This window comes from Clarias gariepinus, chromosome 1 (assembly GCF_024256425.1).
Source record: "Clarias gariepinus isolate MV-2021 ecotype Netherlands chromosome 1, CGAR_prim_01v2, whole genome shotgun sequence".
NCBI classification, from domain to species: domain Eukaryota; kingdom Metazoa; phylum Chordata; class Actinopteri; order Siluriformes; family Clariidae; genus Clarias; species Clarias gariepinus.
In genome coordinates this window covers 24,086,722-24,327,467 of record NC_071100.1, presented here as the reverse complement: position 1 = coordinate 24,327,467, position 240,746 = coordinate 24,086,722, and the positions used below count along the sequence as shown (strand labels likewise).

At 39.5% G+C, this 240,746-nt stretch overlaps 2 protein-coding genes across 9 annotated transcripts; both read left to right on the top strand.

Moving 5' to 3' along the window:
• Nucleotides 1-72,896: 72,896 nt before the first annotated feature.
• Nucleotides 72,897-203,631, top strand: htr2cl1 (5-hydroxytryptamine (serotonin) receptor 2C, G protein-coupled-like 1). 7 transcript variants are annotated; one of them, XM_053496525.1, is made up of 6 exons: nucleotides 72,897-73,077; nucleotides 108,132-108,299; nucleotides 111,029-111,139; nucleotides 179,541-180,153; nucleotides 193,556-193,756; nucleotides 201,330-203,631. In XM_053496525.1, exons 4-6 carry the CDS (start codon nucleotides 179,775-179,777, stop codon nucleotides 202,259-202,261), a joined length of 1,512 nt encoding a protein of 503 aa, XP_053352500.1. In that variant the 5' UTR covers nucleotides 72,897-73,077; nucleotides 108,132-108,299; nucleotides 111,029-111,139; nucleotides 179,541-179,774; the 3' UTR covers nucleotides 202,262-203,631. The 7 variants fall into 7 exon arrangements, with proteins under 7 accessions (XP_053352500.1, XP_053352491.1, XP_053352483.1 ...); XM_053496516.1 differs by lacking the exon at nucleotides 111,029-111,139 and adding an exon at nucleotides 97,690-97,744; XM_053496535.1 differs by lacking the exons at nucleotides 72,897-73,077; nucleotides 111,029-111,139 and adding exons at nucleotides 103,708-103,780; nucleotides 103,923-104,021.
• A 4,250-nt stretch (nucleotides 203,632-207,881) lies between these two features.
• Nucleotides 207,882-238,826, top strand: zgc:109889 (uncharacterized protein LOC553542 homolog). Of its 2 annotated transcripts, XM_053496487.1 has the most exons (10): nucleotides 207,882-208,077; nucleotides 223,073-223,217; nucleotides 225,662-225,796; nucleotides 228,878-229,031; nucleotides 233,128-233,245; nucleotides 234,584-234,670; nucleotides 234,889-235,067; nucleotides 235,422-235,700; nucleotides 235,814-236,160; nucleotides 236,344-238,826. In XM_053496487.1, exons 2-10 carry the CDS (start codon nucleotides 223,085-223,087, stop codon nucleotides 236,499-236,501), a joined length of 1,590 nt encoding a protein of 529 aa, XP_053352462.1. In that variant the 5' UTR covers nucleotides 207,882-208,077; nucleotides 223,073-223,084; the 3' UTR covers nucleotides 236,502-238,826. The 2 variants fall into 2 exon arrangements, with proteins under 2 accessions (XP_053352462.1, XP_053352471.1); XM_053496496.1 differs by lacking the exon at nucleotides 234,584-234,670.
• The last annotated feature ends 1,920 nt before the right edge of the window (nucleotides 238,827-240,746 follow it).

The window sequence follows — 240,746 nt, the reverse complement described above, 5'->3', positions numbered from 1 at the left end:
TATTGAATAAAAAAAGAAAGTTTAAATAAACAAATGGTTCCATCGCATCAATGGGCTGTTAAATGTGTATTGAGATTTAAGTTCCTCAAAATTCACATCTCTGAGGACCTCACTTGATCCTCCTTTCTGGTTAAGAAGGCACAACAACATCTCTGTTTCCTAAAGAGACTAAAAAAGGCCCACATGTGCTCCAGGATATTTGTGAACTTTAATGTCTGTTTCAAAAAATATCTTTTGCAACTCCTTCTCAGTGTGGTATTGCAACTGCACCGCAAAGCCTTACAGCAGATGGTGAAAACTGCCCAAAGAAGTAATTCTCAAAGATGTCTCTCACCCTAATCATGAACTATTTACCCCCCTCTCATAAGACAGGTGCTACAGATGCATCAGGACTCCTAAGAAAAGATAAAAAACTAACTTATTCCCTGTGGCTATTTCCATACTTTCCATACATACCAGCGTCTAATCATGGTTCAATAACTGCACTGCTCTTTATCTATTATGCATCTTTGCATTGCTCATGTGCATTTATACAGGTATATACTACACTTGTTTCCCAATTTGAAAAGTTTCCCTCAAATATTTAGTTTGACCACCTTAAGCTTGAATTATGACACACTATGTGGTGTCCAATTCCTATGTAAAAATTATTCCTAGTGCTCACAGAACCACTGTCTCACTGTTTTCCCTGTGCCATCAGGGAAAAACTCCCTAACCCTAACCCTGATTTTCTCAGAACAGAAGAAAGCAAACTTATCGCATTTGCTGTCGGAGAGCATTTCAATGGGAATCTGACTTGGTGGGTTTGTCAGTCTCTCAACAGTAGCAAAAAGAGTGCGTGAGTTGTTTAAGTTACAGTTTATAATGTTTGAGAAGAAGGTCTGTCTAGATGTGGCTAGTTCCAAAAGCACAAAGGCTGTCTTTATAGATGCTATAGTGAAATTCAAGTTTCGTCTTCTGCCACATCTGCTCAGCGTTTTGGCATTGTCTTTTCATACTCTGAACTGCTGGTGGTTTTCTTCATGGTGATTTCTGTCTGCTCGTCTTTCGGACCTTTTCTAAAGAAATATCATCAATAACATTCTTAACTTTCGAGTTAAAGGAATCAAGAAGAAGATCAACCGAGTCTGCAGAAATGCTTGGTGTTAAAGATATAGCCTTCATAAATAGTGCACTTGTATCCTCATTAATGCATCTCTTTCTGGTAGAGACAGATCTAGATTCAGTGGTAACAGAGTAACAGGTAACATCACAGACAAACCTTTCAGCACTTGTGCTTAGCAAGTGTAATACATATGGAGTACAGTTTATCTTCCTACTGCCACGTCTATCAACTGGTTATGACTAGGGAGCAAATAATATACAGTGGGGCAAAAAAGTATTTAGTCAGCCACCGATTGTGCAAGTTCTCCCACTAAAAAAGATGAAAGAGGCCTGTAATTTTCATCATAGGTATACCTCAACTATGAGAGACAAAATAAGAAAAATCCGGAAAACAACATTGTAGGATTTTTAAAGAATTTATTTGCAAATTATAATTAAAAAATAAATATTTGGTCAATAGCAAAATTTCATATCTATACTTTGTTATATACCTTTTGTTGGCCATGACAGAGGTCAAATGTTTTCTGTAAGTCTTTTCTGGTATTTTAGCCCATTCCTCCATGCAGATCTCCTCTAGAGCAGTGATGTTTTAGGGTCGTCGCTGGGCAGCACATACTTTCTCCCTCCAAAGATTTTATATGGGGTTGAGATCTGGAGACTGGCTAAGCCACTCCAGGACCTTAAAATGCTTCTTACGAAGCCACTCCTTCGTTGTCCGGGCAGTGTGTTTGGGATCATTGGGATGAATGTGTTTGGGAAAGACCCAGCCATGTTTTATTTTTAAAGCCCTTGCTGATGGAAGGAGGCCTTGCCACAAAGCATGATGTTTCCACCTCCATGCTTCACAGTAGTTATAGTGTTTTTTGGATGCAACTCAGCATTCTTTCTCCTCCAAACACAAAGTTCTATTTTTGTTTCATCTGACCATATGACACTCTCCCAATCCTTCTCTGGATCATCCAAATACTCTCTAGCAAACTTCAGACCGGCCTGGACATGTACTGACTTATGCAGGAAGACATGTCTGGCACTGCAGGATGTGTTACTGATGGTAGCCTTTGTTACTTTGGTCCCAGCTCTCTGCAGGTCTTTTACTAGGTCCCCTCGTGTGGTTATGGGATTTTTGCTCACAGTTCTTGTGATCATTTTGACCCCACGGGGTGAGATCTTGGATTTGTATGTCTTCCATTTTCTAATAATTGCTCCCACAGTTAATTTCTTCACACCAAGCTGCTTACCCATTGCAGATTCAGTCTTCCCAGCCTGGTGCAGATCTACAATTTTGTTTCTGGTGTCCCTTGACAGCTCTTTGGTCTTGGCCATAGTGGAGTTTGGAGTGTGACTGTTTGGGGTTATGGACAGGTGTCAATTATCACAGGTGAACAAATGCCATTAATACAGGTAATGAGTGGAGGACAGAGGAGCCTCTTAAAGAAGTAGTTACAGGTCTGTGAGAGCCAAAAGTCTTGCTTGTTTGTAGGTGACCAAATACTTACATAGTTGTATTTATCACCATAATTTGCAAATAAATTCTTTAAAAATCCTACAATGTGATTTTCTGGATTTTTATTTCTTATTTTGTCTCTTATAGTTGAGGTATACCTATTGTAGCGTTTTTCACCGCCACGAAGGGATTAGGAGAGACGAGTGAGCTTCCTTGCTGCCCAATGCAAATGGCTGGGAGTATTTTATTCAGCATAGCACATAAACGGCACATTCACAAGTCACACAATCACAAGACACACTTCTAACTCACACACACACACCCTGGCCGAAGCCACTAATCCAACCACCTTTCCTCGACAGGGTGAACACCTAACAACCCTTCCCGCAAAGCATGATGGTTACTAGTCCCAAAACCCCGCCCACGCCACACTGCCCCCACCCAAGCTGTGACCGTCCCCGGTCACGATGGCGAACTCAGTCCTGGAAGCGTGACGGTGGTCGGCGCTGGCGTTGTGAACGCCGGGGTCTTTTTGCAGGGGAAGGAGGGCCGCTACCCTCTCCCTGAGGCGGACCGGCCTCTACAGAGTTCGAGGTCCCGCTGGCGTTGGGCTGGTAGGGCGCGAGGCGATCCCGGTGGAGCACAACCACTCGCGACCGCCCCGTCAACCTCACCCGGTAGACTACCTCAGAGAGCTGGGCGATTACCGTACAGGGGCCCACCCAGTGAGACATGAGCTTAGGCGAGAGCCCCCTTTTCCTTCCGGGGGAATACACCCAAACCTGCTCCCCAGTGGCAAAGTCTCGCCCTCGACTGTGCGTGTCATACACAAGATCCACAGGCGTGCGCAACTCGCGCCCGAACATTAGCGCAGCTGGTGTCAGCTGAGAGGACTCCTGCACTGCTGTGCGATATGCCCACAGCACGAGAGGCAAATGTTCGTCCCAATCCTTCTGCCGGTCGCTGGTTAGCATGGCGAGTTGGGTGGTGAGCGTCCGATTGAATCGCTCCACGAGGCCGTCACTTTGTGGATGAAGAGGCGTGGTGCGGGTCTTTTTCACCCCGAGGCGCTCACACACCGCCACAAAGACCTCCGCCTCGAAGTTACGTCCCTGATCGCTGTGTAACTGCTCCGGGGCACCAAATCGGCTAAACACCTCATCCACCAGCACTCGGGCGGTGGTGGAAGCGCTCTGGTCCGGCACAGCAAATGCCTCCGGCCACTTGGTGAAGTAGTCCATGGCCACTAGCACATACCGGTTCCCGCGATCGGAAATGGGAAACGGCCCAAGAATGTCCACGCCCATACGCTCCATAGGTGCCCCCACCCGAAAGTCTTGCAGGGGTGCTCGCGAGCGCTGGGTAGGGCCCTTCTTTGCCGTGCAGACGTCGCATCTGTGAACAAAGAGTTCACTATCCGTGTGGCAGCCTGGCCAGTAGAAACGAGCGCGCAACCGCCGCAGCGTTTTAGTGACTCCAAAATGTCCCGCGCCCGCGTGCCCATGGACCATCCCTAACACCCGTGCCCGCAGAGTCCGCGGCACCAGCAGCTGAAAAGATTCGCCAGCGCCGCACGGCCGTTCCCAGTGGCGGTAGAGTAAGCCCCCCCGCAACGCGAGTCGATTAAACTGCGAATGGAGGGCTTTTTCCTCTTGTCCCAGGTGAGCAACCGCGGCATAATCCGGTCTCTGGCCCGCGTTAACCCAACCTAGTACCTGCTGCAGCGCCGGGTCCTTCTCCTGCTCGGCAATGAGCTGGTCACAGTCCATCTGCGGCACAGGCGGAACGACTACAGGCGATGATTTAGGCGACGCAGTCACTCGGCTGCACGCCGGCTCGGTCGGCTGATTACCGACGGGGGCTCCGGAGGACTGCGCAGGGAGGATGTTCTCATTCACGGGGGTCGGAGAGTGTACGATGTCGCGACCACCCACGCGCTCTTCAACCCGCTCGCAGTGCCGACAACGCTCTTTGCTACACGGCCGGCGGGATAAAGCATCGGCGTTAGCATGCAGTTTTCCCGCTCGGTGCTAAATGGTAAAATTATAATCCTGCAACCGCTCTAACCAGCGCGCTAACTGCTCCTCGGGCTCTTTAAAGCTAAGCAGCCACACCAACGAAGCGTGATCGGTCCGCAGCGAGAAGGATTGCCCATATAAATACGGCCTAAAATGTTTAAGGGCCGCGACGACCGCTAACAGCTCGCGCCGCGTGACACAGTAATTTTTCTCCGGTCCAGACAACGCGCGGCTGAAGTAGGCGATAACACGCTCTTTACCCTCGGAAACCTGAGACAGTACAGCCCCTAGCCCTACATCGCTTGCGTCTGTGTCGAGGATAAACGTTCGAGACGCGTCAGGATATCCGAGAATGGGCGACGTGACCAGAGCTTCCCGTAACCGAGTGAAAGCGCGCGCGTGCACCCCGTCCCAGCGAAACGGCTGATTCTTCGTCGTGAGCCCGTGCAGCGGACTAGCGATCGTGGCAAAATCCTTCACGAAGCGACGATAGTACGAGGCTAACCCGAGGAAGGTGCGTAGCTGCGACACGTTTAACGGTTCAGGCCAATTCTGTACCGCAGCAATTTTGGCTGGATCGGTGGCAATCCCTTGAGCGCTAATCACGTGTCCCAGAAACACGGTCTCTTGCCGCAACAGCTGACACTTTTTCGGGTTGAGCCGCAAATTCGCCCGCCGTATAGCCAAAAATACCTCCCGTAGGTTAGCTAGCGCGACCTCAAATTCCTTGCCGTGCACCAGTAAATCGTCTAAGTAAACGACGCACCGGTTACGAGGAATCTCGGCCAACACTTTCTCCATCAACCGTTCGAAGGTAGCTGGAGCATTACACAGGCCGAACGGCATGCGCCGGAATTGCCATAGCCCTTGCCCGATCGAGAACGCGGTTTTAGGTCGCGCTTCCGGGGCGAGCTCTACTTGCCAGTACCCGCTACGCAGATCTAACGAGCTAAACCACGCCGAGCCCGCAACGTGTTCCAGCGCATCATCTATTCGCGGCAACGGATAAGAATCTTTGCGCGTTACCTCGTTCAACCGCCGGTAATCGACACAAAACCGCCACGATTCGTCCTTTTTACGCACCGACACAACCGGTGAAGACCACGGTCCGGACGCTGGCTCTATGACGCCCGAGTCGGCCATCTCACGCAGCTTCTGCTCGGCGATAGCTCGTTTAGCTAAGGGAAGGCGTCTCGGATGTAACCGAACAGGAGCTGCGTTACCCGTATCAATCGTGTGCTGCACCAAATTAGTATGTGTGCACTCGCGCTCATCTACCGCGAAAATGTCCGCGAATTCATGTAAAAGGGACTTCACTGTGTCGGTCTGTGTCGGACTCAGCCCCATGCTGCTACGCTGCATAAGCTCGGCCATTATTCTCGCTCGGTCTGCTACCGGATGTTTACATGGCGCGTCCACCGGAAGTTCCGCCCCCCTGGTGCGCTCTACTAACACGTCCGGCTGCGCTTTGGGAACTAGCAACCTGGCTAACCCGAAGCTACCACGCAACGTTCCGTCAGCGAGATTCAGTACCGCACCCCACCTTTCTAAAATGTCCAACCCCAAGATACAATCATCCTCAATGTCTGCCACAAAGAATGGATGAGAAAGACTGATTGCACCTACTTGTATTCGCACAGTGCGACAGGCCCGTATCTCCAAATAGCTCCCCGACACAGTGCGAATAGTCAAGGCTGGGGCCGGCAGCATACAACCGTGCTCGCCCTGTTTTAATACTCCACAGCGCAGCAGCGAAACTGTAGAGCCGGTGTCCACGAGTGCCCGTAGCGAAACGTTGTCCATGCCACAGTTCACGTAGACGCCCGCGCGATTTCCTACACGTCCTGACCGGAAGTTGGGCCCGGCAGTTGGGGAAACAGAGACGGCTGTGGGAGGCGGCTTCACCGCAGCTAGTTGTAGCGGCTGCTGGGGTACGCTGTCCTCAGGCCGGAGAGCGTTGCAGCGGTGGTCCGGCGGTCCTTGCCGTCCCGGAAGCTCGGATGCTGAGTTGAGGCCTAGGCGCGACCGGAAGCCCTTGCCCCGGCTAGGTTCGCCTACCGAGCGGCCCCGAGCCACGGGAAAACGCTCGGCTCTTTCGCCGCGGTGTTCTGCCAGGATGGGCTCGGCACGCTCGGCCTCGCGTAGCGCCTTAGACAGAGATGACGGTGCCGCTAACCGGATGTGCTCGCGCAGCCTCGACGGCCGAATTCCCCGCAAGAACGCACGGCGAGCTAGCTCTTCCTGCTGGACGGGCCCGAATTCCGGGTAGCCCCGGCGTGCGAGAGATCTTAAGTCCATGGCGAACGCCCCCAGTGGCTCGGAGGCGCTCCGCTCGCGGGTCGCTAGCTCTTCGCACGCGGCCTCCTGACGGTCACCCGCGCCGAACCGGAAGTGGAGCGACTCCCGCAGCTTCGCCCAGTCCTTCCTCTCATCCGCCCGGAGGTCTTCCAACGACCGGAGCGCCTCGCCCTCCAGCGAGAGGGCCACCCGGACGGCTGTTTCCGCCAGGGACCAGCCCGCAAAGTCGGCGGCTAGCTCCACCTGAGCGATGAACGCGTGGGGCTTGACAGCGCCATTGTAGGACGGCAGGTGCAGCTGCAGATCGCCTCGCCGGCTGACGGCGCACGGAGCTGTAGCTTGCTCCGGGGTGCACTCTAACCCGTTACTCTCCATCCTACTTCTGACACCACTTGTAGCGTTTTTCACCGCCACGAAGGGATTAGGAGAGACGAGTGAGCTTCCTTGCTGCCCAATGCAAATGGCTGGGAGTATTTTATTCAGCATAGCACATAAACGGCACATTCACAAGTCACACAATCACAAGACACACTTCTAACTCACACACACACACCCTGGCCGAAGCCACTAATCCAACCACCTTTCCTCGACAGGGTGAACACCTAACAACCCTTCCCGCAAAGCATGATGGTTACTAGTCCCAAAACCCCGCCCACGCCACACTATGATGAAAATGACAGGCATCTCTAATCTTTTTAAGTGGGAGAACTTGCACAATTGGTGTCTGACTAAATACTTTTTTGCCCCACTGTATTTTTTTATTCTCGGAAAGTCAAATAGCATTGTATTTTTTTTTTCTCGCCTTCATTTTTATTGCTCACTTCTTATATACATGTTTTATTATGGGTTCTGCTCACACATCTGTTAACAGGCAGTGGGTTTTGTTACCTTTTATGCTGCTGGCATCCATGTAGGCTGCTATTTTTATGTTGAAGAGAATAGACATTCTAGTCTAGGAAAAGGTCAAAACCACAAAGCGTTTCCGAAATATTCCAACCTTGGTATGCAGACCAAGACAAAGCATTTATATTATACAATCTAACTGTTAAAGCTATAAAAGATGAAAAATTTATTGAAATAACATTTGTTCCATAAAAAATGAACATTTGTAATCATTTTGTTATATATATATTTTTATTATTATTGGGCAGTGATGGCTTAGGTAATTGAGGCTCTGAGTTGCTGTTCAGAAGGTTGTGAATTTAAGTCTGACAGGTAGCTACTATTGGGCCTTGAAGACCTTTAACCCTACACCCTATATAACCCAGTCCCAAGCCCAGTTAGAAAATTAGAGTTTTGTGACAGGCAGGGCATCCTGCATTAAACCTGAGCCAGACTCAAATGAGCCAATGTGGCGACCCCTAGTATAAAGGGGAATAATAATAATAATAATAATAATAATAATAATAATAATAATTATTATTATTATTATTATTATTATTGGAACAGGGATGTATTTTTTAATATAATATTATATTTTTTTCTTGAAACGTTTGGACAATAGTCAGTATATTCAATGGCAATATTTTGTGTTTTCCATGATTATACATTTCTGTAAAGGGTCTGAGAAACAAGTAAAACATTGGCCTTTGTAACTGTGGCCTTTGAAAATATATCACAAACATTTTCTTATTTCTGTTTGGCAGACAGACTCATTCAACAGTTTCCAAGATTTTGTAACAGGAAAGCACTTGCCAAATGTAACTATGTCAGCCCAGTGTACAAATCCAGACAAACTGTGGTATAAACATGTTCTATTTATGAAAAACATGGCCAGTTGGCTTCAGGAGGTACTTTTTTCCCAAATGTTTAAATCCACACTAAATTGTCCATAAATCAAGATGGTTTTTGTGCAACCACCAAATTTCTTTTATACTTTACTTTTTGGTCCATTTCTTTGAAGAAAAAAAAATCATTCAGTACATCTAGTACTTCTCATTCATGGCCTAAGGAGAGAGCTCAATATCTTGACCCTTGAAATGAAAGATTTGTTCCTTGAAGATATTTAAAGTTTGTAGATGTGGAAGATTATTGCTGATATGACGCAAGCAGGGTGAGACTGAAGTATTGTCTTTTATAGAGTGAGTTATTATAGAGAGATTGATTTGGAAAAAAGGAAGAGTGCAAGGATAAGTGGTACATTATGCCTATCCCAATCTTCATGTAAGCAGATAGACTAAACACAAGGAAGAGAATTTATTAAATTGCTTTCTAATCCTGTCTCTTATTCTGTGATTCCTATGAGCCATATGAAACTATGAATCATTCAAAAAGGAATTGTGTGTGTGGGGGGTGGGATTGAAACCTAAAATAGCTTTCTCAGACCTCAGTAAAGATGAGCTTTTAAAATAATCACTGAAAGTCAAACACAGCTGTAAAAGAACAATGTTTTTTTTTTATTAAAGCAAAGACCGCAGTACTAATGATAGTAATTCAGTTAATATAAGTATGACAAATTTGATCTCACTTGTTAGAATAATCCAATTAATAACACAAATAAATATGCATAAACATATTAACATTGATTAGAATGAAACCCTGTTCAATCCTTTCATTCATTCATTCATTTATTTATTACGAGCTGAGATAGCATTTCCATTTGAAACATTTCAAGCAGGAAGAAGGAATAAACTTCCTTCCAAGTGCACACTAATTTAGGCACCAAATTATTTTCATCTTTAATGTTCCATGATTCTAAAGGCAAAATTTGTTTTAAAATACTTAATTTAAGTAACATATTTATAAGATATTCACAAGTATTAAATAAATATTTTACACTGCTGGGGAATTTATCAAAGGCACTAAAGTGGAAAAAGTTATGAAGCACCAGGTAGTTCATTTGATCATAACTTTGTCATGACTTTGGTGTTAGTAAAAAAATGTATCTGTCTGTTTATAGTGATAATTAAGCTTGTTCTATTTTTTTTTTTAATTCATGTATACAAAAATGTCACATACAGGTTTTGTGACATCTATTGTTTCTCCAGCATTGCTTTATAAAATATTTGCTGAGTACTATTTGGGTAGAAAAGCAGTGTACTCTATATGATCAAGCGTTTTTGGACATCTCACCCTCATTCTGTTTAGAATTTTTCACCCCCTTTGCTTTTAAAATAACCTCCACTTTTCTGGGAAGGATTTCCCCTAGTTTTTGTAAGGTTTTTGTAGGCATTTGTGGTCATTCAGCCACAGGAGCATTAGTGAAATCAAGCATTCACGTGTGGTGGGAAGGTCTGTGGTCCAGATCAGCCCTAAAGTGTTTTCTAGGATTGAGATGAAGGCTCTGTGCATATCAATAGAGTTCCTTTACACAGTCTCTTCATGGAGGGCATTGAATTGTAATGCTGGAGCAAGAATAAGCCTTTTAGTTCCAGTGAATAGAAATTACAACATACACAGATGTTTTGCGAATGAATTATATTCTAAGAACTGATGACTCAAAGTCTTTGGTTCAAGAATGTGTTTCAGTAACAAAATTACATTTGTCATATTTTTGCTCCAGTGTTATGAAGCTAATTGTGTTACTGGAGTGTTGGATAGTTTGTCTTGTCTGTAGCTAATTTCCCAACTTCCTGTCTTGACTGCTCAGTTGAATGCATTTTTTGAAGCTTGTCAGCAGATGCTAGAGAGTTTAGGTAAAAAAACTAACAAAAAAAAAAACATACAATTAACTCATACACCTGGTGTAAATAGGAAATGTTCTTCACTTTATCAGTAGTCACCCACATCCGACATGTCCACCTCCACAACGAACGGTTGGTTGGCATCTGGGTGAAGCAGAATGGGGCGGTGGTGAAACGGTGGCAAAGTTCTTGAAATGCAGAAATGGCAGTGGGAGTGAGTTGGAAGGGATGGGGTGAGGGCCTGGTCAGACTGGTCAGTGGTGCTGCAACTGTACTGTAGCCCCGGATAAAGCAGTAGAAGTTCGTAAACTCGAGGAACCGTTTGAGAGTCTTGGGTAGCGGCCAATGATGAACAGCTTCCAGTTTCTGTGGGTTCATGGCCACACCCTGGGGTGAGATAACAAAACACAGGAACGTGGTGGAGTGCTTGTGAAAAGCACATTTTTCCAACTTGCAGTACAGTTAGTTACAGTACCCTTTCTTTTTCACGAAGAAGAACCCCTTGGTTGCCGGCGACAAGGCGGCCCGGATGGTTCCATGGCGAAGGGCGCTGGCAACATACTCCTCCATCGCCTGCATCTCAGTGGCTGACACTCGCACTCACCGGGGCTGCGCGTTTCCCGGGCGAATTGGGCAGATCGCCCGGTGGTGAGCCGCCGACCCATAATAGGCGAGCTGGATCAGTCCCTCCAGTGTAGCGGCAAGCTCTCGCCCGACGAGCTTGTCTTTTATTCGCGAAGCCAGTCCCTCGTAGAAGGATGTCAAAAGTGAGTTTGAGTTGGGGGTGAATTCATTGTAAGAGTGGGCGGTGTCTGTATCTGCTCGTAGAACTGCCATGGCCCACTCAGCTGCCTGCCCCGATAGCAACAAAACCAGGAGAGTGATGCGTAGCCGATCGGTGGAGTCCCTGGTGGCGTTTAACTCGAACACCAGATCAAGCGCTGTCAAAAACACACTGCACTTCCCGTCCGGTAAGCTTGTTGATCAGCTCGGCTTGCCGATCTACCACGTCGCAGAGGTGCGCATGATCCACTGGGTTTACCACGGAAGGCTCAGTCATTCTGTCAAGAACTAACCTTAGGTGACCAGAAGAAGAAGCTTTAGCAGTTAGCCCTTTGTTGCGTGAATGGTAAACCCAAACGCGGAAGAACACGAGCAGGCAGAATAATCACGCTATTTAATCTAAGGACTCTTACAAATGGAGAGCAAGGGAAAGACACAATCTAACCTGCGTCTTATAAATGCACACTCAATCAGAAAGCAAAGCCAAGAAAGTGAGTACTCACGACTCGACGAACGATTCCGACTTGGCATGGGCAAAACTCAATGACTGAGCGATGGGCTGTGGTTTGTTTACTCCTTTTATGCTTACTGGTTCGCGACCGCATTACTTCCGGGTCCTAGTGCCGGTCGCAGACCGAGTGTGCATGACAATGTCTCATTCTGTCACCTGTACAGCCCTGACCCTGTGAAGCATGACTCCACAAGACCTCTGGGGGTGTGTTCTGGTTTCTGGCACCAGAAAATTATCAGTGGATCCTTTGGGTTCGGGGGTTGTGGTGAGGTGTTTTAGTAAATTGGACTTGTTTGTCTGGCGATCCCAAGGGTGTTTAATCAGATTGGAATCTGCATTTTATATATATACATTTATATATATATATAAAATCTCAGACCTACAGTATGTAGTCTGTAAGAAACCAGTGGCAGCAGGTGGAAAGAATCAGATTTCTGATCTGCCCTGACACTCTCGTTTAGTCTCTCTAGATGTGGCCTTTGGTGCAAAAAATAGAATTATGGGTGAAAAATATACTGTGACACCGACTCATTTGACTGTGTAAAGAAGCTCAGCTGTGTGTGTGTGTGTGTGTGTGTGTGTGTGTGTGTGTGTGTGTGTTCTGTAATGGTCTGAGTCCACCATACATTCTCCAAGGGGTTTTGGTAGCAGACATGTCTTTCTCTCTTTCTTTTATCTCTTTGTGTACACACACACCAACACACACACACACACACACACACACACACAAACACACAGCGTTTACACCAGCTGTCCTCCCAAACACAGGTACTAAAGGCATAAAAAATAGCATAAGAGCTGGAAATACTGACCCTCATCTCATTTGGTTTTTAGAGGATCGAGCATGCAGGTCACGCACTATGGGACTCTTATGTTGCCCTATAGGGATGGCTTTAACCACAACAACCTCCAGCAAACCTTCAGTTAGTCACCTAGCCTATAACATGTGCTCAGGTTTATACTTTTGCCTTGCACAGAGTCTGGACTATATATAGACATTATATACTGTAAAACTTGTCTGGTATTTTGAGTTGGTCTGTGACTCATACCTGGAAGAAATGTGACATGGAACATTAGGTACTTATAATCTCCTTGACTCACTGTTCTACAGTAAGTCAGGAAGCTTTGGGAAAAGTGGGAAGGGGGTGACTTTAATGGAGATGAACACTGATTTAAAAAAAAAAAAATTACATTTGATTTGTTTTTTAGTTTAAAAAGCTAAAACTGTCATAATGCAATTTTTTTTTATTAGAAAGTCATAGGTGAAGAGAATAAACCTTTTCGTCCCTTTGAAAATAAACTTCTTAAAATGGCACAAATTCATGTGATTACTGAACCTACCTATTTCATCATCCCTCTGATATTAATTGTTTTTATCACGGACTGAAAAAATGTTAGCCCACTCTTCACTCATCATCTATACCACTTTACCCTGTATTCAGGGTCGCGGGGGGCCTGGAGCCTATCCCAGGAGATTTAGGGCACAAGGCGGGATATACCCTGGAAAGGGTGCAAATCCATCACAGAAAGAATGTTCAGTACATTAAGTTGCCCTGAAATTAAAACTTGATAGTCTTGAGATTACAGCAGCAGTTTATAAGTGCAAATCTGTACTACACAGGTATTTCAGATTCTTCTGAAGTAAGGCGTGAGACTGCTTTTGGGAAGTGCAAATGCAAGTAGCAGATGATGAGAAAAAGCTTTTTGTTGGATTGAATTTGAAATAATTTGCTTAAGAAATAAGGAAAATGACCTTTGACATAATTATGACATGAATTATATAATATTGTTTCTGGATGGGCCATTGTTGTGCTCTTGGAGTAATTTTGGTATTCAGGCCACTCCTTTTTTTCCATTTGTGGATAATGGCTCTCATCTTATTTACAAATAATTTTTATTATCCACCGTGAGAGCCATTTGCTGGAGTCTCAAAGCCTTAGAAATGGCTCGCTAACCCTTTCCACACTGTAAAGTCAATTACTTTGCTTTATAATCTGTTCTTGATTTTCTTTAGATCTTGCTGTATTTAAAAACATTTTTTTTAGGTCTTTTAGTTTGCTAGGATTTAATTAAGTGATTTCTTGATTAAATCAGGTCCGGCAGTAATTAGGCCTGGGTGTGGCAAGGGAAATTTAACTTAAACCAAAAACCACAGTTTATTCATGATTTAACATTACTAAATCAATAAGTAATAGCAATTCTATGGGGGGGCAATTACTTTTTTCATGTTTGGACAACTTTTTCCCTAAATAAATAAAATAATCATTTAAAAACAGCATTTTGTATTTACATGGGTTATCTTTTTGTAATATTTAAATTTATTTGATGATCTCATGTGTGACAGATATGCAAATAAATAAATAAATCAGGAAGGGGCAAATACTTTTTTTGTATGTATATGTTGCTTTCTAAAAATGCTCTTCCTTCTTTCCTACATCCTGCTTTTATCAGTCTGCCCTTGAGCTGCTGTGATTCCAGAGAGATTCCTTTTATTTTTCTAATAAAGAGTGCTCATCAGAAAGCACAGCATTCTCCATTCCGGCTCTAAAGTCTCTAATATGAAAGGATCTGTAATGCAGGAAGAAATGGTGGATGCAAGAGAACAAACATGTTCCAAACAACTGATGAATAGAAGGACAATGCAGGTCATGTACCAGAGTCCACAGTGGAAACAAGAAACCAAAACACAAACACAGTCCAGAAAGAGTAAACCAGACACCAGATTGCAAACAAAATGAAGACAAATTACCCAGAACTGCACTAAAGTAAATAGCAAGACTTTGCACATTCACAGCAAAAGTCACAGCATAAAGTTCTTCCACAGTTTTTAAAGAGCAGAAACGGAGGCGTGCATCTGTGTGAGTAGGATTGCTGATCAATATGCTGAAGAAGTAAATGCTGGAGGTGTTTCCAAATAAAGGTGATAAAAAAATGAAATATTTTACTGTACATTTCTCCATGGTACACCCAACAAAACTACATTTGCAAGTACTTTAATTTGAGAATTTAATGAGAACCAGTAACCAAACTCATTGCACTAACCTCAACCATCCATATATGTTTCAGAATGTTTGCCTAATGAGCTTCCAATGATTTGTTCAGCTTAACTTATTTCATTGTTTAGTCTGTTAGGATCTAGAGCTTTAATGCCACTGCCTTAACGTATTGTTGAATCAAAGGTGACTCTGATAACATGATAACTGGAACATCCTGGGGAATGAACTAAAGGACTTGTCCTTTCTCAAAAAGTAGTCTGCTCTATCCTTTCTTGTAAACATGTAGAAACTTCTATTTATACTTTCTGGATTTTTTTTTTTTTGTATTCATGTTGTCACAGCCAGGGTAGCAACACATCAGATAGTTTGTGAAAAGGTAAAAAAGAAAAGACGTGTGTGCAAGTGGGATGTCGAATGCTGATCCCAGGTGCAAGGGGCTGATCCCAGGTGCAAGGGGCTGTAAAAATAGGGTCAGGCTGACCAGAACTGGAAATTGCTGTGGGCCTAACAACGTGGCATGGAATGACAGCTACTGTAGATGCTGGCAATGGGATTCTTTCGTAAAAGGGATCACAGTTGAAGCCTGCAGCCAAGGAATAGTGTCATGGTCACTGTTGTCTGTGGGATAATAAACAGAAATGATCTGTGTTAACAAAAAGAAAAAAAATTCTATTTTTCTGGCTGTGGTTGTGGCCCTCCCCTTATGCGACCTTATACTCTGTCGTCTTTTACTTGTAAGTGAGGAGACGCATGTGATCATCTTTAGAGGTGGGTAGTAACGACTTAAAAAAATCGGACATAACGATTGAAACGGTTACTAAGTACTTGTGTAGTCTTTTTACTCTTACTTACATAATAATATTATGTTGAAGTACAGCTACTCTTACTTGAGTACATTTAGGCTACTCTACCCACCTCTGATCATCTTTCAGCAGCTGTACTGTTACCTCGCCCTATGACCATAAGTTTACAGTGGTCCACAGCAAAAGTGCTGAACTGGCGCTGTCTGTTTATTACCACTCACCACTTTATCACAGTGGGGTGAGATGAGACTTGTGTGCCCAGGATGGAGGCCTGCTGCTATACAGTAAGCCTACTGCTGGTGATGTTTGGACCCACAAAAAAGATAAACACAGTACATGAAATTCTACATAGATAAGTAACTAAAGCTCACAAGTGAACCTGGGTTCTGGAGACCAAGTCATTCATTCATTCATTCATTCATTCATTCAATCATTCATTCATCCATTTATACATTCCCAGATTTTCCGATGCTGCCAAACCAGCTGTGGAATATTATATCATATAAAAAGTCTTGGGCCTGCCTTGGGTTTTTAAATCAGTGGGAAGTGTAGGATTCAGTTTTAGTTAAAACTGATTAGGGGGACTTCTTTGTAGATGGCCCCTACCACTGTAACTGGCTCTTCTTTTTAATATTTAAATTGGGCTAACTCCATTGTTCTTCATAAATTAACAACCTTATTAAGTTGTTTCTTCATCTTTGATATTGCATATATTATAACCAGCTCTTAAAAGTTAGAAGCACAAACTCTATAAGAAAGTGTTTTTACATACATTTGTAGATTAAATAAATATAAAGTTGTAGAAACCTTGCTGGATTTCATTTCTTTAATACATTTGTAGTTCCGACGCCTTGTCCCGTGAGATAAAAGAGTGGCTTAAATAGGCCAGATGTTACCCTTTTTTTTCTCCTTTGAATTTCCATATTTTTATGCATTGTTTCTGTTTTTTTGGCTGATACATCCGTTCGTGCTCATGCATTGTAAACGCTTGCATACTGCCAAGATGAGAGAAAAGCCAAAAGGTTTTTGAATCAGCCTTTCTTTCCTATTGTATTTATATTACAATTTGTGTGTACAGGCTAAGAGATAAGGCAATCAAGCAGTCAGCTATATATAGAAACGATAACGGCTCTCCTTTACAAGCCTAGTTTGAAAGATAACCATTTAGGTTTTTAGGAATTCAAGCAGAAACCTGTCTGGAAAGCTTGATATTGTGCCAGTATAAGACTAATAAAGTACACCTTGCCTCTACACTGGTATCTAGTTCATTCAAATAAGCTGCAATAAAACTGGGCCTGTATTGTTTACCCTAGATTTTTGATGAAATGTATTAGGTAGATGGAATACGTACTGTATATGCGGAACTCTAAGTTAATTAACATTCGGACCTGAGCTCCTAACGCCTTCAACTTTAGTAATGCGTTATCCTGGTCAGGTTTGCAGGAGATCCAGAAGCTATCCTGGGAATGCTGGGCAGATGGCAGGGACACATTGTGGTTAAAGTAAATTAGAAAAACGTAGACATGGAAAGGAGATGCAGAAGGATTGTGAAGCCGGCACAGAATTAAATCGAATTTTCAAGGATCTAGGATGTGTGAGGACACTGATTGTGTCACTATATAGTTGCCACTAAACCCATTAAAAAAATCTACAACATTATTTCCATGTTTTTTCTGTCAGCAATTTTGTAAGTACGTACGAAATGGATTCCCACATTGTGTCATGTTTTCCTGTTTTTTGCTCTAAATTTATTCCAACCCTGACACAGATAAAGCAGTTACAGTACTAATGTTGCATGTATGAATAATTGATTTATTGGATGAATGCTGTTGCCTTGAATTCCATATTATGTATTTAAAAAATAATTGCACATATGACCGACTTACACCTGGCATTTGTGCTTGGATAGAGTTTGATGTTATGGGATAAAGAGTACACGTTACATAAGGAAGACAGTGTTGCTGTGTGTTTTCCCCAGCAGCTCAATTCACTCTTCAATACCACCAAACATGTCATGAATTTAAATAGCAAATGCTTGACTTGTTTTTTTATTATTTAATTCATTTAAATCAATGATTTCAAAGCACATTTCATTGAACATTAATAATAAAAATACATTTTTCTTACATGTTCACTCTCTGCTGAGAGAGTTTTTTTTTTGTTTTTTTTTACTGTGTAAGTAAAACTCTTTAAGTTGACAGCAAAGACTGATGACCTCTACTTCGTCACTATTATAGCATAGGCCCTCTTGCCATTTCTCTTTCAGCCTCTTGGAATTGATTTCAGCCCCAAACCTCACTGTGTTATGGAATCGATGGCTGTGCGAGGAAAATGTTTTTACTCCCAAACCTTGGCCAAGTTATTGTACAGATTTTAGATGTAAGTGAACTGTTTTAAGTTCATTTCAGCTTCATCATTAGATCAATTGAATGCTTACTTAACAGTCATATTGTTAGTTGTGTGCAAGATATACTTCGATCAGCCATAACAGTAACACCCCATGACACTGACACATTAATATTGATTATCATTAATATACCATACCACCCAAGGCTCACCCATGCTAACAGAGTGCTTAGACAAAATCTGAGTTATGGAAGCCCCACCGTGCAACTCACAGCACCCATAGGATCTACTGCCAACACCCTGATGCCAGACAACCACAACACACCCATGTGTGGTCATGCCCTGAGAGCCCAGAGCTGCCGCGTTGATACAAGGGGAACCCATACAATACTGGGCTTAATGTTTTTTTCACTGTAATGTTATGGGTGATCGTTGTGCATTTTGGGCAATGAGCCTTAAAATGGAGATCGAAAAGCTGAAGTATTATAGTGCCGGTGAAATATTCTTCTGTTTATCCTGGTTTCCTTCAGAGAAATTGGATCGTTTTCCCTCATTGGGATTTGAACTGCAAAAAGGCCAAGTTTGAAAGGGTCGATAAGCGAGATTGAATATCATAAATTGTTTTTAAAAAAAAAACAGATAAGATATATATATATATAAATCTATTTCACAGTGTAGGAAAAGGAAAGTTAGGCTAAAAAGACCTAGTGGCTGTCATCTCAATTGTAAACTATGATATCAATAACAGTATGCCTATTCATGCATGACCGCCTATATTACAGACTTAGTCTTTTATATTGACAAAGAAGCTAAAGATGAAGGTTATTCATGATCTTGAAAAGCGCTGCGCCCTCTTCATTACCAAACACATTTGGAGGACACAGAATAACACCAATGAGAATCTAATCAGCAAACTCTGGACATTTGGCAGAGCGAACCCATGATGGCAATGACCTCAAAAATCCTTACAGATAAATCAAGAGTACTGCTCCTCGATGAAGGAAAGGTGTTTGTGAGGTAGACGATATGCTGTGCGTGTGGCATACTAATAAGTGTTTTGCACTCTGATATAATCAACTCTCTTTCTCAGAATGAAAAAAAAAAAAAATGCATGAAAGCTCATGAAACAAGGTTAAAATGCGCTTAAATGCTTTATAGTGATAGTAAAGTCATAACTATTATCTATTGGAACCATACAATAGTAAGGGTTAAGATTTTATTCCTCAAAATATATTACAAGAATGAAAGAATGAGTTCTACATCCAAGGGCAATGGTTAGTGATTCCTAGAATGCTGATTAAGCCTCACCATGAAAATCCTTTAATAATAGCTCTCCTGATTATTACTATGATTTCAAAAGTCATTTCATTTATTAGCACCCACATGGGCTGAGAAATGCTGCCACTGCTGTTTTTAATTAGCTTAGTTAAATTATGATCATTTAGATCATTAAGGGATTGTGATTATGTACACAAAAGCAACAACAGCAGTATTTTAGGAAAGAATGTGCACTAATAAATTAAGGTTTAAAGAGCACACTTTGGGGTGAGAAGCCGTAATCGAAGATTTCACCTTGAACAGCGTCTTTATATATGGAAAACACTTAAGGGCTGTTCACACCGTCATGTAGCATCATGTCATTCATCGCATCAAAATCTCATTCAGTTTTATTTTTAAAAGTATTTCAATCTACACCAGCTGAGTCACAGGCACATTATTAAAGTATATGCAGATGCACCATTTTTTACTGTCTCCCTGTCTCATGTCACATTTTTCAGTGAACAATTTTGTAATTATAGCTGAGACAATGCCATAGATTAAATAGTTGTACAAGAGAAAAAATACTTTTTAAAATCCTTAAAATAAAATTCCCGCAGTAAGAAATGGTGTATTAAGCAAAGTTTCTCACGTTCTTCCTAAATTTTAATATATAATTGTACAAGTTAATTGTATAATTAAAGTTAGTTGTACAAGTCAAACTGGGACTGTTGATAAAATTTCTCATGAAGAAAACCGAGTGAGATTTACAGAAGGCTTCAAGTACAGTATGCTGAGATAAGTGCATTAGTGTACCAGGGGTTTTATATAGAAAAATAAAAAACATTTTACTCTCATAATTGTGTTCTGCTCAATTCAAATGCACATCCCTTGTATATAGCAGTAAGAGTTAAAAATAAAGTGTAAGAAATAAATCAATATATATCGATCGATAATATGAGTAACATGATTGGCTTGGTTAAAAAAAGGGTGTGGTTGTATCTGGAGGATTATAGTAGCCTAACTCTCAAACTAGGTGTATTTCATGAATTATTAAACATTATGCAGTTCAAATCTCTCAAAATTAACAACGAATGCCAGACCTATTCCTAATTAATAATTGAATGTTTTTTTTTTTTTTTTTAAACAGAATCAAAAGTTATTCTACCAGTAGCTGGGTATTGCAAGACTTTAAAGACTTCAGGGTGAGACATGCATACTGAATAAATCACCTTGTGGGCAAATGTCTGTATAAGTAGCTCTGGTAGTTTTCTAACATATGCATTTACATATAATCAGTTGTCAGAGACTCGTACTAAAAGGGACTTATGAAACGTACAAACAGCTTAAAAGCAATGATAAAAATGCTTGGAAAACCTAAAAGACTATAGACTAAAGCTGATTAGCATAAGTGCCAAAGTGCTCTATTCAGTAAAATAAGAGGACAAGTCTAAGTAGGGATCTAATAAGTGCACAAACAATTCTCTGCAAACCAAGAAGTAATACAAAGAACAATCAACACAAAAGAAGGAAGAGAAAAACAACAAAGTGCTATCCTAGTTATCATCTGAATAGGTATGTCTTCATACCATTGTGAAATGAATAACAGCTTCTCACTAGAGGGGAAACTGAAATGCTTGTGCTGCATTTGAGTTGAAGTTATTACATCAACTACAACTATTAAAAAGCACAAAAGATGCCCCTCAAATGTTTACATCCACAGTAGCAGGGTACCAATAGCCAATCAGGCCTTTGATTTTATAAGTTCTGTTTTATTAGTTTGTATGAAATTTATGTGCCCAAGCAATAACACTTTTTCTCTACACAGAATGTTGATGGTGGAAAAAAGTATGATTACAACCTTCAAATTATGAATTACATAAGGCATCATGAACTACAACTAAAGGACATGCTGAGCCCAGGAAGGGGCTGTGATGACAGGACAGTAGTTTTGAATTTGACAACACAAGGCAAGATAGATAAAAATCAAGAAGAGATATGATAACAAATGATAAACAGGAAAACACAGTGAAAGAGAAGGACATACCCCATTGGCCACTGGCAGAAACATTCCCATGGTTAGTTGACTAGGTTCGGTCGTGACCACTTGTGCCGGAAACCTCAGAACAAACATTGGTAAAACACACTGGGGATATAGACTGTGACTAGACATGAGTGGAGACAAGACATGAATCAAAAGAGTCACAATATGCAGCGCTTAGCTGCACAAGGGGGGAAACCACAACAAGATATCTATTATACTTTTTCCTTTCTTTTTTTTGTTTGATATGTGAAGCAAATAAAACACAACCCCTACTTAATCATTACAGATGTAAAACTGAAATGCTGAATGCAACTGCATGTCTGACTTCTTACCTATCTTTTCTATTATAATATCAATGAGATCTTTTGATATAATGCATTATTTAACAATAATAGTTTTGTTGTTGACCTACTGACAGATAGATGTAGCCTTTCATCTAATATTACCATTTATCAGCTGTCCTTTGTTGATATTACATGTCAGGTGATGGGAAAAGCCAGATTATCTGGACATAAGTGGGGCCCTAGATCTGACCCCTGTGGAACTCCTGTGGTCAGACTGTGAGGTAAAGAAGTTGAATCTCTGAATCAGGCTATTGCATAGAATTCATCCTTGATATGAAGTAACCCACGTTAAAGTGTACACTGGGGCAGTGGTGTGTCAAATGGTTAAGGCTCTCAGCCCTAGCACTGTTGAGTTGCCTCTGCTGAACCCTCTGCTGAAAATTCTCTGTGCGGTAATATATATATATATATATATATATATATATATATATATATATATATATATATATATATGTGACAAATACTTAAATCTCAATTTTCCAGTACCTAATTCAGCAAGTAAAAAGATACGTCCCTGATAATTCATAGTTCTTTTTTTTACAGTATCTAGCCAAAGATGCAGTGGCCCTGTACTTGCATAAGCTTGGTAGCGTTTGTTAAGTTAGAAAATAAAAATGCATCTGGCCAGAGCTTCAGGTTTTGACTGTCCCTTTCCTGATTCGTTTGAAGCTTTTATTTGTCTCCTCATGTTGATTCTTTGCTTTTGGAAAGCCAGCTTGAGAACCTGCAGCAAATATTTTACCAATTTTACTCTCATCTATTATGTCTCTATTTTCCATTGCTTGTGTCCAGTTTGTCTTGCTTTTTTTCTCTCACTTTCATTTTCAAGAATGGCCTAAGACTATCTGCTTTGTTCTCCAAAACATTGCATAAATAATAATGTTTGAAGAAGACATGCCTTTAATATATTTTGGAGGCAAGAATATAGCTCGGTTTGATTAGTAGAATCTTCCCTGAGAAGCAGTAGTCAGAAAATGAGTGCTGAGCTAGAACCGGATTTTTGCCTCGTATATTCCAGTGGGTGATCAAATAGAAAGCCCAACTCATGAAGAGAAAGAAAGAGAGAGAGAGAGAGAGAGAGAGAGAGAGAGCGAGAGAGAGACACTCACACAGAATGTTTTGCATTATGTATAACTTGCTTCACTCCATTGTGTAAATGTCTCCTTCATCCAGCTGTAAAGAAAGAAAGTGAATACATAAAAAAGTAGAGTAAAAAGAAGACTTACTGCATTACATTGTGGCCATGTATTGTTAAAAACGTTAAAGGACACATTAATTGGGATACAATCAGTATCTTTAAGAGGGATAAATATTAATTAATTAAAGCAATGCAGATGTGTGAATGTTAAAGTGATTGTACAATTAAGTAAAGTTTGTCATGGCTTTGTTTACCATGTGCTTCTACCAAAACATCCTAAATTAATTGCATGTGAATTTTTAGTTTTTTTCTGAGACTAGATTGCATATAGGCAAAAAAAAAAAATAATAAAATAAATAAATATACCTTCCAAAAGATTTTAATCCATTTTCTGTGTTTTGAAGTATGTGTAAAGATACCCATGCTTCTTGGTGCACTCTCTCACTCACTATTCTGCAGGAATCTTCTAGCCATTTGTCTTTGCAGTATGCTTGCTTTACTTTCTCTCATTCTCGATCTCTCATTTTGATTTCTTTTTCACTGAGAGGTTTATCAGGCTTGTTCTAAACTAATTCCCCCCCCCCCCATTCCCCAATCACACCTCAAGGCTTAATATTTTGCCTTTGTATTGATAATTTCTGACTCACAAAGTCAGAATTGAGCCTTTGGCCAACGTGGAACAGAAACACATCTAGTGTGTTTTAATCTTAGGTTGTTAGTCTTCTCAGACACATGAAGGTCTTATTCTATGTCAGGGCATGGCCTTTGCCCCATTTCTAATACATGAGTGTTCTAGGGCTTGAGGCCATATCGAATGTGCGCTGTCCTCTAGTGCTCATATCTTGTTTCTTGAATTCACTGTTGGATTTAAAGAGGGCTGTGACCTCCTGCTGGGTATTGATATTCTGCGTCTGTCTCAGAGATACAACCGGGTCAATGCTTCTTAACCTTACGATGAGAAGGTGAAGTGAATAACATTGATTATCTTGTTACAATGGCACCTGTCAAAGGAGTGGAATGGGCAGTGGTGGCTCAACAGGTAACCCCCTATTTACACTGAGAGCGGAAGCAGTGCATTCCAGCTGCGATGTGGTTGCAGGAGTTGATTACTCCCATTCCAGTCCATGGCTGTGATTTCAGCGGGTGTGCCACAGCACGTTTTCGAAGCGCACTGACAGCAGCTCTCCATGCCGATTTGCTAAGGTCACGCTCATAGTCAACCAGAAGCCAGGTGCATTTAGATTTTTTTTTTTTTACATTTTTCAGTTTATTTCACACAATCATACAAACAAGAGTACATACTACAAATCAACACAAAGTAATTAAGTAATGAATCAATTAATATAAAAGTGAAAGTAATGTAATAAAAAAAGAAAAAATTAAATGAACTATGAGAGTAATGAATCAAATAAATAAATCTAATAAAGAAATAAATAAAATCATTTGCAGTACAATATTAATTTGGATGAACTCTTTGATTTAGTTAAAATATTCTATTTTAAGAATAAATAATTAACTATTTAGCTTAGATGCAAAAATAATGCATTATTTAAAAAAATAACTAGCTACCTCATGCACTCAAACTGCCACTTGAACACAGACCTTAACTCTATCTGCTCCAGGGGTGCTGTCTCATGGCTGGCACTGTGCTCTGATCCCAGCTTCTTAACAAGATGGAATGTGCTCTGATTCACACTGATTTTAAATCTATACTGATTTTTTGATGTATAGTTCACTGTGTGTTTTTTTTTTTTTTTGCACCACTCAGGAGCTGAGAAACACTTAAATAGGAAGTGAAATCGCATACCGGTTCTGGTCAATAATCAGGGGAGCTGAGCGATAGGAGGATTTAGTCTCCATGTGTTTATGCTGTTCCGTTGTGTTCTATCAATAAACCTCTGGAATATGGAGTTTAACACTGATTTCACTGCAGATCGGAGATCACCCCAAAAAAAAGTTTGCATCTAAGCTAAATAATATACTGTATGTATAAATACACACACACACACACACACACACACACACACATATATATATATATATATATATATATATATGCTGTTCACACCGCTGACTCACGACTGTGTAGCAACACACAGTTCGAATCACATCATCAAGTTCGCTGGTGACACAACTGTGGTGGGTCTCATTAGCAAGAACGATAAGTCAGCATACAGAGAGGAAGTGCAGGGCTAACAGACTGGTGTAAAGAAAACAACCTGTCTCTGAATGTTGACAAGACAAAGGAGATGGTTGTTGACTTTGGGAGGAAACGAGGCGACCATTATCTGCTGAGCATCAACGGCTCCTCTGTGGAGATTGTTGAAAGTACCAAATTCCTGGGTGTTCACCTGAAGACGGACCTCACCTGGTCCCTCAACACCAGCTCCCTACACAAGAAAGCCCAACAGCGTCTCTTCTTTCTGAGAAGACTAAAGAAGGCCCAGCTTCCATCACCGATCCTGACCGCCTTCTATAGAGGAACCATGGAGAGCATCCTGAGTGGCTGCATCACTGTCTGGTTTGGGAATTGTGCCATCATGTTGCTCTTGTTTGCACATTTGCACGTTCGCTTTATGATGTCTGTAAAAAAAAAAAAAAAAAAAAAGTTTTTGTTAATTTATGTTGTCGGGTCAACTTGTCTTGTCTCCGCTAGCCAGCAACTAGGCTTCTTAGTTAGCCAGTTTAGTTTTTCTGTTAATTTATGTTGCATGTAGCACCGTAGTCCTGGAGGAACGTTGTTTCGTTTTACTGTGTACTAACTGTATATGGTTGAAGTGACAATAAAGCCTACTTAAACTTAAACTTGATATATATATATATATTAAAAGACATAATATATATATATATATACATATATATATATATATACATATATATATATATATATGTATATATATATATATAATGTAATAAGTTTATTTTAAATTAAATTAAAGAAACAAGAACGATGAACATGAACAAGTAACAACAGGCACAATAGAAGTAATAGTAGACTTACAGTAAATACTGTACTGGTGCTTATTAAAACAAATGCAAAGCAGTCATGTCACTCATGGGGATCATGGTCATGTGGTACCGTATGCTGTGGGATATAGGAGATATAGTTTATCTCAGCAGAAAGCATGGTATCCCTATCATAGCAGCTTGAAGATGTGACATCCTCTACTGAGTGGTGAGTTGGAGTGATCCCCTTAGCCTATTTAAGGGGTAGCATGACTTTCAAGATGGAACACTGAGCAGAGGTGAAGCAGCTCAAGGCAGTGCCAGAAGTGAGAGCGACATGCTCTACAAGGCCAGAGATCGGAGCAACTCTCTCAATAAAGCTGGAGCGGGGAGTGACAGTCAGCAAAGCAGGAAGGAGGAGGAGGAGCGATGTCCTCAGTGGAGTAAGGAGGTGGAGTGATGTGTGCAGTGGTGCAAGGAGGCGGTGTGACATCTTCAGTGATGTTGTCAGCCAAGCAAGAAGGCAGAGCAATGTCCTCAGTTGTGTAAGGAGACAGAGACAGGCTGGTGGAGCTGTGTGGTGTAGTGATGCTCATGGAGGTGCACAGTAATGAAGTGATGCTCATGATGAGGCTGTGAGCCCTAATGGCATTCTCAGTGAGGCAGCAAGGATAAAAAAGATACAAAACTGTTATCTCATACAGTATGGATGTCCTGGTCAGTTAGTGTGCAGTGACTGATTGAAGATATAGTCCTGCACCATGTGTTGGCTATATAATAAATATATCTTATATGCCCAAATGTTTGTGGACACCTGACCTTTACACTTTTACAGTCTTGTTGAACTTTTGGCTGTACAGTCTAAAAATAAATGAAAAAAAAAATGCATATAGAAATATTAAAATGTACTTGTTGAATTTTGACATAGGATATAAAGTGTATGCATGAGATATAGACTTAAGTTCTAAAGGTTAACCAAATACCAATCTACAAAAGATCAAAGCTACCAGTTCTGTAATAAAGTATTAAGATCATCTGTAACCGGATAAACATATGTGTTAGGTCACTTGAAGCCTTAAATGCTATAGAATAAGAGAAAATTGTGATATGACACAAATGTACACTGACCTCTACAGTGTTCCGGACAGTTTTCTGATTCTGTTTGCTCTCCACGTCAATTGATTACTAGACTTATGCAGCTCTGAGCACGTTTGCCATTTGTCTTCTAATGCTGCTGATCATTATGACTGTGTGGTGCAAAATGGAGCAAAGCTCAAAGTAAAAACCCTCAGTGGAGCTTTTTATAGTACGCAGAAGATGATTTATTGTGATTGAGAAGATTCTCCTTTGGGAATTATTGATTCTAAGCTGGCTTAATTCTCCAGACGGTGCAAAGTTGATCCACTGGCATCTGAGAGCGGAACAGATTAATGCAACCAATAAATGTATCGGTGTGAAACACAGCCCTCATCTAACCTTTCAGTTTGAACGTTAGTGTGGCTCCCACGCTTCCCATCTGCTGCCACCTAGGATGGCTTATTCTTAGCACTGATGAACAAATCGGTCTTAATTGTTTTGGATACAAGATAGGAGACAAGCATACTGTAAAGTGAGGGATTTAAAAAAGGTGGTGCTATCTGGGGTGGTATCAACGTTCGATCTTAACATGATGATATTTCATTATTTGTCACATGTACCTTACAGCGCAGTGAAATTATTTTTTCACATAGGAAGCTGGGGTCAGAGCACAGGGTTAGCCAGGACACAGCACCCTGGAGCAGATAGGGTTAAGGATCAACAGTGTGTTGGCACCGCTGGGGCTTGGAGCCTTAACCTTCTTAACCCAGTAACCTACAGCCTTAATCGTTTGAGCCACCACATACGTTCTTCTATTGATTTTTCCCCCAAGCTTGCCCATATTTTCCTAATCTTTTTTTCTTTACCTGAGCTCCTTACATTATTTTTACTTTGATATTTTCCCCTTAATGACCCACATTTGGCAACAAAATAACTGTCCGAAACAACCAGCTTCTTCTTAACTTAATTAGACATGTAAATTTACCCACAAAGTGTATCAACAAATACAGCTGTTAAACATAAAAGTGGACTTCAGTTTAGGGAGAAGAAACATTATTCATAATTCTTTGCTGCTGACGTGTCTTGTTTCACCTTTTGGCACCTGCTTTGAAGTGCACCCTTGAGGGATTATGCCTGGATTTCCATTACAATCCTAGTCGCATATTACTAACCTAATAGCTCTCTGGATGGATGGAGCTCAGGACTCAGCCAGCACCTTCAAGCTTGAATCTGATATTTTGAACATAGAGATACCATGGGCTCAGGGAATGTGAAAAAGTGACAATAAATAAGCTTATATCTGAATTTATGATGTAAATCACAAGCATTTTAATTAAATCCTACAGGAATGAAAAACATACCAGCTGTTGATAGCATGATACCTTTATAGGAAATGACATTGACTTCAAATACAAGGACAACGACTGATTAAAGACTGATGTCTTTCAACTTATTTTCTGTTTTTTTCTTTAATATGTTTTTAATGCAAAGTTCTTTGAAGATGATATAAATACCACATACTGGCCATATCTTAGAAAGGGCAAAAGCAAATGCAATGAAATCAGGATTCAGCAGGTTATACACAGACAACCTAATCATGTAACACAGAACACGTGTGCATAATCATTTCATAAAAAAATAATAAGCTGGGGGTGGATACCGGATCAAAATCATAAGCTCATTACACTTGTCACCTTGGGAACTTTAATGCAACCAATGCAAAGAATAAAACCATGATTTTAACAATTGCCACATCAGCTGGTTAAAATTAACAATCATTAATTACACTAACTGTCCGTCATCAGGATGGGTGAAACAGTGAGTACGGAAGTATTCAGTATTCAGACCCCCTTAAATTTTTCACTCTTTGTTATATGGCAGCCATTTGCTAAAATCATTTTAAGTTAATTTTTTTAAGTATTCAGATTCAGATCCTTTGCTGTGACACTCATGCATTTAACTCAGGTGCTGTCCATTTCTTCTAATCATCCTTGAGATGGTTCTACATCTTCATTTGAGTCCAGCTGTGTTTGATTATACTGGTTGGCCTTGATTAGGAAAGCCACACACCTGTCTATATAAGACCTTACAGCTCAATGCTTGTCAGAGCAAATGAGAATCATGAGGTCAAAGAAACTGCCTGAAGAGCTCAAAGAATTGTGGCAAGGCACAGATCTGGCAAACGTTACAAAACATTTTTTGCTGCACTTAAGGTTCCTAACAGCACATTGGCCTCCATATTCCTTAAATGGAAGACATTTGGGATGACCAGAACCCTTCCAAGAGCTGGCCATCCGACAAAACTGGAGAGGATCTGCAAGAAGGAATGGCAGAGGATCCCCAAATCCAGGTATGAAAAACTTGATGCATCTTTCCCAAAAAGACTCATGGTTGTATTAAAGGGTGCTTTTACTAAATACTGAGCAAAGGGTTTGAATACTTAGCCCCATGTGATATTTCAGATGTTCTTTTTCAATAAATCTGCAAAAATTTCAACAATTCTCTGTTTTTCTGTCAATATGGGGTGCTGTGTGTACATTAATGAGGAAACAATGAACTTAAGTGATTTTAACAAAGGGCAGCAATATAACAAAGAGTGAAAAATTTAAGGGGGTCTAGATACTTTACGTACCCACTGTATAAGGGTGTGATCTGCAGTACTGAAGAGAGAACAACTGCCTGCCAAGACTCACATTCAAACACAGTCACAGTAACACTTTCAACAAAAAAACACATCTGATAACGTTATTTCATGTAAAAAAAAAAAACACTTAATAATTGCTGCTAAGTCACTTCACATTAGCTCAGTGGTGAAAGTGTTGGAGACGAGAAGGTCTCTGGTTTGAACCCCATCACCACCAAGCTCCTATTGTTGGGCCCTTGAGTAAGGCACTTAACCCTGAACTGCTCATGTGTGTAATGGGATAAAAAATGTAAGTCACTCTGGATAAGGGCATCTGCCAAATTCTGTAAAATGTCTAATGTCTAATTTGGGATTCAGCCTCAGAGCTTAGCTGATATTCTAAAGCGGAATAAGTGATAAGTCTTAAGTTCCTTAGGGCTCTCCACCAGCTCTATAGTTTATTCTCTAAACCTTTGGCTACATACTAAAAATTAAGAATTTAAAACTACTTTCACCCCTGTTATATAGTTTATATAATAAATGGTGCTTGTGGAACTTTCTAATAAAAGCTATAACGCACTTAAGGGTGTGTACTGAATATCAGCATGGCTGTTACTGTATATCTTGTGGGCTCAGGCTGCATAAGGTCCTACAACTGCATGACAGCCAGGCTGATATTCAGTACAACAGCAAATCCTCGAGTGTAATATTGCTCAATTATTAAATGCATTAAATAAAAAATATATGACTGTAACTTCTGCTAAAGTTAAAATGTAAGTTTGTTTAGTTGTAAAAAAAACAACAATAAAAAAACTCACTGGAAATAAATAATCTAATCAGCAGATAATAAATACATATTAGATACTGGATAAAATTGATAATTAAGTTATATCTGAACATCCATTGTTACCAAAGTAGATGACACGAAAGGAAAACTGGAAATGGAAACCTACTGGACTTGAAGTTACAGTGCACTTTTTTGACGTGTGGTGTAAACTTTATCCACATGCTTTGACATTCAAGGAAACAGAGGAGAGACATTATGCTGAAGTGAACGTCATGCACTTAAATAGCTAACGAGAGCAACACTGAAAATAAAATCAGCCCACAAAGCTCACAACATGATAGCAGCAGCCAGATAAATGCGCACAGTCTCAAAATGCTCTATGACAGTGTCTCTACACGATAAGTCATTTGACATCTCATTAGCTAAAATGCAGTGTTGTCGGGGATTTAAACTCAATACAGCAGACCCAGCAAGGCTCAAATAACAGCAAGATGGAAAATGGACGGAAGACATAGTCACTGACTCAATACTTGTCCAACCAGATACAAGTTGATTATGAATATAATACAGTGTGTGTAGAAATGCCAACAGCCACTGAGAGGTACAATAGCTTTTCAAGTGCATCACCACGTCAGCAACAACTACGCTGGAGAAACTGCAGAAGTTGGAGACAGTTCTGAAGCTTTGCATGTAATTTACTCATGGCCTCAATAACTGCTTGTGTTTGATAGAAAAACAGATATTGAAGGTAGGCAAGAAAGATAGAGGGGTTGGGTTTTAGTGGGAGAGATAGAGTGGTTAGTGAGGATTAGTGATTAGGTCAGACTGGGTTGTGTATTGAGTTGGGACTTTTGATGATTTTGTTAGTTTTTGGTAATGTTTTATACTAATCAGAAGTTGTGCAACTGAGTCTAACAAGTTCCCAACCTAATGCTTTATTACTGCAGGTACATAATGAAACCTCTTGGAGGTGTGTCAGCTTTGTGCCATCTATTATGAAAGGTGAAGACCAGTGAGCTTGACCCAGTCTATATCGCAATTCAAGCAAAGCTTTGCAACATACATGGAGAGACGCAAGGAAATAAAACAATCATGATATGATGAGGATTGCAACAGCGCTTGATCCTAGATTTAAGGATCTCAAGTGTCTGCACAGAGCTGAGAAGACTGAGGTATGGATTTTAATCAATGACTTGCTTACAGAAGAGAGTCCTGTACACTCGGCAAACTCTGAGTTACCTATGAAAAAGCAAGCAACCCCAAGGCTTCTTCAAAGTCTGACTCTGATGAGAAATGTATGGAGCGCTCCAGGGCAGAGAGTGCCATCGGCATGGAAAGCTCTCCCCAGCTCTGAACATGAAGGGCTAAACAGCAGCCTTGCGTGCAATTTCTTGGCAACACCTGACACATCATTTCACTATCTGGGCATATTGTGCCCAGAAAAGGAGAGCTTCCCAAGGATCTGATCATGTGAACAGCTTGTGTAGTTAAGCAACTGGCTGAGTGCAAAGAAATAGAAACCTAAACCCTAACTTGAGTATGCAGGTACTGTAGGTACCGTACTATTACTATTTCTTTAGTTTTCTTACTTATACTTTCTTTCCACAGTTTCCTGCTAAAGCATCCTGAGACCAATGTTGTGTGGGGCTGCTTCTCAGCCAAGGAAGTGGGCTCACTTACAGTTTTGCCTAGGAACACAGCCATGAATAGGGAATGGTGCAAAATCATTCTCAAGGGGAATGGGGTTCTCCCAACCATCCAAGAACTGGTTGGGGACAAACAAAGCCTTTTCCAGCACAAGGGAACACTGTGCCATAAGGCAAAAGTGATAACAAAGTGACTTGGGTCTATGGCCAGAAAACTACCCAGACCGTAATCCCATTGAGAACTTGTAATTAATTCTTTAGAGGCGAGTGGACAAATAAAAACACGGAAATTTCAATTCCAAGTACTGATTATGCAAGAATGGGCTGCCAATCAGGATGTGGCCCAGAACTTGATTAGCAGCAAGCCTGGGAGAACTGCAACACTGAAAATATTGACTCTTTGCATAAACTTAATGTAATTGTCGATAAAAGTCTTTGACACTTGTAACTATAATAAGTATACCATATTAGTAATTATAATTACACTGAAGCAGCAGACTTTATAAAAATTAGACACTGGAAAAAAATATCCATTTAAGGTGAATTCTAAACAGAATGTGCGATGAATTTGGAATAATAAATTACAGTTAATATGATTAATTATGATTGTAAAACGTACAGTAATAACCGATTGACAGTCCTAATCTTAATTTCAAATATGTACAAAATATTCCCCAATATTGTCATCAATCTTATCAGTAATGGAAGAAATTTAATATTATCGACTGATTTTTACTCAAATAATGAAGAATAAAAAAAAAATTGTAATGCAGAAGTGCAACAAAAGGTTATTTTATTTTATTTATTTTTACTTAAGATTTGATGGATACCATACAGGTTTTATGGATACGATACATTCTATGCATTCTGTCTCCTTAAAATGTCACCGCAAATTCTTTTTTTGCAATCCATGACCTCCATGACATGAAATTTCATCCATGAAATTATTCCTTTATTTGGTTTGACAATACAACCCATAATACTCCTAATCATTAGCTCTTCATGTCATGTAATCCTGCTCACACAGATGAATACAAATTGAGCTGAGCAGATGCTTTAGGACAAGTAAAACAACCTGTAGATTATTTTTCACTCCATCTTGCCATTAAAAAAAAAATCTCATTGTCTGCTAATTCTTTGCGTTTAATTTCTGATTAGTTCCTCACACACCAGGAATGCTGATTTCCCTGGACCGTCTTCAGGATTAGTCTAATCTCGGTGCTTTTGGAAAGCCAGACTGCTTCCGGCTCCATTTAATAAACTAAGAAGTAGCATCTAATTCCTGATTTGATAGTTTCTCTGATCACCACAGCATGTTCAGCCTATTCTGTTTTCACACACTCCATAATGATTTTTCTTAAAACAGAACATGACCTTACAAGCATTGTTTTCCAGGGTTCAGGATGTTCTGATTAAAGATATTGATGAACAAGTTACATTACATTCTAAATCAATCTTTAAACTCAACAGTTTAGTTTTCCAGAAAGCTTGATTTTTTTTAACTATTCTGGAAGACCTGAAAAAAAAAAAGGATACAGGTTTTCACAGCAATCTCAATGCACCCAGATGTCTTTAAATAGCTGTTTTTAAATATTGAGGCTGAGTGCTGTGGGTCCATTTAAGTGGAGTGAAGATTAAATCCCATCCGAGTGCGAGGTTTGACACACCAACGCTAATGCTGATCCAATCCGTCAGTGCTCCTTCAGGTATATCAATCTGTGGTGCGCCTGGGAGCCGAAGGCCAAACCAACCCATGCCAAGAGTCAGCACGCTGACAGCATACATACTGCAAAACTCGGTTCTCGATTTCACAGACACTGAAGCATAAAATAACCTGATAAAATATTAAAATATACACTCATTTCTACAATTCATTCTAAGAACCAGGGGTTAGCTCTTAAATTCTGGATTGAACATGGCACTTTTTTGTTTATTTGCTTGTTTTGTTTGTTTTTCATAAAAAAGGCATACAGTGCTGTGAAAAAAAAATTCCTATTTTTGTTTTTAATTTTGCCACACTTAAATTATTCAGATCGTCAAACAAAGTTTTATATTACACAAAAATAATCTAAGTAAATACAAAATGCAATGTTTTTAATTGATGTTTTTAGTTATTATAGGAAGAAAAATGTCCAAACTTGCCTGGCCCTACGTGAAAATGAAATTGCCCCTAAACCTAATAACTGGTTATGCAAGGAAACATTTGTAATAACTACTGTATCAATAAGTCTTGCTGGTGTGTTTTGGATTATCGACCTGCTGCAAAACCCAACTGTGTTTGAGCTTAAGATCTCCTTTTGGATCTTTTGGTGGAGTGCAGAATTTATGGTTTCATCATTTATAGCAAATTCTCCAGGACCTGAAGCTGCAAAGCAGGCCCTGACCATCATACTACAACCACCATGATTGACTGTTGATATGATGTTATTTTTATTTTTTATTATTTATTTATTTTTAGAAAATACTGTGTTAGGTTTATGCCAGATGTAACAGAATGCACACCTAACAAAAACAAAAAAAATTGTCTTTTCACACAAATATTTTAGAATATTTGCCTAAAAGTATTGGGGATAATCACCATTTTTTTATTTGCAAATGTGAGATAAGCTTTTAACCTTAGAACTCTTTTATGGAGTTTTTGCCCAGTCTTGTTCTTATTGTTGAATTATGGACACTGACATTAACTGAGACAAATGAGGCCTGTCAGTCTTTAGACATTGTTCTGGGGTCTTTTATGAGCTCCTGGACGAGCAGTCGTTGTGATCTTGGAGTAATATTGGTAGGCCGGTCACTCCTGAGGAGGTTCACCACTGTTCCAAGTTTTTGTGGATAATGGTTCTTATTATGGTTCTCTTGAGTCCCGAAGCCGTAGACATGGCTTAGTAACCCTTTCCAGACTGCTGATGTCAATTACTTTGTTCTCATATGTTCTTGAATTTCTTGATTTTGCAATCGGGTCTTAGTGTGCCAAGTGAAATTTAGGTAGACTTGATTGTAGGAATCATTTAAAAACTGGGGCAATGGTGGCTCAGTGGGAGGTTTCTTGCCTACCCTATGGAAGGCCTGTGTCGATTCCCACCCTATGCCCAAACCCCAGCCACTGAATGCAGTGCCGGCCCCGAGCCTGGATAAAATAGGAGAGTTGCAACAGGAAGGGCATCTGGCATAAAAACAGTGTGCGAATCAGATTGTCAGCTGTGGTGGCCCCACAATGGGAGCAGCTGAAAGTCCAACAGCATCATTTAAAAAATGCATTTTACTCAGGTTATCTTTGTGTAATATAAAATTTGTTTGATGATCTCAACCATTTAAGTGTGACAAATGCATAAAAAGAATTAAAATCAGGAAGGGCAAATACTTTTTCATGGCACTTTATATCATCGGATGTATGCCTTTAATAATATCCTTTAATATAGCCTGTGTGCCTAACCAGCTGACATGCAATTCCATTACAGTTAAGTCTTTCAAGCACAGAAATTGATTGGACATGAGAAAGATTTCCTATAATATATTCTTGTTAAACTCAGCACCATACCTTATTTAAAAGATTGCTATTGACAGGTAATCCTGGGGTGCAGAAATGCAGACAGTGAGGATCTTGCCTTTATTAAAATAAGAGAAAGTGGAGTGTAATGGAAAGTAAAAAAAAAAACACAAGGGATAAAGTTCTGCTGTTGCAATATGATGCTATGAGAAAGTCATATGAACAGAAATTGGTGTATTATTATTATTATTATTATTATTATTATTTTAATCTTGATGAAAATTTGTCTTGAGCTCTTCTAGTATCCTATCAGTGGAGAAAGGGCAGCTGAGGTAAAAACACAGATTAAATTATGTTTATAGTACATTCATATATCTTTTGAAACCCTAATAAAAGTCTTAAAGCTTGGTGTCACGCTTTGGCACGCACAGCAGTGTGTTTTACGTTTATTGCACTTTATCTGTTATCATTTTTTACTGTATTATTACAGGGTTTGCAGCTGGAAAACAGGCAAATAAGAGGACGTTGTTGACTAAAAATGCATTTTCATTTTTATATCATATATATTCAAATATTTGAAATAAAACTCCTCTCTGAATAATATTACGCTGTTAAGGGCCTTATGGCTTGCAGTTGTTTTGTGGAATGTGATGTTATGCAGAAAGTTTGCTTTTTGCCTCATACAGAACATATGTTTCTACGGTGTAGGGTCTGGAGAATGGATGTTATTGTCCATGATTAGCTGTCACAGTTTTTACCCTCATGCCCACGGCCAGAGCTGGCAGAACAGTGCAGCCGGCAGCAATACAGTGCACACTTTTGTATAGTCTGATGTTTTGTTTACATTGCCACATGTATTTCTGTTCTGGTTCCATTTCTGGTCCTCTTGTTTTTGACTTTGGCTCAGTTCTCTGCATGTTGTTTGGAGATTGTCTGGAAATTTTGCTTGTTCCTGGATTGTGCTTTTTTTTTTCATCTACCTTACAGAATACTCCAGCAGTATACTGGATGCAGCAGGATGACATAAAGGGCAACGCTCAAGGATTATCATGACGTAGTTTGGCATGATCCACTCACACCACTGTAGCTTCAGGACACCCTGCGCTTAATGCCAGCATTAAATTCCTGCCACATGGACTCTAGCGCCAGTTTTACTAGGAAAACATGGCAGATTGTAAGCCCAGGAAGAACGAACAGAGAGAAGTCATGCTGTCTTGGCTCATAGGCCCAGCAAACAGATCTGGAGAAATTATGAGATACTGGCAAAAAGATGAAGCTGTTTTTCTACATGAGCTGGCATCTTCTTGACTTTTTGTGAGGGAGGGGGAGGAGTGTCTGTCTTATTGAACTATAGCCGCTAGGTCTGCCACCTTTCAGCCTCCCCACTGCCCTGACAGACTTAGTGGCCATCTTGTGGAACTATAGCCGCTGAGTCTGTCAGATTTGAGGTCTTTGCCAGATTGAGGCCAACAGGGCATCCTCTGACACGTACTGTAGCTCCAGGGTGAGGCATTCAGTGGCACCCTGCACAGAACCCTGGGTGTAGAGGTTTTGATGATACTGTAGGTGTTAATAGCTCTAGGTTTAGACTGATAGGGGGGCCTCTGATGCAGAGCTCCAGGTGGAGGCCAACAGGGCGGCTCCTGGCACCAAACTCCAGTCTCTAACACTGGAGAACCCAAAGGAGAAGCCCCCGCCCCGTACCCAGCTTTCTGTAGAGGTTAGCCTGGTGACCTGCCAAACTACTTTCTATAAAGATCAACAAGTCAGTTTTTACAATATAATTCAGACTAGAGGGCAAGGAGTTTTTTGCCCTCCCCGTTTTTTCCTGAAAATGTCACCCCACCTCCTGATTTCAATAATGTGCTTGCTCCGCTTTACGATTTCAAAGACGTCCTGCTGACATGAATCCTGTTTGATAAAGAATATCGCTCCATCACCGTGCTTGACTGAGAATGTCACGCTGCCTCCCCTGCTTGGCTGAGGACGTTGTTCTGCCCTTCACATCGCTGAAAACATCATTATGTGTACCACTGTTTTCAGAATGACTATTGTATTTTATCTTCTCGGAGACCAATTCCATGTGCCTTAACGACTGTCCAGGAAAGTCTCACCTTGTGCTTATGTCCGTAATATTTTATGTCCTTCAAGAAGAAGAAACAGAAGAATAAAAAGAATTTCACGTAGAATGCAGAATTTCAAAAGGATATTCATGAACATTTGCTAAAAATTGCCTCTTGGAATTATTTGGTCTAATTACAAATCATCTCCTCTCTAACTTATAGCCTACACAATAATGTAGTGTGTTAGGACATATAAGTGCCTAATGTTTTCTGATGTCATGTGTCAGATATGTTTCTGCCGCTATGACTTTATTATTACTCATTTTTTAAATTATTTTTAGTAGAGTTTAATAAACAAGTTCTACAAGGGAGACAAAAAAGCTTTTAAATAAGCTTGGATTTTATGAGCTTGCTTTGTGAAATATCTCCCTGGGTGTGATTCCCCCATTAATGATTTCTGTTTTTTTTTTATTTTTATTACACACATGTACAAAAATAAATAAATAAATAAACAACAAATCAAAACACATTATTTAATACACTAACTTACCCTTTTTTTTATTTTCCCCATCCTTCCTGAATTTGTACATTAGAAGTATTATGGATTGTGAATTGGTGTCACTTACTGTATCAGATACAGTCATAATGTTGGAAGAAAAATAATTGCATATTATTCTTTAACATGATCAATAATCTCATTTGGTCATCGATTCAATATTTAATTGCAAATTTATTGAAAATATTTGCGTTTTTTTTTTCTTCACTTATGCACACAAAATCTAGCAGGCATTTCACTCATTGAAATCCAATATGGGCTAGAAAGAAATCAGCTCCAGTTTCACTTACTCATGGCATTCTCTGCATTTTTCTCATGACTATTAATCATGCTCTCGTGCTCTGTTCTACAAAAGTAAAACAGCTTTAAGGCATTTAATAAGGGCAAAAATATCTATACAGCTTTTTATCTTTGATGAACATAAAAGCTCTTTCATACCAGGTGTTCTTGCATGTTTCTCAGCTATCTTTTCCTTGAGATTCATTACAGACTCCTTACAGTTTCTTATGCTTGCTAACAGATTGTTACTGCACATTGGAGAATTTCACAAGAGCAGTATCTCAGTGTATAATACTGTAAATTAAAATTGGGTGCCACTGGGTTCGATCTTGAGCTCAGATTAAGTCTGTGTGAGGTAATCTAAAATTAAATGTCAGTTTTGAATTATGCTCAGTGCTGAAAGCTGCTAACTTGTTCTGTGGATAATTATACAGAATGGTTTTTTTCAGAAAGTAGAAATATAGTGCAGTTGTGTGCGAATTTTGACCAGCATGTGTTATGCTTTGTGACAGGATGTGTTACTCAGTGATCTACTACTCCAAGTAGACTGTCTGGCTCAGAGGAGATTCTATGTGTAATGTGGGTTTTAAGCAAATGGGTTTGTTTTTAACTATGGTTTTAAGGCCATAGAATAAGAAGCCATAATAATTAAAATATTATATAAAAATTGTAAAAATATGATTGTTTTTGTTGGAAAAAAATTTATCCAAGTTTGAGCTGCTTTTTAAAACACCAATTCTCTCAATTTCATTAGTAAGTTTACATTGTTAATTTACTAGATGGCTGAAAGGATGGATGGATGGATGGATGGATGGATGGATGGATGGATGGAAATTGTTTCACTACAATAGCCAAAGTAAACAAAACATTAAACTTTCAGACTAAATATGCCATCCAACTGATTTCTTTGCATGGCTGCACAGTGCAAAGAAATTAGTATACAGACACAACTAATTGGATTATATGCGTGGGATGTGAGGTTATAGGTTTAGTTTGAAGGCAGAGTCATAAAAAAATAAAAAATAAAAAAAAAATTAATAGATAAATAAATAAATAAATAAATAAATTACTGGGTGCAAAAAGAAAGAAAGTGAATAATTACTTCAAAGTGACATTATTCCCCACACATTGGTTCATGTGCAGGGATAGTGGTGGCCCAGAGGTAACAGCTTTGTGCTACTGATTTATAGGTCATGAGTTCAAGCCCTGGTACTGCCAAGCTTCCTCCATTCGGCCCTCTTGACAGTCTCTGCACCAGGGGTGTTAAATCATGCCTGACCCTGTGTTCCAACCCCAGCTTCTTAACAAGTTGAGATATGCAAAGCAAATAAGTTCCCTCTGTTGCATTTGTTCATGTGGCTTTGTGTGCTACCTTCATGTTTTTCCAAGAAGCAAAGGCAGTATAGGAGGTGTTCCAGTCCTGCTAGTAGGAAGAGTTGTGGTGGAAGAGTTTGCTGCAATGATCCCTGATGCTTTCTCAAACACTTTGGTGCAATGTGCAGAGGTGTCTACCTTCTTCTTCTCTGTTGCTGCCATCATTGAGTTTAGAGTCGATCCTGTGATGTGATAGCCTTCCTGACCAGTTTACCCACACTTACCGGCCCCTGCAGTAACAGACTGCAGAACAGAAAAGGATGCAGGCCACAGCAGTCTGATAAAACTGCTCCAGTAGGCACTTCACAAGCTGACCTGAGACTCCTTGAAATTAAACTTTCCTGTACAGTGCTGATTAATCATTTAAGGTGAGGAAAAAAATGTGATCATATAGTGGTTAGAATTTGTTGCGGATGGAGCAATCCTGGTTTGAATCCATGTCAGTTTGGAGGACATGATGGTTCAGAGGTTTCGGCTTTGGGATACTGATAAGAGGGATGTTTAAATCGCAGCACCATCAAACTACGAGGGTTCTTGAGTAAGATGTATTGTGTCTGAACTGCAGGCTCATTATCAAATAGGACTTTTCCTATCCTGCTTTTGCCTGGTAGGAGGAAAGATTTGGATTCTGTAAAACCAAAGAGTTTATGATTATCAACATGGGATAATAGGGAAAGTCTCAAGACTATTTATTCCAATTCCCTTTTTAATTTGCCTTAAAAGGTAACACACACATATACAGTACATATATAGATATACATATACAGAATTAGGAGCATGTGATTAAAATAAGCTTGTTTATGTTTAGTTTATCCATTATACAGTAGCAATTACTACTTTAAGTTTCATTTTCTCTCTGATGGATCTAGAAATTAAAGCAGACACAAACATCTGGAGGCAACAATATCTGTTATGTTGTATATAATAGACCCCATTGACCAGTTTATAAATAATAATGCAAGGTGACTGCAGTTGAGGTGTGTTTCAGAAAGCTCTGCCCATGACAGCTGTTTCTCTTCAGCTTTCTGTCTGAGACATAGCTTGAGATTACTCCGTTTGCTCACGGTGCTATGATGTCTGGGAATGTTTGCAGGTGGTAATACAGATAACTGTATAATAACTCCTTATATAATCATGAATTATGGCTATATCTACAGTTCATATCTGCAAGCAGTTAAACACTGACATAAAACTTTGACTTGTTTTTTACCTACACATCAGATTGTAAATGAAACTATGATGGCAACATTAAAGATGTCATCTATAATTAAAATGTGCATCTTTAATCAATAATCCCCTTATGAATCATATTCACTGCTAAGGATTTGCAGCCACTTACTAAACTCAGGGTTATGGTAATTTGTGTCACTGATCAATGCTTCTTTCACTCACAAAGGGAAGTTTTTAAGTAGAGGATTTTTACTCTGTATTTTTCACTCTGTCAATTCTGTGCCTTGGTGTTATGGGTTTCTGAGCTGAGCTTTGTATGAGAATGCAATAAATCAGTTGGGTATTATTTGAATAAAAATATGCATGAGATCTAGAAAAAAATAATCAGTGTTCAGGAAGATCCAGAGATCCACGTGTAGATATTTCGTGATTTAATTACATTATGCTTCATGCAACCAAAGTGCAATATTCGATCCAAAATGTTCTGCAATTACACATAAATATGAATGCATGGTTGTGCTAACAGAGCTCTGTTCATTGAACTATCACGATCATTATTTTGGTGAACTGAATGGATCAGTTTGTGACCGTGAACGTGTGAACTCTCTAAATGTGAGCATCATTAAAATGAAGGGTCATGAATGTGAGCAGCAAAAACGTCGTTCATTACATTTTTCTTATTGCTGAAATCATGTGAGCTGAAGAATGAAATTACACATATCTTTAGTCAAACTAGAAACATTGTGTGATGCACTGTAAACAATGCTGCTTCCAGCAACCTTTTTATTGCTCAGAGGAGCTTGATTTAAAAAGGAAAGGAATTAACTTGAACTAGGAAATTATTGGGGACTTTGAACTTTGTTTAAAACTCAAAATTGGGAAATATCAATTCTATTTTAATGAAATTTTAGCTAGCTCTAGTATGCACCAATCAGCCTCATAAAACCTTCATTTACACCATGCAAAACTTCACATTGATTATCAAATATATCAGTAAACTGGTTACAGGATCTTGGGCACCCACAGCTCTCTCATGCTCATGGGGACCAACAGACCAACCACAGACCTGAAGCGGGAATCAACCCTCAACCCCAGAGGTGCGCAGCCTCAGTCTACACCGCCTTATATAAATGGTTTTATGACCTCTAATAGAAAAAATGCAATTTGCTGATGTGCAATGAATGATATGTGTTTCCCACAATGTATAAGCCAACAATAAATACTGCGTAATATTGTTTATTGTTTATAATGTGCCAGGCCACAGTTGTAAATAAGAAACCTGTTCTTAATCTGTCTTGCCTGGTTAAATAAAGGTAAATAAAAAAAAAAAAAACATAATGGCAACAAAGTGCCAGTTGTCAGGTTACTGAGAAAGGTCAATGCCCTCGATCCTGAAGACTTTTGTGTCTGTAACATCTCTGACATATTGTCATTAATCTCCGACATAATCCTAAATAACTATTTCTTTACAGAACTTTACCATATCACACATTTTGAATGTGTTATTCCCATACAAGCCCATCTCTACACTGTTGATTTCTCAATACATGTTCTATTAGAATAAGCGCATTAATATAAACTTCCCAGCCATAAATATTGTTCAGGAAATTAAATCAGTTTATGCACACTGTCTAACACAGTATGCTTTTATTTCCCAGGTCACAATAAAAAAAGGTTCCTACATGTTCTGGTGTTCTCAGCCTGTACAGTACATATTAATAAAGGAATCTGTTCGGGGACACTACTGTGCATCTGCCACAACTCATCCTGTGTCGTCTTTCATTTTAATTTACAATGTCGGCATGTCACAGTTCATCAAAATATTATTTATTAATATCTTTTTTGATAAACATAAAAATGGTCAGAAATGCATAAATGAAAAAAAAAATCCATTTTAAAATCTGAGTGGTTGGTTGTGCAGGAAGTGAGGAATGCTGTAAAACTGACATATTGCATCATTACTTCTTTTTACAGTTCCGTATTGTACCACTATAAAGTCAAGACTGACATCCCTCTTGCTGCTTTATTCTATATTCAGAATATGAATCTGAGTACGGTTTCCTCCCCAAAACAAGATCTTCCTATAACTTTTGTCTTTCATCACCCCCCATTCTCATGCTGTTTGTGTAACCAGGACCTGCTCCGTAGCGAGCTCGGGTTCTTAGCTGTGATTCGTTTCAGCTGAGCTCCGGTTTGGCTTTCAGGCATAGCTGTAGCGTTACACACACAGTGCATGTGTGTCTGGACTTTCTTACTAGCTTGGTGTGGTTTCTCCCCAGCTTCCAAGTGTATAAAAATGCATGCAACATTTGGAGATGGTGTGTTGTAGTCTGAGCTCATTTCACTGTCTGGAATTCATAAATGTTGATTCAGAGGTAGCATGGGATTATTAATAGTTTGCTCCGTCTTTATCCAGACCACCCGTTTCCCTTATATCACATTCTTTGCACAGTGTGAAAAGGAAAAAAAAAAGATTCAAAAAGACTGAATTCTGTCCTTGTTGTCTGACTTTTTAAATGGGTGTTTTTAACAAGACAAAGACAGACTGACCTAGTTTCTCCTGCCTGAATCTGAGACCTAAGTGAAAAAAAAAAAAAAAAAATCTTCTAGGACGCTTGTTGGAGCCGTTTTAAAAGTGTTGTTCAGTAAATCCGGGGGATTGGTTTGCTTGTCAGGTTTACATTTAGTAGAGAGTCCATTCAGCAAATCAGTGAGCTTCACCAAGCTGCCATTCATGTGTGTTACAGTGTCACTCGCAGCTGAAATAACAGAGATCAGTGAGGACGTCAACACTTAGCCTAGCATTAAAACTGTCTGATGAAAGGCACAAGAACTTTCTCATTTTTTGATAATTAATGGATCACTGACGTGTGTGTGTGTGTGTGTGTGTGTGTGGGTGTGTGTGTGTGTGTGGGTGTGTGTGTGTGTGTGGGTGTGTGTGTGTGTGTGTGTGTGTGTGTGTGTGTGTGTGTGTGTGTGGGTGTGTGTGTGTGTGTGGGTGTGTGTGTGGGTGTGTGGATGTTGAGGAATTATGGTTTAGTGGTGATGGAATCCATTACACAGCACAGTGTTCCTAAGGCTGATGTCCCATGGGAGTCTTTACATTCCCCCTCACATTCTACCCGTCACTCTCGCTATGTCTGTTTGTCTGTCTCACTTTCTGTCTCTTAGATTTGTTCTCTCTCTCTCTTCCTGTGTATGTGTGTGTGTAACAGAGAGGAAGAGAGAGAGATCTCTGTGGACAATTTCAAAAGCCAGTAAAATATCTCTTTAGCTTGCATCATCATTAGAGGTGTTCGGCTATATGCTGGCCTTTCACTTCAAAGCGAAGCAGCTCTTTTGAAGGTAGCGTTTCACCGCTAGTATTGTAGCAGGTAAGGACATTTTTTTCTTGTGAGAGTTCAACACAGACATGCAGTTTTCTTAAAGAGACAGTTAGGTACTACACCAATATTGTAACTGATTCTTTACATGTCCACACATTTCCTTTTAAATTTCCTGTAGCAAGTCAATTAGGTCAATTAACAACTTTCTAAATAACAACCTTTTATTTACTAGATCAGTTGTTCAGTGGTAAAAGGTTTACATGCATTTATTCACTGTTCCTTTTTTATTTTTTTGGTAGTTTCCACATTTTCTAAAGAATTCAGGACACCTCAGTATTTGGTCTTTAACCTCTTCAGACTTAAATATCCTCACATAAGGACATGACATTTTCTCCCAACTATATCTACATATTATTGTAAGATCCTCATATTAGGACTGCTGAGTATTTTACTTCTACCAAACCTCTTCCTTTTTTATAATAGTTCATAGTTATCATGTTCTGATGAACAGGAACAGCAAGGAGATATTGCAGAACAGATATGTACAGAACAGTAGAGGTTTATCCACAATGTAACTTTGAAAGCCTGCTTATAATCATTGTCCTTCTTCAATATCTAATATTGAGCAGTTTTTCTATTCTAGCTAACATCATGATGCCATATATTGTCTAAAGTGCACCAGCCTTTTGTCCACACAATCATGATCCTGCCATCACCATGCTTCATTGTTGTGATAATATTAGTTGGATTAAAAACCTCACTCATTATTGTGCACAGCTGTGATACAGTAATTATGGACAAACATTTACATTTCTTAAAAGAGATCTTAAAAGAGAACACTGGTCTACCAGGCCATTGTTATTCTTTCAGCACTGCAGACCATCTGATCCACACAAAAATTTGGCACAGGTTTTCTGCTGGATGCTCTTCCTATTTTATCTGGGCTTGGGACAGCCACTGCATCCAGCGGCTGGGGTTTCGGCATTGGGTGGGAATTGAAATTCCACATGGCAGGCGAGAAACCTAACACTGAGCCACCAATGAGGCCATGATGATGATGTAGGATTGCTTAATTGTGGCTGTAAATTATACTTTGCCAGTCAATGTTTCCAAACCCTTCATCAGTTCATTTCTTGTTTATCTTGGAGTTCTGCTGAGGAAACAAAGGTTGTTTAGGGAATTTGTATCTCCTGTGTAAATGATGATGGTGCATGTACTGTACTGTACATGTGTGTGTGTTGTTTATTGGCATACACTTATTCACACAAATACTTGTGCTACCTTAAAATATTTAGCAAAAGCTTCTAAAAAGGATCCGGCCTGTAGAGATCCACATTTTTTAAGGTCTTTACTAAGTTGCTTGAATTGGCTAAGTTGCCATGACATTAAATGTAAAAAGGCAGTAAGCCATTTTACAGCAATATGTTCATTTCCAATTAACTCCTTATTGCGACAGTTGGCAAATCATGAGCTTTTAATGGTCATTAAATCAATTTCTGGGACCTGTCAGGCTTTTTAAAAAGACAGTCAACTGAGATCATGTAAACTTTTGGCCCAGGTAGAATTTTGACATTTTGAATTAAAGCAGAAATATACTGTAGGAGTTCTCAAAAAGCGCTAGACTATCTTCAGCTTAGGTTTATACTGTATAAATCTTAAACCGTAATTGTTTTTGTGTTTTAAATTATATGCACATTTACAGTTTAAACCAACACCAAAAAAAACATAGAACTCGAACGCTTGAAATAGATCAAATCAGCACTTCAGAGCCTCTAGTAGCTCAGATGCAGCTGTTGGGAACATCTGTCGAGGCTCTGCATCATTCCTGGGCTTTTGGCTCTGAGAGCTCATTGTCTCTTAGAGCTCATTGGAGCTGAAAGTGATGAGAGGGACATAGTGTGAAAGAGCTGCTGACTTCACATCTGTTACTATCCCTTGTTCCTCTTACAGTTTGCTCCCTCCTGTGCAGCCTCGACTGACAGCACACAACCGCTGTGGTTTCCACCTTTTAAGTGCAACCTTTTGAACTCCTGTTGCTTGGATTCTGTTATTAACAAATGCTCAGACCATGTGTGTGTGTGTGTGTGTGTAAGGAATACAGCAAGATGACACATGCTGTTATAAAACATAATCAACAGTGGGGTTATGTGATGTTATCCAGTGCAAAGTGGAGTTACTGATACCTCCCCCATGATGACTATTTTGAATCACATCCTTACATCCTGAAAGTATTATTTATTTTAGAACAGAGTAATTTGAGTGGTTAATAAACAATATGGCGTGTTTTTTTTTTAATCACCTATAGTTATGCCTAAGATACATTTTTCTCATAATATTCACTCTTAATTTCCGTTAAAAACCGCAGTGTAAAAAGCAAGATCTGGGCAGTGACTAATGATCTCCTACTCAAATATGTTCCTCATCTGATTAATGACTTACAGTATAACAAAAGTGTTTGGCTGGAAACAGTTTTTCCCACCACATCTAGGATGTTTTTCTGACACAAAGGCTTTATTCATCGTGCTGAATTTTGACTCGAGTGTGTCAGATAGCGATTACGTCTGATCCATTTGCTGCCCACAGAGACATTTTGAATGGAGTTGGTGTTTACTGAGCCGGGAGACATTTGCTTGTGGTGCCACAAACAGACCACAGGGAAATCAGCTGCACAAGCCTATAGACACATGTTCCCTCCTGTATATCACACTCCACCCTACATTCCCACACATACTATATTTATAAATAAACGTCATCTTCCACACATTTCCCTGTAGGGAAATCAGACACGCAGTACGCTTTGCCTCATCTCTGCAGTGCATTGTTCTTTACATAGGGTTCACATAAGTGTAATTTTTGTGTATTCAGTAAGCTGAGTTGAGAAAGACGTGGGCCTATGAGCTGTACAGCTGCAGCTGATAGACGTAAAAGCAATGCTAGTCTTTCTTTCTTCTTTGTACCTGCTTGTGTTCTGTGCCCTTAAGCCAAGTCCACTCTCATTATGGTGAGCTGATACTAGTTTAAAAAGAGAGATGGATTGTGGGATACCGACCAGACGGACTTCTACAAATAATTGCTCAGGGGAGTAATAGCTAATCTTTCATCATCACATTGATTACATTTGTCGTATACAAAATTTTTCATAACAACTAAGCCACACACACACACACACACACACACACACACACACACACACACACACACACACACATGTTAAATGGAAAATTTCTTTTTATGATTAATATGTGATGTCTTTTTATTATATATATATATATATATATATATATATATATATATATATATATATATATATATATTAGTGTATACAGGGTCACGGTGGGCCTGGAGCCTATCCCAGGAGATTTAGGGCACAAGGAAAGGTGAATTACTCACACACGTATTCACACACTACTCATGATTTGGGAATTAACCTAATTACCCTAATTACCATGCCTTTGAAATGTGGGAGAAAACCGGAATACCCGGAAGAAATCCACTATGCCACCTTTATTTAATATATGATGCACTTTAAATAAATAAAAAAAAATTATTAACCTGTCATTAACCTGTTGATGATTTGAAAACTGAACCTCTTTAATAAAAAATTCTTTAAACAGTCATCAGTGGTCTCTTTAAAGGCAACATATTATGCCAAATTCCTGCTTTTTGCCCATTTCCATTTTCTATGGGTTAGGAATTATACAGGTCAAATAGAATTCCTTAATATGACTTCATATAAGATGATCCACCCCCGGCTTGTTATTCAGATCTGCTGTTTTCTGGGGGTGTGGCTCATCAGTAACTTATTTCCATCATCCATCTAGGAAGGTCTGAACTCAAACAGGCAGGACCTTTGGTCAACATTTACACACTATGGGAAATTTGGGAACGCCAATTATAGCCTAATCTGCATATGTTTGAACTGTGGGAGGGAACGCAGCAAGCACGAGGAGAACATGCAAACTCCATGCACACAGAGCCAAGGCGAGAATGTGTAGGTGCAAGGCGATAGTACTAACCACTAAGCCACCGTGCCTCCAGTAACTTATTTGCATAAACAATAAAATGGCACATTTGGAGAAGAAATTAATTAAAGTGAGTTTGAGGTACTGTATGAAAAAAATGCATTGTCTGAAGGTTATTTCAGCTGGGGCATTGTAACACACACACTTTGGCGGTGCTCTGAGACCTACTGTATGAGCTTGTTGAAGAAGTAGTAAAATAGAGGACCTTTAAAACTGACTTTTATGACTTGTGGGGCACAAAGTCAACAGAGAGTATTTCGTCATGTAAAGACATAACATATTTTAGTCAGCTTTTAGTATAAACTTACTGGCCTTACTAAGCATCAGAAGCATCTGAGTATTTCCAAAACTGATGATCTACTGAGGTTTTCATGCACAACCATCTCTATGAATTATCTGGAACTGTTTAAAAAAAAAAAAACAATCCAAAGAGCAGAAGTTATCTGGGCAAAATTTCTGTGTTGAGGTCAGAGGTGAATGGCTTGACTGGTTCGAATTGATAGAGATGATACAACCTTTACAACCAGTGTATACTGAAGAGCATCTCTAAACGCACAACATTGAACCAATGTTCAATGTTTAATCTTCAATGTTGAACCTTGAAGCAGATGGTCAACACCAGCAGAATACCACACTGGGTTCCAATCCTTTTAGCTAAGAACAGAAACTGAGACTACAACTTTCATGGGCTAACCAAAATTGTACACAAGAACACTGGAAAAAATGTTGGCTGGTCTGATGAGTCTTACAAGGGTAGGGTCAGAATTTGCTGTCAAAACATGCAAGCATGGAACCAGCCTGTCTTGTATCAATGGTTGAAGCTGGTGGTGGTGGTGGTGTAATTACAGTATCTGGGGGATATTTTCTTGGTAGATTTTGGATCCCTTAAGACCAATTAGGTATAATTTAAAAGACACAGCCCAGTCTCATTATAACCACAAGACAAGGGGCCATGTGTAACAAAGTTAAAATGATCTCAAACTAGTTTCTTAAATATGACAATGCACACAGTTACCACATCTCAATCCACCAGAGCACCACTGGGATGTGATGGAACAGGAGATTTGCATCATGGATGTGCAGCTGGCAAATGCTCAGCAACTGTATCAGGATATTATGTCAATATGGACCAAAATCTCTAAGGAATGTTTCCAGCACTATGATGAATCTATGCTATAAAGAATTAAGGCAGTTCTGAAGGCAATGTAGTCCAACTCAGTACTAGCCAATGACTATTGAGACTATAACACCATTATGCTAGTTGATGATGGAAGAAGTTAATGTATCGTTAGTGTTATCCAAATGTTAAGAAAGTTTTTAGGGGACTTTGTTGGAACGTGGGGCAGCTGTAATTTTAGTTTACCTAACCAGAGTTAACGTGAAAAAACTAGGAAAGGCTATTCTGTCATTATAAATGAGATCCCAACCTCAGTTGTCATGGTTACTAAATAGATAAGAATAGGATTTTACAGTTATGATGTTTCTTTAGTACAGCCTCAGGGCTACAAGTGCGCCTGGGTCTCTCATCATATCAACGTGATAAAGCACATGCAGATAAAGCTATGCTAATATGGCTAGATGGGAAAAAAAACTGTAAAGCGACAGAGATTTTTGGATAACTATTCATTAGCATGCTGTACGCCTACCTCATTAAATCATACTCTTTTTTTAATGCACTTCAAATGTATCTGTGTAATATCCAGGGTTACTAAATTGAAAGTAAATTGACCTGAGGGCTAAGGTCACCCAGCGCTGTTGCAAATAGTTGGACTTCCCAAAGTGAGGATGCTGCTGAAGGTGGAATATAAAACCAAGGATTCATTCCCTCCAGCGTGCCTGATAATAAGAAACATGGCTCTTGACTGGCACTGTCAGAGTGTGAATTATAGAAAGGGGAAAGGGTTCGCTTTTACAATAGATGCCTGCCATTCATACCTTTCTTTAAAAAGCTGATATTGTTTCGAGAACGTCGGGCGCATGCTGAAGTTTTTATCGTCATGTCTGAAATAATATTCAAGCTTTAAGCTTTTTTTAAAAGTCTCTCACCAGCAAGTTTTACAGCCACACTTGTGTGAAATTGAGTATAATTTGACCACACTGCCATGGATAATTTGAATTTGTAGATATTCCTCATGCTATTAGACTATTATACCCCAAGGGAGAAGCTGGTCACACGGACTGGTTAAAAATCAATTTTTACTTACCATCACTATAACTTGGTGTTTCTATTATAAAACATAATGGGTAAGCCATCTGTGGTTTCCTCACATGCAAAAATGTTTGAGAAAAAAGTAAAATTTAATCTTTAAATGACATTTTCAAATAAAAGAAAATGAGGACAATCAAGAGAATATGAATTATTTATTATTTTATGCAATAAAATTGCTTTTCAACAATCATTGTTTAGTATGAAGTCCTTTATTCTTTAAAACCTGCTGGATCCGGTTTAAAGTCATAAAGACGTCTGCACTACATGCCTGATTGATTGCCTCCTGAAGATCATGTACAGAAGGTAAAGAGGTTTCGTGACTGCTTTTGCCTTCTTTATCATTGTCCAAAAGATTTCTATCAGGGTTAGGTCTGGAGATGACGCAGGCTATGGTTTCAGGAGCTCAATACCCATGTCACATGGACAGGTTTTCATGAAAGGGAAGATAGAGAGCATCATTGCTGTTGGGGTTTTATTATTTCTATAACAGTTTTTACCATTTTGTCTTCTACTTATATAAAAACATAGTAAATGGAAACCGTTTTTATGCTCTTAACCAACTCTTTTATTCAATCAAACTACACCTACTCTATATTCTGTCAATTGTCCTTGAATGCACTTTGAAAAGACAGTATTTGTTTAGACCGGTGTGCGTGGAGTTTAAATGTTCTCTCGAAGCCTGGTGGATTTCCTCCAAATTGCCCATAGTGTGTGAATAAGTGTGTGAGTGTACGTATGAGACAGACAGCAACGTATGTGTGTGTGTGTGCCCTGTGATGAATTGGCACCCAGTCCAGGGTGTACCCTGCCTCATGCCCTAAGTCTCCTGGGATAGGCTCCTGATCCCGCGCGACCCTGAATAGAAGATAAAGCGGTATAGACAATAAGGGAGTAAGTAAGTCAGTGTGTCTGCTTGTGCCCTGCGATGGACTGGCACCTTATCCAGGGTGTACCCTGCCTGATGCCCAGAGTCCCCTGGGATAGGCTCCAGACGTCTCATGACCCTGTACAGGATAACCGGTAACCTTAGAGTGGTATCCTAAGAGGGTGTTTAGTCCTTTCCCCCCCTCTTTCTCTTCTAAAGATATTCTTAAATAAAAAAAGGAAAACCCAATCCATCTAGCATGTGTTTGACCATGTAATCACTTTCGTGACTGTCATCGATCAGTCATGCCATTGATCCTTATTTGTATCATTCTGTTGGTGATGCTGGTTCATGGTCCCAGTAAAACATTCCACTTTCAGTTAGTTAAAAACAAATACAATAACATGGATTTCTTTTGAAACACCCGCTGTTGTGTCTGTGTGTGTGTTTGTGTGTGTGTGTGTGTGTGTGTGTGTGTGTGTGTGTATATATATATATATATATATATATATATATATATATATATATATATATAAAAATGTGATTTTTATACTGTTGCTGTCAGAGATCAGTGCTATCCTCCTTAAAAACCTACTGACCTTTTAGAACTCTGATATCAACTCATAGACATGTCAGCCAGGTCGCAATTCCTGTAATGAGTTTTTACAGAGTTTAGAAGCTGCTTCATTGCAGACTAAGGAAATTCAAATGAAAACTCAAACTCGAATCTTACTGATTGTCACGTTTATTTCATACGTTTTGAAACAGCACTCCAAAAGATTTTTTCAGTCAATACGAAAGCTTGTAGAGTCATGTCTTAGTCTGGAGAAAAGAGTTTTCAATTTCAAAATGATTTTGTTTTTTCAGAAGGGATTTGATTGACATAATTGCAGAAAGTGATCTAAGATGGGGATGTGGTGGGGGCGGGGACACAGGGAGGGGAGGGGAGTTCAGCCTCATTCAGAAGCACAGTATGACAGATCTCAGGCATCCTTACCAAAGTCTTTAACTCTGGAGTAAATGGTGCAATTATGATAAAGCTCATGAAATTTGATTTAATCTCAGAGATGTAATAACCTCTGCTTTCTAGCTTTTTGTAAAGAGCTACTGGATCAAAAAAAAAGGAAAGAAAAAGGAAAAACAGAAAGAAAGGAAGACGGGTAGTGTTTTTCTTTCTGTTTCAGAAACAACCGTCTTGGAAGGAGGACCGGTTTGCCAAATCTCATCACACCCTTCATAGGCATCTCACACCTCAGCGGGAAATAGACAGGACAGGGGTGAGAAAAAAATATTGGAATATAAATACAGAGGAAGAGAAGCATGAGACGGACAGCAAAGCAATAAAAGAGGTGTTCTAAAGAAAGCAGGACATGGACAGGTGACAACAAAACAATAGCATCTGCAGTAAGGAAGGAGGCAATGGGACTCTGGTGTATGCACTGTGCTGGTGTGTGAATGCGATGATAAATAAAGTGTGTCAGAAACACATAGTGCTCCCTCTCTATAATCTTTTGTTCAGATGTGAAGCGAGCATGCGCCGTGGATCCTATAGCACTCAGTCAGGCTTGTGCTCCCTCTTATCTTCGCTGGGGCAGGAGCATCCTACTGAGAGCACCATCTTGTTCCTCTCTGTGTCTTAAAGCTTTACCAAATGAGAGAGGTAAAGGCTTTTGTTTTTTTGTTATAACTATTAATATAATTATTATTATTTTGTTGCAGTCTTTTCAGTTTTTAGATAGGAACTGATTCATAGATGTTCCATCGCTGCTGTTTTGAATTGGTTTAAACTGTCTTGCAGAAGAAGAAAAAGTGTTTGCCTTCCAGTGCACATGATTTCCCAAAGCTAAACAAAGGGATTGTAATGTGGCATGGTGTGTGATTGTGTTTAGGCACACAGTAGGCCGAGCTTGACTGACTGAGTGCGGTTTGAAGTTGCTGTGCTCGTGTGTGTGTGTTCTGGCTTGGACTTGGCTGCATCATGCTGTTAGAGTGCTGCGCTGTTAAATCACCAACAACCGCACGTTTGATGCATTTAAGATTTGTTGTGGTTGTGGTCAGGGTTAGGGTTATGACCAGGGTTAGTACTTGTATTGTATGTCAATTTGTAAATGAATCCTGCTGCATTTGTAAATGTGAACTCAAAGGTTCTATACATCTATACAAATCAATCAGGTTGGAGGCACGGGTATGTACACAGTTACACTCCAAATTAGAACCTAAACTTTCTAGAGATTTGTTGCTGAGGATGTTTGACTGCATGTCAAGACAAATGTCCATAAAGTTAAGGGAAGAGATTGTTACCTTGCACAAACAAGGACAAGGGTATAGAAACCAATAGCAAAGGTTCTAAATGTTCCTAGAAATACAGTAGGAAGCCTATTTTTGCAAGTTCAAAGTTAAAGAAACAGTGGCTACACTACCTGCACATGGAAGAAAGAGGAAACTATTACCTGCTGTTACCAGATTCCTGAGGAGAATTGACTGCAAGGGGACCTAGAAAAAGATTTGGTGACAGCGGGCACCCACATTTCACTCTGCACTATATGGCGCATACTGAACACTGAAGGTCACTGCGAGACGTACCTCACTACTGCCTTAAAACACATGAAAGGTCAGCTCCAATATCCTATAAGCCATATAAAACAAGACACTGAAATTTGGGAATTCTGTTCTATGAACGGATGAAACAAAAGTTTCGCTTTTTGGGCCTATGCCTGAGTGGTAGTGTGGCGTGGGCGGGGCGGCGGCTGACGACCAGCATGCGTTGCGGGAATGTCGGTGTGTTCACCATGATGGGGAAAGGTGTTTGGGTTAGTGACTTCGGCCCTGTTGTGTGTGTGTTGAGGTGTGTGACGTGTGAAATGTGCTCTAGTTCAGGCTGACGCTGAATTAGAGGTAGGCTCCTGAGTGAAGGTGCTGCTCATGCCATTACCGGTTGTGTGCTAAATAAAGTACTCCCAGCCATTGCATTGGGTAGCAAATAAGCTCACTCGTCTCTCCAGCATTCTTCTCGGCGTAAAAACGCTACATTGGTGTCAGAAGTGGGATGGAGAGTCACGGGTTTGAGCGCACAACGGAGGACCTTCAGAAAATCCAAGCGGGCCGCCAAGTAGCGGAGCGACTACTCGCACGGAAGAAGCGTGTTCGCCGACGGCGCTAAAGCGAGCACACCACGGCAACCAACGCGGAGCGGCGAGGTGAAAATCCCGGCGCTGGATCCCGGGGCGGAGGCTGGCGCAGCGCAAGCGCCGGAGCAAGAGACAGCTCCGCGCGCCGTTAGCCGGCAAAGCGACCTGCCGCTGCGCGAGGCCGAGCGCGCTGATCCCATATCGACGGTGCATCGCGGCGGAAGAGCCGAGCGGCCGCCCGCAGCTCAGTGGCGCTCGGTTCATGAACCTAGCCGGGGACAGGGCTACCCGTCGCGGCTAGGCAACGAGCAACTCTCCGACGTTTCGCGGCGAGGCCGAGGCACGGGACAGCGTACCCCAGCAGCCGCTAGACTAGCGCCGGGAGGACGCGTGGTAAGCCGCGCTGGGCTTTACATTGACTGTGTGCTGGATGGCGTCTTACTGCGGGCGCTCGTGGACACCGGCTCCGCTGTTTCACTGCTGCGCTCTGGATTACTGGGGCAAAGCGAGCGTGTTTGCGGACGGCCTGATCCTGCCTTCAGCATCTGCACCGTTGCTGGGGGGTACGTGAAGGTAAGGGCGTGTCGCACAGCGCGAGTCCAGGTGGGTGGCCGAAATTATTCCCACGGGTTCGTTGTGGGGAATGTTGAGGAGGACTGCATTTTGGGGTTGGACATTCTGGAGAGATGGGGTGCGGTGCTGAACTTGTCCAGCGGAACTGTCCGTGGTAACTTTGGGGTAGCCAGGTTGCTCGGACCCAAGCCACAGTCGGACAGGTTAGCAGCACACACCCGGGGGGCGGAACTTCCGGTAGCAGACCGAGCGGGAAACCCTCGGTGCTGCGAGCGAGTGGAGCGCCGTGACGACGTAGAACCCTCGACGCCGTAGAACCCTCGACGCCGAACATTTCCCCCGTGCAGTCCTCCAGGCTCTCCAGCGGTGATCAGCCGTCCGAGCCAGCGTGCAGCCGAGTTACTGCGTCACCCGCAGTCGTTTCGCCGGTCTCACAGCTGCACTGTGAACCGCTCATCGCCAGGCAGAAGGGCCCCACCCAGCGCTCGCGGGCACCGCTGCAAGACTTTCGGGTGGGGGCACCCATGGAGCGAATGGGTGTGGACACTCACAGCCAGGGGCGAGATTTTGCTGCTGGCGAGCAGGTGTGGGTGTGTTCCTTCGGAAGGAGAAGGAGGGGGCTCTCGGCCGGGCGTGTGTCTCACTGGGTGGGCCCCTGTACGGTAATAGCTCGGCTCTCCGATGTCATCTACCGGGTGCGGTTGGCGGGGCGGGCACGAGTTTTGCTCCACCGGGACCGTCTTGCGCCTTGCCAGCCGCACGCCGGGGACACATTGAACTCTGTGGAGGCCGGACCGCCTCAGGACTACGTTTGCGTTCATCCCTCACCTGCCAAAGGACGCCGGCGTTCCCACCGCCAGCGCCGACCGCCTCCACGCTTCCGAAACAAAGTTCTTCATGGTGACCAGGGACGGTCACAGCTCGGGTGGGGGCAGTGTGGCGTGGGCGGGGCGGCGGCTGACGACCAGCATGCGTTGCGGGAATGTCGGTGTGTTCACCATGATGGGGAAAGGTGTTTGGGTTAGTGACTTCGGCCCTGTTGTGTGTGTGTTGAGGTGTGTGACGTGTGAAATGTGCTCTAGTTCAGGCTGACGCTGAATTAGAGGTAGGCTCCTGAGTGAAGGTGCTGCTCATGCCATTACCGGTTGTGTGCTAAATAAAGTACTCCCAGCCATTGCATTGGGTAGCAAATAAGCTCACTCGTCTCTCCAGCATTCTTCTCGGCGTAAAAACGCTACAGTATGTTTGGAGGTGAAAGAATTAAGCATATGCAGACAAATGCACCCTACAGGCTACAGTGGTGGCTCGTGATGCTCTGTTTCCTCTGGCTGCATGTATAGGGCAAGATGGATTTAATCGCATATCGGTAAATGTTTAAAGAAAGCATCATACCATCTGTCAGGACACTGAAACTTCTGTGTCATTGGACCTTCCCACAGGACGATGATCCCAAGCATACTTTAAAGTCCACCAAGGCCTGGTTTCAGATGAAGTCCTGGAGGGTTCTGGAGTGGCCATCATGTTCACCTAAATCGAATACAATAGAAGAACACACATACCCAATAGCACACATACCCAGGAATTTTACTGAACTAACGGCCATTGCCCTGAAGGAATGGATTAAGATCCCTCAGAAACAGAAGCTAGTGCCTGGCTATACATTATGTTCGCAGCAGGTCATTACAGCTAAAGGGGGCTCTACCAAGTACTTAAGATGTTTACCATCAAAGGGCTGAATCATTTTTATACTGTAATAATCATTAAGAGTAGCATTTTGGGTTGACTTTAAAAAGACCACTTGTTATATTAGTTGTGTTGAGTTATTGTGTTGTACTAAGCAAATTGCTCTTGTTCGACTAATTTATTAGAAACAGCTGAAAGTTTGCAGACAAAAGTAAATTTGTCCTTATTTCAGAAAGGGTTGAATAATTCCGAGTGCAACTGTAGATGTAATAAATATATTCAAATTAGCCAACATTTAATTACTTTTATACATCTATCTCACATCACATTAGAATAAGTGAGATTCATCCACAAACCGGTGCAGGTTTATTCAGAGATGTGAGTTAAACCTGATCAAATCAACCTCTGCTCCTTCAGTAAGGAGCCAGTTAAGGTGGTTCAGGTATATTCCTGACATGCCTGCCTGACATATCTCAAATTCTTCCCTAAGTAAGTGTCCAGTAGGCATCTAATAAGGATGAGGGAGGTGATTCAGGCATTTTAGGGAGGGAGAAGGACCCAGGTCTAATCCAGGACTAGCTTATTTCTCTCCCATTTGCCTTGGAGGGTTTTGTTATCTTCATCTGTGAGCTGGAGGAGGTGGCTTGGGTGTGCTCTGGACATGTCTGCTCAGATTGCTGAGAAAGATGCCCCTGTGACCCAGATAAGTGGTTGGATGGATGGATGGATGGATGGAAAATTACTTTGGTCTTCACCTAGAAAAGACCTTTTTAAAAAAAATTGTGTCCAAATGCAAACCAGTGTTCCTAGTATTCTTACTCTTTTTTGTAGGGTATCAGAAAGTGTAACTTGCACTACTTCTTGATATGGTTGTAAAAACACATTTTATAATTTACTTGAAAAGTAATTCACTCTATGCAGAGATTATATCTTGGGGACATCTGCAGGTCCTTCAGGAGCAGCTCAAATCACTGGCTGCATAGTTTGTGCCAACCTTCTCATCCTGTTGCCATGCTGACCCACAATAAAAAACTTCAAATCCAGAAAATGGATGAATTAATATTTAATAACGCTCTAACCTTTTTTCTTAAGTGTCACAGAGGGATTTAAAGTCCTAATTGGTGTGGAACAGAACTCATACTTTCTCTGCACCCAACATCCTGCACTCACAGTGCTTTCAGTATGTGCCACATATGTGCATTAGAAAAGCATTATGTGTTGCCTCAAGCTCATAAAGACACACTCACTACTCTGGGCTTGTGCTTTGTCTGACATTTCTATTGGCACTCCTAGCCAGAGGTTCATGTTTGTCCAGTGTCAATCAGACCAAACGTGTACCAAATGTGTGAGTTTATGTGTGTGAGTGTGTGTCTATGTGTCTATGTGCCTATAGCTTAAAGCTGTGCGTCTATGTGTCTATGTGCCTATAGCCTAAAGCTGTTGGAATTACAGGTTATCCAGCTATGCAGGCTTGCTTTATGTTGGGTTTCTTTAGCACCCTGCGCCTCTGACAAAGCCCAAAACCAAGCAAGGAAAAAGGCAGCTTTTTAAATGAGAGCTGAATAAGAGCCTGCATCACCTTATTTAATAATTACATGCTATTTAATCATGTTTCTATGCCTGTACTGGTACATCTAGCCGAAGGGAGCAAACCAAATTATACTATGATTTGTCTGGAGATGATATGTTATTTACAGTTCTCTCTCTCTCTCTCCCTCGCTCCCTCTCTCTCTTTTTCTTTCTCTCTCTCTCACATGCACACACAGCAGAATAATTTTTCTTCATTCATAGAAAGTGCAAATTGGCCCTTTTGGCTGCAATAATCAGCAATGCTGGGCCCTAGCGTGCAGTCGCTGTCATAGAAAGCTTTAGAATGTGGACAAGCTCTCACAAGGGCCGAAGACTGAATCATTGAATTGTAATTACACTGAGTTCCAGTTAAAAAAAAACTCTTTAAAAAACACTGAAAATATAAGAGTCCTGTCTGTCCAGGGTGTACCAATGTAATGTAATGTAGTCACCAGCTACGGTAAAAACCATTGTGGTAGTGCGTGACTTATTTGTAGATGGATCATAGCAGCTCTTCAGGATTCCTAAGGTGGTTCATGTTTATTTGTAATGGATCATAGAGTCCAATAATATGCAGAATTTATATCATTTTCTGCAGAATAACTGTAAACATTCCCAAACTGTGATGGTTTCAACTCATAATTGGTCAAGAATTGGCAAGGTTTTGCTAAGAACCTATGCAGTCCTGCTTAGAACTTCTATGAACATTGCTTCCACTGTCATGCTCATTCCGCTCAACAGAGGCTGTGTATTGGACTAGCCCACTAGTCTGGGTGGCTACACTTCAGATTGAAATGTAGAGCACTACATAGCGTGGTAGAATGCTTTATTTCCACCAACACTCTCATCTGCTTAAACAGGAAGGGCTGCGTGTTATGAGAGTGTTATTCATTAGCCATGCTGACACAGATTAAATAGAACTGTGCACCATCTGGATTTAAATGTTAATAACAAGGATGTTCTTAACGATATCTAATAAAGGTGTATCCAGGTTGTTGAGAACAGGTGCGCTGAGAAGACATGAATAAATAAAAAAAACTCACACCAAAATAAATCTCAATGTGTGGCCTGTGTGTGTAGTCAATTTGTAGGAAACCAAAAGAATTCCACCTGCTCTGACTAACGATTGAATGCAGGAAAGCACCTTATACTCTACTTTCTGAACTCTGGGTTAAGTATATCTCGGAGCATGTCTCCTGTTAAGATTCAACTGAGTGGTTTGTGTTAAGCCTCTTCTTCAGTATGAGCTGCAATCTAATCCATGTCTATTGCATTGCCACTGGACCTGCAGGTGGATTTAAAACCACAGAATTATGTAATAAACATAAAGTACGCTGTTCTCTTCAGACATGGATTGAATCAGGCATCTTTGTATACTTAGACATTTTCCCATAAGCAAATATTAAATTATAAAAAGTGTACCTTATATAATAAAGAGACATAAAATAAATAGCCATTGAAAACAATGTATTTTTTTTTTTTTTTAATAGCAAAAAGCCTGGAGACAGTCCTCGATTCTTTATATTCTTCTTCTAATGAGGCAGACTTACTCGTATTATAAATGTAGTCTTGAGGAATAGCTCTCCAGGCTTAATGAAGGATTTTTGGACTTTTATTTTCAGTCCAGTCTCTGTACCTGACCAGTTTTAGAGAAATATTTTTGTTTGTTTGTTTGTTTGTTAGGCCTAACCTAAGGCATAAACCAGTGAGAAACAGGTGATGACAGATGATCAGGCCGGTGATTAGTATTTATGATTAATATTGATGCTGAATGTTGAAGGGTTGGAACAGATGAGAGGGTAGTTGAGGTTGCTACGTAAACAACCAATTTTTAAATTGTATCTTTAGGCACTTTGCAGCCTGTCACACCTTAATTTAATTTATTATAATATTTAAAAAATAATAATTATATGTAATTTAATAAGAACAAATAAGGGTTGGTTTAAGGCTTTTGCAAACTTATAATATAGGAAGATATAATAATATAAATAAAAAGTAATTTATTCCTCTTATACCACAAGAACTATTATAATTTAACTAATTAATTTAATTAAAGAACACATCGTTTTTAAAAATCCATTTTGCTTAGATTTAATGTCATAAACCTCCAAGAAACAACTGCAGTGTGATTAATGCATCCTGTTACAGCAAATAAAGTAGAGTTTAAATTAAATTAAGCCCAAAGTAATTATAATTGTTTAATTTCATCACTTAATCTAATGTCTAATAGCACAGTAATTCTGAAATAGATAAGAACCCAGTGGGGATGGATTTCCCTTCTGCTACCTATGCAATCCTAAACTCGCACGTACACACCACTAGTCCACCTGCGGTGAGCGGAAAGTATTGATTGTCATGCTCTCAGATCTCAGACTGAGGAGAAGAAACTCTTACCAGATCCTGATTCCTGGTGGGTCACCTCCTGGAGGAGTTCGGGCCTTGATCAAGGGCTTCACACTGAAGTAACTAACATTCACACTTTAGTTCCATCGGGACACCTTTGGCCTCTTTCAGAGAGGAGATCTGTGCACTCAGAATAAAAAAAATAAATAAATAAATAAAGCAGCCAGGTAAAGAAGCAAGAAGGTGAAGTCAGCATCATCTTTACAAATGGACTGTAAACTTTAAAAGTTACAGTCAAGTTGACCTACTGACTTCCTGTTTATATACATAGGAACCTGATGTCTGGTTAGGATTTGAACAAGCAAGAGCAATTGTTTGAATTTGAATTTTTGGATTGTTGTATTAAGATGACCTGTTATACTAATTCTTAGACATTCAAATCCATCTTCAGTGTTTATGGATGAAAACATAGCATTTTCTGCTTTTGGTAATTTTTAAATTTTTGCATTGGTTTGTATTAAACAAACTGATTAGATTTCCCCCCTTTTGTGACCTCATATAAGAAGATCCCCTTTCAGGGCTTGTTGCTCAGTTCTGCTCTTATGTAATGGTGAGTAGCACAGCAGAAGCTCATTTACAGTACATACCACAATGGCACATTTATAAAAAATCTGGAGAAGAGAGAATCTGACCTATAAAAAATGCTTTCTCAGAGGGTAAATCAAAAGTATTAAAGTTCGGGTAAAGAGGGGTAAAGTTGGAGCATTAACTGCAGTTGTCACACTGTGGGAGAGCTTTGGCACCTGTTAATTTGTTAAAGAAATACCAACATATGGGACCTTTAAACAACACAGACACTAAACATATAATAAACCATAACAATAAATAATTAAGATTAGAATAAGAAAAAATGTCTTTTAATGTACAAGTGTAATTATGTGGGGATGCTGAGAATGGTTAGCAAGATTCTCCCTCACTCACTCATCTTCTACACCGCACTATCCTGTATTCAGGGTCACAGGGACCTGGAGCCTATCCCAGGAGGCTTAGGGCACTTAGGGTATACCATGGATAGGGTGCAAATCCATCACAGGGCACACACATACACACACTTGTACACTCATTCACACACTACAGGCAATTTGGGAACTAATCTGCATATCTAGGCACAGGAAACCAGAGTACCGGGAGGAAACCCACCAAGCACGGGGAGAACATGCAAACTCCATGCACACAGAGACGGGAATCGAGCCTAGCCGGGAATCGAACCCGGACCCTGGAGGTGCAAGTCTTAGCAAGATTCATGCCTGAAATTTAATATCACACATCCTGATGTTCTGGAAGACCTTTGCTCAAAGATTTACATGGCTAAAAGAAACCACTGGCCTTGCACTGAGCAAACAGCTTTCATTTTTAGGTTTAAATATCTACTGTGGACATTCCCAAAAGAAAAAAAAAAGACTTTTGTGTATTTTAAGCATTAAACTTTGAAACCCTAGTCCAAACATTTTCTTTGGCATCAGAGCAGGTCTAATGTTTCAGCTGCAGAATTCATTGATATCAAATTACTTTTCATTCCTGAACTATATTTGCATCCTGGTTTTGATATTTCTATTTAAAGTGAACTGCTTTAAATGTCACAGCCTGCTAATATCTTGCACAAGGAAGTTTGGAGGTGAAAATGTGTGCATGCTTTATATTATGTATGCCGTCAGCAGTGGTGAAAACAAAGTACAAAACTCTCTGACGTGAGTAAAAATAAATGTACAATGGAGGAATAATTTATGTGAGTAAACATAAAAATATTGATCGAAAAACAGTACTCGAGTAAAGGTAAATCAGTTGTTTGGTGACAACTGCCGGAGTAATTACCTTGCAAATAGCTTTTTCATATGTCCCCATTTGACACAACAATTCTGAAAAAGTTTTCTTTTCTTTTCTTATTTATATCTAACTGTAACTAGCCAGCCAGCTTACATTAATTCGTAAATGCTTTAAGGTACATTGGTAGAAATGATGGGCATTTAAGTTAAACTAGGACTTTTGATTATGCTGATCAAGAACGAATTATGAGAAAACTGTGTAAAAATGTAAAAACTTTCTTTATTTCTCTATATAGTCTCCTGCTACACTAATGCACTTATCCCAGTGTCACTAGTGCTTAGATACCATCAAGGTAGAAAGGTTTTTCAGAAAGCCAGAGCTTACTTCATGTTTGACATGCTGGCCTCCCAGGAATTCCGTGAATGGCCCAAACTTGTAAAAATGGCTTGGAGTGAGGTCAGGATATGGCAAGACCGCCCACCTAAGTTCCTTTAATGTGCAAGTGGTGTTGGTGAATGATTGTGTGTACAGTTGCTACAGACAAATGCATCTCTTCTGCAAGTTGGCAATTTTCAAGGTTCCACTCACTGAATGTTTACAGCCTCCTTCAAAACGTTTACTTCAAATGTCTTACTCCGGCTAAGAATCTCATCACCGTACTGTGCTTGAAGTTTTCTCAAAATGTCAATCAGACACTATCCTAAACTTAATTTAAGCATTATATTTTTATATTGTAAAACTAACACTTGGATAACGAATGGCTCATCAGTACTGTATGTTTCAACAATATGTATTGAGCCGTGAAATTATAACATATCCAGACAGTTTGGCTTGCATAATTTGCAGATCATTACCACTGTGTCTCCTTTAAGGCATTTAAATGGAAGGTAGCTAATAAATTGTGCCTGTCTGTCTCAGACATCACGGCTGCTGACTAAACCATTAGGGACCTGACGTGTAGACTTTCTATAAAAACTGATTTATTTTCATAGTTGAAATTTAATTATTCATAATTTTCATTAGCTTATGGTTATGGTTACATGTATTGTCATTTTTTAAACGCTGTGAAGGAGATAAGAATTTAAATTAAAAAAGTATTGAGACTTGATTTAATTATACTTAAAGTACTGTTCCAGTGAGCCATGCACTTCAGTGTTGTAATTAGAGTTTATGTAATTTATCATATATTACTTATAGACTACAAATAAAGACTCAGGTTACATCTCTGGTTCTAATCATAATCATAAGACATGTTAAACTATGAGACCACAGAGTATGTTCTGTGCATGTACGTGTGTTTTGTTTGCAGAATAATTTGCATATCCATTAAGAATAGCTATTTTGTGTCAGTATTTTTCATGTCTTCTTCCTTTCTATGTTTTTACTAACATTAAATTAACAAATATATTATATGTCAAAATCTGGTGTATATCAGTTAAAGATTGTAGGTGTTCACTGAACATCACTCATTTTGCTATCCATTCAATCGCTAGATAGCAACACTCTTTTTCTTTCACAATCACATTCCCTCTCTTCATCTTTAGTTTTGTCATTAAAAAGCCATCAAAAAAACAGTGTTCCAGCTTTGGCGTCTTTACGAGACCTGATTTTATTCTAAAGCACCTTGTGTGGTTATCTGAGCTGTGTAGTAAATGGTGATTTAAAAACAAATTGCTCTTTCCGTAGGACTCTAAATTGAGTCAGGCAAATCTATTTGCAAGCAATGGGTAATGGATTTGTTTTTTTCTTCTTCTTCACATTAAACAAGTACAATCTTAATAAGAAAATGTCTAACCACAGTATCATGCTGTTTTTCTCATCAGTTGGCCAACATCATGCCATCATTTGGGTTCAAACAATTTGTTTGCAAATCTTGGATCGATTTTGTTTGGGTAAAGAAAAAGACGTTCAGCTTTATTCAGTTAACTTGCTTAATTGTCATTAACAATTTTTAGATTATCATGTCTGACTTGTAAGAAACTGACAGTTTAAGCAAGTTCAATTATAAACAGTTCATGAGATTGTAAACAACATGTGTCCAACTAAAGGCATCTGGATTAAGCACAGTCCCGTTACTGCTGCCTAGTTTCACTTACCAAATGCAAATGTCCCCTAGTACCCATAGTGCACTACTTCCCAATATTTTTCGTCTAATTATATATTTTTTTTAAATCATACTGTATAATATGATAAAAAATGGTAGAGGACACATGAGTTTGTTGACACATGAGGTTCCCATGTGCTTTGTTTGATGCTCATTGATAATCTTTGTTTGATGCTCATTAATAATTAAGAGGTGGCGAATGTAAGGCAGCAAGTGAACAGTCAGTTCTGATTTAAATTTAATCTGTTGGAAGCAGAAAAAATGGGCAAAAGCAAGGATATTTCCACTAAAAGCTCCCTTTTCTTCTTGCTATCGTCCTTGCTAACTTTCTTGGAACCAATGGTGCTAGGTCTTCACTAAAGCTTGCACAAAATGCAAAAAAAAAAAAAAACACAATTGAAAGTGGCATTGCCTTACTGGGAAGGGATTTATGTGATTAATATCTTAGTGATTAATGTGTTGGACTATGCTTGAAAGGGCACAGGGTCAAACCCTAGCACCACCAAGTAGCCACTGTTGAGCCCTGAAGCAAGACCCTTAACCCTCAACTAGATGTACGATGAGATAAAATTATGAGTTGATCTGGATAAGGGCGTCTGCAAAATGCTGTAAATCTTTTAAATGGCTTTATATGCAGGCTTTTAGACTGTAAGGTATGATTTTATTCAACATGTGCAAAACTAATTCTAACAATCTTACAGCCTTTTATGCAACCATGGGATCTATTTGTGCCCCCTTGAGCCAAGTTGGGACTTTGGCTTTAAGCAGTATTCTCCTGGTAAACAGATAATCCTGGCAATCATTTGGATGGTATTTTGACACAGGTCACAACATAACTATTTGTTACAGGCTAAGTACACCCCATTTATGTCAATGCTGCTCCCTAATGGCAGTGGCCACTTCAGCAAGATAATGCACAGTGCTATGCTCTGTGTTGGAATGGTTTGAGAAGCAAACTTCCTTTAGCCTAAAAATCCTAATCCAGTCAAGTACCCGAGTGATGTGCTGGAAAAACAAGATTCATTCATAAAATGTCTGACCTAGCAACTTACAGGACTTAAATAGTCTGCTCTACCATAGCACACCAGTAGAGACCTTGTAGAGTCCATGCCTCGGTGGATCAGCGCTGTTTTGGTGGCAGAAGATGTACAAAATATTAGACATGGGGTTTTAATGCCATGGCTGACCAGTGTATATTGACTTGCATAGAAAGAGATAAGCCAGTGTGAGATATGGCCAAATGTTGAAGGACACCTGATCATCATACACATCTGGTATTCTTACAGAAAGAAGAGGATTTTGCCAGAAAGTTGAAATCACTGAAGTGAATAGCAAGTCATATATTAATAGCATTAACATTTCACTTCACAGTAACCACGAGGCCACAAACCTGTTGTAGTATGACAACGCCCCATGTCAAAAGCAAGCTTCATCAATGCATGCTGTGCCAGAGGTGGTGTAGAATAACCTGAGTGTCTTGCTTGACATCCCTGAACTTTTGGATAAATTGGATTGGCAACTTACTGTAGCCGCACACCTCCTTACACAAAATCAGTGCCTGATAACACAAATTCTCTTGTTGGCTGAATGAACACAAATCCCCCACAGCCTCGATCCAAAATGTAGCGGAAAGCCTTCCAAGACGAGTGGAGGTAAATATACCAGCAAAGGGGACTAAATCTGGAATGGGATGTTTAACCAGCTAGATGTGTGTAATGATCAAATAACAGCCACAAGCAAGAATTTATATATTCATTTATTTATTAAAATTTAATCAGTAAATTATGTCACACTAGTCAAATAGTTTCTGTTCCTGATTTAATTGAAGCTACAACTCTACAGCAGCACCAAACACTTTGCTGGAGTATTTTCATGTCAAATGTCCATGGTTGAATATTGGGGTAAGTAATGTGCTCCAAGCAGAAGTGCTCGCAGGTGCCCTAAAGCAGCTAGCCTTTTACTAACAGATGTCTTTATTTAAAATTAATTCAGAACATTGATTTACATATACTGTACATGCATAGTGAAAAATTATCAAGCATCTTTTGTGTTTGATCCTGAGCTCAGGTTACAGTTTGCATGATGTGTCACATATTCTCCATCGTGCCCTTGTCGAGTTTCCTCCCCACCTACTGTAGGTGTGAATTAGTGTGTTAATGTGTGTATGGTGCTATCTCACCTCAAGCCAAGTTTTCACATGAGATGCTCCATATTCATCACAACTGTTACCAGGAGACAGGTACTTAAATATAAACAGATAAAATACTGTACAGTACATGTTTAGACATGCAAAAAAAATTTTTTATTAGACATTTAAAACAGACGACATTTGGGAACTGGAACTGGCAGTTTAGCCGGAATAAAACATAGTAAGCAAAACATGTTACTGTACATACAGTAAGTTGTGTAATAAGAGTCGTTAAAAAAATTATTCCTTAGAACAATAGAGGAACAGTTTATTCAAGTGATTATTAAGTAATTACCCTGTACCTCATGTTTGCAGCATACATGATAACGTATTATATAGTTCAAGAAGACAATGTAATAATAACAAACAGAACTTGCAACATTTATACATTGTTTGTCACGACAAAAGTTTCAATATCTCATTATTTATATCATTATTATTATTTTTAATGATTGGATGGGTAGGGGGGATTGCATTGCTTTTGCTGTTATAAGGCATGCAAATGGACTGCATTTTTGTTCCTGTGCTATAAATTCAGCAGTGTACAGCAAATTCCCCAGTGTTGAATTAACCTTATCTTTATATAGGTCTAGTCGGTTTCAAACGGACTCAGAAAGTAGTAAATCAATTTGACTGTGTAGTAGTTTGCCACCTGACTCAGCTGACTCATATGAAGTTAACCTTAGGATAGAATGGGTTTCGATTTCTTTAAAAGCTTTAGAGAAGCAAGTCCAACAAGCTGCCCTTCTGTAACAGACACCTACACTAGCAGTAGAATTATATTGCACTGCGCTGTTGTTTCGACTGTGAGCACTTCAGTTTTGGTATTTGGGGTTCTAACTCTTCATCTGATTACTTGCTAATCTTATAAATGTTTTCTCTGGCCAGCGGGAGTCCAGTGATAGACTGCAAACGTCATGTGCTTATGACACTAATTGACTTCTGCTGCAGCGCACAATCCAGCATAGGAAACGCAATTTATAAACACAAACCCTGAGATAGAGAAAAAATCCAATTATTGTCTTAGTTTTCGGATAAGCCTGCATGTAATAGGTCAGAGTTGTATATTTTGCTAAGTAGGAGAAGACATTTGTTGTTCCTTGGCTCAAAACGGATAAAGTTTGGCTTTATTATCTTTTACCGTTATCCATAAAGAGCGCATCAATCATGTCTGCTGCCAAAGAAGGAGAGAAAGGAATGTCTTTTTTTTTTTTTAGCTATTTTGATTATTCATGTGTACATATTACATCAGTGTCCTTTAGGGTTCTATGTTTAGAGAGCAAAGATACTATATGCATTTGGTGGAGGAATTAGAAACAAATTCTTAGAAGAAGCTCTGTATGGGAGATTGTCCAGAGTAATTCAGAAGCTAGACAGAGGCCTGGAACATGTCTCAAAGCTAAACACTATTGAGCATTGGTGTGAGATCCACCATTTTCCATTGGACTCTTATCTATTACTCTTTATTTATTCAGACTCCTAGTCATGCAATAAATAAATAAATAAATAAACTAATTAATGAGTTAATGTTTTGTTTTCTTTTATTACATTGTATTCATCAACAGAATAAAATGTTATAATGTATTCTATAAGCGTGAGCTACAGAAAGGGTACTTACTTAACATCAGTGGTATACTGTAAGTGTGCATAGTGTGTGTTTGTGTGTGAGAGAAGGAAAGAAAGTGTGTGTGAGAGAGAGAGAACTGCTTAAAACACAATATTGTGATATGTATTTGTATATAAACTGTGACTTTCTTTTGAATGAAGGCGTAAAACCAATTGACATTTACAGAACACTTCAAGCAAAGTACAGTGATTGATGAGACTCTTAGACGCAGTAAAAGACTTGAATGGTGCAAATATTTTCAAGAAGGCTGTACATGCTTGAGTGATGATCCCTGCCAAGGTGGAGCTTACTGCAGTCGTTTCTGGGAACATTCAGTGAGTAAAAAACATCTGATCCTTGAAAACTGATGGATAACGTTACCAACTTGCAGAAGAGACACATCTGTCTGTGGGGATTGCACACATAATCAGCCACGAACACCACTTGCACATTACAGGAAGCTTGTAGTTATTGCCACATCTCGTGTACAGTCCTGACCTTGTTTCAAACCATTTTTACACGTTCAAGCTGTTAAAGAAGTTCCTGGGAGGCTGAAAGGAGTTCCTGTCTTTCAGACATGAGGCAGGCAGTCTATCTTGATCAAAAAAATATATAAATAAGTAAATAATAATACTATATTGTGGGGCAAAAAAGTATTAAGTCAGCCACCAATTGTGCAAGTTCTCCCAGTTAAATAGATGAGAGAGGCCTGTAATTTTCATCATATGTTTACCTTAACTATGAGAGACAAAATAAGAAAAAAAAAATCCAGAAAATCACATTGTAGGATTTTCAAATAAATTTATTTGCAAATTATGGTGAAAAATAAGTATTTGGTCACCTAAAAACAAGCAAGACTTTTGGCTCTCACAGACCTGTAACTACTTCTTTAAGAGGCTCCTCTGTCCTCCACTCATTACCTGTATTAATGGCATTTGTTCACCTGTGATAATTGACACCTGTCCATTAATTAATAATTGAGTCTCAATATTCTCAATATAAAACGATAAATCGGTAATTCATTATCAATATTTTCATTTTACAAATATCTTCATAGAATCAAATAAATCATCTTCAGGAACATTCAGTCTGGCAGATTATTAGTCTCCTTATTAGATCTACTTAACCAAAATCTATGTGATTCACCTCTATGTGAGTCTCTGGTCTCATCAGTTGTCACACACAGTATAATTCGTCAGCATTGAGAAGAGCTTTATCAGTGAGTGCTTCACTGATTCGGTGTACTGTAATTTAGCACACCATTTAGTCCTGGGTCAATGCCATAAAGTTTGAAATACCAATTTCACTTCACATAAAGGCTAATGAATGTTTCTCACCACTTTGAACTTCAGTCATTTACTGTAGCTGAATTGAAGTGTATATTTTTTCACTTACATATGTTTTTATAGCCACTACTGTCAATTCAAGCAATGCCAGAGAGCCCTTTAGCGAGAACAAAATGCTTAATTGGGCATAAACGTCATCTTGGTTTAATTAAAGCATGTCTTCCATAACTCTGGGGCAGAACTCACTTAAAAACTATATATAGCAAGGTCAGGTCATGAAAAGTTATGATATTGGATTGCATCCTCTAAAGTCTTTTTCCTGATAAAGTAACTACTGTGTCAGTAGTTAAGCATGCTGTGCTTACGCATGTATAACTGCCTGAGCTTCTTTGGTGAGTAATGTGGTAATAAATGCACATAGGAAAATGATTTCTCATGCTCCCAGAACTACTCCTTTACAATTTGAGTCCTGGAGTATGGTCATGTCATCAGAGAAGAAACATTCCATTGATGTGATACCCTGGTCATTCAGTACTGTACATTCTGTTTAGCAGCTGTTCATTTTGTTGACACGTACAGTAACTCTGAAATCCTCGTACTTTTGTTTTTAGGTACAGCTGTGATTCCTACTGTTCTTTTCTTTTCTTTTTTCTTTACAATGCAACTTCAGCAAGCATTTAAGCCATCTCCATTCATTATTCTTTCTTGACCACATTTCCACAAAGGAAAATCTGCTTGATTGACCAATATTTTTTTCCTAGACAGCATATTTTTCTGTATTTACAACCTCTGTGGAGCTTGTGGAAAATGTATTTTTTTCCTAAGAAAGATTAACTGAAACTGTGTTGAAACACCTGACAGATCTGAATGACTTGATAACAAAACCACAAGCAATTATAGTAATGACACACTAATAGAATCATAAAATTGTGATCTCCAACATAGCCTTCACAGATGTGGCAATCTTGCTTAAAGGATTTTCTTTGAAATCCATTGTATAAATAAATATCTTTATTGCCCTGAAGTTAATCTCCTTCATTTTAGCTGGTTCTATTATCACGGATTTACTTAAATTTTTATGCACTGGGAGTTGCTGAGCTCTAATCTGTAATGTACATACTTGCATACTGTATGCATAAAATGTGCTTTATATTTCAAAGTGCTCTTTTGCATTGTAAATTTAATGCTTTGTTTGTTTGTTTGTTTTTTTCCCCCTGGAACAAGCTTATGAAGCTATAGTATAAAATGTTTTAATGGAACACTTGGGGGCAAGCAGTTACTGTATGGGAAACTTCAACAATAAGATGTTACAAAGATGATTATTATCCGATATCATAAGGTCCTATCAAATGTCTTTCATTTTATATTACAGTTATATACTGTAATATAAGATATTATATTAAACCTCATATTACAGGTGTTACAAAAAATAATAATAAAAAAATAATAACTAATAAAAAAATTACTTGTGCATGGTCTTCCTGCCTATGTCTCCTTCAGATTCCCCAACTTTCTCCCAGCCTCCCAAAAAACATGTTAGTATGTGGAAAGAGGGGTTATTTAGCGTGTGAGTGTGTGTGTGTGTGTGTGCATGTATGTCAGAGAATGGGCTACTGAGCAATCTAACTTCCCTGACAGGTATGACTGACATGAAAGTCATAGGTCATTTCGGTCAACCATCACTTAGCGATGTCAACTTGGATGGATGGATGGATGGATAGAGGGGGACTAAATACACTAAACTGTCATTCAAACATGTCATTCAGACATATGCTTGAAAGTATTGGCACCCCATCCTGCATATATTCACAATTAACGCAAGTATCCTCTGTTGATGGGAAAAGAGTTGTAGAAATAGTTAAAGCTAAATGTAAGCTAATTAGATTTAATGAGGTCGGTGATATTATTATTTCAGGCCGAAGTCCATGTACATGTCTGCCTGTCTTTCTGTTTGGCAAAACTCTTTGCCTAACTGGTAAATACAAGTAAATAAAATCTTGTAAGGTTGAGTATATCACGCATTGTTCATGCTAAGTGGTACTTATTTCAACATCAGCCAAATACACTCCCTGTTTGGTAATCAGAGAATGAATCACAGATGAGAAAGTAGATTTGATAAAGATTACGTTTTGTCTTAAAACAACTCTAGCATCTTAAAATTTACTTATACCACCCCAGCTCTGTTATTTTAGCAGTAAAAATAACAAGTATTCATACAGTAGTGAAAATATTTAGTTTAGGTTTTTCACTTAATATTTATTGGTGCAGATGTTTGTTTACATTGAGCACTTAGCTTATTAGTAGCTTATTTTAAAGTAGATTACCATCACTTTTACTCAACATTTTGATTTCACTCACCATGAGTGTTTTATGTTTTTACTTGGAAATCTGCCTTAAGTTTAACCTGCACCATGCAGGTTAAACTTAAGGCAGATTTCCAAGTACTGAAAAAGTTTCATTAATTTTGTTCAGCAGTTGATTTAACTGTTTATTGCATGCGCAGTATGCTGTCAAAACATGTTTCTAATCTGGCACATAACTGTTTAATATTTACTCAATATTTAGATTTCATTTTGGCGCAGGTTTAACTTCAGGCAAATACTTAAGGTCTGGCAAAGTTTCATTACATTCTGTTCAGGCAGGTTTGCATGATGCGGTGACAAATCTGACTGGACAGACATACATACATTTTCTGAGACTAGTTTCAGGTCCTCCAATGTATGAAACTAAGAATATTATTGGAAGAGCAAGCTTTGACCAATGTAAAGGCATCTTTTATTTATATTGAGGATCCTCACTGGTGTTTAGGGGATAGCTGAAGTGGTTACTAAAGATAAACTAATGACAAGCATGATTAATAAAATAAAATACATGTCAGAAACTCGTGAGAGATACAGGAAACCTTAGCGTTTGGGATTTGATTTTTCCCTGTAACAAATGAAAGGATGGGTTAGAAATGATCAGTATCACGTGCTGTTTTTGAGGGAATGTAAGACGGAGCTAAGCTTTGCTCTGCTCCTTTGTAAACCCCAGCACTGAAGTCGGTGTTGCTCGACTTTGCCACATGCTGTGCTTTGGTGAATTGATTCCACTGCAGTAATCTGCACTGAATTAAAGCTGGTACTTAAGTGTTTTAAACGCGAAATAAGAAGGTTAAACTAATAATAATGATAATAATGAAGTGATTGGGTGGCATTGGCACAACCATACTAATCTGCCATACCTCCACACCTCCGAACGTCACTAAATGTTACTGACAAACGAGCCATAATAGGTTAATAAGCTGTATGATTGATTAACACCGGGAAGCCGCTCAGAGGAACTCCTACCTCCTACAACCGCTGGAACGGGTTAGAGCCGCGCGCGCTGTGTTTGGAGGGGGGGGGGTTGTATGGCGGCGAGCGCGCGCGCGTGCGTGAGTGCGTGCGGCTTCCCATATCACAGTGACGTCGCTATCCGGGGCGCGCGCTTCGCTCCTGCGTTCAGTCTCCGGTCCCGGAGTCGGGAGAGAGTCTGCGGTCCTGTGAAGGAATCCGTGAATGAGAACGGACGCGGAAAAGGTTGGACATGAAACGTGAAGAAGTGAAGAAAAAGAAGAAGAAGTGGACACTAAGATCAAGCGAGGACATGTTCATGGGTGAGCAACACCACACACACACACACACACACCTGGACAACGTCTTGACATCACGCACAACAGTTATAAACGCAGTTTCTTCTAATCCGGTTTACTTAAACTATTATGTGCTGTTGCTTTCCCACACTTTGTGCAGCTGTTTAATGAAGAAAACTCTCAAGTTAGTGTGTAAGCTCTTATTATTTCATGAAACAAACAGCAGAAAAGGGACAGGGAAGTCGTGTTAGGGACACCGGCACCGGCTGCTGCTTGTTGAATCTCGGTTGTTTCCTAAAACGCACTTTATTCCCCTAAACTGCGCCAGGGCGCGAGAGCGCGAGCGCCTCGGACCGTTTTAAAGGCGAGCACGTAGCGCGCGCGCTGTTTGCGAGCAACGCCTCTTGTCTAATTAGTTAATCACGCCAAGGCAGAGTTGATGCTTTCCCGAGTTTTGTGTGTGTGTGTGTGTGTGTGTGTGCAATATTTCGGTTTTAGAACTATTTTCCCTCTAAAACATATTTACAATTGAAAAGCAAATTAGGCAGTAATTTTCTTTAAAAAAAAAAAAAAAAAAAAACCCTAGCCTGCTACTGAGATTTGTTTGGTGCGTCGTCTCCATGCAGTGATTCATCAGATCACACACACACACACACACACACACACAGAAAGAGTCATCATCAGAGACAGGATGCTCAGGTCAACATTTATCCCACAGAAATCAGAAATTGATTATAATTTTGTTATGACATCCTTATATCATGTCAGTACTGAATACCAGTGCTGTATCAGGTCCTGTTTTTATAATTAGGACCATTTTTTTATCATGGAAACTTCAAAGCACTTATCTCTAAATTAGCGTGTCTGCCAAAAGCCTAGATGTAAATGTAAGATCTTTTTGTAATAAATGCAATTGAGGCAATGTCACTAAAGCCTGACTGAAATCCCCAGCCCCGGTGCATGTGCCCGCTATGGCTCACTGAGAGCACGTCCTCTTATTATTGCTAGATGTGCCAAGTGTAATGGGAATCAAGATCACCCGATTAACTGCCCTTTCATCTAGACTATTTAATGAAGTGTATTTTTTTATTTTTTATTCTTTTTAAGTTGCAACTTTATTGCCGAAGTCAAGCAAGATTAATGCGAGTCTGGGATGACATTTTACCAGTGGACATTCCTGGAGTGGACTGTATAAAGGGCTGTATAAATGTTTCATTTACCTGAAAGAGCACAGGAGAGAAAAAGAGGGAGAGAGACAGAGGATGAAGAACTGGATTGTAATGTAAAAGTGAGTCCTTGAGGTGAGAAAAAGAATCAGGGATAAATGAATAGAGAAAGAAAGATGAAGATGGTGCAAATGGTAGACCATCCTAATAAGCAGGTGTTGAGTTGTATCTGATCAGGATCGTGTTGGAAGATGTTATTCAGGATTAACCCGTTTTCTCTGCATGTTCACATGGAGTTCATTCCAGTGTCATGGTGTTATACTAAAAATTTTTTATAGTAATACAGATTTAAATGGGTATTAAAGCTCCTGTTTAAAAAAAAAAGCAAAATTAATTATTATCCTGTTTTATCGCAGGGATCAATTGCACTTATGTGAGTGCCGGATTTTGTATATTGGATTTTTTTTAGTGCTCTCATTGGGCAATTAAGACTGAAAGGTCAAACAAAATCCCTTCTTAATCCTGGATTTCAACACTCAGGTAGCATGTACAGAATCCAATATTTGACAATGTGCACACACACATACACACACATGCACAAATGAACACAAAAAGACCAGCCTACTGTAGCTTTGACATACTCTCTACAAGATATCTGCATGTACGTTGAGCTCATATCATCCCTTAATGGGTAAGTAGGAGCGTTTTTCCATAAATGAAAGGTATCAAAGCTTTTTTAAACATAGAACTTGTATCGAATATATATTAAAATATATCTGCTTGGAGAAAAACTGTCAGCAACAACTATAATTACCACCAACATCCAGCTCATCAGATCAAACTCCTCTTTCTGTTGTAAACCAGGATCTTCAGTGTAACCACAACCATCCAGCTAATTAAAACGAGAAGGTGTGTTTTCTTACATGTCAATTATCTCTATCAGAAAGCTTTTGCTTTTACACTGGAATTCAGGAGTTCTAACCGTAGACACATGCTTTAAGGGAGTGGCTTCAAAACAGAACAGCAAAAATGTTCTTCCTGCATTCCTGTGTGTTTCATCTGGGATCTGTGGTTTCCCCTCACCATGCAAAAAAAATGCCGGAAGGTAAATTCAATTCAATCAAGTGTGTTTTCATGCCTTTCATCAAGTGTTTACAGGGTAGTCTACAGGTTCCTAGTGACGATGACCAAGATGAAGTGGTCTTTGATTATAAATGAAAGAATGATCCGCATTGTCACTGAGAGATTATGATTTATTTCATGTTTCAATTCCCGTGCTTCATCAAGAACATCATCACACTCTTCTAACATTTCCGCTCTGTTATCAGAGACCTGAGATTTTGACTCTCTGCTGGGTCTCATAAATATTAATGGGCAGCTTATTGCTAGCATTAGAGCTTGTCAGTGGCTCAGGGGGTGAGCCCACTCACCGATCTGCCAGGCCTGATTTGACTTGTCACTGAAAATGGAAGGAGGCTTCAAAATACCTTTCCCGAAGTTGTCACTGCTTATTTGGTCTTAAACCTTCATGTGTGATTACAGACAATACTTTGTGATAGAGCGTGGTCCTATCTTGTAGCGGTGCATTCACTAGTAATGTAGTCATGTCATCTTTAAGTGAACTGTTTGATATGGAACACATTTCAAATTGGCTTTTAAATGCATGATTTATTTAAAATAGCATATCGGGACATGCAGCATGTGCTCATGCGATAATCAATACCCAGTAGTGGAATTGCATGCAGCATGAGTGTGTAGTTGGGTAAGCATGTCAATAAACCTCCAGTCATGAGGATGATTTGAATTGTAAGCTTGTTTTTAGGCTAACAGCCCCTCATCAGCATATTTAAGACTGCCAGTTACTCGTACGTCTGCGCTGGCTCACCTAAACGTCTCAATCTTGTACAAACACACACCAGTACGAATATTGATGCATGCACCGTCTCTGAATGTGTAAGTAAATATTTGCTTTGCATCCACCAGGGAGCTCCTTTTTTTTTTCGTTCTCTCCCATCAGTTTCTGTCTGGTTGTGTAGCTGCGACCTGGCAGCTCCTCCCTTTAACATAGCTGCAGAGGCAAGCTGCGGAAAAAAGCCAACCTGTCACGGTGGCCTGTCTCCAGGGAGGAGAGCTGCACTCTTTCTCGCTCGCTCTCTCTCTCTTTTCTTTGTGTGTGAGCACTCAGGGAAGTCTCTTCGGTCTTTGACTTCCAACCTGCAGGTGGAGGAACAGAGATACTATCCTGATCCCCGCCCACGTCAGTACTGCTTCGGGTTTAACACATGACAGCTAACGCGGGGCAGGACAAATAATGGAACAGTGCCAGAAATTGCTCAGCAAAACAAGCGGAAGCGTGTCGGTCCATGTTAGAGATTAGCCTATGGCAGACATTGCAAGTGTGTGTAAAATCTGTTGCTATCAGGTTTTCTAGGGGTCTGGAAAGTGCTGAGATTATTAACCCCACCCCCCCGGGTTGTGTTTACAGCTCTGCATAAGGGATTTAGTCCATTAGGAAATTAAATAACAGCATGTGCTAACTAGCGTGCGGCGTTTAATTGTTGCATAGCGCTGCACTGCTGGCCTCCGTCCCTTTTCTCACTTTGTCTTTATCTGATTCATTTACTTACAACAGACACACATACACTCAGACGGTAAGGGCGGATGATACTGTATGACTGCTTTTCTGCTATAATTCATTGTCCTTTGCACTTCTGTAAACATCTACTCAGTGTTTTAGTTCTTGCTTTCCACTTGTGTTAAAGAGAACATAAACAGCAACATAATACATTGATATAATGCTGATTTTATTGCTTGTAAAATGTAATGGACCCGCAGGTGGAATTGTCTTGTTCTGTGGTTAGTACATGAGTTATCGTTTCTCTCAACTCCGACTACAACCCTGAACGTTCCAGCTTCCTGCTTTGCAATGTTCCATAAAAAAAAAATAAAAAAAATTCCATACAGCAGTTTGGAAATACACATCGCAGAATTGCAGGTCGCTGACCCATCGTGACTCATGCCTGCTTTCTATCTGTCCATCACGCATGTTTAGACGGGAACCTGCGGGGAAAAAAAGTCACGACCTTGAGCTGACTATACGGTGGATAAATATAACATGTGCTTGCATTCCAGGCATCATTTCATCACCTGTACAACATATGTGCTGTCTGAAATACCAAAAAAAAAAACTTGGTAGTGCTTGCTATTATTGCACATACTGTTACCAGCCTGATGTTGATTATTTTCTAATGTTTTAAAAGAAATTATTTCTTTTATACCACAGCAAATGATTTATTTCCTATTTTATAAAGAATGGCATGTCATACTTTTATCTATTGTTTAATGTTGTGGGACATCTGCAGTACAAATTGGTTCCCGGTAACACTTCATTTATTACGGCTATAAACAGTCACTGCTTCACCAGCCTATCTTTCGTCTTTCTCCCGCTCTTGAAGCTAATTATGAGAAAGAATTGCAGCTTGTCACGTGCGAAACTGCAAAGCACCGCGTTCTCTGTCATGAAGACCTAAAGGAACAGCATAACCTTTAAGAGTGTTTTTTTTCACCTCATAGAAAGCTTCACTGCAGTTGAGTAACATGTTTTCTTTTTGTTTTTAATAGATGTTTATTGTTAGGCTTAATGTAAGTGAGTGTACACAAACAGTTTGACTGCACAATCCATTTTGTCAGGTTTGAGAAAAACTATTTTTACAAACCTGTGTATGGTGTTTGCATGTTCTCCCCAGGTGTGGTGGGTTTCCTCTGGGTACTTCCTCTGGATTTTTCCCCCACAGTCCAGTGGCATGCACAGTAGGTTGATTGGCGTTTCCAAATTGTCTGTAGTGTATAACCTGGTGTGTGAGTGCGCACTGTGAAAATTATTTTGCCAAAAACTATAAATCCACATCCTACAGTAGCTAAATCAGCCTGCAGTTGTCTTAGTGAATATACAATGTAATATCAATAATACAGTCGTACCAAGGCATACGAATTAAATGCGCTTCCGGGGGTGAGTTTTTAAGGCGGGATTTACTATTGTAAATGCATTTTCCCATCAAAAATGATGTAAATACAGATAATCGGTTCCAGTCACTCAAACATATTACCAATATCACCAATTTTCAACACTATTATCTGATTCTTTGCATATAAAAACAATAAAAACATTTAGAACAGACACTTGGCACTGACTTCTTTAAAAATGAAACTGAAAGTGGCTCCCTTTAGCTCTCCTCTTGCTACCGTCCTTGATAACATTTTAATTTATGTCTTTACTAAATCCACCAAAAAATATATCAACACGCTTTTCTTGGTTTTATACTGACGCAAACAACAGCTCACGGACAACTGTTGCAACTTACAATAATTCAGTTCGTTCCGGATGCTTCACATACAGAGTCAAAAATTCAGTTCTAATGGCAAAACTTCATGATTTGGATGGAGCGCTCAGATGCCAAGGTTTAGTTTTAATTAAAAAAATTACCGAACCACAGTTTGATTAGGTTTTTGCAATGAGTCAGTGACAGCAAAATGAAACAAGGAAAAAAGGTTTAAGGTTGTTTTTTTTTTGCACTCAAAACAATTTTACATATTGCAGGTCATAAAAAACATTAAAAAACAACACAAATATCTTCTGTTTACAATGTATCATCAGCACTGTCATCTTTAGCAGTGCATCCTCAGGACCACTACCACTTCAGTAGCTGGTGAAAGTACCATATCATAAAAATATCATAAATGCAGGAGAAACTGCAGTGACAGTGAATGGTTGTAAAAATGTTTTTGCTTAGAAATTCTTCAAAAGACCAACGTAGTTTAATTACAGAAGGTGCTATGTTGCCATTATTCATGCTATTATCATCTCATTGGTCACAGGACAGAAAGAAGCAATGCAAATGGCTACTGTACGGTATATTGGGATTTTTAGATAAAACATTTTGTTATAGACAATCTTGTACCCTGAGGAAAATAATTTGCCCAAATGAGTAAAAGTCTGAAAATTGCATTCATCTCATTTTGCACCCAAACTAGTCTCTTCCCCCTGTGAAGGTCATTCTGATTAATCTTTATAATGTCCTTATTTCCAACCTTATCTATCTTACGTCCACTAAAAGTCTAATTACCTCCTATGAGTGTATAATAATTTAAATAATGGTACTCTTTGACAGATATAAGCTGTTATTGTGATGAATTGATTATCTTTACACCTTTATTCATTAAATATACAATACTAAGCTGAACTTGGTTATCTAAGCTTGGTTCAAACCGCAGGGACAACTGTGATACAGTCCGAAGAGGACAGGGTTAAGGGCCTTGCTCAGGGGCCCAGCAAGGGCAACCTGCTAGAGATGGGGCTTGAACCCCCAACCTTTTAATCAGTAACTCATGGTCTTAATCCTCTGAACTACTACTGTTCAACTTTCTAGATGTTGTGTGCATTGTACTCACTGCATCGGCTATATAGAGTTATTATTTTACATCACATGTCCTCACGCTCGCTGTATAAAGACTTTTATAGACAGGACAGCTATTAAATGAAATTACGGAATTGGGCAGCTTCCTAGATCTTGTTTTCTATTAAACAATGTAAATTTTAAAAAAATTTCATCAATTTATTTAAATAGTTTGGGTTAATTTGCGTCTTTTGGGTGGATTTTTACATATAGATAGAGTGTAATATAGACTGTGGGAAATTATCCACACTTTTATTTTAACACAATTTATTTTAATGATCTCCTTGCTTTTCAATACACTTTGTGCATCACAAGTGGGGCATCAGTTTTTGCTTGCACTGCAGTTAAAAATTAACTGATGTAACAAACACAGCAGTGAATGGGGAGACAGTAGGTTTAAACGAAATGCGCTGATAAGACAACAGGCGTTTTAATATACAGTACCCGGAGTGTGGATCATTTTTGACTCACCCTCGGACACCTGCTTTTAAAGGGAGCTGCCATACTTTAAGCTGGATGACTGTATGGGGTTAAATGTCATCTGGGTAATATGGAGTTTCTCAAAAAATTCACTGGATTAGAGCGTGTAGCACATGATAAACCCCTGACTTTTGTTCGAGATTCTTAAGGTTGACCTCCCCCTCCAAAATCTGTGGTCGCAAGCTAATGCTGCACTGTGATATAACAATGCTTACCCACTGATACTTTTGTGTATATGTTTATTGGATTTCTAGCTTAGTGGTGAAAGTATTGAACAAACTGAAGGCGGGTTGCATCAATACACAGAGGGTCTGGGGTGATTTCTTGGCTTACCATGTGTGACAAGGGATTAAAGTGTATTAGAAAAGGGTGGAATGTTGACTCAAGGGGTGCATCATCATGATGATAATTTTCTATCCTGTTTCTTTTCTTTCTGATGTCTCACACAGACACTGTACTGCTAGCTCAGTGAAATGCTCCACAGTAAAACCCCCTTGTTCCCTAGCAACACAGGCAGAAAATATGATTTGCTAAATGAATAACAGGTATCATCACTGGATGCGTTATTGTAGAATCTACTAGAGATTATGGATGATTCATCAGGAGGGTCAATTAAAGACTTTTAAATTAAAACTTCAGCCCAAGTGCTGCTCTGAGGTTTTCTTCTATGACTGATAAAACGTAATTTACTGGGTCAAACTGAAAGGTCTACAGGTCTGTAGCTGTCTCATTTTTCATTTTATTATTTTTTTGCCTTGTTGTCAGACCAAACTGTCAACAAACCTTTTACCTTTAACACACTGTTAATCAGCTAGAGTTGGGAGCAGTTGTGGAGCAGGGGTTTGAGTATCTGGGTTGCTGATTAGAGTGTTGGGGGTTCAGGCCAACGTTGGACGATGGGGCAAGGCCCTTAACCCTATTCCCGTACTGATTACTCCACTGTTGTCACTCTCAATGCCCAGATAACAAAGTAGGAGGGCTGGGCATCAGTGTAGCGACCCAGCCCCATATAAAAACACTATTGCCATAGAAACATTGGAACTTATCACCTGATATGTTCAACAAAAGAAAGAAAAAAACTTATAAAATAAAATATAAAATTATAATAATAAACATTTAACAAATAACAAATGTAATCTGTTCTGGAGGCAAGTTCATAATGCGAAATTTTATACTGCGAAACGCATTTTCCCATAGGACATAATGTAAATACAGAAAATCTGTTCCAGCCACCACAAAAAATATACCAATATTACCAATTTCCAACAGGATAATCATATTTTTTGTTATTATATTATATTATATTATATTATATTATATTATATTATATTATATTATATAAAAAAAGATCAAAACATTTAGAACAGACCTGGTAATGAAACATAAAATATAAAATAAAAAGACAATAAACCTTACTTAACCTTAATTTCTGATTTTTCTTTAAAAACAAAACTGTTAGTTGGTCCATTTTTTTCTTGTCACAGTCTTAAACAAAATGCAAAACAAAACAAAACAAAAAAAACAACAACTCACTTTGCTTGGCTTTTCACTGAAGCAAACAAGTTCTAAGCGGCACCCGGATATGATGGCAACTTTATGTGTACGAGCTCATAGACGCAAACCAAAAAAAAAAAAAAAACTTTTATTACACATTGTTTTATATACACACACTAAGACAATGTGGAGATTTGGCACTATTCCAACCTTGCTCTGGCCGTTTGCCTGTAAAAAAAAAACATGTAGGGTTAGGCAGTAAGCCTGTCTAAACAAGTCCAAAACCTTTCTAGCTAAGTTTCATAATCTTGGTAAACAGATACCGACTGTCAAAGTGCCTGCAATTACAAAAGTAATAAATGACAGTCGATGTTAAACGTCCCAATAGCAATTATTTTCTCAATAGCATGTAAGTAGAGATCAGTCAAGTGTAGAGATTTTTCAATTCTGAGTCAGTTTTACCTCAGGTGATGAGACAAGGACATCTTTGCAATTTTGCTGTAATTTTGTTTATCCATTAGTAGATTAGATTAATTCAATTGGATGTAGGTGAATTTGTTTGGGTGAATTTCATTGGATTTTCAAATATAAAAAAAAAAATCCAGTGTTCTCTTTCAGGGGTTCAAAATGCTAAGACTTTCCTTTGACAGTATATGCAAAAGAGACCTTTATTTCAGTTTATAAATTGAACATTTAAAAATGCATAGTTTGCGCACGGAAATGTAAAAAACGTGAAGGACCACCACATTTGCGCAGTATAAATATGGTTATTATAAGGCTACCATAAAGTTTTATTATAAGGCTACCATAAAGTATGTACTGTACAGCATTAATATAAGGTAATTCTGAGACCTTGGCGAAAGAATAAAAAAAAGATATTGCTTCATTACTAATGTAAAAAGCTCTCTGTAGTGATTTACAGATATTGCATTAAAGCTACTGCTATTGACCGTTATAGTGCATTTGTCATAAATATGTGCTATTTTTTGCAAAAGCATTGAGTTGTCATTTCAGTTTCACTCTTATGGCGTGGTAAGAGTTGACATTGTCAAAAAGCAGCTCTGCAGAATGTTGATAAAGATGTCTAGCCAGAGGAGACAGTAGCAAGGAAGAGCTCCCTCAGAGGTCACGAGGAACAAAGATCAGAAGGAAACCCATCTTCTTGTGGGTGACACCGAAGTGCGAGATTGGAAAATATTACAGCGTACAGGTGTAGAAGAGTAAATGATGTTACAGAATGAATCAGAAGAAAGGACAGTCCTTATGATTAAAGAGCAGTTCAATCTTAGATAAAAATCTGCAATATCCAGGTTTATTTTAAACAGGAAATCGAACTAAAATCTGACCACTGTGCGTTATTATAGCTTTAGGTTACGTATTTGAGTGCGGGTAGTGATGTGGGTAAATTCCATATAGAATAGTCAATGTAGTCCTACAATTTTAGATATAGTGTAATAAGAAGAGGTGGTGATAAATAAGCGCTACTGTCTATGCAAATATTTATAGATCTTGAGAGTTGCAAATGTTGACACCGAGGCAGTCCGAATACATCCAGTGCTCTTGGATTTTTTAATTAACATTAAAAAATAAAAGCCCTCCCAGTGACAACGGCATATTGTTTGTTTGTTTGGGATTTTCCTCTCATTTCTGGAACATATGCTGATGCAGAAAGATATGGGTGCATGCATTTTCACCCTGAAGACTTTATTATCAGCATTATTACTATTATCCTCTCAATTCATCCCCCTTTCTCTTTGTCATTCTCCCTCTCAGTATCGACCCACCTGTAAATCCCTGTCCTTTTTATCTCTCTCATGCTCTTTTCATCTCTGTTAAAATCTCTTTCTATCCCTCCCACCATAGGTTTCTGTCTCTCTCTTGCTCTCACTTTATGTGTCCCTCACAATACAGCAGGCATTATGGTGTCAGGTCTGTGCCACTTTCTCCCTGGTGATCTCAGCAGGAGACGAGCAGAGTGATGCCTTACCGCCACTAAACGCCCTTTCTGACATCACTAACAGCCCAGGCCAGAACTAAGTGGCCAGAATTACGTGCTTTGGCATCGTGAAACATGACATCGGGATGCAAACATTTCAAAATGCTGAAATTAACATTGTCAAGGGCAGTATTTGTGTGTCTACCTCCAGGCTTGTGAATGAGACTGAAGGATGCAAGTCAAGTTTAATTCAAAATTTAGAGAGAGAGAAAATGGAAAGCAAGAGAATGAAAGAGCAATGGAGAATGGAGGCTCTACAAGTCAGGGAAATCATAGAAAAGGTCATGCTTTCCATTCCTTTCCATCTGTTTTGTAAGTCAGCATGCTGATTGCTATCTCTCTTTCCCAATTGGGCATCTTTTCTTTCTATACCTGAACTAGCAGCAGTTCATGACTCTTTATCATGCACTCAAAGCCTTAATTCTTTAATCTCGCTCTTGACATAGTTCCAATAATATTTCTCCTTTTTCTTTGCTCTCGGTTGGCATTTCTCAGTCACTTCCATTTTTTTCATTTTTTAACATTTTCTGTTATTCTTTGTTTATGTAAAGTCAAATGTTATGGCAGCAAGAGTGTTTGACTGGGTATGAAATGGTGTAAATATTCAGGAGTTTAATTGCCGATATGATAATGCTTTTACAACGGATATATAATTATGCATATTTATGTGCGGTAGTGTGGGAAAACTTGTCAGATGTTGCTGTGGATGTAACGTTTTACTGGCTATATTTGTGCTCTTATAATCCGCTTATAACAATCTTTTTCACACGACCATCAGCCATAAACTTTTAAAAGAAACTGTGCATATCACCAAACCAAAAACTGGTCAGAAAAAAAAAAAAACATGTACTGTATGACCATGATTGAGGGTCACTTAAATGCTTGATTACGTACCATCATAAAATTCAGAAGGTAGAAATCATAGCTATGTTTATTTTTGAAAGTAAGAGCATTCCCACACATATAATACGATGAGAACTGACAGGACTGCGATAAAATAATAGAAAAAGGTCATGTGGTTTAATAAGTTCATATTGACCCTATTCCAATGAGTGCATCAGGTCCATGAGGCGATTTGCCCATCATGCATAGTGTTCACTGCACAAGCCTCTGGAGCCAGTTTTATCACCTGGTGTTGCTTCAGTTGTTTAGGTCTAGACTCAGTCATGTTATGTGGCAATAAAATGAAGTCAGCTGACAACCTGAGTGTACTGAATGACCAGGCTATCATCTCAATGCAGTTTTTCTTCCCTTATGGTCCAGGCATAGAACAGGACACGGATTGTGAAAGAGTGGTTCTGGGAGGCTGACAGAGTCCTGACCTTAACCATATTGAAAATTTTGTGATGTTTAAGAGAAGACTAGAGAGGTTTGGTTAGAGTCTGACATCATCAATACAAGATCTAGCTTGATAGAAATAAATGTTATGATGTTGCATAAGTCTGTTAAAACAATGCCATGACAAATGCAAATTGCAATTAAAGCAAAATGCCATTCACGGGAAATATTAGTGTGTGAAATTTATTAATTTAGGTCACAATTCACTACATGTATATTTTATGGGGAAAATGTGTTGGTTTTTTTACAGTAAAAAAACAGCATAAATTAGAGCTCAGATTTTTTTTTTCATGGCAAATTATACCATGAGTTTGTTTTTACAGTAATACTGTAAAACAATTTGCCGTAGCCTATATTTTACATCATCATTTTTATATAACTACAGCCACTTTACTCTGAAATACTGGCTTTTGCTAAATGTGTAAAAGTATTCTTTTTATAAAAACAGCAACTAAAAAACCAACAAATTTAAATTTGATCAAAATACAAGTTATATAGTCCTACTTCAACTTTTTTTCTAACCGTCAAAATAGGGAAAATGTGATCTCAGTGAGAGTCCTGCAGCACATGTAATAATCCCCTAAAACCAGAGATCAGCTGTTTAAACAGGCGGAATCAGGTGTGACTCTTGATAGGCTGGAATGAGAACCTGCACCCACACTGGCTTGGATTGTACACACACGCACGCATAGTATGTACACAGCCATAATGGCCCTTCTTAACAATCATTAAAACAAACAAAATAAGAAAGAAGAGTGACCATAAAATCAATTTAGCTGTTTGCATAGCAATGTTAAGGTGGGCAATGCAGGAAAAAATAAAGAGCAAATTATTAGTAGCATATGGCTCTCGTGTAGTATTTATGCAGGAAACTGCCAATGATTTTCAAGTAAGGTCTTCGTTTGTAACAGTCCGAGTGTTTAAAAGATGTGAAAGTTTGAAAGTAGGCAGCATTTTATGCAAAACTATTTGTTTACAGTTGGGTCGATATGTATTTGCATCGTGAGCACTTTTGTATTTTTGCTTCTTCACAACATGCGGATAGAATAAAGATATTGAAATACAATTTGCATAGGCTCGAAAGTAATTGGACAACTGATTGATATGCAGTTTGACTGCCAGCTGTGGCCTGTTTCATACTGTAGGTAATTTAATGACAAATTAAGGAGATTAAGGTTCCTCTACATCTGGAGTTGATGTAGTACTGTGAAAAGGTGTGAATGCAAGTAAAGGAGGACATCACTAGGCTAAAAAAAAAAAAAAACATTTAGGAGTTAATTTTAGGAGTGGCCCATCTCGGCACGTTCTTAATAAGATGGAATACAATGATGAGCTCAGCATCACCAAAAGACCTTAACGACAATGGAAGGCACCTAAAGTGGATGGTCACAGAATTTATTACTTTGTGGAGGAAAACCCCTCACAACATCTAGGCAAGTCAGGAACACTCTGTAGTAGGAAGGGCTATCATTATCAAATTTACACTCAAGACACCTTCATGACTGTAAATACAGAGGGTTCACCTCACGATGCAATTCACTAGGAACACTCAAGAGCAGAAAGGCCAGATTAGAGGTTGCCAAGCAAAAAAAAGGAAGAAAGAAAATAAAAGCTTTAAAACGCCTGTCCAGATTTGATACAGAATTAACTGGGACTGGAATGATTGGATGCTGAAGGAGAGGAAGGGCTCATGATCCCATGACACATTATTATCAAACTTATCGGAGGCAGTTTTATGGCATGGGCCTGTATGGCTGCTAATGGAAATGGCTCACTTTATTAATGACGCGACTGCTGATAAAAATAACAGGATGGATTTTAAAGTGTATAGGGTTTTACTTTCTCCTCGGTAGCAGGTAAATGCTACAAAACCGATAGTGAAGCACTTTACATGGTCATACACACCATGAAAGGAACCCAAGGCAAAGAAATAATCTTTCCTCAACCTAACAAAGCAAGGGTTTCTCTTACTGATGACGAATTGGCAGAAAGGCCCACAGAAAAGCGACAAACTGAAGGCGGCTATAGTAATACAGATAGGACCCGTAACCCTGGATGATGATGTCATATACAGTAGTTGTGACATCATCCACATTAAACTATATATTGCAACAATGTTGTATTTGAAAGTTAGAATGACTTTGGGAATGAATAACCCAACAATAAATACAACCGCAAAACAACCCAATATTAACATTTCCTTATTGTAGTTTGTGATGCTTATTATCTGTTCGCACAATATCAAACTGCTGTGCTGTCCTTTAAGTTTATAAGAGATTTTGCTAGGAAAACCAGAAAAACACCACAGCTTTCCACACACACTAAGTATATCTCACAACTCCTGTACACAAAGTGCTTAGGAGTCTCTCGAGTGTCATTGAGTGTCATATTACCGTGAAGTACGCTATGGCTCCCAAATGCAGTAGAACCGGTGCTAGTAGCAGCAGCAAGAGACAAAGTGGAAATATAGGTTTGAAAATTAAACAAAAGGTTTATAAAGAACAGATTACAGTACAGCTATACTACAGTAACTCTGATGGCTTTGCTGTGTATCTACGGTGCTGAAACAGTGTAGCATGATGTTCACACTGCCTACAAACTGCATAACATACATTTTTTAACGTTTATTGCTGAATAAATATTGCCTCAGGGTTCCGACAACCAGAAATTCCTGCAGGAAAAGGCCTGGCAAAGCCCCTGAAGGGATGGAACTCAGCATGTAGTGATGGTCACAGTTTCTAGACTTCTAGACTAGGTTTTTGCATTCAAGTACTAAAAATAAATCTAATAATTATAATGATGTTACGTTTGAAATCTTTCCCCCTACGAAAATCCATTCATAGTTTTAATTTTAAATTTTTATTTTTTTATATTTGTTTTTTGGTTCGTGAAAATAAAGGTATTTCCTTTTAACTCTGAACATTGACCCGGCTTTGACAGAAAGGAGAGGAGGATGTACTGGGCATGGGTTTTAGCTTACTCTGGTCTCTGTGGTAGAACAATTGTTAGCGAGTAGATGTAGCACCGTATTGGACCGATTCCGGTGTCACATCAGGACATCACCAGTAAAAACAGGCTGATGTCTACACCCTTGCTAACTAAGTGTGATTTTCTCACGAAGTGAATGTCGCACTTTGATCAAACTTGTGTAGCTGCATGTCAGAGTGAAACGGACATGAGCCAGAACAGTTCAGTTTGTGATCAGATGTCAGTTGTCAAACTGTCAGCCGTTCTTCAGCGCCACAGTCAGAATAAAAAAAAAAAAATCTTTGAATGCATTTTCTTCTTTTTCAGTCTTAGGGGTAAACAGACTTTAAAATGCTGAAATGTTTGGCTGCAATACCTGCAAAAGGGGGAACATATTTAACTTCAGGGAAATCTGCACAACTATTTAGTTGAAAATGTCAAAAGTTCACAATGTAAACACTTTTCTCAGGCTGGCGCACACATCAAGATGGCTAGAACCCAAGCTTTAAGTGCTTATACACTGATATACTGGTAGGGCAAATGGATCTTTCCAGACATAGGCATTAGTGACGTATTGAAGAGCTTATGCACGGGCTACAGGTTGAGAACAGGAACATTAAATTTGGCAGTCTTTAATGCTTCTACTTATTTGTACTATTTAGGAGTACGTAATGCAACTATTATGTGCCCATGACTATTATACTAACAGTTGTGACTATTGACTAGTGACATGGAACAGTTTTTTTTATCATTTACCAGCATTTGTGAAAGCAGGAGAAGCTTTCAAATATACATTTAGGATGTAGCCTGTGTGTGTGTGTGTGTGTGTGTGTGTGTGTGTGTGTGTGTGTGTGTGTGCGCTTTCTGGAAGGTGGGTGTTTGACTTGAGTGATGACAGTTGCTTTTGGACAGTCAGTGTTCTGCACTATTTCTAGCTCCACCCACATGTCTGAGTTCGGTACACTTAGTACCTTGGCAAAAAAAAAAAAAAGCACATCCAGTACAGTTACACTATGGCTCACTTCCATAACATTGGTAATGTTATGGAAGTTATAATTATATATAAGGTGCTGTTTGTTAATTGGTGATTTTTTAGGCGGGTAACTCTAAATGAACTTCTTCTTTGCAGCAGAGGTAAGTAATCCCAGTTAAGGTAGGGCACAAGGTGGGGCACACCCTGAACAGGGTGCCAATCCATCACTGGGCACACACACATTACAGGTAATTAAGAAATGCCAATAAGCCTAAAATTTGAAAACCAGAGTACCTAGAGGAAACCCACCAAGCACAGAAAGAACAGAGACTCGACCCTAGCTGGGAATCGAACCCGGACCCTGGAGGTGCAAGGCTCAATTCAATTAAATTTTATTTGTATAGCGCTTTTAACAATTGTCATTGTCGCAAAGCAGCTTTACACAATCAAAAGAATTATTTAAGTTTAAATGTGAATGTGTATGAATCAAAATGGTCAGATAGTCCCTGGTGAGCAAGCCGAGGGCGACAGTGGAAAAAGGAAAAACTCCCTGAGATGGTAATAGGAAGAAACCTTGAGAGGAACCGGACTCAACAGGGAACCCATCCTCATCGGGGCGAAAACGGATAGCAGGAATTGATCTGCATTTATACAGTGTGTTAGGTGGCAGCCAGTTCAGTATAACAGTTGATGTTAGTTGATGTTAATATGGAGTCCAGGTAGTTTCATGGAGTTAGACTTTAAGGAAATTCCAGTCTCGAACTATCGAGCGACTGCAGCCAAGTCAAGTCCTCAGAGAAACAGCTGTCAACATCAGTCGAGGCCAGAACCGTCTTGAAACAGTGCTAACCACTACATCACCGTGCCGCCCCAGACGTTAAGTCACTAAACAAAAACACTAAATTAGAAGCTATATCCAACAGCACCCCTAAATGGACTTAAGTGGGTGGGGAGAAAAAAAATTATGGGTGGGAAAAAAATCTGTTTGTTATTTTCTGTAGAAGCAAAAAAAAATAAAAAATTGGAAAACTCTAAAAAGAAATAGGGAAAGTGTTCCAGCGGGCAAAATACTGAAAGGGCAAGTACGTCAGTGTGTATTAGCCATACTATGTGGTCAATGGTGAAGAGGAGTACCACAGGAAGCCATACTGCTCATGAAACAGGATAAAGTTCCAAGCACAAATGTTAGTCTGCAATACTGTACGCTCCACCGTGTGCTTCAACAGAAGAATCCCCACCCAACCCCCAGTGTCCCTTTAGGGTTTCCATGTCCAAATGTTTGACTGGTACTGTACATTGGACACTGAAGTGTAACATTTGAACTTCATTTTAGGATCATTATACTGACCTCATTTGATCAAAGTCATTGTACTTTCAAAAACAACATTGTCTGAGTGCTGTGTGTTGAATGGATGACGTTACAACCTGAATACATCTACTGTACATGACAATGCCTTTCAGTGTTCCTTCTGGAGATAGTTATAGCTGTCTTTCACCACATACTCTTGCTTCACACTGTTCAGGTTCAGGTAGAAGGACTCTTGAACCTGCAAGCCTTTTTTTAATATAATCATTTTTTCTTTCCCACTTACATCCCAAACACACACAAATGTTTGAGTGGTTTGCTGCTGCTTCCTTCTCCTCAACTTATTGTTATTCCGGTCTGTGTGTGTGTGTCTGAAATGAGATCTCGGCTTATCTGCCTGCTTTCCATCTACTCCACACTTTGTGCCACTTCCCTAATATTTAGACGCACAATTTTGTAAACAAATGTAGATGTGTGTGTGTGTGTGTGTGTGTGTGTGTGCGTGCGTTCTGACCTGTGGACTGGAACGTTGTAAATAAGTATGAGAGAAAGTGTATCTGGGATACTGCAACCACGCACACTCACACAAACAAACACCCTCGCACACAATTGATGCTCATTCCAGCACACTGTCCCACTCAGACACTCATTCACATTCTGTCCGGCCTTTTTCTCTCCTTGTTTGTCTTCCATCTTCCATCCCTATCTCATTGGGTTGCTGTCTATGACTGTTACTATGCACTTCTTCAGATTTGTTCTTTACAGCTTTCTTTCTTTCTCTCTCTCTCTCTCTCTCTCTCTCTCTCTCTGTTTCTCTCCTTCTTTCCCTCTCCGCCAGCTCACGGTTTTTGTGTTTTGTTAGGAAGATTAAAATATGAAAAAGAGAAGTATACCCTGTCCATATACTGTAGCGCTCATCGAAAAGGTGCATCTGCTGAAGTCTAGAGCTTTACTCCTGTTACCTGAGCACTGTGTCACACTCTGTTATATGAGTATGGTGTTCTCAGTCCATCTCAGTGTATATATACAGTACACTCACGCACACATACACACATGTCCACCCACGCATGCCTGGCCACCGTTCCTGAGTAGTGATCACATTCTGCACATCTTGTCCGCTGAGAATTGTGGGACTCGCATTTCAGCGACGATCCACCATTTTCTTGTCAAGTTGCAGTGGAGCATTACAGACTCTAACGCCGAAGCTCAGAAACTGTGATAGAGAGAGCGGTAAAAAAAAAAAAAAACGCAGGGAGATTCAAGCACCTTGTTTCTTCGCTTGGCACATCGGCTTTAGAACATTTATGTCTTGTAAGGCGTATCCAGCAGTTACATACCACTTCAGTATACTGTTTTACAGTGTGTGGAGTATGAGACACTGAAAACAGTATAATGGATCGTCAAAATAAAATCTATGATGATGATGATGATGATGATGAAGACAAGGGGCTGACACTCATTTTTTTTATCCTGGTCATGGTTTTTAACTCAGAGTTTTATCCTGGTCATGGTTCCATAGGATGCAGATCCTGAGACTTGGCACAGGGCAGGAATACATGCTGGTTGGAGCAAGAGTTCATCAGGAGGGATTTACAGCACTGTGCAAAAGTCTTGAGCCAACTCTAATTTCTTCATATTAAATTAGTTTAAATGATTTAGATTGAATCGAAATATATCTGGGAACAGATATTTACTTTTACAGGCTGCAAAGTGCCTAAAGATACAATTTAAAAAAAGTGGTTGTTTATTTACCAACCTCAGCAGCAACCTCATTTCCCCTCTCGTCTGTTCCAACCGATTAGCATTCAGCATCACCAGTATACTGATCACTGGCCTGATCATTTGTTGTCACCTGCACCTGTTTCTCACTGGTTTATATCTTAAGTAAAATCTCTTTTTTTATGCTTGAATAGTTTATAGGTCACTGTGTGGCTTAACAAACAAAAATCATTTCTCTGAAATTGTTTAGGACTGGACTGAAAATAAGAGCCAAAAACTCACCCAAAATTGAGAGCTGAAAAGTTCTTCTTCCGTTCCTCTTAAGACTACATTAAAAATACAGGAAAGTCCGTCTCTTTGGAGACTCAAGACGATTGCACAGTACTGCATAGTACATTTGCATCTAAGGGGCAATTTTTCACCCCATGCATGTTTTTTAGAGGAACTAGATATCCCAGACAAAATTATAGTCTGTTTTGAGTTTTCAAACAAATACTGCTTATATTCTTCCTGCATGCTAATTAGAGCAATGTCTCAGTCAGCACGGAGCAAGCATTTCAGGCTTTGACAAACTGTTGTTTTTGGTTGTAGAACAGACTTGATCAGAGCACTGTAAATGTGAAGGATGGCCTGAAAACAGAATCATAAAGAAACTCCTGGTGGAAAATCTCCTCTTGGTTCCTTACTTTAATAGACTTGTTTTTGTATCACATAACTTGATGGTTCAGTGACGGCTGTAGTGTGTGCGTGTGTGTGTGTGTGTGTGTGTGTGTGTGGGGTGGGGGAGCATGCATGGGTAGCTAGCTGCCTGTGGAACATGACGATATTTTTAAAAATTCAGTAACGGATGTGTTGACGTTGCAAAGTTTAACCCGAGCGCCTATTTTCACCAACCTTGACTGTGAAATGTGAATCATGCATCCAGATGTGGTAAGTATCAAGTGATTATCATGATTTATTTTTACTTATGGTTGGGAATTTATATTTGCTGTAGCACAAATCATACCTAGTCCTAGTCCAAAAGGAACCATAGATGGAAAGTCACAAGTATAAGACATGATTCGATTTAATCTAGTGTGAGTCTGGGAACGTCAGTTCATGCAGTAAATCTCCCAGATGTTGGTGGAATGAGACTTGTAGGGATTAAACCTGTCAGCATGATAAATGTGCCCTGGCTCCCATGACTTAAGGAACACGTTCTCGGCATAGTTAAATCCTAAAGCACCTAGTTTACAGGAGTCATTGTGGGTTTCTTTAGATGTGTGACTACCGAATGCTTAAAGGTATTGAAGAATGTTCATGACTTTATGACGAGGCTGAAGGGGAAAGACTGAGGCGGAGTTTATCAGAATTTGTTCTTGGAAAATGGTGATAATGTTTAAGGTTATTATAATATAATATAATATAATATAATATATAGTAGTATATAATATAATACGATATAGAGCTTACTTTTATAGGGGAAATGTTGAGTTACTTCTGAGGGGAAAGCATTCTGGAAAAACAGACATGGTGTGCTGTTTTGGGAAATTCATCAACTGGTTTACAGCCAAGCCAATGTGTGTGTGTGTGTGTGTGTTTTGTGCTAACAATTACAATTATTTTAATTAATGAACAGCACATTGTACTTTTATCAATGTTTCATTGAAGGTAATGTTGCAGAACAGCCAGAGAATGAGTTATTATATCATAACTCACTCACTCATCTTCTACCGCTTTATCCTGTATTTAGGGTCACGGGGGCCTGAAACCTATCCTAGGAGGCTTAGGGAACGAGGCAGGGTACACCCTGGACAGGGTGCCAATACATTGCAGGGCACACACACATATACACAATCACACACCCATTCACGCACTACGGAATTTTTAATTTGGGAACGTCAATTAACTTAATCTACATGTCTTTGGACTGTGGGAGGAAACCGGAGTACCTGGAGGAAACCCACCAAGCACAGGAAGAACATGCACAGGAAGAACTCCATGCACACAGAGACGGGAATCGAGCCTGGCCGGGAACCGAACCCAGACTTATTATATCCTATCATATAAATTATTATTATAACAGTGATAATTTCTCCCTTATCAGGCCTACTATTTTCTTACTTTTAAAAATGTAAAAATGCAGTTAGTGAGAAATCAAGTACAGTACAAAACTTGTACACTTTCTTGTGGTAGAAAACATAAAGTTACAGCTTTATACATGAGTGTTACAAAACTCTGCACTGGAAACGTTTCGAAAAGTAATTAATAAATAAACATGTATTCACAGAAAGCTATACCATGTATACAGTGACATATTTTGTAATCTGTTTAAATTGAAACACAGTCAGATAAGTCCAATTGTGAGTTATTGAAAAAGCAATAACGTATCAGTCCAGACTTATTGACACACAATGGATTCATTTATATACAGCTGAAACTACTGTCAGAGCGGCTGTTTCGAAACAGTTAATCAGCATTATCTGAGTCGGGATTGAGAATCCACCTTTGCCATGAATTATGAAATAAGCAGCTTGTATTGCTTTGCTCTTGGTGTAATTCTGCCTCAGCTGTTTGAAGCCAAGTCAAACCTGCTTTAATAAGATCATAGGAATTGTTAATCCACGTGTCAGTTAACATTTATTTAGCTGCCAGCTTTCTTTTCTTCTTTTCTTTCAAGATCCAAATCTGACAGGTCTCATGCTAGAACCTCAGAGCATGAGAAATATAACAGCTCTTGAAATATTTAATATAAGCCTGAAGCTGTTTTGAATCTCAGGACCCTAATTATCATTACCACTAGAGTGGCCACTTTGCATGATGGGTGGATCACTTCTTACACTTCCGCTCTTACCCTGATTCTCCCACTCGCTCTTAAAGAGGGTCAATATGAACTTATCAGACCACATGACCTTTTACAATGCTCCAAAGTCCAATGTTTATAATTCCTAACAAATTAAAGACCCTTTTCTAATCACATGAAATGCTGAGCCTAGATCTGTCCTACTGAAGCAAACTGGGTGCTGGGTTCATGTGCTTCCCTTCTTACCCTGATGCACCCATCACTCATTAACCTCTTGAGGCAAGAAATTTTCTTCCAACTACATTGTCTATTCACTTATCAGCCATGACTTTATAACAATTAACATAAAAAAACCCTAGGTATTGGGTTCTCTTGTGCCACCACCTCTAGCTATGAATGCTCGATCAGATTGGGATCTGGGGAGTTTGAAAGAGGGGGCGGGGCTTTGAGCTTTTTCCTACTGATCCCTGACTGTGGAAGGCTTGGACTGTGGTGCACTGGGTGGTCTGGTGCCGTCCTATCATGGCCAGCATTTACTTGGCAATTTATGCTGCATTGGGTTTTTTTCCAGACCGGACGGCTTTGGTCCCCACGGGCATGGGTGAACCTGTGAAGCCTGTGATCCTGCCACCAAATTACTTGTGATGAGTAAAAAACGAGCTGAAGTCATTATTTATGATACACTATTTTCTACATAAAATCATTTTACATATAATTTTATGTAGAACATATTTAATCACAGAAATGACTTTAGCTGGGTTTTAACAGGCAGGGTCACATATCAGGATTCATATGCCAGCCTTGTTTCTGTTTAAAGACATTGAGTAAGTTCATAGGAATTTGGCACTAATAATAATAATAATAAAAAAAAAAACGGTGAACAAAAAATGTACGGAACAGTAGTGTCTGAGTCTCAAGAGGATGGGGTAAATTGACCTTTTTCCATTGCTTCAAAGTCCAGTCTTTAGGCTCCCTACCAAACTAAAGCCATTTCTAATTAGTCTCACTAACATGTGGTTTTCTTATGGCCACACTGCTGTTCTCATCAGACTGTGCTTATGGAAATGGTCTTACTTTGACTATTAAACATTGCTATGATATCTTACGGGTTTTTTTTTATTTCTTGTCTTATTCTTTATGAAGTTGATAGTTTAGTACGACCTTCACTCACTTCCTCACTTACTGTCTATACCGCGTTATCCTGTGTAAAGGGTCTCAGAGGGCCTGTGGCTTATCCCAGGAGACTTAGGGCATGAGGCAGGGTACACTCTGGATGGGGTGCCAATCCATCGCGGGGCAGACACACATACACACTGCGGGCAATTTGGGAACATGAAATCATGCCTAATCTGCATGTTATTTGGCTGTGGGAGAAAACCAGAGTACGAGGAGGAAACCAAGCATGGGGAGAAAATGCAAACTCCATGCACACAGACTCTGAGGTGGGAATCAAACCCGGAACTTGGAGGTGCAAGGCAACAGTGCTAACCACTAAACCAGAGTGCCACTCAGCACAAACTTTCCAGGTTTTAATAATGTGTTCTTAACCAAGTTCTAGTCATTTAAGCAGTCTCCCCTTTTGATGCAGACATATAATTTGTCTCTTCTGAGACTGCAACTTTTTTGCCCAGACTGTGTATATGTTAATGTAATGTCTCCTTATTTATTTATGGAAGATTAAAATAAGTATGTAAATCTCGGATCTGACTCCAGTCAATCATCAGCTTACTCCAAATTCACCGGCACTTAAATCTAGAAGTTTATTCAACCATATTCATAAACAAGACGCCTTTGCAATCAGCTCATCACACCCGCAGCACGTCTGTGTTTTTGAGAAATGAGAGAAATTATATTTATAACATGGTTAGTTGGCTGATGAATCAGTGCTATTTAACTTTATTAGTTTTTTAAATAAATAAAATGATTACATGAACAAATACATTACTTGAAAGGATCAACAGTGGCTTAAGTTTTCACCCCTCTTGAATTACTTTGTGTATTTAAACCGTTACAACATGGAACAAAATAAATTTAATTGGCATTTTAACCACTTTATTTACACAATAGCTGACACAAAGGTTAATTACACACAGAAAAAGCAGACATTTGTTGGTTGTATAAATATTCATTTTCCTGGGTCAATACTCGGTGGAACTGTCCTGAGCAGCATTTACAGCTGCAAGTCCTCTGGGAGATGTTGATCAGGATTTCCCATCTGAACCTATTTGTAAGACTACAGAGCGGGGTCGAATACTTCTGCAAGGCGCCGCACGTTCATTTTAGCATTGATTTGTGAAGTGCCGAGTCATAGAAAATCTCCAGATCTTTTTCCGCTGTGGTTGTACCGGGTGGGAAACGCTTACACCACTGGGGAAACGCATTCGTCCTGCTCGGCGAGTGTGTACCTGTGCAGTATTGTGGACAAAATGCTGTGTGAGAGTGAGTGCATTCGTGTATTTGTGTGGGTGGGTATGTGTGTATGGCTGTGAGGCTTCTCCCTCTATCTCTCTCTCTCGCTCTCTCGCTCTTCCTCGCTCTAGCTGTCCCTCTCTGTGCTCCACTGCTGCAAATGAAAATTGTTCAGCAAAGTAGCGCTAAATGGGAAATGAATATTTAAACAGGTGTGTTTGCTTCCGGATAGGCCTTCGGAATTTTTTCTTTCTTTTTTTTTTTTTTTGCTGTCTGTTTTTGTGTGTGTGTCTGTTTGAAAGTACGTTTTACAGAGCGCCTTTACAATTTTTCCATTTGACAGTAGAGGAAAGTATACGTCGGAGTTTGTGAGGGAGACAGTGCGCAGGAGAACAGGTGAATTTCAGATAGCTTTATTCAACCGTTTCAAAGGCAGACTACTGACGTAGAAATGTGTCGGTTTCATCCTTTCGTCTGTTTCTTTCTCTTTATCTCTATTTTTGCCTTCATTCTATCTTTGTCTTGTTCTGTTTCTCCTCTGTCTTTTCTGCAGAGCAATTATGTATGCTGTGCCCGGCAGCGTGGGCAGACCCTCCAGTGCTGTCAAGGTTGGTGTGCATTGCCAGATATTATATAGCGTCTACACTTTTTTTGGGGGTGGGGGGATATAACACATAATTTCACACTTCACTGCCCCTGGAAAAGGACACACAAATCTTGATTTGATTTAAAATCTTGAACTTCAGCATTTACTGACTTTACTGTAGGCTCTTAACGTAATCATACAATATACATTGAAAAACAAATGAATCAAACACTTTCCAAAGTAGAGCGGTACTTTCTGCGACTTGTACTTTTTATCTAAATATGGTCAGAGTCTTCTTTTCCAATGTACCAGACAGCAAAAGCAGCACATAGGCTCCGCCCACTACCCCGAGAAAGCCACACAAATCAACAGGAGCTGTCACCTTGATATGTTGGCTACAAAGTAACCTTCCTCATCCCCGTGCAGATCTGTCCTTTTAACAGTCTGTACAGATAGAGACAGATGAGACAGGATAGAGACAGAAGAGGATGTGTGCATACACAAGAACGGCACACAGGCGCAAACATAAACACAGACACACACACACACACTTTGACCCCTGTCTGCCAGGTGATAGATGGATTCTGGGACAGACTGTGAGTCAGTCATTCTGCGTGGGTGTGTGTGTGTGTGTGTGTGTGTGTGTGTGTGTGTGTGTGTGTGTAAGAGAGAGAGGAAGTGAGTATACAGTAATGGCCACCCAGCCAAGTTTGATGGATCAAGATTCTGGAGGACTTTTCCCCTGTAAAACACAAACACACATCAAACGATTTTCAATGCCTGCTCCTCCTCAGTCTACTGTATGAAAACACTTCAGAGAGAGAAAGCGAGAGATGAAACGTGAGAGAGAGGCGGGTTGGAGTAGGGTGGTGTGAGGTAGGAAATGGAAGATAATGCACCAGGAAATAAAAATACCTCAGGTTATTTTCTGTCTTTCTTCGTCTCTCTGCTTGGTTCCAAACTTGCCTTTACCCCTGACTGACTTCCTCTGACACACACATACACACACACACACACACACACACACAGTTATTTTCTCTTTGTGCTGCAGGCAGACAGGTAGCCCAACAGGGGATGTCCTCTTTTCACTGAGTGTATGTATGTGTATGTGTGCGTTTTAAACCACATCGCACCGGGGGGGGATTTAGCTCCCAGGATGCATTGCTCATCCTCCCTAGGCGCTCCACCAGCAGAGTCATACTGAGCCAGTGACAATTTCAAGTGATCTGTAAAGAAGACATTGTGATAAGGAGTGGGTGATCCACCTAAAAATATCCTGTTGCAGCACAAGAAGACATTTGTGCCTTAATATTTAAGTATAAAGCAGTAAGATATAGAAGATACAGAACAGAAGATATAGCTACAGCATCTGGGGTTCCACCCTGAGCTCGAGTTACTGGAGTGTTTGCATGTTTTTTATATGTTTCTTTAAGCTTCCTATGGGTTCTATGGCCTTCTAGCTATTAAAAGCAATATATACTACTATTGGCTAGTATAGGCTACTATAGGCTACTTGAAATTGTATTATATAATATTATGCGAGCAGTGGCATGGTGGTTTAGTGGTTAGCACTGTCGCCTTGCATCTCTAGGATCGGAATCCAATTGCCGCCTCGGGTCTGTGTGCATGGAGTTTGCATGTTCTCTCGTGCTTCCCACAGAACCTCCCACAGTTCAAACTTTTTAGGCTGGCAACCCGGTAAGTAACTGCCATAGAAACAATATATATATATTATTGTATTTTAGTCAGGTCTGACCGTGGACAGAACAAAATACTCCCTCAAAAAGTCAGCTGTAATTAAAGATGTCCAAAGTGACCAACACTTTTGCATTACTCTCTGTGTCAACTAAGCTTTTTGTCGCCCAAAAATGTCCTACTATCACTCGTGTACTATGGGTTAATATTATGTGTTATTATTCATCCTTTATTTCTCTTAGTTCGCTATTCTAAATGACTTTATTAAAATCTGTCTATGAGTTTAGTCTTCGCCACGTTGAGCTTAGCAGCTGCAGCCGCAGACAGCTTTCTGCTCCGATAGTTTCACAGGAAGTGGAACATTACAGCACCTGGATAACACGAGCGGCAGCTGACCTGAGCGTTGCTTGTGTGTGTGCGAGTGTGTTTGTGCACGCCTGTGCGTTTTCAGCACGAGCAAACACAGACCTATTTAGAAAGTGCACTATACCGCTTTGTCTATTAATGGACGGGGTGTCTTTGGGTCAGGAAAAACCCAGCTAGAATGATGAAATGTTTGTTCTGCTTCACGTCTTCCCTTTTTCTCGCTTCCTGTCTCTGACTAAAACATTTTTTTTTTATTATGTCTGTCCACTCGGCATAATGACCATGTGACCTGGTCCAAATATTTATGCGGCCAAAAAATATTGGTTTTGCCTTGTTTGACCTGCTTCTCCAGTTTTATTATCTTCTGTAGACTACATTAAGTGGTCTATTTGTAGTGTTTGTATCCCAGACTAGTAAAAAAAAAACAAATAGAGATGACAAGATAAACACAACAGTCATCAGTATGATTATTAATTAACAATCAACCCCAATATAAAGCATTTGTAATATACTTTTTTTAAAGATTTTTTATTACACCACAACATTTATGATTTGCTAAATCTAATGTTTCTTCAGTTGGCATTTTCTTTTCATCACATCAATGCAGGACTCACTCGAAAACATAAACTTTCCAGGAGTCTCATCTACACTGCGACTTTACAGACACTTTCCTTTTTACTATATAAGGATTATCAATCATGCACCTCAACCCAATAATCCCTTCAAATAAGGCAGGAAATCATTACTCGTGAAATCTCCCTCCTGATTTCTGCCACTGACGAGGCTGAGTCTTTATCGTAGACATGTCTTGTTGGAGCTGAACAGGTCAGTTGTGCCCTGCATAACTAAATATTCACCTACAGGATGTGTCTGTCAGATAGTGTTTACATTTTCACTGCTTGGTACGAGAACGATAACGTTTTTTTAGAACCATAATGTTTTAACTCGAAGCCCACCACCTGGCAGGAGCTACTTGTTATCAGCTTGAGCTTTTTTACACAGCGTGGCAGAGAAAAACATCTTATCAACTCAAAATATCTCCAGTGAAGTCAGTCATCTAGATTGTCCTATTAAAACTAGCAAAACTATCATTCTAAACATTTTAAACAGGTTCTACCTTGAAATATTCTTGTTTCAGTGGAAGATAATTTTAAGTAAGTGTCATAAACAATAAATGTTTAGGTAAATAAACAATGTTTAGTTAAATTAAACTCATGGATGGTGTTGTGTCTCGGGGCTCTTTGGATCACTGAAATTTATCTCAGACACGTGTGATAATTAGTTTGCCAGATAAACCCAATCAAAGTCATTCCACATTATTAAGCAGGCCGCAGGTTTCAAGCAATATGGGAAAGAAAAAGGATCTCTATGCTGCCGAAAAGCATCAAATATTGCAATGCCTTGGACAAGGTATGAAAACATTGGATATTTCAAGAAAACTTAAGCGTGATCATCAGACTGTGAAGACATTTGTGGCTGATTCAGTGTACAGACAGGTTCGTGCAAATAAAGGCAGACTGAGGAAGGTTTCTGCCAGACAAATTCATCGGATTAAGAGATCAGCTGCTGAAATGCCAATACAAAGCAGCAAACAGGTATTTGAAGCTACTGGTGCCTCTGGAGTCCCGCGAACCTCAAGGTGTAGGATGCTTCAGAGGCTTGCAGTTGTGCATAAACCTACAGTACTATTCAGCCACACCTAACCAATGCTCACAAGCAGAAATGGTTGCAGTGGGCCCTGGCATACATGAAGACTAATTTTTAAACAGTCTTGGTTACTGATGAGTGTTGTGCAACCCTGGATGGTCCAGATGAAGGGAGTGGTGGATGGTTGGTGGCTGGCCACCATGTCCCAACAAGGCTGCGACATCAGCAAGAAGGTGGTGGGGTCTTGTTTTGGGGCGGAATCATGGGGAGAGAGCTGGTAGGCCTCTGTAGTGTCCCTAAAGGTGTGAATATGATCTCTGCAAGGTATATTGACTGACCACTTTCTTCCATGGTAATAAAAGAAGAACCGTGCCTCTTGTAACAAAATCATCTTTATGCACGACAATGCACCATCTAATGCTGCAAAGAATACCTCTGTGTCATTGGCTGCTATGGGCATAAAATATCATGGTGTCGCCACCATCCTCCCCTGACCTTAACCCCAAAAGCTTTGGAGCACCTCAAGCAAAAGATCTATGAGGGTGGAAGGCGGTTTGCATCAAAACAGCAGCTCTGGGAGGCTTTTCTGACATGCTGCAAAGAAATTCAAGCAGAAACTGTCCAAAAACTCACACGTTCAATAGATGCAAGGATTGTGAAGGTGATATTAAAGAAGGGGTCCTATGTCAAGATGCAACATGCCCTGTTAGGATGTTTTTGATTATTATAGCTTTCAATTTCAGTAAATATGACCCCCTAAAGCCTAAATTCAACAAAAGCCCATTTTCAGTTCTTTACAGCTTATAAAATGTTTTAACTCTTGTTGAAACAGTGCATTTTCAGTTTTTTATTTTTGAAATAAATACTGTTATCAATAGAACGTTTGTTCAATTTAAATTATACACTTATGGTTAATACCTAGAAAATTATACTGACTGTCATTTGCATTGACTAATTATGAAAATCAGAGAAAGATATCATTTGCATAATAATTTGGAACGTAGTCTATAATGCTCATTGTCTCAAAGGAGCTTCACAAAATTAATGTGTAGGAGAAAGTAAAAATGTTTAAAGATCATAGTGATCTGATTGTCTGTGATGAGCAAGCCAAGGGCGATGATGGCAATAGGAAGAAACCTTGAGAGGAACCAGACTCAACAGGGAACCCATCCTCATTTGGGTCATAACAGAATAGCAGGAATTGATCTGCAGTCACACTGTGTGTTAGACGGGTGGAAGTTCAATATAACGGAAGATAACATGGAGGCTAGTTCAGTTCGGCACCAGCATTGCATCAGGATGAGTCAGACAGGTGCAGAGAATATACACTGATAATATAAATATAAACCAAACAGTCATAATTTTATGATCACCGCCCACCACCCATGCCCACGGCCAAGGCCAGCCCATCTAGTGCAATGCCAAAAAAATTAATGCAGCATAAATCACAAAAAAAAAAAAAACAGTTGATGCTGGCCATAAAAGAACACCCAGTGCCACAGACATGTAGAGGGCACAACAGGCAAAGAGCCCAAGGCTGCCAACCTGACCCTGGAACTCCTGGTGCCAGACAACACAGCACACCCCCAGAGGTTTTGTGTATCCACCCCCACCCTAATGGAACCCAATACCTAGGTGGTTTTAATGTTAATAATTTTACCGTTATGCGTGGTCTGGGTACATGAAATAGAAATGGGTTTAATAATCTTTTAATTGTCTTGTGCTCATTCATCTTATAAAACAAGAAATGGGTGCATATTATTATTATTTAGATAATTTGTTGATTTGTTATCATATCTCAAACTCCAGCCGTTTCTGAATGTGCCATATCAGTGTCTATGTAAATAAGCTTCTACTTGCCACGCCCTGCCAGAGAACAGCAGAAAAAGTACAAAAAGAAGGAAATACTGGAACATACTGGATCATGAGCGCATACTGGAGGTGCCACAGAATAGTTAAACATGACTAAATAAGTGAATTTTACATAATAGTTCCCTTTTAAAGCACCTGACTTGGTATAAACAAAAAGTAATAAACAAAAAAAATATTCACCAACTGCTTTTACAAAATACCTTACATTTCCATATCCCATCATATGGCGTATGATGGTCACATGACCTGTTTTCCACCCTTTCCCAGTCTCTCCATTACTAATCACACACATCTGTTTCTAATCACACTAATCCATTTAATAACACTGATCAGTATGAAGTCTCTCAGCAGCTTTCCTCCAGTGATTATAAGGCTGAGCAGGTTTCCTTAATGTTTTGAGTTTCCTCTTGCAAAAGTGCGGTACTAAAAGCATCGACATCTGTAGACAGGCAGCCCTTGAGGTGTGACTCTCATGCAGGTGATTTCAATAATCTGAATGAGTCGCTCTAAAAGTGTAGCATTAGTCTAAAACGTTTCCTTTCCTTTATTGATGTATCCTTTGAACCTGAACACTTTAAATCTCCCACTCCTGAATACGACCCAAATTGTGTGAATTGCAGAAGATCCTGATTATTCATTACTCTGAAATGGGGATTAACGAGCAGCAGCGGTAGTCTCATGACCTGGAGGTGGATAAATAAGGAGGGGAAAAAAATGAAGTGAGTAGGATAAGCCCAGAAAGAAGCAACACTTCTCCCCTCCCTTTTTCTTCTTGTTTTTGTTATTCTCTGCCCGTCTTCTCTTTCACTGGTCCTCTCTCACACTCGAAGTGTTCAGTTCTTTTCGAATAAAGCGGTTTATCAGGCTGCTAGAAAGACTTTCATCCTTTTTCAAGAGGGCACAATTTCTTGCAGCCTCACATCTATGCCTCTGAGGCCACGATCAGTCAGTTTCACATCAAGCCATTAATTCCGAATGCCCCCAGTTCCACTCTATAATTAAACGTTTCACTTAAATGAGCAGGACAGTTTCCACAATTAATGATTTTTGGGACTGTATACAGAAGCAGGAGCGCTTTTTTCCATTCTAGGGTTAGAAAAGATACATGGGCGAAGAAATGATTAAATGTTTGGGGGGATTTTTTTCTCTGTAATTTTTGTTTGTGTGTTTGTTTGTTTTAAATACTCATTTCCTCCCTATTCATCACCCTTTCTTTTTTCTGTCGCTGTTTCTCCCCAGAGTTTTGGGTTAAGGAGCACAAGTTGGTTGAAATGCTTACTGACTACAGGACAATTTTAAAGGCTGCACTAAATACAGTGCTGTTTAAATCTTGTCCTAGAGTGCCAGTGTCCAGTACAAATTGTAATTCCAAAGCACTTAAAGCACTGGCAATTAACGAATTACTTAAATCAGCTGTGTTTTAGCAGAAAAACAACCAAACGGTCCTGCATTAATATGGAATGATTAATATAGCACAGGAATTATTCATGGCTGCAGTTTGCATTATAATCGAATGCCTTTTATAGATTAAAAAAAAAGTTTAAATTTAAATTTTGAAAAAAAAACGTTTAAAGGTCCCATATTTTACTGTTTCTTTAAAAATGTAACACGTCTCAGAGCTTCCTAAAATGTACTGTAATGCTCCAGCTGAAATACTTTGATGCCTTTATTTCACAGCTGCTTGAAATGAGTTGTCTCAGTGTTTATATAAATGGGCTGCTGTTGAGCCATGCCCCGCCAGAGAACAAGTCAGGGGAGGAAGATCTTACTGTATATGAGGTCACATTAGGAGGGAAGTCTAATTGGCTTGTTTAAGACTCAGCCAATACAAAAAAATGGAAAAAAAACAGAATATTTTGCATAATACATGTGGCGTTCAAGACCACCTTATAATGCACTTATACTAGCGTTTTACTAGTGCCAGAGCCACAAGTGTACTGCCTATGGACTGCAAAAACGCTGGCCTCCCAAGAACTCCTTTAATGGCACAAACATGTATAAATGTATACATGTATAAAGACAACAAGTTATCTGTCAAATTTTCAAAGATCGAACGACTGCAGCGAGCTTCACGGCCACCTTGGCCGCAATCATCATTTACTGACGAATGGCTTACTCTGAAACGTTTGCACCATGCAAATGTTTTGCTGCAGCTAAGAGTTTAGTTACCAAGAAATTTCAAGTCCCAGTTTGACTCGAACGCCCTTTAAGGGGTTCATTGCTTTCTAAAAAGGCGTCATATTGAAACCAGCTCTAATACAGAAATACTCTGTGGTTAGATAATTTTTGAAAATTTTTTAATTTTCATTTTATTGATTTGTGTGTGTGCGCTGTGTCAGATTTCTTCAGAATGTAATACAAAGAGGCAAAGCTTTCCAATTCCTTCATGGACCTCTGTGGCTTGGAGGTTTATTCACTATTTTGGTGAACCCTTGTGTTCAGAAGAGCTTTTTAGGTCACTCTCATGAAAAAAAAGCAGACTTGTTTTTAAAAAAGTGGAGATGGTTCCCTTAAACAAGAAGAACATTTAATTAAATTTTTTTGTACAACACTTTTAACAATAGACATCAGGCTCTCTAATTATCAAGCATGTGACAGCGGCAAGAAAATACTCCCGGGGAGGACATTAAGGAGGAAAGCTTAAGATGAACCAGACACTAAAAAGGAAATCTGTTTCTTTTTTTTCTCTCTCTCTTTAATGCCGACTGATGGGATTTTACAGGAAGGCATATGGAGGAAATGCAGAGAGCACTAAAGGCGTGTGATATTCTAAATAAAAGGCATGGGGTTGAGTTCAGGACAGACTTTATGATCACAGCAACAGCTCTTAGAAGTACTACAGGAGTATCTGATTGAGAAGCAGGAAGAGAGGACAAGCCAAAGAGTCTAGCTTTTACAACTGTCCAGCCAAACTGTAATGTTTAAACAATAAGTCAGCTGTTCTCTGTATGTTTGTGCAGGATTTTCAACTGTACATATTTCCGAGTTTTGTTTGTTGAAGGTTAATAATCTGCTTCATGTGAAAGGTTCATGGCTTGGGTATTGTTTTTCTTCTTTAGAAAAAAAACCCAGTAGACATGTTGTGTCTTGCACAATTATTACATGTTAATGTAAATAAGCTTGAACAGACGTTAAAGCTTAACAGCTGTATTGGGTTGTAAACATTTTGTTTTTGCTGCTCTGTAATGCGTTCTCCTTTTCCCCTCTATACCTATAACTCCAGTCTCCTTTTCCCTATCCTGATATCACCTGGGCTTTTACGTAGTGGATGGAACCACTGTTCAGCTTCAGATCAGACATTCCAATAAGTGAAGAGTCTGGTACTTCAAATGATTAAATGAAATCCATTCTATGAGGATGAGAAGTCTATCCAAACATCTCATCAGTCAGCTTCCAGTAACAGTGCTTATGTGAGCCAGGTAGTGCCCGTCCATCTGCTTTTTTAAATTCGGGCTTTAATGTTGCTGGTAGTTTTCCGGGCCGTTCTGCTGAAGTTGCCTGGCTGGGTTACAGCTAGATTGATTAAAGTTCAAGAACAGCAAATTCATCCTGATGAGCAGTAAAGAGGAACAGCACCCGAGCTCTAGCACATGTGCGGCGGAAGCATAATTAATATCCCAATGTCGTGTGTGTGTGATGGTGTTTGGAGGTGGTCATGCCCTGATGATGTGATGAAGCTTTGTGTTAATGACATTGTGTTTAGCTGCACAGTATGATTTTAATTACAGCATTCTTTTTTTTCCCCACCTGATTTATTAGATTTCAGGCTTAGGCTCCTCTTTTTCTCTTCTCTTCTTTCTCTTCTCTTCTCCTGATACGTTTTGTCCCTTTTTCTCTCTTGGCATTCTTTTCTCTTCTCTTTTTTCCTTCACCTCTCTTCTCATTTCTCCATCTCCTCTCCTGTCCTCTTGTGACATGTAGACATGAAATCTCACATTCTTGTCTAATCCATCCTTATTTTGTCTTTTGACTATTTCGTCTTTTCCCTTCAGCTCCCATAGCAACATTTGTATATTTTTTCATTTTTTTTCTTCTTCCATACTTGTTATTTCATTTTTCCTCCATCAACTTGTTTTGTTCCTTTTACTCATGTCACCTTGGCTTTGTCCCCTTCTCTTTTCTCTTGACAACATGCAGATAGGAAATCTCTCTCTCTCTCTCTTCATCATTTTTCTTCTCTTCCTTTTTATTTGTTATGCCTCCATCACTGAGTAACAGAAGGATTATGTTATCAGGTTGTCTGTCCTAATCAGGACTGGTTAGATGTTCAAAAAGCATTTCAAAAAGGTGTTTTAAAGCGATTTTTTTATTTTATGACATCTGAGCAGATAAGAGTTAAGGGCCTTGCTCAAGGGCCCAACAGTGGCAACTTGGTGGTGCTGAGGTTTAAACCTGGAATCTTCTGATCAGTAGTCCAACCCTTTAACCACTGAGCTACTTCTGATATTAATCCAAACTGGGTGACACCTATTTCTTACATACAGATCAATAGTCAGAAGAAGCAGATTTCCCAATGGTCCTGTTGAGACATCGACAGATTAGATTTTTGATTCTTGGTTGTGAGCACTGGTGAGTTGTTTAGAGTTGTTTAAAGATAATCACAACCTGATAAATAGAAAGCTAAGCCACCAGTTTGACACAAATTGCCTACATTTGTGTGTTTCTCAGCTCACTATACGTCATCCTTGCCTTCAGGTTGCCTCAATGTGACGAGCACAGAGCACAAAGTGTTTTTCCTCTCACACCCTTCATTTGAGTTATAAGACTAGATAGCAGCTGGTCTGTTTACTGATCTCTTCAGTGTAAGTCTTCTATCTCTGTGTCTGCAGGTTTGGAATTTGGTGAGTAACCGGTTTCTTCTTCACTCCTCTTCCATGACAAACCGGAAAATACCACCTCCATTGCGTGCCAGGCGAATGTGTGAAGGAGCGGTCCGAGTCCGAGACGCCCCTGCGCTACCTGGAGGTGCCGTGTGCGGAGCGCTTCCTCCTAAATGAGTCAGTGTCCTCTCATACAGAACTTTTACATATTCTCACAGTCTACAAGAGCCAAAGAGAAAAACCTGTCACTTACCTTTTTTACAGCAATAGGAATGCTTAATGAGAGAAAGAAAAAGAAAGAGAGAACCTCAGTCAAATTCCACGGATTTCCATATTAAGTCGATTTTCATTCAAGAAATATCTGTCATACTGTATAAAGAAAAATACAGAGCCTTCTGATTCAGTATACTCCTCTCCAATCTTTTTAATACAGCTTTGACAGCAAAATTGTGTATTGAATTCACCATTCAGTTTATTTTTAAATCCCTTTATCAGAAGCAGTGACTTGTGACACAATAACTCCAGTCATTTCAATTTTTTCAGTTCAACTCGTCAAGGACAGTTTTAACACAGAAATAGCCAACAGTTCAGTTTGAGTCTTTTGTCACTATTACATTACAGGCTATGTCGCTTATTTATTGCAATACAAGAACTTCACTAATTAACTAACCTCGTTATATATGTTGACTGTTAGTACTTGTACGTGCATGTAAAGCTTTAGCCAGTAACTGGGTGTTTTTCTTCAAATAGTTTTCTTTGACATGATCCATATCTTTAGACGAGCCAAATGTTGTGTTGGAATGTCATAGTTTGACGAAGCAGTTAGACTTGACTATATGAGTTGCAGATATTACCATGGCTTGAAGTTTGCACTGTCTACTCGTGAAATAAAAAAATAGGGATGAGATTTCATGCTGGTAGGCAGGTTGGTTAGTTTACCAGCTACTTTAGCAGTTATCTTACCAGTTACTCATCAAGTAAAATAGCTGCTTATGGTTTATACATTATGTTTATGCTAGAAAACACAGCATTGGTCAATGACATTTGTTTTTTTTTAAATCCTTTTTTGAAAGTCGTGCTGGTGAGTGTTGATGAGGGGGGCTTCAGATGTCAAACCGTGCATTTTAAACGTCATGTACAGTAGAACCAAGATTATACTTATCAATACTTATTAGGGATAAGGGGATGGCATCTCAAAAACAAAGCCACACAATGCCTTTATTCTACTTTTTCTTCTTCTTCTTTTTCTTCTTGTTTGGTTATAAAAACAACTGGAAACAGCCACAAAAACACAGCAGCATACAGTATGTATCTATGGCATTTGTTTGCCTATGAGAAAGTTTTTTGCTCAGTCATGTTTATATAGTCATATATCAAATAGTATCATATATCATAGTCAAATTTATTTCATCATATTGCATCGGTTGTGCTGAAAAAAATAAGGATGTAAGACACTTTATGTTGTACAATCCTGAAGCTTATATATATACACTGTGTGTGTATCTGTGTATATATATAAAGACAAAACAAACAAACAAAAAAGACCCGGCTATATGCTCTGAGTTTTAGGGTTTAAAGTGGACCGGCTATAGAAAATTCATTTGAGTCATTTTTTTGACATTCAGATGGGACATGCCCTGCTTTTTGTCCTTTTTCCCTTTTTATACAGTATATCTCAGAGCTTAGATAAGCCAATTAGGTTTACCCCCTAATGTGACACCATATAAGAATAACCCCTCCCTCAGCTGGAGGTTACGGTGTGCCTCAGCTGTAGCACATTTACACTGAAGTGGCACATTTTGGGGAGCAAAGCAGAGGGAGTTTGAGGTATAAAAATTATTTTTTCCTGAGGGCTGTTTTAGCTTGAGCATCTATAGTACACATACACTTTGGGGAGCTCTGAGACCAGTGTTAACTTGTTAAAGAAATAGTAAAATTCGGGGCCTTTAAAATAGCAAAGCCACACTGAAGCTCTTTCTTTTTTCCACTAAAGCTAGAATTGTGGGTGAAATAAAAACCCTGAAATGTGAAGAATAAAATAAAGAATAACACATCACACTATTGTTCTACTAAAATCTGATTAATCTTTTACACTTTGTAAAATCGGTTTACAAAAACAATTCCATTCACTTCTAATGTGTTTGTATAGTGCTTCAAAAAAAAAAAAAAGAAGGATGTAAATTTAAAAATGTCTTTTTTTAAAACCTGAATCAGTTCATTCCTACTGATCAAGCCAGTGGTGAAGAAAACTCCCTAAGAGGCCATGAGGAAACCTTGAGAGAAAACAAAACGGAATTTATTCTCATTAATGAGACACCGGATAGGGAGGCCACGAATAAATTGCTTCTTTAACTTTGTTCTGTAAGGTCAAAAGTACAGTTGTATATTAGGAAATGGGTTTCAGTTAAAGTAAAGTCCATATTGTTAAGGTTACCAACTGTTCACTGATGGAAACTAGGGTACAAAGCTATTTATGGCAGATTCAGTCCCAAAACTATTAAAGTGATTGCAGTTGCAGAAAAACTTTTTGTATAAATGCAGTCCAAAGCCATCTTCAGATTATTAAGTAGAAAAATAATCAAACTCATCCTCAGACTTTGCTGTACGTTCGCCACATCACATTGTTTCTCCACACTGAAAGTACTTTTTTTAACTGAACCTTTTTTTTTTTTCAGAAAAGCCTGCTTCAGGGTTTGTTTATACTTTTTTTTACTGAAGAGTATTTGTCAAACTGAGGAAAAGCATCATTGACATTTTTTCAGGTTAATTTATTGCACTTGCACAAAGTAAAACCAACTTGCTTTGTACACAGTATGCTGAGTTGTGTAAACAGTTTACATTTACAGCATTTGTCAGATGCCCTTATCCACAGCAACTTACATTTTTCTCTCATTATACATCTGAAGGGTCTCGCTCAAGGGCACAACAGCAGCAACGTGGTAGTGCTGGAGTTTGACCCTGGGACCTTCTGTACCGAAATGCAAGAGATCCAGAGAGGGCTTAATCTACAACCTACAGTATGGTTGAATTCATTTATCAAAATATTAAGCTACCTAGTTAATATAAAGAGGGCCTCTTATGCAAAATTCTGTGTGTATAAAAAAGTGAAGCAAAAACATCTCTGTTTTTTGTACTGTTTATATTTTTTGCATTGTTTAGTTTAAATAATCTGATTAGATTTCTACCTCAATGTGACCTCATATCAGAAGGTCCTCTCTCCTGGTTTTTCGCTTTTCTAGTGAGGCATAATTCCGCTCATAAACATAAGCACTGAAACACAGAGGAGAAGGAGTAAAGGAAACATGTGCACATGTGGAGAAGGAGTGAAGAAAAGGCAGTGAGGTATAAAAAATGCTTTATCTGAGGGGTGTTTCAGCAAAGCATTAAAATACATTTTACCAGAGTGTGGTAAATACCTATTTAAAGAAACACTAAAACAAGGGACCTTTAATGTTTCAGAGATGGCAGAAGTTTGTAACTCAATATTCAAGTAAAAGTGCTTAACAAAAAATTTTATTGGTATGAAACGCAAACCAAAAGTGTGAGCACAAGTGAGCCCTTTTAAGACAATTGAAAGAGTAGCGAGTAGAACCCTCAGCTACTATAAGGGACCAAGTGGACAGGATCTGTTGCCCAGTTAACTGTCAATCAATTTGGTGCACTGATGGATCTGAATTTTGGTAATGACTTGTTTGTAATTTCTATAAACTAGAATTGAGGTAAAATATTAAGAATCATTATACTGTAGTGGTTAGCACGGTCCTGTTGCACCTCCAGGGTCTGTGTGCATGGAGTTCGCATGTTTTCCTGTTGCTTGTTGGGTTTCCTCCAGCTTCTCTAGTTTCTTCCCACAGTCCAAAGACATGCAGATTAGACTAATGTATTGGCACCTTGTGAAGGGGGTACTCTACCTCGTCTTCTGGGATAGGCTCATATCCCAGAAGACTTAGGGCATGAGGCAGGGTACACCCTGGACAGGTCCAATCCATCACAGAGCACACATACACACTCGCACACACTACGGGCAATTTGGGAACGCCAGTTAGCCTAATCGGCATGTCTTTGGACTGTTGGAGGAAACCAGAGTACCTGGAGGAAACCTATTAAGCACTGGGAGAACATGCAAACTCCATGCACACAGAGGCAAGAATCAAACCTGACTGGGCATCGAACCCAGTCCCTGGAGGTACAAAGGTGACATTGTTAACCACTAAGACAGCATGCTACCCCTGGGACCCTGTACAGGATAAGCGGTATAGGAGATAAATGAATGATCCCATTTAAGACAAGACACCTACCAATAGACAGCAGACTTTCCTACCATATCCAGGTTTGTCTTCTTTACAATAATCTTTTCATGTTACCAGTGATCGGGTTTTCCAGCCTCCTCATTGTGCATGCTGTGTGTCTTCAGTGTTGTTCCCACAGCGCCTGCAATGTGGAGGCCAGGAGACTCCAATACATCGAGTTAACATAATATAAAATCAGAGTACTGCCAATAGAAAGAACTGCACCATGCATCATCAGCCAGTTTCATAACACCTTCATATCTCATTTATGAAATGAAAAAAAAAAAAGCCCTTTGCTTGGGCATTAAGGAAGATTTACAGCTGCGAGTAAGCAAAAGCTAATAAAAGGCATTTTAATAAAGTTTTGAATGAGGCTCCTTCCTTTAATGTAATTATGGCATGCGGTAAGCTTTCTTTAGAAGTAAAGGAGTGCCAGGCCTCCACAAAGGAGGCAGATAATTCTTCCTGTAACCAGGAAAAAGGGATGCTGATTTCAAACGCTGAACCCGTGTTCTGCACCACTATTCTTCTTTAATTAAATTCAATTTCAGCACAACGCAGAAAGAAGGGTCTGTTTAGAAGAAACTGTTTTCATGATCGTCATTTAATTTCTCTTTTGTTTACACAAATCTAAAGCCTGCACTCCGGTTAATATGACATTCATTAGCTGAAGCTACTGTGGAGTCTGTGTTAAATGCTTAAATAAAACCACTTGAAGTCACTGTTTTTTTGTCAAAAAGAAACACATACTTGTATGTGACTTATTCAGCGACTTCACATTTTATTATTTTCTTAAAGACACGCAATATTTTTTTAAAGCTACTGTGCTTAAAGTGACAAAAAGTATGAACTTACATTTTCTCCACTCTGCCTCTGCTGTTTAAGTCAAAATTGTGTCCTTCCTCTTCTGGGACCCAGCAGTTTAACTCAGAAAAAATGGAAAGAAGGAAGGAAATAATCGAAGGAAGGAAGGACAAAAAATATTGATAGAGAGAAAGATTGGAAGAATAAACAAAAGAAAGGGAATTGTCTTTGTGTGTGTAAGACAGAGAGAAAGAAAGAATGAAATTCAAATAAATAAAATAAAAGCAAAAGAAAGAAGGAAAGACAATCATGTACAGTAATAAGCAAACGATAGAAGAAAAAAATTAAATAAAATGCATAATGTAATTGAAAAAACTAACATAAAAGCAAGTTACAGGAAAGAGAAAGAAGGAAAAAATAATAGAAAGCCATGTGAGGAAAAAAAATAAAAAGAAAGAAACTAAATAAAACAAACAAGTCACATGACTAAGAAAGAACATAAGAAAATAATGAGTAAAGTAAGGAAAAAAAAGAATAAACAAAGAAATTAAAGAGAAAGAAGAAAGTCACATGGTAAATGAAAAATTAAAGAAAGAAAGTCATGATAAAAAAGAAGAGAGAAAGACAGATGTAATGCATACGTGCGATGTATGTGATGCAAGAAAAAAAGATAGAAAGAAGGACATTACAGTAGGTCAAGAAAGTGATTAGGAAGGAGAAAGTAGGGAAGAAAGACAGGAAAAAAAAGAAAATAAATAGGCAAAATAAAGCAAGCAAGTTACATGATGGAAGAAAAATGTAAGATAGAAAGTCATGTGGGAGGAGAAGAAGAAAGAAATGATGAAAGAGGGAAAAAAAGAAAGAAGAACATCATTTGAATGGGGATAAAAAGAAAGAAAAGAAGAAAATGCGAGCCACACGAAAGACGTGTGTGTGTGTGTGTGTGTGCGTGTGTGTGTGTGTGTGTCATGGACCAGTGAAGATGACAGGCGGTCTGCTCGGGCTGCTGTTGCATGACGCGCTCCAGGGTCTCTGTCCACACAACAGAGCGCTGCGGAAACTTGTATCAGTAGTGTGTGTTTGTGTCAGTGTGTGAGATTGTGCGTGTTTGTGTGTTTCTGTGAGAAAGAGAGAGGAAAAGACACTTTTTTTTATGCAGTACCTTGTGCACATGTGCGTGTGTTCTTTAAATAACAGAAGTGGCATTTCCACACAGAGTGTGAGGGGGTTGCGCTCTGCACTGCTGAGACTTCACTGTGGGAGTTTTATGTAATCGTGTGTTACTGCAGTAATTTGCTCAGCCCCAGTGTACAGGCGTGCAGATGCTTGTGAAGGTGCCAGTTCTCACCTTGTCTGAAGACTGGCTGGAAGTTGCTGGTGATTTTTTTCCACCTTACACACTCGACCTACACACGTTACAGAGGGGAGAAAAATGAAAAAAAAAAGGATATTTTCAATGTGGCTGTCAATAGAGCAGGAATGAGGTGCTTTTGTTGTTTCTGCTCTTTCTCCAAGACTCACAAACATCTTACGGACGGACGGAAAATGGGTTCCCGATAGGTGAAGCGGTGGAGCTGAAAGTTTCCGAAGATCTATAGTAAACTCCATTATAAAAAATCAATAGAACGGCTTCTGTGGCTATGACCGTGTGCGAGATAAAAGCCAAAAGACGTTGCTCTGAGCTGCAGTCAGAATTAAGGTCCTGTAAAGCAGACACTCAGTCTGGATCTGAAATAGTAATAGTAATAATAATAATATTAATAAAAACAACAACCACATACACACTGATCAACCATTTATATTTAACAAGTTCTTTTTCTTTACACACTGCCTGGTCCAAAACAATGTTGACGTTTCTGAAAGGTCAAATAATTGTCCAGCATCAAACAAAGAAAGTAATTAAATGTGAAATGTGAAGTGACTGGAATTGGATTAAGAAACCGCCAATGCATTATTAAGCCCTGGAAGGATAATGCTGAACCATTAATTTCATAGAATGAAGAAAATTAAGGTAAAGGGGGAAAAATCATAACATCAATTAATGACGTCATGTAAAGTTGTATTATAAAAATTGTCAGTAGAAGTCACAACTACTGTACAGTATGTTTAATAGTGAAGTCCATACATATACTCTATGTGACAAGAACTCACAGGTTCAGGACTAAACAGCTGTGTGGCCATAAGAAAACCTCTAGTTAGTGAGCCTAATCAGAAAAAGGCTTTAATTTACTAGGAAGCATAGGGATTGGACTTTGGAGCAATGGAAATAGGTCATGTGGTCTGAGCGAGTGGGTGAATCAGGGTAAGAAGGAAAGTGCAAGAAGCGATGCACACATCATGCATAGTGGCCACTGTTTAAACCTCTGGAGGGACTATTATAATCTGGGGTTAATTCTTTACGCGTTATGTGGCAATAAAATGATGATGACCTTATGTACTGAACTGATGAACTGCCTGACCAGGTGTTTATGTCAATGGAGTTTCTTCCCTGATGGTACAGGCATATTCGTAGCACAGGGTCTCTCATTATTTAAACTTTATATACTTATTATCTGTTGACACAATATTTTCACCTGTTAGCTTTCACATTTTATCATGTTATCATTACCACCTAATATTCAACACCCCACTATCTATCAGTATAACCTATTTACAGATTGTTAATTTTTTATTTGCATTCCACACATTGGTTTCCAGACAGTAATATATATATACTGTACATCTAATGATGCATAATCCAACTCACGTACATTACAGTACATCAGACTGACACTCAAAATAAACTGCTGCGGAGTCAAATGAATGAAATAATAACATCAGTTAACCACACTCATGTTAAGATATTAAGGCAAAAGTACGACGTCCCCTTTTTAAACAACTTACGGTTTAGCTTCTCTGTAATTAGTACAGTTCGAGTTACGCTTCTATAACATGTCCTAAATTGCCTTTGTGGATTTTGCCCTGTTTGTGTTGTAGGCTTGAGGCTATGGGGAATATAAGGACTTTTAAGTCCTCCAAACTCATTTGGCTCCATAAGCTACGTGCAAGACGTTTAATTAGTCTAGGAGCTAGCATCAATAATGTGGAGCCGCAGCATGCTGGCTTTCTGTTGTAATTGATTAGAGCGGGGAAGATTGTCTCTCTGCTTTTGTGCGAGGGATTTTTGCAGAGGTTTCAGTGAATCAGTTACGTTTCACATACACAAGGGTCAGGAACATTGCTACTGGGTTTAGAAAGGGTTTCATTTGCATGATTATTAATCTTTTCCAGGTTTGAAATATGCTTATGCTGGAAAATGCTTACTTCTCAAAAAAATGTCTATTTATTGGAGTCATGGAGATTTCTGTTTCTAATTCTTCCCCTGACTGAACATATGAGATTCAAGTTGCTATTATTTATTGTGCTGACTAGTTTAAGAGAGTTTTAGTTTGGGTCACATTTTTAAAATGTGTTGTCCATATTACACCCATGACAGTTTGCGCATGGTACAATGAAGTCACTCAATTAACATACACTAATCAGTCATAACTTTACAGGGCAGCTCTGGCCCTTCACTGCTTGGCACTGCAGGGTGTCTGGGGGTGTGCTGTGGTGTCTGGAACCATGATCTTCCTTTTCTGGCAAATTGTGCTGCATTGGCTTTTGGTCACCGTTGGCATGGGTGAGCTTTAGGTGGTAATGGTTCTGTCACCAGTTAACTAGTGTATACTTAATAATCAGTGTTAGCCACTGTGTCTAATGTCAGGACAATCTTAGTAGGGTTCATCTACCTTCTCTTTGCTGGAATTTCATCTTCATGTCACAGTGCAGCTGCAGTCTTCATGGACCGACCCAGTTATTGTGGATAGAATTAAACTCATTCATTCAAAGTGACCAGGCAAACAGGCTAATAACTCTCAGACCTCAATCATAAATATAATAACTTCTATAATGGTGTGATTTCCAGCACTGTAACTAAATTAAAAACCACAGACTCCCTGTGGCTTCCTGCCCTCGGTTAGACAGTAAAATGAAATCGAAAAATATATGTGCAATAGTTTTATCATTTCCTGGTGGTAAGATTTTTTGGGGGTGTGAATGAAACAATAAAACAAAGTTTAATACAAACTGTAGCCTGTGTAGCTAGCAGTTTGTTATTTAACACATTTTTCTTTTGGAATTTTCTATTTAATTTTTTTCTTTTCAAATGGATATGTTGTGCAAAATTAAAGCTTTTTGTCCTTTTTCATTTTTACATTGGCCTGAATTTAAACATGCCAAATAGGATTTTATTAAAGTGTTACCTCATATAGACCTTTTGTAGTCACGTGACTAGTTTGACATCAACTCGCAGAAGTGCAGGTTACCGACATTAGGGTATTGCGTATTTTTTATATAGCAATGTATTGTCTGAGTTGCATTTCAGCTGGAACATTAACACAAGGATCTCTGAGAGAGTTAATTGATTTAACATATTTGGTAAAATATGAGACCTTTAAATGTTGCTTGGTGATTTGTATGCGAAAGAAATTTGGAGTATTTGTTAAAGAAAATGCAGTAAGTAATTCTGACGCTATTTGTGCCATCTTAGTAATCTAGTCACCGCTGAACATACAGTAAAACTCAGTGCAGGCTCGGAGTGCCCCTTGTAAGATTTTACAAATAATTGCAGCTTAGAGATTATTTTCTTTAACCTGTGTGATTGTAAATTATGTGTGTTATGAATGCTGATGTTTGACCCAGGGATGTCTACTCAACATTGAACTCTATGCTAAAAACAGGCTGATTAAATCCATCTTATGCAAAACAGCTCTAAGCTATGTGTGTCTGCGTGTGTGTTTTACATTTTGGGTCTCATGCTGAATGAGGATTTAGAAAGTCATCTTTATTTAGATAGCATTGATGCAGTTTGGCTTCCCATTGCTGATAAGGTTAGCATGACATTGTTTCTCTTGTGTGGGCAGATATAAGCTTCACTAAAAATGCACAACCTGGCATCTACAGATATCTCCTCGCCGCCTCTCAAACTCCAGTCTGCACTTAAACCCTTACGACTGATCTATCTTTAGAGGAGGGCTTCAATTTAACACCTCTCCTCTCAGATCCAATGCAGTGCCCTCTCTTGAGTTAAACTCACTTTGGAGTCTTGATCTGCTTAGCGAATATTATAAATAAAAGTTTAATACTGTATGCAGGAGAGTGTGGAAGTATTTGCCTAGGATAATTTCTGTTTTTATTTAAAAAGTTCTCGTTAATACTTCTTTAAATCAACTTTTGACTAAAAAATATCCTTCAAATTAAACCAGAAAGGTTTGCACAGATTACCATTTTAAAAAGCTCTTTAGAATAAACCCTGTCAACATTTACTGTACTCTTATACAAAATAAATCCAAGCAGGGAGATACCTAAAAGGGGTATGAAAATGTCACTGCAAGGTAGTGGAATAAAAAAAGGTAAAAAAAAAAAAAAACTGCCAAATGTCACTGAAAGGCAACGTGATTAATCCTTAAAACAAATCATGGCCCATCAAATAATTAAAGAATTAACAGGTTACTCACTGAAGCCACTGTGATTCATCATGATTAAACAAACCTTCAGGTGAAATGAAATTCTGATTAGAGTTCCACAGTCAACGCATCGGAGCGCTGAACAGTTAATAAGCTGTATTGACAAACAAGAAGTAGAGCTATATTTACAGCTCTAGGGTTTTTGATGCAGGTCTCAGAAAAATCTTCAGCTTACTTCTGTTTGCACAGAAAGACCTGAAACTATCCCAGAAAGTTTGGCCAGTTACAAATATGCTTGTGTCATCGTTGTGCACACTAATGAGTGTCAATGAGTCATGAACTATTACATAATCAATCATTGGTTTAGATAAACCCATCGACAATACTGTAGATTCATAATCTGTTTAATTCCTATGCACAGCACTTTATGCATGTTTAGCAGAAAAAGAACATGCAGTATGATGTGTTTTAGAAATTTTTAATGATTAAAATTGATTTCCATTGTCAGACATTAAGTGCATAGGAAAACTGATCATCAATGATAATACATACAACACATTTCTGACTTTTTATTGTATATGCAATATGGTGGCTTAGTGGGTAGCACTGTTGCCTTGCAGCTCCAGGTTCTAGTTTTGATTCCCGAGTCAGGTTTGTGTGCATGGAGTTTGCACGTTCTCCCCATGTTTGGTGGGTTTCCTCCAGGTTTTCCTCCCACAGTCCAAAGACATGCAGATTAAGCTAATTGGTGTTCTCAAATTACCTGTAGTGTGTAAATGTGTGTGTGAATGTTGACCAAAGGTCCTGCCATGGTCATACTAAATGGGAATTAATACACTGGTCATTGTTGGCCTCCACAGGCCCCAGTTGAACTACAGAGGTTCCAAGATGGATGGATAGATATACAATATGGATATATACTGTACTCTATCACAGTATGTCTCAACCACTCATAATGCACTACACAATCTTGCTTTGGTTCTCTCAATGTTTAAGATTTTTTTCATATTTAGATTTTATGAATATTGATATAAATATTGCACTTCCATTTTATTAACCATGACTTATACTTTATTAGTTTTAATTCTGATTATTTGCTTCTTAAACAAGATGCCGGCAACTGTGGACTTTTTTTTTTAATACTAGCACAGCAGACCTCCACCCACTGCCCTTCCTTTTTCAGATCAAGTATGTAGGAGGAGGTTTTTTTCTGATGAACTATTCATTTAATTATTTTTAAACTAGTCAATATTTTTAAGGTGATCCAGTGGTTACCACTGTTGCTTTGCACCCCCGGGCTCAAGACGGAGGTTCAAATCACGCCTCCATTCTTTGGGTTTTGAGTTTGCATATTCTCCCCATGACTTTTCTCCAGGTACTCTGGTTTCCTTGTACATTCAGAGTGACTGTTCGATTGGCCGTAGTGCATGATTGGGTGTGTGAGTATGTGTGTGCTTGTGCCCTGTACTGGGGTGGCACCCGAGTCCAATTATCATACAGAGGATCAATGGAATAGATAAGGGCTGGATGATCAGGACAAGGACAGCTTAACCATGAAACCTCTAAAATTGGCAGCATAAAAAGTTGTCGCAATTTTTTGGCAAAGCTAACCATCTGTGAAAACATGCCTTACTCTGTTTAAATAATCGGAAACAAAACAAATTGAATCTAAAAAAAAAGAATAGTGCCGGATAGATATAATTGGATGAGCAAATCATGTACAAGCACAGGCTGCACTTGCTTAGTAATAGAGCCTAGAAGATTTAAACATGTGCACTTTGTAGAGACAGTTTAATAGTGGTTTTATATACGGATGTGTCGTGTTATGTGGTAACCATTTCACTTAAACCCTCTTGACAAATATCGATTTGTGTCCTTAATTCAATTAACATTCCCTGCAGTGGCCTGCTCAGAGTTTGGGCAAAACTAAAACGACAGAGCACAGATGACAAAGATTTATGTATTTATTGTGTTAAGAACCTTAAACATTGTAACAACTTGCAGTAAATTTAGCACATAGAGCTTTTGCATTAACCTTATACAGAGTGGTTTTGAATGGCTTGTGTTTTTGGTCACGGGTCGCTAATTTTTAGTTACTTGTTTAGGACAATTTGCTTTACTTAAGGGAAAAATCCACTAAAAAAATGTTTTACATATTAATACAGCAGGGTTTTAGTACTTTAGTCTGTTCCGATCTCTCACCTCCTCATCTGTACTCAACACGGTCATGTCTGTCTTCCCTAATTAGCCAAGCCGAGTCTCAGCTGCTTTGCATTCTGGAACTTTCTCCACTAGGCTATTTATATTGAATTTCCAATTGAACGTCACTGGGAAATGACACAAAGAAGCTCTTGTGTATGTGTGGTTTGGTTATTTTTCCTGTCTGGTTGTTTGTTCTTGTGAAACAGTGTTATGCCTTGTTTTTGTTTTGTTTTTTTCACCTGATAATCTTAATCGTAATGTTTCTGTGTGGTGTCATTGCCAATATCGAAAATGTAGCATCAGCCAACGAAGTGTCACTAAAGATTTAAGTTTCACTAATCGCAGCACAAATATGCTAGTATAAACACATGTTTAAGGGTGGAGCTTGATTTGGCACGACATACAGTACAACTATGTAAACAAAAGATGGTAGGTTAGCCTAGCGTTAGGAATCGGAGCATGCTTCCTAATGCTTTTCCATATAATTCTTGTTTATCAGAGCGAAGAAGCTAGGAAAGAGAAGACAAAAAAGACAGGAGAGGTGACAAGAGGACATGTGAGAGTTGATTGCTGTCCAAACAGTCCACAATCCGCACTTCATATCTCCTTCAGGGCGTTAAGCTGATCAGAGTACAGTATGTCCTTCACTCACCCCTGTTTAGGCGACTGATTACATAACACTAATGTCAGTCAGCGAGCTGTCATCACTTCTTCGAGTATAAGCATGCGTCCTCTTGTATTCCAGCAGGACCAAAGTCAAAGACAGAGCGAAAGAGACAGAGACAGAGGGAGAAAAATGAGATGCCATATTACAGGTCCATCAGGCAGGTAGACTGCTGCCTTTTTGCCAGAATAATTTAATGACATCGCCCAGCCAATTTGGAGCCAGTCCTCTGTGGGTGAGCCAGTAGTGCATGGCGAGATATCTGCTGGAACTCTGCACTGCACGGCACCAGAGAAATAGACTTTCTGTTATCAGCTCCACTGTGCCAGTTGATTTCTTTTTCGAACGGGTCTTGATTGCTTATTATTTTTTCAGTGGCATTTCGACATTTCAGGAACCGTAAAAAGTCGCCTGATGGAGATATGGACTGTGTGTGGGGCTTTTGTTCTACAAGTACAACAGATACAACAGATGGCAAACTGTTGAATATTATCTTTGCAATGTGACTGATTTTCAACATTCAAAAAGCTAAATAACATGAGTTCATTCCTATAAAAGTGTTTTGTTTTTTTCTAATAGAAGTTACAGCAAGTAGTAGGTCAGCATTATGGCTGTGGCTCCTTTCCAGTTTTTGGTTGGCCAGGAAAAGCCTCCGGTATCTGTAAGTGTATTTTTAGATAGATGAAAGAAAAACAATTTATTTTTTGAATCATTCTGCTGTATTAATAGTTGTATTGAATCTGACAGAAATAAATTAGAATCTACTACTGTACTGTACTTTTTCTCTCAGATGGGAAACACAGAGAGGATTCTAGAAGGAGTTGTGTGACAGCTTCATTTCTTTTTATTTCTTATTTGTTTCAAGGTTGTAATGCTCTATTGCATTCATGCTGTTTCTTTCAAATTTCAAACATTGTAAACAGAAAAGCCATAGCCCTTTTGTTTAAACTTATGATTCTGTCATATGTCTGTTTTTGTACTCTACTTTCACTTGACAGCATGTGCTTAATCTGTCTACAAAACATTTTAGATTTAAAAAAGGATAATAAAGTAACTAATCCACATTGTTTGCAGGATTACACCTTTAACTGTATTTTACATGTGCCTTTTCAATGAAGCTGAAAACTCTACACCCTGTAATAGAAAGAAATCAGCCCCAGCATCATTTAATCATGCAGCTCTGCATATATATTTCTCCGTTATTAGTGCTACTGCATTTGGTTCTACAAACCCCCAGATGAAGTCATTTACTGGGAGTAAACAATCTGATGTGGATGCCAAAATGAAGCCTTAAATTGATGTGTTTTTATCTTAGAAGACAGGGTAGCTTAGCTCAGCCACCCGTGTCTGATAAACCATATTGATCTGATGTGAACATCTTTATATGGTAGTAACCAAACTTGCACTCAGCTTGTCATGTGCCAGATCACATATCAGCCACATGCTTTAAGGAAATTTGTGTCCTATATATGTGCATGCACAAAAAAAAAGATAAAAAAAAATCCATACAGTACAAATAAATGGATTGGAACAGAAAATAAATTAAAGGCCGTAGTAACTATACTGCTATGCATACTTTGTTAGGTGCTTGATATCCTACGAGAGGTAAAGTGTTTTAAAGTCCAGCAAGGCTAAAGGAGGACGGCCTTGTATATTTCAGGCAGCCGTACAGACAAAGTGATGCTACCCTCACAGTTGCACCTTCTTCCTTTATGCGATGTCTTTGCAGCAAGTTGATGAGGAGGTGACCGGCCTCAGCTGTCTCTAATAAGCTGCCTCTAGTCATGTTCCTTTCTGCAGGTTCAGCCCGTGTTAACGCGCGCCGTGTGGTGCTGAATGGAGCCGGAGGCGTTTTCTTCAGTACCACGGAGAGCGGTTGGTTGTGTGAAGAGTGTCAGGCCCCGGCGTCACATCTACTAAGCATTTCCAGCTTCGCCACCAGGGACTCGAAATGTGCCTCTCTAGATGGAAAAGGCAATTATGCTTTCTCTCGCTCTGTCTCTTTCTCTAATGAATGAGAAAGCCCAAGAAGAGCTTAAAAGGCGAAACTTTCATCCGTAACATCGCACAGAATAGCAATTGGTATTTTGTACTGGGCAAGGCTAGAAAATGAGAGGGTCAGGATTTTGAGGATGACAGCAGATGTAGCGATTTTTGGAGGTTAGAATTCATCAAGGCACTTTGGCTTATAGGTGGAGTGTTGTGCCCGCAGTCATGCGGGTGGACTAGTGAGAAAAAGATGGAGGCAAGAAGTTAATGAGTGGTTTGGTAGGCATGAGTAGGAGGCTAGTGCGTGCTTATTTCTCATTGGGAAAAACTTTGGATTTTGTTATATCTGACTAAATCCCTGGCACTACAGGCTGTTATTTAAAAGTTTTTGTTATGACCATGTCTATGTTATCAGAGTATAGTAATTATAATCTAATAAGTATATAAAATATAAACTGAATTTTCAATACCATTATGGATTAAAACAAGTAAATGAGCTGACTATTTGGAATACATGGTTCATGTAATTTATTCCTTTATCTTGGTATTCTACATGTCTTCATATTCGGTTTAAAGAGTGAGTACATGTTAATCAATAATATTATTAAATGATGGGCATTTCAGAACATTTTATTTACTTCTGTTGACATTTCCATAGACTGTATAAAAATAACTTAACAAACCCTTTATGACGTCACCCGTTGGCTTTCCAAAGAGTGCCTTTGAAGCTCAACTGTAGGAGCTCTCGCTAAACCACGGTAAATCATAAATGGGGCGTATGGTCGGAGCGAATGGAGTCTGACCACCAGCTAGCCGGCTTATCTTCAGCTTTGCTAAAATGCTAAACAGTTAATGTTAATTTATGAGCTACTGTTGCTTTCCATTTGATTTATCTCCATCATCCATACCCTACATGTTTGTTATTTTACTCACCTGAGTTATTTTCTCACCTGGGTCATGTTTGCTTTATTCCTTGAATTTTTCAAACATGCAAACACTCTTTTAAATTGAGTTTCATGCACTTCAGGTATCCTTTGTCAATGCCTGCATTTCTTATTGTAAGCTAAACTACACAGATTCCAGTTAATTTGTTAGGCAATGTGATCTATAGGGTTTGAGTAGAGTTGAAATAGACACAAAAAAAACTTCTGTACAACTATGTAAAAGATGCTCAGTTATCTTTAATGCGTCAGAATGTGGATAGTGGCAGATCATCTAGAATAAAATTCTGGATAAGGTCTGTTATTTCACTCACCTGTACTGTAGATATTTTTCCTCACAGATTATTTGTTCAGTGCTAAAAGCAAACATGCTCTTTTCATGCACTTTAGGCATTTCTTCAGGTCACCTGGAAGTATGAAATAAGTTTAGTTCTCTAGTATTTTGTAGTTTCCCGACTTATACCACATTGTATCACATGACTATTTGTATCCAAATGTGTGTGAGTGTAAATAAGTAAAGTATCAGTCCTGAAACCAATTTTATACAAACCAATTGTATTTATAGTATGTGCTAATCAAACAATGTAAGTTGAGGTTATATACTGTGCTGCAATGAATGTGTCCATATTTAAGTGTGAATAAGCATGTTAGTTGACCACTGGACTAGGTTTAGAAAAAAATCAGATACATATCTGATTTAATCAGAAAATATATTTCTAAGAAGGCTTTCCAGATGGCATCCTTGAAATTGTAGCCTGACAATTGCACCTTGTATTCCTTCCTTTTGCTATTTTTTCTTTTCAGCGGAGTGATTGGGAGGTGAGGAGGCTCAGCTGTCCCTGATGAGATGCCTCCATCTGCATCCCTCTCCCTCAACGTCTTCAAAGTGGCTGCATCTAGGCAGCCTCAGACTTTTTGGCTCTGAGGTCAGATAGATGTGAGTCTGAATCTTTAGAGAATTAAAGGTTTTGCAAGTTTAGAAGCCATAACTTCCAAAATTGCGTTTGACAGATATGATATGTTGGAGCTCAGAGACTATTTTCTTTCTGCGTTTGTAGCTGGGCTCATGGGCAGGTAGATATCAAAATCATTTCCATTCTAAATACTGCTTCAGTCTTTTATTGTGAATCACACAGAGGAAGTTAGAGCTGTTGATTGCTAGTCTTTATCTTGACTCATTCAGGTCCTTCCTGTTCAATGGCAGCCTGGTACTGCTGCTGAATAAAACATAGCAGAGTTCTGGGATCCTAACGTCCCTGACTAACCAAAGCAGAATTGGTCTGGATGGAGCAGAAGAAGGAAGAGTGGAGGCGGAAGTTAAGTAGAATGACCAGGGGTAAATCTCTTGGTCTTGGTATTAGCAACTAGCTGAAGGCATGCACACTCACACTGACACACAGCTACAGACACACAAACATGTTTTCCCCAGATGTAGCCCCCACTCTGTGTGTGTGTCTCTCTCTCTCTCTCTACATGATTGTATTATATTGTTTCAGCTGTGTCATTTGTTCCGAACGAAAGGGCTTTTTGAAACAGCGTCACAGTTTGAGGTTCTGTGCTGCCTTTGGAACGGCAAAATAAAAATAAAACCCTACTACTACAGCTGCTGCAATTTGGGCTGAGTGTTGGTTCATGACAATAGAGTAGAGCTGTCAATCTTTTTTTCAGCCAAAGTGCATTGCCGCGCAGAATAAAAAGTCTGCCTTCACAGTCATCCAGTATCTGTAAGTAAATACATAAAGTGAAAAGTTTGTTGGTTTCATAATTATGCAAGGTCAGGACCGGGCTAGCGTGTTTGTTTAGATGTGCAGTTTTGTTGCAGGTATACAGTCTTCAGGAAAAAGATTTAAGCTCCCAAATGGCACAACAGAAAAGTGTTCAGCTTATTGAGTTTGAATTTTATTCCTGGCTGGTACTCCAAGAGGATAGAATTGGCCACTTTGTTTAGGGGGTTGAGTTACTTCTGTCAGATAGAGGATGCCTGTAACCTCATATATGCCAAAGAAGGCAGCTACAGTAGTTCAGCTGCCCTAAAATGTTATCTGGCTTAAATGGTTAGCTTGACCTGGGCAGGGGTAGCTCAGTGGTTAATGCGTTGGACTACTGATTGAAAGGTCCCAGGCTCAAACCCCAGCACCACAAAGCTGCAAAGATTGAACAAGGCCCTTAACCTTCAACTGCTCATATGTGTAATGAGATCAAATGTAATTTACTCTGAATAAGAGCATCAGACAAACGCCATAAAATGTGTGTGAACTAGTGGCTGGGAATTGGCAAATGGCCAATTTGAGATTGAATGGGTAAAACTCTTAAGCTGTCTCTATGGGGCGCCCTTCAAGATTCAAAGTGCTGTATACAGTATAGAACACCATATGTGAAAAGTTTCCTAGACAACTATACAAAGGATCATTGACCCTTTTTTGTCTAAATGTGCTAGTTCTTTAGGTTTTGTATGCTAGCATGTTGTTGTAGATATGCTAGCTGTTGGGTTTAGTGGCAGGTCATGGGATAAAGCTTTGGGCAAGTTTTGATATTAAAATGACATGTCATTTGAATCTTCAGCGTGATCCTTAGGCCTCAATCGCTGAAGTGCATCATACTGTATTGAAAGCCACTTGAAATAGATACTCCACGCACATTAGAAGATATTCCAGGCATGGTCTTCAGTTGCTTTTAAAGGTTTAAACTGGATGGAAATGATTTGTTTCCAATTAAGCAGGAGCCTCATTTGATTGTACTTTTTTAACTGTTTTGAAAACAATGAATGAAGACCTACAGCCACACTGGCCCACTGCAGAGAAAACTTTGTATATCCTGAGTGTGTGTATGCCAATATCCTGACCTGTGTTTTGTTCTTGATATTTTTTTCATATGGCATGGCTTCATCTGCAACCATTTTAAAAGCAGCTTTTGTTTCTCCTGTGCTTATGTGTGCTCCTGGTGCCAGGCAGCAGTATACTCCCAATTACATTCTCTTAAGGAATTCCTTAAGGTCCTCCAACGTCTTTTAATCTGTCTCAATTTTTAACTGTAAATCTGGGCTTAAAGATAATTAGATATGTTTGTAGATTTAATCCTGAAATCCTCCCCTTTGTGAATAAACAGGAGCAGAGGTGTGCCTTTTCTAACATGGTATACTTGCTATACATTGCCTATAGCTATAAGTACCTCTTAATCTATCTTGTTCTCATTTAATCAAGCTATAATTACAGATGACGAATTAAAGGAAAAACAACAGTAATTGTCCCAGGAAGGTGCTGAGCCACCACATCCAAAAGAATCGCTTCAGTGCTTTGTGAACAAATGTTTGCCTGTACAGTGTTCGGTTTGCATAATGGCTTTGATGAGGTTGATAAGGAGCACTGCCCTCCAAAATCTCTCATAGTTTCAATTAGAGTTGAATTTTGATGATTGTGAATTCTGGGGACCCTAGCATTCACTTAGTCCTTTGAGTTTGCGGATGGAGTCTGGGATTTCCTGGATAAGGGTAAAGGTGATAAGTGAATAACAGAGAATTTCAGATTGATTAAAAGGTAAAAAATTGATGAAATAGAAATTAAACCCTCAACAAACCCTTCATGTCCTAGAAGTTTGAGGCCACAGTTCCAACCACTACTCCATTGTTTCCTCTTCTTCTTATTATTATTATTATTATTATTGCATGTTGCTGACATTTTTAAACTTCCAATTCAGAATGCATATTTCTCAGTCATGCTCATTATACTGTTAATTTTGCATCCGCCAGAAGTAACACCTGTTACTCCAGAGCAGTGTCTCGACTGATATAGCAGGTGCTGCAATGCGGGTCAGATTAGGGTTGTGTCAAAGCTGTGTAGTTTCTCACTTCTTCTCAACTGTGCTACAGTGAACATGTTTTCCAGCCAAATGTTGTTTTAATTAACACAAAACAATTGCACTGTAAGTCTAAATGATTGGAAGAGCATTTGTACAGTACAGTCAGAGGTTCACATACAGTCATCATGAATGCTGTGGCAGTATTTATTACTTTAAATGAATTTTTAAACTGGTTGTTAGCAGATGCTTTTGGTCCCCATCTGGTCGAATTCCTGTTCTTTGACCACTCTATTTGACAGAAACTTTAGAAATGTCTTAGACATGACATTTAAGAAAAAGCCCACAAATTTTTCAAAAAAATACAACCAGCTTAATCTGTTCTACAGCCAGCTTTGCTTTGTGTTTGGTGTCCCTGTCATGTTGGAGCACTCAGTTTTGTTCAAGTGACAACCTGCTGATTTGAAGTCAATTCGAATAATTCTGTGGTAGTCCTTTTTTTTCATCATTTCATTTACTTTGTGCAATGCACCAGATTCAGACGCAGCAAAACAGCCTTAAAGCATGATGCCTTACCCTTCCAAACATATCCGTAATCAGAACTTTCCTCCAGAAGGCTCGTTCTTTGCCCCATATGGTTGAACTCAAGTCAAGTTTAAAGGTCGGGTTGTTCCTGACCATGTCTCAGAGAGACCTTTCTGACGTCTGTTAATCTACTATCCTCTTTCTCAGATCTGCGCTGAGCTCCTTGGACTTTTAAATTCTACTTAGTGTTTATCAATCCAGTGCGTGCCGCCAAACAAACCCCTTTATTGTTGGAACAGAGAATCTACCAGCTGTGGCCAATCAGGATCACTGACATGATGTTGAGAGGCTTTGAGCGTTTGCCAATTTAAAAACATTTTGGGACATTCAGCACCACTGAATTAATATTGTGGGTGTTTGTATCATTTTGACCTTGTGTTAGGCTTTGCGCTTTGGATTATTAGAGATTTATTTTATTAAAGATGTATCTTATGCAATCATTCTGCCCCACAAATAGGGACAGTTCCAAGAAGACAGTGAAAGACCAATATTGCCATGACAATCATGTTCATGATGAGTGAGTGTAGACTTCTGATTGTACTGATGGGCTTCCATGGTCAGCTTTTCCTTACAGTGCACTTGTAATCCGTACATCCATCTTCAGAGGATATGAACCACATGGAGTTGTCGGAATTAAACTGTTAGGGATGCAAAAGGCCATGAATTATTTATGGAGTCAGAACTGTCCTGCATTTTAAACTTTGCTCATGTGCTATACTACTGTATATGCTGCTCAGACTTTGTTTTCAGTCCGTCTTGCTAAGTGGTCTGAAGCCATGCCAGAAAAAGAGCAAGCACCTTATACTGAGTGGCCACACTGTTTCCTGTTGATTTATTTCGTCTTCTATTTTCTGCACAGTGACGCATTGCTTGTCTTCCTCTTTGTTTATTGAGGTTTTCTTCATTCATCTAAGTCTGACAATGGCATGTCTGTTTTGAAATTGATTATTTGGATAGATGAGGCAATAAGTGAGACAACATATAAGAATGCACAGGTGTACATTTGTGAGTTTTTCTTTTCCTGGCATTTTGGCATTGATTTTTATACAGCACTCTTGTTTAGCATGCAGCTACAGTCTTTAGGCCACCTGTTAAATTAATAGCAGAGCTCAGCAAGGTGTGCTTTTGGAAAGCACAAGGGCTTTTATTGAAGCGAAACACACACACACACACACACATGGAAGACATTTACCAGCCTGCATGTTTTTTTTCTCTTACATATCTGCAGAGACAAATGTATAAATGCAAACCGTGTCCTTTAGCACAAATCACACTGCCCTTAAACATCTTCTGTAATCTTTCCATCAACACATGTGCATGCACTCAAACACACACACACACAAACACACACACGCATACATATGATTGCCTAAATGATATAGACATTTGATACTTTGCCAGAAATTAAAGGAAGGAACACATTTAGAATAATAATGAACTTTTTTTTTATTCATAGACGGTCTTCTGATTGCTCGTAATCATTTTATTATTTTAGCTAATCAGGAAATCAGCTTTGTTCTTTAACAGGGTACATCATACGCCTCAATTGCCTTAAATGCATAAAGTTTTGAATCAGATTATGACCTTGGCTTAAACATATTCATTGAGTGCTACTGTATGTGTTGATGAATGTAAACGAATTACTATGCAAACAAAATATGCAGTTAAACAGTAAAATACAATATATTAATGTATAGCTTGTACATAGAGCACCAAAGACAATAGCAAAACGTTTAACATATCAGCTAACATTCTCGCAGATTAACAGTTGTCATGATCAGTCCTGTTCCTAAAAACAATTGCTTTGTTATTAATTATGTGTCATTGCCTGAATCAGCCATCCATTCAGTAGAGTTTTATCAAATCTTGTGATATAGATATTTTCTAATATTTACTGTAGGTCTATTTGTGGTTAATTTTCAATGCATCTGAGGCAGATGAAGTAGCGCTGTATTTGTCATATATACATTATTATTATTATTATTATTATTGTATTGATCTTTTGTAGACCTGTGACTAGCATGACATCAGACATACACAACTGTGTATGGCAGAAGCAGCGCTAACTGATATTAGGCTACTATGTATTTTTTGTTGATAATTATGTTTGAGAGCTAAAAAAATCAGGGAAATATTGCTTGGTGATTATTTGATTACCTGATGCTTTGTCACATGTAAATGGGTTAATTAGCATTTGATAGCTTCTGATCTGCTGACTATTGTAATATGCAGTATGTTGTGGTGGACGTAACTTTTTCAAGTGTGTGAACATTATAAAAAGTTAACAAGGATATTAATTTGTAGAGGTTTGATTTGTCGTGATCACTTGGTTACCTCAGACACTGTACAAATATGTGATTTCTCCTGGACTTTGCTAGTGATAGTGCTAGCTTATTCAGTGCTTTATGTGTTGTGTTTTACACTTCATAAAAGGATGGTCAGGTAACGTTAACTAATACTGACATTTCAAGGTTTCTCCTTAATAACTAACGGATCTGGGGTTAAATCCTAAATAGCATTAAAAAGTAAGAAAAAGTTTTAAGTGTGCTATAAAGGGTGTATAATTCATTGTTCCTTACATTAAGTAAAATAGTAATGAGAGAGATTTGGGATTCTGCCTTGTTTTAGAAGCTATTTAGCATTGGAGCTCACATTAGACATGAAAAACAATACAGACAGGTTAGATGCAAATGGGAAAAAATTTGAAGTAATTACTTGGGTGATTAAGTGTTGTTTAAGGTGACAGTGTTATCAGATGCTTTTTCTTGCTGAAAGAGCTTCCAGGACTGGGTTTGTTACTGACAATCAGTAAATAACATCTATTTTGTTGTTCAGAAGTGGACAGGACCACGGCAGAGAGATGTCATCTAAAAGGTCTTTGGTGAAATGCTTTTTTTTTCTCTGCTGGAGGAAATTTAAGGGCCTGACCAAAGGGCCCAACAGTGGCTGCTTGTTTACCCTTGTTTTAAGCAGCTATAAATGTATTCATAAATCTATATATCTTATATCTTAAATAACTGATGCTGCATTCAGTTCTACAATCGTACTTCAAAGTGTACTGTACATGGTGCTCTCTGCCCCGTTTTGGGTACGTCTTCAGTCAAAATTCCTCCATTGTAAACACCATCGCAGCTCAGACATCACGTCCTCTATCAGGTTTCCTGGTAACTTAAAAAAACTTATGTTTAAAGGTACATGTTGCTGCTGGAGTAAAAACTTCACACAACTAAAATGAAACATTAATTATATATTTGGGAAAAAAACTTAAACAATAAAAATATGGTGACATATATATACATGATTTGATTAATTAACAAGATGGATGCTGTACTTTCTAAAGAGATTAATATTATGCAGATTAAGGTGTATGTTATATTAAGGAATTGCTTATAAATATATGTAGATTACTTACTAATTGTAATTATTATGTTATATTAATATTAAGTCATTCTTGATAATGATAAATGGTGCATGAAATTAATTCTCGTTCTTGGGCAAGCTCGTTTTTTTTTTTTCTTACTTAAGTGAGGCACAGTAATCATTTCCCTTTGAACTGAACTTTTTCTCTACCTACAGGTTAGAATCTTACTTAAGATGGCCGAATACCCTGTGCAGTTCACTTTGCGGAGAACTACTAGCCGATCAGAATACAGTACCAGCCTAACTCATCAGCTAGCTCATGCTTAGCATCCTTCTTCTCAGTTGCCTAGCAACAGTGCTCTCTACATAACCTCAGAAACTTATTTTGTTCTCGCCATCTACATCGAGTTAACAAATTCACAAGTTCCTTTTGAACGCACCATAAGTTTTAAAGTTTGTAGTGATGGTATAGTTGCCGCAGGGTCTGGGTCATGGTTTTGCTCTAAATGATGGGAATTCACTGGTGAAAAGAAATCAAACAATCTGGGTTAAAATAACACTTAAAGAACAAGATAATGAGGTTTAGAAGACCCAGTAAAAATACTACAGCTATACTTCTCCTGATGGTGGTGATGATAATGAGGATGTTAATGGTGATGATTATGATGATGATGGTGGTGGTGATGGTGCTGGTGCTGACGATGATGATGGTGATGATATTGATGTTGCTGGTGATGATGATGGTGATGAAAATGATGTTGATGATGATGATGATGATGATGATGATAGTGAGGTAAATCATGTTGGGATCATGGGTATGACTGCTCCAGCAGAAGTGGGTTAAGCATTGAATGAGTTACAGTAACACAGATGAAACAAGAAAGCAGTGATGGACAGGCGATGACAAACACCTGCCTTCCACTCTTGGCACATTCGGCTCTCTCCATCTTTGACTCTGGGGGCTACATCTGCCTGAACTGTGTCAGGGGAAGCACTCAGTGTGTATGACATTAGCATTTAATTTTCAAAGCTTGTCACTCAGCATGCCTGGGAATAGAGTTCGGTAATGAGGAAAACATGTTAATAAATGTTGTTCTTATTAAATAAAGCCTCCTGTGTTAGCAAGTAAACAGTGTGAACGGCATGAAAAAAGCTAATATGCCATTTGATTGCTAATTGGCTTTTCAGTGAAAACAGGCTGCCGCATACAGGTTGAAGTAGCTACTTGATGTCAAAGTGTGCAGTTTTAATGTCATTTTAATTACTTAAGCTCAGCTATGGCTTGTGGGACTTTTAAAAAATTGTGAACGGCACAAACGTGTTGCATTTCTTTTTTTAAGTGCCATAAACTGGGTCTGATGTATGACAAGGTGTTCTAGAGCGACATGACAAAAGCAGCCCAGTTGATAATTATTAACAACAGACATAATTTCCCTTAATAATACTTTAACCAAGGGCTTAAAATAGTCTTAAATTATAGACATGGTGGCAGTTCTGCAGCAGCGGCTAATTTTGCGAGGGAAACCACGCACCTGGCAATGCTGCCTATAAAGCGCCGAGCACCACAGACGGCACTAATTTACAAAATCAAACAAAATCTAATGCAAGCAACTGGATGCTGCTAAACGAGCTCTAGTACTTCACATGAAATGTTTAATCAGTAGCATTTTCCATTTGTTTGACTTGTTTTTGTTTTTTTGCCACAGTCCTCTCTCACATGTACATGGATGACAGGGAGGAGTGCACTTTGCATGTTTCCGTGTCACATGTTTAGGGTTGTATGACAATCTAACATTCTTTGCAGCCCAATTACATCTATACAGGTGCAATAGAGCTTAGTTCATCTTGCCAACACTTTCTTTCTCTCACTTGCTCAAAGATTTACCGCAGGAGATTAGAGACAGACCTAAAGAAGACAAAGCAAGGGAGACTAGACAGATAGTATGACTCTAGGGGCATTAGGACAGCAAGATGAAAAGATTACCAGGGGATGAAAAGAGGTCTGCAGAGACCAGCATTTCACTGATACTCCAGAAAAAAGATGGAGTGGTGTGGAGGGAGGCAAAGTGTGAGCGAGTGAGAGCGAAAAAATATGCGAAATTTTAATAGGTTATTCCAAACATACTGTATCTTCATGCAGGTTTTGGAGCACATTCATGAGTACTGCGAGAAATCTTTTAAAAGGCAGAGAATAAGCATTTATAAAAGCCTTCTGTTGGTATTTGTCACAAAAAGAGAAAACAAATTAGTTATCATTATTGGTCAAAACATTAAAATTGTACAGACTACTGTAATTATGTGCATTTGTTTCATCTACCAGCACAATGCTACGTGATACTTGAAAATATTTGTACATAGTGCTTGTTTAAAGTGTCAGGCAAATTTGATTGCCACTTTAGTTTAAGGACATTCATATGATTTGTTTAGCATCAGTAAGTGCAGGCGTATTAGGCTGAATCCGTGTAATATGTCTGAGTCTGAATACAGAGGGACTGCCAAAACACTTCAGTCAAGTAGCAGTTAATTTTGTGCTTCTTTAAGATATACGTACAAGGGTTGTACCGAACATAACCTTTTTTTATCATCTGACATATAGTAGGGTGTGTAAATTGGTAGAGTAGCTCTTGCTCTATACAAAGGTACTACTTAACATGGTCTCAACATTTCATGACTGGACCACTGCAACTTACTCCTGGCAGGTCTGCATCTGTCCTCCATTTATCCCCTGCAGTTGATCCAGAATGCTTTTTCACCTTCCCAAGGTCTCCCACACTACCTCACTGCTCCGCTCCCTGCACTGTCTTTCTGTAGCTGCCCACATTACATCAAAACTCTGATGCTCATCTACAAAGCTAAAGAAAAAAACTCTTCCCAACAGTGTTTGACTGATGGTACATAATTCATAACCTAGTAACCCAGTGGAAGGATCTATTTAGTCAGGGAAACTTAAGTCGCTCTGGATAAGGACGCCTGCCAAATACCTAATGTACTGTAAATGTCTCCATCACAAGCCATGCAATTGCACCTTCGTCGAACCCAACTTTTAAATCCTCTTTGAAAATCCACTATTTATAGTGGATGATCCCCCACTGTGTAAACACCCTATACTGTAGCTTTCTGTGGATTTCAGCTTGAACTCCTCCTTTGGAAAGAACTCAATGAAGGAAAAACTAGAAGAGTAACTCCGGTATAGATAAATAGAAGAGGAGTTACTCTAGTAACATGTGCAATCTGAATGACGTATGTCATGGTCACTTTTGCATTACTTTCGTATAATAAATACATATCCCAAAAGGTAAGGTCACAGATTGACACTTTATAGATTTACTACATGAGTGTGCTGTTAGGAATTTAAAAATTATTTTCCAAGGTGTTTTTTTTTTTTTTTTTTTTTTTAAAGAAAAAACATTTTCAGACACAAACAGCCCCTCATAATAATAATTGAAGCTTTTTCTCTCTTTTATCTTTCTTGTAAATAGAAATTCTTTGGTTCATAAGAAGCATTTCATGCTTAGAGTGGAAATGAGATCATTGAGTAATAGGAGTGAGAGAGAAAAGACATGGCCACAACTTGATAGTACTTAGTTGTGTTGTTTTAGAGTGTGTTTTCTTTTTCTTTTTTTTAATAATCTAAGGTGTAAACACGACTATAGAACTTTACCTCACTTTGTTTTCAATTAAAGTACTTACACCATACATATACTTCTTTGTCCTAGAAAAAAATGCTCAGTTCGTTTAATTACAACAATTGACTTTGTTAATCAGGTAATAATGGTAAGATCTCTGCTCTTTTGAATTTAACACAGACACAGAGTTCAGCTCAGCCTTTTTTTCCTCCAAACGGACCACGTAGCAGGACACCAGGTGTCGGTTTTTCCATTCAATTCCGACCAGCTTCATAGCCTTGCCTCTATGTGTAGCATGAATCAAAGCTGCTCATGGTTTTCTTTTATATGACAGAGGGTTTTTTTCTCTTCTCCCACAGGGCCTACACTCATACATTATTACATCTGTGCATGGCAGTTCAAAGAAAGTAATTATAAAATATAGCAAATGAAAGAAAAGATTTGCCAAAGGTTTTAGGATTGGATAAAAAAAAATAATAATGAAGTGGTCAATGCAGTGAGTAGATAAGGAAGCCCCATTTACTGATAATTGTGCAAGAGGTGACAAGGCTTAGTGTATAACATAGCTGTGGAGTAATTCACAGAGTTATTTAAAATGACAGTATAACAGATTAGAATTTGTCTGAACGATGAAATTTATATGAAATGGTTACACCTAAGGCTTAGGTTAGTGGTTGTACCTTTTTTTTTAGTACAGCTTCATTCCTGATACTCAGAGGAATCACCTCAAGTTTTCTGGTTAATATTTATTTAATTATAAGGCAATTTTGCTTGCATGCTGCACTGATGCAATATATATGACTGCGCTTTATTTAAGGTTTTAAAATTGTTCAAGTCTTTTGATTGTGCAGGATAACAGAACATAGTGATTGGAGTAAAAACTCGCTTTATTTCTCTATATAATCCCCTGCTACACTAATGCACTTATCCCAGTCTTTCACTAGTGCTTGGATACCATCAAGGTAAAAAGTTTTCTCAGTAAGCCAGAGCTGTGATATCCCAGCCTGGCAATAACTCCCAGCCGAGTTCCTGTAATGGTCTTGTCTTCTTTAAAACGCTTTACTGCGGCTAAGAGTCTCATCACCGTACTTTGCTTAAAGGCTTCTGTAAATGTCGGTTTTACGACATCATTCACAAAAAAAAAAAATTCATCACAAGTCCCGTTTTGACTTGAACACCTTATGTACTGTACTTTGGAGGCTGGCTGCATCTAATTAGTTCCATTTGGCTACAAGGATGTAATGGTGTAAATGATATTGGGCAGTAAAGCCTGCCTTACCGCCCACATTCCTGTTAATCCCAAATGTATTGGATTGAGTTGAAGTCAGGCTTCTGTGCAGCCCAGTGAAGTTCATTCTCACCAAACTCAGCAAATCATTTCTTTATGGACCTGTCAGGCTTAAACAGGGAAGGGGTTACAACCATAAATGGAATATTGCTGCTCCTCATACTGTACATGAGACTTTCCACTTGGAAGTGCTGTACTGTATGAAGTCTCAGATGCACATGACACAACTCCAATCTAGACTTGACATTGTACATAGTGATCACTGGCTTGTTTATGATCATTGACTTGTCAGCGGATCCCAATTTATGAAGCCAACTGGTGTACTGTTCATGTCATGGTATTCGCTTCCAGTGGCAGGTTGGAACTCGAGTGTTAAAACTCACCATTGATGATTTGTTTACTTTGCTACATCTACCATCATTCAACACAACAGTCCTCTTCACTCCTGGACTGACTGGACAAGTTAAATATATGAACTGCCATTCTATACCTGTGCCCTTTACATGTACGTTACCCTAATCTGCTGTTTGGATTTCTCTATTGGAACGGCATGGGTGCTTGATATCAAGCTGTTAGCAAGGTGTGACTGAATAAGCCAAAGTGACAAACTAAAAAGGATCTTCATATACTTCTGGCTGTGTCGTGCATATAAAATATAAGAGACTAATTGCGTCAGTTTATTAACATTCACAGTGTTCTATACAGGAGTGCAGATGTCACAACATAAGCTCATCTCTCCTAAAGCTAATGTATAATTGTGCATAACCAAACAGTCCTACTTTAGTAAGTCGCTCTGGATAAGGATGTCTGCCAAATATCTAATGTAAATGTCTCCATCACAAGCCATGCATTTGAACTTGAACTCCTCCTTTGGAAAGAACTCAATAAAGGAAAAACTAGAAGAGTAACTACTGTATAGATAAAAAGAGGAGGAGTTACTCTAGTTAATTGTTTTAATTGTGATGAGTATCAGTGTTGGAGGACGTTACTTTCTAAAGTAACTAATTATATTACAAAATTACTGTCTTTAAAAAGTAATCAGTTACATTACAGCGTTACTTTCTGATTAAAGTAACTAGTTAGAGTACTTTTTCATTGCAGAAAATGAAAGCTCCTTTGTGATTCCTCATGCATGTTGTTTTAGTCAGGGCCTTTATAATTATTCTACCATCATCACTCAGCCAAGTTTGGCCCATAACCTGTTAACTACTAATACCCCTATCTTATTTTAGCGGTTTCACGCGGTAGCCCTGACTACGGTTAATTTTGATTCACTGCGAGTTTTGGCGCTGTGATTACGTTTCCATTTTTCCTGCGCATCGGTCCTGGCAGAAGCTCGCAAACCTTGCAGAACTTTGCTGAACGTCGGGCGGTCATTTGCAGCGGCTCATGGTGCTCAACACTGGTTCTCACCGCGAGTCAAACCGCATACTGTAGTTAAGGTAGGGGTATAACAGCAGGAATAACAGAGGTGGGCAGGTTATTGGGGGCGGGGCTTGTAGGACGACATTCACACACACACACACACACACACTAACGGAATCACTGCTGTCTGGCTCAGGGATTACATAAATTGTCTGAATAACGGATTACATTTTTAAAAATAAAACTTAACGCCCTTTGATAACTCGTTACATCAAAAAAGAATCCAAGTACTCTAATGCGTTACAAACTGATGAATATATACTGTAAGTGTGAAGTGTGTATTGTTTTGGAGAATAAGGCAACATGGTGGCCGATTGTGCTAGGCTGTACTTGTAAATAAAAGCGAGGAAAGTGGAAATGCAATGTATATGTGTGTAAGAGAGAGATAAAGGGAGAGAGGTAATGTGTCACTTTATGATTTATGACAAATGTTGCATGCCATGGTGAAAATGCCAACTCTCTCTGGCTCTCTCTCTCTCTCTCGACTTGTACATAAAAAGGCAAGCCTTCAGTATCAGAGGTTTAGTGGTCCCCTTATCTATTTGACATCGAGCTGAAATGTATCAGTATCTGGTGTTTTTTCATTTGTGACTTGGTTGATAACGAGTGGACGACCGCAGACATACTGTAGCACAAACACAACATTTAGAGGCAACGTGTGTGTGTTCAGTCAGAGGCGAAAATAGGGCCAATTGCACTGTGTCTAAAGGAACATGCTAGCAGGAGTCTTCTCTTGATTTCCTAAGCCAAGAACATCAGCACAGTGATTTTCAACAGATAATCAGGATGCATGCTCCACTCTGGCATGCCGTGTGTGTGTGTGTGTGTGCGCGTGTGTGTGCGTGTGTGTGTGTGTCCATGTTTCTGGCTCTTGTCCGTTTGGCAGTTGTAGCGGCTCTGTAGAACTTTTTGGAGACAGGAGGGACATTACAAGTTTTTTTTTTTTTGTTATGTGTACTTTTTCCAAAACCTTTCACACGGCTTACAACACAGCCTGCGCCACAGTACATTTTTATGCCCAAAATGCATGTAAATATTTATAGAGAATTTTAAATTTTTACCTTAAACTCTTTTATCCCGCTTCTGATTTAGTAATATCTAAATAACAGGCGCTCATATGCATGTCAAGGGGATAAAAGTGCACAAAAAAATATTGGACACGATGCAGACGGTATACAAAGATTTCTGTGTAGATTTTCATCATGTGCAAAGCAGGGCAAGGAAACAATATGCATATTATACTTTTGCATGTGCTATTTGTTTTGTGTGCTAAGGGAATAGTTTAAAAAAAATACAGCGTAAACACACCGATGTTTATGTCCTATTCATCAGGTACTGTAGGCTCTGTGTGAATGAAAATGAATGTCTGTAGTTAAATGTTGATATCATCTGAGGTTCAGACATAACAAATACACTGCCTGGCCAAAACAAAAGTCTCACATTAAAATCTTTTATTCAAACATATTCAACATGGTGGCCAGTTCATGTGAAAAATGATTCCTCATGCTCCCAGAACCTTTCACAGTTTGAGTCCTGGAATATACCCAAATCCATTCATGTGGAACATCGTCATTTAGCACACTTACAGGTAGGTCTTCAACTGACTTTGTTTTATTGCCACATAACGATACAGAGACTACTGAAGATCAGACCATCTGAGGCAACCCCAGATCATAACACTGCCTCCAGAGGCTTGTACTGTACAGTGGCCACTATGCAGCGCGTCACCTGCCTCCCTTCTTACCCTGATGCCTCCATCACTCTGGAACAGGATCCATCAGACCACATGACCTTTTTCCATCGCTTTAAAGTCTTTATGCTCCGTAGCAAACTGATTTTATTTTTCTGGTTATTCTCACTAACAAGTGGTTTACTTATGGGGACACAGCTGTTTAGTCCCAATCCTGTGAGTGTCCGTCTCATACAGTGTGTGTGCGGAAATGCTCTCACGTACTGTAGCTCTGATTACTATCGCTGATTATTAATGATGCAACTTCACCAAGTGTATAAGTGATCCAGTTTTCCCGACCACATTACCGAGTATTATTAATGCGCCAGACAGTTCTTAACCCAATTTCGGTAATTTCAGCAATCTCCTTAGTTGTTTTCTTTGCTTAATGCAGGACCACTTCTTTGAGCCAGGACGTGAATCTAATATGAAGCTTTGCCCCAGTGACAAAGAAAACTATTTGAAATGCTGAGGTGTAATCTTAAAAATAAACCTTTTTATTATTAAAACATAGTGAATAGAATAACGTTGTTCTAATCTAGCAGAAACAGATTTGATTGATTTAGTTAGTTAGTTTTTTTAGCAAATTAACACGCCTGCACACCAGACATATCAATTTGCTCACGGCGTTCCCAAAGGGACTTTCTGATTTAGGAAATCACATAGCAGGTGCTCAATTAATCTATTTGTATTGGCCTCTGCTGGTGGTTTTCACAGTTGTTAAAGAAAAAAATAATCCCTGAACGTCACATTCATTAAGATAAACACACAAAAACAGACACCTAGTGTTATTTCGCTCATTGCAATGACAGCCCTGGTGGTAAATCCGCCTGCGTTTGTTTTGCAGGTGTTATTGTCTTTTCTCTCTTTTAATACAGAAAAAAAAGAGTTTAAGCCTTTACGTGAATTTGCAGTAGCATTATTTCCCCCAAAACAAGCTCCAATTTTAATCTTTACTTGATCCAAATACCTGGTGGCAGTCATGAGAAAAAAGAATGTTTTTAATAATATACTGAAAAATATGGTGGCCAGGGTTTGAGTCTTACCTCCACTGTGTATGTGTGTATGTGTGTATGTGTGTGTGTGTGTGTGTGTGTGTGTGTGTGTGTGTGTGTGTTTTCTTCCTTCTGGAGGCTGATTGGCATTTCTAAATTTGCCGTAGTGTACTTGTCCCTGCAATGGGTTGGCGAACTATCCATGTTGTATCCCTGCCATGTGCCCCTTGTTCCCTGGGATAGGCTCCAGGCCCCCCGTGACCCCCATCACAAGTTACACAATATACATGACAGATGGATGGATGGCATCCTGATGTCTCTAAGATTTGCACATATAAAAGTCCGCTTCAATATTATATTTCAAACACCGACATGTCTTCCCTCAAATACAGAAATGAATTTGTTACATTTTCCGTTACATACAGTGTTTTTGCCGCTGTTGTGTCCTAGTCTGGATACAGATCTATTGTGTGATCAAACATTAATGTTAGGAGTAAAACGAAACGTACAGCATTCATGAGCCTAATGATAACTGTGACACATGCAGCCATACAGCATATTAAAGTTTACTTATAAATAATAATAATTAATTAATTAATTTAAAAAACAGCACCTGTTTTCTCTAGTAAGAATACACTGCCAGTTTAGATTTAGTTTACGGGGAATGGTAGAAATAGTGCACTGCAATTATATTGTCACACTTTGTGCCCACGCTTATTAAACTGGTAAAGCTGTGATGTGGATTATCTATCTATCTATCTATCTATCTATCTATCTATCTATCTATCTATCTATCTATCTATCTATCTATCTATCTATCTGTCTGTCTGTCTGTCTGTCTGTCTGTCTATTGTTGTGATTGATGTTTTCTGGTATGTTATTACAGTGCATAATACTGACTTTTAACTTATCTATCTATCTGTTTTCCTATTTATTGTTGTTATGATTGCAGTTTTCTGGCATGCTTTTATTTCAAATTCAAAATCAATATTGCAATACTGACTCCTCCCGTACTTGTTTGTGTGATGTTGTGATCATGATTGTAGTTTTCTGGCATACTAGTTTTTTTGTTTTTTTTATTTGCGATCAATATTTTGATCAAGATTTTTCTGCCCCTGCCTTTTATTTTTGTTTGTTTTGTTTAGCAAAATCTATTCCGTGGCTCCCCGCACACACCGTGGAAGCTAATGTCTACCATGTATGAGAAAATAGTAAACAAAGTTATTTTATTATTGCATTTAAAAAAAAATCTTTATCTTTTTCTTATTTTTCTTTTTCTATCTCTTATTTTGTTTTGTAATACTTTTTACTTCTACTTTATCTTTTTTTTCGCTCTCCCAACTGCGGCAAGCAAAGGTATTTCTAATGCCACTCATCTTAGTAGGAAATTGGACTCTCTTTGTTTGTCTTTTGTTTTGTTTTTTATATTTATATATATATATATATATATATAAAGAGCTAAACAATTTTCTTTTGTTTACAGAGGTTAAGCTCAGGGTTAGATGTAAATGTAGGTACATCAATAATGAGCTGCGTTTAATAATTATGGTCTTGGAAGGTCAATGAAATGCCCCCAGAAAGAGAATAAGATCAACATGTGTGTGTGTGTGTGTGTGCATGTTTGTGTCGATCACTACAGGGGAATCAGTGTAGTCTGAAGAAAAGGGCATTCTGTCTTTCCAGTTAATTAGTTATGTGAAGTACACATCCATCTATCTCCTCTCTCTCTCTCTCTCTCTCTCTTTCTCGCTCTATTCTTTTTTCCATCACTCTGCTTTTGGTTTGATTGCAACATGCAGGAAGAATCTTTATTCAATATTAGCATGACTGTTAGTCCATCACTGTTTCGATCTCGGGAATATATTGAACAGAGTGAATGTTTACATGCTGCCATGTATCTCTTAGTATTTGTTTGTCTGACTGCTCAGCGTCTTTCTCCGTCTCCGATTTGTCGCATTATTGACGCTTATTGTTGCGTTTAAATGGCAGTTATGTTGCACAAAATTTCATCATGTATGTAGTTTTGGTTGATTTCTCACACTGCTTGTCTGCACGCTCAAATGCTGCGCTATCGAAAGCATCCTCGCGCTCCCGCTCCCTCCACTCCAGGGCTTGTGCTCAGCTAATCAAAACACCCTAACGCGATCTTCTCTGAGACACGCACAGCACCGCTGCCTGATGAACATGCTTAATCTTTTATCAAACAGCTACGCTGGGGATCTCAGAAAACCCTTCTGGAGTCTCACAAACACACAAGCACAAAGCACACACACTTATTCTTGCTCTCATTCCCACTGAAATCTCGACATGCAAAAATAAAGGATTCCCCTTGGAGTAATCAGACCGGTTTCCAATTACACAGATTTATTTCTGTTTAATTAAACCCATTAGGTTGCGCCAAATTAACATTTCGCAAAATGGAGAAGGCTTTTGTCAGAAGTTCATTGATTAGCTTTGTAAAGCTTTTGTCTTTTTTAATGAAGTCAATGATGCAGTGAGTCGGTTTTCTCACTCCTACAATCTAGGAAGTGATGATAAAGTCACACACACCCCTTTACGTCGAGTGTACCGTTCAAGATTTACTGTACAGCCTAATGTTAGTTTACCTTGCACAATTATCTCATAACGATTTGTGTAGATGACTTTTGCAGATCTAAGGACATTTCAACTAATCTATATGATGGTTCAGTGATAAGCATCGTCATTAGGATTCATAATTATCAAACTTTTATGCAAATGTTTTGATATTTAGTTCACATAGCGTGAAATTATATTGGTTTTTATATACTTCCATGTAAAGGATGACTGAGATGAGATAAAATCACAGCAGAAAACACTTGATATTTCATTATGTACTGTATGTACTGTAGGAATGTAGAGTGTTTAAAACAACAACAGATGAAGTTCTGCTAATCCTATTCTGATTTATTCGTAAAGAAGGGTCTAAATTAGAGGTTGCATACAGTATTGTGATTCTTTTAGGTGGCATTTAAGTCATTTTTTAAATGATCATACACGTTTGTGTTTGAGATGGTAAGATGCTGCAGTTCTTCTATAATCCTACAGGTGGCAGGCAGCACAGCATGCTATGTACATTTACATTAAAATCTATAGCATTTGGCAGACAACCTTATCCAGAACGACTTACATTTAATCTCATTACACATATGAGCAAGTAAAGGTTAAGGGCCTTGCTCAAGGGCCCAAGGGTGCCAGCTTGGTTGTGATGGGGTTTAATCCGGGGCCTTCTAATACCTTTGCCCTATGGTAGGCTTATCAAAAAAAACATGTTTAGAATTGTAACAAAATCTATCAAAACAACAAAAAAAAAGTATCATATTTATGAAATCCTGACACTTAAATCACAAAACAAATCCTACAGTAGGTGTAATACTTACATCGCCTCATGTGTGGGTGAAACTCGACCCTGTTTTGAATGCTCACCATTGAAACATGGCCTAATAGAAAACCTTGGATGCAGAATCTAATTACAACTTTCCACAGCTGAAAGTGTACTTTTTAAACCTTTATCACACATTCAATATGGCAATGCTTTATATTCCCTCAAGACAAGTTTTCAAACCACCGCCATGTGTTTTTTCTCACTCAAGTGTCATCCTGGGATGTTAGAAGCAGAGGTCCCCCTCCCCTGAGCCCTAAGCAGACATTTTCTGATTACTTCCTGTTCTTTAGAGGCATCCTGTAATTCATAAACCCTCGATTGGAGTCAGTGTTGCCAAATTAGAGACTTTATTTTATAAAAGTGCCCAGTGACAATAAGCCTTGACATTTTGTTCTCTTTCATTCTGGCAGTATTTCCCGACTGTTCACTGTTTCAGTGAATATGTAAATTGGTCTGGGACTAGTTTGTTGGCAACATTTTAAAGTCCTGTCTCACCTTAGCATCACAAGTGCCTTGTGAGTCATCGATAGTCGTGTTGATTATTTACTGCAATTTAATTTGTCATTCATTTTTGAATATCATACCTCCTATCTTTGATCTCGGCTTACAGTTAATGACTAAGGATTCTTAACAATTTCCCAAACTAAAGCTCGGAGCATGTCAAATGACTTAACACCCAACACCTTGTAATTTTAGCACTACAATGGCTATAGCAATCCAAATATATAGATATAAAAGCATGTTACAGGTTATCCTTTTCGTTCGATAAAAGACATTTCTCCAAACTAAAATCAATACTCTCAAAACAACTAACACGGCTATTAATACACAATCCTAATTGTGCAGAAGACCCACATTCCACTGGCAAATAAAATGTGGCTTTCTTCTCAGATAACAGCTTTAGAAAAATGAAATATTGATCCCCAAACTACAGACCAGACATCTTCTGATTCAATAGTGCATTAAGCTGTAATCATACAGATATAGATCTAGATCCAAAGCTTATTTATCTGACAGTGTCAAACTTGTGTGTTGTGAAGTTTAACTCAAGCTCAATCTGGATTCATTTTCTTGCATCCAGCACAGCTTTGGGAAACAAATTCTTTTTATGTACTTATATATATATATATATATATATATATATATATATATATATATATATATGACAGAAAAAGTCTAACAGAAACAAGAATTGTTTATTAATTTATATAATTGTTTACATAAATTGTTTTTGGTTTTATTCATCAAGACAGTTTTGAGACTTTCTACATTTCTACAAGACCAAAACTTGCAGAGGAGACGTTCATTTAGAGTCACCAGCTTTAAAAGAAAAAACACCAATTAACAACACCCCAGATTATGGCCATTATGAAGACTTTATGAAGCATAAGTAGCAGACACATCTCGATATCAACTGTTCAAATGAGATTATTAAATATTTTAGATGCCATCAGCATTGATTTACAGTGTAAAAGAAATAAAAAGCCAGGAAAGCATAGAATTAGAAGGTATGTCCAAACATTTGATATTTTAGCTCTGAAGACTAATTACTGTACTTTTCTGACCTGAAACATATTTCCCAATTTGTAGCATGCGAGTACATCAAATAGGAATTTTCATTTAAACCTTGATGCATGGTGGCGTAGTGGTTAGCACTGTGGCCTTCCACCTCCAATAGTGACTCTGTTCCACCCAACGGAGTCCTGCTGTTCGGTCTGTATGCATGGAGTTTAGATGTTCTTCCCATGCTCTTCGAATTTCTTCTGGCTTCAGGTTCCTCCTACAGTCCAAAGACATGCAGATTAGGCTTATTTGGATTTCCAAAGTACCTGTATAGTGTGTGTGTGTGTGTGTGTGTGTGTGTGTGTGTGTGTGTGTGTGTGTGAGCGATCATTCTTGTGCCCGGCACTGGTTTCATACTCCATGCAGGGTGTACCCTACATACAGGTGAGGCCCAACTTTCCAGAGAAAGGCTCCAGGCCCCTATACAAGAATAAGCAGTATACTGTAGCATGAGTATGAATACAAAAGTGCTGGATCCATCTCTGGCATGTATTTGTCTACATTTTTCAACAAGCATCCTCCAAAACTTGGAGAAGTGGCATGATATCTTTCTTTCATTTAAGTAAATAGAAGCAGTCTTGAGTGGGGTTTGGAAATGGACAGTGTGATGAAGGAATCATGGGAAGCCATGAGTAACCATGGATGTATTTCCAGCCAATAAGACAGCAGTAAAGAATGCTGGAAGTGGACATTTGTCCAAAGCACCACAGATTGCCTGAATTCCCATTGTTTCTGGCTTTGCTGTTATGGAAAATTAGATGGCCGTTAAGGCAGTTTTGCTGTAGCACCCAAGAGAGTATGTAGGGTACTGTAGGGTCTAGTCTGTTTATTAGCATGGTGTCACACATGGCATGCTAAACAATAACATTCCTCCTTCTTCTTTTGTTGTGGTTCAAACCTGGTTCACCATTGCATGTGTATTCCCCTCCAGTCTAACTCAAAATCCCTTTGTCATGCATGGAATCAAACATAAGAAGACTGAAGACTAAAGATTTATTAATAAAACATACTATATATATATATATATATATATATATATATATATATATATATATATATATATATATATATAACTTTTCCCTTAGATATAACAAGATAAATGTTACATTGAATATGGCCAAAAGTATATAGACATCTGGCCCTCACAGCTATGGTTGAGTACACCGTTATCATAATAATGTAGCATTAAGAATTTGCCTAAGAGGCCCAAATCTGTACACATACATACTGTGCATGTGAGCATACAGGCGACCACAATCATCTGGCCATATAGTGTACATTTGTCTAATTAAGAAAAGAACATGGGATGTAAAGGAAACACCATGGTAAATGGAACAAGCAGTGTTGGATGCCGAGATTTGAAATGAATCCAAAGTACTGCTGGCTAACTTCCCATTGTTTCTTGTTTTGCACTCGTAGGAATGACGTTGGTGTTGAGGGAGTCAAGCTGTTACACTCTAGTGTATGGCCTCAAGACATTATGTAGTTTACTGTTCTTTTCATTGGTGTGGAAGCAAAGATATTAATAGTGCTTTTACAAGGACACTGACACTACATGTGGCTTTGCTGACCAATAAAATTCTTCCATATTCAATTTGTCAAAAATATTAAATATGCAAATTGGGGGTATAATATACAATCCTGAATTCAGCAGTAAGCTTTGCCAAAACTTGAAGAATTTAAAATAGACCTTGATAGATAGATAGATAGATAGATAGATAGATTGATTGATTGATTGATTGATTGATTGATTGATTGATTAATCAATTGGGGCGAAGGGAAGAGGGGAGAGCAGCTACCTGTCAAAACTTACCTTCAAAACTAGTCTGTGTTGTGTTTTGATCATTCTTACTGTTTAGCTTTTTCCAACTAAAAGTTCATGACTCACCTCACCACTTTGTTGATAGTTAACATGAGCTACAAAGCTAACTAGCTTCTAAGACAAGGCGGAACCCCAATTCCCTCTTTAATCGCTGATAAAGAGCACTCCTTGTGTGGAACTAGGGATTCTGCACCCTACATACTATGGTGCACTAACTTTCCATTTTACACTATTTGGGATTCAACCCCAAAACAGTTAGCTTCGGCTATTCTAAAGTGAAATAAGTGGAAACATGCAGGAGAATGACAGGCCTGTCCAACATCTTCATAGTTCATTCCCTTCACCATTTTGGCAACATACAGTAGTACTGGCAAGCGTTTACAGCTGTCACCCTTCATTACAGTATTATAAGACGTAATCGATCCATGGTTATTTCTCATTAATTCATTCACCCATAACATTTTAAAACAAGTGATATATATATGACTGGGTAAGCAAAACAGGTTTTATTGTGCTGACTGGAACCCAATGAGGTGAAATTGCACCTCGTTCATCTCAGAACACACTCTGTACACTCAGTTTCACCTGAATTGCATTTCACCTCAGGACACGATCAATAGTAGCCAGGCTGCACTGATGAAAGTTTTGTAATTCTTATTGAGTTTTTCTACGAGCCAGATGATGTTATTCAGTATGACCTCAGCCACAAGAACACATTATTTCTCTAGTGAGAGGAGCTGTCAACGTCCACTTGCTCCACGAAAATAATGCACGGAGAAGACACATATTTTACACCGTATCCTGTCGAGCTTCATTAAAAGGCAGTCCTCAACCATATGTTGTGTCGGAAATCTCCACAGGCACATTTGTCTGTGACATATTGGCCTCAGTGGAAATCATTTGAATTGACCTAACTAATAAGCTTTGGGACTGGAAACTGAATATCAAGCATCCCAACACACTTTACACTTTCATTAAATAGTTTTTTACATATTTTAGAAAAGCGTGTCTTAGCTCTTCAATTGCCTAAATATAATTCTTGAAATTGCACACATACTGCATTATGTTATATTCAAATATTGTCTCCAAACGCATCATGCATGCCCCAAAGTGCCAAAATTGAAGAGCAAGTCTTTCTTACACACACTGCATAGATCATTTGGGAACAGAGCCGTCACCGTGTATGCATTCTGCTATCACTGTGGCTTGCTACCCAAGAAAATTTCATAGGCACGTAATGAATTATTTATTGAATGCTATTTTTTTTGTGTGCAATTCAAGCGACTACAGATTACACACCGTGCATTCATAGATCACTTGCATACACAAAGCATTATGAATAAACTACACAACTATACTATACTGGATCTTCATTTTTCAAAGGATTTTTTATATGCCGTTCTGCCCCCTTAAGCAATCATGAATTTACTTTTTTTCTCATGCAGCTCTGGTTGCTTAAGTGGTCAGTGAGTATAACATGACTTTCATTTGATTTTCATTGTGCCCTTCGCCGTTCCCTGTATTCTTCGCAGTAATTTATTCAATATTCTCTTCATCCTCCATTTTTTATTAGACAGCGGTTAATAGCACATACCACTTTAGTTTTTATTCATTTATTCTACATAAAACATGTAATCTATTTTATTTGACATTAAGTCTCATCTCTCAATTCCTTGCATTTTATTATAACATTCATCATCGAAGTCATGTGAAGTGTTTAGCAAAATCTGGGAAGTTAAGCGCTTTATAGTTTCGCACCAGCGGTGTAGAAAATAGACGTGTGTGGGTGAAAAAATTGTAAAAGATCCAGTGGTCCTCATCAGAGAATCCGAAAAAAATTATTACGGAGCTGAATGATTTTCCACAAGGTTTGTGTGCGTCACAAATTTTTTTCATAAAGGTAGGAATATGCGACTGTTTTGACCTTGTGAGAACAATGGAAAAAAATTGCTTTTTTTAAAATAAAAGAGTATAGGTTGCCGTGGTTATATAGCTCTTTGTGTCATTTGTCATGACCTTACAGTATATAATGCTATGGCTTTTATATAACATCTTTTAATGCGGGAATATATACAGTGTATATACAGTATATACAGTATATATATATGTATATATATATATATATATATATATATATATATATATATATATATATAAATCAGGTAGACAGAATCAAAACATGTAGTCCCAAAGGTCCTGAATGATGTCATGCCAAAGTTTTCAAGCTTTGAAACTTTAGTATGGGGTGTGTAAGCAGCTCAATTTTAAATACTTTTGGTTTATAAGTGGTAAAATGGTTGTCATATTCCCAAGGAGGGAATTACAGGAATATAAGCATAGGGTTATGAAAGCAGAAACCAGGGCTACAGCAGCTGTTGATGTTACTGAATAGGGAATAATGATATGGATCTAATAAAGCAATTTTATGTGCGCGTGTGTGTTGACATGAATTCATACAGTAGTTGAACATATTTGGCCATTTGATGGTAAAATGATGGGTTTTATGCTCTTAGTCTCAATGGAAAATACATAAAGTGGGAATTACTGAGGGATCTGTAGTGTTCGAATAAAATGACAGAAAAGAAGCCACTGCTGGAAATCACTGTGGGTGTAAAGAGAAGGAGAAGAAATGAAAAAGGGAGGGGGAAGGAAAAAAAAGAACTCTCCCAGCATCAGTGTTGGTTAAATATTAATGTTCTTACAGCCAAGAAAAAATGTCAGGTAACCCCGGCCTGGGTGTTTATTTCTTAAGTAATGGGAAGAAAACTAATCTGAAAATAGCTTTCGTTTCATATTGAGCTGTGCACGACCCACGCAAAGCACAACAAGGTCCTGGAGAGAATGCAAATCCGACAAACAAATGAACATCAATTTCATACATGCTGTTTCTCATTGTCAATTTTTTATACATAGAATATAAGCAGAAAGTGTTCTGCATCTCAGACAGCTTACTGCAAGTAACTGCTAGCTGCTAATCAAAACAGAAAGCATTTTTGGCACTGATAATCATGTCTTTGCTTCTTTCTTAATGGATTTTTTCAGAAGATGGTGCAATAAAAACATGGCAGACGGAGCAAATCCCCCCGAGTTTGAGAATCTGGGGGGAGAAAAGGCAAGCTAACTTTTCTGTTTGAATGTAATTGCCTGCCGTTCATTACCCAGTTCTCAATTTGCATGGCGTTACAATGCCTGGCTAATATTCTGTCCGAGATAGGGGTCAATGCTCGGCACTCCCGCCGTAGCCCAGCTGTAATGAGCAATGAGAGAAAAGCGTCCTCGACAGTGCCTGTCTCCTGCTGTACGCCGTGTTGACGTTGCTGTTCAGAGATGCATTTTGTTTGACAGCTGACAGTGGCTCTAGGAAATGTTCACCTCCCCGAGCAAGCCCAATCACTTAGCTCTCTGAACACACAGGAATAAACAAGCTGCCGAGAGCTTCATCACTCAGCGGTATTAAAGCTGACTGGCTGGTGGGTATGGCTGCTAATGAAGAATTAAGACATTTAATGAGGGCAGTGTTTGGGGGGACGACTGATAACTAGAGCAGATAATCAGAAAGTAAGAGTGTTAAGCTCAGGTTCTGCAGGACCAGAGACTTACAGAGATTCAGTTAAGTCTGAAAGAGCAGTATGTCTTGTCCCCAGAGCTACAGTATAGTGCTATTTGTTTTAAATACCAGAGCACACCTACTGTGAGACATGCACAGTTTTATCAGATTTCAGAATGTTGTAGCCATATATAATATTGTAGCGTTTTTACGCCGGAAAGAATGCTGAAGAGACGAGTGAGCTTATTTGCTGCCCAATGCAATGGCTGGGAGTACTTTATTAGGCACACAGCAGGTATGGCATGAGCAGCACCTTCACTCAGGAGCCTACATCCAATTCAGCGTCAGCCTGAACTGGAGCACATTTCACACGTCACACACCCCCACACACACAACAGGGCCGAAGCCACTAACCCAAACACCTTTCCCCATCATGGTGAACACACCAACATCCCCGCAAAGCATGCTGTTCGCCAGCCGCCCCGCCCACGCCACACTGCCCCCACCCGAGCTGTGACCGTCCCCGGTCACCACGACAAACTTTCTTTCGGAGGCATGGAGGCGGTCGGCGCTGGCGGTGGGAACGCCGGCGTCCTTTGGCAGGTAAGGGATAAACGCGAACATAGTCCTGAGGCGGCCCGACCTCCACAGAGTTCGATGTTTCATCGGCGTGCGGCTGGTAAGGCGCAAGACGGTCGCGGTGGAGCAAAACTCGTACCCGCCCCGCCAAATGCACCCGGTAGGTGACATCGGAGAGCCGAGCTATTACCGCACAGGGGCCCACCCAGTGAGACACACGCCCGGCCAAAAGCCCTCTCCTCCTCCTTCCGGAGGAACACACCCACACCTGCTCGCCAGCAGCAAAATCTCGCCCCTGGCTGTGAGTGTCCACGCCCATTCGCCCCATAGGTGCCCCCACCCGAAAGTCTTGCAGCGGTGCCCGCGAGCGCTGGGTGGGGCCCTTCTGCCTGGCGATGAGCGGTTCACCGCTCCGGCGGAGCGACTGCGGGTGACGCTCTGGGAGACGCAGTAAGACGGCTGCACGCTGGCTCGGGCGGCTGATCACCACCGGAGGACCTGGAGGACTGCACAGGGGGAACGTCCTGCGTCGAGGGTTCTACGTCGCGACGGCGCTCCACTTGCTCGCAGTACCGGCCACATGTTTTGCTGCCCGGCCGGCAAGGTAAAGCGCCGGTGTTAGCGCGCAGATTTCCCGCTCGGTCTGCTACTGGAAGTTCCGCCCCCCGGGTGTGTGCTGCTAACCTGTCCGGCTGTGGTTTGGGTCCGAGCAACCTGGCTACCCCGAAGTTACCACGCAGAGTTCTGCTAGCCAAATTCAGCACCGCACCCCATCTCTCCAGAATGTCCAACCCCAAAATGCAGTCCTCCTCGACATTCCCCACAACGAACCCGTGGGAATAAGTTCAGCCACCCACCTGGACTCGCGCTGTGCGACACGCCCGTACCTTGACGCAGCCCCCAGCAACGGTACGGATGCTGAAGGCAGGATCAGGCCGTCAGCGAACACGCTTGCTTTGCCCCAGTACTCCAGAGCGCAGCAGCGAAACAGTGGAGCCGGTGTCCATGAGCGCCCGCAGTAAGACGCCATCCAGCACACAGTTAATGTAAAGCCCAGCGCGGCTTCCCAAGCGTCCTCCCGGCGCTAGTTTAGCGGCTGCTGGTGTACGCTGTCCTGTGCCTCGGCCTCGCCGCGAAACGTCGGAGCGCTGCTCGTTGCCTAGCCGCGACGGGTAGCCCTGTCCCCGGCTAGGTTCACGAACCGTGCGCCACTAAGCTGCGGGCGGTCGCTCGGCTGTTCCGCCGTGATGTACCACCGGTATGGGCTCAGCACGCTCGGCCTCGCGCAGCGGCAGGTCGCTTTGCCGGCTAACGGCGCACGGAGCTGTATCTTGGTCCGGCGCTGGATCTCGGGGCGGAGGCTGGCGCTGCGCAAGCGCCGGAGCAAGATACAGCTCCGTGCGCCGTTAGCCGGCAAAGCGACCTGCCGCTGCCCGAGGCCGAGCGTGCTGAGCGGGATTTTCTTCTTCCCGCTCCGCGTTGGCTGACGTGGTGTGCTCGCACTAGCTGCGTCAGGAAAGCACTTCTTCACTCAGGAGCCTACATCCAATTCAGCGTCAGCCTGAACTGGAGCACATTTCACACGTCACACACCCCCACACACACAACAGGGCCGAAGCCACTAACCCAAACACCTTTCCCCATCATGGTGAACACACCGACATCCCCGCAAAGCATGCTGGTCGCCAGCCGCCGCCCCGCCCACGCCACAATATTTTAAATTCATGTCAATTAAGTAACTGTAACATCTGCACTATTTCTTCACTGCTGTTGCCGGCCTACGCTGTACACCCGTGCTCTCCCACTACCGTTAACAACTTTTTATTCTTGAACTAGGCCTGCAAATAGTCATTAGCTAGCTAGCATTGGTACTGTATAAGACAACTTGGTAGCTAGTTTGAGGTGGACATGGACCTGGTTTTATTAATGTTGTTTAACTAATGATGAGATGTTTTGCTACCATTTCATTTATTACTTAGCATTAGCTAGCAGCACGGCTGTATTCAGCGTAGGATACTGGCGATTTTTAATGTGGATGTACTGTATAAGGTGTTTAATCATGGCGTCTGCAACACTGTCCGGGTTTGACTCCTACCTCAGGGTCTGTGTGCATGGAGTTTGGATGGTCTTCCTGTGTTTGGTGGGTTTTCTCTGGGTACTCCTGTTTCCTCCTACAGTCCAAAGACATGCAGATTAGGTTAATTGATGTTCGCAAAGTGCCAATATTGTGTAAATGAGTGTGTGAGAACCCTGTCCAGGGTTTACCCCACCTTGTGCCCTACCTTAAGAGGGGTGGGTTACACTGTAGAGGGGTGCCAATCTATTGCACCCCTCTAGTCACATGCTTTTTCCAAAATTGCACGTAGTGTGTGAATGAGCATGTGAGTGTGTGGGTCAGAGGTAGCTCAATGGTTAAGGCATTGGACTACATTTCGGAAGATCCCAGGTTCAAACCCCACAACCACCAAGTTGCCACTGTTGGGCCCTTGAGCAAGGCTCTTAACCCTCAACTGCTCAGATGTATAATGAGATAAAAATGTAAGTCGCTCTGGATAAGAGCATCTGACAAATGCCTAAATGTAAATGTGCGGTATAGACAAGTCAAACTGGGACTTTTAATTGCACACAGTAAAGGAACACAGTTATGTGTGATTTTATATGACTTTATTTCTCAATATAATCTTTGTAATCTCTTGCTACACTAATGCACGTCCCAGTGCCTGGATACCATCAAGGTTGAAAGTTTTCTCAGTACGCCAGAGCCATGAACGCCTTTCCTTCCAGGAACTCCTTTAATGGCCTAAATGTGGCAATGGCTTGAAGTGAGGTCAGGACTGTATGGGGGCTGTGGAGATAACTCTCAGCTGAGTTCATGTAGTGTGCAAGTGATCTTTATAAATTATTGTGTGTACTTAATGTGTCGCTTTCATAAGTTGGACACAAGTTACCCATCAGATTTCAAGGATCAGGCATTTCAAGCACTAAATGTTCATACACCGAGCTCTGAGCCACTTTGGCCTGGTCATTCATTGACATACGCACTTCTTTAAAAAGTGTGCACTATTTAAATGTTTTACTGAGGCTAGGAGTCTTATCACAACACTGCGCTTCTTTAAGTCTTCTGTAAACATCAGTCAGTTTAATGCCTTTATTCATGAGAAATTACATTACAAATCCTAGTTTGACTTAAACACCCCTTGTATAGTTATTAGTTTATTAAGAAAAAAACAATAAATACAATCTACTGTACATTGCAGTCACATACAAAATTCTTCATTTAAAATCTATTGTAGAGGTGTACAAACAAAATGACAAAAATCGTGTTGCTGTCCAAATACTTATGGACATAGTGATACATTAAAGTATCAGTATGTAGTGACCATCAGTTATTGTAATTTTATTATTAGTGGACGTACTTGACGTTTGTACTCTTAGAACAGAAAGGACAAGTGGACATGTAAACTTCATCTTCATTTTAAATAAACATTTGTAAAACCTTGTATACCTTGTAGACAGGTGATTTATGGAAGCACTATATCGTAAATGTGCTGCCTCTTTATCCACGTTCCAGGACTGTATATTATTTCCTTTGATCCTAACAGCTTTGAACATTTAAGGATAAAAAACAAGTTTTTTTTAACCCATTGCTAACCGCCATAAATTGAAGTCTTATAAATAATAAATAATAATTTGAACAATGCAATGCCATATTTTTACTACAGTACATCCTGATTCAAGGCTAATTGTGTCATTTTGTTTAAAATGATTTCTTGTTGGAAAAACTTGACACATCCACAGAAGTGCAGAAAGCCAACCAAACCCTCTGAGTTTTAAGATTATAAAATAAAATATTATTATAAAAAAAATTATTTTTTATTATAAAAAATAAATGACAGAAGCTAATATAAATATTGGATATTATGCAAGATTTGGAAATTACAAATGAGCAAGGACACAAAACACAAGCCAACATCTGTAATACTGTCGAAAATGTTCCAAAATACATACAACTTTATGACTTTTCCAAACTCTGAATTGTTCCCCATGAGCGTGATGAACATAATCTTATTGTAATGAAAATGGTATTAAAACCATGCTGACTTTCTAAAGATCAAAATCTCAAATGATCTTCTCATATTATTATTATTATTATTATTATTATTATTATTATTATTATTATATTGATATTAGGTCATGTCTATGAAGAATTGTACAGTAAAATTATAAATATTATACCACATTGCTACTATCCCACTATTGCTATATTTCTAGTCACTAAATAATTCATAAATTTAGCCCTCATTTACCATATTTGACTATATAATTGTTATAATGTATGTAATATGTTTAACAATGAACACACAGACAAAAGAAATCACCCTGACATACATTTTAAATGGGATAACCAATGACAGTACAAACCCACTGTATTATCTTAAGCTTAACCTGAGCTCTTAATAACTTAACCTAACATAAATGTTCCTTTTTGTGTGTTCTAATTGGCTGTTGTGCTGACTGAGGTGTATCGAAATAGCTTGAACAATTAGGCGTAGACTCATTTTGCCCCGCCTACTGCAGTGTGAAACCCTGAATGTCCGGACTAGAGGGAGTTTGACGCAAGAGATATTATAAATAATAACTGCAGTCAAGATTGATTTTGTCATAAATCTTCCTCGTCCCCTTGTTTTCTTTTCCCCCTCACCTTCCTCCTTGCATTTTAATTGCTTACGTTTTCCCGCTGGTCCTTCACTGTCACTGAAGAGAAATATGGCAGGGAAACAAGCTCTCTTCAAGTTCAGGAGTTCAGTCTAATCGAATTGTTCTACCTAAGAAAGGCAGTGTAGGCTGCTGGGGATCTTCGAGCTGACTAATAAAAACCACAGAAGGTGCGAGGAGAGCAGTCACGGTTCCATGTAGGAGGATCCACGTAGGAAGTTAACTCTCAGTGTGGCCTCACCAAGATGACTTGTGAAGAGAGTTTTCAAGGATTCTGGCTTTTTGAATTTGTTTCGACACATAAAAAGAAAAGAGAAGGAAAGAAGAAAAGAAGGGAAAGAAAGAGTCTGACTCTGGTGTTAGTGTGGGAACCTGTGAATGGTGACCCAAGGTTAGCTGTGGCTTTTGTACTTTCATTAGTCATTAGTCACTGAAAAACACTCAGCATTAGATATACTTTTGTTTCTATGTGAAAGCAAGGCCTGATTGAATTCGTTTCAAGGCTTCTTAACTTATTCAGTCTGAAAATTAGGTGTGTGGTTCGTTTTGAATATTGAAAGGAAAAACTTTGTATTAAAGACGTAATTAATTAATATCACACAAGAGAAAAAAATTCTGTTGGACTGAATATCAGCACGGCTTGACAGCATGACAGTCATGCCAGTAATGTCCTTAGTTGTTTTCTTTGCTTGATGCAGAAAAGAAAGTCAACCCTTTTTAATAAGCTCCTATATTATTTGCCAGGCAGTGTACTGTAGAAGTGTGTGTCAGGACTGGGATAAAAGACAAAAAACACAAAGATGAGGCAACAGGCATAAATAGAAAATGTAATCAAAAGAGAATTTGGGGGGACAATAGGAAGAAAAAGTCCCACCTTTGGGTCCTGTTTTTAATTGCTTTTCTCCCACAGTCCAATTTGTCCAAACCATTTTTAATAAATGGTTATTTCATCTCCGTTTCAACAATACAGAGAGATTAAAGTAATCCAACTAAACAAAGAAAACTGAAGAAAAGTCTTTTCAAGATCTTCTGTAAATGTCATTCTACAAAAATGCCTATTCTAACTGAGGAAAAAGATAGGACACCCTTGCCCCTAATAGCGAGTGTTACCTCCTTTGGCTGAAATAACTGCAGTGAGACGGTTCTTGTAGCCATCTACCAGTCTTCGACATCGGTCTGAGGAAATTTTACCCCACTCCTCAATGCAGAACTTTTTCAGCTGTGAGATGTTTGAGGGGTTTCTTGCGCGTACAGCCCTTTTCAAGTCACCCCACAGCATCTCAATGGGATTCAAATCTGGACTTTGACTTGGCCATTCCAGGACTCTCCATTTCTTCTTTTTCAGCCAATCTTTGGTTGATTTACTAGTATGTTTTGGGTCATTGTCATGTTGCATGGTCCAGTTCCGCTTCAGCTTTAATTTTCTAACTGATGGTCTCACATGTTCTTCAAGCACCTTCTGATACACAGTAGAATTCATCGTGGATTCTATGATGGTGAGCTGACCAGGTCCTGCTGCAGCAAAGCAGCCCCAAACCATGACACTTCCACCTCCATGCTTCACAGTTGGTATGAGGTTCTTTTCTTGGAATGCTGTGTTTGGTTTACGCCAAACATGTCCTCTGCTGTTGTGTCCAAATAATTCAATTTTGGACTCATCTGTCCAAAGAACATTATTCCAGAAGTCCTGGTCTTTGTCAACTTTATCTCTGGCAAATGTCAGTCTGGCCTCGATGTTTCTCTTGGAAAGCAAAGGTTTCCTCCTTGCACACCTCCCATGCAAGTTAAACTTGTACAGTCTCTTTCTGATTGTAGAGGCATGTACTTCTACATCAACAGTAGTCAGAGCCTGCTGTAGTTCTCGAGATGACACTTTAGGGTTTTTGGAGACCTCTTTTAGCATCTTGCGGTCTGCTCTTGGGGTGAACTTGCTGGGGCGACCAGTCCTGGGCATGTTGGCAGTTGTTTTGAAAGCCCTCCACTTGTAGACTATCTTCCGGACAGTGGAATGGCTGATTTCAACATCTTTTGAGATCTTTTTAAATCCCTTCCCAGACTCATAGGCTGCTACAATCTTTTTTCTGAAGTCCTCTGACAGCTCTTTTGTTCTCACCATGGTGCTCACTCTCACTTCAACAGTCAGGAGCACACCAAACTAAATGTCTGAGGTTTAAATAGGGCAAGCCTCATTCAACATGCAGAGTAACGATCTACTAATTATGTGCACCTGGTGTGATATACCTGTGTGAGATCTGAGCCAATTTAAGAGGGAATACATGTGAGGGTGTCCTATCTTTTTCCTCAGTTAGAATAGGCATTTTTGTAGAATGACATTTACAGAAGATCTTGAAAAGACTTTTCTTCAGTTTTCTTTGTTTAGTTGGATTACTTTAATCTCTCTGTATTGTTGAAACGGAGATGAAATAACCATTTATTAAAAATGTTACAAAAAACCACATGCTTTCAAAGGGTGTCCTAATTTTTTCACATGACTGTATGTATATATATATATATATATATATATATATATATATATGGTGCATGCTTATGCTCTATGATGGACTGACACCCCATATAGGGTGTATTCTATCCCCCTGAGTCCCCTTGGACAAATTACAGGCATTCTGCGACCCTATACAAAATAATAAATACTGTTGAGAGAATAAATGAGTGAGTTAGAATGATTTATCTTTCTTACAGCTTTAATTGCTGTAATTCTTAATTGCTAATACTCTAAGAAATGGAACTTCATATCAGAATATCAGAGTATATCAGAATATATTTCAGGAATGTCCAAACCAACCCAACTGTGAGGGTAGGGCAGGGCAGGTTAAACTTTCCATGAGTGCAGTCGAGATTTATCAAGTATACTGTATGTGCAGGCGGGTTTACTTCGGATATTGGAAGGAGTTTTTTTTTCCCAAACGAGTGGGAATGGGATTCCATAAACAGCCTTGTGCACACCTCTAAAATCTAAAGTAGGTCTTAAGTAACTCCAGAGACAGAAATGCAAATTGTTGAGGCTCTGCAGGCAACAACTGCTGAATAAATCCCAGCATAGCCTCTAGGTGTGCATTTTTCAACAGGTAAATGCAAAGGCTGTCCTTACAAACAGACACCGCTGCTAGAGTGATGGCTTTCTTCCCCGGAGTCAAAAACAGCTTTAGGTATTATTGATCAGGTGGAAGCTACCTAACTGACTTGACACAGGATCAATTTTGTTTCTTTTACTTAATGCAGACGAATGGAGAAAGTCATGAACATGGCTCATTTCATGTCAACTTCTGGATAGGGACCTGTCATTGAGTTTAAACATTGGCTCTCTGTCATGAGAGCAAGAGATTTACAGATTTACTGTTCAGACTGCACTTCTGATTAGAAGGAGAGACGAGTTACAACCACACATCAGGATGTACCGTAACGGACATACAGTATGGCGGGGTTCTGAGGGTGCTTTTGCTAACTCAGGCATCATAAATAACTGGGCTGTATTGTTACTCATTAAATCTTTATATCTAGTAACGTAATGACCCTCATCTCAAGATAAGTCTCTTCAATTTTATCATTCAATTACTCCAGCAGTAAATCAGACAGAGAGAGTGAGCCATCTATAGTAACCATCTATACTGTATGGTTTGCTGTCTTGATGAGGGATGAGAAGTGTGTCTTACTTTTTACTCTACTGTATATTATTTTTAAATAAAAATATATAAAATAATATAATATTTGTATAATATTATAGAAAAAAATAAAAATGAATACAATGAATTTTATATTCTCTAACCCAATTCAAACCAGTTACTGTACTACCCCGAAGCTACTTATTATCCTATAGAATTTAACGTCTGCTTTTAATTTCTTATTAGGTTTAGGGTTTGCAAAAAAGTTAGTTATTTTCTGTTATCCTTAAGCAGGTGTACATTCAACCCTTTTATTCCCTTTCCATCTGTTCTGTTTTTCTTCTCTCTTGAATTTAATAAGAAAAAGGCAGCTTGTCTTTTTTATTTAAAAACTGCCTTAAGACTAATTCAGAAAACTTACAGCTTTACTTCTGACTCTTACAAAGCACTGAGACTTTATACTCTTAAAAAAAATGCTAAAGCAATGTCTCACAGAAATGATCATTATACAAAAACTTTTTAATTTGAATGTGCCATGACCTTCAACACATTCCGGCCAATCAGGATTGAAAATGCACCCGCGCTCTGGTATAAAAAAACTAATAATTACTGAATATAAAAAGGCTGGGCTGTGTGATTGTGTTAGCCGCTTTGTACATACTGATACCACTGGTTAGTCTATAGCTACAGTACAGGAGATTGTCCAAATCCATACTACCAGCAAAAGAAAAGTGAGACAAAAAGGAGAGTGACTGTACAGCTTGAAAAGGGGAGCATTATATTGATGTGGGTGGTAGTCCAGCAGGTAATGTTGGGGCATCGCTGCTCCAGGGTTTGGAGCTGGTTTTGGATAAGGTTTCGCGTTTCCGAGTAAAGGCCGGGTTTAGGTGGAGTCTGATCGACGAGCACAGCTCACACAGTTGACCTTTAAAACCACTCATCAGAAAACCTATGGGTGACATCACTGTGGGTTTTACCAGTTCTTATACAGTCTATGCTCAGTACTCATCTGTAACATGAAAGGATACATACTGTTGCTTGCGCCTTCATGATCAAGGTGACCTTGATGTGCACAAATATGTTCATCATTCTGAGTGCACAAGCATGTATATGCCTTTAGAGAGCTACATAAACCAAGATGTGCGTAATTTTACTGGCTTTCATAGTAAAGATTCACAGAAACAAGCTTTGCTGTTTAAAGGTTGTTGCGACTTGCAGAACACAGAGAAAGTCGGGCGTGTTGGGAAATGTATGGCTGTTTTATTTAAATCTTGTGTAGGGCTGGGGGGGAGGACAGAGGCTATGTGCAGGAAAACAAAACAACAATATTCCTCAATTACAGACCCAGAGACTCATGTTAATATAGCTTTTTATTTAGGCACGGTAGTCAACTAATAACATTTTCCTAGCCTATTTATCTCATTCAGTTTTCTCCTCATGGCCACACAAACACACACTCAACAATGCTGAGGGAGAGAAACAAAAAGATGAATTACATAAATATATGTTGGGCAACAGGGCGCAGGTGTGCCACATTACTCATTACCCCTCTACCTCCTGAACAAAAAAACCCCAATCAGTGGTTGTAGCTATATTTGAGAGATGAGAGAGTCAGCGACTACCATCTGTGCCCCAGGCCTGTGGACCACCATGAACTTAATAGGCTGTAACACCAGATACCAACAAGCGATCCACATATTGGCATCCTTCATGCACCACTGCAGGGGAAAGAAAGCTACTTTACCGCTCCCAAAGACCCACTGGCAATACTCCAACCACCAGAGCAGATCTAGAGCAGATAGCAGGCTGTACCGATTCGAATAATTAAAAACAAACCTGCTATAAAGTCCCAACAGAGCCGGGAATCATCCCGCCTTATTGGTCCAGGGTCACAGGCACATCACAAACACAGCACTCTATCTGCCCATTGCCCAGGTGGAAGCCCAGATATCATACCTCCAACACTCCAATCACACACTTCTCCAGGTTCTCCATGAGGCTGAAAGGACTGGTCTCATATGTTTAATTATCTTCTACCAGTCATGAGTGTAGATTATAAATTAGCTATTGGACTGTATCACCTGGTGCGCTAGCAGTTGGAATACGTGGAGCTGGCATTTAAGAAAAAAAAAAAAGCCTGAATGCAGGTATAACAAATTGCTGTAAACCGAACAGAATGAGCAAAGTAGTTTTTAGGCTTTAAAGATAAGGGTATGCCAAATCATGATTTAAATAAAGCCAGCCAGACATCATATGGAGATAATTACATAGTCCATATATTCTATACCATTTCTAGTAAAGATCATCTTAATAATTGCAAAAGAAAGCAAGAGTAGATGATCAGGGCAGCTAGTGGATTCACCACCATGATGTACATCGCTGTGAATGTCCAGCCTCAGGAAACAAGCCAATGATTGGCTGATATAAAAAGACCACTGGAAAAGTGTGTGCAACGTATACAACTCATCAGTATGATTGAAAAAGTGGACTTCTGAGTAGCACAGAGATTGTAAGTTCTAATTCTGATGATGCCATGGCCATCCATTGTCAGGAGTCTAAGAGAGCAAAAATGGTCATAGTCTTTGGTTGAAAGGAACCTGCTTAACAAACTCCCAAGCTCATGTATGCAGGAGAGAACTTGATGTCACTTCTTATATCTAGAAGGAAGCATGTGCTAGCCTTCAGTCTCCCTATTTGTTTGATGTCATCTGGGATGGGATCTAGATAAGAGTGGAACAGCTCAAAGATTTTGACTATCAATCAAAGCGATGTGGTTAAAAGCATTAGAGGAATACATGTAGAGGGTTGGTAAATGTGAGGGATAGAGCATGCGCCGCTCAAAAGTTTGGGATCACTTTCTAACTCCATGGTTGTTTCTGATTTTTATTTCTTTCTACATTGTAAAACAGTGCTGAAGGCCTTCAAAATATGTAAGAATCTCCTTAGTTAATGTTAAGATGTACAGTATTAGTAAGTGCTATTCATGATCTTTATAACAACTCTAATCAGAAGTGATTTTTGAGGCTGGTAACTCTAAATGAACTTCTTCTCTTCTGCAAAGGTAAGTTTTGGTCCTGCTATCTTGGGACGCTCTTCATGAGAGCCAGTTTCATCATAGTGCTTTAGAGGTTTTGCGAATGCACTTGACAACACTGCAAGAACTATTCCAGAAAGGCTGACCTCTGTGTCTTAAAAATAACAACTGACTGTTGTTGTTGTTACATAATTACCTAGTTCCCTATGTGTTATTTCACACATATTTTAAAATTCCCAGTATTATTGTCGAATGTAGAAAATTAATCGCTAAACAAAAACAAAGTAATTTGCAAGTGATTCCAAACTTTTGAGCGGTAGCGACACAGATCCGCTATAACATTAGGACCACTGACAGGTAAAGTGAACAATGCTGATCACCTACTATGCACCAGTAAACTGGTGACAGGATCATGGGTACCCAAAGCTCACCCATGCCCTCAGGGACCAAAGGCCAGCCTCGTCCAGTCTGATCCCAGTGAAAAGCCAATGCAACACAAATCAACAAAAAAATCAATGCTGGTCATAATAGAATGTTGCCACAGGACACTTCCCAAAGAGTTTAAGAAACCAAGCCTACCCTGCAAACTCCCCTGATCCCAAACCCAGCAAGCTTGGAATGCACCTGACGAACAAATCGGATTTACAGAGACCCCACCTTGCAACCCATAGCACCCAATTGTTTTAATGTTATGGCTAATCAGTCTCCATGTGACAACAGGGTTCAAGTGTGCCACCTTAAATATTTCTCTTTCACCAGCCAGTACAGACTTAACTATGCCCCCACCTGCTACAAACAGAAACTTTGATTAAGCTGCATTGAAGAAGATGCACATTTTCTTGCTATGCACACTTAAGGAGAAAGGTAATTATTTCTTCCTACCATAGTAAAATTAATTCTCTACAAATAAAATATTCTGTCCATGCCAAACTATAAGGCCTCATAGAACAAAGTAAGTGTTATCTTTAAATAAACACTTGGAATTCAATGTAACTTTTTGGCAAATAGAATGCAAAAAGGAACAAACTCCCCACTGTGAAGGCCGGTGGTGAGTCTGTGATGTTCTCGAGCTGTTTAACTTCCAAACACCTTGGGAAACTTGTTACAATACATGGCATCATAAATTACATCACGTAGGTTCCTCTGCCAGGATGCTATAAGGCATAGCATACTTCCAGATCAATACAAAAATAGTTTGGGGTGTACTGAAGAGAAGACACCATGCATGAGGACTGTGGGAACTTTTTTCCTCTGCAAAGTAATGCTCTCAGTAAAGTTTTCTCATGAATTATTTTCCCATCCTGCATGTTAAGAGAAAGCTCAATGCTGCGTACTTGGCAAACGAGCACTGCATGTAGGCTTGCCAATAAACATGGCAAATGTTTAGCTTTTTAAAAAGATGTTTGCTTTGAATTATTTCCCATCTCTAAAAGATGTCTGTCAGCCTGCTTTTTAAAAAAGAATGCCAATAATTACTGTTAGGCATGCATTCGGAGCTTCAAGGTTACTTTTATTAAACATTAGTGCAAGTGCAAATCTACTGTCGGCCCACAAGAAGCACAAGGTCAGTCTTTTCTCTGTATTGATTCTTTGGTCCACTCTGAAGCAGCAGCTTGACTAGGCAATAAGCTTGCTTTCAGTTGAAGTGTTTTAAAAAAAAAATGTTTTATTAATATTACAATTTTACTTTAATAGCGCCGTGTTGGCTGTTTCCACAATGGAAGCTAAAGTATATTTTTTGTGAGTAATTTCAAATTTTAAAACCATAATAATAGGCAATACATAGCAAGTGAGATTTATTTATAAGCCATTTTTAACCCCCAAAAGTTTCCTTAATTTATTTCTGGGACAAATTCCCTCCCATCTGTCTGTTTGGCCACTCTCCCATCAAGATGACCACTACCACGAAGGATGAAGACTATCACATGCTTCCTTCAAGACACATGATGCCACCCAATCACATCTTTTCACACAGTGGAACACACAGTGTGACAGAGGAAAGTGCTCTCCACCACTTCATAAAGGAGAAATGTGTATGCAAATAATTATAGTAAATCTATAAGTGCTAACCTAGTTTAACAAAACAATGTCATGAAAAAAGATAAATCATATTAGATTGACAGTCTGACATTATTTTATTTTTTTACTTGATTAGACGTTTTCGTGTTAAAACCTTAAACATAATCTCGAGAGACATATCTGTCCCCGTCAACCGTGTCAGATTGGGAGTGTTTTATTAATAGAGAAATAAGTATCAGGATAAAGGTCTTTATAACCCTGGAGAAAAATGGAGATGATAAACATCTTTCATATCTCTAAAAACAACTTTGAATGTGCATTTATGTAATTGTGGACACTATAGATAAATAGCACAGGCTGTCGTGTCATATTCAAATGCAATATTAATGGCTGGCAATGGCCGGTGACAGCTGAGCTGCACTCTCAGCCATCTCATCTATTTGCATGTGAAGTAATGTTCGTTTGTTACTAATTCCGCGAGATCCTTGGTTCTGAGACTGGAGATCATTGGTTGGGATTGGCCGGCGTAAAATCCCGTGTCGTGTTTTTTTAATACTTTGCCAGCCCTTGTAGTGTGGGTGTTTGGTGTGGATGTTTGATGACACATCTATGAAATCTGTCATTATATCTGAACAACATGTTTAACACTACTTAGGATTGTGGCAATGCTTATGGCCCAAGCATAAATTTTAAGTTGATAAATTGTTGACATTAACAGGATTTGCATTTGTCTTGTTGTAAATTAATCTTCCACGAATTTCAATAGCTTCAGCAGTCATAAATTGGTTAAATGATTGTTTTTGAAATGACCTCCACTCTATCCAGTACTTTTTTTTTTTCCTCCAGTGAGCCTTTGATTGATATAAAGCGAATCTGCTGCATTTTGTCCCATTGCGACGGAAAAGTGGTTCTGTCCTGCAATCAATTTTAAAGTAGACACCCATGAACCTCTGATGTGAGCCGCCCGTGAGTGCTGGAATGACGGGAGAGTGTTTGTCAGTTGGGTACAAATCATTTCTCCACCAGCGGACACAGTGGGCACACAACATCCACTTCAAGAATCCAATACCACTTGTCACATGCACACCTGCGTTGACTCACGGAAGATCAAGCAGGCACGACCGAGTCACTCACCCTTCCGCAGACTCTGGATGACTTTCTGAATTTCTTTTAGGAAAACTAGATACCGTGAAGTTTGCAGAGCTCTTGTCACTGATTTAGTTAGCCTTCCTGAAAAAGTAGCTGTCACCTCGCTTTAGTCATTCGCATGCATCATAACATCTGCTGTCCTCAAACACAGAGGACATGATGGTCCTGTCAGGAAGCAGTCTTGGGTAAAAATTGTTGTTTTTATTCTGAGGATCTTCTACCCCTGCCATCAACTGTGACTTCATCCACCCACGTCTGGGCAATGTACTAAGGGTGAGACGACGTACTGATGCCTGAGGTGATTGATGTGTTCTTCAGGCCTGAGATCGTAATGTCCAGGTTGGTACTGGTTGAGTCACATACAAATTTAGATATTTACTTTCTCTCAGAGGACAATCTAGCTCTGAACATTTTTGAACCATTTTACTTTGGACCATCTATTAGTTTACACATGATTGATTGGATGGATAAATGGATAGATAGATGTACACTTGTATTTATAGACATATACTGAGCAAGCTATGAATTATATACCAGTAAACTGGTAACAGGATCATGAACACCCAAGGCTAATTTATGTCGGTGAGGACCAAAGGGTAGCCTGACTGGTCTGACTGGACAGAAAGATCAATGCAGCACAACTTACCAAAAAAGTCAATGCTGACCATGATAGAAAGGCACCAGAGCACACAGTTCACCATAGCATGCCACACACTGGGTGAAGAGACAAATACCACCAACATGGGCCCTATCTCAATTGTGCACCCATTGGAAGCCCTGGACAAACAAGACAGATCCAAAGGGGTCCCACACTGCAACCCAAAGGATTTGCTACCATCATCCTGGAGAGCCGCAGAGGCCTAGTGGAGTCATGCCTCGAGGGGGCCAAGAGGGGACCCTGCACAATACTGGTATAATGTTTTGCATTATGATGTTATGGCCGGTGTATAGTTGGATGCATAGATGAGATAGATGGATGGATAGATGATTGGATGGAGGGATGGATGGATTTCAGCCACACATTGCACTTTTCTACATTCAAGACATATTAAGCTACTGTAATTACCTCATCTTGTTATCTACTGCTTAACTGGCAACTAAACACACTTAAACTTAATTACCATCTTCCACAAATATAAGCTCCTAGATGTTTTCCCCTTTGACCCAGAAAACAAAGCATGGTACAGTCTTGGGTATGAGCCATGATAACTGTGGCAATGTAAGGATTCAAACTTGCTGTCCAGTGCTTTTTTTTTTCTTTTTCTTTGTGATACCATTTAGGAACTTAAATTTCTATAACTTTAGATGAAGGTTTTCTCTCTCGAACTTTACTTCTAAGAACTTCCAGTCAGTACTTTGGACAGCATCTCTTTTCCATTCCATGCGTGTTTTATTTGTTTTCAAAGCCTTTACGATCAGTAACAGCCTCACCTAACGGCCACTTTAACACCAAGGAGAAGATGGATAGAAAAAGCTGAGTGTGGACAATTACACTGGTAGACCTACAGTATATAAAGTGCTAAAGCTAGTAACGCTCCATTGATTGTAATTCAGTGGAGTTCAAGTGTCATTCAATCAGCAGCAAGGAGATTGGCTGAGAGCGTGATTAGTGTAAAGAGAGCTACAGAGACCATAGTGCCACTCAATCTTAAAGCAATGAGCCAGCCAGAGAGAAAAAGAAAATAAGAGAAGGCACCTGCTTACCCCTGTTTTTTTCCCCCACAATAATTTTTCTTGCAGTAATTTTATTTGCACATCGCCCACTGATCTTTAATGATATTCTCATGTCTGTCACGAGGAGCAAACAAGTGAAATTATTAAGTCGCATTTAATCATAAATCTGTGGTGGATAAATAACAGACAAGCATTTATGTCGAACAGATGACAAGTGCGTGAGGAAGTGAGAGTTAAAATACTTTGAGTTCATCATGAGATTCTGAGAAAGGATGAGCAGAAACGTTTGCGTACAGTATATACTGACATACAAGTGCAAGACCAGTGTTTCAAAATAGTCTGAACAGAAATAACTTATCATAATTAAATATAAATGAAGCCACATGTCTAAAACGTGTTTCAGAATTAGAATATCAGGCATGAAGAGAAGCAGAAGGTGTTAATGAGAATTTGAAGTGATCGCTCTTTGAAAGACCTTGTGAACTAAAAAAAAAATAAAAAGATTTTAATGGTGAACCTGAAAGGACTATTTAGATTATATAGATCCAAGTTTGAAGCAAATGTGGATAAAACAAATCGATAAAATTTCCTTTTTTACTAAAAAAAGAAAAAAAAGTTTTTGTAAGTTTGAAAGTCTGCTTAAATTATTTTTGTCTTATTCTATAATACAAATGGTGCATGATGTTAGGGTGCTGTTAAACAAATCAGTGAAGATGTGACAGGGCTCAGATATTAAAATCCCACTCATGTCTGCCTGCCACAGATGTGCAGATCCTGCCACAAATTGCAAATTAAAACATATTGAACCTCACATTTATATAAGAGTAAAGGTGTAGAGATGTTTTTTAGACAGTTTCTCTTAGTTTCTTTGGCATTAAAATAAATTGAACAGTTCACTATACTGTACCACAATGATTAAATTAAATTATGCTTCCAATTAACTAACATTAATAAATCTAACAACAAAGCCATAATGTAACCAAAACAACAATGTGCATTAATACATGCATTGATTTAACCCTCCTGTTACCTTCAAATTTACAAATGTCTTTTATCCTTGGGGTCAATTTGACCCCAGCAATTTCAACCTCCAGAAAATTTTATTATAATTAAAATTGTTACCCAAGTTTATGTATAGAAGTCACTGATTATAAAGCAAAAAATATATATATATTTCAATCATTTATTTTGAGACTTTAAACATTAAATGGGGTCAAAATTACCCCAAAGATAATAGGAGGGTTAATGCATGTATTGTTTAATTCACCTATTTATTTATCCATTATAAATAAGCTTAAATGTAAAACTATTGAATCTCTTTGACAATTTTTTTAGCAAACATGGACATTTAGGTGTATCGTTTGTATTGTATTGTACTGTGTATTGTGTATGTGCTTAATTTTACTCATTCATTCTATGAACATTAATGTAGGTGTTAATTATTTATAAAATCATTAAATACAGTACATGGTAATCATTATTTATTTCATACTATTGCTACAATTTATAATTTGGTCATGTTAAGTAATCAAACGAGACTGTTAAGTAAGGTTAATCAAACGAGTGCTGATATTCAGTATATCCTCAAGTGTGATATTGCTTTTTTATTCCACAAACAAAGTTAATTATCAGCAGATATAACACTCTGTTTCTTTATTTAACGAACACATACTGTATTGACAGAACTAACTAACTATGAGTGGAGGAGTTGGCCACTGACAGTTAGTGTAATTATCTGGAAATGTTAAATTCTTATCGGCACTTTGGTAACCAAAAGGTAAGAAGAATAAGCTGTGGAGATGGTCCTGTAAATCTTGTAAGTTTCTTGTATGTGTATCTGCTAACTTTTATTGGGTTTCAAGGGTTTTTTGAATCCCAAATACCATTAAATTGAATGCTAGTGCATTAGGGCGTACCATCACTTCTTCCACCCACCAAGTGGTGGCCTTGACGATGGGTTGAAGAGGTGTTTGGGATTCAGCTTTGTGTTAGAAGCTAGTTAGTAGTAGGTAGTCAAGTGAAGTAGGCTCTTATTGTCATTTCAACCATATACAGTTCAGTACACAGTGAAACGAAACAACGTTCCTCCAAGACCAAGGTGATACATACAGCGTATAGTAAATTAGCAAAACTACTGTAGCAAAGAACTATATAAAAAGACGACATCAAGTGCAGCTGTGCTAATTGTGGATAATAGTACTGTAAATGACTTAGAAGCAATTACCAAGAAGAAAAAGTTTTTTTTTTTTTTTGCTCTCTCTCCTCATTACATACCTAGTTTTAATCGCGATTTTGCAAAGTGAAATATGCAGTTAAGCGTTCCTGTACTGTTACTGTATATTATCACTACACGTAAATTGTCTTTCCTTCAATCAGATTACTCGGTTAAAACTAACTATTGTACAATGTCAGTTAATTGAAACTATACTGAAAATATAATTGAGTATACTGATTTGTTTTAATAGTTTAAATGCAGAATGTTCGGTTATACTTTATAAAGTTCTCCAACAGACATGCTCATAGCGGCTTAAAAACAGTCTGAGGTTGGCTTAAAACACAGTATGTGTGCTTTTTGGGTTGAGTGAGTCAAGGTGTGTTGCTGTGTATGTCAGAGGTCATAGCTGTCAGAATTGAAAAGGTGGAAAGGCGAGAGAATGAGAAAAATAGAAGCAGAGGAAATGACTGGCAGCAGTGGGGGGGTGAAGATCATCTCGAACACCTCCCTAGTAGGTGAAAGAAATGGAGAAAGAAAGAAGGAAGGTGTTAGAGAGAAAGAGAGAGATAAGCCTGACCATGAGAGTCCCATCTATGAGGACTGGCACAAGATGAAAACATTAAAGCTGACACAGAGGCAGTGTTACAGGAACATAAAATACCAAAGCCGAATACCTATAAAGAATGTAGATTACACTGGGTGTTAGGAGACAGGCAGAGGTACACAGGGAGAGAAAGCAGAATTGAAAGAGAAAGGATAGAGCTGAGAGAGAGAGACAGAAAGAGAAGCTGTAAAGCTGACAGATGACCGAGGTTGTGAGATATTGTGAGACAGGGACAGACAGAAGGCTAAGGGTGATATGGAGCAGCAAGCGGTGGCCTTACTTTGCAGTGAAGCCTTTAAAATGACTGAAACCCTGTAATCCCCCCCCCCCCACACACACACACCACCACCACCACCACCAGATCGGTCTTAGGACCAAAACGGGGCTAAATCTACCATCATAGTGCTCTCCAGAATATAAAAAAAAGCACAACACACACACTGAGAGAAATAGGAAGCATGTACATATGGTATATACGGAGCTATGCCACACAGACACACTGCAGATGCATGCTGGCGCTGACACATGGTTTGACATCTGTTAAGTAATTAGAAATTCTGATTAGAAATCTCTTCCAAGGCAGCAGTAATTAAACTAGGAGAGAGGTTCTCCATACTCAGAATCTCTTCATTTATTTCGGGCTAGCTGTGGGATTGTATTAATACATACTGTAGGGTGTCTTGGTCTACCATCCTGCAGGTCTTGTTCAGTAGGTATAATACTGTAGGTCTTGAGATAATGTTCAGTATTAAACTATGGCCACTAGCTGTTACAATATACAGTACAGTACTGTGCAAAAGTCTTCAGCCACCCATTGTTTTGTTATATTAATTTCAATGAAATGATGTCGATTAAATGAAGGAAATGGGAATAAATGTTTTGCTGTGAAAGGCTGAAAAATGCCTTAATATTTAATTTTAAAAATGGTAGTTTATGCAGCAACCTCATTTCCCCTCTCGTCCGTTCCAAACACTCAGCCTGATCATCTGTCATCATCTGGATGAGTTTCTCACTGGTTCAGGTCTTGAGTTAGATGCTTTTTATGCTTAAATGATCTAAAGGCCACTCCAATGGTCAGGTACATGGATTAGAGCCAAAAACGTGCCTGGAGAGCTATTACCCATCACTGCAGTAAAATATAAGCAAGTCTGGCTCTTTGGACACAAAATATGAACTAATGAGTGATGGCTCAAGATGTTTGCACAGCGCTTTATGTAGCGGCTATATATTAAGTATACTGAATCATGTGGGAGCTTTATGCTTATACCCTCTAGTCATTTGGCAAGAATGGAACAAAGAAAACCCTATTAGTTTGAGGAACCTAAGCTAAATATATGTATATACTGTATCTGTGATCATACTCCTCCGTAATTACTCTCTTGACCAGAGTCAATTAATTTACTTGCCTTCTCGATATGTCTCATTTATTTATGGCCACACCTTATAAAAAATAATTAGCATCATGTTGGCTTAGCATCTCAGATTGTTGCTTTTTATTGCCGCTTTTTATCACTCTGGTATAGAAATGTTTATGTAAGCCACTTATCATCTTATCTCATGTCTAAACCCCGGGTGAGTGCTCACCACATCAACCTACACATCTCATAATACCCAGCCGTCGGCCAGTACGCGTCTCAGTCGGCAGCATGGTGCTGGGAAATGACTTTTCTAGCTAAATCCTGCAACACATACAGTATACATAAGCAGAACTCTGCCCTTTCATAAGATACTGTACAGTACATGGACTGCAGATTTGTTCTTAACACTCGGCGCTTGTTCAACAATGGACTCAGTGGAGCAAATTAAGGGGAATAAAGCATTTTAATAGAACATGCCTTCCTCATTGAGACTTAGTTAGTGTTGAGCACTCATGCACTTTACCACTTTATATGCTGATGTAGGACCAATTCGCTCATTGCAAATTGTACCTTTCACTCTTACACTAGGAATCATTAAGCCCGTCTTTATAGCGAGACCCTCTTTGTTATTATTCCTTTACAGGGCATTGTGCGGAAAGTGAAAGGGGTTCTGTTTCAAGTGAGCTCATTTGTGAGCACTTAAAGGTAGATCCAGCTGCTCTCGGAATATGCTGTGGTCATGAAATGCTAATGTGAGGCTGCTGTGTGGAGAGGTGAAGAGTCCCCACTTTAACACCACCACCACCACCACTTCTGTGAACCTAATTTCATGCCTCTTTTTCCTAAGCGCACTTTTGTCTCTTTTTGTGCTGAGATTAACTCCGACTGAATATTTGGCCAAATATACTTTTTAAGTGTGCCCTACTGAAAAAACCCTACAGTACCTGCATTTCAGTACAGTATTTCACACACTGTTTTAGCCATCTTAAGGGTTATTCCTCTTATTTCCAATAGTCGTGCACTGGCAGCCTGAAGCACTCCAAATGACTTAACATGAGAATGGAGTTTAAAAGCAGTACATTTGCCTTAAAAGCTTTATTTTGTTGCGCAATGTCAGTTAAAGCCTGTGAAATCTGCAGTGCAGTGGTTCTCAACTGTGGACCTGGAGGATCCTTTTGCCTTACACATTTCTGGGTCTTATTTGTTCTGTCACACCTTCCATTTAGAAAGGGTCCTTAATTAGCGGATAAGTTGCATCATGTGTGCTGGAGGGAAAAAAAACATGAAAATATGCAGGGCAGGGGGTCCTGAAGGACCAGGGTTGGAAACCACTGGTCTAGAGAATCTGAAAGAAAGACTTAAAAAAAAATTTATTAAGAGATTTCTGTTCTTCTGTTGGATACAATATGAGAGGACAGTAAAGGTCATTTTCATCTGTGTGATGAGTGCACAGCATCTAGTAGTAGCACTTCCTAGCACTTGCACTCCACATGCAATTCTTTTAATTTGAATTCATGCTCCCGGGGGCTTTAAAGGTAATTTCTTTAACAAGTTAACACAGGTCTCAGAGCTCTTCCAAAGTGTGTCGGTTAATGCTGCAGCTGAATAACCCTCATCTTTTTCTCATACCTCGGACTCCCTTTAATTCACTTCTTTTTCAAATGCACTTCATCAGTGCTCCCAAAGAACAAGTCAGGGGAGGGTATCTTCTATGAGGTCACAATAGGGGGAAATATAATTGGTTTGTTTAAGCCTTGCCCGGTGTGAAAAAAAATTAAATAAAAAAAAAAAGGAAGATCGTATTTATGTTTGTAAACACACACTGAGAACCCATTGGAACATTTAAAATTGGCTAAAACATAAAGTTTGTATAATAGGTCCTATTTAAAACTTGATTTCACCCATTCCTAATGGCGCATAATTAATACTGGATGTTTTCTTTTTTTTACTTTTTAATTCACATCACCTCTATTTGAGACACATGCCGTTTGACACTGAGTGCGCTATCTCTCTTTTTTACTTCTCAGAGTAAATTAGTTGGAGATTTTACATTGTGCAAAATATGCTGGAAGATTTTGTCATATTGTTTTTCTTGTCACAGTACAGATATTTACATTCCCCATGTTTGATTGACACAGCTGTAGTATTAAACATTTACCTCTCACAAAAAAAGCATGCTGTCATGTGGTGCTGTCTTGTGCTAGTGTGTGCAGAACATGTGTAGTGTAGACTGAAGGCAAGGTTGTCATAACTGATTACAATCAAGCTCTGTATGTTTTACAGATCTACTGCTATAATGCACACACACATGCTAAGTCAGGTGCGTAATATAATATGAGCAAGTAAAGAACATGTGCTAATTAGAACACATTTAGAAAAAATTAGCATGTGATGTACCATGTTCTCAAAGAAAAATCTATAGAAGCTCTTTTGACTGTTACAGGTAGTAATACTGTACTGTACATGCTGTGAGTGAGGGCAGTATGCATGTACTGTATGTTTTATTAAATCTACCACAATATTAAGCATAAACTTGGTCCATGATTCTGTTGAAAGAACAAGCAGACAGGAAATCTGTGGAATTGTTAAAAGGAAGTAGAGACACACATGACCCAACAATACAAATGTGTTGAATGCTGCTAAGAAACCTGCTCAAGTATTGAGTCCATAAATGAACATACTGTTCGTATATATATATATATATATATATATATATATAGAGAGAGAGAGAGAGAGAGAGAGAGAGAGAGAGAGAGAGAAAGAAATCTATAGACAATGGCGGGACAAAAGACAGAGGAGGAAAATGCGGTAAGGCAGGACAGGTGTGGACACAGGAATAGAACGGAAAGCTAATAACATTGTAAACAAAAACACAATGCATAAACTCAAAACCAAACAATTTGGAAGCAGTGCTTTGTGCTAGAGAAAATACCTGACAGATATATAATGACAGTGTTCTAGGAACGGAAATAAACTGTCATAAAAGCTCATGACACAAATATGACAGAAAGAAGACAGTTATTGTCAGTCGTACAGAGGAGGTTTTTATGGTTTAAAAGGAAAATTGCGTAAAAATCTATTTAGAAATCTAAAATATTTTATTTAATATGAGGTTTAGGAAAGAAAATATAGAGGAAGATGTATAGAGAAAGATCTCTTGCTCTGTTCTGTTAGCTGGTTATAAAGTTAGATCATTATCATACTAGACCATTAGCGCACTAGCTAGTCAGAATGCTCACTATTTAGACACCAGCAAGTTGGTAGAATGGTATAACTTGGAATTACTCTATAAAATCAGCTTAGGAAATTGCTTCAGGTGCTTGCTGCTACAGCCAAGTACACGCTGTTCAGTCAATCTGTTCCCCTTTACACCTTGGTCCCATTGACGAAAGTGGCCACTCATGTGTCATAGATTATAAGCCCTTCTGAGTCGTCAGAGCGTGGGAGTGGAAAAACAGTATTACAGTGCAGGGCAGGATGCTGGACTGCTGGAGCATGTGGGGAAATTTCAGTTATTTCCTATGTGAGGCAACAGACCTTCTTAATGTATCAAATATAAAAGTGTATGGCTTCAGTGGGACGCTGTTTCCTAGCAGGAGTGCTGCGTTCAATTTTGACCATTTGTCATTAGAAATTGTTTTCTTCTATAAAGACTTTTTACCAAACCGAGCCAAGCCTACAGTACAAGCTCAGAAGCATTATCTGTTGCTCTGCTGAGAATTTAAAGCAACAGTTGACGTGTATGTTTTGTGGTCTGTAATCTACATGCTAGTCCTGAGGGCAGCGTCTCATTAAAATCGCATTAAGTGTGACAATTAGCAGAGGGCTGAATGGGAAGATGTTACTTTAAATAGCTGTAAATGGAAGGAAAATCCAATCACCCCATACAAACTATTTAAGTTTAAATATACAGCATTAAAAAACTTCTTAAAGCTGGTAATAATATTGAAGCCTCACTGTTTCTGAGTAGTTTTGCACGGATCTACATAGGAATGCCTGAGGTTACATGTGAACTTTTCTTTGTGTTCTGTAAGCATGCACCCCGAGTCAGTGCAAATGTTCCTCCTCTTTCCTGGCTCCTCTATTTCATGCTAATGAGACTGGAGACTTGTTCCAAATGCCAGAGACTTGATTGGGGTTTGCTGAAGACGCTAATTACCCTCGGATGAAATTCAGACTCACATTTATAAACGTGGAAGGGCACTTTTGTTCCCTTTATTAATAGAAAAGAGATAAAGAGAGATTTTAGGGAGGAAGAGAGAAAGAGAGAGAGAGGGAGAGAGCTTGTGATTCAGATCTGGTCTAATCAACTGTGAATCACGATATACACTTTAGTTTGTTTCATATTTAAAGTATACTTATTTTTTATTTATGTGTGTGTGTGACAGAGAGGGAGAGAGAGAGAGAGAGAGAGATTTTCCTAATTGGTAGGCTTGATAAGAACTTCAGACCTGAAAGAAGAGGCACTGATTGGCTCCTCATTTCATATGTAGTAAAGCATCTAATCAATCATAGATGATACTAAACTCTTGTAACCAATGACAATGCAGAAGGTGGATTATACTGGAAAAGATAGGAAGCCCAACCTATACTCAATGCCAGAACAATGCTGTCATGGACGGTTGGTGGTGAAAGGATGCAGGCACCGTATGATTGCAAAAGTAATACTTTAAAACAAAAATAATTAAAACAAAGCAAACCAGAACAAAAATAGGCCCAAAACAATGATATGAGAAACTCTGCCAATGAAACTGTTCAGGTCAGGTCAAACAACAGTACACAAACAACAAAGAGCGACTAACCTCTATGGCTGTACTGTATGTGCTCCAGACTAAACAAGCTACAGGTGGAGACACTTACAGAGGTGCATGCTGACAAATGAAGTCCGACCATGAACAGAGTCTTCGGACGCAAGATGATGTGCCCTCCAGAGGTTATCCCTGATAAAACTCACAAATGCTTTTTCTTCTTCTGTTAAATGCTATACAATGAGCGGAACCACTTTACACATACATTTTTTAGAACTTCTAATCAATTAGATTGAAAAAACAGTGTTCATGTAAATATACTGTAGCTAGTGAGTCAGTTGATTTGTTGCAAGACTTTTATTAGACATTAAGTCATTAAAGGGGCTAAAAAATAATCACCCAATATAGTGACGCTTAAATTATTGGCTAGGACATAAGCGTGTGTTTAGTTCTACTGTATATTTGCTCCAGACCTTTTTTTTAACCATTCAAGGAATACGCTTGGTTTTCCCTACAGGTTACATAGGCAAAGTACCGAATTAGGTATGAGATGTTATTTTTCTTCGTTAGTTACATTATATATATATATATATATATATATATATATATATATATATATATATATATACACACACGAGTAGTGAGACAGCTACTAAAGCGATGGACAGTTTCTTCCGAACAGACACTCTGCTCCTCCGCTCGCACATCGTAATAAACTGAAGGTTATTCCAGGGCAACAGAGAAGTTATCATCTGGTTATTTATTTATTCCCAAGCCGCTGTTCTTCTGCCCTTTGCTGGCTTTATCTCTCCCCTCCACTCCAACCGGTCTGGCTAGAGAATAAGCAGGGAACTGAAACAGCCTTGTATCAGATGTACATCCAAACATTTCGAGAGGTAAGGGATGTAGAAACCGTTTACAGAAACCGTATATCACAGATGTGAAGTTCCCTTTGGGAACTTTAAGAGTCTATATTCAAACAGATCCCTAAACAGATCGCAGATTTTTTCTTTTTTTTTTTTTTGTCTGTGGACTCAATTTTGCAGATAGGTGTTTGAGTAAAACTGACCTGTGTGACACTACGAAATTGATAAAAAAAAAACTCCCTGATCTGTCTGGTATTCTCTCAGTCTCTGAGCACTCGTCTGCTCTGTACAGTCGTGGGAGATTGTTCTTTAGGTAGAGAAACAACCAGTGAAAGAAAGACAAAGAAATCATTAACTGAATGATGGGAAAGGTGTAAAGTGCCAGTCATGCAGGTGGGAAAAAAAATAAATAAATAAATAAATAAATAAATAAATAAGAAGAGGAATGCTAATACCTTTTATAGGTGAACCGTTCAAGCAATATTGACCTGCTCATCAATGTCCCAAAGCAGCCATTTTTCAATCATTTATTATGAGTATTGAAACATACGGATATCACAGGAGATTGCAGAAGGTGCATGGGCACAATATGCACATTCTTGTTGTGCATCCTGACTAATCCTGACACAAACACTCGTGGGTGTTTCTTGATGAGTAAATCACGGCAATTAAAAGATGCAACCTGTTTAAATGCTTTTGTTGATCCCACCTTTGTTAGCTATGTTAGATTAGTGACATCATACAATACATGAATATTTCAGTGTAATCTTATTTTTTATTTCTTAGGTTTATTAGGGCATGGACCAGCAAGGCATTATTAGATGTGTATAATACTCTTGTACAATATCTTAAAGGTGTACATGATCAGGAAACTTATAAGTGTATAAAATGGCATGTTATTGACCAGTTGTGCACATGACCAATTAACTTGTCCATCACTTTATCGGTGTTATTGATATCCATCCTGAAGGACTGTATGGTAATTAAATGAAACGACCTCCATTTTTACCTAAAATTAATTGAAAGACATGAAGTAGCAGTGGCCCGTGAAGTGCTAAACCACTCACAAGTAACATTTCTACCTTGAAGACTTAATTAACCTTCACTAGTCTGGTGTTAATGATCTCATTTGTGGAATAAGATGATTTCATTGGCTCCCCAATTCAATTTAAGCTGGACCCAATTTAATTGGTTTTCCTTTTACACAAAGCAAGCGAATCTAAATCAGAATAAGAAGAATTAGGTTTCATCTTTAAGCCCTAAGCAGTCAATGACTTAATCAATGATCATGTTCTTATTATGGTTCTGTTTCTTTGTATTTTTCAGATATTGCCTCCAAGGACAAGTTTCCAACTTTAACACGCAACCACAATGGACGTCCGTAATTCTATAGACTTTACCTTTACTTAGCAACATCACTGGGTTGTTTATCGATAATTGGTTCATCGCACCATTAGTTCCAGTCCTCAGCACTAATACATGAGTGAGAGGATCTGTCCTGCACGCATCACTACCAGCTAGTGACCAGAAAATAGTGATAGAAGTGCAGTTTTTTAAAGGATGGGAGCTCCAGCAGGACCACTTCTGGGTAGCTTCAGCGCTACCACTGCCTCTGTGGACATCAGTGGTTGGATGACCTGGCCCGGGAACACCACCGTAAGCTTGAACCAGAGCCTGTTCTGGAGCGACCCCGGGTCTAACCTTTCCTCGACTTCGTCTTCCAATCCAAAGAACACGAACAAAGAGAAGAACTGGCCGGCGCTGCTTATACTCATCATCATCCTGCTTACCATCGGAGGAAACATTCTTGTCATCATGGCTGTGTCGCTGGAGAAGAAGCTGCAGAACGCAACTAATTTCTTCCTGAGGTCCTTGGCAGTGGCAGACATGTTGGTGGGCATCCTAGTAATGCCCATCTCACTCATCAACGTCCTGTATGGTGAGTTGCCGCATGCATGCTCTCTCAGCGTAGCATTTTGCTCATCGCCTAATTTGTTCTGCATGTTTCTAAGTCTCTCTAATTCAACATTTGTAGACATGTCCATGGTAGGATCCTTAGAGGTTTCTCAAAAATTAGTGCCTGCTATATTTATTTTTGTTTGTTTGTTCTTTTTTTTTTCTACATCCCACAGTTTTCACATTAATTCATCTTAGTCCTCCTCCACAGTACAGCACTAGAAAACAAGATACAATTATTTCATCAGAACAGATTCCGCTGCATAAAAATGCAAATCTCTCATGACTCATTAAATGGCTGATTTTAGAGGAGATGGTGTAGGTTCAGATTGGTAACAAGCCTGTGGACGTCAGGAGATTTCAGTTTCATCGCAGTCCAGGAGACAATAAACGACTCTGGCATATGGAAGACAGTTGGGCTTCTTGTAATAAATCTGTGTGTGGGCATTTGTGTGTGAGTGTGTGTGTGTGTGTCGTGGGTATTAATGTAGGAGAGCTGTGAAATGTTCGTGTCACATCGCACAGTATTCTAACGAAGACAGAGAACGCATTTGTTTTCTGTTCATAGCGAAAGAGAGCCGCAAAGTATTTCATTAATGAACTGAGGAGTTTTCCTGCCTCCCTGGTGAGTTTTGAGCCACATGAACTTGAAGCGAAACGCAGAAAGGCATCTTCCGTGTGTCATATTGATCGGCGAAGATTTATTTGCGTTAAATTAACCCAGTACTAATGCATCCACTGTAGTTTAGCCTGCATGATTAGGCTGGACATGGATGCAGAAGAAGAGGCGATTATTGATCTGTGTGCACAGTGGTGTAGCTCTGAGATATCGATCACTAACAGACCATTTAGGTTGTCAATGCAAACAGGGTAACTGAAATCAAAGACGAACCGACATTACGCATACCGATTAACACACTCCGTCTCCTCAAGAGGGAGAAAGGCTCTCACAGAAAGAAGTGCAGGGTTATTAACGAACGCTGTGTATGCAGGACCATGTGCACATGTTATCTCATGCCTGACCATTAAAATGGGCTAGCACTTTGTGACGCCGGGCAATCTGTCTAAAGAACATACAAACATTATTTGCTAGAATAATCACGTGCATAAACACACACGCATAGCCTAGAGGTCAATCATAGAGGTTTTTTTTTTTCCATGCTTTGAAAAAACGCTGGATACTGTAGCAGCTTATCATGACAGGCTTTTAAAAGCGATCATCAGGGTGACTTTGGAGGTCATTTCAATCAACTTTATCATTGACGATCTGTTCGTGTGTGGGTGCGTGTGTCTTCAGCGTTCAGTGTATTATCGTTATCAGTCTTGAGTGAAAGTGGAATCTCAGGAATGATGACACAGTAACAGCCAGGCTGAAATAATTAGCAGATCGAGTACACCCAGAAAAAAGGAAAAGAAAAAGAAAGAATTTGATTACCGTTGTATCTGACGGTCCTTTCTGACTCTGGACCGAAATGAATAATTTGCATGTGGATTAAAAAAAAAATGAAAAGCTTGTGCTCAAAATAATCTAATGATGAAATAACAGTGCTACAGAAAGTAATGTTTAAACACTGGTCATAAATATGAATTGTGATGGAGCGCAAAACCCATTCGCCAGCAGGGATTTTGGTTGCGGTGATTTTAATTCCTCAGCCAACGTTGGGTTGTTTTTAAAAGTTAGAATTACTTTGATCAAATGATATTAAAACAGCGTTGACTTGCATGGTGATGGGGTAATGTGAAGCAAATGGCCCCCAAACACATTGGCACAAAAACAACTCCAAATTAATATTACTACCAAACCAATGGCCTGAGCGGAACTCCGGTGGTTAGAGACCTGCGTGCTTACCACTGGACCATTCAGGAACATACTGTTGAGGATATTAAACTTCACCCCTGAAATTCGCAGCCAATCAGCAATGAGCATGCGTAGTTAAGATCTAGCCGTCCTGTTCTGATTGTCAGTTCGTTTCATCATTTGCGGCTGTGCTCTTGGTTTGGGAATGCATCTGGCGTTGAATGCGATTGAGAGAATCTGTTGCAAATGAGACAAAATGTAATTAGTATGCGTTTAATACACTGCTAAGCATTTTTTAGTGGGAACAAGTAGGAAGGCTCTAAAAATATAAGAAAGCAGAAGGTTCAATGACACTTTGCCCTTCTAGTCTTTGATACAATTTTTTCATAATCCAATTTTCATCATTTTTCTTTGTGGTAAATAATGCATCTGTTTATCAGAGTGGGTGAAAAAAAAAGAAAAAAAATCCACCCCACATGAAAAGCTTCAGTCACATTATAGAAAAAGGCTTTTTATATATGTCATGTATGTCAGTATGCGAACAGAGAAAGGTGTGAAGAGGTTGTTCTCTCTCTCACTCTACCGTACACAAATAGACGCTCTCTCCCTCAATCATTCTCTACACTATTTATTCTGTACAGGGTTGCAGGAGCCTATCCATGGTGACTCTGGGCACTAGGTGGCGTACACCATGGAGAAAGTGCAAAATCATGACAGGAAATGAGCTTACACACACACTACAATTAAAAAACCAATGAGAACGTAGCCAGAGGAAACCCACCCAGCACTGAGAGAACAAGTAAACCCCATGCACACACACCCGAAGGTGTGAATCGACCCCTCGACTCTGGATGCGTAAGGCCACGGTGCCAACCACTACACCACTGTGCCACCCATACTTAGACACATCCTGCAAAAATAATAAAAAGCTTTTTTTTACTGCAGGTCCAGTAGGAGGTCATCTCCAGCTCATTAAAGAAGTTTTAATTCTGCTCTCAAAATATTTTTTTAACCTGTGCTTTACACTCAACATGCTTTACACTTCTTAGAATAATTACCATATATCTCAGTATAAATAAATGAGATTTGCCCTGGATAATTTTAGGATACAAGTGCAATCATTTTTATTGACTGTATTCAAGTAAGTACAGCTGGTACATCAGGCACAGGTCAAAAGAGATCAGGGTGAAAGCAACCAGAAAGTTAAACAGACCTAATTAAACAAGGGAACCCAGAAACCAAGCCTAGAACTAACATGGTAGATGAAGTAAAATGACAGCTCCACATATACTGTATAACAGAGGGTGTAAATAAACAAAGTCAAAAGCAGGCAACATGTGGTAACAGTCAGGAAGCAATCATCAGACTGAGTGAATGAACACAAACGAGACGTTTGAACAGCAGATGACAGAACAAAGGCATGAATCCCCCTTTTTAAGGATGCAAGGCTGAGATGTAAAAACAGTGTGACGTAGTCAGACATCCTCATTCACTGAAGTGTCACTTTAAAGCCACGCGGTTTATTGATGAGCTGTTGCCTGTCTGCATCGCCTGTCACCACGTATATCAGATCTGAATCTGAACAATAAAGTGCAGCACAACTACAAACGATTGCGCTCACTGTCTTTATATACGTCTACAGAAAGTGAGACTTTCTTAATTTCTTGCTCTTTTCTCATCTTCTTCTACTGAAGCAGGTGTTCAGACAACACTCTAATGGTTTAGATCTAAAATGAATTGTCAGATTTTGGACAAACTTGTGGAGTCCATTGCCAGCTGGAGTGCATAATGTCACTAAAGACCTCCCGCCTAATATTGAGCAGGTCCCTCTTTTGCCAACAAAACAGCCGTGACTCAATGAAGCATGGACTCCATTAAACATCAGAAGATGTGCTGTGGTATCTGCCATCAAGCTGTCAGTTGCACATCCTTTAAATTTGGTCATTTTTAGAGGGCCCCTCAATGGATCGGACTTGTCTCTCTAGCACATTCCTTCTATGTCCAAATGGATTGAGATCTATAGGATTTGGAGGCCAAGTCAACTCATCAAACTGCCATCAACGTACGCCACTTCCATAAAGGTGTGTACTTGGTCAGCAACAATGTTTAGGTAGGTGGTATATGTCAAAGTAATATCCGCATTAATGGCAGGATCCAAGGTTTCCCGGCAGAATATTGTCCAAACCTTACACTGCCTCTGCCAGCGTGCCCTCTTCCTATAGTGCACTCTGGCATCATCTCTTCCCCAGGTAAGTAACATACATGTACACGCACCTGGGCATCTACATGATATAAAAGAAAATGTAATTCATCAGACCAAGCCAACTTCTTCCATTGCTTTATTGTCCATAATGCTCACATGCCCATTGTAGGCACTTTTGGCGGTGGACATGGGTTATCATGGGGACCTTGACTGGTCTGCGAATACGCAGCCCCATAAACAACAAGCTGTAATCCACTGTGAGTTCTGACTCCTTTCTAACGAAACCTGCATAAACTAATAGCTTTTCTATTAGACCGGATTACACAGGCCAGCCTTTACTGTTTTACTGGTTTTCCTTCCTAAGGCGACTTTTGGTATGTCCTGACCACTGCAAATCGTGGCATGGTGACATAGTGGTTAGCACTGTCTCCTTGCATCTTCAGGGTCCGGGTTCAATTTCTTCCTTGGAGTCTGTATACATGGAGTTTTAATGTTCTCCCCATGCTTGGTGGGTTTCCTTCAAAACCACAGCCGATTAGGTACTTTGGTTTCCTCCCACACATCAAAGACATGCAGATTAGGCTAATTGGAATTCCTGAACTGCCCCTAGTGTGTTAATTAATGAATGAGCTTGTGAGTGTGTGTGTGTTTGTGTGTACTGTGTGTGTGTGACCTGTAATGAAATAGCATCCCATCCAGGGTGTACCCCTCCTCGTGCCCTAAGTGACCACTACAGACTGGGAGGATCCCACAAGAGCAGCAGTTTTAGAGTTGCTCTGACCCAGTCGTCTAGCCATCACAGTTTGGCCTGTGTTAAAGTCACTCAAATCCTTATGCTTTACCATTTTTTTTTTCTTCTTTACTTTCATCACACAAACTTTAGGGACAAAATGTTCACTTGCTACCTAATATATCACACCCACTTGCAGGTGCCATGAAAATTGTTGTATTAAATTAGAAAGGTTTTTTCACCTTTAATGTCTGTTTATATACTCTGTATATATATTTATGCCAGACATGTCAAAAGCTGCAGTTATTGTTCACATCACACGAAAAATCTGATATGAATGACGTTAGCTGTGACGCAGTTGCCGTTTCGGGTTGAGTATTTCTGAAACACCTGGGATTTTCCCTGTTTACACAGAGCAGTGCAGAAGACAGCCAGTGAGTGGCAGATCCGCAGGTGGAAACGCCTTGTTGATGAGAGAGTGGTTTGTGTTGATGGGAAGGCTTTGGTACAGTAACTCAAATGAGCACTCATTACATCTGTCTTGAGCAAACAAGCATCACAGAACATGCTACACAGAACACAAACATTGAAACAGACTATAAAGGCAGAAGACTACATTTGGTTTTACTCTTATCAGCCAAGAACAGAAATCTGACTGAGTCTGAAGTGGGGACGGTATCGCAGAAAAAGAGACACCCTTGTATGAAGCATCTGTGTATCCTCACTCTGGAAGTCTGCCTAATAACTCCGAACACATAAAAAGAATGGATTCGTCCTTAATCATGGCAAACTTTGATCACTTTTCAGGTCACAGTCTGAATGACATACTGTATCATGGTCTAGGTTTTGGTTAGCGTTTAATATGGCTTCTGAAGGCATGAAGGAAATTGTTGCATAAGACTTCTAATGTAACCAGGACTGAAATAGATAGGATGTATATGAAGGAGCCAGATCAAAGTAAGTCAGAATGCACTGTAAAAATAAAGTCCTAATTTTACAAAAAAAAAAAAAAAAAGACTTTAAAATTGTATAGCAGTTTTCCTTTTTTTAAAAAAAAAAACTATATACAAATCTCTGTAAAATTACAGATATTATCTGTAAATTATTAAGTCGACTGTTTTTGTAAGTATTATTTATATACTGAAAACAAATTTCACATTTTTTAACAGTAAAAATACCATATTATTTAAAAAGAATTCTGTTATTGTAAATTACGTATAAGTTTATGTAAAATTACAATAATACATTTTATTTAAATATAAAACTCATTAGATAAAGGTTAATATTCATACTAAAAATTTAATGTTTTTCTTTGTAATTTTAAGGTAAATCATATTAGTTTTATAATACTTTGACATTCAAGTTTTAGATGCAAGTTAGCATTTTTTCATGACTTTTCAAAAGATTATCCACAGTAAGTGGCACAGGTAGGGCAGCAGAGGCCCCAGACTTACATGTAGGCTATAGTATCGCCTTTATGCCTTCAACAACTGTAAAAACAATGTAGGAGACTGACACACCTTTTTTTTTTATGACATTTGTTCTGAAACATCACCATGGCAATGTAGCCATCAGCTTTCTTAATGCAGGCCTGAATATTCTGACACAAGGATAATCTATTTGCTGTGTAGCTCTTTTAAAGCAGCGCTTTACGTTACACTTTGATATTTTGCTTGTATGAGGGGAACGATGGTTTTATTTTTGTACCAAAAACGTTAGCGAAAACTCCAAGATCTTTCCAAGTCTGTCACAGCTGTCACAGCCAATCAGAAGCTGGAGGCGGGAACATTCTAATATTGTTTCTGATTGGCTGATCAGCAGCTGGAGTGAGGGCGGGACCTGACGCGAAATAATGCTTTTGCTTTATTGAAGGTGTTTGATTGTAATAATTTTTGGGGAAAAAACTGTAAAATAAAAACATTTTGCTGCTAAACATCTAGTGCTGTTTTAATGAAGATGTTAAATCGTATAAATTTGGGTAAAAATCTGTAAAATAACTGTATTTCACTGCTTAACTTTTAGTTTAATGAAGGTGTTTAATTGTATAAATGTGGGGAAAAATCTTTAAAATAATGATGTTTCTCTGTAAAAGATTTACAGTATATATATAGAAATAATTATAGAAATAATTTCTGTAAATTTAATATTTTTGCACATTTGTTCTTAATTTAACGGTTTTTGTTTGGTCATTTGACGTTTTTTATGCCTTTCTTTTTGTGGATCAATAATAATACCTTTCTGTGGGCCAATTAAGGGCAGATAAGACTGGCCCAATCATTTCTATCAATGTCTGCATGTGTGGCTGTTTACTGGGTTCTGTTCCCTGAGATAAACCTAAACATACACAGTCAAATTTTATCGTAGCCATTTTATTGCAACCCATGCACATTACCGTGCTCCATTCTTTAATTAAGCAACTTTGGATTTATTGTAAGAGTTTAACAAGTAAGCTAATCGTGCCCTGTTTAATTTTAATGCTAGCTCTTTTTGCTGGATAAGGAATGTGTTGTGAAACATAGTCTCCCTGCGTGCTGTTTATATTACCGTGTCTCGGGCTGAAAATAGACAGTGGCCGATATTACTACCAGATGGTCAAATCCTGCCTTTATCCGGCCCTATTGCAGACATATTTTAAAGATGTTCCCTGCAGCGATGAAGTGTCCGCCTCTTTCTCACACACAGTCTGCGAAGATCATATAGTGCCCCCTTATTCTCTGTCAGTTTCATCAATCATTCATAGTAAGTAAACAATATATAGAGCTGTCTTGACTGGTTATTAATAATTCTGCGCAGTGCTGTTTCAGGGCCATCGGAATATTGGTGAGTTAGCTGTTTTTAAATGAGTCAGCGTGGACTAAGTGTCATGCTGGGCTCCATGCTGCCAGAACAGCGGTAACGTTATGAAAGGCCGTCACTCGGTGCTGCATTTTTCATTTGAGAACATTGGTAAATAACCACGCTGAATCATTACATCTGACGCATTCATACTCACAGTCTCTGTCCTCCTGTTTAAACTGGCTTTCTGATTTATTTGCTGCCATCCGTTTGTAGGCCTTTTTTCCTAGAAGGAAATCTTTATCCACAGACCAGTGAGCTGCAGTAGACAAACACTCGTAGTGAGAACACTGAAAATGGCAATTTTTGCAAGTTCTAGACATTCACAGTGCATTAAACTTTTACAATTTAAAAATTCTTCTTGCTGTCTTCACTTTAAGAGGAATTGCTCTGACCTTTTAGAAGGCAAGTCGGCAGGGGGTTCAAGACCCCTGAAATATTTTTCTGCCAGCTAGAAATGTTTATTTGTATTTGTAAATAATATAACGTAACACACATACAGTGCAGCTGGTATTCAGATAAAATTATATTGTTTTGCAGGTAAATGTGCTATTTTTTATTTTTCAATTTCAATTGTTATAATCACATAAAACCAGTTGTGAAAGGAAGATCTTTTTTTATTAAGATTATTATTATTATTATTATTATTATTGTTGTTGTACTGGCTACCAGAAGCTATGGTGAGAAACATGTTAAACCAATAGTATTCATGCATTTTCCTATTTCTGTTTAAAATCCAACCAACTCCATTCAGAGCTCAGGGACATTCAGGTGACAAAATAAGTACGGTAGATCTGGTTTCATGAGATAAAATGCCCATTTCTGGCATGGTATTTAAATAATTTTCCTGTGTAATTGTCGTCAGTGAAATTTTATGTACAAATTCTGAATGCCAACGCTGCCTCGAATGCTGCCTGGCATCCATCCCAAGTGCATGAATGCATGTATCAATTTAATTGTACAGATCACACAATGATTTGGCATATTTCCTCATCACCTCCTTGAAATAAATTTCTGGCTAGGCCACAGGGTATGCAGTCTTTCAAAACAAACAAGCGGGCAGCGTTCCAGGTTGCACATTGCTTGCTGATTTGTTTTGCTCATGGTCACATTGAAAAAAAAGAAATAAAAAAAAAAAAGATGTTCATACTGTATGTCCACAATGATGGGGACCACTAACACTAATTTTGGGGGGGAAAAAACTAAGTGCACAATGCAATTCAACTACCTACTGCTAGTGGTGAATGTAGGATTTAGCTTGTGTTTCTTCTCTACATAAAAACAGTGATGTAGTTACACATTGGCCTTTTAGAGAGGAAATATACTTGAGTAAAAGCCATGCATTCACACAGTCAATTCATTCACACAGTTTGTTCGTACACTTACTTTATGCGTGTTAATGAAAGATTCCAGTAGGGGGCACTACAGAGAATTCAATCAGACAGTTTTGCCTAAGGTGAAGGTGAGTGCCTTTGGTTCCCAGTATAAGTTTTGGTCTTGCTTTGCTGGGATGGTCTTCATGAGAGACAGTTTCATCATGGTGCTTCATGGGTTTTGTCAATGCACTTGACAATACTGTTCTTGTAAGAACTATTCCAGAGGAACTGACCTTCATGTCTTAAAATTACAACTGACACAACTGATCTGAAAATCTCCAGTATTGGTCTAGAATGGAGAAAATTAATCAATAAACAAAAACATTGCATTAGAAGGGGTCCAAACTTTCGACTCGTACCTAAACGTAACTAGTTTAATGTGTTTTCTGTATATGTCTGCATATCCTCCTGACCACCAGAAAAAAAAAAAATTCAAATTACTTTTATTTTTCCTTTTTCTAATTGTTTGAAAGGCAATGAGCATACTGACAAGTTTTTTTTTTTTTTTTAAGTTTTATTTTCACAATATGTTGTGTCCACCACACTGGACAACCGAAAACAAACCATGAACACCACAAGGAAATTACAAAGAAAATATCAAGAATCAGTATAAACTTTGACTGAAACTAACACATCATTGTTAGTGTGGTGTTTGTATTTTGAACTTTTTAGTGGTGCTTGCGAAGCACTACTATTGTTATCTCTTAGGCTTCTTCTTCTTTTTTTTTCTTCTTCTTCCGTACAAAAGTTTGGCACGTAACTAGTCCTACATCGTTTGTCGTAGACCCATGAATGAGGTGTCAAATCATGCGCCTTATTCGGGAATGGGGTGCTATGACTTTTCTAAGGGGTGGGTGGTTAATTGCCCCCGCCCCAAAAAGTCCCAGAGACTTAACATTGAGACCAACATCAGCTATGACATCATAGATTTGACATCATAGCATCGTCTATGATGCCACGGCAAGCACCACTCATATTTTCTTCAGGAAATGTGCCTCTCTAGTATGTATTTCTTGGTTATGGGGTATGATATTTCAAGAAGCGATAGCCGCGATAGCCCCTTCTCCACCAGGGTGTTCAAAAGGTTGACGGTCATAAAGTATTGGTCAAAGAACAAGTGGGTTTCTCTGGGAATAGATTTAGTCAACTGAAGAACAGCTTGTGCTACGTTGCCCTGTCCTGCTGTGATTGGGAAGGTGGTCTTGCCTTGGTACACAACAAAATCTAAGACCACGCCATTTGGTGTGGCCAAGACAAACACCTTCAGTCCAGTTGGGTATGGTTTCCCTGGGAACATACTGGCGAACTGGCGAATCTTAAAAAAGCATGAAACGTTATTAGATTTATCAGAATATATAATTTATCTGAAAATTATTATTATAAGTAAAAAGTAAAAACCTATAGATACTGTTAATAGTGATATATATTTAGAAGACAATGACAGGGTGTACATCGTAGTCTTGGCCCAGAGGAGACGATGACCAGATGTGGATGGTTGTTCTCTCGCTGTCTCTTGTCTCTGTTTGCCCTGTCTGAACATCATCTGTGCTTTCTGACCTCCCTGACTCTGCCTCAAACTCTGCATTTTCATCTTCCTCATTTGACAACTTATTATCTGAGTTTTCACCAACAATTTGCAGCAAAATTCTCTCTGCCTCTGAAAGTGACTCCCTTCCTGCTTACGATAATCAAAATTTTGGTAATAATTACAACTGTCCACTAAGGAGGACATTTTTTTAAATGCTCACTTATGATGGAAAAACATTCATACATTACATTAGAAAATTCATTAAAGTGTTTTTTAGAGATTTATGTAAAATAAAACATTTCAAGATAAAATTTTATCAATAAAAAAGATTAAGCACTACTTTTTTTTCTTTCCATAAAATGTCCTGGTGGTGATAGATGCCATTTTCCTAAAGGAGGAAGAGGAAGTTCCCAAAGCCCCACCCCTATAAATCTGGTATCATTTAAAAGTCATGAATGTCCTCTTTAAAGCACAAGAGGAGTCAATTAGATAGCATGCAGGATATGGAAGATATTCAAGTTTACAAATGTCCTCTAGAGAGGACAAATTTTAACTGCCGGTAGTCAGGAGGATATACTTGCATATCTAACATGTGTTCAGTCAGCCTTCTGATATGCAGCAAAGGTCTTGAGCCACTCATCATTTATTCATGTTAAATTTAAATGATGTAGATTAAATTGAAGTTAGATGCTTTTATGGTTGAATGATTCATAGGTTACTGTGTGGCTTAACAAACAAAATACACTCTTCTGAAACTGCTCAGATACAGGGACTGGACTCAAAATGAGAGCCAAAATGTTCTTCAGGAAGCCTTGAGAACTATTCCTCAAGACAGTAAAAAAAATACAAGAAACTCTGGCTCAGTTTATAAGGTATAGAAATGACATGATAAAATGACAATCCATACAAAAGATGAAAAGATCATGATTATATCCTCTGTCTCATTTCTACTGTCCTCTATTTCTCCCCAACCTCTCTCTCTCTAATCTTATTATTCTTTCATGTATTAGTAGCCTGGTGCAGCACTGTAATGACACAGAACAGGGGAGAGCCTGGAAAATCATGAGTGAAATCTTGATCAGAGGGAAGAAGAATTGGAGCTGCAGGACTTAAATCCTGTCTCGTTGTCTGTTTTGAGTGCTACGACCCGTGCTGGCTGTCTGTACCACTGCCCTTAAGGGGAATAAAGCGCTACAGTGAAAGGATGCCTGCAAGGACAATTATGGAACATAATAATGTGATTCTCTATTGCAGTGGTTTCAAGCTTTGCAGTTAAGCTACAGTGCCTAGCAGGATGTAATGGAATTGCACCTGGCATCAGTTTTTTAACAGTAAAAAAAAACTCTAATTGTAATGTTAGCCGCTAGATTTAAAAATAATGTCAGTCCTTTTTCAGGAAGTCATTTATCCTGGTCAGGGTTGTGATGGATCTGAAGGTGCACCAGCATCAGATCAACTGTATAAACATTCATAATCTACAGTATATAGAAGCAGTATATTCCAATTATACAATATTTTACCTTGGTAATGCACCTTCTTAAACACCCACCTGACTATAGTATTGTGAACAGTAAAGAAATGATCGACCTTGAAAAAAATCATTAGTTCTTTAAATTCAACAGATGGCGCTGTACATTTTGTAATACGCACTTATGAGTTTGCAGTTAAATTCCACTTCAATGAAATCGCAGGCACAACTAGAATTAAAAATTAAAAAATTTAACCTAGCCTTCAATATTCTTCAGCAGCTTGTTTGCTTGTATATTGTTGTATAATTAATGAACTGGCTGTTGCTACATTACAGTTTCTCTCTGGAATTAATAATGTACTCTATCTATCTATCTATCTATCTATCTATCTATCTATCTATCTATCTATCTATCTATCTATCTTTCTATTTATCTATCTTTCTGTCTATTTATGTATTTTAGTCACAAACTAATTTAAGATTGTTTAGTGGATTTTCACACACACACACACACACACACACACACACACACACACACATATATATATATATATATATATATATATATATATAGAGAGAGAGAGAGAGAGAGAGAGAGAGAGTCAAATATAGGTGTTTCGTTTGATCTACAAGATGAAGTCCTTGTGTATTGTTTTTCATCTCTAATTACCAAAGCTCATCATTATTACAGCCGTAAAAGGCTTTGAAAGCAGTCAGGTCAGACGCTGGTTGCAGAAGCTTGTGGTGAAACGTTTCTTAGTGTCTCAAATGTCAGCTTTAAGTTCCTCTCCTATACACTAGGCTTTTCCTTTATCCTTTTTTTTTCTTTAAAACCTCTACACACAGCCTTTATTCCATTACAATAATGCTTTAATCTACTAAACTGAACACGTTGATCTTGTTTCTTTCCCCAAATCAATCTTCTAGTTATCATGCCTTCTCCTTTTCACTTTTTCTTTTCCCCACACTCTTATCCTATCTAGTTCATTTTGAACTAAAACTTTTTTTTTTAATGCAGTGTAAAGAATCAAATTACTTTTTTTCCCTCTTATTATCCTACACGCTTCTCTAATTTATAGTGCCAGAAGACACAGATAGCGTTAAATGATTCTGTAGGTCATGGTTTTGTGTTGGTGATGTGCAACTGAATCGAGATGTATTTGATAGAAGGGATTTAAAAGTCCACAACTCAAGTCTGATGTCTGATAATGAGTTTGTTGAAGTATTTATAGGTGTAATCATCTTGCCCTGCAGGATATCTGTAGGAAACAAAAAATCCAAGCGCTGGTATCCAACATTTAATGGTAATCTAGATGCAAAAAGGCAGACTCTTGGGAACCATTAGATCAGCATATCTAATGAAAAGCATTAGGCTAATTAAAAAAGGACATCTAAAAGCTTTTCTTTTATTCATCAGAACTCTTTGTGTGTGTTCCTTTTGTTGTAGACTACGAGTGGCCGCTTCCTCATGCTCTGTGCCCGATATGGATCTACCTAGATGTGCTTTTCTCCACGGCCTCAATCATGCACCTGTGCGCCATCTCTCTCGACCGCTACGTGGCTATCTGCAACCCCATCCAACACAGCCGCTTTAACTCGCGCACCAAAGCCATGATGAAAATCGCTGCTGTCTGGACCATCTCTATAGGTCAGAGCTTACAGCACATTTTCTACAATCTGGGTCGTGTAATGAACCACAGATACGTATGGTTTCTTTTTTCCAAGTTAGCATCTTCAGCTCACCTAAAAAGATGGAGTGATGTTTATAGAGACATAAGAGCACCAAGATTGTAAAGAGAAATAAAATGCCTGAGTTAGCAATAACAATCAGAGGATTTTAATGCAATCAGAGATAGTAACAAGAACCCAGATGGCAGTTTCACTACTTGTAAAAAGTGATAAAAAATATTAACTTAACACCTCCACGAGCTCAGTACATCTTTATTTTTCAAGCATACTGACAGATGAATCAGTACCACCACTGATGCAACATCAATCCTAAAGTGCTTCTCCAAGAACACCCCGCCCAACGTGGCAAAATGGGAAGATAAAGATGTCATTACTGTGTTCGCTTGTAGGCTACGTCATTTAAGACAGGAGGAACTAATTTAATGTTTTCCTCAAGCGCGGTCTAATGCAAGATTAGCCTGAAGCAGGGAGTAGAACAGAGCACAGAGCAGCAAGTGAATCCTAATTGTTTGGTTTAGAATAAATGAGCCCACTAAAATAAAATAAAATATAGATTTGCCTTTCTTTGGTTACTAGCCATGTAGTTTTTTATTAAAATTTAATTCTAGGTGGCGGCACGGCGGCGTAGTGGTTAACACTGTAGCCCCAAACCTCCTGGGTCAAGGGCTTGATTCCCGCCTTCAGTCTGTATGCATGGAGTTTGCATGTTCTTGGTGGGTTTTCTCTACTTCCTCCGGTTTCCAGCAAAGACATGCAAATTAGGCTAAATAGTGTTTTTAAATTGCCCATAGTGTGTGATTGCGTAATGCAATGCAATGCAATACATTAGCACCATGTCACATGTAATACCCCTCCCAGTGCCCAGGTGCTCTGCTGAGTAATATAGAGAATTCTAGGTATTTATGGACACAAGTTTAAGTGCAGTACTAAATATTATCTGTTTAAGGTCGAATGGCTTCTTCATGCGGCGCTCAGCATCAATAACATTGTTTAGTTTCGTTCAGTGCAGCTATTAACATATGTACTGTATCAGGGAAAAAATTGATGCTGCGCTCCAAAGTGAAGTGACTTGAGTCCAGAGAACTAAGTGCTCCATACCACAGTGCTGTAAAGGTAAAAAACTTTTTAAAAGCTTTCATTTGTTAAAAAAAAAGGAGTAAAATAAAAAAAAAAAAGGAGTTCTCACTCTCTCTCTGGCAAGTTGCATATTATGCAGATTACCCAATGAACCAGATCAGCCTGTAATGTCTGCATAAAATCATGCACATACTGGTCACGTGTTTAAAATTTATGTTTAAATTAAACATCAGAATGGGGAAGGTGTTAGTCATGTTAGTGATTTTAACTGTGGCGTGGTTATTAGTGCCAGATGTACCAGTGGTTTGAGTGTTCCAGAAACAGAATAACATATATCTCTATAGTTTATACAGAATGGTGCAAAAACAAAGAAACAAAGATCTGAGAGGTCTACAAGCAGATGAGAAAAGGCAAAGGAGAGTTTCCAGCTGCCTAACACACATGATGTCGCTATATAATTCCTGTTATCCATTATCACCCACATGAGGATGGGTTCCCTGTTTGGTCTGGTTCTTCTCAAGGTTTCTTCCTGTTGCCATCTTAGGGTGTTCTTCTTTGCTCCTGTCGCCAACACCTCTGTCTTGCTCATCAGGGACCATCTCATTATTATCTAAACACATTTTTTTCTCACTCATACACACTTCCATAAATTCTCTTTTCATTTTGTGAAGCTGCTTTGAGACAATGACCATTGTTAAAAGCGCTATATAAATAAAATTGAAATTGAATTAAAAGTTGTACTATACATATTGAGCTAATACAAGGCTCATAGTAACCCCCCAAAAAATTCTGAAATCCTCACCACAGTCCATTTGGCATTAACAATACCATGCATGTTTTGGATGTTTGACGGAAACATTGCCTTAAGCTCTTTTAGCTAACTGTAATAGCACAGCATGTATTTAGTGATTCCCATCTGAACAGGCAGATCCGCTACTCTCACTAACAGATGCAGAATAATGATTAGCCTTATCAAGATAGATTTTTTTTTTTTTTCCGGTGCAGTCTGTGAGCCTGTGAGAATTGTAATGCAGGGTGTGAACATATCAACTGTTCATGGTTTTTTTGTGACTCACAGTCGCAGAACAACAGGAAAGGAAAATGGCAGTGCAAATATCTTTTACGTTTATTACACAGCAGTCTGTTAGAGCAAGAGCACCTACTGAGTGTATAGATGATAGTCATGAAAGAGAAACAGACATGAGAGCAGGACACATTATATATAGCTGTGTGTCATGATGTTATTTTCTTCATCGTCTTCGATAACAATGTTTTATTTCATAGATTTTAATTGGAAGGCGGCTCTGAGGTGAGGTGACATGGTGGTGGTTGTTGTTGTTTTAAAGGCATGGGCATTAATTAATAAGTAAACAAATCCGGCCCATGAGTTGATATTTCAAAGCCATAAACATTAATTATTATTATTGTGGCTATGAGAATACCAAAGGCATGTCATGAGTCTGTGAAACCCGCAGTTAAATATATTGTGTAAATGTTATATGTGAATGTTATATTAAATACGTTGCCTCTAGTTAATAATTTAGTGAGCATATGCAAAAAAAGAGTCTATTTGCTGTGAGAAATCATTTGAATTTTCTGTCTTACATATTTTGTTTTAAAAATAACTTAAGAAAGGTATCAGCTCAGAGGCTCTGTACCGTGAGCTACGGATAAAGCTCTGCATCCATACAATATCTTCTATGATATCTGAGACTCTGTATATTTGTGTAACATGATCCGGGATCTGCAGTAGGTGTCAAGTTTCTAAACGGATATTTGCACATATCAGATATCTGTTAACGCTGCTTGTGAAATTTGATGCCAATCCTGATCTGCATCTCTAGTACAGTCCACTTGACCAGGATTCCCTCGCCATCAGTAAGAGGCTCTACGAGACGCCAAGCTACTTTTACAGCTCTAGGCTGCCCACTAGTGTCCACAATAGTTTACTGCACTCCAGCAATACAAGACAATGTCTTTTGAATGCATAAACCAAAATGATTTAGCTTTAGCAGAATTCTTTAAGCTGTTCAGAAATGCACAAGCAAACTGTGTACGAGGCAAGACACACAATCTCACAAGCCCACAAGTATTTGCACTCTTAAATATGAACACACACAAATCATGTTGCACTTGCCTGTAAATGAAACACTTTTATTAACATTTATTAACGTTTAATAAAGAATAATTAATAGGTTATTATATAGGTCAGTGCATTGCGCTGGTTCTTTGTGACTTTTGGGTGGTTTATATCTCTTCATAATGGGTCATAAATTAAAAAAAATGTGCAGAATTTCTGTGATTTTCTAATATTTAACTATACATCTATATGTCATGAGTTTCCACTTTTGAACTAAGCACTGCTGTGGTCTTGCTACACACTGTTTTAAACATCACATCTGCCCTCACGATCATGCCAGCCAATAAGTTTATATGTAGGCTACATTCCATATTGACACCAACAGTACAGTACAGTACATTAGTAGAACTTTAGTTTCACCAATAATGTAGCACACTTTAGTCATATATTGTTTGCTAAGTGCTTATTTTTTACTAGCTTTGCCGAGATAGATGATGTAAAGTTTTAGGTTTAATATTAATATAAAGGATGTTCATAGCAAAGTATAAAAACGGGGATATGCACATCGCTGTTAACAGATGAGCTGACAGAACCTGAATATAAATCTCTGAAAATGCACTGCCTTTTATATGGTCCATCACCAAAAATAGTAGCATGACTTGATAAATTTTAGGAGCGTCAAAAGAATTTATAGCAGTTCTTGACAAGTCTTGACAATTCATAACAAATCATAAAGTGTAGTAAGTCCGAGGGCTGTGTCAAAAGTAATACAAAAGATGGCATTTTTACTTATTCAACTTTTTTATTAACTCACAACTCACATAGAGCATTCAATTTGCACACGCTCTTGCTTTTTCTCTCTCTACAGTATGTATGTATATATAATCATAAGTGATGCATTGTGCCATCACTGATTTCAACTCTCGAATCCTCTTTGAAAATCCACTTCTTATATACATACACTGTCTAGCCTCTGAGGATGAATGTTTGATTCACAATGCTGCGAATGTCAAAAAAGACAATAAGCATGCACTTGTTTAAGCTGCGGACCTGTCTCGCCTTTTTCAGTTGTGGAGAGGATGGGCTTTTCCACTGTAAAGTCTGTTGCTTTGTCTCAGGGTCATACCCATACACCCAATTTTCCTCAATGGTAATGATCCTTGACATGAAGGATGCGTCCCCCATGGCATACTCCATGGAGTTCTTGGCAGACTTTGACGCAATTCTGCTTCTGCTCCTGGGTCAGCAGCCTTGGGACGAACCTGGTGGTTACATGGCGCATGTTCAAATCACATGTAAAGATTGCCCAGACATTTACATTTACATTAAGGCATTTGGCAGACGCTCTTATCCAGAGCGACTTACAATTTTATCTCATTATACATCTGAGCAGTTGAGGGTTAAGGGCCTTGCTCAAGGGCCCAACAGTGGCAACTTGGTGGTTGTGGGATCTTCTGAACCGTAGTCCAATGCATTAACCACTGAGCTACCCCTGGCCCCCAGACTGTTCCGTATGGACACCAACAGCGGCAGCGATGTCGTGGATTGGTCTCCAATGATCAACACACGCATGTTGCTATGTTGTTTCAACATTTTTAGTGGTTGAGCTTGTTGAAGGTCTTCCACTGATGTTCTTCCGCTCTTGAAGCACACATGCCACTCGAAACACCACGACTGACTCGTTGGGGCATCGCCGAATCATATTAAACATCCTTGTGGCAGATTTGCCCAGTTCTTTTGAAATAAAACTACAAGCATGACAGAGTTCTTGTTTTCACTGCTTGCACTGATATGTTCATTATCCATAAAACCCAGCAATGCTGAAGGTTATTCAACGTTCTAGCTGTAATGTCTTTTGTCTAAAAAGTTTTCACTCCTTTCAATCCAGCCAGGTCTAAACCAACCAGTCAAATTATTGATGTTACTTGTGTTCAAATCTTATCTCATGTAATGTTTAAAATGTTTCATGAACTTGTGAAGCATCTGAATAAAACCAATGTGTACATTTATTTATTTATTATTAATGTAGACTTCATTCTGGTAAAAATAATGAACATTTCAGATTTCAGCAGAAAACAAATCTCTACTTGCAGTGCACACACAGTACATATTATCAACAACATCAGATTCGATTGCTTTCATATATTTTTTTTATTCTGTTTATTAATAACTCAGTCTGATTGACATCCAGAAAAAAAATCAGTTATGTGGAGTATGTGCACTTTCCTACTTATAGTACTAGTGGGCAAATACTTGTTTTATAACTTGAGTATTGATTTTGTGTACTTCTGCCATATCTGTTCAGTAGACTCTTTTATCCAGACAGGCAGTGGACTGTTAAAGGTGTTGGTTGCTGTCTCTCCTCCTCAGCACCTTTTATTTCAGTGCCTTCACAGTCTTTAACAGTTTTGATGAACCTTACAGCTAGTGACAAAGAATCTAAAACTTGGGCAGAGCGTCAGCTCACCACACTTACAAAGAGCAGTTATTATACAGTAACATACCTTTCCACTTGAACAAGTCTGCTCATTGTCTTCTTGAACTGTCTCATCAACAAGACATTTCAGTCTGCATACATGCCAGTCATTTTTACACCATTTTGTGTAAACTCTATAGATTAATGTGTGTTTAAACCCTCTGAGAACAGCAGAAATACCCAAGCCAGCCCATCTGGCTCAAACAACCGTGCCAAGTCTGGGAGTTCATATTTTTCCCCGTTTTGATCTTTGTTATAAAACATGTCATATCGAGGAGGCTTTCACAACATAATTAATGGCACATACAGTACACCTGTGTAGAAGGATGTGGTACTGTAAGTGCCAGAAGGCAGCTATACATTACATTCTGTTTTCCAGGAAATTCTCCGAAGTTTGTTATGAGGGAGTTTCAATGAGGACATTTTGGATAGTTCTTGCGCTTGTTAAGTCTGGACATTTTTTAATCAAGAAAATGAAAATGCTCTCAGATCACCAACTGTTTGTTAGCGTTACACTTTTGTTGGTTGACCATTTGTTGACTAAACAGCAGTCCAGATGTTCAGTACAAGAGCACTTGCTATTTAAAGTAGGGATTTTCTTTCCTTGTCTGATTTAGACTGGAGCTACAGTATAGTGGATTCTTGTTGTTTTGCAAATGCCATTAAACCGGTGTTAACTCCACCTACAATCAGGGCATTTGAATAAAGTTTCATCAGTTTGGTAGGAACAGAGTTTCTTAGTTTACAAGCTGTAAGTAAGCAGAGGAAGCCACACATACTTAGTTAACTAGAAATCTGACCTCCACTTGGATTGGTATTGTACCCCAGTAATACCGTCACTCATCATAGCTTTCATTTATTTGATTTTGCAGGTAAATTATCAGGAGTCAGTGGAGGTGTTGGGTACATCATTGGGTTGAGTTATCCCTGAAAACTGATCTTTTTCCAGCTAAGGCTCCAGAGATTGATTCCTATAGGGAAGAAAGTCAAAAGTCGAATTAACGTGTTGGTTTTAGGCGTCTGCCTGTATTGATTTACATGCTGTAGAGTATGCCGTTAGCTAACTAATTCACTATTGTAGTGATGTAACTTCACTGACTCCTAGCCTCCTAGAAGTGGACTACGGCTGTTTTACACTCACTGCCTCTTTATCTTGTTGTCAACACACTTAATATTACTATTAAACTCTCTGCTTGTGAATGTTTATAACTAATGTTCGATCAGAGGCACTGCTTGGCAACAGGCAAAGCAGACACCTGCGTGGTGCCCCAGGCCAGTATAGGGGCCCCGAGGGCTGACACACTTATTTATTATTTATAAGATAATGTTGATGAATGCTGGTTGGAGAGCCTCCTTGCAATTTTTGTTTTTTGGCCTAGCATCCCAATAGACTCGAGAATCGCCTGTGCATATGATCAGAATGAAACAGTGAATAAGAGTTGTAAATACACTCCGCATCAAATAAAAATAAATTATTTTTTCAGAGACATGAAAAAAGCTAAATTATAATTATTGTAATTAAAGATGGGGTAAATCAATTCCGCTACGTATTGTGATAATTTTATGTGGCAATTCATGTATATACTGTATACAGTCAGCCGAAAGAATGTATACACAATTCAGGAAAAGAAAAATAGTATGATGTGTATTAATATAATATTAATAATATATCCATATTATTTTCATAATATTATAATATATATCAATATATAATGTTTAGCAGTATATTTATTACTAAAATATTTAAATCTTTTGCTGACTCTGTACATATTATAGTATATAATCAGCGTTTATGTATTGTAATAATATTGTATTAGGTAATTCCCTCCCGTATTATTTAATATGATATGTATTGGTCCTTTCATTTAACAAAATGTTCTGTCTCTCTGTCTGTTCCAGGTATTTCCACGCCTATTCCTGTGATCGGTCTCCGCAGCAGGGAGAAAGTCTTTGTAAATGGCAGCTGCATGCTGAACGAGGAGCGTTTTGTGCTGGTTGGCTCTTTTGTAGCCTTCTTCATCCCTCTTGTCATCATGGTGGTCACATACTGCTTAACCGTCCAGGCCCTTCAACGTCAAGCCTCTGTCTTCCTCTATGAGGCTAAAGCCTCTTCCCAGCAGCCCCTGCAGCCGGCGGTCTCATCCTCATCCTCGTCTCAGCTGGCCCCGCCCCCGATTCCCTCCCGCCGTAGCAGCCTGAACTGTCTGCGGATCGGGAACTCGCTCAGCCCAGCCACACCTGACAGCATCTCCATGGTGGCTGGCTCGGAGGCACCGTCTCAGCTCAGCTCTCCAGCTGTATCCCACGGCCGCCGCGGCATGATGCAGGCCATCAAAAACGAGCGGCGTGCGTCCAAGGTCCTGGGTGTGGTGTTCTTCCTCTTCCTAGTCATGTGGTGCCCGTTCTTCATCACCAACGTGCTGTCTGTGCTGTGTCGTGACACATGCAGTGAGAACTTGCTCTCAGACCTGCTCAATGTGTTTGTGTGGGTGGGCTACATCTCGTCAGGTGTGAACCCTCTAGTATATACTCTCTTCAATAAGACCTACAGGCGTGCCTTCTCCAGGTACATGCGCTGTAAGTATGGCGGAGTCCGGCTAAGGCCCGTGGCCATCAACGTCCCGTGCCAATCGCAGGCCACCGTGACGCCTCTTCTAATTTGCGTGGACGTCGATCGGAACAGTAATTGCCGCAACGGAGACGACAATAAGCTGCAGAAGCTGGAGCTGCTTGACATTGACACTCATATCGGAATAGAGATACAAACCGGAATGTCGGCGCTGTCCGTCAACAGCTGCCATACACTGGCAGAACGCACCAGCAGTGTTTGATTCACTTTGACTATGAGCTGTCTGCTGTAGCATGGCCACCAAGATCATCTCTGTGTGTCTGTGTAGTAGTTTTTTTACTCAAGGAAAGAGCCGCCCCAATGGAACCCGCACCAGCACTGGGGCTGGCTGTGACCACACTGTAGAATGTATGCTGGCGGAGCACAGGGGGATCATTTACAGCATCAGGGACTAACCTGGTTCACATGCTTTTGGACAATCCAGGACACTATGCACTGTGTGGGAAATGAATCTGATTTTTTTTTTTTTATCTATATGATGATGATGAAGATGATGACGATGATATGTTTAAACAGGTTCAGATGTCTGAATGCCATAAAGTGTTGCATGGCTTAATCTATTTTTTTTTCCTTTCCAATAAATTAATACTAAACATTGTGAATAAGCAATGACGCTTCCAACGAGAGAGCTCTAGCTCCCTCATGTGGTTCTTTACAAAAATCGCAGATGACATCTTAGGTGTGAGAGAAACACGGCTGGCCTACATTTACCCGCCAGAAACTGAAGCAGGGGGTAAATTATCACAAAATGATGAATAAATGACTCTTGCATCAAAAATGTTTGCATCAGTTATCGGTAGGTAACAGCCTAGGACTATCTATGCATAATAATCAATGCATTTTTTTCCCAGTGGAAGGATCTGGAGTGTTTCATTTCCTTAAACCTGAAGGAATTAAAAAAATAAGAAAGGCCTAAAAAAGTCCGCAGAAGGTCTCATAACCACAAACCCACCTGTAATTGCGCATCCTAGACAAATCTGTAGAATGGAATGCAGTTCAAATCTTGAAGATCATTTCTAATCCAAGCATGCATTGTGTTGGCTGTCTAAAGGTATGGCACCAGAGCTATGCTTCAAAACATTTTAGAGGTTTGAGACGTGGTTTCTATTTACATAGAAATGTTGAGAAATCGCACGAAATGTCACTCTTTCGACGGTTACGTCCTCGATCGATGCCGCAACAGTCGAAGAAGTGTCTCTTGAAAGTAAATATCCGTTAGTGGTGTTGTGATGAATCGCAAACACACCGAATGCATGAGCAGAAACACGGTGTCTGCTGTAGGGTTACGAAATGCCACATCTCAGACAGCTGAAAAACTGATCTCTCAAATCCAAACCATGTGTTCAGAGGAGCTCTAGTTGTGTGTTGTTGTGTAAAATGCTGTAAATACGTGTTGTTCTGTGAGCGCGTAGACTTTTAGTACTCGGTATATATTAAAGGACCTTCATTCGAACTGCCGTTTTATACCAAATCCTGTGAATGTTTGTTCGAATCACTTCTCCTGTTGCAATCATTGACACATGACCTTTTTGTGATGCTGCTATTTATTTAATAAACTCCCATTATCATTTGCGTCAGTGTTTTGCTCTATGATGGGATGTCTACTAAGGAAAAACTTCGCCCTGAATGACCTGCATTATTTTTAATCAAGATGTGTTTTTCCATTGTGCAAATGGTAAAAAAAAAAAAAAATTCTACTTTTTACTTTCAATTTTCACATTACCCATAATGCCATTTATACCTAAAGACAGAGATGTAGCAGTCAAGGGGTTAGATTCCTGCATGCATGTTCTCTCCATGCTTGGCTCGCTTCCTCTGATTACTCCACAGTACAACAAAAGACATGCAGAATAGGCTAATTGGTGTTCAATGTATGTGTATGCCGATTGATGGGCTGGTACTCTGCCTAGAGTGTACCCCACTCCATGCCCAAAGTCTCCTGAGACGCTCTGGGTTTCCTGCGACCCTTGTATAGGACAATTTTCATTCTTCATGGTGGAGGCTTTCTTTATTGAGATGATGAGCAGATGAGGGAAAACAATATACTGTGAACTTGTGGCTTTCCATAAGTAGGTGTCCCTGAGTCCCTGCTCTAAGCATACAACAACCGACCAAAATTAAATGAATGTTTGCTTAGCATGCTGACTTTAGTTCTCTACATGTTCTATGTACTTACTGATGGATACAGCTGACCCAGACTCATCATCAGTAAACAGAGCATGATATAACCCATAAGACAATGTGTACAGCTCAGTTACTGTTTATACTACACAAACTATCACCCTGAGAATCACTCGCCAAAAAGCTGATGAAATCAAAAAACAATGAAATATTATAATCCCAACCTTTTAAACCAAGTTAAAGCGTCATAACGGAGAACTAGTTCAGTCAGTGGGACAGCAGGTACAGTAGTTCTTAAAGTGTCCCAGTGGGCTGCCTGAAATGCTTCCTATCCAGGGGTTTTCCTTCCTCATGCCCAGTGTTCCTGAGATCCACTGATCAGTGGTTACTAAAGGTGAGTGAATGAAAGTGCAAATGAATGAATGTTCACATTGTTGTCCATTACATCTGATTCACCCATGTCTGGTATTGCTGGTTCTTGGTGAATTTAGAGTCTATTTTGGGTCACTGGACCTGGGAAATAAAGACTACCTGGATGGAGACAGACAATTACATGCACTCTTTCTCATCATTATCAGAGACTGTTTCAAGATTGCACCGCCGAAGTCAGCTGCTGTCACGACTGCTCTGATCACGCTGTTTTTTTTTTATTTGTTGTTGTTGTTTTTTTCTAAATTTTCTTCACCATGACTTTCCATGAGGTCTGAGAGAGGCATTCTTATTTCTATTTCAAACCATACTGATTTTGATTAATTACACTTCTATTCTTTTATATATTTTCATAATTCAGATTTTATGCTTTCATTTTTAACAATTTTTCTTCTTCTTTGTCTTTCGGCTGTTCCCTTTCAGGGGTCGCCACAGCGAATCATCTGCCTCCATCTAACCCTATCCTCTTCTCTCACACCAACTAACTTCATGTCCTCTCTCACTGCATCCATAAATCTCCTCTTTGGTCTTCCTCTAGACCTCCTGCCTGGCAGTTCCAACCTCAGCAACCTTCTACCGATATATTCACAATCTCTCCTCTGAACATTTCCAAACCACCTCAATCTGGCCTCTCTGACTTTATCTCCAAAACATCTAACATGGGTTGTCCCTCTGATAAACTCATTCTTGCTCCTATCCATCCTTGTCACTCCCAAAGAGAACCTCAACATCTTCAGCTCTGCTACCTCCAACTCTGCCTCCTGTCTATTCCTTAGTGCCACTGTCTCTAAGCCGTAGAGCATTGCTGGTCTCACCACTGTCCGTACACCTTTCCTTTCATTCTCGCTGATACTCTTTTATCGCACAACACACCTGACACTTTTCTCCACCCATTCCAACCTGCCTGTACCCGCCTCTTCACCTCCTTTGAACACTCTCCGTTGCTCTGGACCATTGACCCTAAGTACTTAAAATCCTGCACCTTCTTTACCTCTGCTCCCTGTAGCCTCACCGATCCTCCTGGGTCCTTCTCATTTACACACATGTATTCCGTCTTGCTGCGGCTAACCTTCATTCCTCTGCTTTCCAGAGCATACCTCCACCTCTCCAAATTTTCTTCCACCTGTTCCCTGCTCTTGCTACAGAGCACAATGTCATCTGCAAACATCATAGTCCATGGAGACTCCTGTCTTACCTCATCTGTCATCCTGTCCACCACCAGAGCAAACAAAACTTAGCAAAATTTTTAACAATTCAACAATTAAATTTTATTGCAAATTCTATATTTAATTTAATTGTATTTTCCATTGCAATATTTTCATTTGTAGTGGAATTTTTCTATTTGATTATTTATTATTATCATACTCACTCTTCATCTATACCGCTTTATCCTGTATACACAGTCGTGGGGGCCCTTATTATTATTATCATTAGAATTAGGTCCTATCCAAGAAGACTTAGGGCACAATGTGGGGTACACGCTGGACAGGGTGCCAATCCATCACAGGGTACACGCACACACTACAGACAATTTGGAAATGCCAATTAGCCTAATCTGCATGTCTTTAGACTGTAGGAGAAAACCCACCAGGCACAGGGAAAACATGCAATCTCCACACACAGACGGGAACCGAACCCGGACCTGGAGATGGCAGGCGACAGTTCTAACCACTAGCCCACCATGCCACCACTCACTCACTCACTCATCGTCTATACTGCTTTATCCTGTATTTAGGGTTGCAGGGGACCTGAAGCCTCCCACGAGGCATAGGGCATGTACAACCGGACAGGGTACCAATCCAGGGCACACACACATACAGTGCATCCAGAAAGTATTCACAGCGCATTACTTTTTCCACATTTTGTTATGTCACAGCCTTATTCTAAAATGGATTAAATTCATTTTTTTTCCTCAAAATTTAACACACAACAAGATAAGACTCTGGCCACTCTACAATATAGGCCTGATTAGTGGATTGCTGCAGAGATGGTTGTCCTTCTGGAAGGTTCTCCTCTCTCCACAGAGGACCTCTGGAGTTCTTGGTCACCTCCCTGACTAAGGCCCTTGTCCCCCGATCACTCAGTTTAAATGGCTGGCCAGCTCTAGGAAGAGTCCTAGTGGACTTACGAATATTTTTTCTGTAACCTTCCCCAGATTTGTGTCTCGTGACAATCCTGTCTCGGAGGTCTACAGACAATTCCTTTGACTTCATGATTGGTTTGTGCTCTGACATGAACTGTCAACTGTGGGACCTTATATAGACAGGTGTGTGCCTTCCCCAAATCATGTCCAATCAACTGAATTTACCACAGGTGGAGTCCAAAAACAGAAACATCTCAAGGATGATCAGGGGGAAACAGGATGCGTCTGAGTTCAATTTTGAGCTTCATGGTGAAGGCTGTGAATACTTATGTACATGTGCTACAATTTGCAAAAATCTTAAGTAAACTTTTTTCATTTTGTCATTATGGTGTGTTGTGTGTGTAGAATTTTAAGGAAAGAAAATGAATTTAATCCATTTTCGAATAAGACTGTGACATAACAAAATGTGGAAAAAGTGATGCGCTGTGAGTACTTTCCGGATGCACTGTACACTCACTTTGGCATGCCAATTAGCCTAATCTGCATGTCTTTGAACTGTGCGAGGAAACCGGAGTACCCACCAAGCACGGGGAGAACATGCAAACTCCATGCACACAGAGACGGGAATCAAACCCTGACCCTGGAGATGCAAGGCAACAGTGCGAACCACTAACCTACTAGCCACCACTCTATTTTAATTCTGTCTGTTTTCTTTTGTAACTCAAGATTCAGCTTATTCTATCTTTAGTATAATTACGTTTTCATTTGTAGTTAAATATTTTCTATTTTTGGGTCATGGATGGTCATATAAGCATTTCACTGCATATCATACTGTGTATGGTTGTGTATGTGACAAACATTTGACATCCAATTTGATCATCATCAACATCATATTATTATTATTATTATTATTATTATTATTACTATAATTATAATAATAAAATAAATAAATAAATAGGCTGTGTCTAGTATTTAAGGAAACTAGAAATGTCCATATTATTATTATTATTATTATTATTATTTTCAAAGTCTCTGATTCTAAGTCAGCAGTGTCTCCTGCCCTGTCCTGTCCTGTCCCCAGTGTACAGCTGGGTGGTGGTCTGGCGCTTTACTGCTGCGCATGCGCAGAGTCGACGCTGCCAAGGAAACACACATGCAGATACAGTCAGCATCGTTTTCTCTCTCTCTCTCTCTCTCACACACACACACACACACCGAGCTCTAAACCCCAAACCCGCTGTCAGTGCGGTGAATGCTATTGACATCAGCTTAATGTGAATCCCGTGCAGGAGGCGATGTGAGGGGGAGCGACCGAAGCGGAAACAGGAGACGGACTGAGACTGAGGCAGAGGCAGAGTCAGAGTGAGAGGCAGCCTCGCGTGCAGGTAAATAACCGCGTCTATTTCTCTGCGCTAAGCCGCTAATGCTAATTTTGCTTATCTTGTCCGTCGCTATGGGAAAGGGTGAGTGAAAAAAAAAAAAAAAATCAGGAGAAGCCTTGCAGCCAGTTTGTGTGTAAAAGCGCTGACAGAAGAGGAAAAACACAAATCTGCAGTCTGTGTCATGTTAACCAGCGTATTTATTATCGAGCACACATGTCGCATAAACGTCTAACATTCTACTTTTATTATTATTATTATTATTTTTATTATTATCATGGACATATAATTTCGGACAAATCAGTCGAGCTCGTATAGAGGCTGAACGCGTAATGTATGAATGTCCTCCGACAAGCCCTGAAATGTGCGTAGTTTGGTGTGAAATGTCCCTGTTTTGTAGCTAAGGCAGGAATCTCTGCTCTGTATTGAAGCCTACTGTACGCTCGCTCTTTCTCGCGCATGCGCACTCGGGCGGTAGTAAATATTGCCACCTGCGCGCGCGGTACTGTAGCTGGCCAAGTGCTGAAGCGAAAGGTGTGAAGTCTGTCCTCCTGTCCCTTTAACACCATCACTAATGGACGTGTTTATCCCACAGTTTATGCTCCTACCACACTATACTTATACTACACTACACGTATTATTGTTTTTCTGAAACATTACACTTCATTGTTGTGAAGACCTGCCTCAGGACCAGGGGACTACAAGGCTACACGTGGACATGCAGTCTGCAGTGGTGTTGGTGTTTAATATAAATGCATGAGATACACTATTCCTTTAAAGCTTTCCTTTAAAATGCGTTCTTGTTTAAGCAGTAAACAACATAGCAGCAAGAACCTCCTGTCAGTCACATGCTCCAATGTTTTTGATCACCGGTTGGCTTGAAATCAAAGGTGCCGTGTTTGTTGTTTTGTAACACGTCTTGCACGAGTTACACTTTAAGGACATGGAAGCTGAAATTCTGATCTACTCTATGTTCTCATCTTCAGGTTTTGATTCAAAATATAATATACACAAGCTGCCATAACATTATGACCGCAGTCGGATGACCTGAACAACACTGATCACCAACCATACAGCATTAAACTGGTGACAGGATCTTCCAACATGCCTGCAGGGACCAAAACCATTCAGGCCATTCAGTCTATTCCCACAAAAAACCCTAATGCAGCACAAACGATTAAAAAAAGTCAATGCTGAACACAGTAGAAAGACCAGAACACTTATTGCACCACTGCAAATGGTGCACAAAGCCCAGTCCACTTGAGGATCCATGGGATGCACCAGACTAACAAATCCGAGCTGCGAAGGCCCCACCCTCCTAGGTTCCACAAATCCTAGGTTGTTTTAATGATTACCTTTTTAATGTTCTGTCTAATCGGTCCAAATTAGGGCACAAATGTTCAGTGACAAGGAAAGATAGTAGTGTAGTACGTTTTTTTAGCCAAGCATGGATAATCTATAACTGTACATAAAAGACATATATAACTGTCTTTTCTATTTTGTGGCTACCAGGGCATCTCTGGAAAACTGGTTTAGTACTTACAGATACGACAGGAAGAGAAAGACTGTGAAGAGTAACATGCAAAGGTTTCCAAGAATTCTGTTTCGTCCTTTGAGAGGATGTAATGAGGAGGTCTGGAACAGGATAACAGCAGGTCCTCTCTCTCTAAACCTTGCATTCTTTATAAAGGAGATAACTGTAGAAGACTTTACCCCTTCTCTTGCATCCAGTTCTTCTTTAGTCATCAGTGCTTGAAATGTCACGGTATGCGATATATGCAAACTCATGACCTACAGTATCTTAACTCTTTCATGACCCTAATCAGTGTAACTAGAATTTTGTTTTTACTTGCTGTCAGAGCTTAACACAGTGTTACATTAGTGTGTTTTTGACCACATCGGGACCATATTGTCGCACGTGTCTGGAGTACCATGGCCGTTTGTCATTTGTTCTCTGTGTGCGATGAAAGCTTTGTCGTTTAGCTTTAAGGCCTTTTTTGTGAGCAGCCCAAAAAAAGCAAAAAGTGCAAACATGGCGGCTGTTTTGAAAGCCTCAACAGTGGAATACAATGGTGTAGAATCAGCGTGGTCCACATACAGGAATATACTTTATTATGCTTTTCCTACAGTTGTGGTCAGGAGTTTACATGCACTCATCATAAACATAAAGGATTTTTGCTTTAGTTCAAACTTTGTAATAGATTTATTTATTTATTTATGACAATATTATAGAGTTAGTGCAAAAATATCTTGATTTCTAAGCATTAGTGTTTTGACGCAAAATAAAATGTTCCAAAAAAAGAAGGTAGAATATTATATACAAGATTGCTTTTTAGATAATAGATATAATAAGGGGTGCTGGGTTTTACATGCAAAAATGTAAAAAAATGCTTAGAAGATCTGTGCTTAATTCCTAACTAAGACTTCCTAATTAAGACTTTCTAACCAATTCTATTAAATACAGCTACAAATTGTACCAGAGACAATTTTTAAGCAATAGATCATTACTCTAAATATTCATTTTGTTTCATGTTGTTCTTTTTACTGCTGTTGTAGCATTTTTTTTGTAAATGTATAAAAATATAATTTTATTATTTTTAAAGGCAATACCCTTGCTCTTTAGTAGTTATATGCATATGCCTTAGACTATTGCACATTGTTGTAGCCAATACGTTTTTACTGAGCGTCCTGCAGAACCAGCGATGACGTCATATCTCACACCATCTTCCTTTTTTGCATAAAAACCCAGCAACTTTCATTTAGTTGTTCGTCCATAAAAATGCGCTCTTGTGTAATATATGTTTCTTTTCTGGCATATTGATAACATTCAATTTTATGCTGGAATGCTGCATGTTTGGAAATAAGAAATGTTTTTATACTGCGTAAATATTAAAGTCATCAAACATGAGGGTAAGTCAAAAATATAACCACACTTCGGTTATATTGATACTTCTCTTGGCCGCACTGTTTTATTAGCGCTTTCTGTTCAAGGCCGTAGTCTTCACAGTCACTGCTGTGCGGGTGTGAATGTGTTACATCAGTTCATGTGTAACAAAAATGGAGGCTCCACTTGTGATTTGCATGAAAGAAGAGCAGCGTGCAGTGATTAGATTTCTGTGGTCTGAGGGTGTACCCGGTGACGAAAACAACTGACAGAAGAGCATAAACAGAAGCTTTTAAATATTTGCTAACAAAATGTGGACAGATACTCTAAGGAAGGTGAGAGTTTCTAAATGAGAATCATTACTGGTGATGATACACAGATTCATCACTATGAGTCTGAGAGTAAACGGCAAAGCGTAAAACGGAAACATCCTCAATCGCAGACCGAGAAAAAGTTCAAATGTCATCACCTGGAAAATTGATGTTTCTGGAATACCCAAGAGCCATTATTGGAACATTATCAGGAAACAGTTTTAACAATCAACAGCAGTTCAACAACAGTGAGATGCTTATTAAGCAGCTCGAGCCTAAACTTCAGAATAACCAGAGAGAACTGCTATCTAAGGGCGTCGTTATCTTGCATGATGATGCACGTCCACAATATTGACACTCTTCAAAAACTTTGTTTTGAGGTGTTAAAGCATTCTTTATACAGTCCTACCTCACTCCATGGGACTTTCACCTAATTGGTTCTCTTAAAGCGGCCCTACCAGGATGATGAGTCACTTCTGATGAAGAAATCAAGAAAGCAGTGCATTCATGGCTCGCAGTTTAGCCAAAAACAATTTTTAATGATTCAATATTAGGGCTTGTTGACAGATGGACAAAGTATATTGAAAAGCAATGAAATTCTGTTGAGAAGTGGTGTAAATGTCATTTTTTTTAAAGTTAATTCAAATAAATTCTACAGCCAGAGTGATGATACATTTTGACTTACCCTGATAAAAAATAACCGTGAACAAAGTTTGAAATAAAACTCTTGTACTTTTGCATAGTACTTTTGGTAAAAACGTTCCTTCAGAAGGCTTTTTTCTGTCCATGTGGCCAGCTGCAAACATCATTCAGCTTAAAAGGGCTTCTTTTTTTTTTTTTGGCAGTCTTTCAGTCCATGTAAAGCTTGCATGACTTCAGACAGTGATATTGGTTTTCCAGCAGGTTCCAGTTCATGGCAGGCATGGTTCCTGACTAAAGATTTTGGTCTTGCAGATAGGGATTGAAATGCCTTTATTCATTCTCTCTCACACACGTTTACCCACAGTACTGCATATATCCAGGCATGCTGAGTCAGCAACCCTGGGCAGCAGCACATGATCAATACTTTTTGCTGTGGGAAGGAGTCTAAGCACTAGATCATGGGTGATCATGGATGGTGTCAGTCGATAGATTTGCATCATCAGTCTTGGCTCAGAGCTTGTTACAAGTCCATTAGCATTTAACTGCGGTTAACAGTCCAAACAAACACCCTCAAGGTGGACGGATGACTTGTTCCCCTGCCTCAGATATTAATTATAAACATTTGGAATTGACATGATGAACATCAACAGCATTATGTGAAGCCAATATCAGCGTTTCTAATTAGACCAAGTCTGTACAGAGGCTTGTGATGTTAGCACATCTGTGTGGCTCTTACCCCACTGACATAAACTACACTGTAGAGTAAGTCACTGACCTATGAACTTCAAAGTTAAGAGTTTCCGCAGATACGAACGGGCCCTGGCTCTACAAACATTCATAGATGAGGACAAATCGCAGAAGTAGCTCACGTGTATTGTACAAAAATAGTGGGGGGGTACACATTGGACAAGGTGCCAATTCATTGCAGGGCACACACTTACACACTACGGGCAATTTGGGAACGCCAGTTAACCTAACCTGCATGTCTTTGAACTGTGGAAGGAAATTGGAGTATCTGGAGGAAACCCATCAAGGACCATGGAGGTGCAAGACGACATTGCTAACCACTACACCACTATATTAAACCACTATACACTATATTGTATGTGTGTGCGTGTAAGGGTGCAGCAGAAATGAGTCTCACCGATTTCAATGAATCAGACCAGGAGCATGATGATAGAAAATGGCTGTTCTGTAAAGCTGTCCTGATGGTGAATAATCCTAATTTTGGAAAATCCTTAATGAGACAGAGTTCACAGTCAAAAACAGCTCTGAGACAATATGGCATCTGTTTAAGCATGCAGTAAACACCATTTAGCATTGTTCTCCCCCCTGACTTCTTCCCGGGCTCCCTTTAAACAAGGTCAGCTGACCCCGCTGCGTCACCTGGATTCCCTTCGAAATTTTGAGACGCAGTCTCGCGAGAGTATAATGCGGACCCAAAACACAAAAAAAATCAAAAGCATATAAGACTAACTTTGTCACATTTACAAACAATTCCGACTTACGAACATGCTTCTGGAACGGAACTCATTCGTAAGTCAGGGACTTACTGTATTTGGGGACTGGCGGCAGGACAAGAGGGCTGTGGAGAAAAATTCTACTCAGATTCCTGTTAAAAAATTCATACTGATTTTTTTAAACAAGAATATGTATGAACAACAATAATGCATAATGATACAAAAAAAACAATACTATCAAGTATAAAAATCTGTGATTAGATTTTATTTATTTAGCAGATACTTCTGTTCCAGTCATACTGAATATCGACACAGCTGGGAATCCGTCATGATTCAGAACTAATAGATAATGAAGAATCGACACTTTAACAGCTCACATTGATTTATACACAGATTCGGCCCAGCAGTGAGTCTCTGATTGTCCTCAAGTTGTCCTGAGATTGTTCCAGCTACCACGTCCCATACGGTCCATTTAAGTTGAACCTTCTGTCGTACATTTATCCGTCCTTCAGTAAGTGCTTTGTCCCGCTCTGCGGAGCCCATGGATCATTTCAGGTATAAGGCAGAAACACACACCAAGTGGGGCAACAATATATCTAAGGCATCCATGGACACTTTTGTACACTTTTTTACACCCAGAGGGCATCTTGACACAGCCAGGGTGGCTGCTGCACTTTTTTGGGAGACAGCCGAAGAAACCAAGACAAAAGTAGGACACACTAAGAGCGACCTGAACTTAAAATTGGGAAAGATGAGCGATCAATCCTATACTGTATATTCTCAAACACACGCACAGAACTACAAACTTGCCTGGTGTTATTAGAAAAAGAGCAGACTATTTTTTTAGTCATAATGTAACTGTCATTTTCCTGTCATTCACTGTCGTTAGCCATGCCCTCATTTCCTGTTCCACATTTATCAAATCTACCTTCTACTCAGGTTTCTCTTCCCTCAGACTATTATGTAATGCGGATGGAAAACACATAATTGTCTCATGTAAGGGAGATAGTCAGTGTCCATAGGTATTTATGCATTTTCTGCATAAATAAATCCATCTTCACATTATCACAATGGATTTAAAATGAAGCAATCAAAACATAAAATGAAGGTAGACTCCATTTTCATACAGCTCAAATGGCATTGGATAACTGACTAATGAATATTTTACTGATGACCAGATATTATTTCATGACAAATGAAGGAGATAAAATTAGGTCTGGAGTTGATTTGAAGTGTTGAATTTGCATCTGGTAGCCGTTTGTGGGAATTAATAGTTTGCAGTCCAAAGAGGTAATGCAAGAAGACCTAAAATAAACAAATAAAATTGGACCTATCAGAGAGACAGCAGAAACTTTAGGCGGGTACATGGTACAGTATATTTAGGACTGGGTTTTAGGTGCATTAAAAAGAGGAAGCACTGGTTATCATAGCGACACCAAAACACATGGAAGACTACAGAAGTCAACTACAGGAGTCAATGGTCACAGATTTATCCCTTGTTAAAGAAAATCCCTTTTACAATATCTAATTAATTCCAGAACACTCTTAAGGAGATCAGTGTATTATTGTGTCAAGTCTTTACTTAAGCATTGTCCTCATGATTTTAAATACAAAGGGTTTACCTCAAGGTGCAGACCACTGGACACTAACACTAAAAAACAGAAATGTCCGATTAGACTTAACTAGAAAGCATCTAAAACTGTTTGCCCAGATCCCCAACAAGATTTTATGGACAGATGAAATACCAAGAGATATTTTGTAACAGATTGATTGAACGTAAATTGTCCATCAGTTGACGATGTTTTTCACTTTCTGATGACAAACCGACGGCAGTTTGACCCACACATATGCAGCAACCGAAGGCGGCATGGGTTCCAGACTTCAGGTAGGAATTCACTGCAAAATTTTGTAGTCCAAATATTTAAAATAAAATTAATATTTATGATTTTGTTAGCTTGTTCAATTACGTTTAAGCCTGTGAAGTTGTAATGAATTAAAGAATAAGAGCTGAAAGTCTACACTTCGATTACATACAGTAGTGATTAAACTGACTGTGTTACATTAGCCGATTGGGCTGATCTGGGATCAGGCTCATCCAACCTCCCACTGGCTGCATTGTATTAGTCTTGATCCTGTTTAACCAAGATAAACAAAATGATATAAATTACATACGCTAATAAATCCATCGTTTTTTTCTATGATTTTAGACTTTTTGCTGACTCATGCTGTATGTCCAACTATTTTGCCAAAGTGTCTTTCATATTAAAGCTAAATCCTGTATAAGCAAATACATTTAAGCTACAACTTAATAAAAGTCCACACTGGAGACTATTATGTTTCCCCATTACTGAAGTAAGTGTGTATTATTATTATTATTATTATTATTTTCATTTAGCATTGATTTTAGACACAGTATCCCCATGTGTTTGTGAGTACATCATGCACATGTCTTTCTCTGACAGTGCTGAAAGGCCTGATGGATAAAGTGGATGTGTTCAGCAGATCTGGCTGTAAACTCGAGCTCAGCCTGGATGGCGCAGAGAGGAACAGGGACACACCGCGGCTCACGTGGGCCTTCATGCGTCTATAGTTGTGCTGAGGCCATCACATTTAATTCTGTTTAACTGGAGTGAATAGGAGTGAGAGGGATGTAGGGAATGTTGTTTTTAAAACAAGATGCAGTTTGAAAGAGTTGGTTCTATCTGCATTATGAGCGCTATTGAGATTCAACATTTTTTTTTGCAGTCCATAAAAAAACTGTGCTGTTCCCTTTTATTTTTTAAATTAAAGATTTGCAAATGCACGTCACTTTGCCTCATTGCCTCTATGCCCATAAAACAAGCCTTTCATTGTACTTCCTGATTCTCTACATGGTAACACTTCCTTTAGCCCGTGTTCAAACTAACAATTCTGCATCTTTTTACATAGATATTATCACCACACCTAGATGCTAGTTTGATTAGTATTGCTATTCTATAAAGTATCACAATGTTTTTTTTTTTTAAATATCCCGTATTGAAGTCCAAAGTGGATGAGTCACGGCTGATCATGCTGAAAAAACAGCTGATTTCGGTCATTGGCTGATCAACTGGTGCATGTCTATTATAAATGTAATAAATAATTAAAAAATCACTTTGGGAGTCATCTTGGCTATACATGAGTCAGCAGACAAAATAATCATTATTTAATTCAACGATTTTTTACGATTTTACGATAGGACACAGACCTGGAAAACTTGCTAAGACATACAGAATATACAAACACTGATGCTTTGTGCAAGCCCAGACTGTTTGGCCTTGGTGATTCTGTTAGACACTGATTGTTCAACCAGATAAAAGCTTATCTTCCTGAGGTCACTATAAAGCCTGGCCCCGTGCAGTGCTTGGAAACGCCATGCTGATCACATTACCTGAAGCACTCATGTAGTGCCAAAGTTTATAATTAGCACATTTCTCAAATTCAACAGTGTTAATATGAAGACATTGAATTCTAAGCCTTGACAAGAAAAAAGAGAAGTTTTTTTATTTGCTTGTTTGTGGGAAGTGTGTGTCCTCGTGGGAGTGTGTCTCCTGTCCTGTCTGGATTGGTGTGTTTATGATAACTGAGTGGTGTTTACTCCTCCTGTATGAGGCTGCTTCCTGCTTACCATGTTTTATTCATAATCTCTCACCTTCGCATAACTTTACCCCTCTGCAGCCCGATAAGTACAGTACTTTCTTCCTCTCCCTCTCCCTGTCTCTGGCCCTCACTCTTGGTCCCTGTCTCTCGCTTTCTGTCCTGTCTGTTTCTCTCTCTCCTCGTCTCCTTTATTCTCTCCCAGTTGCTTTTTCTGTCCTTTTTTTTCTCCTGCCTTCTTACTCTTTCTCTTTCAATCTCAGTACACAGTGGTCGCTGTCCCTGTCTCTCTCTCTCTCATCCATATTCTCTCTGTCTCTCTCTATCTCTCTCACTCTTTCTCTCTCTCTCTTTCTCTCTCTCTCTCTCTCTCTCTCTTTCTCTGTCAGTAATTTTCTCACCCTATTTTTTGATCAAACTGAAAAATTGAAAAACATGAAAGGAAACCATGGTAACATTTTCTCTCTTGTCTGTTCCGAGGATTTGGGACAGTTCGATGCATACTGGATTAGGAGCCGGAAAAAGCCATCACATTTTTGTTCGCGTTTTGGCTGAGCTAGAAGAGACTTCCAGAGAGAGCGGAGATTCACACATTAAAGGATCTTTGCCAGGGCCGTGGAAAAAGGGGATCAGAGGAAGGCGGGGGGTTGGGATCAGTGCCATCCAAATCCATTCTTCTATTCTTTGCCGGTCTGCTTCAGTCATTTCTACATGCTGCACAGTGCACAGTGCTGAAAGCTGCTTGATGTGCAAAACGGCAGAAAAACACAAACATAACGTGCTGTCACACAAGAACTAGAGATTAGAGATCCAGGGGGGGGGGTCGATTCAGTTAATTATTTTGCATGGCAGTTCACGTATCATGACACTGACTGCAAAATCAAATAATTTTTTTAATTATTTAAAAAATTATAAAGTGAAAGGTTTGGACACAGCTTCTAATTCCATCTTCTTTTCTGAATTTTGTTTCTTTCTACACTGTAAAACAATGCTGAGGGCAACCAAAATATGCAATAATCATTAAATTATTAATATTAATATTAAGACGTGCCTCCTACTTATGCTCTATAAAGCCTTCATAGTGGCTTCAATCTGAGGTGCTGCTTGTTAATTGGTCATTTTTAATCCTGGTGACTCTACTGTAAATGAACGTCTCCTCTGCAGCAGAGGTAAGTTTTGGCCTTGTTTTTCTGGAAATGGTCTTCATGAGAGACAGTTACATCATGGTGCTTGATGGGTTTTGAAAATGCAGCTGCAAGTATTGTTTAGAGTCTTCCCAAGTTCTCCCACACCACCCCACTTCGTCAGTCCCTGCACTGGCTTCCTCTCTCAGAGATCAGGGAAGACACACATCTAGACTTTTTTTCTGTTCTGGCACCTACTATAGATGGTGGAATGAACTTTCTTTTGATGTCTTTTGATGAGTCTCTGCCTACTAATAATAAAACCTTTTCAACAGTGTTTAAATGGTATCTAGTTAGTAAACCAGTAACCCAGTGTAAGTATCTATCCAATGACGGAAACGTAAGCTCTTTTGAAAGTTGCTCTGGATAAGACAAATATCTAAAATTTAAATGTTTGCATTCAATCATTTGATTGTTAAATGTTGCTGTTTCTGTATAATCCTGCAGGCAGTGTGCCTAAATCTATTCACACATCTCAGCACCCTAATAAATAATTGTTTACTGTTTGTTTAGATTTGTGACAAAATCTGATTGATATTTACAGAATCACAATACAAATCGAATCGGCACCTACTATACTGTAGGTTCCTTAATATTCTCTTATCGGGACGTCCCTGATGAGTACCGTCCCTGTTCTGTATTGTTAAAGGGTCCATGCTAGACATAGAGATGTTAGAGACGTTAGAGATATTATCAATTTGAATGATGTGCTTAAAGACTGAAATCAGAAACGCAGCAGCACTTTTCCTTACTTAATTAACCCATCCTTCTGTTAGTTCTGCACTACAGATTTCTGATCTCGAGGCACTCGCTCCAGGCGGTCTGGATATAGCGCCAATCAGGCCTGTGATGTGCTCACATACACGCAGCCTGGCTGTTTTATTTATGGAATAATAGAGTGCAATAGAGAGAAAAAGGAACAAGCAGGCAAAGCAGGACTGACAGAACACAGAAACATTGTAAATATTTTATTTCAAGTGAATGTTTTTGGCCTTTCAGAAAGCTACCTGGTTTGTGAGTTGAATTAGACATCAAATAGTGTTGTGGAGAGAACCTGAAGTCAGACTAGTCCGATCTGGAAAGGTTACACGTGCTTAAATTGAGGTGTTTATAAACTTTTAAACTGTGTGTGGCTTAAACTACTGTAGTCTTATTTGTTTTTGTTCCCTTTCAGGTGTTCTCTGCCTCCATCTATCCTCTGCATCCTCTTCTCTCACACCAACTAACTTCATGTCCTCTCTCACTGCATCCATAAATCTCCTCTTTGGTCTTCCTCTAGACCTCCTGCCTGCCAGTTCCAACCTCAGCATCCTTCTACCGATATATTCACCATCTCTCCTCTGAACATGCCCAAACCACCTCAATCTGGCCTCTCTGACTTTATCTCCAAAACATCTAACGTGGGTTGTCCCTCTGATAAACTCATTCTTGATCCTATCCATCCTTGTCACTCCCAAGGAGAACCTCAACATCTTCAGCTCTGCTACCTCCAATTCTGCCTCCTGTCTTTTCTTCAGTGCCACTGTCTCTAAGCCGTAGAGCGCAGTATCTCATCAAGACAGTGTTCTCACCACTGTCTTGAACACCTTTCCTTTCATTCTCGCTGATACTTTTTTAGTCACACAATACACCAGTACGTTCCAACCTGCTTGAAAACGCCTCTTCACCTCCATTCCACACTCTCCATTGCTCTGGACTAGTATCCCCCCAAAAATACAGAGAGAGTGTCTGTGTAACTGTGTAACCAGCTGTGGCTGGTGTTTGTTTAATAATACTTGCACAGTAATTATTTTTGTCTACCTACGGTGTTTTTTAAACCATTTAAGTTGGTTTTGTTTTCCAAAACATAAAAAGCAGAGAGTTATAAGGATATCTAGAGGCAATTATTTCACTGTCCCACAAGTTGATTTTTATTTTGTTAGTCTCTCGCCTATGCAGCTTTTCCGTTGCATCCTACAGAATCCCAATCCCAGTGCATACTTCCAGTCTTAGCCAGATGCTCCAAGAACCTTTAAAAAAAACATCTTTGCTGCAGAATTGAAGAGATGCACTGATTGGAATGTTCTTGGCCAATACTGACAGTACTGACAGATTCTTTTTTTTTTTCTTTTTTCTAAAAGCTGTAGCTGACGGCATACAGAGAAGAAAGAGCGATTTTAATCAGGGAGCCATTTACCACAATCTAAATTGCTCCCTGATTCGAATATATTTCATTAAGATTAGTGCTGAGGATCTAAATCTGTATGCAGCTTGCATACCGTCCATTGATTAGATAATTAATTGGAAAAACAGTTGGATAAAAAGTCTTGCAGACTCTCGCTTCTGTCAGACAGAACCGCTTGCACACAGCAAAACAAGAACAGCATTTAAATCCACTCAAAACTGCACATTTGAATATGTTTAGTTCCCTCACTGTCATTCTCCACACATGTAAAAATGAGAAGCATTTGTCAAATGTTAAGTTAAAACAATATGCATGTGAGAGTGAAGGGGTTTCCTCTGAGACATAAGGTGCAAGCTCATTGAACTGCTGCCCACACACCGGTAGAGGCTGAGATCAAAGCGCAGACGCCCATGATTGTCTAGCGCTGTCCTGATTAGCTTAATCTAAAAGTACTATAGTACCTGCTTTCTGCTTCAGCATAGAATCTGCTAGATCTGAGGCTGATCAGCTGATCAATGTCATCTCCGATCACGCTAAATACTGGTCTGATCCAGTCACTGGCTGAGCAGATGTTGGTGCATCTTTTCTTAGGCCTTGTCCACACTTAGTCGGGTATTTTTAAAATCAATGTGAGATTTTTATCTGCAGTTTTGGCCTTTCATCCACAGGCAATACAGTTTTGGTAGCTGAAAACAGAGCTTACGGAAAAGATTTTCCAAACCGAGATTCTGGCTTGTTGTTACGTCACCTTGTGCGCCGATGATGTCTGTAAGCTAGTCTCGTTCATCTTTGTTTATGAGGATATTTTAAGCAATGGTGGACTAGTAAACTAGTGACTGTGTTAACGTTGCTTACTGGACTTTTTACATACTGTACACGTGCAGTTACTCACACATTACATTAATGGACAGAGGTGCCTGAATGTACCACGAAGCTCTGTGAGCGACGACACAGACCCTGCAGACAGACTTCTACATAGTGCAACCAGTGATGACGTTTTGTCTAGGCTTCTGATCGTCCCCCTGGTGATCAGTGTTGATTACTTAGCCCTGATCCTGGAGAACCCTGGTCTATCACGCCCTCTTCAGTTCAGTTCAGTTCTTAATTTGTGCTGAAAAAAACAATACGGTAGAAAATGTGCAGGGCAGGGGGCGCTACATGACCAGGGTTGAGAACCACTGATTTAGACCACATCCGAATTTGTTGAATCTGAATTCATGTCATTCATTTAAAGTTTGAATACAGTGCAAGAAGAATAGATTGAGAGTTAGTTGTGTATTTGGTCTATAGGCTTGCCGTCACCAAAAATCAGCAACCAGCAGCTGTGAGGTTGTATTATTTGTCTAAATTAGTTAAGATGGAAACAAATTCAAACAATTTGAGGAAAATGTGAAGGTGACCAGCTGTTGTGAGTTGTTTTTGTAATTGTACATCCTATACACTCATGCACACGACTAAAGTCGTTATCCTCGTTCCTTATTAGTGAAGAGGTATCGACCTGCTCTGGATGCAGTGCATTCTGTGCCTTTGTGTGTGTGATGTGTTTACTTGTGCCACACCTATTATTTATTCTTATTCCAACATGATCATTATTTAATATCAATAAATCCGCTTAGGATTCTTTAGGTCACGTTACAGAAAAAAAAAAAAGCTTCTTATCAGTTTAACAATAAAAAAGCTATAGTGTTTGTGTGTGTGGTTATGGACAGAGATCACTATACTATTACTGTACGAAGGTATAGTGAACATATTTAAAAAGTGCCAGACTGAGCGATGGCCCCTAGCGCACGGTTTACCTCACCTCATTACACCTTGACTAACTCATCAGTTAATCCTACTGTACATCTTATACCCGCCTCAGTTCCAGTTGGGATACAGTGAGCTCAACATGTACTATGGGAGCTAGGGGAATGGTGAAGTATGCTAATAGAGCTCTCATATGCCTTTTATTACTTCAGAATTTTTATTACCCTCCTACAACCTACACAAATTGTCGTCTGTGTGTGTGTGTGTGTATATGGGGGTTTTATGTACAGTACGTGTGCTCATGTATCTGTGACTCATTAGACCTTTGTTCTGCATTGTCTGCCGCAGTGCAAACAGCCCGGGATGAAAATTGGCCCCAAGGGTAATTACACACACACACACACACACACACACACACACACACACACCAGACCCATAGTGAGGAGGCTTGCTCTAATGCGATGCTCTTTATGCCGTCATTATACCCCAGCAGAAGGTCTAGAGCACGGAGGTGGGTCTGTGTGCAGAGTCTACTCTGGTTCAGATGCCAGAAGGCAGGTGTATGATTCATCTGAGTTGCTTCTGTGAATTACAAATGAAACAAATTTCTGAAATGTACATCATATGTATTCATATAACAGCAGGTTCTAGGCTATCCACATAAACATGTAGGTGGAATAATAGAAAGGTTGGGGAAAGTGGCTTTGCATGTCTTCTTTCAGGAATTGTTTGTTTTCATGGCATTTCCGTTGTCGGGTAATGAAAACACAAGCACATATACGTACCAGGATATTGTAACATGCAGAAAGAGAGTCATGTGTTCAGACTGCGTCAATCATTTAAAGTAGTTTTCCAGTCTTTTGTCTAACGAGGCACGGACAGGTCTTGGTTATTAAGTGTCTTTCTGGAGATTCCTTGTGTCTTGAGTGTCATAATTGTGCCAGTCATAATGATTCTCTCTCTCTCTCTCTCTCTCTCTCTCTCTCTCTCTGCAGTAGATCCTCGCCATGCCGCTGGTTAAAAGGAGCATTGAGCCCAGGCACCTGTGCAGGGGAGCTCTACCCGAACGAGTCTCCAGTGAGCTTGAGTGTGTCACCAACAGCACTCTGGCAGCCGTCATCAAGCAGCTTGGTAGCCTCAGTAAGTCGCTCTGTCACTTTTTCTAAACCACAGCCATCAAACCAGCTGTCAACTAGTAGTTCATCAACCTATCAAAGATCACACAATTAATTAATGAGAATGTTCTTGGCCTGGCACGTTTAGCAAAGTTTGTGATAGTTTAAGCTGAAAAAGTGAACAAGGAAATATTTAAGGAAAAGTTTTAAAAAGTCACACCTGCCAAGATTTTATTTGATCACCTTTAGCTTTGATAATGACACACGTGGTGGACAGTTCATGTGTGGAAATGATTCCTCGTGCTTCAAGAACCACTTGATACTTATACAGTTTGTGTCCAGGAATATACCTATTCCATAAGCGGAGGAAAGACAACATAGGTGTGATAACCTGGTCCTTCAGGACATTCAGGTCATCAGACTGCATTTTTTTCCACATAACATTACTGATCCTTGACCTGACCACCAGATGGGACCTTAATGTGCTTCACTTCTTACCCCAATGCACCGATCACTCTGGAATAGGGTCAATCTGAACTCATTAGACCACAAAGTCCAATTTTTATGCTTCCTAGCGAATTGAAACCCTTTTCCCCTGATTAGTTCCTCTAACAAGTAGTTTTCCTGCAGCCACACAGCTGTTTAGTCCCAATCAGCTCAATAGAGGGTTTGATCTTTCTTAACACATTTCCAGTTTCACATCTCCTTAGTTATTATTTTCCTCGCTTGATCCAATAATTCGACCCTTCTGAAATTGCGTAGACTGAAGTTGGAAAAACATGACAGTGTAACTGACTCCTGAGAGACTTTTGCTTAGTAAGGCTTGGTTATTTAAAGCTAAAGTAGAAAGGATTTATTTTTTCTTTAAAAAAAAAAAAGGACTGTTGAGTCAGGAGGGATTAGAGCACTGCAGTGTGTATAACATGATGTACCTGAGCTGCTGTGAGTCACCCTGACAAGCCTGTGTAAGAGCAATTCACAATCATTTCTGTCAGGGCTGCTGGTCAGAATAACCTGGAAATCAAGTAAATGTTCGTCGCACACAAGGTGAGTGTGTCAAACATCAGCACACCATAAATAAGTATGTGAACAATAGATGACGATCTGATGATGATGATGATGATGATGATGTGAGATTTGTTTAATTACACCTTTGTAAAGTTTCATTAGCTGAAGAACTCATTAAAGTAGTTTACCGGTGGTGACTAACTGTTGTGTTTCTCTGTGGTGCTGTATGTTAAACTTACTCATGATGGGCAAGAATGAGTCATCTAGGGTGTTTGCTCACTGTTAGGGTCAAACTTTTTCTTTAGATTGTACTTTAGATCTTTTATAAAGATTTTTTTTTACAAAAGGCAGAAATAAGACAACATGTATCAGTTAATAAAAATAACAGATGTTCAGAGTGATCAGTCTGTGGCTTTTCAGTCTGTGGGTCTAAATCTAGATCTGGAGATCATGAGTTTAAATCCTGAATAATGAGACTACGATGCAGATAGGGTGTGCACTCAGAGGCGAGGGGGGCACTCGCATGTCAGTTCAGAGGGCACAGAGGTAGCTCAGTGGTTAAGGCATTCTGATGATCCCCGGTTTAAACCCCACAAACAAGAAGTTGGCACTGTTGGGTCCTCGAGCAAGGCCCTTAACCCTCAACTGCTTGTTAAAAAGGATGCGATTGACAGGTGCCTCAGTGGCAGCACCCACTCTGGTAAAAATTAAATTTTCAGTTGACTTTTTTTAAACATTAGCGGTATTACCTGCACTGTTGATGGTAACTGAGAAATTTGTCTCCTTCACCTGGTACTCAATAGTGTTGTTGGTCTTTCGGCTGCTCCCGCCAAGGAGTCGCCACAGCAGACCATTCGGTCCACACATACAAGCTCGGCACAGGTTTTACGCCAGATACCCTTCCTGATTCAACCCTCCCATTTTATCCTGGCTTGGGTTCAATATTGTGATTAATATGTTCTACAATATAAAAAATATTGGAGCAGTTTATTATATTTTTATTATTGTTTATTATATGTGTTGCCAGTGCCTGTGCTGCAATGTCCTGTGCGTTATACACTTTACAGGCAAAAAAGGTGCACAGACTGATATTTTATTGGACCACCTTTTGCTTTGATTACAGCACACATTCTCTGTAATTTCCGTCCAAAGTCGAATTCATTTTTCTCCGATATCTTGTACTCTGTTTTTCTAGTACTTGGACTAACAAACTTCTAAAATCTTAAAAAAATTATCAACTTCCTATTTTTTATATTAGTCCAAAAATAAAAATACCACGACTTAGTAAAGATTTTATTTGTTAGTCTGTTGAATATATTTTTTTAATTATTTCTGTTTGTTTTTTTTTTCCTATACCTTTTTGCTATACCTTTATTTTATTCTATTGATTGCTCTTATTATTCAAGAGGTACTGTATCTTATTTCGCTCCCGTGTCCTTAACGCAGCTGTTCCTTTTTTAGGTCGGCATGCAGAAGACATCTTCGGGGAGCTGTTTAAAGAAGCGAACAGTTTCTGCTTGCGCATGAGTCACCTGCAGGAGCGCGTGGACCTGCTGGCTGTTAAAGTCACCCAGCTGGATTCGACCGTGGAGGAAGGTACGAGCCGAGTCAATCCCAAGCTCGTTTAAAACCGCGTTGTAAAGTTTATGTTATTAGTGTGAGAGGAAATGAGTTCTCCTCAGAGCGCTGTCTCCTATTAAAGTCTCCTTTGAGACTATATTTGGTAAAGTGACCTAGCTTTCAAATAAAAGCAGGGAAGGAGGAGAGGGAATGTCTTTTTGACAGGAATAATTTCCCTCCTCACCGTCTTCGCTCGTGCTCTCCTTTTATCACAGTGTCTCATGTCCTCGTTCTGGACAGCTCCCTCTAGACGTGTCTGTGGATGAAGCCACTAACCCTCCCTCGGTTTTCCCACCGCCCCGCCCCCCTTCTGTGTGCATTATACAGTGATGTCCCAGTTTCTCACTGATAGAGCTGGAGCAGAAGCATGTACAGTAGATCTGCACTGTGTTGTGTTCCTGTTTATTCATGCGTCTCTTTGGGCTACTCCTTTTTCAGGCGGTTTGGTTGTTTAGCGTATATGAGAACCTCAGCCGTGATATCAATCTTTATGTAAATATAATGCATTGAATAAAGTGTGTAATTTGTTTTCTGTTCCTGTGCAGTTACAGATAGAATTGAAGCAGAAGTGATTGTGGCAGATAACACTGTTCGCTTTGGGAACATTGAGGATTGTTTGTCTTAAAACTGACCGCTGAACATTTTAACCAATTGAACAGCGTGTGTGTGAGAGAGAGACAGAGATGAGGGTGGAGAGTTAATGTATAATTCACCAGCTTGCACATTTATTCGTTTATTTGTTTATTATGTGGAATAAATATGATTGACAGTTAATTAAAAAAAAATGTTAGAAATAATCAGCCTTATCATCCAATTAAACCTGACATTGACGCTCCTGTGGGAGAAACACACACACACTCATTTCTGCACTGAATAAAATCCATAGGGATTCCAGTGATGTTTTGTTTCTGTGTGGGTGAGTGTGTGTGTGTGTGTGTGTGTGTGTGTCTGACCTGAAAATGACCCTATGACTGAATGAATACAGTGCAAGTCTTAAAAAAACAAAACAACAGATGTACATATGTGCCTGGTTGCATGTGTGTGTGTGCATGCTTAAGTGCATATCCATCTTGTATGAGTGGGGGTTGTGCACAGGCACAGTCGTGTTCGGGTCAATAACATCTGCACCCTGATGGACAGATAAGTGCTCGTACTAAAATGCAATTTCTGTTGACCAGCAAATATTAACACTTTTTTCCAGAAACCATGATTTCGATTTTGAGCTTGAACATGCTGCTACATATAGTGTAATTCATGATACACAGTGCAGAGGTACAGTACGCAGGACTATAGACAGAAATATTAAATAATAATAAATGGCAGATGATGACCATCCCGACAGGTTTGAGTGATTATTTATTTATTTATTTATTTATTTTTAAATAGACCTCATTAGACCAGATGATGCCTGTCTACCTGGAGGAAATATAACACTATCAGCTATTACATTTGCATTTGAACCACATTCGTATGGCATTAGTGAGGTTAAAACTTGTTTTGTTGTTTATGTGTGTGTTGCTGAAATAATCCTAAGATAATGCCTTTTTATACCTCACCTTAGGGGGAACATCGAATCAGCTTGTTTACGTTATAAAAATGCAAAAGCAAAAATCTTGCAATATGTTTTCTCTCCCTCTTTCTCTCTCTCTCTTTCTCTCTCTCTCATCAAGGAGTGCAGCCTCATTGCAGATTGATTACAATTTTCTGTACATGATTAATGCTTAATGTTCAGTCAGGCGGTGCCGTGGCTCTTAAGGCCTAATCGGGGTTTTATGGCTCAGCTCTATAGCAGCTCATGAATATTTATCAAGTCACTGCATTTCAATTGGTCTCCTGTCTCACTGTGTTCTTATAATAAACATATCTGTGTCTAGTCTGCAGTCGCTGTATGCAATGTTAAAACATATGTTAGAGTAGCTGTAGTCTATTAGCATATAATGTTGCACTATGAACGCTGACCTACAGATCCTAACTGTATTAAAGCACAGCGCTCCCTTGGTGTTCAGCAGTCACATAATTAGTTTATTAAAGTTCACCTCAAATGTCACATTATCTGTTAGTATAAAAGCAGCTATCATGAAAGGTGCCTGGGGACTGCAACACCGCTTACAAAGCAACACAAAGACCAAGCAACTCTCCAGATAGGGTAGAGACAAAGTTCCAGAGAATCACAGATCAGGGTTGGGTTTTAAAGTGTACAAATCAAATAAAAAGTGTTCAAATAAAAAGTGAACTTGTCACATCCCGTGGAATACTTTTTTTTTATTTTTATTTCATTCACTTTTATGCTCCGGATTGGTCTAGATACGAACGAGACTGGGAATATGTGTGTGTGTGTGTGTGTGTGTGTGTGTGTGTGTGTGTGTGTGTGTGTAAGATAAACTGATGTTTCATCCAAGGTGTTTTCCTGTCTCATACCCAGCGTTGTTGGTATTGACTCTGAATTTACAGCAAATCTAAATGAAGCTGATTAAATGCTCTAGTTATGCTCTGTATATAGTTTTTTCTTTCTCTGTCCTTCCACGTTTTTATATATTTATTTCTGTGTAGTCATTATGAGATGAATATTCTGCTGTATGAACATGATGGTGTTGTTCAGGCCATATGCAGCTGAAGCACTCTGCCCACATGCAGCATAAGTCACCAAATGTGCTGCCATTTTATTTGCTTGTAACAGAATCTGCTCAGCTGCATTTTATTCTGTGTGTTTGTGTGTACTGTGTACGTGTCTCGTTTCTATAACCAGCCAGACTGTGCACCCTTTCCTTCAGACAGAATACGAGACCGAGAGCATGTGGGAATGTCCATCTGTCAGGGCTGGGAGTGTGTGCTCTGTCTAGTCTCTAGAAAAGAAAATCCTTTTGTTGTAAAGAGCTTTAGGGTGGATTTAACCAGAGGAATTCCTGCAAACTGATCCAGGACCTGCCCTTACCTCTACTGAATAATCACCGTTTGGTGTTATTATAACTCATAATGCTGTTTCATGAATAATTTATTGTGGCTGCACTACTTTTATTGATTGTGTGTCACACTTTCTTTTCTTTTCTTTTCTTTCAGTCTCACTGCAGGACATCAACATGAGGAAGGCGTTTAAGAGCTCCACTATTCAGGATCAGCAAGTGGTGTCACGTGCCTCCATCCCTAACCCTGTCATGGAGATCTATCAGTGTGGAGACAAGCCTCCACCACTCAATATCCTTTCCCCGTACAGGTCGAGCAACTTTACAGTCGAATTTCATTTTCTAATGCCTTTTATGCTTACTTTTTACTTATTACACATTTTTTTATTAATTATTATATTTATATAATGACCACTGTTTTTAGTAGTAGTCTTTATTTGTTAATGTATTTTAATTCACCTATTTAAAAAAAAACATTGGAATGGCAGGTGAGGTACTGGCATCAATACAAGTCTTTTTTTTCACAGGGAAATCTTTTTTTGTGTGTGTGTGAAACAGTGGTTGAGGGTTTGGGTTCCTGATCAGCAGATCAGGGTTCGAGCCCTACAGGGGCTACCACTGATTATTGAGCAAGACCCTTAAACCTCTGCCTATACAACCCAGCCAGTGCATGCAGTGGCAGTCCCAAACCCAGTTAGAAAATGACAGGAAGAGCATCAGGCAGAAAACCTGTAGCTTATCTCGAGGGTTAAATGATCTGATTTGGTGACACCTAGGATTAAAGTGACATAGCTCAAGAAATATAAACTGGATTGGATTTAAGTTTGATTGTGCAATACACGAGTGGTTGTCATACTTGACTTGACTTGACTTGGGTCTGTTTTTGCACACAAAAAAAGTGTCAGGAACGTGTAAATAGACATATTTACTTTTTGCTATGAACTTCTCGGGTTACTTTGCTGTAACCCTGTTCCCTGAAAAAGCGGGATTGAGGTGCTGTGTAAAAACGCTATTGGAACGTGTCTTTGTTCCACCAGTTGTGAAGCATGTGTGTGTCAAACACGCCAAAACTTTGGCTTCTATAACCTCGGTCAGGTGACGTCATCTGATGAGGTGCACCTGCGGGTTATAAATAGGACTGAACCAGAAACATCCTCAGGTAAATTTTGGCTAAAAGGACGTCTAGTGCAGTATTGGAGCGCAACCCGAGATGTTCCTGTCAAAAGCTACACTCGATGCTGCGTGAAAACGCTATGGGAACGAGAACACCAACGGCGCCGACTACTACAAATGTCTGGACCCCCAGGGTTGTGTAGAGTCCGCACAGTCACCAAAGAGGTCTCAGACATAATTCTGGGATGCTGACTCGAGGACCCGCGAGCCTGGAGTGGCATAAACAGCCAGATTATAAACTCTGATAAATGTGTGCGCGGAGGATCAACCTGCCGCATTACACACTTGCTTAAAAGGGTGCACTTGCTGCACTTGCTACACCTCTTGCCAGAGCAATTGATGAGACAAATCCCCTGGTCGATTGAGCCCTAATTCCTAGAGGCGAAGTCTAACCGGGCGGCTCATAGGCTAGGGCAATAGCATGTTTGTCTAGTGGTGGCCGCCCTTCGGCTGCAGCCCTCCATAACATATAAAAACCCGCTCTGATTTAAGTCACTGGCTAGTGTGGTGAATGTACCGTAAATCTGAAGAGCACAAACTGGACACAGTAAGTGAAGTCTTTCCTGCTCCGAAACTGTAAATGGCGGAGGACAGAGGCTTCGAGAACAACTGGGTGCATAGTCGAGAATGGAACCTTCGGAAGATAGTTAAGGTAAGGATGCAAAATAGCTTTGACTAGCCCAGGGGCAAAGTCTAAGCAAGATGGGGAGGCTGACAAAGCCTGCAAATCTCCAATTCTCTTCAGAAAAGTAATGGCCATGAGAAAAAACAGCTTAAGGGTCAGAAGCCTGACAGCGACAGTGGTTCAAAAGGGATGTCAACCAACCCCTCTAGCACAATAGCTAGATCCCAAGAAGGGATTGTCACTCTAGTGGGCGGCCTTGACTGTTGAGTTCCACAAATAAAGCGGGCAACTAAAGGGTGCTTTCCACAGAAACCCCATCAGTCAGAACATGACAAGCCGAAATGGCGGCTACGTACGTTCTGAGAGTACTAGGGCATAAGCCCGAGGTCAATTTTTTTTTGTAAAAACTCCAGCAGTGAAACAGTTTGGCAGTGGATTAGGTTTACATGTTTTACTATGCACCAATTTTCAAATGCACTTCATTTGAGGGCATAAGTTCTTCTAGTGGAGGGAGCCATAGCACTTAGTATAGTTTCAATTACACTGGCTGGAAGACCAGCCTCTCTTGACTGGTCCCCCTAAGGGTCCTTCAGGTCGATGGTCACAAACCAATTCTCTGGTTGGATTTATAAAACAATCATTTTGGCTGTCAACATTTTGATATTCAGCTCTCAAAGATGTAAAATAGGACGCAACCCTAGAAATACTGGAAACCAAGAAATAATGACTGTAATAGCATGATTTTCTGTCTGGCAGGGGAACATGTTCTATGGCCCCTTTTTCCAGCAAAGTCTATAATTGCTGAGTCAGTAAATGCGCTCGTTCCAGTTTCATGGAAGTGGAGAGCACATCATTGAAGCGCGGAGGACGATGTGCAAAAAGAATCCTGTAGCCTCTCTCTACAGTGCTTTGTACCTAAAGAGACATACCTGGCAGTAAGTTCCCCGCTTCCAGCCTCTCTAAAAGGCACACAGGTTTTGACACTTTGGGGGGGGGGACTTAGATGTCCGGCATCCTGAAACATGGCAGGAGAAAACCAAGCACCTAACATTTCGCTGGAGACCGCTTTTCACCGAAACACCGGTGGTGGCAGAGATTGAACCACAGCCTCCTGAGGGTGCCAGGAAGGAGTCTTTTTTTTAAATTGGAATTTACCTAGACACGCCCATGGTCTTGGGCACGTAAGCCTCAGGACTTCTTTTTAGAGGAGATGATGCTCCTTAGGTCCGGCCTCCCTTTGGCTCGGTCCTGACTCCTGAGCACGGTGGAGGAGAAGCCTCACAAAGGCCTGCTTATAGAGCTTCGCCTCCTGGAACCTACTGTAGTGGTGGCAGTATTTACGGTTTTGCCAAAGAGGCAGAAAGGCGAGATGGGGGCATCAAGGAGGAAAGCGCGATCACTGTCCTTGATGCCCATGAGGTTAAGCCACAGATGTCTCTCCGTGGCGACCATGGCAGCCATAGAACACCCGATAGCATGGGCCATGTGCTTGGTGGCACAGAGAAATAAATCTGTGGCTCGACGTATCCCCGCAAACGTCTTGTCGTCAATAGACTCGCCAGTGCTCAGATCCCTCAGTAGGTCAGCCTGGTATGCCTGCAAAAAACAGCTATGGTGTGCGGGGCAGCACCAGCCTGACCCGCTGCCTGAAAAGCTTTTCCCACTAACGAAAATGTTGGTGGGGAGGGTGGGCTTTTCAGGAAGGATGAAAAGCCTGCCTTCAATCAGGGGCATCATCATATAACCCTGTGCTTTCGCATCAGCGACACTCGAATAAATCGATGTCAATGGCACAAAAACATGGGATGAATAGGGCTTATTCCATAAATGAGTTGTTAAAGTCGTGGAGGTCGCCAAAGAAGCAAAGGGACCGTTGTTGAGGCCTCTCTCCAGGCCACCTGACAGAACTTGTTGTCTAACTTTGAGCTCTTGCGGGACTCCTGCGGTCCAATCGAGGTGTAAGGTGTAACTGTATCGCCACCTTCAATAATTCCAGATACGCTCATCGCTAGAGGAGCGTTTTGAAGTGAAAGTTTTCGTCTCCGCGAAAGCAAGAGAGGAAGTTTTTCCCGCCCCATTTCAAGAAGCGCTGGAGCGTGCTTGAGGCTTATGATCGGGCGAGAGAGTGAGAGAGAGTGAGGATTCCGTCTCATGCTCTTCTGACAGATCAGCACGCGAACCCCCGGAATGCGCAAAAGGACTTTAATAAGGGAGGAGGTCGCAATGCTCACATCCTCCCCAAAGCCCGAGGATAGCGTGCTCTAACCCAAATACTCAAAACAGAAAGCGTAGAGATCGCCCTTTGCAAGATATCCCTCACACGGAGACACTTTCTATTTTCGCGTTCTTTTGCTTAAAAAGTGCTTGCACACACGCACGCACACAGTGCGGTCCTTGAAGACAAAAAGACCTGAGGATGTTTCTGGTTCAGTCCTATGTATAACCCACATGTGCACCTCATTAGATGACGTCACCTGACCAAGGTTATATACTGTAAGCCAAAGTTTTGGCGTGTTTGACACACAAAATTAATAAATAATGTTATTCTCACTCTCTTTTTTTCTTGCTCTATCTGTCTCTCTCTCTCTCTCTCTCTTCCTGATGTTCAGAGATGATAAGAAGGATGCTCTGAAGTTTTACACAGACCCATCATACTTCTTTAACCTCTGGAAGGAGAAAATGCTGCAAGCAACCGAGGACAAGAGGAAAGAGAAGAGACGTCAGAAGGTGTGTCTGTGGGTGTGAGTTTAAGAGAGATGTTTAATCAGCCTCAGTGTTTATCTTTAGTTGCTGCTTCCATTACTAATCATTATCATTACCATCCACATAACACACACACGCACGCAGTGTCAATATTACCTGTACAGCCTTAGCCAAGGCTACATTATTTACCAATTCAACCCTTTTAGATTACATTTGCTATGCGCTATAACTATTCTGAATATATTAAAGTCAAACCCGTTTAAGATCTATACACCAGGTTTCCCTGCACGTTTCAGGAGATTTTGTAGACATGCACACTTTTCCCTGGGAGGTAATACAGCATTTTACAGTGAACAAAATAGGAAAAACTTTCTTATTCCAGTCAATTTAAAGTCCGTGTACATTACATTTACGCATTTGGCAGACACTCTTATCCAGAGCGACTTACATTTTTATCTCATTACACATCTGAGCAGTTTAGGGTTAAGGGCCTTGCTCAAGGGCCCAACAGTGGCAACTTTGTGGTTGTGGGGTTTGAACCTGGGATCTTCAGAACCGTAGGCCAATGCCTTAACCACTAAGCTACCCCTGGCCCTGGCAACACAAGCTTATGGAAAGTTACTTGGCTAACACTGAGATTAGTCGAAAGCATATGAGAATGTAAATCACTGTTAACCTGGACCTAATGCACTCTATGGACTTAATCTGGATTAACCGTAAATACTACATCCTACTTTACTGTAGCTTTGCTATATATCATAAACATTTTGGGGTGATGTTATTATGGGGGGGGGGGGGGGGGTGTTATCGGGGGCGTTGCTTGTAGGACGACTTTCTCACACACACACTAACAGATTGGGAATCACTGCTGTCTGGCTCACGGATTACGTAAATTGTCTGAATTACGTATTACATTTTTTTTTAAAGTAACGAAATAACTGAGGACTTAAATGGCAGGCCTAACGCAATACATAAAAAATTCGAAGATTACTTATTATATATATATATATATATATATATATATATATATATATATATATCGTCATGTGACCGTCAGAAGAGAGGGATATATTTTTCATGTTGAGCTTATATATAGTATATACAGTATATATCAGTAATCATTGAATACCTGTATGCAGTGTGTCAGCACGGTCTAATGCTCTCTTCCAAATTGGCTACAGTATGTAGCCGTGTTGTTTCTACTGAACCTAAAAGAAACAGGATGCCAATACATCAGTTCCACCCATATCACCACTCTGCCAGGCATTTCCCCCCCTCCCTGTGTGTGTTTGTGTGCGTGTGTGTCTGTGAATGTGTGCGTGTCATTACTCTAACCAGAGAGACTATGCACCCTCTCTCCAGACGAGCGGTCCGGCCCAGGCTCACTCGGCTCAGTCTAAGTCCCTGCTGTCCAGGCAGGCCGCTCCCAGAAGCCCCCTCTTCTGCTCTGTAAGACACCTGCCTTATTGACACTCTCCTTCTTCCCTCCTCTTCCTCGTTTCTTTCATCATCCATTTTTCAGTCCAGATTACTTAGTCCTTCCTCACTCCTTATGATTTTTCACCAGCTTTTCTGGAATCTATGTGTATAGAAATGAATAAAAGCACTTTGTTTTTCAAATTCTTTTAAATTGTTTTAAAAAAAAAATCTCTCTCTCTCTCTCTCAGGAGCAGCAGAAGCAGATTGAGGAACCAGGTCGTGAGGTTAAAAAGGTTCGAAAAGCCCGGAACCGAAGGCAGGAATGGAATGTGCTGGCCTACGACAAAGAATTTCGTCCAGATGCCCGCTTTACACCCTCGCCATATCACGGCATGTCATCAGAGGGCTCACTATCACCTGACAACAGGTGGGAAGCAGCCTTCATACAGCTCTGGTTTAAACCTAATGCAAAGTCATGGTGGGCTTATTGTGTCCTTTCTCTCTGCTGCCCTCTAGTGGTCATTTATTCCTTTTTTTTTTTTAGAAGTACATTATCTCGAAAACCTGTTAAATCTGGACAAAAACGTTCTTTATGCACGTTCTTTAAGTGCCAGATGAAAGACTTAATAAATATCTAAATAATGTGATGAATACCTGAGGGAGATTTCATACTGACCATCATTAAAACATGAAGTGAGGAAATATAAGAAATAATCAATCTGAGACTAATCTGAGGTTCGACCTGTATGAGACGGATTGTTGTCTCCACTTGTCCTATCAGGTCATTGTTATCGGATGTGGGTGAGCATTCTTACCCTGGCAGCCCAAACCGACCTGCACAACACACGCCACCATGCAGCGCTTACTCCACTACAGACGGTAAGGAGCTCATCCTCACTCCTACTCAGAGCCAGACGCTGCAGCGAGGCTACCGGTCCTCTGGCGCCCAGTCCACTCCGGCTGGGAGAGACACGCTGGGCAGGATCCAGCCCTCGCACACAACCCCACCTGCTGACCCCACTCTTAACGGCCCTCGTCCGGCTCAAGTCAAAGACTACAGGTGTGTGTGCATGAGAAATCAAATTAATCACATCTACCTCTTTATCTGTATAAAACAAAGCTATATTAACACTTTTATGGCTTCTATAAGAGTAAAGATGTTTCCTCCTACAGCGGTCAACAATCCCAACATTCCGAGCATTTCATCCCTCCTGCTCCTCCTCCTCCACCTCCCCCACTCATCCCCTCAGCTCAGACAGCCTTCGACAGCCCGACCGCTCCCTCCTCCTCCTCTTCCTCCTCCCTTCCTGCCGGCACCATGGCCTCCCTGTCCCGCTCCTACGGCTCATCTCCTCCGGCTGCTCCTCCACCACCTCCCTCTGGACCCCCAACACACACGCACCCGCTTACACACATCCTGCCTCCAGCTGCTGCTGAGATAGTGGCCCCCAGGAAGGCTCAAGTGCCACTGGTGCCTATGAGCGACGCCAGGAGCGACCTGTTAGCCGCCATACGCCGAGGTGAGAAACAAAGCAGGAGGACCTTGTGGCTTAAAAGAATGTTTGAACGTTAAGATGTTTTGATTAGAATTATCATCCTTGTCCGATACTAATTAACTCTAAAAGGTTTAATACCTGAGAGTAAGCGTTAATCAACGTCTGGTTTATCTGTCTTTTTTTTTTTTTTTCGTTCGTCTCGCTTAGGAATCCAGTTAAGGAAAGTGCAGGAGCAGAGGGAGCTGGAGGCTAAGAAGGAGCCCGTGGGCAACGACGTAGCCACAATCCTGTCACGCCGCATCGCCGTGGAGTACAGCGAGTCAGACGAGGACTCCGAGCTGGACGAGAACGAGTGGTCCGATTGAAGGAGAGAGCAGGATGACAGATGAGAGGACAGAATAAGGCAAAGAAAGATGAGATGTTCAGGAGAGAGCACTAGTAATTCTGCTGAGGGCTACTTTTCTAAAAGTTTGACTAAATTTGTCCCCAAAGGCTGGAGAAACTTATAGCCGTACATGAGAGCTTCCACAGTCGAGGATTTGCATGTTTATAGGTTTAAAATTACAGTTTAAATGATTCATTTCATATCTGAGGCATGGTGCAGGTGTTCAGAGGGCTTTAGGAAATACACTGTATAAGCACAAAATTGCAGTGCAGGTGAGATGAAATGTTTAAAACCCATCAGCTCACAAATAAAATACGGCTGTTTGTGGCAATCTAGATTAGACAACAAAGCAAGCTGAGGAAATTAAAACGTGTGAATGGAATAGTTTAAATATGATTTAATGTGAATAGTTCTAACAATATTTAAAAAAATATTTCCAGTCCTCAGAAAAGCGTTCACTCATATGAACGTTCTTTGTAGTGTCTAGAGTTTTGTTAATTCCAGGTCAAATGGAAGGAAGGTTAACAAGTTAAAGTAATACAAAGCCTACTGAACGTTAAAACAAAGCTATACACTAATCTTAGCTACTATTGGTAAAAAATACTTGTATATGATCATTTCCCACCTGGTTGGACTTTAAAATCTGGCTCCATCTTATAGTCAAATTGCAAATGCCATATTCATCTCATATTTGTTCGTTTCTGCTTCACGTTTGGCTAGATGATTACACTATGTGGTGTAATGTAATCGTTACTGCACCTGGACCGCAATCCCATGGGAGTCAGAAATAAACTCGCACAAGTGTGACAGGCGGTCAGAGATCAAGCTTGCGAAACAAAGGACGGCTCTGGTGATTAACATAGGAATGTATTAAACATGGCAGGTTGCTTGTACCGTGCTGTGTGTAATGTGTGCAAGACGTGTAGTTATCTTCTATATATGCTTCATTCTGTTTAAAGTGACTTTATGATTCAGATGTGGAAGCAAGCCGGGCAAGTGAGCAGGACTGGTCCAGATGTCTTCAGAAATGGGATTTTAAAAAATGGAATTTTAAATGCAGCTGTCCTTTCACCCAAGATCTATAGATTGCTGCATTGTTTAACATCTTATATATTTTTTTTCATGACTCTACCAGCTTGTACCTACAGTAGTCCTTGCTCTGGTGGTTCAATTTTTATTACTAAAGCTTAAATCACTGCGCGTGTCCAGCAGGATGAAGCCCACACACTATGACTGTTTCTCCGTAAAATCACGCTCCATGTGTTGCCACCATCTGCCAAGTCCACAGCTTCCCGTACTCATATTCTCTCTCATTCTCCATCAGTTATTTTTATAACTCGTTCGTTCGTTCCTTCATCTTGTTTGTAGTAGAGCCAGCTGTTAGCCAGTTGTCGACGGTGTGTAAGAAGCTCAAACCTGGCGTAGTTGTCGAAATCGTAACCAATCCCACTGCATCCAGTGTGACGTCCTGGTGCAGCAACATGAAGGATATAAATGTATATTTTATCTGTGTTTATTTAGCAAGATGTAATAATATCTTTATCTTTCCTTATTCCAGCGCAGAAATTGATAGGATCTACTGTATCATAAAGACATTCATCTGGATTCCTTTTTAAAATGTTACTTATTTTCTGCCGTGTGCTAATGTACCAGATTTAATTTATAATTTATTAAGTATGGGGTGGTTGTTTTTTTTTTTCTTTTCTTTTTTTTGTGGTCTGTGATTTAAAATATTCTGAATAACTTGAGTAGATGTGCAGTGAATAGTGTAGGTTAATAACCTCTCTTCTCACAGTAAGGTGTTAAATGCAGAGCTCACTCATGAAGAGTGGTCTAGCAATGTACGAAGAAAGAATATGACTAAGAAGGAAGATTATTATAATATGACTTGATTATTAAACATCAAACCCACTCACAGATTAAAAGAAGTTAGAAATAGTGCCATAGCATTTGGTCTCGGCGAGGTGGGTTTTTTTTTTTTTTCAACCTTTGTGTCTTTTATTTTCTACTATTTGTGTAATTCTAGCCAATAATTGGTCCAAAGTCAAAGCACTTAAATATTTTAACTTATTTTTTATGTAGAAGCTGATTTAAGTGCCAGACTTCAAGGGTTTGGAAAGAGTATTATTATTATTATTATTATCATTTGCTGTTGTTGTACATAATGTCATAAAATTTCACTAAACCTGCTTGAAAAGTATTCTAAGTAAAAGTAAGAGTGTCTTTAAGTAAAAGAAAGCAAGCATTCAGTGTGTGTTTGTAAAGAAGCTGTAGGCCAGTACCTGCATGTCCTAATGGCCAATAAAAGCCCACTGATAGAAACACCTGTGTGATCACTGTGTGCATACAGTATATGTACGCTGTCTCGTGTAAACCTGCATGTTAGTGAATATCCTAATAACCAGCAGCATATGTTTTTATTTCAGGAATGAATGACGGTCCCAGCTGAGGTAGCTCGGAGCTCACTGCAGTCGTTCCCGTGGACATTTAACAGGTGGATCACCTGATCCTTGAAAATTTTTAGGATAACTTTTCACCAGATCCATCTGTCTGTACACGCAATCACTCACCAACACCACTTGCACATTACAGGAACTCGATTGATAGCCGCATTCTCCTTACAGTCCTGACCTCGCTCCAAGCCATTTCCACATGTTTTTGAGCTATTAATGGAGTTCCTGGGAGGACAGTGCTTCAGACATGGCTCTTATTTTCTCTTGTATAGAGAAAATATCTTACTCTGTGTTCTGTTATTCTGCACAATCAAAAGTCCTGGTTTGACTTGAACACCCTTTTTACATATGTATTTAAACACACAGTATATGTTGCAACTAGTGCTGAACAGAAATCCCAAATTCCCACCCTTGCATGAGCTCTCTTTCATTTGAATGCTGTTTGTTTACTGAAGCTGAATTACAGTTTAAAGATTCTTCTTTCCTCTCTGTGTCCCTCCCCTGAGACAGTCCCTTTCAAGCTGACAAGACAACTGTGACTGTGACTCAGCTCTAAAAGGGTTTTGATGTTGTTATTAGATCCCAAGCTTCTTGTGCCTACATCAATGACTAGGAGGAAAAAGATTAATTTCAGCCCAGGCCTCATTCTGTCAAACTGGGCTTTAGGGTGAGCCGTACTGGGGTTAGACATCGATGGTGGTGGAGGAGACCAAAGTGCAGTCGGTGTCCCAGTGTGGTTGATGTCAAGTCAAACCGGGAGTTTTGTTTGTAAAGAATAATGAATACAGTTAAAAGAGTAAAAAACTGTTTATTTCTCTATATAATCTCCTGCTACACTAATGCACTTATCCCAGCAAGTTCCACAAGTGCTTGGGTACCATCAAGGTGAGTATTATGTATTCTGGATGCTGGAGCCAAGATCAGACTGCTATCTGAAACGCTGGCCTCCCAGGAACTCCTTTGGGTCAATGGCTTGGGTTAAGTTCAGAATTGACTCACAGTTGAGTTCCTGTAACGTACAAGCATTGTCCGTGAATAATTGTATGTTCACTTCCCAAAGAAAGACGCATCTCTTCTAAAAATTTCTGACAAGTTATATGGCGATGTTAACGGTTCTCATTGAATGTTCATGGAAACGACAGTAAGCTCCGAGCCACCTCTGCCAGGAGTGTTATTCATGGACGCTCGTCCTCCTTAAAAGCCTTTGCAATATTCAAATGTTTTGCTGTGGCTAAGAGTCTCATCACCGCACCGTGCTTGAAATCTTATTTCATTCACAAGAAATTTCCTTACAAGTCTTGGCTCAACTTGTACACCCCTTATAGTGTCTGTGGTCATGTGGAGTCTCTTCCCGTTAATGAATGAGGTGGAAGATGACTGCATGACCTGCAACCGGCAGGTTAAAGTTGGCTCTACTTGATGAACTGAAAACTTAGTTGAGATGTTGGTGCCACAGCTGTCTCAGCAGGCTGCTACACAAAGCAGCTGTATACGGTATGTTGCGCATGGCAGCGATGAGTCCCGTTCCCATGTTTCACACTTCTGCTCGTCAATACTCGTCCTGAGCGATCCTCTGACGCATGTCGCTTTTCGGTGATCGTCATGCACTGCTGTAGTTCTCATAGCCGTCCTGCATTTTGTTCCTCTGCCTTCGTCAGCTGTCTAATTAAAGATGCTGGTGCTCACATTTTGCTTTGTACAGGCTGGATTTCTAGATGCAGGGGCTGATGGGATTGTGCCTCTGTAGGACTCCCCAGTGGCATATGGAGTAA

Coding starts and splice junctions, on each gene's coding strand:
- htr2cl1 (XM_053496560.1), top strand. CDS start 179,775: ATGGGAGCTCCAGCAGGACCACTTCTGGGTAGCTTCAGCGCTACCACT. Junction 180,154..193,555: donor ACTCATCAACGTCCTGTATG/GTGAGTTGCCGC, acceptor CTTTTGTTGTAG/ACTACGAGTGGCCGCTTCCT. Junction 193,757..201,329: donor TGTCTGGACCATCTCTATAG/GTCAGAGCTTAC, acceptor TGTCTGTTCCAG/GTATTTCCACGCCTATTCCT.
- zgc:109889 (XM_053496487.1), top strand. CDS start 223,085: ATGCCGCTGGTTAAAAGGAGCATTGAGCCCAGGCACCTGTGCAGGGGA. Junction 235,068..235,421: donor TCACTATCACCTGACAACAG/GTGGGAAGCAGC, acceptor TTGTCCTATCAG/GTCATTGTTATCGGATGTGG. Junction 236,161..236,343: donor GTTAGCCGCCATACGCCGAG/GTGAGAAACAAA, acceptor CGTCTCGCTTAG/GAATCCAGTTAAGGAAAGTG.